This window comes from Brienomyrus brachyistius, chromosome 10 (assembly GCF_023856365.1).
Source record: "Brienomyrus brachyistius isolate T26 chromosome 10, BBRACH_0.4, whole genome shotgun sequence".
Classification (NCBI taxonomy): Eukaryota; Metazoa; Chordata; class Actinopteri; order Osteoglossiformes; family Mormyridae; genus Brienomyrus; species Brienomyrus brachyistius.
In genome coordinates, this window is record NC_064542.1 from 10,463,763 (window position 1) to 10,728,478 (window position 264,716).

At 44.7% G+C, this 264,716-nt stretch overlaps 15 protein-coding genes across 24 annotated transcripts; 10 read left to right on the forward strand and 5 right to left on the reverse strand.

Annotated features, from left to right (window-relative positions):
- The first annotated feature begins 777 nt into the window (after positions 1-777).
- Positions 778-18,714, forward strand: ehd1a (EH-domain containing 1a). Its single transcript, XM_049027980.1, has 6 exons — positions 778-898; positions 2,021-2,438; positions 7,335-7,432; positions 15,453-15,865; positions 16,128-16,292; positions 16,518-18,714. Exons 1-6 carry the CDS (start codon positions 838-840, stop codon positions 17,037-17,039), a joined length of 1,677 nt encoding a protein of 558 aa, XP_048883937.1. The 5' UTR covers positions 778-837; the 3' UTR covers positions 17,040-18,714.
- Positions 18,715-22,784: 4,070 nt separating this feature from the next.
- Positions 22,785-24,441, reverse strand: map1lc3cl (microtubule-associated protein 1 light chain 3 gamma, like). Its single transcript, XM_049029218.1, has 4 exons — positions 24,287-24,441; positions 23,967-24,022; positions 23,647-23,753; positions 22,785-23,250 (listed from the first exon to the last, which is right to left on the reverse strand). The coding sequence occupies exons 1-4, from the start codon at positions 24,342-24,344 to the stop codon at positions 23,064-23,066; spliced, it is 408 nt and encodes a 135-aa protein (XP_048885175.1). The 5' UTR covers positions 24,345-24,441; the 3' UTR covers positions 22,785-23,063.
- Positions 24,442-26,503: 2,062 nt separating this feature from the next.
- On the forward strand, positions 26,504-37,534 carry si:ch211-168f7.5 (uncharacterized). 2 transcript variants are annotated; one of them, XM_049029193.1, is made up of 4 exons: positions 26,504-27,195; positions 33,778-33,940; positions 34,199-34,432; positions 34,622-37,534. In XM_049029193.1, the coding sequence occupies exons 1-4, from the start codon at positions 26,953-26,955 to the stop codon at positions 36,943-36,945; spliced, it is 2,964 nt and encodes a 987-aa protein (XP_048885150.1). In that variant the 5' UTR covers positions 26,504-26,952; the 3' UTR covers positions 36,946-37,534. The 2 variants fall into 2 exon arrangements, with proteins under 2 accessions (XP_048885150.1, XP_048885151.1); XM_049029194.1 differs by lacking the exon at positions 26,504-27,195 and adding an exon at positions 27,210-32,473.
- Positions 37,535-37,642: 108 nt separating this feature from the next.
- On the reverse strand, positions 37,643-41,965 carry ttc9c (tetratricopeptide repeat domain 9C). 2 transcript variants are annotated; one of them, XM_049029216.1, is made up of 5 exons: positions 41,851-41,942; positions 40,285-40,410; positions 38,934-39,294; positions 38,220-38,402; positions 37,643-38,140 (listed from the first exon to the last, which is right to left on the reverse strand). In XM_049029216.1, the coding sequence occupies exons 3-5, from the start codon at positions 39,250-39,252 to the stop codon at positions 37,998-38,000; spliced, it is 645 nt and encodes a 214-aa protein (XP_048885173.1). In that variant the 5' UTR covers positions 39,253-39,294; positions 40,285-40,410; positions 41,851-41,942; the 3' UTR covers positions 37,643-37,997. The 2 variants fall into 2 exon arrangements, with proteins under 2 accessions (XP_048885173.1, XP_048885174.1); XM_049029217.1 differs by lacking the exon at positions 40,285-40,410 and having other exon boundaries at positions 41,851-41,965.
- A 1,752-nt stretch (positions 41,966-43,717) lies between these two features.
- zgc:153018 (Transmembrane protein 179-like) lies at positions 43,718-46,740 on the forward strand. Its single transcript, XM_049029215.1, has 4 exons — positions 43,718-44,467; positions 44,540-44,677; positions 45,046-45,124; positions 45,911-46,740. The coding sequence occupies exons 1-4, from the start codon at positions 44,145-44,147 to the stop codon at positions 46,103-46,105; spliced, it is 735 nt and encodes a 244-aa protein (XP_048885172.1). The 5' UTR covers positions 43,718-44,144; the 3' UTR covers positions 46,106-46,740.
- A 305-nt stretch (positions 46,741-47,045) lies between these two features.
- On the forward strand, positions 47,046-59,023 carry si:ch211-107m4.1 (heterogeneous nuclear ribonucleoprotein U-like protein 2). Its single transcript, XM_049029198.1, has 14 exons — positions 47,046-48,146; positions 51,145-51,259; positions 51,798-51,868; positions 52,049-52,188; positions 52,909-53,008; positions 53,255-53,367; positions 53,448-53,711; positions 53,836-53,958; positions 54,135-54,245; positions 54,348-54,516; positions 54,655-54,867; positions 55,190-55,260; positions 56,070-56,177; positions 56,278-59,023. Exons 1-14 carry the CDS (start codon positions 47,207-47,209, stop codon positions 56,353-56,355), a joined length of 2,616 nt encoding a protein of 871 aa, XP_048885155.1. The 5' UTR covers positions 47,046-47,206; the 3' UTR covers positions 56,356-59,023.
- A 7,476-nt stretch (positions 59,024-66,499) lies between these two features.
- LOC125750879 (calcium/calmodulin-dependent protein kinase type II subunit alpha-like) lies at positions 66,500-119,466 on the reverse strand. Of its 2 annotated transcripts, XM_049029208.1 has the most exons (19): positions 119,283-119,466; positions 114,417-114,511; positions 99,233-99,292; positions 92,041-92,095; positions 87,232-87,297; positions 86,602-86,674; positions 82,882-82,984; positions 79,876-79,959; positions 76,420-76,514; positions 76,214-76,336; positions 75,756-75,839; positions 75,252-75,294; positions 72,927-72,967; positions 71,775-71,807; positions 71,333-71,381; positions 69,442-69,517; positions 68,559-68,653; positions 66,918-67,159; positions 66,500-66,577 (listed from the first exon to the last, which is right to left on the reverse strand). In XM_049029208.1, exons 1-18 carry the CDS (start codon positions 119,342-119,344, stop codon positions 66,927-66,929), a joined length of 1,470 nt encoding a protein of 489 aa, XP_048885165.1. In that variant the 5' UTR covers positions 119,345-119,466; the 3' UTR covers positions 66,500-66,577; positions 66,918-66,926. The 2 variants fall into 2 exon arrangements, with proteins under 2 accessions (XP_048885165.1, XP_048885167.1); XM_049029210.1 differs by lacking the exon at positions 71,775-71,807.
- Positions 119,467-126,812: 7,346 nt separating this feature from the next.
- Positions 126,813-135,372, reverse strand: LOC125750874 (arylsulfatase I-like). Its single transcript, XM_049029200.1, is given in 4 exon segments — positions 126,813-128,182; positions 128,185-129,142; positions 129,144-129,441; positions 134,762-135,372. Coding segments are annotated over 4 exon segments (1,713 nt in total). The 5' UTR covers positions 135,085-135,372; the 3' UTR covers positions 126,813-128,048.
- Positions 135,373-154,634: 19,262 nt separating this feature from the next.
- Positions 154,635-155,781, forward strand: LOC125750882 (nucleolar protein dao-5-like). The gene is made up of 2 exons (XM_049029214.1): positions 154,635-154,767; positions 154,871-155,781. Exons 1-2 carry the CDS (start codon positions 154,687-154,689, stop codon positions 155,573-155,575), a joined length of 786 nt encoding a protein of 261 aa, XP_048885171.1. The 5' UTR covers positions 154,635-154,686; the 3' UTR covers positions 155,576-155,781.
- Positions 155,782-156,285: 504 nt separating this feature from the next.
- On the forward strand, positions 156,286-162,207 carry LOC125750873 (nucleolar protein dao-5-like). Its single transcript, XM_049029199.1, has 10 exons — positions 156,286-157,086; positions 157,558-157,702; positions 158,574-158,653; positions 158,980-159,217; positions 159,354-159,418; positions 159,536-159,800; positions 160,291-160,767; positions 160,858-160,979; positions 161,169-161,201; positions 161,648-162,207. Exons 1-9 carry the CDS (start codon positions 156,550-156,552, stop codon positions 161,184-161,186), a joined length of 1,947 nt encoding a protein of 648 aa, XP_048885156.1. The 5' UTR covers positions 156,286-156,549; the 3' UTR covers positions 161,187-161,201; positions 161,648-162,207.
- Positions 162,208-162,328: 121 nt separating this feature from the next.
- tmco6 (transmembrane and coiled-coil domains 6) lies at positions 162,329-168,972 on the forward strand. Of its 3 annotated transcripts, none has more exons than XR_007400448.1 (14): positions 162,329-162,705; positions 162,974-163,089; positions 163,308-163,420; positions 163,783-163,966; positions 164,191-164,295; positions 164,511-164,596; positions 165,023-165,139; positions 165,218-165,332; positions 165,490-165,670; positions 166,517-166,611; positions 167,071-167,238; positions 167,523-167,648; positions 167,807-167,907; positions 168,022-168,972. XR_007400448.1 is itself a non-coding variant. In XM_049029206.1 (14 exons), the coding sequence occupies exons 2-14, from the start codon at positions 162,615-162,617 to the stop codon at positions 167,810-167,812; spliced, it is 1,503 nt and encodes a 500-aa protein (XP_048885163.1). In that variant the 5' UTR covers positions 162,329-162,388; positions 162,577-162,614; the 3' UTR covers positions 167,813-167,981. The 3 variants fall into 3 exon arrangements, 2 of the variants coding, with proteins under 2 accessions (XP_048885163.1, XP_048885164.1); XM_049029206.1 differs by lacking the exon at positions 168,022-168,972 and having other exon boundaries at positions 162,329-162,388; positions 162,577-162,705; positions 167,807-167,981; XM_049029207.1 differs by lacking the exons at positions 164,191-164,295; positions 168,022-168,972 and having other exon boundaries at positions 167,807-167,981.
- Positions 168,973-176,035: 7,063 nt separating this feature from the next.
- Positions 176,036-188,162, forward strand: LOC125750875 (UDP-glucose 6-dehydrogenase-like). 3 transcript variants are annotated; one of them, XM_049029201.1, is made up of 12 exons: positions 176,036-176,747; positions 180,248-180,425; positions 181,231-181,332; positions 182,331-182,531; positions 182,688-182,885; positions 182,976-183,123; positions 183,819-183,913; positions 186,310-186,440; positions 186,686-186,828; positions 186,982-187,073; positions 187,182-187,292; positions 187,394-188,162. In XM_049029201.1, exons 1-12 carry the CDS (start codon positions 176,650-176,652, stop codon positions 187,496-187,498), a joined length of 1,602 nt encoding a protein of 533 aa, XP_048885158.1. In that variant the 5' UTR covers positions 176,036-176,649; the 3' UTR covers positions 187,499-188,162. The 3 variants fall into 3 exon arrangements, with proteins under 3 accessions (XP_048885158.1, XP_048885159.1, XP_048885160.1); XM_049029202.1 differs by having other exon boundaries at positions 176,602-176,885; XM_049029203.1 differs by lacking the exon at positions 176,036-176,747 and adding an exon at positions 176,896-177,372.
- A 3,328-nt stretch (positions 188,163-191,490) lies between these two features.
- hars (histidyl-tRNA synthetase) lies at positions 191,491-205,155 on the forward strand. Of its 2 annotated transcripts, XM_049029204.1 has the most exons (14): positions 191,514-191,650; positions 192,612-192,948; positions 193,786-193,875; positions 194,006-194,125; positions 194,201-194,296; positions 194,537-194,662; positions 198,638-198,745; positions 198,896-198,994; positions 199,203-199,296; positions 200,551-200,675; positions 202,428-202,688; positions 204,192-204,302; positions 204,380-204,526; positions 204,699-205,155. In XM_049029204.1, the coding sequence occupies exons 2-14, from the start codon at positions 192,811-192,813 to the stop codon at positions 204,753-204,755; spliced, it is 1,572 nt and encodes a 523-aa protein (XP_048885161.1). In that variant the 5' UTR covers positions 191,514-191,650; positions 192,612-192,810; the 3' UTR covers positions 204,756-205,155. The 2 variants fall into 2 exon arrangements, with proteins under 2 accessions (XP_048885162.1, XP_048885161.1); XM_049029205.1 differs by lacking the exon at positions 192,612-192,948 and having other exon boundaries at positions 191,491-191,650.
- A 316-nt stretch (positions 205,156-205,471) lies between these two features.
- On the reverse strand, positions 205,472-209,569 carry dnd1 (DND microRNA-mediated repression inhibitor 1). Of its 2 annotated transcripts, none has more exons than XM_049029213.1 (4): positions 209,364-209,569; positions 207,794-207,899; positions 206,510-206,867; positions 205,472-206,376 (listed from the first exon to the last, which is right to left on the reverse strand). In XM_049029213.1, the coding sequence occupies exons 2-4, from the start codon at positions 207,824-207,826 to the stop codon at positions 205,886-205,888; spliced, it is 882 nt and encodes a 293-aa protein (XP_048885170.1). In that variant the 5' UTR covers positions 207,827-207,899; positions 209,364-209,569; the 3' UTR covers positions 205,472-205,885. The 2 variants fall into 2 exon arrangements, with proteins under 2 accessions (XP_048885170.1, XP_048885169.1); XM_049029212.1 differs by having other exon boundaries at positions 206,510-206,965.
- A 12,440-nt stretch (positions 209,570-222,009) lies between these two features.
- gfra3 (GDNF family receptor alpha 3) lies at positions 222,010-237,415 on the forward strand. Its single transcript, XM_049029211.1, is given in 10 exon segments — positions 222,010-222,239; positions 222,745-222,802; positions 230,627-230,837; positions 230,839-230,912; positions 231,630-231,722; positions 232,161-232,509; positions 233,679-233,788; positions 233,892-234,026; positions 234,523-234,653; positions 235,424-237,415. Coding segments are annotated over 9 exon segments (1,344 nt in total). The 5' UTR covers positions 222,010-222,239; positions 222,745-222,762; the 3' UTR covers positions 235,625-237,415.
- Positions 237,416-264,716: the final 27,301 nt, after the last annotated feature.

Below are 264,716 nucleotides of genomic sequence, written 5' to 3' on the forward strand. Positions count from 1 at the left end.
TAAAGAGTTGAATCTTGAACCTACATATCTTGAAAATAAAAATATAAAGACAAAATTCATGATTAACAGGTATCATTTTGAGAAGAAAGGTGTTGACAAGTAAGACCTACATCTAATCATTTAAATGTTGACACTGTTAGGGTCCAGATTTTCATTAATTGTACAACATGGCCCATAACAGTTCACCATCAGGACTAATATGTCCCATTGTTGTGGAATCGATATACATATATGGATGTGTGTGTGTGTGTGGTCCAGGTATACATTACATTGTAGGGACCAAATGTCCCCAGAATGTGATAAAAACCTATTATCTTCATTCACACTGTGGGGACCATTTTTTCAGTCCCCACAAAGGGAAATTCAATTTTATAAAAATCTGTGACTGCAATCAAAAAACTATACAAGTCTTTTGGCATTTTTTTTGTTTGGTTACTTATGCTTAAAGTTGGGACTGGGCAGGAGTTAAGGACATGTTGGGATTAGAGTTTTCCCCATAGAAGTGAATGGAGAGTCCCCACAAAGATATAATCACAAACCTCTGTGTGTGTGAGTGTGTGCGTGTGTGTTTGTTTGACATGGTAGCCTGTATTGGGTAAGATGATGGAGGATGGATGGATATAATTATATACATTTCAGATTTGTAGAGGATCTCATTTTTAAAAGTACATACTTTGCATACTACAATTGCACCCTCCACTGACAATTTGATGTAGCAGGCCTGGACCTTTCCCCCTCCCACTCTGGGTGTATGTAGTCTGCCCTTTAGGAGTTGTGAGTCAGGCTATCATACGGGACTACAGCAAGGTACACTGAGGCAGACAGAAGCCATCAACAATGTCTACAGCTCGTGATGAGCAGGAACCCCCGCCACCTCCGCGCTTTTATAAAGACTCCGGTAAGCATTCCCTCTTTAGAGGAAACTTTGTTTTCTCCAGGATGCGTCATAATCAATTAAACTTTATGAGCAGAATTTGCAGATTCTTCTGCAGGAACGCTCTATTTTTCGTGATTTTAATGTCTTTTGCCAAGGTTCCAAGTGATTCTAGAGAAATTCCAGGGAATGTACAAATTGGGAGTGATATGTAAGAGCTTTTCTTGTCTGATAAACTCCGCACCAACATTTTCGAGTAAACCCTTAATGTATACAATAACTGTTATCCAATTAAGTATAATCATATCTAAATCAGTTCAGAGAATGAACACTTTTAAATTTCGAAAAAGATCATCTTTAAATGCCGAGGAGGTATGATTATGAAATTTTCAAAAGAGTATCAAAAGAACCAAAAATGTGATAACTTTCCGGAAAAAATGGGATGTGTGGTAACACTAATCATGTCCGCATACAATTAAACGCACATAACTGCATTGTACCCCATGCTGCCCGGGAGGGGTTCCAGGCCCCCTGTACTGGATATAGCGGTAAGTTTCAGTTATACATAATTCGCATTAAGGATTCGGGTTCCGATTGAACATTTAACTATATAAAAATAAAAAGGAAATAGTATCAGTATAAAACACAAGAGACCATTTCCTGTAATCTATGAAGGATGGACAACTGGTTGGACAAATATTTTCTAACAAACTTACTGCTTGTTTTCGACTACTCTTTCAGAAGAAAACCGAATTCAGTTTTAATTAAGTCAATTCTAAACGCGGACATTTGGGAGGGGCTTTTATTTTGAAGCAGCGCGGGGTTTCCCGGATTGCGTGGCGCAACGGGCAGGGTACGCGCAGGCGGTTTAACAGGAGGTGGACGGACCCTGTGGGCGTATGTCAAACTTAGAGCTGCGAAGACGTGCCGGACACCAGCAGCGTAACTGACGTTAAACCCGGAGATACGTTAGGACGGAACCCTTCGGTCTCGTAGGAAGCAGCAACGGACGAGCGGGGTCTGACAGGACCGAAGCCGGTTAGCCGCTAGCTGGCGGAGGGACGCGCTCGCTACTTCGAAAACTTCATCCATTCTCTTTCTGCTTGTTTGAGCCGTTTACTTTTTTTTAATATATATAATTTCCAGATTCAAGTTCGGACACCATGTTCAGCTGGTCCAAAAATGAGGGAAAAAAGAAAGATCCTGAGCTTTTCCAGACTGTTTCGGACGGGCTTAAGCGGCTTTATCGGACCAAATTGTACCCGTTAGAAGACACGTACCGCTTCCATGATTTCCACTCGCCGGCGCTGGAAGACGCTGACTTCGACAACAAGCCCATGGTACTCTTGGTCGGCCAGTACTCCACCGGGAAGACCACGTTCATCCGCCACCTCATGGAGCAGGACTTCCCTGGCATGCGGATAGGCCCGGAGCCCACCACCGACTCCTTCATAGCCGTCATGCACGGAGAGCAGGAGGGGGTGATACCCGGCAATGCGCTGGTGGTGGACCCTAAGAAGCCCTTCCGCAAACTCAACGCTTTTGGCAACGCCTTCCTTAACAGGTGACATATTCTGCTTTGAATTTGTGTTGTGTTGAGTGTGTTGACTTTTAAAAGAATCTATTTCTCAAGGCTGCCAAGAACCCCCCGCCCCCAAATACGTATCCCTAATTATAAAATGAGATGCTCTCAAAAAGAAACTGGGATCGGTTTCTTAACCCGCAAGGAGCAGATCATCTATCCCATAATAGTCTTTGTGTCTAGTGTTCTGCTCCGTAATAATGCAGACATGTATCTCTGTTCTTGATTACGTGTTACTTTAAGCCAACACCCTTAATTTGCTTATGTCTGGAGACGTATAGGTCTTCGCCGTTTATTGATCCAAATTCAGCTTTTAACGTACTGTGGGGCACTGAATGACTCTGCGTCCCCATTTACTTACTTAATAGTTACCATTTAAATCCCTGAGGTCAATTTGCTGTGGGTAATATTCTTGGAAGTGTGTGTTTGGGGGTCAAGCGTGTGTCTGAAAGAATGGTGCAGTGTTTAAGGCTCTTGATCCTGAATTTCAATGTAAATACTGGCCAGAAAGGAATTCATATTATTCAGAGAATTTCACATTAAACCAACGAAATGGCATTGATTTCTCAGGGATTACCTCTCACATAATGAGATCTGCCTTGTCCATGCCATTCTTTTAGATGAGGCTAATCGTTTCTGAAAGCTTATTTGGGATTTGAAACTGAAAGTCATGTTTGGTAGTTGTTGTTTGCTTCTGCACTATGTTCTGTGTGGGACCTGAGGGCCTGTTTGGACCTCACACGCTTTGGGGTCTCAGTTTCTGATGCTGTGAAGGTGATTTTAGGTTTTCTGTACTGAAGGTGTGGCAGCGACTGATGTTTCATGGAGCAGTGGTGTGTGTCCAGCTGATGCTGGTGTCAGCTGTTCTGGCCTGGACTCCCCTCATTGTTACTGAAGCCGCCTTAAAGCAGGATAGCATTCAGTAATTATTTTTAAGTGAAGGTCTGTGTCATTCATATTTATATTCTTGTTTAATTGATGTTTGTCTTAAGCAGCTCAGTTTAAATATATACAGTTAAATGTTGCTTTCTGGTAAATTATCCTAAACTGCTTAAGCACAACAAATTACATGTTGGGTGAAAAAGACAATATGTATTAGCACAAGTGTTGTTTTTCTTTTTTTTTAAAAAAGCAATGGTAACTTTAATAATAACTGATTAGTCTTTTCATAATTGCAAGTCATTACAAGTATGACTGCTGTATGATTTATTTAGTCTGGTATAAACGGAAGATCTGGTTAATTGGCTTAAATTATTGGCAAAATTTATTTGGAAGTGCCGTCTTTTACAAATGGCGCGGGCTGTTTGAAACTGCTTGATTAGGGTATGTTTTTATCTGTAAAACTCTTTGTAAAACTGTAGTTCTTTTTGTCAGAATATCTACAAAAGCTTTTTTATTTGGCATAGAAGGAGCATTGTATTTGAAACTAAGGGAGCCATTGAAAAAACACCGCAGGCAGAGAGCAGTGAAACTGCTTGGATGATGACAGGATGGTCTGTCTTGCCCACCAAGATGTCTTACCTTTCAAAAACGACTGGCAGCCCTGAGCAGAGTGCCACTCCCGCCGTCTTAAGGGGCTTGGTTACCCTAAAAGGAAGAATGTGTGTTTTTTTCTGTTCCTACATCCTGGCTTTGTGGCCTTGAAGTTACATGAATGAAGGTCTTTGGTTGACGCTGCACCCTGCAGAGACTGGGCTGCGGGGAAACCACAGGAGACTGCTTACGAGCTGTTTACAGTAAGCCGAGAGGCCATTTATCTTCAGGGTAGGTCACAAGCAATGTCCTCTCCATTGCAGAACAAAGTCATGAGGAGTATGTTTTAACAAACGCTACCTCTAGCAAAATAGAACAACTAGTGTTGGGTTGTCCATTCATATCCGTTGCTGACTGGTTTCTATTGTGTTTCAGACTTCATTCATCAAATTCATTGTTTGGCTGCGCTGTGACATTCCGTGTCTACTGTTAAATGTCTGCTCCTTACCAGTTACTGTATGGAAATGACTTATGAAGTTAAAGATGGAATGGTGGGATCAAACACAACCTGCATGCCATTTGGCCCTACCCATAGCGCCTTTGTGTGTGAGCACTTAATGTATATGATATTAGTGATGATATCAGACATTATGTGCTTAGAGTCCTGTAATCTGCCTGGTCAGGAGATTCTGGTGGTCAGTCTTTCCATTTTGGTGATATGGAAATATTGCAAAATGGTGAGTGATACCTCTAAGTAAGAATAGGTTGCGGACCTTTACATGTAAACTCACCCTTGCTTCTAAAACACTCAAATTTAATAAGTAATTTTAAACTTAAATGATTTCTGCCTATATAAAGCCTCTGGTGCTACTTGCCGTAAAATCTATTACAATCAATATTCCATTGTAGGCTAGTTATAGCAGTGGATTTTAGAAATCCTGTTCAGTCATTGTTTGATAAATTTACGTAATTACGTAGTTTCTTTGCTGGATATTGAAGTAATGTTTTCATGACTTTCAGTTTCCGCAGGAGGGTTTAGATGTCTTTACACTTTGATATTTCCGGTGGCCCTTTTGATTAAAGGTGTTGCTGTTAGGGGACTCATGTGATGCTGAGAAATCGTGCACAGTTGGTCATCTCTGACCTGCCCTAATGGGACAGGAGATTGGAGACTAGTGCCCAATCTCATCAAGGTGATTTTCACATACCTTGATTAGCTTTGTGGGTAATTGGTACATCTAAACAGACTAGGTTAATTACATATAAAGTGTTTTATTTAACTTTTTTTTATTTTATGAATGGCAACTCGGTATTTCCTAGTCTATTCAAAAAGGCAGTGGGCAGTCTGGGTCAAAAAGTAGTGTGACTGAGTCATGTAACTTTTGACCGAGACTCACCGAATCGAGCTGTAAAGGGCTGAATCGTTAAGTGTGTGAGATTGCACTGTGCTGAGTGTTGTTACTGGGGAAATGAGTCAGCAAGTTAGAAATACCAGTAAAACTCAGGGTGGAAATAAAATGGATATCCTGATGTGCACACACACACACACCGACCGTCTATGTATTTGTATTATTCATTTCTCTGGACATAACTCTAATCTTAACTATGATAAGCCTAAACTTTACCCAGCCCTAAACGCAACCACAAGCAACCAGGCAAAATACAAGACTTTGGCTATTTTCGTTTTTTGATCGTATTTACAGATTTTTATAAAATCAAGGTTTAAGTTACAGGCATTTATAATGTGTCCCCACAAGTTAAAAAGTAACAGCTTTTAATTGAAATACAGACCCACTCTCCCTTGTGAGATGTTTGCTTTTTCTTTCTCCTCACTTAACTTTCTCAAGCTGCTGCAGCCCTGTGAACATCTGAACTTTGTTATCAGGCATCATGCTAGAAAGTGAAATCTGCCGTACACCAGAATTGCTGTTACACAACACCCAAGCTTCCCCCACAAGTTTCAGTTTAGCTGGATCATATTAAGTTGCCTCCCTGGCAGATGAACCCTGCTTTGTGCTGGTCGGCAGTTCTTTCGCTCTTCGCCACTGCACACTTGTGGACTGCGTGGCCTCCCCCAGGAGGAGTCTGCAGACATGATGGTTGCTGCTGTTTGCAGTTCCCCCTGGAGGAAGGAGATGAAAAAATGGCAGGGGCCTAGTGTCCTGTGGAAGGGCGGGGAGATCTAGTAGGAAAGCGGAGCAATGGAATGAATGTGGGGGAGGAGTATGTGGGGATTCTAAAGGGGAGGGGGCAGCCTTTTTCCATTTGATGGTGACACAAACGTATGGCTTTTGTAAAAAAAAAGAGGGGTGAAATTCTAGAGGAGGATTTGGAGGGGCTCATGGTGCACGCGAGTTCCTGTAGATAACTAAGGAGAGAAAAGCAAAAATACCTGCCAGCGGAAGGATTTCGTTTCAGAAGGACAAAACCAATTGAGAAGGATGAGGGCCGTTCATTATGGGTATTCTAAATGCCTTATATGGAAAAATAATCATCTTCATCGCCCAAGGGATTTTTTTTGATGCAACATAAAATTCTGCTGCTGGTTTTACCATGATTACATCTGGTCATGCTGGGCTTGTTTGCTGTATAGACAGCAGAAGTACACTGCAGGAATTAAATGAACTACACGTATGTGTTGCACTGATGGGTAGAGAAATATTGACAGATTGTGATCACACTGTCTTAATTCGTTTCAGAAAGATGCAAAGGATAAAGAAAGTTATTCGCCTTTTCTCATGGTTTCTCAGTAACAAAAATTGTAAATGTAATATATCCCTGTTGGATTAACGGGCTCCAAATGACGTGGTTCTTTTCTTCCTTGTACATTTTCTTTCTTTCTTCCACCTTCTTGTGAAGAAGAGCTTGATTTGTTATGGAAGCTGCCCTAAGGTTCAGGTGTTACTGGACAATTATGTGCATCAGTGTTGTGTGCATCTGGGAACTCCCTCCCCCCAACCCACACACTACATTAATACAAATGTCCATTGTGTGATCATTTGTGCATTTATAGAAGGTTTTTAATTTCTTGCTTCCTTTTACCATGTTGCTGCTGAGGGCAGTCCAGACTTGTTGTGCAAACATTTGCGTGCATTTATGAGTCTCTGGATTTAAGTTCGATGAGGAAGGTTTGGTCGTGCCTTGAGAATATTTGCTAAGAATGGGAGTATTTCTTGGAGAATAGGTTGGAGGGTGTGGATTATATATTTTTTTACATTTAGATGTAAATGCACACCATGCACATCAAGGAATTGCTGCAATAAAATGAGCTGTGTAACTGAGTAAAATAAATAATTCTGCATGGAAGTGTCCACTGAATAGGAAGCTGTTGAGGACAATAAAAAAGAATTGAAGTGCTTTCTGTGATAAAGCTGTAATCCAGGCCTCTCTTCCTTCCTTCTCCAGGTTCATGTGCGCTCAGCTGCCAAACGCTGTGCTGGAGAGCATCAGCATCATCGACACGCCAGGCATCCTGTCTGGAGAAAAGCAGAGGATCAGCCGAGGTCTGCCTCTACAGCTCCCCGCCCCTCCTTCCGTCCTCCCTCCCTTCATTTTTTGTTTCCTGTCTCCTTCCTATATAATTCCCATTTAATTTAAACTAGTACAATAGATAAAGCCAGCATATCATCACACATGAGAGTGGAGCGGGCTCCCTTAAGAGCTTTGCTTTTGTTAAATTGCAGAAATAAAATAAAGTAAGCTTGCAGTTGAACTGGCGCATAAAGGCTGTGTGCTTTTCTGCCTTTGCAGTAAGACGTGTCACTCTGTGTAGCAGGCAGCTCTGTTTTATGTTTTCGGCTTAAAGAGGTGCCGAGTCCCACGTCAGCTCGTCTCAGAAATATCAACAGATCGTCTCTTCATCTGCGGGATGGAGCTGGATCTCCAGCCAGGAAAAGGAACAGACCCAGTTAGAAAGATGGAAAGATGCAATCACTGCAGTTTGTTAGTGTGCTGGAGGGGGTTTTCATACTCCTTATTTTTAAAGGCCCCATCTGTATTTTTGTCTTTGTATAATGGAAGGTTGCGCATGTGGCCTAGGTGGCTGGGGTGAGCGAGGCAGAATCAACCTCTAAAAGTTAGTCTCCCCAATTCCATTGAAGGTGCTTTTGTTAGGAAATTCAGAACAGCCTAAAAGAACAGTCTTGGCTATATGGCTGCTTATAGATATGCCACTGTACTCAGTAGTACAGGATCTGGGATTTAGTTAATTATAATTGATATTATTCAGTCTTTTTTAAATGTTCATTTAATGTACCCATTTCTTTTCTTAATGTGTCAGTAAGCATCCCATGAGTTATGTTGTACAGGAACGTCAGCAGACACATTGCCTTTGCTTTACAGCTGTTCCTAATTATATTTGTGTTTACTTTTGATAATTAATAATTTCAAACTAAATTCACTTTTCCTTCCTGTACCAAAATCCAACCCGAAAGCTGAAGTTTTTAAGTTAGCTTAAAAGCTCACTTTAAGCTTTAAGTTAGCCCACATGCATTCACCCCTCATCAGTCAGTAGCCACATGCCTGAGTCAGCTGTCCAGGGCCAGATTTAAAATGGAAAGCACCTCCCAGACGTCTGACAGCTGGGGAGTAGGAGCTGTGTGTGTGGGATGAGGGTATGCAGGCTGTGGGGGATGCTGTCCCGGTAGCCTTATCTGGGCCTGAATCCGAATCAGAGCAGCGGAATAGTGAGAGCAGGGTGCTTTCAGCTTGGACGCCCTTAGCAGGGCAGTGTTTACATTCTTAAAGAGAGTGTGAAAACGGAGAGCCTCTTCTCCCTGGGCTGTGACTCCTGTTTTAGGGAGAGTCTGTGCTTCAGAGTGGCCTGTGGCGCATGGAAATGGATGAGGGGCACAGGTAGCGTGCAGTCGGGCTTTTGTGATCAGAGTGACGTAAGCAAGACAGGGTGTCTGAGTGACAGATAAGCAGACTGGCACAGGAAGCGCAGAGCGGGCTGTTTTTCTCAGACTCTCATGGGGAATTCCAGGGAAACCTGATCCAAGTTAGCAAGCATATCCCATGTTAAGCCCGTATGAAATGCGCTGGATGGGACTGTGCCTAACCTGTAAATAATACGGTTTGCTTTTTTTTTTTTTTTTTGAGCCTTAAGGTGAAACTTCTTGTGTTCCGTTTCTGTTTTGTGGCTCTTTCGTGAAGCGTTCCTTTACACTGCTGTTTTCAATCACGCTGTGCGCTTTAAGCGATGTGAGCTTGAGTTTTTTCCTTGTTTTACCGATGCTTTTATGCTGTACATCTGCTTCTGTCCTGTGCTCTGAGCTTCTGATATGTTACATCCTATCATTCCTTATTTTACTGCATATTAATATGTTGAAGCTTTCTTCATTTCCACATATTCTTGCTGGCTTCTGCCTTGTCTTTCGTATTCTGTCACTTAAGCCGTCTTTTTAAATCACCCCTCCTCCCCCCAAGTCCTCTTGTCACTCCATAAGAAGTAAATTTATGCAGACATGTTCTCATGTAAAAGGTCTTAATGGAGTCAACAAAGATTCACAGGCTTGTTTTTCTGTGGCCAACCATGTGCTCAAACACACATTTACAGTAAACAGACGTTCTCTGCGGCTTTGGTAGAAACCACAGTTTTTCCGTTTTTACTTGTCAGTTCTGTGGTGTATGTGTGTCTGTCTTTTTGTGTGTACCGGAGCGCGCTCTCCCCAGACTGCACTTTTTAAAGTGCGTAACTGTCTCCCGATTGTGCGGGTCCTTCTCTGAATCCTGACTTACAGTAGCGTGTCATTGTGCTGTACCTGCGAAATCTGGTAGTACTGGGTGACATGAATCAAAAACAATATTATGGGTTTTTTAAGGCAGGCTAACCATCCATGATATATATAACAGTATTTTCTGTGAAGTCTAATTTGCTCAGTTTGTGAGATGTCACAAACACTTTTATTAGAAGTATAGTCAGAATGAAATGCAAATTCAGGGTTTTCTTCCCTATTTGTACAATTACTACAATTATTCAGTGTCGACATTTTCTTTATTACAAACAGGAGGCTCAGAATAAACACAGAATATTAATGCCTATATCTGTGTTGCATAAAACTATGCTATAGACTCCATTGTCTAACAATTGACTGTTTTTTCTTTCTATGTTTTTCACACTGTTCTCAAAACAGGTGAATGTTTATGAACAAAATAACTAAAACCTATTTGCAAATGGCTCTGAAAACAGAAGCCCAGCAACCTGTGACACTGCACTTAATTGGAAAGATCCTCATTTTAAGGTATTAGACTTCAATAACATAAAACAAATATTTCAAATTATATTTTTAACCTGGGAGCCTTTTGCAAGTGCTTTAAAAGGAAATACACCAAGTACCAGTCATTCCTCACCTTTGCCCTCCGTCAGCTTCCCGGTGAGACACTGCTACCTAAACGATTTGATTCTTAGCTGTGAATTTTGGGACTTCCTTGCAATGTCATGACCGAAGCTCTCGTGCTGTTTTCAATTACAAAGGAATACTACTGGTCCCTATTAAAAATCTTTAATTCAATCTACCACTCAGCCCTAGCCAGCAGCCTAATGCAGCAAGCCAGGGATCAGTCAGTAATTCCAGTGCAGTTCTTTCAGGCACTGTCTGCATTCACTCTGGAGAACACCAGAGTTGGGACTGAGAGGCTTGAAGGCTGAATTCTACTTCCATGTAGAATCTACTCTATAGGTTGCCTCGTACCTTTTCGCCATAGCCTGATGCACACCTTCCCAGAAATATCTACAGCATAGACTATGGCGTAGGGTCTGCAACTATGCAGCTATCTAGACATAGATTCTACATAGAAATGTGAATCAGCCTTAACAGTCACTTAGTCACTTGCTGACTGTCTCTTAAATGGCAGACTCTTGTCAGACTAGATTTTTCTCACATGGTGGCCAGGTGCCCCATTGCATGCTGGGTAGCTGACCTGCCCATTGCTCTGTTGCATGTGGTGCCGGTTGAGAGTGAATGGGTGTAATTCTCCAGTCTGTAATCAGTACAGGCACAACTGTAATGGAGTATCAGCACTGCTGCCGTTAAGTTGTCAGCATGTGTGTAGTTGAATGTACTTTGATTACTTTGTAATCATTGCATTATTACAATATGCTTTTAAAAACTTTCTTCTCCAAGATAGTTTGCAGTTGCTTAAGTACATACTGGTTTTATCGAAGGGACTTGAATTTGATACTAGTGCCCTGTGTGATATTTTTCCCTCTGTCTCTGTCATCGATGTCTACATTGCAGCATGTGGTAATGTATGTATAATATATATAATGTAGGCTATGCAAACCCCTTTCAGTTTGAAAAAAGCAACCCTTATTGCTGAATCACGACCTTGCCGTTATTCAGATGGGGCATGGCATACGATAGCCTGTCAGCAGTTTTGATTTTACACTAAATGTTTAATGTTTACCAGCTGCCTTGTATACTCTGAGACCAAAGCTTTCACCAGAAACCAGTCCATATGCACAGATTTACACCCCCCCCCCCCCCCCATCCCAAAACAAATTGAACCATGCCATGCGTTAGAGTATAATCATCTTGTTTATATTTTGGAAATTATTAAAACGTTCATTTGTACCTTTTTAATAACAGCATGATGGTGTAAAAGAACGAATGTAATTTTGGAGGAAGGCGACAGCCGGTCTAAAGAAGGACGAGTGTTTCCCACCTGTGGTGACTTCCGAGATTTACGGTGCGACAGGCAGGCAGCTGGAATGAGCCGTTAGTATGTCCTGATTGTCTGCCAAGTGATGAAAGCCATTGCACTGCCATGCAGGCTCTGATTCTGCTCAGCACAAGTGCTTGTGCAAGATCTTGATGAGGCACATTTTTATTAAGTTTTTTTTTCGCTGTGGAATTATGCTGATTGGAAGGGTCTGAATTGTAGGGTAATAGTGACGTTTTATGGTGGGATGCATCCATCTATCTGTCTTTCAGATGCTTATCCTGGTCAATTTCTTGGTGGTTATCACGACCGCTTTGAGGTCCGATCATGAGTATTTTTAGCCTGGCCCTGAGTATGTTACCCACAATGCTAGTCTTCCTTCCAAAAAAAATAAATAATCCAACCCTGGCTAACCTTGATTTAGTCCTTGTTTTTATTTTCAATAGCTAGAAATGCCCCTGGGATTTTTAAAGATGTATTTCTTTGAATTTTTATCTAGCTGTGAGCACTGGGGGGAAAAGAAAACTAAGCAGCGTGGACAACCGAGGCATAGAAAGTGCAGAGGCAGACCTGGGCTGTAAGGTGCTCTCTGCTTAAGATCAGATCAATTGTTAAACTTCATTCTTATTTATCTGCTGCTTTCACAGTATGTGTCTGAGACGCAGCCCCCACCTATCAAAGCTATCAGCTGCTTGGCTGATTAGATCTTCACACTTTCTGGTATTTCCAGCCCCATCTGTTGGGACACTAATACTTCTGTGGAAACAGGACACAAACTAAAGTCCCCACCCCTGAACAGCAGCTTTCTTGTGCGACAGGCCCCTATCATAACGGGGTCATGATATGACTAACATCTTTTGTGTCAGGTGTTGGTTTCAGTTCTTTATTCATGATGGAGTCCTCCAGTATTGAAGGACACCCTTAGTGATTAGAAATATTTCTGCTTAAACGTCCCCTGCAGCAGTCAGGCCCCTGCAGTAAGAGTGGCTGTTGAATAGTGGTTTAGTGGTAGGAATGTGAGAATTGGGGCTTATGGTCCTTGGACAAACTTCACTGAAAACTTAATGCAGATGGAGATTTGGCCTTGGTGGGGTGATGTGCCGAGCTGACTTAATGCAGATGGAGATTCGCCCCGCTGGGGTGATGTGCCGAGCTGACTTAATGCAGATGGAGATTCGCCCCGCTGGGGTGATGTGCCGAACAGACTGAATGTAGATGGAGATTCGGCCCCGCTGGGGTGATGTGCCGAGCAGACTTGATGGAGATTCGGCCCCGCTGGGGTGATGTGCTGCGGTCGCGCGGTTCCACGTCCTGTGTGCTGCACTAGAGAGCTAGGCTTGTTCGTTAGCTGTTGCCAGATTTATGTCTTTGGCAGCTTATTGTTGTTCTTGGCACTTAGGCCTGTCAGCTATGCAGGGTTATCAAGAGGCTGCACAGAGCAGAGGAAGCTGACTTATGCTTCCTGTTATTTTTATTAACTGTTTATTTCCTTCTCATAGTACCTTATTGTCGCATCATTCATACCTCCGTCACTCGTTGCAAAATTTCATGGTCTGTTCCTTTACATCATTAAATGTTTGAATGTTTAAGCTGATTTTCTGTAAAGGAGAAAATATCTTCCTAACTCATATCAATCTGCAATTCTAGCATTATTTGTTAACCTGAATGACGAAAGTCCAGTATTGTTCAGGTAAACTAACTGGCCTGACTGGTTAACAGTTGGTCAGTGCCTTTGTGGGCTTTTTTGTGTGTTCAGTGACCCATTCTTAAAGTTTACTTTTCTCTGTAATTTACGATACATTTGCAGAACCTTAATTTTTGTTACATTTTTTTCCTGATACCTATGGGTCAACTGCAGCTTTTTCCCATTTTGTTGGTTCCATTAAGTACCTTAAGCATTTTTTATGTCGTATGTGGAGATGCACCGATTCTATCGGTATCTGCCAATACATCTGCCATCAGCCGATGGTTAACAATAAGCTGATATTTATCGCCGATAATTCCCTTTAAAATAGTGACCCATATTGCTTTGCACATCTTCGTACTAAACAAAAAATGTCTGCTCTGTGAAATTGACATTAGAAATGCATTTTGCAAACATCGTTCTGCTAAAATTTCACAACGAGGATCTTCTATCATTATAACGTTTTAACACAACAAATTTGTTCACTTTAAGGCGAGACAGTGAAGAGTGTTTCTGAGAAAACAAATCCATTCCGATAACGAAGGCTGTAGCACTGCTGAATAACGCCGGTCCATAGCGTTAAAGAAGGCTGTGATACTGCCGAATACCGTTAGTCCATAAGTAATGCAAGGATCAGCCCTTCTCTGTTATAAATGTTAGAAATGTACAAGATTTATACAGTTATAAAATATAGTGCTCTGAGACTGTTGTATGCCAGAGTTGGAATTAATACATTCCAAAAATATAAAAAGGTAATTGTAAAGTGGAGGTGGAGTGTCCCTTTAAACTTATTTAAGCAGAACCTTCCAATCAGTCAGTATCGGTGTTAGTTTTTTGTAATAATCGGCTTTCGTTATCTGCCAGAAATTTCCTTATCGGTGCATCACTAGTTGTGTGTCCTTGTGACTGCTAACGCGAGGGCTGTCCTTCCTCCTGTCACGTTATGAATCAGGCGGCATGATGAGGCCCTTGGCATCAGGAAAGCAGTTAAGTCACTGAGTGCTTTGCCGCTCCCCACATTACCTCATTTATTTATTTTTTTTCCCTCTGTGCAACTGTCATGACTTTCATGTGTTCTTATGTAGCAAGGCACCTGTTCTCTCATGTTACTTCTGAGCAAACCAGTTTGCTGAGCTTCCTGCATGATTTTAGGAACACTGCTGGCACCAGTTCTGCAGAATTACATAAAACGTAGTGGATGTGTGACTTTTCGTAGAAGTGTTGGGTACTGAAACATTCTGCTATATTGGAAATTTGCTACAAGAAATGTAACAGTCATTTTCCATTGTGAGTCTTATTGGAGGGACTTTATTATAATAATCTGTATCTTTTACATTAATGGCAATAAAAAGAAATAATGAAAATGTTGGAGCTGAAATTTCTGTGTGAAATATGGTGTGGTGTTTTGACATCTGGTTCAGATGACCTTCATTCTCTAAACATCAGTTTGAGCTTTGTGTGGATGCTCTAGTTTTAATATTCACATAATTCTCATTTCACTAAACGCTAACAAGCATGTCATTTCAAGCATTGGTTTCCTTTAGCAGGAAAAACCAGTTTTTCCCTTTCTTTCCATAAAGGGCGGCAGTTTCTCTAGGATGACGTAGCCATTGAGAAATTGATTGCATGTTAAGACAACTTTGCTCAAACATTTGAAAACCTTTTGGATCTATTCTGCTTCTCTTTGTAACTGTTCCCACTAGTGTGAGGAATTAACATGAGGGCACATGGTTTTAATTAGTCTGTGTCAAACTTGCAAGTGTTTCTAGCGTGACCTGAACAGCAGAGACGTGCAGTGTTATGGACCATTTCTGCAGTGATGACCTCTCGTTTCTTTATATACTTCATGGTTCTATTATTATGCTTAGGTAACTGCTGAATTTCATAAAGTATGTGGGGGAAAGGGGAGGTACAATTTTCAGCTGACGTTTTAAAAGAGGACCTCATGGAAGACATCTACCCATGTGTGCCTAATTCTTAATCCCAAACATACTGTGATTGCATCATTTTTCCCACTTTCCTGGATCTGTCTGAACACGTGCACCCACAAGTATTTGCAACCAGTCCTTGATACAACCTTGGTACTGTCCTCTGTCTAGATAAAACTGTTTCCAGTAACACCTCTCTGGAATTCTTACTTAAACTCATTGCACTGTTTTCCCTCCTCTTTCCTGCAGGCTATGACTTCGCTGCGGTGCTGGAGTGGTTTGCTGAGCGCGTGGACCGCATTATATTGCTCTTCGATGCACACAAGCTGGACATCTCAGATGAGTTCTCTGAGGTGATCCGGGCCCTGAAGAACCACGAGGACAAGATGCGCGTGGTGCTCAACAAAGCGGACCAGATCGGGACCCAGCAACTGATGAGGGTCTACGGCGCCCTCATGTGGTCTCTGGGGAAGATTATCAACACTCCGGAGGTAGTGCGTGTGTACATTGGCTCTTTCTGGGCCCAGCCTCTGCTGGTTCCAGACAATCGTAAGCTCTTTGAGGCAGAGGAGCAAGACCTCTTCCGTGACATCCAGAGCCTTCCACGGAACGCTGCTCTGCGCAAGCTTAATGACCTCATCAAACGCGCACGTCTTGCCAAGGTAGGACTCCAGTCACCATTTTGAATATTCATCCCAATGGAAGACCCAAACATAACACTCATTACTAATAATGTACTCGTATGTGACTTGTCCTTTCCTGTCTGAGCATAGTTCTACCAGCCATTAGTCAGTAAGGAGGTTATTATCTATCAAACCATTTTAAATATTTAAATGTATGCCAGTTTTGTCTGAGTGTGTGTTTAAACACATTGGAGGAACGGGCCATAACAGACACATTTCAATTATTATTATTTTTTTTCAGGTTCACGCTTATATCATCTGCTCATTGAAGAAGGAGATGCCCAGTATGTTTGGAAAGGAGAACAAAAAGAAGGAGCTGATCGCTAATCTGGGAGAGATCTATGTAAAGATTGAGAAAGAGCATCAAATCTCTCCTGGAGACTTCCCAAAACTGAGCAAGATGCAGGTGAGTGCAGAACCTGTACCCAGAGCCTGTTAAACTTGAATCTGAACCGAAAACATTTGTGATAATCTTTAAATAGTGGCACGGTGTTTAGTTGAAGTGAGTACTGGTTCACATCTTATGGACACTTACCTAACTTACTTAATATTGTTTCCTTAAATTCAGTTAGGAAATATTTTTGTCTGCATACTAAAGATTTTCCTTGTCCTGCCTTGCCTCCCTTCACAGGAGTTGCTGGCAGGCCAAGACTTCACTAAGTTCCAGTCCCTGAAGCCCAAACTTCTGGAGGCTGTGGAGGGCATGTTGGCCAATGACATCGCCAGGCTCATGACCATGGTGCGCCAGGAGGAGGCCGCCATGCCTCCCCAGATTGTGAAGGGCGGAGCCTTCGAAGGCACCAATGGGCCCTTCGGCCACGGCTACGGAGAGGGCGCCGGTGAGGGCATCGACGAGCTGGAGTGGGTGGTGGCACGCGACAAGCCCAACTACGACGAGATCTTCTACACCCTCTCACCCGTCGACGGCAAGGTATCGGGAGCCATGGCCAAGAAGGAGATGGTGAAGTCCAAGCTGCCCAACACAGTGCTGGGAAAGATCTGGAAGCTGGCTGACGTTGACAAGGACGGCTTCCTTGACGACGAGGAATTCGCCCTGGCCAATCACCTGATCAAGGTGAAGCTGGAGGGTCACGAGCTGCCGGCGGATCTGCCCGCTCACCTGGTACCACCCAGCAAGCGAGGCCAGATGTGAAGGACTGAGGAGGCTTTTACCGTGGGTGTAGGTCACGACTGGACACTTAGCTGCTCTCTTCTCTCGCTATACAATGGTTATGGAAAACGTAAATAAAAGCCGAATTTTGGTAAAACATGAAATGATTCTAACTTATTCTTCCCTAGAACTATTTACGTAATTTGATCATTTGCTTACAATTTTGTTACTATAAGATATCTCTTTAAGGCGGATATTTTCCTCTAAGCTCGAACCTAAATCGTGAGAGATGCCACCTGAATATTATTCATTTAATCAACTTTGCTTCTGAACAAAACACCAAATAATGGGCTGAATGTGACAAGTGTTGGAACACTGTGCTGTGCAACCTTATTGCAGTACGACTGTCTTTTTGGTGAAATCGTTGTCCGTAAGATACAGAGGAGTCATAGTGCATAGTGGCATCCAGTCCTAATGACAAACTTCTTTCCAGAATTACAGTTCCAAAGGTGTCACTGAAGCGACGTTTGCAATGTGGAAATACATGATCACTGTGATTAAAACTCAGCAGGGTGGCTGAAGAGTAGCTGTCAAATGGGAACAGGTTTATTATTCATGGGGTGGGGTTGGTTATACCCAGAGAGATTTTCCTATAAAACTTATAAACTATAATTTTAAGGTAAGGTGACAATTTCCAGACCAGTACTAATGTGATTCGAATATGAATATGTGTGGGAAGATCTGATTTTGTTTTGTTTTTGTAACTTCTTGCACAAGTTTGCCTGTGCTTTGCTGCGTCTGTGACATAAGCTTGCCAGCGTTCGTAGCTGTTATTATTTTTTACTTCCTTACTGAATGTACGACAAGTATTTTCTACACCACCTGAGGGGAGAATTTAAACTTTGGGACAAATGTTGCCTTTTGTTGGGTTTTATTCCCACACATAACCCTCTGAAATCGCTGTGCAACTTTCATGTCAAAGTAACAAAAGTTCATTTGAAGGTTTTTGGTGAATATGTTCATTTTCCATTGTGTTTTCGATGCGGTGGGGAAAAACAGGAAATGTTTGCGCAGCAGTTTAAGAGTGTGAGAGTGGTGTTTTTTATTTTTAAGGATTCCCAATGTTTTCAGAACATCTTTCTGCTTTATACACGTAGGAAAGCATCAAACTTTCCTTGCACTTGTAGGCAAGTGAAATTTAGCAACTGTGGAGTCAGCTGTAGTTTAACTGACGCAGTCTCTACCTTCATCACGCGAGATCCTTCACGTGCAGTGTGGGAGTCTGCTAATAGACACTAGACACTTTTATTGATTGCGTGCTAAGGGTGTACTGTTTGCTCTACACCTTGCTGTTCCCGCAGCAATCTGATAAAAGCCTAGTTTCTTTTGCTCTTGGTTAATGTCAACAGCTCATGCCTGTTCTCCATCAGATGGTATTGTACACCAGCCCAGCGGATCATCTGGCAGTCATGGTGTGAAACCTATAAGCGGCATGAATCTGTGGGGTCCAGCCCCTCATAGACTCGGGTAGTGAGGATTCCGCCATGTGATCCTGCAAATTTCGCTCCCCAATTCTGATGCTGGATGCTCCATGTCGTATTAATAAAAAAAGTGCCTCAATGCCAATTGCATCACGCTTCTCTTCTAAATGATGTGCAGATGTATAATGTATATTGTTTTTGGTCATTATTTTTGAATAAAATTCACTTATCCATTACTCAGTTTTCAAGCATTTTGTGTGGGTTGTTTTTTTTTCTTGAGGATGTTTGGAAACTTTACCTCAGAAGGGTAATACGAATAGCGTAGGGACTGTAATACGAATAGTTTGTCTGACTTCTGTCGCTACAGACCTTTATCTTTTTCTTACTTTGCAGAAACATTGTAAGGGTGAAGGTTGAGACCTGATCAAATGTTGTGAGAAATCGCACCAAAATGGAGCTGTTCAAGCTGTCTTGGAGCCATAAAACGCCCAGAACAATTCCTGCCTTACCACTGTTTACGTAATCACCATAGTAACGTAATACTAGAACTAACGTCATGCGAGAACTAATGAATCTCACCTTTTCAAAGCTGAACTTTCTATGCACTTTTTCACCATTTCATTGACAGTGACTCTGCTCTTGTAGTTGGCTGTCTAGGAGATTCTATCTCCGTGTTGATTCCTTTTATTTTGAGGAACGTGTTGTGGCCTGCAGACCCAGTTAGAGTGCCAGGCTCCCGTCCTAATCGCATATCAACATCCATTGTCTGTGTGCTGTCTGGATTTCCCCAGAATTTTGTGGGGAAAATGCCCAGGCCCCTGCAACTTGGTTTTGTTTTCGTTTCGTGAACGTCTTGTCTGACCAGAACGCACCACCTGATCATTTTTAAGCAAATTGCCCCTGCATACAAAACCACACTCAAAGCAAATGTGACAATAACTTATTGTCTTCTCTTTCTGTAGGCCTCCAACTGCCTGTATTTGCTCTGACACACCCTGGTATGCTGACAGTAGCAGTCACTGCTCTTCATACTATTAGCGTTTTACTTCGTAGAATGTTTGGGCCGCCCCCTCTTGTCTGAAGATGGATCTGCAGGCTTTTTTTGTGCTTTGTGTCAGGACAGGAGTGTCTTGTCTTATGATGTAATTAAGATCAGAGCCTTTATTGAGTCCCCAAATGAAACTGCTTAAACTAATGTTTTGCCCTCTAGTCTTAAATAGCTCATTGTTGGCACTCAGGTAGTTTAAAATAAAACCACTGTCTGTATCGAGACATTTAATACTGAAGTAAATGTCATATTTGTTTAGTCTTTTCTTGATGGATCATTTGAGTAGAACTGTGCAGTATGAAATGAAATCACATCATAGTTAAAGCCAGTTAAAATGGGCCGAATATCGAAAATTTTACTGACAATCAGTAGAAGTAATAATTATTCACTTCAGAAAGTAACAAACATCGTGTACTTATTTCTGATGTTGTTATCCAAATTGACTTACAAAAGAGGAAAGGGTTATGATTTATATGTCCCTCCCAGGCTTTGTACCCATGACCTTTGTGTTATAAACACAATGTGCTACTTATTGAACTACAATATATGTCTTAAGATACCTAGTAATGATTGTCAGACTCTAAACACAATCATATTAACAGCTAAGTATATGAGTTGGTACATAAAGTAGTTAACGGAATATACAATGAATCACTACTGAGATCCATTAATTAGCAGGAAGCCGCCTGTTCAGACCATTGAAGTTCTGTTTTCGTCTAATCCTTCTGTGTATCACAGTTTGTTCTTTTAAAATATGCTTATGCTGAATTATAAGCAGTGAGCTGGACGGTCGGCATATGACTGAGCGTGTTCTCCACTGCAGAGGTGGGTGTCTGCTTGGGGTGGGCAGGCACACCTCTGTTTAAATAGGTGCTCTGTCACCTCACAAGTCACATACAGCAAAGTTTCTTCTCACTTTTATGTTAATTTAAATGGCTTTGATTGGCAGCTGCGCTGTGGCCAAACGCATCCCCAGATATTAATAACTGTGTTTTTTTAGGTGCCGCCATACACACCTGACGACAGCTCATCACTGCAGGCGACTGTGATGCTTATTCCATACCCAGTGCTCACTTTAGCCCTTAGCTCAGTAAAAGTCCTCTCTCTTTGCCGTGTTCTTGCACAGTCGTAAAGCCGGACTCATCCAGTCTTCGCTCACCCCCATCAAACGCTGCAGTCAAGCTAAAGAATACAGAGTCTTGGTGCTGGAATCAGCGGATGAGTGTGAAGTGAGAGGGAGCCCGTGTCCTGTGCTATCTATAACCCCTCCCCCCCCCACCCCATGAGCTATACTCAGGCCACACAGCCAGAAACAGCCCTGCCCACCTGCCTGACACACTAACCTGGTGTGCCGTGGAGTAGGGGTGTCATGTGACACAGCAAGGCAGACGGGCATGCCGTATGTGACAGGGTGGTGTTAGACCCAGTGTGCACGAAAGGACAGGGGCTCTCAGTGTGTGTGTATGTATGTGTGGTCCAGGTATACCTTACCTTGTGGGGACCAAATGTCCCCATAACATGATGAATACCCATTTTTTTACCTTATGGGAACCAGTTTCCTGGTCCTGGTCCCCATAAAGGAAAACTCTATTTTATAAAAATCCGTGACCGCAATGAAAAAACTAAAAATGCAAAAACTCTTGTATTTTGGTTGATTACTTATGGTTATCGTTTGGGCTTGGTAGGGGTTAAGGTTGTCATCGTTAGCATTAGCATTTTTCCTATAGAAATGAATGAGCGGTCCCCAAAAAGATATGATTACACTACTGTGTGTGTGTAAGGAGCTGGCTGATTTGCATGTCTTCTTGCAGCTGCCATTTCATTGGCTTTCCAGAATGTCTTCGATCATGTGATTTGTAGACTTTTAACCATGGTCCAGTGACAGCCAGGTCCGAGGGAACCTCAATATTTCCAGGTGATAAAGTGTAAAGAAAAGGCCCTGCATGTGCGATAAATGATCCAGTCAATGACCATATAAATGTAGGCTGCTGCACATATACATATAACTGAAAATTTACGTATCCCATAGTACATTTACTCCTCATATATCCATAACCATAGCTGTACTGACTATAAAATGTAGCAAATCTTTACTGTTTTTCTGTGAATAGGATATGAAGTCAGTTTATAGATCATTGATGCTTTGGCCTGTTTTGCCGAGAGTAGTCCAGGGGCACCTATGTTACAATATGTTACAAATGTTACAATAAATTCCATTAAGTAACAGGAAATTTTATCCTAAAGCAGGTTGGTTGGAGTGGTGCCCCCAGAGGTCAAAAGTGGACCATAGATGGACTTTTCAAGAAGACGACCCTAAATGTATATCAAAATCAAATACTATGGGCAATTTAGAGGGGCCAAATCGCCAAACTGTAAGGATGTTTCACAATATGCATACCTGACCGCACTTCTGCTCTCATGGACCCGTTTTACATCATCCACCATTGTTGGAGACCAGTTCCAACACTAAGAGGAGAAGTACAGAGGATGGTAAAAATCCCTGGATGCTGTTAATGCACAGCATCAGTTGCATCCTCTACGAGAACAATCCTATGAATCATTGCTTCCCAAGTTCCTTCTTAAGAGGCAAGTCATCAAGACCGCTCTTGCCAAGACCTTTGTGCTCTTACTATTGAGAAATGCTCTAAGTCTTTGGACTGCAGAACATGGCACTTGGGGAAACCCATACAATGAGGAGAGAGCATGTAAAGTCCATATAGAGGGCAAAGCTGGGATTTAAACCCACAGCCCTGGAGGTATGAGTCAAATAAGGCTTATATAGGGTGCATGTATACAGAATACCGGCCATACACCTACTCATATACTACGGTCGATTTACATGCACCAATTAGCCTAGCTACATGTCTTTAGACTAAAACCCAGAGTACTTGCAGGGAACCTGCATGACATGGGGGGAAAGAGGCAACTCCACCCCCAAAAAGTGGAGGTAGGGCCTGCAGATCTGACCAATACCCTTTCAGGCACCGTGTACAGAGTACCTGGATTATATATTCTGATTTCCATCAGTAGGGTGCCATACTACGATGACTCTGCTGATTTAATAACGAGCAGTTTAATGGCTACTCCTGTCGTTTCACTTTTCTTATTTTTCTGTGTGATGATGCGTGGAATTCTATAGTTACACTCTCTTGAAAACGGCCCTTGAAAGATATTAAGGACAACAAAAACAGGTTCTTAAAAGGTCAAAATATTTATTTGCATTTTTAAATACCTATAAATATGACATCTGGCTGGACAGCAATACGATGAGTGCCCAAAACTTTATAATGTACAGAAAAAACCTTTATAATTACTGAGGAATGGCTGACTGAACCAGAGCCAGAGTGAAGTTGGATTTCTGCATGCAGTTTAACAGGATTCAGGCACAGTGTCCTGCAGACCACGTGAGCCGTCCACACATCGTCCTCGTCTGCGTAGCATTTAGGAACACAGCCCTGTTGGCGACTCAGAGCGGCGGGACAGATCCACATCACATGTTTACTCCCTGTGCTTGAGGCTGGATCATTTCATAAAGTGTCAGCAGGGAGGCGCCGATGCTGCCCCTCCTCCGAACATGTCCTGGGACGCGTAGGTTAAGTAGAGGAAGCCGTCGGGGTCCCTGTACTGGGTGTAGATCTCCCCCATGCTGGCAGACATGCAGGACATGCTGTGGTCTGACACCATCAGGTACAGAGTCTGTGTGGGCCCTAGGTCTACTTTACTCCTGTAGGAAAAGGAGATTAGATTAGGTCGAGTACCTGAGAAGCCTGCTAAGGACTACTGATCTACAGTCACCACCCAGCACCTATAAAATAAAACAAAACATTATTTATTTTTAAAAGATGTTCATAACTCTGCAACTCGTTTGCAATAAAATGCATAAAATAAATATCTGAATTCTGAGGCACCATTTTTATAACTCTAAACGAGAGGAACATGAGCACGGAATTGTTAATCAAAAGAGGGAACAAACAGATGTTATTAGCCAACCAAGTGATGAGGATGAAAATGCTTAAATAGATGAAGTGAAAGATGAGGCAACAGAGATGTGTAACTCACATTAAGGGAAATCGCTGGCACGTGCATTGACATGCATGTTACAGGAGCGCAGTTGCCGTACCTGAGCAAACTGAGGAACTGACCCATGGTGAGTTCAAATGGAACAAGAAATTTGGTTTTATCCAGCAGTGGAAGGTGCTTCTCACGAACATACCGCTCCACAATAACCTGAATGGAGAACACGAAAGTGCACAATTACATACCGCAAAATAAATACGCATAAAAATAAATTACAACTCCGTTTACTTGTTGCATGCGTATTTTTTTATGTTGCGCATTTTAAGATTATACCCAATGTATAGTAAATAAGCAAGATGAATCAATAAGCTGTAGATTGGCAATAAATGACAGAAAGAAGGAAAATGAATTAAGTAAACGTACGGGTAATTTGTTTGGGAATTTGGAGCGAATACTGCACACCTCATCCTTTCTTGTAGCTAAAAGAAACACCAAAATCTTAATTAAAGGAAATGTTAATTAAATTCAGTTAAATTAATATAATGCCCATTAAGTTATCCTCATAAAGGCAGTTATTTGTGCCTGTCACCACATCAACGCCGCTGATGAGCTCTACATCAAGCGCATTATTACAGAGTCAGCTGCAGGTCACGTAAGCATCGTACAACGCAGACCGTGGTCGGGGACGCGAGCAGTGTCCGCATTCGGCAAACAGACATCGCTGGTTTGAAGTGGACACTTACCGAGGCATTTCCTCTGTTTGAAGGGTTTCACTTCTTGTGACTTCTCGAAGGGAGCCATGTTTACTTGCGGTAAAGTGTCAGAATCAATGAAGTGATACAGTATGACTAGCCTTTGGAAGGGGGGCGAAACAGTGTTTCCCCGTTGGTGACTTGGCGCTCCTTCGGGTGGAAGTCTGAAGTTGTACGGCTCCCATTTATAGGGCAGCCTTTTTGGGGAGGTGGGGGTGTGAAAATAAGGAGGCCCGAGTCAGCGTGCCTGTAAAATCAAGACCGTCGTTAGGTGAAAAATAAGTATACATAAATTCCTAATTAATCACATTATATCATTTTCAGAAATACGAGTTATTAATGGACATCACACTTAAGATAGAATGATCGCAGGTCAGAATATTGAGACTTTAAAACATATAACATCAACCATGTTATTGAACATCACCTCTTTAATGATCATTATGATTTTTTGAGGATTGTGCCAAAGTAAAATCATTAAATCATTATAAAAGTCTAATGAAACATGATGCCGGATGAAAGTGAATATTTCAGGATCAATTTTTTAAAATTCAGTCTCTCACGTGGTTTGGGGTAGCTTTGCGGTAGGCCTGCGTTGTCGTAGTGTTGTTCATTAGGAAACACTACCGCGGAAATAAAAAAAAAATTAACCAAATGACCTCTGGTTAATGACTGTTAGTGTGTATTTCTGAAAAGTGTAATTAGTTCCTCTTCTAATTTAATTGTTCTTCATTTTACTTTCAGAAGAGAGCATCACTTAAGACTCGATATACTTTACACCAGGGGTGCTGGACAGGCATGGATACCCTGTTAGATTCGGGGGCCCAACATTTTACAGAGGGCCCCAAATTCCTCTCTGAAGTGGGGAAGGAGGTGACATTTTGTCAGGGGGGCCAGAAGCTAACCCCCTGCTTTACACATTACTAATACTTAATACGTGTCAAGATAACAATCCTCTCTTTACATTGTATGCTTGAGTTTGTGAAGCGGATGAGAAAAAAATGAATGGAGGGTTTTCAATTATAGGCTACTTCTTTAATAACAGCAGGAAATACATTCACTTCTTCATAACATCGCAGAGTTATAACGGCCGACCTAGGAGTTTTCTCCTGGAGCGCCCCCTGGTGGGTCACAACGGTTCATGCGACATTAAAAATACTGCATCATTTTAGCAGTCTCGTGCCTTAAATTGCATGTTGCCCGTCCTGTACCTGCTGTGATAAACACCGGCTCCCCGTGACCCCGACAAGGATATGCGGGGTGAGACTGGGGAGGGGGGGGTGTATCACTTATGTAAGTAGCTCTGGCTAAGGTTGTCTGCCAAATTCCGTAAATGTATCAGAAAGGACCTTCCAGTGATTTTGGTTCTCATAGTAACGTGACAGTTTCATCACAATCATATAAAATCATGTAACTGAATAACTTACAGGAACCCCATTTTTATCGAGAAATTTAAACATTTAACTTTACTTATTTACATTCTAATAAATTAATAGCTTGCTGTTGCTCACGTTTAGATTCTGATTTAACCTGCTAGTCTTTTAAAGTTTGGTATAAGATATGAATTTTCATTTATCTGTATCAGAAAATTGGCATGAGTCTTTTAACCAACCACAAGCTACAAAGTAAAATAATAAAATACCTTTTCACAAATAACTCCAGGTACTAATTCAGATCAGTAGGATTAATCGCTTTACGTTGACGGCATTACGCAATATTTTCAGAGATACTGAAAAGCTATTTATGTAGTTTCGTGTGTCCCTCCGCTGTCCATTTCTTGTAATAAAGCTTCTTTGTGTCCTGGGAGTGTGCTCTCAGATAATGAGTGTGTAATGCTGATAGGCACTGGCTATCGTCACTGCTCCTTGGTGATCAAAGCCAGGTTTTATTGGGTTTAGGGGGAGGGGGGTCGGTGTAAAATGGCACGAGGTGGACAGGTGTCCTGCGTGATGAGGGAATAGCCGACGGTCTCAAAAGTCATCAGTCAACTGCAGCACTAACACTGTTCCCCACATATTTAAATTCTATAATGGTAATTCATGCTCTTATGAGTTGCAAGCAAACTTTATATTTCTTTGCACGTTTATTATGGGTTTAAGTCTAAAATTGTCCTATGTCAAATAAACCTTTCACAGCCAATCACAGCGGCCAGCAGCGCTGCTGCCCCTCCCCTAATACACTCCTTTCCCCCGAAATGTGTAACGTCGCGACTCGCTTTGTTATCTGGATCCTGGCAGTGGAAGCGCAGAACTGCAGGAAGCAGAGGCTAACCATGCTGTTTCGGTGGGGGGGAATACAAGAAATCTGGCTATATATCAATGGCAGTGCTGACCGATACTGAAGAGAGAAGATCGGCAGAATAAAGATCGTGCTAATAACTCTTTATTGTTTCAGAAAAAAACAAGTGGTGGTTTGCTTCGGAGCTCCAGTGTGCAGAAAGTTAGCCGGCAGGCTATTCCGATGGAGTGTTAATACAGGGATAGCTTGCGCGTCCAGCTACCACCAGGCAATTTGGGTTAAACGTACGGACCGCAGCCGCCGTGGCTGAGGTGTAATATGCTTCATGGGGTGATGTTTTACTGGAGCCAATCCATCGCACTTGCGTTCCCGTAAACCGGGCTTTAGTGGTGCACCTTCAACCCGGACATTGGTTCGTAATGGCCGGTCGCCGTGGCTGCGTGACCTCGCTGTGGTCCGGCAGCGAACGGGTCCGGATCGGAGAGCGACTGAAGGCGAGCTTGGCCGGCATCGTGGAGCTGGACCTCCTCCGGTGCCGGCACTGGGAGATGGTGGAGGCAGTGCTCGGTCGGAGAGCGGCTGCCGGCACGTCCGGCTCCGGGCGGCGAGGACCAGGCGAGGCTGTGGCCGCCGATGGCGTGTCAAGTTCCCGCAGGCAACAGGTCAGTGAGAGGATGCATCGGAATAATGATGGCGTGCGGTGTCCGCTAATGGAACATGTGGACGTGCTCAGTGAGATCCGTAAACGGTGACTGGGTATACAGATTAATGACTGAAGGCTGCCAACTGTACGCATTTTATATGAATTAGATAGACGCAGAGCCGTGCAGCAGTGCAATGGCAACGTGAATACCAAATAGATTTCAACCCGATGGGCATAAACCCAATGTAATACGACTGACGTGATACCTGCTACTAGTAAGCGACAGTCCGCTTGGTGATTAGTTCAGATCCATTAAGTATTTTCCAATGCATGAAGCAGAACAGATCGCTCGTCGTATCTCAACACCCGTTTTCTGTATTATTCCAGCGCTTGATTCAATCAAACAAGTGAAAAGGGAGCCAGAAAAAAGCCGATTCACAGCAATTCATACCCAGTGGGGGTACCCAGGGTAGCATACGATGCGGCACATCATCTTTTACAGGGATGCGCGCATCCACAAGCGGAATAATGCTGTTTTTCATTTGATTTTATTGCACACCGCGAGATTTCAAAATGTATTTCATTATATGGCACACGAAACATATTGTTGGGTAATGGAATTTCGGAAAAAATAAAGGAGTCTGGTGTTCCTTGATGATGGATATATAGTGTATTGTGTAAAATGTATCAGTTGCATTCCTTCCTATAATTTATATGGCTTTTGAAGAATCGGGGTGTTTGTTCAGGCTTCCAGCAGACGTGCTGCAGTGTTTTTACACGTGTGACTCCAGCTGACACTTCTTCAACTGTTTTGATGACAGTGAAGTTACGGGACACCTTGGTTTATAGTGATTTATTACCGATGCAGGCCTTTTGTGTTTTGGATGATTTTGAATCCTGTTCATTCAAGCAGACGTAATTTCATAATCCCGAAGATCTCTAAACTAGTTCTATTTTATACCAGGTTATATAACACACATTTTGTGAAATACGGCTTATTGGTCCCATGTTGAGCCTATAGGCCTGTGCAGTGGAATGTGACCGTTCATCGATCTTGTAACACTTTTAATGGGGATAGTCTATAAGACTATAAGAAGTACCATGACATAGCCTTACAGAAATCCGATATTTGAACCGCGTTACGTGGCCGACACCCTGGGTAAACACGCTGTTCATGTTAAAATTGTACATCGGTAAGATTTTTCAAAGCAGTTGCGGAATGTCAAAACTTTGCATTCAAAGGCAGATTCCGAAATCCCATGGCGCATAGCGCAGGTACCTATGTCATGGGATATTTTCAGTGGGGGTGGTATGTGTAGTGCTATCGTAAATCAGTCAGTGTTGTAACGACACACGTCCCCATTAGTAAAATCACTAAAGTACCCTTTGTTGTCCCTTTGGTATCAGCGCTGTTGATAGCTGTTCGCAGCTGGAGGAGCTGAGGTCCACGTGGCGCTGCAAACTCCCATCGTCTGGTGCTGCATTGCCATAAAACTAAAAAAAAAAGCCAAATGTTGGTCCTAGAGTAAATTCCATGCACTTAATCCCTAGACCTCCAACGCAGCTTTCTTAATTTTGGTTCCTTTGTGCAATACGCATGTGCTCTGAATTGCTTCAGAAATAGCCTACCGCCAAACGGACTGTCCTTGAAAAGCTGTAAGAAGTGTGGCTATTGATTCTCTCTTTTAAAGGTGGAGGCCAGGTGGAATATGTGTATGTGTCATAAGATGGCAGTATAAAAAGCAGGAGCTAAAAAAGTCTCTGTATGTTTATGGATTTTTTTAACGCCTTTATCAGGGTACCTCTAGTCTCAGCACTTCGCCGCAGTTATATAACGAAACCAGGCAACTTTACGCCGACGCCGTGCGGATTTGCCTGAGATCCAGTTACACAACAAGCGGAGGAAACGGGGAAGGACGTCACTTAGCGAGTGGAGAGTCCCCAGGGTAACCGGCCGCCTCGGGGCTCCACCCCTGCCTACATGAATGAAGCTGCCATGCTCATGAGTTACAGCCGCACATTACCACCCCTGTCGATATTGAATTATATCTCTGAGATTTTGTATTTCTACCTTTCTTGTGCCTGATATGCAGGTGTAAATGACGAGTATCAGCGGTAAGGTGATGTACAGCAGCCGTTTCGCCACAAATCACTGAGTTGGGAGGTTAGACGGGTAATAACTCATCATATAAAAATAATGGGGCAAGACCAACCAACAGCGGATTATCTACCTGAAGAACTGAATTGATGTAACTGCATATAAATTATGATTTCTAATGCGAGCCACAACCTTATAAATGTTGGCAATGGCAGTTTGTAAAATGAGATTCATAAAGGGTACGAATGTAGGCCTATAATGAAATACATAAATCCATGCATTACCAGATTTTTATGAAGTCGATTATAATTTAAATAAACTATTCATTGTTAAAAGGGGATAGCGAACCTGTCCGTACATGGACAAACGTGCCTGGCTAAATGTTTTCATCGAGAAAAATAAAAAAACTAAGCTACGTTTTTAAATACCATGTCTAATAAAAAGGCTATTAATGTTCGTCAGAATTCAGAATGATTTAACTGGCCTTGGTGCTACATGTAAGTCCAGAACATTAGTCTTATTCACAAACAAAACAAGCTGCAAGTTAAATTAACCAAAATAACTCAACCACTGACAGTTATCCATTTTTAAAAACTATTAACCTAATGGCACATTTTAGAAATCACTACATCTCACTCTCTCATACACACTCATTCTCTTGCTCTCTCACTCACTCATACACACACTCATTCTCTCTCTCATTAATACACACACTCATTCTCTCTCACTCATACACACACACACACTCATTCTCACACTTACTTTCTCTCTCACACACACATATACACATTCACTCACACACACACTCACTCAGTCACTCTTCTTTCTCGTACATCTCCATGTGCTCACGTTTCACACTCCCTGTCCCTAAACACTGTGTATGATTAAACTGCTTTACCAAAACAGTGTTTTTCTCTGCTGAAATGCAGCCCAGGTTAAGACATGTTTTGCCCACTGGTGCTTTGAACTGCGTTTTAAAACTTGCCTACAAAGCAGCTTTAGATCGTGAACCATCCGTATTCATGCAGTGACACTATTTGCAATATTTTTTGCCGGAGATAACAGGTACATCCCTGTTCACATACCTTCTCCAGTGTACGGATGGCAGTAGCTGCTTAATTCTGGAGCACTTGCTGACAATATGCCCGTGAGGTGATAAATAATCCGGGCAGCACCACATACCACGTGTTCCCTGTTTTGCACGGTACTGAGCAGATTGATTAATGCTATTGTGCAATACTGCAAGGCACGCATTTAGCATTTGCGTTGTATATTAGTAGTTTTAAGTATATTATAATCGGGGTGGCGGAGTCGTTAGCGCTGTTACGTCACACCAGGGTTTGATTCTCCACAACGGGTCCATGTGTGTGGAGTTTGTATATTGTTATTGCAGGAAAATGGACAGATGGAAGTGCATTATAATTAGTGGCTGATTCCGGTTTACACTGCATCCACATTTAGACCCCTGTGGCACGTTAATACCACATGTATGTATTTAGGCTTATGCCTGCTGCATATGATTATTCACAAACAAAGGCATTAGCTACATACTTAACTGTTCTCTCAAAAGGGCTATATGAGGATGGTCATAGAACCAAATAGAACATTAAGCTGGGAGGCTAGTGTTTATATTCTGTGTAAATGCCACGATAATCACGCAGATAGTGCCGTGTTATACATTTCAAACACATCTACCACACAACACGGGACTGGACCATGTGATTGGGAGAAAATGTTTTGCCCATTGGCATCAGTTTCTGTCGTCGCCTGTTTTGGACAATCTTTCATTGCCAAATGGCACTGAGTTCCCAGAGAGATGTCATTGCATTATTTAGAGCCTGGTGGCTCCCTGACTGTAAGTGTGATGTATTTCTAATTGGGGTGTAACTGCTCTGGGAAGCTGCTAAATAAGCATCTGTCGGCAGTTTTTGTCGATTTGTCCGGTTTTGTGTGGGACCTGCCTGTTTGAGTTTGGTGCCTTTGTTTAACGTTCTTTCCCGAGTTATTCCTCACAGCTATTTACTACATCGGAACTGCAGAGGCTAGTGAACCCTGGGCTGTTCTTTTTACACTCTTTGTTGTTGTTATTTTAAACAGAATCGAAGCATATCTGAAACGGAAAACAAGCTGAGAAATGCAAGAGGCTGTGAATATCGGCACTGTCATAAAAAAGGGTACAGGCCTGGTACAGATGTGTGCCCCAATGGTAGAATCAATGTTTGTACCATTGGGATACATTAATAATGTTAATGTACCCCTAGCATGTGTGAGTGAATGGTGTGTGAGTGAATGGTGTGTGAGTGTGCCCTGCGATGGGCTGGACCCCCATCCTGGGTTGTTCTCTGCCTCATGCCCATTGCTTCCGGGATGGGCTCCGGTATAGGCGACCCAGTAGGATAAGCGGTTTGGAAAATGGATGGATAGATGTACCCCTAATGGGCAAAAATGTTGCAGAGTCCATTTGTGTACCTTAAAAGGTACATTTACCTAAAGCTGGGTGCAACTGGGAGACCCTTGGGGGGGGTGTGTCAAGCAATGTGACAAGCAATAGTCTCAAAGGTACAAATTAGTACTTTTTTCTGACAAGCTGTATCATAACATTCTAGCTTAAAGAAGTTTGGATGGAGATCTAAGCTCCTTAATACTCCTACTATAATTTGCATCTTTGCATAGACACCTGGAGTAATGCATGAAGTTTCTCCTTAGTTTTGATGACATCCTCAAGTCCTGAAAGCTTTTTGTTGAGTTGTATAACCTAGTTCTGATTATAAATGAGTATATTTAAAATAAAGATTCAGTGATGTTTTAAAAGAGGTGCAGGTTTTTCGATGACTTACAGCTTGTTTATTTGAACAGTGTGACACCTGCAATTTAAAAACGTGACCAATCAGGTTTCCCTTGTCATATGAGCATTTGAAATGGATGCAAACATAATATGTGGAGCTGCAATGTAGTGAGTCAAACGGAGCTGACTGTGAAGTGTAAAGCTCACGGAAACAGTCAGCCGAAGTACATTTGGTGTTTACTGGCTGCTCCAAATGAGTAATCCTGCCTTTGCCTGCAAGCAGGAAGTCACGAAGCAGCTCCTGACAGTTGGTGAATTCAGTTTGTTCTCTTGTCTAAAACTTTACTTATTTAGCTCAGATCGATTGGCTCTCAATTGCACATTTCATGAACTGTTCATCGTTGTGGTTTTTAGGTTGGTATCCGTGACTTCGTACCAATGGGTTTATTTATGACGAAAATAGAGTACGTGGGGTGGGAGAAGGATTGAACAGCTGCAGCCGTTTTAGGGGAAAGCGGCACAATAATCGTTCATTACGGTTTCGGAGTTTTGGGCGTAGTGTTGCAGTCACCCATTCGGAGACCGGTCCCAGCTTGAAAGAGGTACTTAAAACATCTTGCTGCTTGTTCGTGTTGGAGCTAACAGCACATCCATCAACATGTCTGTTCCAAAAGCTTCTTCTCTAATACTTACTAAATCTATTTTTTGAGATATGAATTACTGTGTTTGTCTGAGGAATGCCTGCAAGGTACTTTTAGTCATATTCGTTTTCAGCACGTAAACAAATTCAGATCAACACAAGACACTCAAACCTCGGCAGTAACACACAGGTACGCAACTGGAACACATTACATATAATGAAATGAAGCATAATGAATGTTTTATCGCAGGAATGCGGCCCGCGTTACGTAACTGGGTGGAGTGGCTGCGGTGACGGATGTGTGTGTGCGTGCGCACTGCTCAGCGCGTTTGTGTGTCCGCGCCTGGGAGCGCGCGCTCTGTGGAGTGTACTTTTGGTACATCTCTCCGTGCAGAATTTGGCGTGTGGGCGACAAGTGAAAGAGAGTGACTGCTGATCAGTGGGGGAGGAAGACGGTGGAGTCAGGGGTCTTTGACTTGCTTTTCTTCCTGCTGTTTCTCCGGCCAGAACCTCCCCTCCCCCAGCAGCACTCTCTCCTACCCCCATCCTCCAGTGTCTGCATCTTCCATCTGGTATGAAAGGGGGAGGAGGGGGATAAAGCTCTAACAGGTGGAGCGGAGATAGTTAAACCCCCCCCCCCATCTCCTCTGGTCCCCTCCTGCCCTTCTTTCCCTTTAATTGTGCCACTTATTTTTTTTCTCCCTTCAGTCCTGTCTGCTTAAACCCCCCCCTCCTTTGAATGGCATGAGTCACCTGTGTTGTCCCTCATTACTGTGGACGGATGCAGGCTGCACAGAATGAGGCTGGATTTCTGCTGATTGAAGCTTTCGAGGACACCTTGGGTGACGATGCGGACGGACGTCGGAGCACACAGCTAAATCGGCTCCCGAGGAACTTCGTTACTCATACACTCATGATATGTTTTGCATATGTATCTGTATATCGATGAGTCACCTGCCCGTTTTGGAGACTGTTACATCATGGATACCAAGGCAACTAAGAACTGCAGAAATCGGTGCTATGACGACTCTGGACTGCAACAGCTGAAGCGTTTTTTTTCCCGTTTGTCATTCTCCAGGGCACTTCTCCCTTGAAGCCAGTACTCCCCTACCTCGATGGGATGGGGGCCAGTGCGGACTGGTCAGCTTTGTCCTGGGATTTGCCATCTGAGCCACTCTCCACCCCAACCCCCGACTCCTCATGTGCTAACCCGCTGGAATGTGACTCCAGGCCCAGTTCAGGTAGCAGGCAGTCCGTTGGGGCTGGGTTCTGTGCCCGGTTTGGCCTGAGAGCCCGTAGCATGCTGTCAGATGCAGGGACACTAAGTCGCAGTAAAGCATGCCTTTAGACACCCTCTCCAGTTGATGAGTGACTCACTGTGCAACAAAAGTTCTAACTCTTCTTTCTCTCTCTCCTCCCTTTGCGTTCTTAACCTTTTGTCTGCCCCTCTCCCTGCCCCCGATGCTACTCTGCCATTCCCTCCCTCCCTCTCTCTGTAGGTTTCTACTCGGTCAGCGGGAGCTCCCTGTCCGACTCCTGCTGCTCCGTGTGCAGTGACGGTGCCCAGGGGGCAGTAGGCACATGTGTGGGCAGTAGGGGGGGCTGCTGCCCCTGGGACTGTCGACCTCATTCTGCAGACCACAGTGCCTCCCAGTGGCAGGATGCTAAAAAGCCCCCCAGTCAGAGCACACAGGCAGTGTTGGAAAAGGGAGAAAGGAGGCCATTCTCTACAGGCAAGAGCATTGATATTTTTCCAGTTCAGATAATTAGCCGACAATTTTCTCTATGAATATTTTAATGGAGTGATTGAGGCAATTGACACAAAACTGTAGACTAAAGAAGTCTAACTCATACTGACCTATGGTGGACAGCGAAATAATACCACAGCTGAGCTCTTTTCTCTTCTCCCCTCCCTGACACAGGTGATTTGGAAATCAGCGGCCTCCTGTTCCTCTCTGATTTCTGTTCAGCTCTGGGAGAGGACCCATCCCAGTCCATCCCCGGTGCTTCTTTACTCTCCCGACTCCAGTTGGACCCGAAATTCTGCTCCGACTTGGTTTCCAGGAAAACCAAAGAGGTATACCCCTACCCTAGTCCCCTACATGCTGTGGCCCTCCAGAGTCCCCTCTTCACCTCCTGCCAGGACCCCCCAGCGCCTGCACCAACCCCGGACCCCTGCCCTGATTTGACCTCCGACGACCAATCCCGACCGGAAGCTCCTGTCCAACTGCGAAACCCAGCGCCTCCCAACATGGCCCGACTCGACCAGTACATATCCAAGCTGGTTCTCCGGTACCACTCCAAGTCCGTGGTAGAGCCCGTCTCCAGGCTGGGCTCTCGGAAGTGGCACACGGGGCCCAGCCGCGGCTCCAGCCAATCGCTGGCCTCCTTTGACAGCCACAGCGCCGCCGGTGTCACGCAGCGGCGATCCCTGTTCGGTAACTCCGGTGGAAGCAGCTGCCGGAACTCCATCAATCTGGGCAACCTGCCGTCGTTGAACGGGGACGGAGTGAACCTGAACCTCCACCTCAACCTCAACCTGAACCTCAATCCTAATTTGAACGTAAACACCACCCTCGACATAGATTCCAACGACAGGAAGGGATCGACCAGCTCTTGTGACCATCTGGGCAACGACACCCCTACCCCAACGCCCTCGCCATCTTCCTCGTTCTCCGCATCCGCCTGGAGGGGCAGGAAGAGGATCTCGACATGTCCCCAGACGGTGAACCATCGAGGCTCGCTGGAGATTGCGGGGCGCGGCTTCGGCACGCAGGGCTTTTCGCGTTCACTGGACTGGAGCGGCATCACTCAGGAGGAGGCGGCAGCGAGTCAAGCCCGCATCTGTGAGAGCTCGCCCAAGATCTGCGCAGACTCCGAGCGGGTCTGTGAGATCGCCCGTGTGTCGGGCCTTCCCCGTTCCGTGGTGGCTGGGCTCCTGGAGGAGGGGGTGGAGCTGGACGCTGACTGCTTCAGGAGCGACGAGCAGGAGGAGGCCTGCCCGGCACCCGCCGCTACCTCCCGGTCCCCCATCTCGATCCCGGCGCCCTTTTTGCACCCTGCTCTGCCGCAGGATGTGCCAAAGTCCCAGCCTGAGCAGCCCAGCACTTGGTGGGGCCCCCAGCTTCAGTATCACTCTGCCTCTGTACCCGAGATGCAGCCAGCTGCCCAGGCAGCCCCACCGTGCCTCCCAGAAAGCCGTCCCCCCCAGGAAGTCAGAGCCCTTGGCCTGGTCCCCGCAACCCACTCCCCGTCTCACTTTGATTGCCACCCATCAGCCCTCGCTCCCCAGAGATCTCCCTCCCCTCGCAGTTCCCCCTGTGAGGCCCCGCCCCCTGAGCGGCGGGCCCCGCCGCAGCCACGTGCCCTCTTCGTCCCGCCCCCTCTCTCTGTGTTCCAGCGCAGCTCCCCGACGCAGTCGTCGCTGCCCCGCCTGCGTGCCGCTGGCCCCCCGCCTGAGGGAGACCTGCGTCCTCGGGGCGGCTCCCTGAGGCAGGAGGCTGGCTGGTGCTCAGGAGGTGGGGCTTGGAGGGGGGGCGACGGCGAGCGGCTTTACCGGGGTAAGCATGCTTCTCGAGAGCTGGTGAGGGCGTCGACGGTCACCGGCTTTGTGCGCAGGGAGGGCTTCGGCCGGTGGGACGAGGCGGGGGAGGATGCGGCCGCCAAAAGGGGCGCCAGCTTCCGGAAGAGACTGGAAGGACTGTTCGGGGGAAGGGAGAAGGAGAGGTGGAGGGGCAGCGAGATGGATCGTGGGAGGCGGAAGGCGCAGATTGAGGAGCCCCCCAGCGCTAAGAAGGCGGGGGAGACCCTGGGGCAGGCGAACTCCGGCCTCCCGCTGGCCGGGTCCCTCTTCCGCTGCGGCTCCCAGGGCTTCCTGGAAGCGCGGCCTCAGCGGCGTGATGCCCGGGAGCGCCGGCAGCAATGGGTGTCGTCCCTGGAGATTGCCCGCGCCGGGCTGGGTCACAGCGCTGTGGGCCTGAGCCTGGAGCAGAGCAGGCCGCTGGCTGTGGCCGGCGGAGGCGAAGACGAGCGGCTCTCCTCCACGGCCAGCCTCTTCCACCTGTCCCGTTCCCAGAGTCCCGAGGGCAGCTGCCCGTCGCTGTCACCCCTCTCCTCCCCGTCGCTGTCGCCCCCGCCCCCACCCCCCCCGCGGCTCACACGTTCCCGCTCCTTCCGGGACCTCGGCCGCAAGGTGTTTGGCTCGGTGAAGCCGTTCACTTTTAAGACTCAGAGTTTGAGGAAGTGAGGCAGACTCTGATCACAGCACAATGACGTGCGGGGCAGTGCATTCCTGCACCACTGGTCGGATCATTCCGGTGTATCAGACTCCGGTTGCAGCCTTGTGATGATATGGAAACCGCGGCCAGCTCAGCATCCACACCGTGCCGCCTTCCATTGTCTCTCGGCTGGACTATTGCATGGAGATGGGTGTGTGTGCGCGCGCGTGTGTGTGTGTATGCGTGCTCTCTGCAGTGGGGTGTGTCTCTTTGCCTTTCTATAGCCATGTACTTTGCCCTTTACATACAATACCTGTATTCAGTGACAAATCTATTGTGGGGTGAAGTAAACAAAAGCTATTGCCACTAAAGAAAGTTAGATGTACTGCCTGTTCAGAATTATTTTAAAACAACAGCCTGGAAATACTTTTCATCTGTGATTCTGAACCTTACAGCATATTTACGATTTCGGTAAATGTTTCAATTGCCAAATGTGTTACGGATCATTGTATTAATGTATCTGTAAACATTTAGTCCACTTATGATGTAGCTTAGTTATGGCTTTTTTTCTGTTAAGTGTAATATGAAAAATATGATTAAAATGACATTTTTGCCTCAGTCACAGATCTTGCTGTTCTTCAACCTGGCACTGATACAGTAGCTGGAAAAGGATTCAGTTAGAAGGCATCTCTGAGTGAGTGTGTCAGGAACCAACCATTTGCTGCATTCTTTATCTCCAAAATATTTATTCAGGCAAAAGAAACAAATTGAAAGACATTCTGCTTGTCCTGGAAACACACCGCTTAGGTGCAAAAGCAGACAGTGGTTATGGGGCATCTTCCACAGACCACGTTGAACAAAATAAGACACTTAGGATTTGCTTTACCACATTTCAGTCCATCATGACAGTTCTTTTGCGTGCATCCTAAATGTACCATCCACTTCCTGGATACATATCTGGAGAATCTAACACCTCACATCCTGTTCCTGTTTTGGGCAGCATTTCAGCTCCACCTGCCAGTGACTTTCAGTGCATTTGCTCTGGGACAGGCCCCGCCCCCCTCGGGTCATGACATCATACTTACTTCAGTGTGACACCACTCCCTCCCTCCCCAGTGTCCTCCTTCTGCTTGCCAAACATGCCCTTGTACAGAGCTTTCTCCCGCTGGTACTCGGTACTCAGCTTCTCTTCGGCTCGCTGCAGGTGCCGCTTCACATTTGCATCTGGAAGCGGGAGAGAGAATGGTGGCATGACGCCATCACTGCAGAGGCGTGGTAGCACGCTTGTGGGGCTCTGACTCACCACTAGGCTGCCCTCTGCTGGCCTCTGTGAGGTACTGCCGGGCAGTGTGTGCATCACCCAGCTCCAGAGTGGCTACCCCCGCTCGGTACAATGCTTTGACGTTGCCCGGGCACCACTGCAGCACCCGCAGACTGTACTCTTGCACTCGAGCATAATCAACGCACTCCCTCTGAAGCAGGCAGGCTGAGTAATCAGACGAGATGAGTTATGACATTTAATGCCCTTAACTTTGCAGATCCGATAGATACAAGTTCTTTATGTATTTTAACTCCTACTAGGTCCTGTCTTGATTACCTTTTATTTTATAATCAGCAATCTATGTAGATATCCAAAACATTTTGGAAAATATAGCTTTTATATCAATGAAATTCAGCAAGGGGCTCAGGCCTCCGTGTCTGTGATCAGAAGGTTGTTGGTTTGAATCCCATCCTCGGCAGAATAGCCACATCTCCACTGGGCCCCCAAATAAGGCTCCTAACCCCCAAAATTGGCTGACGCTGTGCTCGGACCCCAAGCTTCACTCTAAACTGTATGCGTCTGTGTGTCACAAAGGAGACCATGTTGGGGTATGTGAAAAGAGGCATTCCAGTGTCTCGTACTCAAAATGATACATCGAACTTAATTTTACATTAGTATAGGAATGAGCTGTGTATAATGAAAAGAGCGTTTCAGTGTGGAAGGCTGCCTGTGACCCCCTGACCTCCTGCGAGCTACCTGCTAGATTGTTGTAACAATCCACCTGTGTGCTTCTCAGCAGCGCCTCCTGCTGGGGGGTGAGGGCTGGCACCTGCGGGCTGAAGCCCTTCAGCGTGGCCGTCACAGCAGAGTCCAGGCTTCGCAGCACCAGCAGGGCGCGGTGGTAGCGGCCAATGGCGGCGCGGATGCGTTTCTCCCGGTAACACGTGTTCCCCTCAGACTTCAGCCTCACGGCCTCCTCCAGCTGCTGGTCTGCCTTCGTCACCGTGCCGCCCTCGGCCCCAGCAGCTCCAAGCTCCTCTGAGTCCTCGGGGGGGCAGCTCGCTGTGGCCTCCATCGCTTACACAGATCAGATGGCTCCGCCGTCTTTTCCCCCCGGCTGCCATATTGGACATATTGCAGTGAATCCCATTACTCATGTACAAAACTGGAAAAATAATCACTGTCATAGAAACAACTCAGGTAGCTAAGTGTGATATTGCACGTAAAGGAAGGGTATCTAAAAAAAAAAAAAAAAGTTCTCACTGAAAGTTACACTGCATTAATAACAACAATAATACATTGGCTTCCAGTGACGTACCCTGGCCTTGTGCCCAGTGCTGCCTGAGACTCTCAGACCCCCATGGTCCTGACTAGGGGGCTAGAAGATGGATGCATGGAAAATAAACCAAGTACAATCTTTCTGTATATAACAGGTCCAAAAACTGTTTACTGTTTCTGTGGGATATGAATGAGATCAACAACTGTCAACTGGTGAATCTACCACTGCAACCACTGCAAAGGTTGGGGCTCAGCCAGAACCCACCAGTCCCCACTCCGAAACATATTATGGGCCAGTCCCCAGCGTGCCTGGGGAAGTGCGTGAGAACACTTGTCAGGAACACACATGTCAGGAAAATCAAAAATCAGCCACACATCAAAACAGGACTTCCAGGCTCACTACCCATGGCGGGGGGAGGAAGGACCTCCAGACAGATGGTGCTTCCTTTGAAGTGCGAGGAGTCGGCGGAGGTGGGACGGCCACCTGGGGGGCTCCTAAGGAAGCTGCTCTGGGCACGTGGACTGGCCGGAAACGCTCAGACAGACACGCTGGTATAATTATAATCCCCAGCTGGTGTTGGAATGTATGGGGATCCATCAGAACAAGCTGGAGACTGTCGTCTTCAAATGAGAGCTCTGGTCTGACTGGTTCTGCATGCTGCCAAGCTCATCAGGAGAAGTGTTGTCAAGATAAGAGGCAATAATCTCCACGTGAGCCCAGCAATGCCCTGATGGCACACCATAACTGCCCTGAAATGGATTAGCACTTCAGGCAGACAGACAATAGGTCACAATATGCGTACTTGACCATACTTGTGTTCTCACGTACCGATTTTAAGTTATCATCCATTGCCGAAGACCAGTTCCAATGTCAAGAACAGAAGCAGAGGAGAGTTAAAATCCCTGGATGTCGTTCTTGCCCTGCGCCAAATACCAAGGATGCGTCGACTGCATCCTGGCCAAAGGAGAACAATCCAAAATGTCGTTGCATCTCAAGTTCGTTCTTGGGAGGCAAGTTAGCAAGACCGCTCTTGCCGAGACCACGAATATGATCTTTGTGTTCTTGCTATTGAGATACACCCAATGTTGCAATCAGGACTCCATCTTACTGTTCAGTGATAAAATAGAGTTTAATAAACATGCTTCGTGCAGAAACACTGAGGTATTTAATGAGATATATCTATCCCATGTGAAGCAACAATGCTAACCGCTGCGCCACCATGCCGCCCGCCTACAGTAATATATAAAAAGTGGTTCCCTTTGAGTTTTGGAAATTTTCACTGTAATTGAGCGAATAATAACACCCCACAAAGGCAAAAGTCCGTAAGTGCGTATTTTATCGAAATTGAGTTATAAGTGAAATCGGGTCTCAAAAGGCTGTTTTATCTCATGAGAAAATATCTTCTTAATTATGTTAGTTTCTGAAGAACACAAAATTTGAAAATTACAATAACAAAATCCTCACAAAAATCAAAGCAAAACACAGTTTTTTTTTCAGTTTCCGCATCAGTGTAGTTACTAGATGTTTTGCCTTTGTTGAGCAGAATGCAAGCTATAACACAAAAGGTACCTGACCTTGACTAAAATACATCTCTTCTATTCAGGTTTGAATAACTTTGAATTCGGATAAGCTGTTACTTTGTATATTACAAAAACGTCTCTTGTTCTCCACTTTTGATAGCCACTGTGACTACACAGCGTTAATCGTGTCATTAACATAAATCTGTATGAAATTACAAAATTAGAAGAATCCCCAGTTATTGTCGTCTCCTGTAACGCATAGTAATTGTGATTTAACTAAGGAATCACCAAGAAACATATTTTACAAACAAAACTTTGCTTAGTCTTAATTAACTTGTCAGATTTTCGATTGCTATCAATAAAGAATCCCCTTCGCGTTTTAAATACAGGGGGGTAATACGAAAATTTATTTCCATACCTAACCCTAAGGTTACCAGCTGGATGTCTGGAGCGTCACACCCTGCTGCAAGTGCAACCCATTAAATAATCGCGCACAGCAGATAGAAAGCTCATTTAACACATTCTCGTTCAGCATTTAAGTCACTTTTCGGTTAATGAACCAGCTAGCTAAGAACGCGGAGGGCCGTTTTTTTGTGAAGCCCCGTTTGCAGTAAAGCCCGCCGGCTCCCCCGCCCCGGGATGCGGATTTGCGCCTGTTTGCCGCCCCATAGCCGCCTCGCGTGTTAAACGTCGCTGATCCACAATCAACTTTCGCTTCAGAGGCAATAAGCAAGCCCGAGTTAATATTAACCCTATAGCGCATCATAGTGTGCAAAGTTTCTGCACTTGCTAACTGCCCGCGAGAAACGTGAATATTTTGTTAAGAGAAACGCATGGCGGGCGCGTGATAAGCTTGCCACGTGCGTATACTTACATTAGGACTGTATTGTGCTTATTCACTTGGGGAGATGCGTCCGCTTTCACCATGGAAAAGAATAAAAATGTCTTCTCTGTGCTTCCAGAGAGATTGGTTTCAGTGTGGTTGTAACTACAAAGAGAGAATTTGCTGCCACCTACTGTACTGGAGCATACAATAAAATGTATAATTCTAAGTGAGGGAATCTTGTCTTTTTTGCGTCATGTACCCCTTTGGCAGTAAGATGAAGCCTGTGGATCCCGTCCAGAAAGGTTTTTGATGCATAAAATGAAAACTATACAATTTACAAAGGGGCCCAATTATACTGAAATACTGAAGAACAAAGTTGTGTTATAGTTATAGTTAACATACGTGCAACTTTACCAACACATTAAAGCAATGTATTTACGATATATTCAAAAATACTTATAGTAATTTTGCTGTACATTTTTACTATAAAATGTATAGCATCAAATGAGACAAAAAAATGGAAAAAATGATGTACTGAGGGCACTGAATTTTCCCCTGTCCCTTTTAATGAATGCAAAAGTAGTATCTCTGGATTGATAAAAGTTTGGAGTGAGAATTAATATATCTGTTAGGCGTCCAGCGTGTGTCTCACGGTCAATGCTTGAGACTGCAGATCTCTGTCGACATTCATCGGATCTTGCTCAGCCACTTAATTCCACCTTGTTTGCACCCCAACTGTGTGCGCATCCATGTAATAATGTGCTTGCAGTCTAACTTGATCGGGACAGCTATGAACTCGGCGGAGAACTCCACTCCGTGTGCCTGCGCATCGTCCATTAATTTTATATAACAGGAGACCTTGGTGTGCGTTATTCCTTACGTTTTATCGTGAGAAACACAAGGTGTGGTTTGTGAACTGGCGGAAATGCATGTGTCTCAAGGTTACTGCGTGAGACTAAGGAACCACGATAGTGTTTAGAAATAACGATATACAATATATAAATAATTTCTTCATGAAAGCCAACAACTGGGGGTGAGTGATCGGGATGCATGCAGTGTTCTAGTTGAGGTCTGATGGGTGCTACGTACGTCAGCACACTTGATAATGCCCAACACACGAATCCATTCTCTAGTCTAGCAGACTGGCGGTCTGGGCATAGTCGATGGGAGTTCACAAAGGTACGAATAACCACGTACAATATGGAAATAGCCAGGAAGTAACCTATGGCAGCCTAATAGAATGATATGAGGTATCCTTATCATAATGGAGATCTGAGGGAGGTAAAGAGAAAACAATGCATGAGATATATCGGAGTACTCTGGGAGACCACGTCGATTGCTTGACTAATAATGGAATAATATATTAGCAAACAGCTGTATTATTACAGCAAGTTTTTCAAGTTTGGCACAAGCAAATGAAATTGATCAGAGAACCGATGGGGCAAATAAGGGCAGAATCTCAGACAATGTCAAACTCCTGCAAAGAGCGTATATTTCGCGGTGGTTTATTTGAGCACGTAAACTTTGTTTTACTGTATGGCCAGGCAAAATCTTTTATTTGATTTCAATGAAATTACACGACATTATGACAATGAGTTGCCAAATAATCTTTTTCGTCTATTAGAATGCGATTGGTACCATAGCGAGTTAAATTACTTTCTGTTTTGGTCTCAATATGAGCATCAAGATAAAGTATTTGATTTGATATAGTTCTAAAAGTCTATTTGAACATATTTTGCAATTAATGTGTTGAATATGATATTTTGTCGATATTATTTCCATTATATTTTACAGACGCATCTGTTAGTTTTGGTTTGACGTGGTTTTACCTCGGAACTAAAAATGGGTACTGCTCTGTATTTGATGGGGGAAAAAATTCACGGGGGAGACATTCACTGGGGGGGCGGTCCGGGCGGCTCCATCGGCTATTGTGCAGCATCTGCCTCCCGCTGGAGGGCCACACCCTGTCTGTAGAACCGCTTCCATATTCGCTCCGGGTTTTTTTTTTTAAATATAAGCAGAAGATTTAAAATGATGTATTTTGTATTTCAGTAAGCGTTTTGCTGGAAGTGCATTACAGTAATAGGGGGAATAAGATCTTACTGATTATAGTAAAGGGCTGGTCTGCGTGCTGCGTGTCTTCGTGCGTCACTGCAAAATCTGTGTCAGTCATTATGCAGTTAGAGCATAGCGGGATATTATAGCCCAACCCATTTAGAATAACGACTGTACATAAAGATTTTTATTCGCTCGGTTCTGTTAACATACTAAACCAAGCAAGCTCGATTCTGGATATTTTCTCGATTTTGTTTTTGTTTTTCCTTTCCGAAGGACCAGCTACCATGGAGCTCGATCGGCGACTTCTGCTCGCTCACTCCGCCGCCTACACCCTCTCCGTGCTGGCCGGCTTGATGGTGGTCATCCCTCTGGCACTTAACGGATCTGATTTTAAAGGACGCTGTGTTCTATTCAGTCAGGGGTTCTGGAGGACGGAGAATGTAACTGGGAGCGCAGAAAAGTCCGAGTGGGTCTCTCGGTTGATAGTGCAGGAGTGGGGTCCGTCCGCCGCATGCCAGTTCCCCACGTTTGTCGGGGTGTTTACGGTGCTGTACGGCGCGGCGCAGGGCTGGCGCAGCATATTTTACCTCCATCGCCGGCACGACGAGTGAGTATAAATATTGCATTTGACCGACAAGACAAAAATAGTGATGTTAATGCTGTTTTCTTTTCCCTCTAGCACCCTGTTCTCGGCTTTCCTCACAGTATTGCTGAGCCTGTGCGTACTGTTCCTGTCCGGAGGAGCCAGCGTCACCTTCACCCTGGGGCTGATTTCTTGGTGTAACACCGTGACCGACCGAGGCTCCCACCCCTACAGGTAGCGCAACCCCAATGCTGATTTACACTGATCTATGCAAAGCGCCGGATAAAATAAAATTATTTATCCCACTGTTGCCATCTGGTGTGACACTCGCTTTAGGACTCTCACGTAAGATATCTTACCTCTGCAAACAATACAGACTATTTACATGGCAATAAAACTGTCACATACATGTAAATGCCTGTGTATGTGTGTCCAGATTAGCCTCTAATGGAAAATCTCAGTCCAGCCAGCTGACCAAATTTGGCAACCCTCAAAAATTGTTACTGTTAATTTTTGCACAAAACAACCTACAGGTTCATTGCTATAATACCGTATATACAAAGATTATCCGTCCAACTTAGTGTTTTCCTGCTGCTTCCCAGCTGTGCAGAAGCGCAGTCCGTTCCCATGTACCTGGATGTCGACACGTCCTCCTTCTACACCGAGCTCACCGCTGCACAGGTACGTCCATCGTTAAAACCAGGCAGCCATTTTTTATCTCTGCTCTCTGATGCTGTATCGTTTTAACACACATTTGCACATATAAACGCTGTCACCAGCGGCTGCACTTCTAGGCCTAAATTGCTATAAGAACATAAGAAATTCACTAACGATCGGAGGCCATTCGGCCCATCAAGCTCAGGGATTGGAACTGCTTTTTTTTTTTTTTTTACTAATCAGCCAGCTAGAGTTTTTTTTTTTGTATTTGCCCTTTGTCTAAATTACTCGCTTCGGGCAAGTAGAGGAACTTAATTTCCAGCCCTGCCACAGCTGAAAGGGCTGCCACCCTATTCTGGGTTAGAGGTTATGAAAGATGGATGGGTTTATTCTAGGAGATTATAAGAAATAATGCAAAACATATTTAAACTTTAATTAGAAAACTTGAAATCGCATTGTACTGAAATAGGTTCTTTATACAGGAATATAAGGGCAAAAATCTTTTCTCGGTCAGAACTGTCATGTTTATTCCACAGTTACTTTACAACACATCAAGCACAATATATTAAACAAATATGTTGTTAAATTAAAATACTTTCCCTCCAAGAACTTTATTTTATAAATAAACCCCAGCTCAAGGCCAATCTTGTAGAGTGCCTAATGTCCGCGACATTTTATAAATAAAGTTAACAAAAACAGGCCCATAGTGCATTACAAAGACAGAGTGCAGAGTGGTCTGCGGTGTTTGGGTAGGTGGTCTGCATGCATTTAACTTGTCCCATGTCTCTCCTGGCCTTCTTTTTGTCTCAGGCTTCTCTGTGGTGTGTCACGGCCCTGTGGCTGAGCCATGCTGTGCTGTCCTTCCTGCGCCTCTATCACTCCCACAGCCAGAAGATCAGGGGGCCTTGCCTGTCCAGAGAAAAGGAGTTGCTCCTAGGGGGTGCGACTGTGGAGAACAGTGTCCCACACCCAGACCCACAGGGGACACCTGGAGTTTTTATCTAGGGGGCAGTTTGCAAAAGCATAGGAGCTCTTCCGTGGGTCTTGTATGTGTGTTTAGTTGACATTTGTGTGTTGTTCTGCATTGAAATGACAAAGAGCTGAGCTGATATATGTCTTGTTTGTTACTGTTTATTATAAATAATATTTCTTATTCATTTGCAAAATATCACACACCTATAGCCTGAATTGTTGACACTTTTCCAGTCACAGGAAAAAAACAGGTGTAATATTATAAATGTTGTTTTCTTAAGCTTTAACACCTTTCTAGGACGTGCTCCAAAGGTAACCATACACTCTCTCACCTGTGAAGGTTTTATGATGCTATCTGTGTTGATGCAACTGAAGAAGTTACTAAGCAGCTTTCTTGAAGCGGTGCTTTAAATACTGGTGAAAAAAATTATGTAATAGAAAATGGAAAGACACATACAGGGATATTCTGTGTTGTTTACTCAGAATACATTCATTTTCTTTCAATTATGAACCAATGACGAGGCTCTGCAGAATTGTATCCTAGTTGCAGTGATGCACAGATATCTGAACTGCAAGCTGGAGGTAAAGAGAGTATAACATCAATATTGTTAGATTTGATTAACATCTGATCTATTTTTCTGTAATAAACTTGACCCACAAGGCACAAACTTGTTATTTATCTGTGAATTATTTGGTTATGCTGTAGGGAGATGGTATCACTTGTGTGCATGTTCTACTTTTAATGCATGCAAGCTATTTTTTAGCTGGTGTTTAATTTATGCAGAAGTCTTATAGACGTGCGTTAAAGAAAACATAGTTTGGAGCCAAGTTTGTTATATTGGCAGTCCTCAGTTCAAATTACAGCATTCCGCCCAACCAAAGGAAGTGGTTGTAGGCGGGACCTTTCTTTAAAGGCCAATAGTATTTAGTTATTTGAATAATTGGGAGGAGTTAAAAAAAGCGGCACCAATCGTACAGCAGAAAAGAAACACCTGCGTAAACTCAAAACTACTGTACAGTGTCGTGTGACGCTGTGTTATTTACGGACTATAATCGATTTCTTAGCCGTAGCTAACAGTTGAATTGCTTGGGAAACTGGAAATATAGGAATAGGGCATACGAGTGCTACCGAAAATGAATTTAGCAGAAATAAAAAAGTTGAAAGTGGCCGATTTACGGGCCAAACTCCAGGAACGAGGCCTGGATTCGAAAGGGCTCAAGGCCGACCTTGTAGAGCGCCTAATGTCCGCGATTGAAGCCGAGTCGCAGGGTAGCGCGACAGGCGAGACCGAGGATGAGAAGAGGCCTGTCGGAGAAGACGAAGGGATGGAAACGCAGGGAGATTCTGTAATGGATCTGCCCGCGTTGGCGGTCGAAACTGCAGCAGAAACGACTCAGCAACTGCCGACTGGAGTAGCGGAAGTTAGTCCGACAGTGAAAGCAAATGAGGGATTCACTGAAGTAGGCGGACTGGCCATGCCCGGATCCGGGATTTCCGAGGAGTTGACCTCTACCGGAGCTCCCGGAGCTGCAATTTTAAAAGCCGACTTTCCCGCAAGCTCTGTGCTGGGGCAGGAGAAGGTTTCACAGCAGATATCAGTCGAAAGCAGCCATACTAAGCCGGCTCACACTGGGGTAGCATCGGAGTCGCCGCTCAAAGCATCACCAGAGCAGGGCTTGTTCCCGGTCCCAGCCAAAGATCATGAGAAGAAGCCCGAGCAGGAGTCGGAGTCTGATGGCGCTTTGGTGGAAAGTTCCCCTCCGGAGCATATTCGGCGGGAACAGCAGCGAAGTAGTGATCAGCCTGAGCTCCAACCGACGGCTTTCAACCAGGCCGCCGGACCGCGGACCGGAGTGACCGCTTCTCCCGGTAGTGAACCTCCGTGCCCCGAAGTCGAAGACGGCGATGAACCTGCGGGCGTCGAATGCGCCGAATCCTGCAGTGGCGTGGAGGAGGAAGAGGGTCTAAACGGCGGCGCTGGACGGAGGGGCGAAGACGCGGAGGCCGAAAAGGGCAGCGAGGAAGAGACCGGCTCGGAGCCCGAGAAAGGCGAGCAGCAGAGCCGCAGCGCAGGTCAGCACGCTTCGATGTTCGGTTTCCCGGGCAAGAATGTGCGCATCTACACCTAACTGCATCATCATAATAATAATAATTATTATTATTTTATTTTTTTTAAGTTGTTCTTCCGCAAAATCTCCATAATCTGTGTGGGCCAACAGGTGTACGCGCTACAGATTAAAACCGTTTTTTTTTAAATTAAATTTTACAAATATCTTTTTGATACATAATTATGTTCACTTCATCCCTCAAACACAGAATTGTGAGTAAATATGTACTTTTTGAGGAGGTCTGTAGATATTTGAGATGTTAGTCTTTACTGAACTTTTTAATATTGGAGCTCTATAAAAAGATCGATGGTTTTAATGAAGGACGGTGAAGCAAATGTCACTGTGCGAGTCGCGTCCTCCTTTGAGCGCCCGATAAACTGATTTTGCGCGAACGTTTGTTGAGCTGTGGTCTTGCGAGCAGCTCATTCGCACTTTTATTGCCGTGATTGTGTGTCACGCTGGTTTATGTCTCCCCCCAGTTTGATCCTATAGATTAAAGCAAACTGTCCCAAAGCGTCGGCACGGCGGCGCCCCCTGGTCCGACCGTGTCCCCCCAACCCCGGAGGCCCTTTAGCATCAGGTCGAAAGGATAATTTTTCCAATTAACCATATACATAATCATTATATATCATTCTGAGTCAGTAAAATAACATTTCGTTTATCTGCATCCTTTTGGTAAAAGGAACTTTTCACGTGTGTGTTTATCGTAGAGAGCATTTGAAAGGAATGAACAGGAAACGGGCGAATTTTAGTGTGAGGCAACGTGTCAAAATTTTAACGTTCTTTACATGGTAAAGAAATGCACAGTAAGACACTAAAGCAGGAGTTCTCATAGTGTTGAATTCCGCCATTTGGTTGTTGATGTTTTGGTGTGTCATTCAAGTGTGTTTAATCTGTTATAATCTAGGAGGTGTATTTATTACCCTGGCGGTACTTTGCCATCCCTAATCATGAATGAGATTTTGTGAAGCAGTTATGTTCAGCTCTTCACCTTCATGAATTCCTGTCATCCATCATCTGTCAGGTGGATGGCACCATACCTGCTCGCATTGGCTGGTGTGACCCCATTTTCAGTGGAGTAACATAGTCATCGTCCCATCTGTACCTGAGATCTGTTTGTGCTTGTGAAATCATTTTCTCTGCCAGTAGCTGTTTGAAATCCAGGAATTGAAGGTTGTGCATCACAGGTCTTCCGAATAGCTGGCTGTCTTCCTTGTACTGAATCCATGAATCGGTTGTGGCGAGATCAAAAAATGCACGCTTGTATGCCCTGTCCCCTTTCTTGTGCTGTTTTATCTATTAGTCCCGTAATAGATTATCATTCTGCACTCTTTGATTTTCTGTAGCCACTGCTAGCCTGGAATCCTGGATGTGTTCCCTCTTTCTGGGACCGCCCCTTACACACATATTGTGGTCCATTCCCTTGGCTGCGGAGGCAATGGAGCATTGGCATATTCCACGTTTTTGAATCTCCCTGTATCCTAATTTAATGTCTTTTTATTATAAGTGCAAGAGGGATCACGGAAGTCAGGTGTCCTCATCAGAGGATGTATACAAAAATGTCTCACGTTTATGTAAAGTACGTTGTTCTTGAGGTGGTCCCTCAGAAATTAATACTGTACCTTCAGACACACTCCTGTATTCGTAAGTTGGTAACTTTTTGTGTTTGTAACACATGCTGGAGAGAAATAGCACATTTTGGATAAACAGGAAGAGGAAATTGTCCAGGTTCCACACTCAGACCTTTGCTGTCACTTAATTTAAGGTTTGTCCTATACAATAAATGCTTGAATTCAACAATATCCTTTGTGTAGTGGGAGATTCAGCTAAAATGTTCCTTGGAAGGGATGAAACTGAATTGGCATTAAAGATACAATCAGATAACTGTTGCTTGATAACTGTATTTTGTAGAGGATTCAATGTAGTTTGTAGAAAGAAAACACTGGGCAAAGAGAATTTCTGTAGGCAGAGAGAGAAATATATTCCATTGCAGGAACGTTGCATTTACAATGCACTTTGGCATGTGTGTGCATTTGTGTACAATATTTATTATTCATTTTGTCACAGTAGTTTAGCAACTAGTCTTGGGCGGCATCTAGGTTTTTTTTTTGTACCATCCAGAAATTATACAACCCTATACGGAAATTTGACTGCATTTTCCGAAGCAATGCTATTCTGACATTATGAAATCTTGGCAGTAAAATTTGCTGAGCCGAGGGATGCTGGCTGAAATACTGCAGTATGCTGTATTACCGCACCCAAGCCTAGTGATAACTTTTAATTGGTTTGTAAAAGCTTACCCATTTCACTTCACTGCTCATATTTTGTTTTCCTTGCAGTCGATCTGCCCTCTGCTGGTCTGGTGGAATCATTGCTGTACACAGTATGTGCCTTGACTCCCAGACAAATGTAGTGTCGTGATTAATCCCTTTGCATCCCTTTGAGGAGCCAGAAGCTGCTTGTGTAGAATTTCTAAGTTTTTCGTTCTATCCACGTAATTACATCCCGTACTGGGCATTCTGCAGATTTTTTATATACTTTTCATATTTCTTTTATCAAAATATTCGTCATGGGGTGTCCCAAGCACCATCTTCTCTGTGCCTCCCCCTCTAGAGCTCAGAGTCCTTGCCCCTAGGTGTCTTTACTATTATTTGTATGTTTTGTGGTCCAACTACTTCCTCTCTGTATGAAAAGGCTACCGGTCATTTTTGTGACTCTTTGAAAAAGATAACTGAGGCAATATTGTTTCTTTGTATAATTATGGCCAGAAGCCCATGACACTACGATCAGAAAGCAAACTTCCCAAGTTTTATTGATTAGAAAGTAACAATTCATGGCAATTTCAGCTGGTCCTGTGATGCTTAACCACTGAACTGACTATTGTGGGTCTCTAAAATATCGATAAGCTGCAAACTAATGAAAGTGAGCATAACTGTGAACTAAGTTAAACTCTCTCCTTACAGACTCCCAAGGGGCAGAGACGGCGGGGAGTCACACGGAGTCTCGGGGGCAGAAACGGCCCCATGGCGAGAGAGGGAGGGGCTACTATGAATTCAAGGAAGAGATCAACTACAACAGGTACCTGTGAGCTCACCTGGATACTAGCTCTTGTACGTTGGTAGTTAGCTGTGTTTAGAAAAAGATGCCATGCTGAAATGCATAAAAATTTCCATTCCATATTTCTATGAGGAGCAATATCGCAATTTAGTGAAGACGATACAGCACAGCAAAGGAGTATAAATGTATGAGCAGATTGCGTTGCCGAGTTTGACATCTGTCTGGAACTGGCTTTCTCTCCAAACCCTCCCTTATCCATAAATTGCACATCTTTTCCTTCATGGTCACTGCCCTCTGTTTTCTTTCTCACGAGCATCTTTGACCCTTCATTCAGTTGCCTGCTGTTTGTCTCTCTTAATCTGTCACATCACTTTAATTGTGTGAGTACTCAGTAACCAGCAGTGAGATGCTTTGCTCTTTTGCGAGAACCTCCCCACAGGTGTCCAGTGGGTGGCGCTGTGGCCGGACTTGCGATGGCCCTGATGATGGTGCGGTGTGCTGTAGTAGTAGGCTGGAGGAGGGGTCTGGTTTTTCTTTCTCATGCCTTTTCCCTCCACAGGGCCAAATCCCCAGAGCCCGAGCCTGAGCTGGAGGAGGAGGTGGATGAAGGAGTAGTGCGACTGGACACCTGTAAGCCTTTCTGCGTGCTGCCATCTTGTGGCTGCGCCCTAACACACACATGACCTGTGCAGATAATTTGCTCCTAACTCCTTGGGTATCTGCAATTCAAGCCTGCCTCCAGTAGAATCCCCCACACCCACATCTACTTAATTGACTTGCTTCACCAACTCCTATCCTTGTTTTGATCAGACAACTGCGACCTGCATTTTGAAGTGAGCCCGGACGGCAGCACTGGGCAACCCCTGCTTTCTGAGAAGTTCCCTCTGCTGTGGTCGGGCTGTCGCCTGACCCACGGCGTTGACCAGGGGAAAGTGGGCTTTGAGGCCAAGGTGGGAAGCCTTCCCTGCTGTACCCCATCGCTGCTCTTATTTTGCCAGTCAGCTAGATTAAGATCAGACTTTCTCTTACCTTCAGTTGTTTTACAAACATTATAGTGCAAGCAACTTAAGTCTCTCTAAAACATTTTTACTCTCATAGGAAAAAAAATGATCAAGCTTTGCTATTTTAATTTCTTTTCCAGATTGTATAGTATGAGTTTAAAAACCAGTTTAAGGTTTGCCTCCGCTCCTTTTGCATCAGCGCTGCATGCGTTCTCTGACACAATCAAAATCATTTTCTTTCTTGCTGTTTAAATCACTCCTAGTTGAGTTTTTGAGAAGTGTTGAACTCTGTTTTTTTTTTAATTACCCCTAATGTTATTACAACAATATAATATTTAAATAGTTAGAATTTTTCCAATACCATGCTGGCCTAGTATATTATACAAAATATTTCTTTTTATGCTGCCCTGATCTCTGGTTCTTCTGACCAGATTGCAGTTAAAGCTTGGGTCACTTCATTTGTCCAGACATTGGCTATTTTTATTTTTATTATTATTGTTTATTTCCATTACCGTCCGACAAAGAAAGCATTTCAGGTCCCGTCCCAAAGTACCAAAAAAGTATTATCCTGCTATTATTCTGTCTATTATCCTGCTTACGGAATGCACCTTTGTTTGTCTGCTGTTGTTCACTATTGTTTGATCAGCCATGGTTTTTGCTTTTTTAAAGTATGTGAAGAAGCTTCCCGTGACGGGCCTTAATCTGGAGGAGTCGGACACCCATGTCCTGAGAGTCGGCTGGTCTGTAGACAACTCCAGCTTTCAGCTGGGTGAGCAGCTCTGCATTATGGCAGAGCATTCGGGGAGGTGATGCTGTCTGGGCTGGAATAAGTACAGGCATTTTTTGGGTCATTGTGTTTATTTTATAAAGAATACACTGCTACACTACTGAAAGCAGAGGGAAACTATACTGTATACCACAAGAAGATGCAGAGACAAAACTGGTGAATGATGGAAAGGGGTCTCTGATCCAGTTTGCTCTTTTATGACCCTGTGTGTAATGTTCATTTTCACAGGTCAGGTGGAGTTTTCCTACTGTTACGATGGGCGGGGTAGGAAGGTGACGGAGGGTAAAGAGGAGGAGTTTGGCGAACCCTTGTCAGAAAACGATGTCATTGGCTGCTACGCTGTGAGTTAGCAGTTGCTGGTCAATACGGCTCCTCCTCCTCTGTTCTCCTCTCATCCCTCCTTCTCATCCCCCCCTCCCAGGCATTTTTGGACAGCGACGTAGAACTCTCCTTCCACAAGAACGGAGACCCCCTGGGCGTGGCTTTCCGCCTGTGCCGTACCACCCTGGATGGCCGAGCCCTCTTCCCACATGTTCTCTGCCGGAATTGCTCCGTCTCGCTTGAAATAAACTCGAGTGGATCACCATGGTACCCCAGCCCCGCAGGCTTCACCCCTATCTCATCCCTGCCTCCCGAGCTCAGGGTCCGGGCCCCGCTGCCCCCAGTCTCAAAGCGTGATTGTGAGGTAAGGTCTCCTTTAGAGGCTGCTGGTTACAAGTTACTCAAAATTCACCTGTTGTCTCAAAGTGGATTGTGTGAGCCTGTGATGCTGGTCTTGCCTTCCTTTAAGGCTTTGGTTTCTATGGCAGGTTTTGATGATGGTCGGCATGCCTGGTGCTGGAAAGACCCACTGGGCCCAAACACACATAGCCCAGCACCCAGAGAAGCGCTACAACCTGCTGGGCACGCGCACTGTCCTCGGAAACATGCGGGTAAGCCCCGCCTCCCCTGCCCGCAGGCCCCGCCTCCCCTGCCCGCAGGCCCCGCCTCCCCTGCCCGCAGGCCCCGCCTCCCCTGCCCGCAGGCCCCGCCTCCCCTGCCCGCAGGCCCCGCCTCCCGCCTGATGGATGTATCGGGCTCAGTGTTGTGCATCTCTTCTGTTGCTCAGAGTGTCCCGAATCCTGCACAGAAGGACCAGATTCTGCAGCAGGCCACACAGTGTCTGAGCGAGCTCATAAGGATAGCAGCCCGGCGCCGCCGGAACTACATCCTGGACCAGGTGAGATGGCACGGCAAGTGCGGGTGCAGGGACGGCCCAAGTATGGCTGCGTTTCTGCTCATTCAGCCCCCAATGTTCTGCCTATTCATGTCCCTCCCCCAGGCCAACGTCTATTCCTCGGCCCAGCGGCGCAAGATGCAGCGTTTCAGTGGCTTCCAGCGGAGGGCGGTGGTGGTTTGTCCGAAGGATGAGGAGTGGAGGAGACGCCTGGAGCTGCACCAGCAGCAAGAGGGAGAGGAGGTGCCGGAAATGTCCCTGCTGAAAGTGAAGGGTGAGGCTGGGTTGAGTGGGGCTTTGATGGAGGGGTGGGGTCATGGTTTAAGGGGCGGAGCCAGACTTTGCAAGATACGGAGGTGTATCTGTCTAGGTGTCTCCTCACTCTCACTGCTGTCCCTCTCTCATTACCCAGTGAGCTTCTCACTGCCAGAGCAGGGCGACTACCTGGAGGAGGTGCTGTTCCCTGAGCTGACCCGCAGTGAGGCCGAGAAGCTGCTGGCCGGATATAAAGAGGAGGCGCGGCGCCTGCTCCCCACCCCACCCAAGCGCAAGAAGCCCCGCACCTGGCGAAACAAGCCCCTCCCCTCTGGACCCCCAGGCCGTAACCATAGAGACTGGGGCCATGGTGAGTGAAGGGGGGTTGCCATGCAAGTGGGACACGGTAACAAGTGGAAGCAAGGGAACTGTTACCATAGTGATTCCCAAAATAGCTGCTCCTTTTAATCTGTGGATTAAGCAGCTTTTCCGTTTCCTCACAAAACATTGGTTTGAACCAGAACTTAAGGCGAAGTTTTGAATGAAACAGCCATGCTGCTGTGGAATAAAGAAGTAAATCCATTTCTAAAATGCGTCCCCTATAGCTGTAGGCCAAGTACTGATATTAAATGGACAGCAGTCATTGTAGATGTGATGCATTTCGTGACGTGTCTGTGTGCCGTCCTGCACAGGCTGGAACAGAGGCAGCTATAATCCTCGCCCCTATGGACAACAGCCCTTCTGGGGCCCTCAGCGCAGAGAGGTGAGTTTGTGGCCCCACCGGCCAGTGGGTGACTGTTAAACACTGGGGGAGTGGAATTTAATTTTGTTAGATCATTTACCTTTAAATCGCTGACCTTGCGTTTATCAGTCATTGTGGAATGTATGACTAGTCAAGAGAAGCAATTAGTCTAAGATGCCCTTTAGTTGTACCAGAGTACAATTAATTTTTCTACATATGTCAGAAAATGGTATGTTGTAAAATCGCATTTGGCTGGTTCAGCACCAGTTCAGGGTTTGATAGTGTGTTGTCAGAATCTCCAGTTAAGCTCCACCAGGGTGTGGTCTGAGAGCTCTACATCTCAGGAAACTGAGTCTGAACCTTAAAACTAATGCAGAAGCTTTTAGATTGTTAGCATGGTTGGTATCGGTCATTACTGCATCAGAATAAGGATCTCCTGTATTTAAGGTTTCTTCAGAGGTAGAAGGTTCAGAAAGTACAAATCCAGACCAAAATTTTGTTTCAACCGACCAGTTGAGTATGAAGAGTCACAGTCACAGAGTATTCAACTGGTTGGTTACAACAAAATCTTGGTCTGGATTTGGACTTTCTAGACCTGAACTTACGACCTCTGGATTTCTTTTACAGTATCCATTTAATTCAGAAGAAACGTGGGTGTTTGAATCTTGCCTGTGATTTGACACTCTGACTGGCCTAAATTCTTTGAATTTTGTGAGTTTCCATAGTTGGCATCAATGCCCGATGTACGGGCTTCCTACAGACATTCCAGTATACACTGCCTGGCTGTGAGTTCGGGACATGAGTGGATGCTAATGGTTGCTCTTTGTCAGGACTTCCGGCCCTTCTATGGTCAGCAACGTACGGATGTAGACCGCTTCTACGGCCGTGAGTACAACCCCCAGAGGTACAGGGACTATTACCGGCAGTATTCTGGGGAGGTGAGTGGCCACGCAAATGGGAATGACCCATGTGTATAATCGTCTGGACGCCCTTTGAAAGACAGTGGCGTTTAATGTAAAATGTTCTTTCTCTTTTCAGTGGAATTCATATTACCAAGACCAGGGTTACTATGGCAACAGAAACTATGGCTACGGTGGCCGTCGAGGTCATTGGTAAACGTATCTTGGGGGCAGCTAAAACAACTTCTGTCCTTTTTTTGTTTTTTTTTTTGTTTTTTTTAAATAACCAGTTTGAAAATGTATGTAAATCTGTTTTAACATTAAGGGAACGTAGTTGATTTTAGTGAACAATTTCTCTTCTGCTTTTATTCCAAAGATTTTTTTTCTTTTTTTAAATTTTTTTTCACTATAGATTTCAGACTGGTTTAAATGGTGTAACTTGTGAAGAGAATGTGGCCCTACCATGCTAACGTTTTAAAATGAGGAATGACATGTTTTTGAGCTTGAGTGGGAATTAAAATAGTTTCTTTTTTTCCTCTTTCTGACAAACCAGCAACAATTGGTCATTTTTGTTTCCTCCTTCATTTTGAAATGTCAGTTTATACTTTTGTTTTTTATTTTTAATTTTAAGCCTGAGCTGTCTTAATTTGTAAATCTAAAACCTTCCCCAGGATCCCCTGGACTTTTTATATAGGGTAAAATGTACATATTATGCGCACCCCTCTCTCGCTTGTACAGCGCTTCGGGGGGGTTAGGTTCTGTGTTGTTCTGTAGGGTCACTCCCCGACCCTGTATATTGGCAACGTCATTGTCACAAAGGAGAACTCCCACCACGTGGAGGAGGACAGGGTGGCTGGTGGAGCGTGACACTCAGCGACTGGAGAGGTACGCATCACTGTAACCATGGAAACCCGTCGGCACTCAGGGTATGATTGATGCTGGGGAATGCAGGCACCTGTGCGGTGATGCGGGTCCTGATGGGCTCGTAGTTGGCAGCCCTGTGGCGCCAGGCTGTACATATATGCCACCCCCCCCCCCCCCCCCCCACAATCACCGTAGCGTCCTGCTTTCACTTTTTGGGGAAATCTGAAGGCCTGCAGATGGCCGTGGGACACGTATCGCTCCCCCCCCCCCAGCGTGAGGTGGCTCTTTGTCTGTCTGCCAGCAGATGGCTCCTCACCTACAGACCTTTTCAGTTGACACTTTCAGCTCAACAGTCAGCTGAACTTTTTTTTTCTCTCTCTCTCTCTCTTCACTGTCTGCACTGTCATTTCTTCTTCACTGTAGGAGAGTGGAGAGGTGCCACTGAATGGGTTTTTCTAAAGGAGGGTTGAGGGAGTAGTTGGTATAAGTCTGCTGTGTGATGAAGACCATTTTGTGATGGTTTGTTCATCTGTATCCAAGACTCTACAGTATCCTGTTCGTTAATCCAGTGAGTTAATCCCTCGTAAATATGCAGTTTATAACCAGTTTCCCCTCCTTCTACGTGCTCTGCTTGACTGTTAGGATTGTGTGGCTTTTGTCTAGAAATACATCATTATCTTACTACTGATTATCAGAAGCAATATGTAAGCTACTCTATTTCATATATCCGGTCTGGCTGGTATTTCTTCCTCTTGCTTATTTAGTTTTTAAATTGTATTTTTTTTAATTGATTTGAATTGACTGGGTATTTTTTTTTCCCACCTCTGGAAAAGTTATGTAAATCCAGTATTATGGGCATGGTCTGCACATTGGGTTATAATGTAATTTGCAAATTCAGAAGTAGTGTTGCCTCAAACCAACCTATGCAGTTAATGCTGTTGAGTTAGTAAGCCCCGGATGATTGGCTGCAAATGTAAAATCTTTATATGCCATGAAGGATATTAAGTGGAGAGCTGCGGGCACAGAATTGTGGGTAATCAGTATTGCAGGCGGCGTCCAATGTAAATTTATTATCTCTGATGTTCGGGCAGCAGTTTCATTTGCACTCGTGTGTGTTCATGTACTGTGAGCTTTTTTTTTGCCAGTGGGGTGTGCACAAAGTAAATGGTTTATCTCCGAGCCCTGCAGCTCTCCTTCTGCCCCCCCAGTCAGATCATTGGTGACTCAAGGCTTTTCTTCCAGGGTGTCCAAGGTGAGCGAGCCCAACCATTCATTAATGCTGATAGATAAACTTGTTAAAAAAAAAGTCTACTAGTTAAAGAGTAAATGCATATACATCGATATGACTAGCACAAACCATGTTTTCAATATAATTTTGGAGTTAAAATTAAACTTAATATGTTCATGTTCAAATAGCATTTTCATCTTATTGTACCCGCCTACCCCGGTAAAATCGCCTGTGAGTTGCTTGCTTCTCCTGAGGGTTGGTCCACCTTGACAAACGTGTCCCACTGTTGGCAGTCCAGTCCCATACCTAACATTAGATGTTGTACGTATCCGGGAGGGAGGGGGGATTCACTTTTAAAATAAATGACTTGCATACTACTGAACAACCCAGCACACCAACCGCATGCTGGATTTTTGGGTTCACATTTGCAGCTGTGTAGACATGCGAAAATGCTATTTGTCTTATTCAAAAATGACTATTTAAATTTTGATTGTAATCTTTTCGAATGAATTGTATTCTATATTGATATTGCTGTAAATTACAAATGTTCATTCAACCTTTTTAAAGAAGGGTTTTTTTTATATATGTGAGTTTGAAAAAGTGATTGAGCTTATAACTGCCCTTTGCACAGCCTCCTATAATATTCAGTCCTAAATTAGTTTTTTTTCTTATTTTGATGAGAAACATGAACATAATTGTTAATTGGAAACAATGCTGTTGACTGATTTTTTTCTAAAGCATGAAGGCTGTTTTAAAAAGCCAATAAAACAATACTATTTACTGATTTTTAAAATTGTCCGTGCTTTTGCTCCCTCGACATTTTTATGTTCCTTTTCTCATCTTCCTCCTCTCTTTGCCTCCCAGATCTCATGTTATTCTGTACCCTGATGTTGCTGTGATGCTCCGGGCCAGGGGTCTCCAACTCCGGTCCTGGAGAGCTACCGTCCAGTAGGTTTTCTATCCTACCCGACTTCTGATGAGCCACACCTGCTCTCAGGTAAATACCAGGAACAGGTGTAGCTCATCAGAAGCCAAGTGGGACAGAAAACCTACTGGACGGTAGCTCTCCAGGACCGGAGTTGGAGACCCCTGGTCTGGGTTGTCTAACCAGGGATACAATACTGCACTCTGTCACCACGTCTTTCCATTTGTTTGTTGAAACAAAACCTTGGTCTGGATTTTTAGTCTCTGGACCTAAACCACCCACCTCCAGTTTGTTGTGGAGACAACTTCTAAGAAAGCAGGAACCTAATAAGATTATTCAATAGCCAGAAGTGCAGCACAGGAGCTTTCAGGGAATGTAAAGAGGCTTTGTACATTTCAGCCAGAGATTTGGTTCTAATATAAAGAGTGTTTTATTTTCTATTTGGGCTGAGAAAGTACTGTAATTCAGCACCACATGCAGTCTTTCCTTTTACTTGCAGGTCACACACGCAAATCAACAAATGTTGAGGCAGTGAGCATCGATGTGCTGAGAAATTGCTCAATCAGGAGGAGTCGGATTACTGCATAATTTAGAGACGCGATTGTGTAAAACTTTGAAGAACATTCTGTCTTGTTATACCTGGGCCCAGCTTTGAAACTAATTGATACTCCCTATCTTACTATGTCAAGGTTGGGAAGGGTTGGGGGAACATGGTTTTCCCTGCAGTTTTATGTCTCAGCTGTGTACCTTTATCACCCCCTAGTGTGTATGCAAGGAAAGACGATGAATGTTAATATTTTATGGCTCAGGCACCCCTTACCTTACCATACTGGACTTGTATAAAACAATCGTTGCATTTAGCTCTGTTAACAAACAACATTCCTCAGTTCCTGTTTTCCCACAGATGCATCAAGCTAGTAGAGGAACTTGTATAGCAGATGTGTTTCTTTGAAGGTGGTGATGGAACATGACCCATCCCAGATCTCATGTTATTCTGTACCCTGATGTTGCTGTGATGCTCTGGGTCAGGGGTCTCCAACTACTAGCAGGTGTCAGCGATCCCGACCTTTCATCGCTGAAGCTGTGGAGACTGTGGTAGGTTGCCGTTTATGCATGGATCTCGATTTCCATTCGAGAAAAGGAGGGGAAAAAATAACTTGGATGTGTTAGAGTGAAAGTTACATAATGTAAGAATGTGTGAAATGATAGTCCTGTCCATTACTGTTGCCGCAGGTGTCAGTACATTATTCACAACCAAAATGACACGCATGGGGTTCCATTATCCCAGATATGCCTTGAGAAACATTGAAGATCTGATAGTTTCACTCAATCCCTGCCCTTGAAAACTGTCGCCCTCCTGATTTACCGTGCTACCCTTCAACTGGTGCTTTACTTACCTCTGGGAAACCAAGGTGAAATGACTGGGATGTTTCAGCACTCAGATTGAACTGGCACACTAAGGGCTGAGAGGATCGGTGTCAGACATGCGAAAGGGCCATGCTGCTGCTGCTGCTGCTTTCTTTTTCATGACAGAGAGCCGTGAGACGTAGGACTAAAGGCCGAGATCAGAGTCTCAGGTGTTTCGAAAAGAGACCATTCAGCTGGATCTCCTCAGCAAATCGTGTGAGAGTGGTGATTGTTCTGCCTCTATCGTAACGGTTCCGCAGAAATGTTTCGTAAATTGACCGAATGCCGATATCGCCAAAAAATATGATACAAGTAAATACAAGGGCACTGATTCTCGAGGAAAAAGGGCAACTGGTGTTTTTTTTTTTTTTTTTTTTTTTTTTTTTTTTTAAACGGTGGACTTGCCACTGTGATCATGCATGAGTGACAGGGTGGGTCTCTGGTTTGAAAAAGTTGAGAGAACAAGGAAGAAGCCCAGCTGTGGTTATTCAGTGTTTTATTAGCTAAAACAGATGCAAATGGATTATCATGCTGCATTTTCTGACAGAACTGTGTGTCTTTGTTGTAACGGGTGTCCATGCTGATGTGTAGACATGTAGCAACCACATTGCATCTCTCAATTTAAATCAAGTTTAAAATATCCGGAGAGAAATTATACAGAGCATGCTAATGCATGCAAAAGTCTGCTTAAATTAATTAAATTATGCGTGTAGTGAGAGATGAAAAAATCGACTGTTTTTCCAAGTATCAACACCAGATGGCGGTCTGTAATTCCTGTAGGATACGATATCAGGCCGTCTGTGTCTGAAAGATATGCATCTTGTATGATGAAAATAGATCAACTACCTGTTATTACAGCCCAGAGAGAAAGGGGAGAAAACCTTTTCAGCTTCACCTCAGTGCTACCCCTTAATTTTAGTTACATTGATTTGCGTCTTAGATGCAGATTCTGAGTGTGGTACGTTTACATATGGTGAAATTAAGACAACCATAATTCCTTATCAAAATTAGACATATGGCTTCATTTGTTTATGTATGACACTAGTTAGAAGCAAAAACCACATGTAACGATGGTACGCATTCAGTGTGCAGATTTACCTATTATCAATATCAGCACCACAGATGAATCTCCCCCAATTTCCTTGATTCATTTGGGCAGATTTGTGCTTCCCATGTTTTCTTTTATGTCTGACCTTTGTTATGAGGTGAATGGTACTTGGGGTGTTAATGCTGCTATTCGAGCTGCATGAATCATCATCTTTCAAGTGCTTTTCAGAAATCCATGCGAGAGCAGCACAGTGTATCCGAAACAAAAAGCCACAAGAGCTTTGCTCATTTTAGTTTTAAAAGGTCTGCTTCTGTTTGTTCTTGCTGGGGAGGGGGGGGATCTGTAGTCCTGTGCAAGAAAAGTAACAGAATGTAGTGTTTACAGTTCACCAGGCAAACCAGGTGATAGTCTTTTACAACTCTGCCGCAGTCCCTGTCTGTCTCCATAACAACACATGCGTAGTTGTGCTGATATGTAAATGCGTGCACTGGCAAAATCCATCCTAAAAACCCACCCACGCCATCTGCAGAACCTCTTTTAAGTACCTATTAAATGTGATGGCTTTGCTCTCTGACACGTGTGTCTGTCTCCAGAGAGAGAGAGAGACGCCATAGAACATAAAACACAATGCATGTCTACATCCAATAGGTTCTTAATGCAATGCACATTTAGGCCATTTGTCTCCCATCCATCCTTCCATTAATTTTCTGAAACTGCTTGTCTATTCAGGGTTCTGGGGGGTGGTCCGGAGCCTCTCATCTCTATTCAATTGCTTGGTTTTAAAATTCAGTCTGAATGCTGGTCCCAAAAACACAGATTAGCCCTCGTTCTACTGTTATAAAAATTCTGTTCTAAACAACAAAGGTGAGTCTCTCTCTCTTCCCCCCCCATCCCAGATCCCACACTGCCCTCCCTGCCCGCTGGCACATCTCTCACTCGTGGTTGGGCACATCTGAAATTAAGAATGGACTCATGCATACAGGAAGCACGAGTCTTTTAAGAAGGTCTCCCCAGACTCTGACTGACCAGTAGCCAGTCTTTCCATCAATAAAACAGCAACATGTAATGGAAATGTTTCCATTCTGCAAATGAGCCCAAACCATCATTTGTTGACATTAATTACCACATCACCATTTCTAAGGTGCCAATAATACAATATATTTAATGATTAACACATTTGAATATGTAATTTTTATTTTTACATTATGCTGAAGAATGTGGTTTGGGACGGAGTCTTGGATATGCAGGTAGGTCAAATCGATATGTTTGGTAATTTGCCTTGAAAATGTCACCTTTCCGCTTCACACCAGTGACACTTCGTATGCTGTTCAGTGTAACTGTGTAATGAATGTTTTTTAAAAAAAGACTCAAAATCTCTTGTTCTAACAGACCGTGAATGCCGTTAGGCAGCATGTGAGTCAGGGTGCAACTTTAACTTGATTTCTTCAACTATAAGTCATAACTTGCATCAATCGAATGAAAACAAGAAAGCAAGTAGTTGGCAAATACTCTTTTATTTGCAAACACCATTAAATATTTCTCCATGGCAGTGATATATTTAGATGAATATAATCAAAATCAAAGCAACAAGAAACAGATTAAATTTAGAATTACTACCCTACTGCAGTGATGCAATAAATTACAATACTATTGTACCTTCAAAAATGCATAAGGCAGCCATTGTATTCACACAGAAATACCGATATATTTGATGCAAAACAACATCCCTTTCATATAAATACATTTCATAAATATCTGATATACAGCGTTATACACAACTTCTGAGAGACTTTGACACAAGCTGCAGTGACTGAATAGGAAAACGTGAGAAAAAGTTCTGTTCTGAAGAGCATATCAGATACTGGAGGGAAGACGATGCTTAAGTACAACAAAACGATAAAGAGCAGGCCTAACTCATATTCTGCTTCAGCACTTTCTTTTGTATTATATCAGAACAACAACAATAATTTTAAAAGTAACAGGGTGTGATGGGGGGAAAACATGCAAATTGTCTGCAGGTCTGCTTGGGTGGGGCCTATTTACAGGAATAGGGCATTTACAGCTTGTAATAGGTTTTGAGGTTATAATATCTTTTTGTCAGCAGCACGTTGGCCACTGTCTACAGAGCTCTGCTTCTTCACAGAGCTGAACCGAGAAAGTGGAACTATTTATAGAAAATAAAATAAAATTTTATTTTTATAATTTTTTATTTAAAAGTTGCCCAATCATTTTTTTTTTGTACAAACAAAAGGCAGGTGATCCCAATTCCTAGAAAAATTATAATCCATCCGTTTTCCAAACCGCTTATCCTACTGGGTCGCGGGGGGTCCGGAGCCTATCCCGGAATTAATCAAACTCAGCTTGCAGAATTTGAGAGGCACAGCCATACCGAATACCATTTGCATGTTTTAGAATTTTATGAATGTGCTTCTAAATCCACAGTTAACAGGTGTCTAAATCGTTTTTGAGTTGAGTGAGAGACACATTTGAGGCTAATAGGAGGGAATAGCATACAGATAGACCACTAGGGGGCGTTCAGCACCCTCCTCCTGAACACCTGGGTGCTCCATGGCAGACAGATATGAAGCAATTACATAACTCCATAAGCAACAAAATTATAAGCATTTCACCAAATATGAGGTACTGGAGAATACATATTAAAGGCAGCATTGTGTATGGAGCTGCATGTGACCAGGTTTCCTCCCACAATTCAAGGACTCGCACTTCAAATGATTTGATGAAAGTAAAATGACCATATGGTGTGAGGACGAATGTCGTGACGGACCATCCTCCTCAAATCAAAACGCTCACTTTCATGATTATATCGATGTAATAGTTCATGAATGATCACAATACTCAATTCTTTGATTTGGGGTAAAATTTGTATTTACCTATCAAGATTGGATTAGTGGTTTAAACAAGTAGAAATGCATTGACAGGAAATAAAATAAGGAAACCAAAATATTATGTTTTAGCAATTATATTGTACTAGTAAATGACACATAGAAGGAGCAAAACATGTAAAATGTGTATATATATATGTATATAAATGTATATATAATTCACTCTATGTAATATGTGTTTATTGAGCTGAACAGCATGTATGTGGAGTTTTAGTCTGATGTTCCATACTATAATGATTGGGCAGTGTTCAGTGAATCTCAGGCTATAATCAGTAGTTACTCAATTTTTAAATAATTTATCCATTAAAAACAATCCCAACTCAAGGCTAAAAAGGAGATATCAATACGGTTATTGCACCCTCAGTTCTCAAAACTGCAGCTTGTTTCATTTCTTTCTCTCCGCATACTGTATTTTTAACATTGTGTACAATTGAAAATAGGAGCACAGTGTCCCCTCCCCCACCATCACACACACACAGGCACACACACGTACAGGCACACACACACAGACACACACACACACAGGCACACATGCACAGGCACACACACACACAGACACACACGCACAGGCACACACGCACAGGCACACACACAGAGACGCACAGGCACACACGCACAGACACACAGGCACACACACAGAGACACACACGCACAGGCACACACACAGAGACACACACGCACAGGCACACACACACAGACACACACACGCACAGGCACACACGCACAGACACACACGCACAGGCACACACACACGCACACACACGCACACAGGTTTGTAATTATATCTTTGTGGGGGCTCTTCATTCACTTATATGGGGAAAACACTAATCCCAACATGACGACCTTAACCCAAACCCAGCCCTAACCTTAACCATAAGTAACCAAACAAAATTAGTCTTATTTTTTGATTGCATACACAGATCTTTGCGGGGAACTGAAAAATTGACCCCACAACATCAAAATAACAGGTTTTTATCATATTGAGGGGGGCATTTGGTTCCTGCAATGTAATGTAAACATAATCCACACACACACACTCACACAATGCCTTGCCATTTGGTTGATCATCCGGCAGTAGCAGAATCATAATAGCGTCAATGGAATGGATATTACTTGGTATATTACATACAGTACTTCACTGGAAGAACGGAAAACAAAGTGCTCTGTGACTCCCACACGAGAACGACAACATCGGCGATCTTTCCTCACCCAGAGGTAAAACCTCTAACGATAATTAATTTGCGGCTGTGAAAATCCACGGACTGAATTACAAAATCTCCTCACACCATAAAGAGGTACACAGGCAGTGGGAATGGATTATGCTAGATCCAGACCCAAAGTGTGTTCCTACAATTTCTTTCTTATGGAAGTTAGGTCAACGAAATATATAATCCCCATACTTATAAACCAGAGCAGCTGTAGTTAAATGTGATGTATCAACACAGATAGAACAATTCTCATTCCAGGAAAAGTAGTACAAAACCATCAAAATTTAGATTGTATCAAAGAGACTGGTTATATTTTGTTTTTAAACATACACTGAGTGACAAAATTTTGTGCTTTACAAAGAGCAATAAAGAAAATTAGTCTTCTGAAATGCTCAAAAATGTGGATTAATAAATACACACCTGACCTCCAGATGTGCCGCAGGGACCAGGGACTTTGATGACATGCGCTGATTACAGCAGTTCATAATCAAAGTTAATTTGTGATGTCTTGACTTCTTAATATTATCTTGAGCAAAAACAAAGCGATAAAAAGAATATATATCAAAAGTAGTAGAAGTCGGTTTGCCCTTCTGAAGAAATGGACGGCATGAAGAACTCGGGAGCGTGACGATGGGAGCGTGTCCATGGGTGAATGCGGAGTCAGCAACGGCCATGCTGACTTGGTGGCATTGTAAACAGCCCTCACGGAAACAATGAGATGAAGATGATGCCCATTCATGGCAATGGGATACCCCTGCCCCCCCCACCCCCCACCCCACCCCCCTTATCCCAGTATCGACCCAGTCAGCTGATCGCTGCCTTCAAGCAATCTCCTGCTCGTGCACTGAAGTTCACCCTGCGATGCAAGAACAGAGCATATAATCACACAAACAGACATGGAGAAAAGATGGTGGCAAACACAGAGGCACGTAATTCTTTATTAATGCTTATGCTGACCATTATAATGCATTATGAAGGTATCTATTCATGAATGTAAGTGAATGTGTATCTTTCCCCTCAGTTTCACTGTCTTACAAACAGTTTGACAGACAGCTGATACATCGCAGAATAACAGTCAGAATGAAGGCAGTCCCTAGAGAAGCCAGCATGTCACTATCATGGGGGCGATGATGTGTAGTTAGGACACTAGACGGCCCTTCAAAGCTGACCGAACAGCTGCCCGACAGGGAACTGACCTCGCTTTCTCATTTGGCGATAGCGGAGGGCGACCCCGAGCGGTGGAAGTGGACGATCTGCCACTTGCCGTCACGCCGGTGCCAGATGCGAGACTCCTCGGACTGGGCCGTGCGAGGCATCCCGTTGGTGTCGATGTACTGGGTGATGCGGACGTAGGCGATGCAGGCGGCTTCATCGCCGACCAGGTGGATGTGCGGGTTCAGGATGGTGGTGTGAACCGGCTTGCTGTTCTTTGACCACACTGGCCAAAGCAAAAGCGCACAGGATATACAAGTAATGTTACATGTACATATAACATCAAATTAATGCACAACTATATTAACTGCGGTGTCTGGTGTAGCATCCATTAAAGTCCTGTTCTGTCCCTGCTACACAGGGTACACGGACACCTGGTTATTCAGAAGAAAGATGATCTTCACTTGAACACTGCAAGTTTGTTGCCACAGAGTGACCCCCTAATCCATGTCAGGGGGGGGCACAATGAGGGGGGACTATGAGCTACAACAGGGTCTGTAAACCACCATTTCAATTAAAAGGACCTGGATTTCACTTTAGCACTGAGTTCTTGCTGTGCGCTGATTGGTCAGTCTCTGAGTTATTACTGTGTGCTGATTGGTCAGTCACCTATAATCATGCATGTGTCACTAATGTTAATGTGAAACAGCTGGATGAATCTTTCAACCCAGGAAACAAACCAGTAAAAGCACAAGATGAACTGAAGTATTTAACGAAGCAGGGGAGCCTTTCAGTTTTAAAGCAGTTTGTAAAACCTGAAGTACCTCATTGTGTCCCCCCTGACATGGATTAGGGGGTCCCCCTAGTTGTCACATCAGGCATGGTTTTCGTTAGACTATTTCTTTTTTTTAAATTAATTTTTATTTTCTAACATGGACCAGTATTAGCTACAACATCAGTTTTTGCACTGGTTTTTGTCTTAGTGAGATCGCTATCATTTCTGGCCGTCTTTCCCATACTTTCTGCTGTCCAAAATCTGGTTTGTGTTAACATGTTTTTTTTCCCCTTAATTCATTCAGTTCTATTTTCACAAGGCATTTGTCTCTGAAAAGATTCGGCACGATGATCAGACCCAGCAGTGCAGTAATGTACAGAGCTCTGCACTGAACCTTAAAGATTGTGGTCAATTATCTACTCTGATCTGCTTTGGGATGAGGCCCCTTTGGGAATGAAAGGATGAGTGTATATCCAATTTTATATCCTCTTTGAAACCACTGTGTAAACTACTGTGTAAAATTACTCTGTCTACACAACAGAATCTATAGCCAGGACTATTCATTTTATAGGCTGTGTTGGGAGAGACTATAACTGGAAATCCTTAGTATCAGTGTAAAAGGTTTGCATTAACATTGCTTCTGTCAATTCCATTTAAACCTCACATTTGAACAAAGCAAAGCTCAAATCCACAGCCAGAGGTGGAAAGTTCAGGTCCACAAAATATAAATGCTGATAAAGGTTTTGTTTCAGTCAACAAGTTGAGAATAAATGGTCACAGTCACGGAGGACTAAGCCAGTTGGTTGAAATAAAACTTTGGTCTGGATTTGTACTTTCTGGACGTGAACTTTCCACCCCTGTGTACGTCTCCATTGATTCAGACACAGCCAATGCTGTCACCCTGGCTTACGATTCTCAAAGTAGAAGCGGTGAAAATCCAGGCCCTCCACCAGGTTTCCCAGGGCCTCAGGTTCGAAAGCCGTAACACTCGGGTCACACATCTTCCTGCGGGGAGCCAGGGATAAAAATGATTCAGGAACCCTAAGTGTCTGATTCAGGATCCCTAAGTGTCTGACTCAGGATCCCTAAGTGTCTGATTCAGGATCCCTAAGTGTCTGATTCAGGATCCCTAAGTGTCTGATTAAGGATCCCTAAGTGTCTGATTCAGGAACCCTAAGTGTCTGATTCAGGATCCTTAAGTGTCTGATTCAGGATCCCTAAGTGTCTGATTCAGGATCCCTAAGTGTCTGATTCAGCATTTGTAATGACCCCCCCCCCTCCCCCAACACATGGAGCCATTTTCTCAAATATTTAAAGGCACGCAGAAGATCCTCCTATGGACTATTTGTCTTTAGCATTTGATAAGCCCTTAAAATGCTTCCCATCTTGTCTCCATATTGTTGCAGAATTTAACATCTGGGTAAAAAAAAAAAATCTAAGCGTAATATTTCTCATTAAGCAGACAGAAGAATGTTAAAGGAATGTTAAGGAGCTAATTGTGTCACAACCAGAGGGTGCAGATGGGCAATGAAACCTTACACTTAAATTCCATTCGAATAACTTCTTTGTGACTCTTAAGTGCTGATTTATTAATGTACTCAAGGTTTTCAAGTCAATAACAATAAAAAAAAACAACATTCTAAGATTTGGCGGACGTTTTAATATCAAGGTGGTGGCATATAGAGCTACAGAAAGGTGGAGCTACAGAAAGGTGGAGCTACAGAAAGTGACCTTTTCTCTTCTATGCAAGCAAACGGCAGCGCGACAGAAGCGACGTGTAGGTTCTGACTTACGTGTAACTCTCGAAGTCTCCATTGCTTATGGCTTCAATGAGCTGTTCTGTCACCTTAATGATCTCCTGTTTCCTCACTGCGCAAGACAGACAACATAAACACGCACCCCAGAAGAATTCTCAGACCTTGTTCAGTGACTTTCCGGAAAAACTACAAAGAATTTAATGACAGTCAGCGAATTGTTTGTTTGTGTCAAAAGCACAACAATAGCAGTGACAGTTTTTCGTAAAAAGCGCTGCAGGAATCGCATAAAAACTTCACGATAGTCTGTGGCATCACTGTCTATATACCTGAGCTGATACATGTGTAAGCATGTGTGTATTTATACAATACATAAAATATACATGCCACACGTAGATGCTATGGGGTGACATGGAAATGCTTGTGGAGGCGTTTCTGTCTATGATTTCAGAAGCATAGGTATATAAATTAATGCCATATTTCATTTTTTGGCAGAAACTGGCTGAAATAATTTATCCGAGTTTGAGTGAGTCTAGGAAATCGAGGGTTTTTATTTTTTGAGCTTTGCTGTTTGAAAATTGAGACTTAAATAAATCCCACAGCTTAGCTAGCCAGAGGATTGCTTGTAACGTAACGTCAGCCTTGATCTTCACACATATTGTCTATGATTAGCCTGCTGTTAATTACTTTTTATATGAGGTTCACCAAAAACAGACAGGAATTGGTCAGAAAGGCCCTTTATCAGACGAATTCTTACGCTGACAGGTTAGTGATTGATTCGGTGTAGCTGTGTCTGCCTCCTATGTTTAGCTGTAGGTGTTTTTTTGGATTGTTTTGACAAATAAATGTTTTTGGAATGTGATGTATAATCATGAAATGATGACAGCAGTCGCACATAAAGGACTTTATGTCACCTCTCACTGTGCTGAGGAGAGAGTCTGTATACACTTAGTCATGTACCTTTGTGTGTATATGTGTGTCCGTCTGAAAAATGCCTCTGTTAGCTTCAGCCCGGCAGTACGCTGTGTATAGGTGGTGTGTATGCTCTGTATTTCATGATTCAATGGTAATATTGAGTTCTGCGACCACGAGCTGCTCTCCAGTCCTCCGGAGGTCTTCTTCATACAGCAGGCCCTGCCTGTAATGTGAATCTCAGCAGGAGTGGGTGTCATCGACTGGGGAACGCAAGGGGCCAGGAAACTCAGGCCCTCGCTGGTGCACAGTGTGTGTTTGTGTGCGCTTCTGCGCGTGTGACTGAATGTATGTAGGTGTAACATATCCCTGGTGGCGGGAGGGGGGCAGCCTCAAACAGTATGCCCCCTATACTAACCCAGGGGGAGGGGGTCCTGACACGCCTACCGCCTTGTGAATTACAGTCTGTTTGGACTTCCTGCTCCTTTAATACATCCCCCATATGAACCTCAAATGTGCACGTAAAGGTAGCCAAACCCCAAACAACATTCTCTGAATTTCATACTTGGAGGTGCTGCCGTTAGGGTTATCTTATCATATATTATATAAAACCCTCATTATCCTTCTTTTATAATAATAATAACACTTTATTGATCCCTGTCAGGAAATTCGCTTTTTGCCGACCCCATCTTGCTCTCCATGACACACATGTAAGTGAGAGCGAGCTTGGCAGCGAAAGGCAGCCACCTACAGTGGCACCCATGGAGCTGGGGGTTAAGCACTTACAGGCACAGCTATTCTGTTAAAGCTGGACTCAAACCAGCAACCTTCTGATCACAAGCACTGAGGTGTATCCCACCGGGCCACACACTGCCCCTAAATGGTGCTTTCTGCACAGTGTGGTATATCTGTCCCTGAATCTGACACGTGCACAAAGCAGAGATTTACACGAATTCTGCCGTTTCTTAATCAGCATCCTTCCCAATCACAATAGCAGACGTTTGAGCGTCATCCTGACCTCTGGTGTCTTCATCCTCGATGGTCGTGTTGCTGCTTTCCGAAGACTCCTGCAGAGGAAGACACACAGGAAGTGAGAGCCCGCTCGGAGTATATATACACGCAGAGACGATAAAACCTGGTCGACGTTTTGTCCTCCATGGTGGCACCTTGGGGGGAAAAAACAGCCTCGGTGGGAATAAGGGATTGGATGTGGGAAATGAGAATGGCCATTTCTGGAGTGAGCGCCAGGCCGGCCAATGGCGTTCGAGTTTATCGGAACTTGACAACATCAAGAATGAAATACAGCCACAGTGATGGCAGAGGACAGCAGAAAGAAAGTCCAGCTCCGCTCTGAAGCTCAGGCTTGTTTCCCTGTGTCAGCAGTCATTCTCCCACTTGTCTAGCCTCCCACGGCCTGGCCGACACTGGGAGACCCAGAGGGGGAGCTATAGCACACTCACCATCAGCTGCACATTGGGACTGGACTTCCTGTTCTGGAAGAGAAATGAGAAGAAACACACAGGATGAGATGGAGACCTGAACACGACACAGTGTGGGGGGGGGGGTGGGGGGGGTGGGTTGCCAGTGAGCTCGGTCACTTTGAGTTTGCGTGTATCTCTGCGTGTCTGTGAAATCACACCCGCGACATCCCGTCATCGCTGCCTCATGGGGTCATCCAAGATCCCTACAGAAAGGAATGAATTTCATAAGACTGGTGTTGATGTCTCTCTCGGGCCCACATGTAGCCCCCCCCCAGGTGTCTTCTCGCCCCCAGCCACTCATACGTTGGGTGTGTAATAGTCATAAGCAGGCCGCTGACACAGACAGGAATATACCGGCATACCTGAGCGTCAGCACTTATGCCGTCTCTCTGCATCATACCTCCGATGCAGGAAGGTGGTGTCTGGTGGTGAATTTTACACTGATGAACAAGTCAGCACACATCACTCTGGCTAGACAGATACAGCCAGTCTCGGGAGGCCGCACCCTCCCATCCAGGGGGATTGGCAGTCTTTTGTTTCATTTTGAATTAAGTGCCAATGAATTAAGCGGTGCATCGAAATTTACGGAGAACTAAGAACATAGAGGTTTCTTCTCAAAGGTAATGGAGACATGGCTTTTCTGAGGTTCTCCAAGGTTCACCTCAACATTCAGTGGGGCAGAATGGGAGAACTTGCCATGTTCTGCTTTGGGTCTGTGTGAAATCAACACCCTGGATGCTGTTCCTCTGACATACCTAGAACCTTTCAGAACCACAGGAAGTGCTCATACAATACAAACTCACCATAAACAAAGACTGTGAAACTCACTGTGAACCGAGACCACAGGACAACCACTTAAGAGAGAGACAGACCATGCTTCTGAAAAATCAGACCATTTTGAGGTGTAAAGCTTTAAAAATCAGAACAGTAAAAATAAACACTTTGCAGTATTGTGTTCTACTATTTACTAAGTGCAAATTCTTTTAGTGCTAAAAAAGTTCACTCTAGATAAGTTTTATCAGCAAGCAAGGGCAGCGTCTACGTCTTTGCTCTCTCTGAAACGCCGCTGTTCCGAGCTGTTTCACAGTAAGTGACTCACAGTCACAAACACAAGCTTCTCCTCTCCCCTACCTTTACACCATCGGTCTTCTTATTGGCGACGGTCTTAGCTCCTGAGCAGAAAATAAAGAACAACAGAAAGGCGGCAATCAGAAAAGGAACGAAAGCCCAAAACAAAAGTGCCAAAGGCATTTCAGAGTGGCAGTCCAAACCCGCGGGGCGTCCAAAAACCGGTCGACTGAAAGAGATTCCGCCCAGCGCAGTGGCCCCGTGAACACGCCACAACCGGATCGACGTTGTCCTGTAACCATAAAATCGGCACACAGGCAGTCTTCTTCCATCAGATAACGCAACTGGTTGCAAGACAAAATGAACGTCTATTGGAAATTCAGAAACGTTGGAAACCTGATGCAGCCTTGAGGGTCGTTCCTGAGGAGTTCAACCAGAACTCCGCAGAATCCAGGCCTGAGCAGGTTCTACTGCACGGGGAATTATTCTGCAGCTTCTGATAGTAGCTGCGTTTTAACTATTGTAGTTAAGTGTCAGTGTTTCTTTCTCTCACGTTTCTCTCTTTATTTAAAATCCCCCTCAAAGAGACCAGCCTGGCTGTTTTCTCTGTTATTTCAATTGGCACTTGTCTAATTATAGCCCCCCCACCTTGGGTGGGTCATGTGGATATTCCATCATATAGCAGCTGGGGGGGGCGTTGTCCAATGCCCAATCCCCCAAGCTGGCTTTGCAGGCCCTTCCTGTCCCTGTGTGAAGTGCCACGTCAGGGGACAGAAGCAAATGGGGCATCCCACTTTGTCCCTGCCCCGGGGTCAGTCTGAGGGGCAAACAAAGCAAGTGACCCCAACCAATCAGCAGTCAGTTTCCTGTCCAGGAACAGAAAGAGCAGGCTTTATGTTTTGCTAGCAACGTTGCAACAATGGATTGTTTGGCGTGAAAATGAAATGGCTGTTAGCGCTCGCATGCATCGAAAGCTTCCACGATCCACAAAGTCTCTGAGGTAGCGACTGGCAGACTGTGCTGACATTCCCTGGCACATTGACGGAAGTCTATTCCTGGTCGTCGGGAATTCCTGCCCGGCTCTGTCATGCCATAGTTCATGTTAACATCTGACATGTCTAATCCAGCATTAGAACTTCAGGGTAGTTAGGTATCCCCATTTCATCTGGGTGCGGCCACAATGCTTTCCGCTAACGAATTATGAGTCATTTCACACCCTAGTTTTCAGGCTGAGGGCAATTTATAATGTAAAAAGCAGCCATGGGCTGCAAATTTGTACAGAAAATCTAAAGCATTATCCAGCAAAACTGGACACAAGGTTACAGGTTATGCTACATCCTTGAGTGACATAACAGTTCCTGTAAATATTCTACTGAACAGATGAATAAAAGGCAAATTATATGTAAGTTGTGGTCTGCAAGTGACTGTGGGTGACTGTCATGTACTAAGAAATTTGCTTGTTTTACTTACACAAAAATGTTCTGAGGGCAGAACATGATTGGTTGGTCCAGCCTCCTGTAGTTTCTTGGTCCCACCTCCTCTACAATCTGATTGGATATCTCGCTGGACCGATCTTTTTTCCTTCTGCCCTCAGAACATTTTTATATTAAAACTCCCATGAGCAAGAAATTTGATAACAACAAATCAAATGCACAGAATAGAAACAAGAGGAATGCAATGTATAAAAATGCACAAAAGCACTCCTGTAGGAATCAGCATTTTTAACAGGTATCCGTCCTAGTATTCGAACCCTGAAGCTGGTTTGTTCATATCGAAGAATTCCGATTCCGCTGTGCAATGTAGCTGTATCCATCAAATGTAATCTGCAGGCCCTCTGAATGGGAGGGTGGCTAATCTATGCAAGCTTACTCGGTGTCCTGTACGAGTTTAAAGTGCAATCCCTCAGCTTCTGCTGTCCTTTATTTCTGTGTTTAAAGACCCTTCTTGCGTGAGAGCGGGACCGCAATGATGAGGCGGCCCATATACATAACAGAAGCACCACTGGCCTTGAGAAATATGACAAAAAAAGGAAGCGCGACATCACCCTTATGTTCCACAAACCCGCATTCCGGTTAGGATACAGTTCACTTACCCCATTACGTGAAAAAACTTACCATTCATCTTCCCCATCCTATTTCTAAATCGACTTCTGTGTCGGTTGCCTCAGAAGTGGTAGGCTAAGAGATTTCGTTATAAGTGGCTCACAGCAAGTTAAGGTGCCACATAGTTAAGCCAGGCTGGAGGTCACATTGACCTGTTTCAGAGCCTCAGAGCACATAGTAGATGATTGTGCAGGTCAGCCACGCGTGAGACATTCAGCTCTACATTCACAGCTGGGCTGAAGTTCAAACGGTGCGGCCCTGGAGGAGGTATCCCCTCAATAATCACCTGTAAAGTTTCGTGTTGCCAACATAGTGGTGAGAATAGCACCCTGGAAGACAAGATAAAATGGGTCAATCATATTGTGAAGAGTCTGCTGTCATCACTAACGAATATCACAAACTGCCACAGCAAGGACATAGCTGATGGCATTTTCTGTGACGGTGACAACTGTGGACCTCTATACTTCTGTTCTGAAACATTTTTTAAAATTATCCTCCAAAGTAACAAGTGCCATGAAGACTGAAGATGGAGAATCGTATGAACAAAATGGTTTCTGGTATCTAATATTCATTTAGATTAAAAATGTTATGGGTTATGTCTTTGTATGTGTGTTTTTATACTTGGTGATGGATTTATAGGTAAACTCATACAAACTTCCTCAATCGTCCTTTCTGGACACAGGTCCATACACGCAAATAAAATCCCTGACCCTTAGTGGTTAAATGGAATGGATGTATCATGTGTCTTTGTGAAATATCCTTAAGGCGTAAAATATATGCTTCTCTGTACCTTCAGCTTCCTGCGTGCATTGAACTTCTTCAAGCACTCCACCGTCTCCTGTCTGTGCATGCAGGAGGCCACCGTGGAGCGGTGCTGGTGGGGAAGAAGAGACAGGAGGTGGGGTCAGAGACACGGAGGGCGTGGTCAGAGATGCGGAGGGCGTGGTCAGAGACAGGGGGCGGGGTCAGATACAAGGGGGCGTGGTCAGAGGCGCGGAGGGCGTGATCAGAGACACGGAGGGCGTGGTCAGAGACAAGGGGGCGGGGTCAGAGACAAGGGGGCGTGGTCAGAGACAAGGAGGGTGTGGTCAGAGACAGGGAGGGCGTGGTCAGAGACAAGGGGGCGTGGTCAGACACACGGAGGGCGTGGTCAGAGACGATGGGGCAGGGTCAGGGCCTGGTAGGTTGCTGGGAGGGAGATCTTTACGTTGGGAGGTGTGGGGGGGGACATTGGAGGGGGATTCTTACTGAGATCCATGGATGCTTGAGGGCCTCAGAAGCAGTGATTCGCTTTGTCGGATTGATGGTCAGCATCTTGTTGATGAGATCCTTGGCTTCGGGGGTGACGGTGTCCCATTCAGGAGAGGGGAACTGAGACAGGAGGAGAAGGAGTGAGTGGCGGGGGAGCGAAACACTTCATACACCTCGAGAAAAAGTGAAGCACATCTGCTCACATCATAAGCTCCGGCCTTGATCTGCTGATAGAGTCTGTGCTGATCCTCGTCCCAGAAGGGGGGGTAGCCCACCAGCAGGATGTATAATATCACACCTGGTGGGGGAGATGGGGGTAGTTTGTCATTTTAACACATATGCTTTATTGATGTGAGGATGCTATATGGATCCTCAAATAATGTAATGCATCTAGCTTATTAAAGAATTAGACCACTCATACTGTACTAAATCTGAGAAGAAATGAGAACATCTTCAAAATCCCTTAGTAATAGTATCGGGGATATAGCTATAACTCCTGGCCCTTGCCAAAATATCACCTTGGCCCTCCTGCAACTTTCAGTTTGAAGAAATCTTCCATGTGAGAATTTACAGAGTGGGGGTATAATGTTTCCCGAGCGTAAATTATTATTTTGTGTTGAGGATCCCCTATAAAATGCTTCCCCCCCCGACTCTGCCAGTGTACCTATGCCCCTCAGATCCCCCTGAATAGTTTATATAACAGGTAATTTAATCCAATATGAAGGCTGTTCCACATTTTTTGGAGGAATCCAACACACCAAGCTGGTAAGGAACATGGACAGGAAGCTTTTATAGTCTTTGACTGTGAGGATACAGGAAGTCCATGTTCATTTGTAGTCTTTGACGGTGCAGATACAGGAAGTCCATGTTACTTTGTAGTCTTTGATGGTGAGGAAACAGGAAATCCATGTTCATTTGTAATCTTTGACCGTGAGGATACCGGAAGTCCATGTTCATTTGTAGTCTTTGATGGTGAGGATACAGGAAGTCCATGATCATTTGTAGTCTTTGACCGTGAGGATACAGGAAGTCCATGTTCATTTGTAGTCTTAAGTGATTGGCAGCTCTCAAGCTGTCCACCAGTGCTGGCCAGGGGTGAATTGACATTAGGTCCTTGCTTATTGTTTTCCAAAGGACTTTGTTTTGCATTTTTAGGGCCCATATATATAGCTTTGCACCTTCTGTCACTGGAATTTGGGGGAAGCTAAAAATACTTCTTTGGTTAGCAGAGAGGCATGTGAAATGCTGTCCTCATACAGTGAACATACACACATACACACACATCCCAAAGGAGAAAGGAGCCCAGCACTATCTCTAAGAAAATGCCAGCACTTTAGAACACAGAGGCAACACAAACTGTCCTGCCAGCTTTTAAAATCCTCAAGCACTGGATTATTCCACAGCAAATTCACTGTTAAAATCTTACGTGATTCAGCGCTAAACTATGAAAAATTTCCCGTCGGTTTTATGAACAACATCAAGTGTGAATTTATGTTAAGCTGCAAGAGACCCGACTTTGTTCTCGCTCACCAAGCGTGGCTGACGAGCTGCTATGAGGCGAACGTGGCTGTGGCCTGGCCCTGAGCTTCATTACCTCTCCTGGCAGGAAACTGTTTCTGAGCTTAACTGCCATCATGGTGCCTTCTAAGTTTTATAAGCGTCAATCAAAAATATGTTACACTTTTAAAGTACATACATTAATAAATGTTCTAGGTTATTGAAGAATATGGATATTTTTGTGTAAATCTATATACATTATATATATATAATATACACACACACACATACATATTTATGCATATATACACAAGTATATAAAACATGCAAGAAGAGTGAAAGTGTTGCTTATAACAGTTTTTTGCACTGAGCCTCTTAAATACAATTTCAAAGTGTGGATTTTGATGCCTGCAGCGTTAATTCGTCTGTAGAGTTTAGACTTTCACTAGCTACTGCTACAAATGGGGTGTTTCGGTATATTGGCTATGAATGATTTATGATCTAATGCAATCGAGTGCGCCATAAGAATGGTTATAATAGTGTTACTGATCCCCTTTGTGTGTACTCGTTTTGTTTTAATAACTCTGAAGGCCTCTTCAAACTGCACAGAAGACCGAGGTTTAATGATGCATCCTTGTTGAAGTAGCTTCTGTTGAGCATCGTTCTAGCAAAAACATTAATACTGCAGAGGAGTAAATAAATTCAGTTGCAGTTAGTGGATCACATGCATTTGTGTTTGAGCATCACTGATCTAGTTTATTTTAGTCGCATACTGTTCAGTGTCACGTTAGGAGCAATTACAGGCTGAAATGTGGTTGTAGAGAGAGTGAGAAATTACTCTCCAGATATGCGGCTATTTGAATGGGCTTGGTCATACGTCTCAAGTTAGCATGAGTTCGGGTGAGGGACATAAATTGTGACTGGAGTCATGTAGCTTCAAGCCTTAACACGATGTGTTCTGGCTTCCACACTTAGGGTTATATCTCTGATCTCAGAAGCTCCCGAGGCACCTGTCCCGCCAGGTGAAACTGGGCAGAGCGCGGAAAGGGCGGTCAACATGCAGTGGAAGGGTCGCCGAGGTGTTTGCAGTGGGCGAATGGACGGCACTAGCTGGTGTAAAGAGCAGCCTGTCAGCTCGGTAATAATATAATTTAATAAGGCTGGTAGTAGGGACATGCATTCCCTGGCAGATTCAGGGGGCCCGACCCTTTACAGGAGCCCTTGAATATGTAAAACTATAAAATTATACAACGTATGGAGAGCCCAAGGTGACATTTTATCAGGGGGCCAAGAATATCTAGCTACGCTTAGCTATACATAAGACAAATAACATGTATCAAAAAATGTAAACACACATATATTTAATAACCAAATGAGCAATTAAAGACATATCAGTAATTCACTTCTCACTAATCATTCTTAGTCCCATCTGTGTATAATCTGACCTTTTCATTTACGCACAGGGGCCAAATGGAATGAAGAAAAAACCTTCGGTCTGTCATCCAGCATTAAGGAAAATTACAGTGAAGGTGTTCTGCATGGAGGGTTTCATTCCATTGATAGGATGGAAAAGGTGTCAGTGAAGCAGGGCTCCAACCAGACTGTCTGTGCCCCCCTGCATTCACATAGCCAACCATAGACCATGGACTCAGGGGCCAAACTTAGAAGTTCCAAACTAACAACTGACAACAATAGACTGCATTGCAGTTATTATTTTAACAAAACCCAAAAGCTTGTTATTATAAATACCATTCAAAGGTTTAGCCTACAGCAAAATAGAACAATAGAGCCATTTCCTAAACATTCATTTTTAAGGATTATGTTGAATGGGACAGATAGATTGCAGAAACACTGGAATGGACACTGTCAAGGGCACCAGCTGGATGATCCCCACAATAATTCCATGTTTCCCAGGAGCAAAAGAGCAATGGAAGGACGGATACATTCTACACACAGTAAGTCCAGTTGGGTAGACAATCTGGGCTGCAACGGAAGTCAAAATGGAGGAAGACTATGGACATTGTTGTGGGTATGATTATTGCAGGTTGTGTAGGGGGCTTTAGGACCTGAGGCTCATTAGCCTGGTGCTAAGAGACAGAAGAACAGCAGGTGCCCCACACCGTGCCCCACACCGTGCCCCACACCGTGCCCCCATGTCTCACCACATGCCCACAGGTCCACCGCTTTCCCATATGGATCCTTCCGCAGGACTTCGGGTGACAGGTATCCAGGTGTACCGGCAAAGCCTAGGGGAGCATGGAGACAGGGAGACAAGCGGGACGTCAAGAGGACGATGTGGGAACATCTGCATCCCCACTGAAGCAATCAGAGTGGACATGATTAACAGGTTTCTCACATTGTGCGGAAATTTGGTCCCCACAATGTAATATATACATAACCCACACACACAAATAACACATTGTACCCATATATACAATAGAAATGTGACTGCTGTATGACTTTTTTTGCTTCATTTAGAGGACGACATATTAAAAGATGGATGATCTCATTCTGTCTTTTATAACATTAAGCAACCAATGAAACCGCATGCAAAAGGCAGTGGCATGCCTGAAAGGCGAAATGCCCCTTTAAGATTGCTTCATTATCTTTGTTCGGTTTCCAAGGAAGCATTATTACCTCTAAAATCCCCTTTAAAATCTCCATAACTATTTCACACAGAAATATGCATCTCCCTCTACAATTGTTATTATCTTATTTCTGAAGGAGTACTTTCTTTGGTCACAGTCAGAATCAACAGGACTCTGACATTTAGAATGAATTAAATTGATTTCAGATTATCTTCTGATGACAATGGAATCTATAAATCATCAACCTTTGTCATCTTGCTGTCGTATTCTCTCAACTCCTTTTATCTTCCACGGGTGAATAGTGTAGGCTACATTTTGGCTTAGTAGAAAGTGATTTAGATCAAATTTTACCCTCAGTTTTTTTTGTGCACTGCAGAGCAGATTGTTAATGGTGTTCTACGCTTTGTGGTTTTTGGAATAAGGTGACTTTGACCGAATACCGAAAACAAATTTATAGGTAAGGGATTTTTACTGACAGCATCACACCCCTTCAGTGACTGCAAGATTAACTCCGGAATTAATTATTACATACTTAATCGCATCGGAAATCTAAAATATATGCATGCATTATGTTCAAGGTCTACCAGCAATATCACAGGCATTTGGTTCTCTTCAAAATTCAATGAACCAAATACAAGAATACAATATTATAAAATCAGTCAACAGCATAATCTCTAGAGTGCTGTCTTGGTCTACAGCATGTCTTGCAGATCATTGTTAATATCACCTATAATCTCAGGAGAGGCAGATGTAATTAATGTGGTTACAATGGTATCTCCATCCACCTTGCCTTTTAATGCCATTTAATTTTAGGTGTGACTACAAAATGGGATTCCCCACATGCAGATGCTCTCCTTTGAGAGCTGGCAGTTTTTAAATAATTAGCATAGCAATTATATCTTTAGCGGAGCTGTTGGAATGCTACTTTAGGACACTTAATGTGTCACTTTATCTTTTTGCGTTTCCCGATGGGCATCTGAGGACTTATTGAATTCTAACCATACATACAGCCCCTCCCTGGGTTACGATGGGGTTACGTTCTGATAAACCTATTGTAAGGTGAAAACATCATAAAGCGAAAATGCATTTTAATACAGTACACCTAACCTAACAAACATCATAACCTAGCCTACCCTAAACATTCTTAGAATGTTTACATTAAAAACATAAGAACATAAGAAATTTACAAACGAGAGGAGGCCATTCGGCCCATCAAGCTTGTTTGGGAAGAACTCAACTAATAGCTCAGAGTTGTTAAAATCTTATCTAGCTCTGACTTAAAGGAAGCATACAGGTCTGCAAAATTATGAACACTTGGCTTATTTGATAATAAAATGTTGAATATCTCATGTAATTTATTGAATAATGTACTGAAAGTGAAAAACATTTACCCACTGTAAAGTCGAGATATCGTAACACGGACCATCGTAATCCAGGGAGTGTCTGTATTTTGCAAGAACAGAACTAAACAAGATGCAGGAACCATTTATAGGAACCTTTTGCATAACACTCTGAACGAAGAGGCTAATGGTCCATGATGGTTATGCAAGATCGTGTGAAAATGCATGTTATGTGTTTCCTGTTCACCCTTTCAGACTCATGTCACTCTAACTTTGCTTCAGTCTACTGCAAAACGTCCTGTGGGAACACCAAGTTAGATGAGGTGATGAGTTTTTTGACTAAGTAGGAGATAATGGAGATGACAACAATTCCCTGTTCAGGAATCACTCACATCCTGTGTAAGAATAACTGAAGGAGAGTTATGCTTTACTGGCCACAGTACCCCTTACAGCACATCTGTGTCTCTGATCAGCAGTAGCTGAGGTGCAACATGCTGCCACACTAAAGAGCCTGAATGGAGCTGGGACCACACACTCATGTGTAGGCATGAGTGATCCATGGATCAAACATACAGGTACCATCAACCATCTCCCTTCCAGCTATACTTCAGTGGCTCCGTTTCGTCTGTGTTCTTCTATCCATATGTTCCGGAGATGCCTCCTAACCTCCAGGCATTCCCGCTCCCTTCTCAAAGCCCTGTGTTCAGTCTTGTTTTGGTTTATTAGATGTTTCCCTCCTGGTTTGCATGGTGTGCTTTGAGTTTGGACTGCATGCTAGGGATGCTTTTAACAACCCCCCCACGCCAACTGCTATCCCATGGACCCACAGCAGGCTTATTGGAGCACAGAGCACTGTATATGTTTGTTTGATACAGGACTACAGTCTTTGTTAGGTATATGTTTGTTTGATACAGGACTACAGTGTTTGTTAGATGTATGTTTGTCTGATACAGGACTACAGTCTTCATTAAGTTTATGTTTGTTTGATACAGGACTACAGTCTTGGCCTCAGTAACATGTGCATTCATAATAAAAGATGAAGAATGCAATCTTATTTTTTGGGGTTGTGGTGATATTAGGGGGACATGTCCCCCTGTACTCCTTGTCCCCTCTATTTCCGACCACCTGCCTCCTTATGCTTTTGAGCTTCAGCATTTTGTCGGCATCTATCCGATATGCATTCCTAGATCCTGGGTTCGGACTGTGGCATGTTGATGGGTGCAGTCGGCTGCCCTCTTACCGAACCATGCCTGTTGGTCCCCTTCAACCTCGATGGCCAAGCCGAAGTCGGCCAGCTTCACAGCTGCTCCCTTGGACTTGGACGCCAGCAGAAGATTCTCAGGCTGCACACAACAACAGAAAGGCTGTCAGACAACACAGGAGGGGCATCCCAGAATTCCCTTCTGAACGCCGATTAAAACAATTCTGAGCCATGCCAAAGCAATATGTTGATGCTCTAAACTGTACTCCTGTGGCCACTGAAAACTTGATCCTTAACTGTCATAATTTATCATCCATGTTTTGGTATAAAATACCGGCAAGTAATGGGCTATGAGAAATGGCAAAATCCATAGCAGGATTGCAGTGCGAGCGACAGCTGTGATCAGCGACCCTCATCCAGCTGTCCAGGGTGTTCTGTGTGGGCCTCAGAGAACTCAGCTGTCGTTGGAATAAAACGAGCCTGACATAATGGATATAGCTGGGACTGCGGCCATTTTGGAGCACACTGGGTGGCGTCTCAACACAAAATGAAGTGTCGCTAATTTCAAACATCTTGTTAGCATAGTGGAATAATGCTGTCATCGTGTCCTCAATCAAGCGACCTAACCTTAGCATCTGCTAATCCCCTAAGAATGTGAAATGACAAAAAACATTAGAAAAGACAAAGTGCTGTTTCTGTCCACCTAAAAAAATGTATAAAAGAATGTATACACTTGATATCTGGGGAGTAAATTACTCAGCCTGCTTCTGTCTTGTAAAGTATTTTTCACAGATTTTCAGTTACTTGGCTGACCTGCCTCCAGGGACAAATTTCCTGCTGTGGAAACTCACTTTCAACGGTTTAGTTTCCCCAAAAATCAAGCTGTTTTTTTCCCCCCATAAATCATGACGTACCAATTTCCTATAAACTGCCTTGCTAATCAATTTCACAATTACCGAGCACCCTGACCACATAATTCAATTGTGACCTTCATGGTTCTCTTGACACCAAGTGATAGAAAAACAATAACTGTTTCAATTCTCACTAATTCCCTTCCTCCTCTGTTCCAGCTAGTTCACCAACTTTGTACTTGTACCTCTGAGTGGAGGTGATAATTCAGTTCAATTCAGTTCAATTTATTTTTATATAGCACCTTTCACAATAGTCACCCCAAGTCTCATTACAAGGAAGTGCTGTGATATACTACAACATCATTATGACGGAATAATACAAAAACAGGGGAAATGAAAGATGGGGAAGCCAAAGGTGTTTGGTGCAGTGCTGGCAAAAGGAAGAAGAAGATGAACACGACTGTTCATGTGAAGAGTTATGAAGCGTTCAGCGGAGGTTAAGGTTCAATTTCATGTCATGTTGCGTTACAAGCCGGCCCACACACATCAAGTAGAACATTTACGTACGCAATATACATCTTTAAAGCAAAAAAAAAAAAGCAAAAAGGAAGTATGATGTCATGATTTCAATTACGGTCCTCATAATTAGCCCAGTGAGCAGTGCAATTAGTCAAGGCAGTGAACACTGGAGCAAGTTTTCAAAGCATCGTTGGGATTAGCGTTAGCATAAATTTTAGTCTGGAGTCACAGAAACATCAGTCTTTGAATATCGTTGGGAGCCGAATCTGCTGAAAGCATGAAAGAACGAGAAGTGCCTCATCCGGAAAATAACCAGGACAGGCAGCCTTTTTGGGTGACGCGGAGAAGCCTGCAAACGAGGAAGCTGCCGAGGAAACAGGGTAACGGAATGAAAGCGACAGGGCGGTGTAATATTTGTCAGTTAATAATACTTTTCATAAAATGGCCCTGTACATTAAGCCATAAAAATAACTAATGTCAAAGCTTTAATAGGATTTGGAAGAAATAATTGGGAAGGTCCTCTAAGAAAGGAATTAAGGGCAGTGAAAGTGAAAAGAGATGCTGATGAAAAACCTGCATCCATGTGCTGGAGTGAAACGCAGGAAAGTGACCCGCGGCATGAGGCCACAGACTTAAGGCAGCGACTGAAGAGGAACCGAAAACAGAAATGAAGGTAAGCAGATGGGAAACACAGGAAACTGATGACTTCTTGTGAAATGAAACAGGAACCCAGTGAGATTCTGTGAAATGAAACGTAGGAAGCTGATGGCGTTCGGAAAAATCAAACACAGGAAATTTATCACTTTCTATCAGATGAAACAAAGGAAACCAATGATTTTATCTGAAATTAACTGTACATAACCCATGGCTCCCTGGGGAAATCAGTGATTTTTTTTTGTGAAATGAAAAACAGCAAAGGAATTCCTTTTGGTGAAATGAAACACAGCAAACCAATGGCAATTTACCAAGATGAATACAGAAAATCAATGACATTCTGTCAAATGAAACACAGGAAACTCATGACATTCTGTCAAATGAAACACAGGAAACTCATGACATTCTGTCAAATGAAACACAGGAAACTCATGAAATTCTGTCAAATGAAACACAGGAAACCAATGACATCCTGTCAAATGAAACACAGGAAACCAATGACATCCTGTCAAATGAAACACAGGAAACCAATGACATCCTGTCAAATGAAACACAGGTAACCAATGATATTCTGTGAAATGAAACACAGGTAACCAATGATATTCTGTGAAATTAAACACAGGTAACCAATGATATTCTGTGAAATGAAATGGAAAAACGGCTATACAATTGCGTGAAATGAAAGTGATGACTTTCTGTCAAATGAAACTTATGAAACTGATGGCCACCCGATGAAATGAAATGCAAGGTGAGGACTTCTTTTGTAATGACACAGGAAAGCAATTATTTTTTTGTTAAATGAAATACAAGGAATTTACTTCCTCTTAAACGATACAACTGCTTTCTGCGAAACTCCCTTTAAGAGTAAGGAAACATCCTGACATAAATCCTACTAAGAGTCTTTTGAAAGACCATAGCAATTCACACATTTAAGAGAGCATGAGTGGACAAAAAATGTTCCAACCAGTTTTTAAAGTTGTCAGAGACTTTCCCCAAAACTGCTGAATGTGCCTCCACCCAACACAACACTTATATAATTGACACAGTCTAATTTATTCTGCGTCATTTTTGCTGACTTTCACTGTAACTTATCTTTCTCATACAAGTCTTCTCATACATTGTGGATCTGAATTTAAAAAGTGTACAACATTTCATAATATGACACAAGTAAATGCTATATACAGAGTAAAGAGATACTACATAACAGTATAAATGAAATAAATTCACACAATAGTGACACTGAAGGATATCATATTTTAAGAGAAGCAGACTTCGAGGAGACATCTCATGAAAACACCTGTTTAGAACTTCAGGAAGTGAGATTCAATGACAAATGTTAACTTCTGTTTTACATTTATGTCTGTCACATTTATGTATGCAGAGAACTTTTGAGGAGGTTGACAATGTGTAGATAATTTTTTAAAATTAATTTAATTGATGCTTTATTGATCCCCTGTAGGGAAATTATCTTTACGCCTCCCTCAACTTGCTCTTTGTGGAGTAAGTTGACTGCGAAGGGCTGCCACCCATAGCGGCGCCCAGGGAGCTGGGGGTTAAGGGTCTTGCTCAACCACTGAGCCACACGCTGCCCCCAAGATAGCTTTTCCCTATCAAATTCCCCTGACTGCATTAACCTATATAGGACTAGGATTATCTTATTGCAATTGCCTTTAGGAAAGGCTAATGAGGAAAACATAGGTGGTAGACTTTACAGGCCAAACAGAACAAGTCTTACCTTGAGATCTCTATGAACAACCCCCATCTGATGACAGTGCAGCACCGCTTCCAGGATCTGCTGAATACAATGGCTAATATAAAAGGAAAGATGTTTATACATTAAAATTGTTGTATACAGCTAATGCTAATTGATCAGTGGAAGACAGACATGCTAGTAAGAGATTTGTATTCCTCAAAGATTGCAAGTAACTTGAAACATCCATCTTATTACAAGCCTGAAGGTCATTCTGTCAGCTGCGGGGATGTTTGTTCCCCTTCAGCTACTTTTATTATTGGTTTTCACACTGTTCTGCACATGCTACATATTGATAGTAACTAATCAATAACCAGATAATCGTTACTAGTTTCTGATGTAATGTATATACCTCACAGAGAGGCTGAGTGCGCTTGTCTTTAAGTGTCTCACATACGTCGTGAATGACGCTGTTGACCGAAAAAACGTACATGTACTGAATTCTTGGTCTGATTGAAATACCTAGTGGTGTAATATCATGGCTAACAAGGTTAATGTTCCCTCAAATTCTTAGCTGAGATGCGGGCTTTTGTTTGAAATGCACTGAGAAGACTCATCGAAAAGGTCAAGAAGGAATCAGAAAGAAAAGGAGCCAACACAGAATAAATCCATCACCTGGCATCCGCCTCGCTGTAATACTCCCTGGCTACGATGTCTTCAAAGAGTTCCCCTCCGGTCACCCTGGGTTAACAGAACAAACACATGGGGTTATGAGTTTGTAATGGCAGCGAAAAGACAAAAGGGAGCCAATATGTAAATAATGTTCTCTTCAAAATAAGTTTACTTTCAAGTGCTAATTATCTTGTGGGACTCCAGAGAAGTACTCAAAGAACTGAACAAACACTTGTCAGTAATGTTTCATGACCTCTGGCTGCGAAAGTGCCTATGTGTCCCTTTATTGTCCTGTTTGCTAGTGTACTGTGTCTGGGTTTGCTCTGTCAAACATGCCTGGCACTATCCAACAGTTGTCTCATGGACAAATGGGGGAGGACAGGTTAACTTTTTAACCCCCCGCCTCCCCATACACCACCCCCACACACAGCATGATATTAGGAGAAGTGGCATTTCCAGCAGCCTTGGTCAGTTTGCAAGGTTACATGGGTTTGAAATGGCAGATGGACGCGCATTTCCTGTCCACTCGTCCGTTACACCCACATACACATGCGTGTGCACATTTTAATTATTTGTCCATGGCGCATGACACATGTGGACAGTCTCCTTGGGAGTGTTATCATCTGTCATGGCAATTCCTCACTGTCCCTGTCTGACACCTGAACAGTTCATGTGTGGATCACATGGAACCGAGGATTCGAGAGCCCAGGCCAAGTCACCCCCTCAAAAAATCCTTCTTTACTCACAATTTACTTGTTGTTGTTTTCCAAAATATGTGTGGATTTTATTGTACAAAGTCATATATTTCTTAGGTTTTAATTATTTTAGGTTCTGCCTAAGGAAAAAGTGGATATTTATTTTTTTATGGCCTGTTTATGGTTAGGAATGAATTTCGTTCTTCATTCAACACGCAGAAAAGCTAACAGGCCGCCTTTTCAGGCTGTTTCACAATGCAAGTCTTCCTGGCACCGTAACCTTATATTTTCTAAGCGCCAGTTTTCAGATTATCCTCTCAGGATTGCGTCCAATAGCAAAAGTTAAGGTTTGTCTCAGTGTTATTTCAAAGGCAGAGAATATTGAGAGTGTCAGGTAACTTTGATTCCCAATGCATTCAAAGAACAATATTTTTTGTTCATTGTAAAATGTTACGTAGCCCTGGTGTACACCAGCCTTGTCTCCCCGTGATCCTAGCCAGAATAAGTGGTTCGTCTATCGAGGATTCAGCACAGTACACCCAGAATGTTCTTTTTCACATCGCATTGTTATGTTTTCGGGTGTCACATGGTTTCACCCATAAATGACCACAGGAAATCCCCAGGTTCTATCACGAACATGTGCTTGTGTTTTTCTAGGAGCTGCTCTTGTCAGCTACCCGGTCGAGGGAAAGTCCTAAGATGACAGCCAGTGCTCACACACAGAAACAGCTCTCCTACTCCTGGTGCAAAGCCTAAACAGCAGACAAGCAGAGCGTAATTCTTCTAACCATGTATCCAAGTCAGGGTCACGGGGAACCTGTGGCCTGGTCTAGTTAACACATGTACACCTTGGACTGGATGCCAGTCCATCAAAGGACACACACACAACCCAACAGGTGACACAAGAGGCCACCTAGGACGCCACCTTCTAAGGGGGTGTCCACTTAGCCAACCAATTTGGGTGTAGCCTCCATCTGAGCCGTAACCAGCAATGCACACAGAAATGCATTATGGGAAGTTTAGAGACATCAATTAGCATTAGAGCGTTCTGTGTATCCTGCCTATGTTTGACCAGAGTGCATATATTTTGATGTCAGAAATATTTGGTCATTTCTATCATACTGTCGCTTATATACTTTAGAGCAGGGATAGGCAAAAAGGGCTGTTGGGTATGCGGGTTTTCGCTCCAACTCCCTAATTAGATTACTAATTAGAGGGCCGATTGGCTGAAGAGTCCTCACACCTGGGTTTGAACAGCTGACCAAAAGGTTATCCCAAACACCTGCATACACACCGGCCCTTTGCAGGTAAGATTGCCCACCCCTGCTTTAGAGAAATGTTAGACACATGGACATTATTCATTATGAAGTTGTCTACATCAATCAAATGTCATGTTTATCAGATCAGAGGTCGTTAGCACAAATGCGAACGTTCTCCCCTCTTGTGCATTCGTAATCGTGCACGGCTGATGTGTACTATACACTGCAGCAAGGTGATTTTGCACAACATGTATGCAGCTCGCAAATATGCACTCGTTGCTGTACAAGAACCAAAAGTGAGTTATTTTTGTTGCAAATGAAAACAGTAATGGCTGATCGCTGACGTGAAAACCGATCGCTGACGTGAAGCGCACTGTTAAGGGAGCTGTAGTCTCTGAATAGAGGCCTTTTCTGTCTAACAGGACCATACAGAGCAGGTTTTCTTAATTATGGTCCTATCCCTGCAGTGTGTATATTGGTTGTGTTCCAGTTGAGCTCTTAATGAATCAGCCTTTGTTAGGACATTTGAATAAACAGTGGAATTCAAATCATGTTAACCTGAAAAGGTGTTTGAATACTTGATTTTTCAGTCCTCAAAGCAATCAGGTAAGGGCTTAATTAATTTAACCTACATTCATTGCTAATTTAGAATTTATTTGTTTTTCGGCTAGAATATCATTTAAAGTACAAACAGACCTGTAATGTTTTCCAAGATAAATCTGAATAATGAAGTCTGCAGGCACATTTTAAAATATTTTAAGTTTTTGTTGCTTTCTTGATATCATTCATAATTATTGCTATTACCTGACTAACGTGACTTTAGATTCAATTATTATGTAAATTCGAAATTATAATAACTGTAAGCGTCATTTATTTATTCAACAGGACAATCAAGGTTAATTAGTCAAGAACAAAAGATGACTGGCATTGGCCAACAGGTCACCAGGACCAGGATTAAGGGATCCTGATGTAGAGGGGATTCATCACAACATACCTATCGCAAAATCATTCGATTGCTTTTATCCAGCAGGACCTCCAAGTGAAAGCCTTGGGTATGTGGAACCCATCCATTTTCTGAAACTGCTGAATCCCAACTGGGGTTACAGGGGGGACCAGAGTCTATCCCGGGAACAATGGGCACAGGCAGGAACCAACCCTGGGCAGGAACCAACCCTGGGCAGTCGCCAACACACTGCTGGGCGCATACACACTCACAGGGCCAATCTAGACTCACCAATAAACCTATCCTGCATGCTTTTGTACCGCAGGAGGAAACTGGAGCCCCCAGCAAAAACCCACGCAAACCCAGGGAGAGTGTGTGAACTCCACACAGAAAGGACGCGGGACCGAACGCAGGCCTTTTTCGCTGTGAGGCAGCAGTTCTACCCACTGCACCACTACGCCATCCCTGGTATGTAGAATGTCTCAGCAAATCACATGGCCATTTCCACCCTTAGGCGCAACATAATATTCAGAATACATGGTAATCAAAAACACAATGCAGGCTAGTTTTTATAGGCTCCATATAGTGATGTTGGGCTAAACCGTAATCCTGAATGTCTCCGGCTTGTTGCATAATCACTCTCAAGTTTCCTGCACCAAAGCATTCAGAGCTGTCTTCTCAGCGCATCTGAAGCCAGCGTGGATGTGTTAAGTGCCATTAGCCCCAGCTTTGCATTTCATGTCGATGATTGCTAAGTTTAGTTGCCGTCTTTCTGCAACGTGCCCTATAATCTCCCCAGTGGGTTTAAAAAAAAAAACACAATGCATTATTAAGCCATATATCATAATGCCTGCATAATAGCTGAAATGAGGGCTAAGCTAATTCTATAAACCAGAGAGCAGAACAGCATTGATGTGAAAACTAAGCCAACTACTGGTTGCCAAAGATGATCTTTTGCATTTTTGTTTTGAGTAACCTACGTCCAAAGGGGGGTCGAATGGCAGCGTCCTCTCCGTCCGGGAAGCTGCTAGACGGCAGTGACACAGATGCTTTAATGCGGCACCCAATCGGCGGCCAGTTGCCTCTATTTTCCTCGTTCACTTTCCGCATTTTCTGTATTTAATTGCGTTACCAAAAAGTCGTAACATCCCGCATTGATACCGCGTTGCGTCAGCTCTGCTGAAGGGATCAGCGTTTGCCTGTGATGGACTTTCAAACCCTTTCAAAGTGACAGATGAAAGACGCGGGGAAATCCGCATTACGCCCCAGAGCGGTTCACTGCAGGTGCTAATGAACGCTCTGTTTTGGGGATGCCACCTTGATATCGGACAACCTGCAAATAAATCAGCGTAAATGACTGAAAAATAGCCCATATTTCCCCCCATGAATGGGACATGATCCTGTTAGACCTGGCATATTTAAAAGGTTAACATATTCATAGCTGCCTAGTTAACATACCACTTCCTCACTGAAATAACACAAATCCCATAGAAAAGGCTGTCAGTGTAACCTTGCTCAAACTTTGTATTGTTAAAATAAGTGACATTATTTACTTACTGTTTTATTCTTCAAAAATGTCAACCGTCACGCTAACTTACATTTGCTGTTGCCATCACGTCAAACACCAATGTCATTATTATACTCTCATAATCATCAGTCATTGCCGTCTAAATATTTACAGCAATCCCTGGTTTATATTAACTAATTGAAAGTGTATATTTGTGTGAGAGAAACACAGGGGCTCCCACTCAGCACAACAAAGAGCCTAAAGACTGAAGTGACAGTAGGTGACGGTGCCGTGCGTTTCCTCTCAGAGACGAAGGTGCATTTGCAGCGCTGTGGTATGTACTGTGAAGGAATCTGTAAGTGATATCCAGGTCAAGGCAACCCGGCAGGCAGAAGAGGAGATACTCACAGATCAAAGATGAGGTAATGATGTCCCTCCTCCGAGATGCTGTCATGAAGACGGACTGCAAATGGAAGAGAGGCGAATTGTGAAAAGCAGGGGCAGGGGGAAGACGACGAATTTACAAATATCGTGGCACTCTGGCAGTCATTCTTCTATGAGAGTCTTTTCGTGATAAACTGCTCTCCTCTCACCCTTGAAGAATAAACGTCAAACTGAAGGATGTCGAGCGTTCTTATGTTATGGTGTGTTTTTTTGATTGATTTTACTTCTGTTTTAGAAAAAAAGACCCAAGAATGAATACGTAATAGAATCTTTATCCACCACCTTTTGCACACACACACGTCAGCAGTCACACAAGCGGGAAATATTAGACTCAAGGAGTGCGTGGGAGAGGGGAGGCATGGGTGCGTTTGTGTGGGTGATCAGCGAGGAGAGACGTCCTCCTTCGCTCCATCACCAGTATCTGCTCAGAATGATTGCAGTCGCATCGCATCCACATTATGTGTCGCCCATTACCTGCACTGAGCAGACGGCCGCATCAGAATGTTCATCCCTTGCCCTCCATGTGGATCCTACACATTTTTTTACTGTGCCGTACACTACATCTCAGAGCCTGCATCGTGTACGCCTGGAGCTTTCTCACTGGAAACCACAGCCAGAGATTAAATCGCCGTTTTGCTGCTGCTTGTGCTGACTCTCCAGTCAGCTTGCACTCCACCTTGCGGAAAAAGCCTTCAGCTTTGTGTTTTGTTAGCTTTTTGCTGGATTCCAAATGATCCAAGTCAATTAAATTTAATGCACATATAATCATTGTTGTAGAGGTGGTTGGAAGAGAGAACTGAAACTGGAACCTGGATTGACAGGTGGCGTTAGTTCTAGAACCAGAATAAACAATGATTTGGTGTTTGACAGAAGAATAAATGCTCAATTCACAGATTTAGTGACAAGAAGTTTTCTTGGTGTTTGTAACAATCTATAGGATTGGGGTTAGACCTGTCCTCTCAGCGCGGGCAGCGACAGGGGTCGGCTTACAGGGTTTAAGCCCCAAATATTTCTAGTAATGCCCAGGTTGGTTTTTACAGTCACTTTAACAACCACTGTGACAGTGTTATACTGCATGACAATTTCTGTTCTCAGCCCCAGACATGACCTGTGCCCGGCCCGCTCCCCCTGCACCCGGCCCACTACCCCTCAGCCCAAAGTGCTCCCCCTCAGCCTGGCCCACTCCCCCTGAGCCCGGCCCACTCCCCCTCAGCCTGGCCCACTCCCCCTGAGCCCGGCCCACTCCCCCTGAGCTCGGCCCACTCCCCCACAGCCCAGCCCGTTCCCCCTGACCCCGGCCCATTCCCCCTCAGCCTGGCCCGCTCCCCCTCAGCCTGGCACGCACCCTGCCCCTCACCCTTGGGGGGTTGAGTATGTCGCCAGCCCAGCATTTATACAACAATCCAAAGTCACGTAGCTCCGTTGACTTGGTGACTCTAAATTGCCTTTCATTTGTGAACTTCCTGATTTGTATCCAGTGTCTCCTATTACAGCTCGAGTTGCTTGTGACCTCAAAACAAAGGTCACATGTGGGTGCCAATTTCACCCCCATCCTATTAACTTCTCTCTATTACTTTTTACTGTCACTCAAAAGTTTGTGTGCTTTGTGTTGCCTGTCAGATCCAGACAGCTGTAGCTCCCCAGTCAGGGTAGTGAGGGTAGTGAGACACCACAGACCTTCCTGTTAGTGATGCCCACTTTTTAAGCCTCTTTATTTTAATTAAACATGCCACAGTCACCTGTAAGCCAATTAGAGTGATTTCACATCATGGGTTCCCCCGTGGAGCATGCCGCATGGGTTCCCCCGTGGAGCATGCCGCATGGGTTCCCCCGTGGAGCATGCCGCATGTAGTGTTGTACATTAAGGTGTGCGAGCTTCTTTGTATAGTAATTCTTCAGGCCAGTGCTGGTTCCCAACGCTCCCTTAAGTCCTCTAGTGAAAAAAACAACCACACAAATGGGAAGTTCCCTGAGGCCAGTCAGGGTCACATCAGAGTGACACCCAGTGATGTCCGACTCTCCCTTCTGGCACATATGTCTAAGATTTCGTGGATTTTCAGGGGATTTTTTTTTTGTTTATTCATGTAACATACCAGACACTGTTCTCCGCTGTAAACAACACCAATATAACAAAAAACTCAACAACAGGGTGCATCTAACATCAGTGAAACCGTCTTAGAAACACAAGTACTATTTTAACATACCGTACTCCTAGTCACCAGTATAGTATTATACTAACATATAGGTTATTACAATTGCTACTCCTTTAACTCAACCTGGATGAAATGCATAGTCAGGGCAATTAGACGAGCTTCTGCAATACATTTTGTTGTGAATGGATCTGCTTCCTATGAATAATGATGATTTGATGTCATTCGACATGGACACTGTGTCATACTGACAGGCTTACTATGAAACACCTCCTGTTACGCCTCGCTGTCACTCATGCATCTCTTGAAATCTCAACCAAAGTGTGTTTGGACAACTATCGTAGAAATGCAGAGTGTTTTATCTATAATAAGGTACCCCAGCAGCATAAGCCATGCGAAAAGAGGCAGATGAAGAGGAGAGCGCAATATTTAAAATGCAAGCAAATTTTTTTTTATGAAGCTCAGCAATATATATATATAAAAAATAGAGGCACTCGTTTTAAGAGCAAAGATTATTCATATAATTATTTTAATGAATCACGGCTGCAATTAGGACGGCAGGATGGCTCAGTGGGCGGCGCATTCGCCTTCCAGATCAGAGCTGAGGCTTTTGCACATTTTGCCTGCTGCACAGGTTGCTTCCTGCTGCCTAATGACATGCAGGTGAATTTGGTAACACTTTGTATAAATCTCCTGTCTGTAAGAATCTATGGACACATTCATAACACATTGTACATTACAAACATGGCTATAAAAATTGATTTAAAAAAGCATCTCATTATAGCCATGTTTATAATGCATTATGAATGCTTTATGAAGCTCTCATCTATAATGCAATATAGATACCTTCATAATGCAGTACAAAGCATCCTTAATTCTTATACTGACCACTATAATACATTATGAAAGTATCTATAATGCATTATAAATGACAGCTTCATTGGCACTTATGAAGTATTATAATCAACACTACAATGCCTTATGACTGTCAATAGGCAATGTTTTAATGCTTTATTAATTATTATACTTACCATTAAAATGCATTATAGATGGTAGCCTCAAGTACAGTGTTACTGTGAATTTTTATCTCTATATGGTTTGTGTGGCATAGGACAGACTAGCATCTATCCCAGGATGCACCCCTGCCTTGCGCCCGCTGCTGACTAGGATAGGCTCTAAGACTCACCTTCCCCTTCACACTGTACTGGATAAGAAGATAGATCACATTTCATACTCATTTCCATCCATCTTCTAACCACTAATTCAGTATCGTTTTGCAGATTGCCTGGAAGCTATTCCAGCTCGCACAGCAGGGGAATTCCCTGTAGGGGAATGCCCCATCGCCAGAGGCCACATGTAACTAATAGCTTAATTGATTAATTGTCCCAAAGCATTAAATGCTAACAATCTGCCGGCAAATATATGTGTCTCTAAATGGCTCAACTAAATCACACCAGGTAAGTGATATAAAATTTTCAGGCTCGCAGGTAAAATATGTGGCGTGAGGATAGCCACCTTCCTTCCCAGTGCCTCCACGAACGGTGCAGTGCCAGGCACCATAACGAAATTTAATATCTCTTCCATTTAGGCTCATTATCACAGCGCCCTTGGTTTTCACAAAGCCACACTGATCTGATGACTTTCTCAGACTGTTCCATTCAGTCCACTTCCCTGAGGCTACTGGGCAGACAATTAAGCTGAGGAAAATAATTCCATAAGAAAAAAAACAAGATTTTGTTTGCATTTTAAAATAGGCGTGCGTGAGGTCAACATCGCATTATGATATTAACTCCTGAAGAGCGGGAATATGGATTTATACCGGACTCCAGTAGTCTTTGATTTCCTGTGATATCGTCGTACTTAGAAGTTATAGGCCCCCCAACAAAATGCTACTTCTGACATCCAAGCCTGTAATCTCTACAAAATAAAAACAAAGTTGTGTATTGCTGTCGGAAGCACTTTACTTGATGGGACACTGATAATGTAGTACTACTGTAGGTTCTTACTTATGTATTAATTAACCACAAATTAAGTATTGGTTACATACTGGTCTGATCAATGAGTCGTGATGCATCTTTTCTCTCAAATAGTTCCTGTATTTGGTACTGTATCTGTTAAGTTTGTAACCCTTTGTGAAGTACTGAAGTACCAAGCAATGTGTAACATAAGTGAAATACTGATCTCAAGTTTGTTCATCATGGTCAAGCTTTACTTGAGGGGACATGAATAATGTAGCAGTACACACTTACTTAATGCATTAATTAACCAGTATTTAAGTGTTTGTTACGTACTGATCTCATGCTTGTTCATCATTCATCAATCATGAGAGTACATAACAAACACCTACTTACTGCTTAAATAATGCATTAAGTAAGCGAGTGCTGCTACATTATTCATGTCCCCTCAAGTAAACTGTTAGTGTTCATCATTAATGAATTGTCATCCATTTTATATCTCAAGTCCCTACTATATTTGTACATGATTTGTTCATGATTTGTAATTCAGAAGACTGAGTTACTACTAAGTACCCTATCAAGTAAAGTGTTACCTTACTGGTGCTTTAAATAATGTTCACTATTGATTTGGCTGTTTATCCTGGGTACATGAAGCACAGAAGGGAGGTACAAAGGCATGTTGTCTGGTTAAAGTTGTAAGTGCTTGCGCAATATTGGGTCCTGTTTTCAATCGCGGCAGTGGGTCAGTCTTCGGCTGCTAATCGCTGTCATACCTCACAGCCCATATTAAAATGAAAAGTTAAGACCATGGAACACTAAAGCACAGCATGGTGCTTTCACTATGCAGTGTCTCAGCTGGATCCAATAAGCAGAATGCTTCTCAGATCCAGCAGAGTAAATCTTCTGGGAATGTTCGGATACGGATTCATTCTCCATAAACAGCTGCGGGAATGGGGGGGTGGGGGTGACCATTTTACAACGCAGAGACCACAATTATTAGCATTAATTCATTATAGCGAATCCCAGTTCCCCTCGCCTTTCACATATTGTTGTGTTTCGCCTGGTTTGCCAAACACCGGAGTAGCGCGCTACATGCGCACTCAGTTTAGCTTCTCTGATCTTCCCCATTTTTATGTCTGTTTATTCAGGGCTTTTGTTGCCCTGTTCCCTTCCTACTCCGGCTTCATGCAAAGGCCTCCGTCTTTCCCACAGAGGCACTGTGTAATTATATAAAAGAAATTAAGGATGAATGTCCCCAGTGAAGAGACTGCCTGTTATGCTGTTATTATCTTCATATTCGTTATGTCAAATGTTAATGTGAAGCCATAGCTGGCTCCCAGCGACCCGCCGTGCCGCCGATGTCCTCAGTTGCACCTACGCTGCCGGTTCCGCCCCACTCTTGCTCTTTTAGTGTGTCCCTATGCCGTCTGCCTGTTGCAGCTCCAGCGCAGCGTGCATCTCGGCTGGCTACTGCTGTTGATGGCATTTCTTACTGTTGTAGTGTTTGTATATATGTGTGTGTGTGTGTGTGTGCGTGCGCGTCGATTGTGTTTATATTACATTTTGGGGACCAAATGTCCCCGTATTTCAGGTCCCCACAAAGATCCATGAATGCAATCAAAAAAGTTTTGATTCAAGAAATCAAGAAATTGCCAAAAGTCTCGTATTTTGTTTGGTTACTCATGGTTAAGGTTAGGGCTGGGTAGAGGTTACAACGTCGTCATGTTGGGATTAGAGTTTTCCCCATAGAAATGAATGGAGAGTCCCCACAAAGATATAATTACAAACCTGTGTGTGTGTGGTGTGTCTGTGTTTGTGTGTGTCTACTGTAAACCTGCATGCACAGGTTGGTGTGTCATCACAGGGGAAGGGAGATGGGGGCCTTTCATTAAGCCACGTTTATGAGATGGAACGTCACGAAACAGGATGTCCAGTGAGACAACTTGCAATGCTTCCACAGATAATCATAAACCACTCATACCAGACTTCGAGTGTAAGACACGCATAACAATGTCTATAGGAGCTGATGTTTAAAAAGCTGAGATTAGTCAGATACTTTAAAAACCTAGATGTGTCATAATCGGTATAATGTCACATCAGAAGTGCCTCCACTGATGTTCCGAGTGTACAGCTTCAAAAATGTATACAGAATAATCTTTGAAGTTTGAATATTTTTACACCTCACCGCCCACTATAAAATGGTGTGGGGGCACATCATTACTGGAACAGCATCCTTCAATGATTGTAGTGTCAAAGCACTAAAAAAGGTTTCATAATATCCACTATTTAGATTTGTTAGAACAGCTTAAAGTGACATTCTACAGAAATTCCACAGCTTCCATAGTGTGAGAACAATAAAAACTCTAGAATATCACTTCAGACTGACATTCCTGCATGATGCTCTTCATTGTTTCCAACATCCTTTGACTAATTCATCCACAGGAAATAGTCTACAGGAACAGACAAGCAGAGACTACAGGCCGCTAACAGAGATCCTTTTTCAGCTGACGAAGGGGAGCATAAAGCTGTAACAGACCCCCCCCTCCCCCCAGTGACAGTACTGACGGAGCGCTCCGCTCGCTATCAGCTGCCGACGCCTACGCCGAAACTCCACCCATGAGGGAAGACACCTCGGCTCGTCTTTCTCACTCGGCGATGCCGCCGTCGCCCACTAGGGAATCTCCTCCTCAATGCGACATGAAAACAGGCCGTGGATGAATAAGACAGTGTACCCTGCATGCGGTGAGTAGCTTGAATGATTTACCACAGAAAATCCCATGAAACGCCCTTTAACAGCCTCTTAATCAAAAAGCCACATGCTCCATCCCCATCCGGGCCCTGTAGCTCCACCTAACAGGGACTGTTTTCAAACAAGGCAGGAAGGACGGGGGACTGAAAAGTGAAAGCCAGCTGAACTTAATGTGGTCCACATGATACAAATATGCATGTTTGGTACAGTATTCATCATTTCTTTGTTCACCCTCCAGATGAAATAGTGCTATTCTGACAGTGTAAATGCATGTCAGTTTGTGATGGTTGCCGGTGACTCACCAATATTGTGGTGTTTTAGCAATCTGCAGATCCGAGCTTCTCTCTCCAATTTCTGGTGATCTGAAGAAAAGAAAAAGGGAATCGGTGCGTGACCTTTGGGATGCAAGAGGAAACGATTCTGACGCATCTCATCTCGGGGCTCAAACTAATTAAAAGTTAACCAAGCGTTGTGTTCAAAGCCCAGTCAGGAAACTCCCGTGCTGAGATACTGTGGGTTTTTTTTAAACATTTTAATGAGGGCCTGCTCTCTACCTGATTATGGAGACAGCGGACAGTCAGCCTGAGTGAGACTACAGTGATACCGAGGCCCAGAAAACCGTGTTCTCTCAGAGTGAAAGAACAGCTCCACTCATCCCATGTCTTTCTGCCTCCCGCTTTAGGAAAAATGTTTAAAAAAAATGTAAGTTATTTCCCCTTCATTGGTCAATATTAGCGGGCAGCTCACATAGTGGAAATGCTGATTGGTATTTTATGGCAGTGTTTCTCAACCTGCTTCTGGAGAACCTACAGATGTTTTTGCTTCCTCCACTTTTTTGCTCCCTCCACGTTTTTGCTCCCTCCATGTTTTTGCTCCCTCCATGTTTTTGCTCCCTCCTAGCTTACTGCCAGATACTCCACATCGTGGATTGTCTGTGGGTCCACAAGGCCCGGACTGGGAAACATTGGTATATAGCTTTTCTGCGATGGTGCTCTATGTTGAGACATATGATTGTTTTAATTGTCCGTTAAAAGAAAAATGAGGAAAGTGTCATGAAGCTCCAAAGCTGCTGTGTCACCGTTTTCATATTGCTAACTGTTTCACTTTCTCAGCCATGTTCTTCTCTTCACGGCCTTCAGCCTATTTCCAAACATCTGAGGCAGGCAGAGTTAAGAAAGCACAGACGTGACAATAAGGTTCTGATGGTATTTGAATGTGCTGCAGTTTATCTTCGTTTCTTTTATCGATTGTGGCCTGTTGATGGGATCATAGCTGAGGGAATTACTTTTCATTCCATGAGGCATTGAATAGCATTTTGATTGACTGGAAATGCTGCAGCTGAATGTTTGCCATTTCCAACAACGTTTAAAAATCAGGGAACGTAGTTCACAACATTGTAATACAACTTACAACACAAGGTATTCCCCATTCTGTAGTTCTGGCGTTGTCTGTCTGATAGTGTTTCTGATGAATACCTCTAAGTAGCTACATACGGTACTGCACTGTACCTCGATCCAACAAAACGCTAAAGCCACGCAATGTTTTCATGAGCGTCATAAAGTAGTGAGTGCGTTCGTTGTTACAAACCATTGTATTTAACCTGAATTTTTAATAGGAAAAATGGCAGTCCATTTGTATGAGTATGAGTTGTTTGTCGGACATTCTTCACCCGGGGAGTGCCTGTACTGGACGTTCAGAGTCGTAATCACAAATGCGCACACTGACTCTGCTTCTACCTCATATCACCGATGCTGTGTCACCAGTTTTAAATGAAACGTCAAACTCCTGGCAGGTTATCAGAATCCAAATCAAACTGCACGTTACACCCAACCCGTGGAAACCTAATGATAAACTATTTCAGTGGCATTAAGGAGAAATGAGTGAAACTGAATGCTAGTAGCAGCTTGGGGGAACAGTAAAGCAGCAGGATGGGGGGGGGGGGGGGGGGCAAATGATGGCGGAAGTGATACTGTAATAATAAGGTGACTTATGGGCCCAGCCTGGGAGGGTCACAGCTCTGTAGGTATTGCCTTCATTCGGGAGCGTGCAGCAAAGTGAAAGTGATAGCGAGCCCGGGCTAACGGTACGATAGAGGCTAGCGCAGCCAAACATCTGGCAGAATTCTGCGCGGTTATCATGATTCAGTCAAAATATGACCGTCTCTGGAAGCGACATCATTGTTGCTCTTGTTTCCCCCCTCGTCGCGCCTACATCCATCACTCTTCCACCACTTCCCAACCAGCTCTGGGCGGCTGGCCGGGTCCAGGCTGCTTCACTACGGTTTCCATGTGGAGGCAGATTAACTCCGTCATGCAGGTTGCCAAGACAGGCAGGTGCCTAGGGGACTAACAGGGAGTGAGCGGGCACATGTAAGCCTTCGTAACGTGGGAGCGCAGCGTTGTGATTGGCAGTCAGCAATGACGTTCTCGTAAATTTAGGAGTCTAATATTTAGCCTGGAAACAGCAAGTGCGGACATGAGGTGTATCATTTCATATGCATACAATGTATATTACATATATTTAACAAGCTTTTCTCTGACTCTGACTGCTGCATTGTTAGTGTGACACAATACTGTAAGCAAAGCTGTGTGTTGGACTGGCGTTGCTAGGCAACCCGGTGGAATGTACCAGCAATATATCGGAATTATGAGGCACATTTAAAAAGAAATAACCAAGAAGAGGAACGTCAGGTGGAACCTGGAATGCTGAAGGAGCATCAGTATATAGTTTTCAGGGACAAACAGGAGCCGGCGAAGGGAATAACACCTGGGGGGGGGGGGGGGGGGGGGTCTGGAAATTCTCTGTCGCTCTTTCTCTTTCACAAGCAGTGCTGTCATAATGCAGCATTTATGAGTAACTGAGTGAGGCAGTAAGTGGGAGACTGGGTGGGTGTTTCTCAGTTTGGGCAAAGTGCAGGTTTTTGTTATGTTAGAGACCGAGGCACAAATTGGTAGCATTGGAGACTTACAGGGTGGATGTTTGTAGGCTCACATCCCTGTCAAATTAAAATGGGTCCTGTAAGGATTTTTGCCCATACAGCTCCATCACACATGCATTCTTATCATAAAATGTACCTATCGAAGGGTGTTCCCATGGTAACATTTGCGGCCCACAATCCCACTGGCAGATACCGTCATGTGCCAAAAGCCCAGTGCAGCCCTGGTCCCTATTATTAATGCACTTTTGTACATTTCTGCTACTTCACAAATCCCTGACCTTTGAACCGAGCAAGCTGTCATGTGACCTTCAACAGGATGTTCCGTTTCAGTGATCCAGTTTGGAATTTTGTTTGTGTTCGATATGGTCAAAAATTCTGTCCCTGAAAGAAACCAAATGCTTCCACGGAGCAGTAACTGGGGGAGGGGGGTTATGTTTGATGCTTCACTTTTATGCTTCACATTCCACATGCCAGCTGCCATTCGTTTTTTTTTATTTTTACATCTGATTATTAACGTTATTACAAGGACAATGCGTCTCATTTAACACGTTCATTTTGTTTCGCAAGAAAAATGGTCCCACTTATTCCTTACACTCCGCGAAGTCCATACAGGCATTTCACACTCCGTTCTCCTTCAGCGAGGCAGTAGGGAGAGTGAGGCTGGCTGTATGAGCTCTGACACTCATCAGAAGTGAAGGGATGGATTCTCATGGAGTTTTTTTCCGCCAAGCGAGTCTCTCAGGATTGCAGCCTCTGATATAAAAGGTCCTGCAGATCCGTAGCAGAAGCACTGGAGATCGGTGCTTCCAGTGCATTGGCTATGAATGGCTGAAACACTCTAGAACTTTCAGTAGATGGCGCAGTGGTTAGAATATCAAACATTTTGAGTTTGAGAAAAGGCGTTACCTGAATTCATGATGTAATTCTGGCCCCCCATCCTGGGTTGTTCCCTGCCTCGTGCCCATTGCTTCTGGGATAGGCTCCGGACCCCCCGCGACCCAGTAGGATAAGTGGTTTGGAAAATGGATGGATGGATGGATGGATTACTGGTGTATTTATACTACAGAAAAATTCCCCCCTAAGAATAAAAACCAGCCAGTACTTTCCCTAGTTGCAATATGCATACCATGTTGTTTTGGTATCGCCCTTAAAAGTCATGGGAATCAGCCCCCCCCCCCCCGAATGGTGTGTGAATGGGACCTGTGCTGGGCTGGTGCCCTGTCCTGGGTCTCTCCCTGTCTTGCGCCTATAGCTTCCAGAAGAGGCCACAGAGCTCTTTGACCCTAAATAGGACAAGCGGGTCTAGAAAATGGATGGATGGAATATCGAGCATTTCTCCCTGTACAGGCCATTGCATTTTTCCTCTCATTAGAGCTGCGTCTTTATAATAAGAAAAGGAAATATGAAGCAATTCCGAGTGCCTAAAATGTAAAAAAAAAAAAAATGTGACAAAGAACAGAGGAGGAATGACAGTTGGCTGTTCTGTTGTTATTTTTACTACTATATTTCTGTTTAAAATGCGATGCTGGATCGTCTTGCTCTGAAAAGCTACCTAAACACAGCAACGTCTCCGCGTTACATTTGCCTTCTGAAGTGACAGGCGACTCGGCACTCTTGGATTCCGACGTGTTCATTTCAGCCTACATTTTGACACGCATCACTGTTAGATAATTATGCTAATAAGAAGCCATAGATTCCGCTAATTAACATATTCATCTAAAACAACATCGAGGTATAAAATAATGGCCGGTGATAGTTGCTGGGCCTTGTACTTCGCGGTAGCATCTGAACATACACACTTTTCTTGGTAAAAGCAGCAGGAAACAAGTTTTTTTTTCCCCATAAAATCCCTCTTTCACCTTCTGTCCATGATCTTAATTGGCTAGATGTACAAAACCAGTGGAGGTCTTGTACTCATCACTAGGTGGCTGCATCATGACTTGCAGCACAGCAGGTGAACTATGCACGGGGGTAGACTGTGATTTCCTCCCCTAGTCATCAAAGCTGTTATTTATCCTGAGAGATCTCTATTTGCGTGCCTATTAAATCCCACAGGCTCCCCAATCATATTCACACACAAACACAAACAAACATATTCATTTCCTACCAAAAGGCTACAGCAGGTGATGTTCTCCACCTGTATTGGAAATCCTTGGTTACATTCTTTCCTCCATCAGACTCTCAGACTCAATGATATGATTTTGTTTCTTATACAAAGGTTTCGTTGAATTTTACCCAAGTATATATTTGACGCTTAAGACTTCATCTGATACGTCTTCCATCGTTATCTCCCATCCTTTCGGACACTGGCGTACAAAGATATGTCCCTTGAACACCGCAGTCATGGAAAAAATATGTATCAGTCTGCCTGGATTGGGAATTATGTAATATCAGAACACTTTACATCCTATTTTTACTTCATGATATACTGTATAAACCATTGCACACCTGTTCTGACTCACTGTTATGCTAAATGTAATCTGTGTGCTCATCTCCTTACTCAGATATACTCTTCAGAAAATCCAAAAAAGTCAAAAGTCCCCAAAGACTCTCAGGGAATAGACTGTCGGTTATGAGTTACGACTCCCTGTTCCCAGAGAGTGGTGTAGTCAAACCCACCTTGAGAAAACTAACTCCATAACAGTGCATTGTCGGTTGGTCTACGTAAGATGAAGTTGGATGCCGAAGTCAGATAGCTTACTATTTCAGGCCAACACCGGCGGAAAAACACGAAGATGGTCTGAATCAAAGGATTGTTGAAGCCTTCCCCATTTTTTAAACAACAGATCTAACACTCAACTACCTTGTGGTTACCGGTTTAGCAACAGACAAACAAGTGAGTAAAAAAAGGTACTTCTGACCTGCTTCTAAAGCTCACTGGCTTTATGAGAATCTCTGCAGCTAAACAAATCCTGTCAATGTCGGCTTTAAATGGAAGCACAGTGAAAGGTTCAAGCTGTCTCCAACCCAGCTGCACCGCAGGCCGGTCCATAGCCTGAGGGGACAGCCAAGGATTCCTATACTGTTCATTTCAAGTTTTTCCACAGTTAAATCTGACAAGGCAAAAGAATCTTGTGGGAGAGCAGACGGTTATACAATCGATGCTGAGGTACAGACGCGAAAGTCGTCAGGCGGTTGCACGTGACGTGCTTCGCAGTGGGCACACGTTCAGGGTGAGCCGCACTAGTTTGGCTCGTGGGGGAAAATGGTGCCTGTCAATGTCTCCTTTTCGTATGTCGTACTCTAAACCGGAACTCAATTAACAAAAAAATAAGCGGTGTATTCAATAAGTAGTTATTAAGCAGAAAATGCACACAAGAAACATTAGCCATGAAGGAGCTCTCACATGCTGAAGGAGCACAGATTAGTATTTTGACAGAATAGGTCTCCCACCAAAAGGCTGGATTAAAAGTATTTAGTGTCACTGCGCAGTAGCACCTAAGGCTGTATTCACACTTAGCCCAGTTGCCTTGTTTCGTGTCCGAGCATGATTGCTCCTCCTCCCCACTCCCCCGCAGGTCTGTGCTCACGTTGTGCTTCACTTTCCAGACCCAAGCACTGCTTCATCATCACCATAATGGCCACCAGACATTTTGTGTCAAAGAAGTTGTTTTCGGCTTGATGACACACGGCCCTTTTATGGATTTATTTAGTCTGCAAAGTAGCAGTTTTCATTTAATGATGCTGTATGTGCTTTAAGTCCCATATTTTAACAGAAATCTCAGAGTTTTTGTGTTTTACATCCAGTTGTTCCTGAATACTCTCATCGGTACCAGCCAACACTGCACCTCTGCTGTAGATCAAAGTGATCCATTTGCCGCCTTGTTTGTTAAGTGTTTGTCGGTACCTGATCTCTATGGCTGGCCTGATCCATTCTCTACAGGCCTGCATAGTGTATGCATGTGCAGTCAGATCATTGATGTCATGCCTGAATTCTGTGCTCAGGCACGGTTAGCGATCACATCAGATCACAGCAGGCCCTGGCACGGGGTGGAGCGATCATACTGGTCACACAAACTGGACATTGGGGGTCAAATGTGCGTGGATATGGTACAGATCACCTAGTGTGAGTGCATCCAAAACTATTCACTGTTCAACCTCATCAACAGTAGCCCTTCATTCAAGTTTGCTTCACTTCCGTTGTCTGTAGGTCAATAATAAAACATATTGTATGCCCTTGGCAATGCGTTTCCAAAGCTTCCTTCGTGAGGTATTGAATGATTGATGTGGCAATTGTTGTTTTCAGTTATTTTGTCCTTGGATCCAGATACTTATCTCATAACTGAACTGCAACTCAGTTGGAGACTGCTGTCAGACTGCTGCAGGTGAATCCAAATGCGGCAGCACATCTGGTATTCAGGCAGCCTAACTGTTCGCACGTTATACTCCTCCAGCACTCTCTTCATTGGCACCCTCTAGATCAGGGTTTCTCAACCCAGTCCTTGGGGACCACCAGACCGTCCATGTTTTTGCTCTCTCCCAATTCCCTGGCAATTGTGGACCGTCTGCTGGGTCCCGAGGACTGGGTTGAGAAACCCTGATCTAGATGTTTGCATCAAGTTCAAATGCTTATTGCTGCCTTTCGTAGCTGTTAATGGAAGGACATCCATTTCCATCAAGATGCTCCCCAGGACCGGATAACTGATACATCCTTTATTTGCCATTTGCACAAGTACATTGGAATGCTTCTCGTTGCCAACCCCATTTTGCTCTCCATAGCTTGGGAGTCACAACGCAGGGTCAGCTAACATGCAGCCCCCCCAGTGCTGGGAGTTAAGGGCCTTGCTCAGGGGCCCACAGACATGTGACTGTCCTGCCAAGGCCAGAGCACAAACCAGTGATCTTTTGATCATGGGCACAGAGACTTAACCTGCTGAGCCACTCAGCACCCGACTGCTCAGCCTGTCCTTTTCAAGTAAGCAAACCTACGCCTCCCAGTGATCCCTCCATCACTCTAGATGTTTCTCACATCTGGTTCCTCTAGAGTGGAATGAGCTGCCAGATTCCTTCTCAACTTTCACGAAGCATCTCAAGACCCATGTGTTTTGGACAAAGTATCTGCTAAACAAATAAATGTGGTTTCCTATATATTTTTTCTTCTAATAAAAGTGCTCCTATCATTAGTCACTAGTCTTACTAGTTTTATATAAGGAGCTTTATTAGAAAATATTATTTATTTATCATTGGCCTGATTAATGGTGCAGAAGTTATGCATATCAACCTTTGATGTGGAAAGTAGTATTAAAAATGCTGGATGTTCTCCTGGGTTGATTTTTAATATGTCTCAGGTAAATTATGTCAGATGATACATTAAACAAAAGCTGCTTCTTCTCTTCCTAAATTTGTGTTCAAAACACTATACAGTAAGTACCACATATACCTACAGATATTAGATGGTTTTAATGGGAATTTTGTACTGATTCACTTGCCATTCATAATTAATCTTAAAACCTGAATTACTAAAATTGGGACCATTTTACAATAAGGGTACCCTTATGACAGGTTCATAAATGGCTTATAATCAGGTTATTAATGAGGTTGTAACACTACTGAAATCATTAATAGCCAATTATAAAAAGTGAGCCTTATTGTAAAGTGGTACTCTGAAATTAAATATAGATACAGCTTCACACCAAGGTGTTGAAGCATTTTTGGTAGTTGTTTTTATTATAATCATTGACATTATAATTTTTATGCATGGAAGCAACACTAGTAAATAGTGATCTCTCAAAAACACAGTTGATAAGTTACTAATTTGACACATCCGGTACGTAATATCGATTTTGCACTGGGGCTCTTTCTACCAAGTGTAACTATGCAGTAATTATACACCACTGTCAGAGTGGTGATACAATATTAATCTCCGGTTTTTAATATTTACTTCAGTCTTACTGTCTGCATTTTGTCAATTATCCTCAAAATTTCCTGTAAGGTCAGCACAGCTGAGGATGCATGGGCCAGTCAATCGGCAGATTGGTTAATGGTTCTAATCTCTTCATCCACATCCTGTTTCCAGAGTAAATGCTTCAGGGGCAATGTGAGTGTCACGCCTGCTGAAATGAGACCCATTTGCTTTGCCATCACTCACTTATTGTTTTCCACACTCCTCTAAATGTTCTTTTCTTCGTTTATTCCCGTTTACGCCAAATTCCGGGTTCCCTGAATTCCCTGAAATTTCTTTCAAAAGAAGTAAATGGACAATTAAGCGTATCTTTATACTCATTTATATTATGATGTTTTACGTGTATTTTTCCACACGGTGGAAATTCATTTATAGGTCGTATAAAACACTGCACTTTACACCTCGGGCTGTATTATGGAAGACAGTCTGCCCAAGCAGAAATAAAAAAAAAAATAGGCTTCATTGTAAAAAGGCAGATATAACTGAACAACCAGTGCCAAAATGAGGCATCTTCCCGATGCACCTCTTCATGAGTAAAGAAATGATAGAATGACCACTTCCTCCATCCCGTTAATAATGAAAGCGCATGCTGGCTTTTAGGATCACAGCGGCACCTCCGGCTCCCCAGAGGAAAGCATTAACAAAGCCCACGCTGTCATTTCAGCCTCCCTCTCCCAGACTGACGGCTTTTTGGCCAGATGCGCCCACACATGCTCTGTGAACGGCGTGGATATAAAATCTCTGGTGCCTTGTCGGTGACCTCGCCAGCTCTGCAGCCTCAGCCCTTTGATCCATCTCGCCGTTCAGGGGTGGAGGTGCTGTGCTCTGCGAGGTAAAGTGTATCAACCCCCCCCTCCCCAGATCATTATCTCTGTAACTCTGTGCCTGTGTACCCTGACTTGCTAGAGTTTTGTTTAGGTGGATATTCAGCAAAAATAACAATAATGGCAACAGTAAATGGGTGCAATGAACTGTAGAGCTACGTCTGGTCATCAGACTCCCTCTCCACCTTCAAGGAACACCTCAAGACTCATCTGTCCCATAAATCCCTCTACTAGCCTGATGCCTCTTTATGTTTCCCAAACATTCTTATGCTGAACGTCTGCTCCATGAATAGTCTTATTAGGTTCTTACTGTGTTAATAGTTATTGTGTAGCTGTTGTGTAGTTTTTGTGTAGCTCCCGCTCCAGCACTGCTTGCACTTTTACCCGGACATTCACTGGAAACTCAGCCTAGCTGCACTTAAGCTTAGTCGACTCTTTGACAACATAAATGTTCGCAATGTGCTATTTGCTTTGCTTGTACATTACTTTGCACAAAAGCATCTGCTAAGAATTTCTTTTCTGTGGTTAATGGCTCGGTTAGTAAGGAGCCGATATATATTCTCAAGATTGCATTTACTGGAACAGCGATTTACGAAACAGCGATGAGCAAAATGGCTTCTTCAGATGCTTGTCAGAAGTCCAGTTTCCTGACTCCTGCACCCACACCAGAGCATTTAAAGCTTGTTTTTTCCTTCAATCTGAAATTTTACTCTGGATTTCAGCTCACTATCCCTGATACCTTCCCGCCTCTCTGTCTGTATATACACCCCCCCCCCCCCCCCACACACACACACACACACGACACACACGGTCCAATACTTCCTTCATTTGATCCTCACACTGACACCGATGTCTCCAAGGTCTGGCACAGCAAAGCTTCCTCTCCCTTGGATTCTCTCCCCTCTCATCATCTTGAACCTCTTCTACATTCACCCCTCTGTTTATTTACATCACCGACACACTGCTCCAGACTGGTAATTTCCCACTACATTTACGCAATCCTAAGTAAATCTATTTGCTGCAGTTCAGCATCCCGTTCTGCCTGACCTTGCCCCCCAGAAGACACCACAGTCTAGGCTCAGATTTCCAAGTGCTTCGCCGAAACTGCAGCTTGGATGATGGATCACCACCTCCAACCGGCTCTTTCAAGGACGAAGCTTCTTGTCTTGTTTCTGCCAAAGCTACCGTTCCACACAGCATCACTATCCTGCTTGGATGACCAATATTGCCTCCGTCGAGGTTTCCTGGGAATCTAGGGAGAGAGATACATCAGCAGCTACCCTTTGCTGACCACACCTCAGCTATCGCCCGGTCTTGTAGATTTATTTTGTATAGCATCAGGGAGATGAGACCTTTCGTTATCAGAATTAGCAGCCTCATTCCTTATCTAGGCATTTGTCATTTAATGACTAAATTAATGTCACTCTGTAATGACAGAACTGCCAGAATGGGTTGTGAAGCCGCTGCAGATGATTCAAGATACAGCAGCACATCTGGTATTCGATTCACCGAAATGTCGCACCTCTTCTTGTCTCCCATCTCTGGCTTCCTTTAAGTACTCGCACAAAGTTAATGTCTTTGGTGCTAACTTTCAGTGCTTTCGATGGAATAGCACCTAATTATATGAGGACCTACATTCCATCTCAGCTTCTGTGGTCACCTGCTGGCTTCTCCACCACATGCTTTCATGCGTGGCTCCTCGATGGTGGAATTTAGCTCCTACAAGAGTCTCTTGGTCATATTTATTCAAATCGATTTTCAGATGGTCTGATGTAATGATGTTCTTGTATGGCTCTTGTCCCTATATCGTCTAGCACTTGTTACTAGTCACACATAGGAAGCTCAGCTTAGCACTTGTACCTTAGCTGGCTCCTTGGCAGCTTGTGATATATTATCTGCCCCACTTATATATCACTTTGGACAAAAGTGTCTGTTAAATAAATAAATGTAAATAAATGTAAATGTGGTACTGCAAAAAAGGAGGGTCGGATCCTCCCACGTATTCTGAGACAGGGTTCAATCGACGGGTCACTCGACTGAGCAGAACCTTGGCAAATTCGTCGCTGCTGGCCACTGGCCACTTTAAAGCTATTTATCTGGACAGTAAGTGTATATATGCTCAGAAAAAAACACAATTATTGAATAAATTAGAAAATAGTACAAATTGTAATACAATAAAACAGTAACAAGGGTCTTCAAAAGTTCTCCAAAACTTTTGTGCGCCTAGAACACAATTTTTGTTCCCAAACCTCTCCTTTGGGGCACCCTAGCCATTCTCTGTAATTGTTTAATTATACCGCCAGCTCACTTATTTAACTTAATCAGCTAATTACCTTCATGAGATATTTATTAACCAAACAATGTACCCAAATACATGGGTACATTGGTTAGTAACTACAAATACCAGGTGACTTGTTTTGAAATTGATAAGCTGACCCACTCTAAGAATCAGTACTGTACAATATTAACATTTCAAACATCTAATTCATTCAACCACTTCTAAATGGATTGGTGGGGCCTGGAGTTTATCTCAGGCAGTGCAGGACACATGGGGGGGGGGTTATATCCTCAATAGCATGTAGTCCATTGCTAACATTTGTTGTCATTAATTTATCTCCAGCCACAAAATAAGCACCGCTTATTCATCAGCATAGTAGTTAATTAGATCACGTCTCTTTCAAAACACTTGTGCTGCTAATGGGCCTCTGTGATATGATCTCTTGGGCGGGTGGAAAATACAGGTAGGTTGTAGATGACTAGATGGACGTCACATGACGCCTGTGTGAAACAATAAATGTAATGACAGGATGCGCAGAGGGTTCAAAACTTCAAAGTTCAGCAGCAACAGATATAAGTCCCATTACCGACTCATCGTTAGCAAACAGGCAAAGGGTCAGATAACCAAGTAGGGGCAAACAGAGCCAAACCAAGATCCAAATCCATAGCCCAAACACAGCCAGTAGTGAATAGAGGGAGTACGGGGTAAACGACCAACTCCAAATCACTAGACGAAGAGCAAGAAAATCAAGAAAGCAAGTAGAAGTTACACACAGAAAGCAGACCCCGAAGCAAGCACTCAGTGCAGCAGGACACTATAATTCACAAGGAGTTCATTGAAGGTGCCTGCAGTGCTTGTCAGTTAACCAGGCTGATGAGCTTTAGGTATCCAGGGGTGGCAGAGCGAGAATCGCCTGGGTGTGGCCGCATGGGTGAAACAGATTTATGCGACTCATCGGACGTCTTACGTCTAATTCACGCCATCGGTGTTTATCATCTAGATGATTTATAAAAAGAAACACAAGGAAATTTTACCTTCTAAAATAAAGCACTACAGATGTGCTTTGATTCCGTAAGATGGAGGATGCCAGCTGTCCCGCGGTCTCGCACCGTGCCCCGCTCACAATCGCAGCACCATGCTAGACTTCCCATCAGATGCTTGTTGCTTGTTTGTGGGTTGCCCCTGGGGTATCTAACTCCTAATTAGACTTGACATTTCTCCGTCAAAGGCTATTCTTTTATCTCAATCAGTTCCACTAACATCAACCAAATTTTTTTTATTTTTTTTTGAATGGTCACAATTCATCTCCAGCCACTGGGCCAAAGTTGGCCAGCCTCCGTTTGGGCTTTTCGCTGAAAAATGTAACAGCAGTTGCGTATTATATAATGCCATTTTTTCATTCTCTTTCCTGTCCCTGTGCTTGCATTTCTGAATCATCCGTGCCTCCTGGTCTCCCTCAGTCCCCCCCCCCCATGCTGCAGTACATAATATACCACAAAAGCGACACCAGGCCGTCATTAACCCTCTGCTCCATAGCCCCCATCATACCTCCCCAGTGTCCATCCTACAGTAATCTGAAGGCTGCGTAAGCCAGACATTCATTATCCCCTCAGGATTGAGCTTTTTTTTTTGTCCTTCCCTTGTGAGACTGCATGCCCCCCTGCACAAGGGGTCCCCCCATCACTCAAGATAAGGGTTGTTATCTCCAGCGTGAGTCACCGTCTTTCACAGCTCGCGGAGCACAGCGAAGTGCCGGAACGAAATGTGTTCAAGGAAAATCAAAAAAAAAAATAAAATAATGAAACCAGAGATTAAAACAATACCGGGAAAGAAGAGAAAAGACGATGAAAAATTTCATATAGTATAAAAGTTGTTTTTTGTTTTCTTACATTTACTTGTAAGTGGTAACTTTCGGTGTGCAAAGTCTATTCTTGATGTCTCTGTGCAGCACTGTTGAAAATAAATGAAACAGTCTGACTTTTCCCCAAATAAATCAATACCATTTGAGAAACATGCTTCTATATAAAAACACACACACACAATCACACAAACTTTGTGCCTAGCAACCAAACGCAAGAACTGTATGCTGCTGATAACACTGAAGTCCTTTGTGGTGGCAGGATCCCCCCCCCTCCCCCAATGGATATTACTGCATATCAGCTAAAACACCTTAATTCTATTAATGTTTCTTAATTCTGTAAAAAGTTTTGTCTTCTTTTATTCCTTTAACACAAACGTCGCTTCTTCAAAATGCTTCCTGGAGAAAGTCAGAAAGTGCGTCCAAGCACGAGAAGCACTCAGCGGAGCGGAGAAGCGGTGGAACAACGGGCTGTGTAGAGTGGATGTGTGTGTGAGATGCAAAAGTATCTAAGGCGATCAGCCGCGTCTTTTAAATATTCAGAAGAGCCGTTAGCCCCCGGAAGCTGTATTTACACTTTTAACCAGTTTGATTACGCTCGTTTTGTTAGTGCGTCCAGTGTCAGAGCTTCATAATTTTGTAAAGCCAAATGACCTTGAGATGCTGTTGATCTTGCATATTCGCTTTTGACTTCAGGGCTGTTTACAAACAAAAATCGTCAGGAATTCGGCTGAAGCTTCAGGCGCGGTCGTAATGTTCCTGTCTCGCCTGCATGCCTTGATGTCAGTACAGTGCAGGCTAAGACAAAGAATGAATGGAAAACAGAGAGGTTACAAATACCAAAGAGCCAAGGACCATGCAAGGAAAGCTTGGGCTTTAACAGTGCTGTTCACCAACTTTACCAGCAGAGAACATGCCCAGCATCCTCAGTCTGAGGACCACTATCTCCTAAATGACCTCATAGCAAGTCACTTCTCTGCTGCCTGTTGTGGCTGGGGGTCTGACGGCATGCGCCTCGCAAAGAGGGCCAATAGCTCGCATTACACATATCGAAATCCAAGTCTGGAGACAAAGGGGAAACATCTTCATGACATGCCAGAGCGATTGCTCTGCAGATGAGATCTTTCCGTTGCAAGCCAGACCCGCGACTGTTGCTTAAATGAGATTCACGTGGACGCCCCGTAATTATCTGCACGGATGAGTCCTTTGCCATCCTGCTCCGCTGCCCCACGGAGAGTCCCTCAGGCGGCACAGGCAGCAGAAACAGACCCTCCATCTGCTCTTGATGATAGACCTCTGAGAAACCTTTCCTGCTCATCGCAATCAGAGAGCAAACAAGACTCTGAGGGAGGGTGCAGTATGCAAACACTTCTGTGGACACAAAGACGGGGGCTTTTGTAATTAGCCGTGCAATTTACAAAATGGCCAATTGCAGGGCGGTGAAGGCGAGACAATTATTTTCTTGTTTTCTAACGTCCCATTTGTCTATTTCAGGTTATTATGAAAGATGCACATTTATAAAATCCAGTTGTTATTATAATGAGTGAGGACTCAACAGGCACTTTGGATTTTAATTTGCAGCCCGCTTCCCAAATCGAAGTCACAGCAAAATGATGATGGACAATCAGGAACACAGAGCATCTGTGTTGCACCAGGCAGGATTATACACTGAGAAGATGTATTTACCCCTGGTGGAGAGCTTTTTGGTGTTGATGATCTTGGCCGCATACTCCTGCCCTGACAGCACTTTCACACACCTTCGCACGACTGAGAAGGCTCCCCTGTGAAGATAAAACAAAGGAACATGTTGCACATTGGGAATGTGAACCTGTCAGTAAAAGGAAAAGAGAGGAAGGCGAGCTATGGAAAGCATGGTCTCCATACCACGACTTCGGGTAACTTCTAATGAGCCTCTGTTAATATCATGGCTTTTCTTTCAGTTTTGACCATAATTTCACCATACCTGAGAGTTAGTAGTATTTCAAGAATGAGACAGGTGACCATTTGATTTCAATAGAAGAAGCAGGGGAGGTTCTCCAAGATTCTGCAGGGACTTCATTTTGGGATCCAGTAGACCCTTCTGTGAGATTTTCAACCGTCATTTTTTTCTGAGGCTCTTGCTTTGATCTTGAATCATAGTTTTAGAAAACAGATCTCACTACAATTAGCTCTTTCCTTTTGGACAGCAACGTTTCTGCTGACATGAGGAATCTGAACATGGGGCAAAGTTATGCCTGAGGAAAGCCTGACAAGACACAGGACGCATCTGTTAAAGGTTGCATGAGAGATAATTGTTAAGGAAAATGCAGGTTAAGGACTCTGGAATGATACTTTTATACGCTTTGACAAAGTATGTGACACTGGATGCTTTGATGTAAAAGTGTTCCTGGGTGAGATGCATACAATTTATATGCATTACATATAAAGAGATCATAGAGAATTAACATGCAGGCTACCAGCTCTCATGAGATGGAGTAGTGGCTCTGAGGATAGGGTTCTGTGCCAGTAACTGGAAGGGTGCTGGTTCAAATCCCATGCATGCCCTGAGTGAGTCTATTCTGTTTGGCACTTGAACAAGGTCCTTATCCTGCAATCGCTTGGTTCTGGGTATGATGTTAATAAGGAGGTCCTCCAGCTCCCAGGGAGTAACTTGGGGGTTGGTGGCAGGATTGGCACTCCAGCCCCCAGAAAAAACCTCACACTGGTCCATTTAGACTAGTGTGGTGCTGAGGTATCACCTGCTGCACGCAGGTTCTCACCCCTTAGGTGGTTTGTCATGTGCTGTTTGTAGCAACTCACTGTAATCAGTGCATGATCCTTACCTCTGCCAATTCTTATAAAGGAAATGAGAATCTTGCCTTTGATGAAAGAATCTTCTTCTATCTTTTGTACGTATCTTGGATCTTGCTGACATTGGTAGGTGTTTAATATCAGAACTGTAGATCCTGAGTGTAAAATTATTGGCACACTCTTTGAAATAATCCATTCCTTTGTTTTTATGTCTGTATTTTTGAACCGTAGCCTCGAGGTTTCTGGATACATCGAAGTTTTTGATAGTGGTTTCATCTCAGATAGACAAGCCCTCGCCTATACATACATTGATTTATGTTCCACTGTATGTTGAAGGTGCATGAACATGCATCCACAGGGCTGACTGGAAGGCTGATTTGGCATCAGAGGTGAGCTGAGAGGAAGCCAGACTTAAGATCACGTAAGGCGATAAGAAAAAGACTTTGCTTACTTTCTCTGTCGGACGCATGGTATTCCCAGAATCATTAGCGCAGCTTTGCTTTAAGTAAGAGGAAAACAGCTGCCAAATGAAACTAATTTACATATTTAATAGCAGTCTGTTACCTGGAGTTCACTTTCAGTGGAGCATCTACAAAATGTCGGGATAAAGGTCTGATAACATAGATAATTCACTGCCCTCGTTCCTGCGCTCTCACCGACTGGCATGCTCAGGCAGTGTGCCGAAAGTATTTCATTTGCTAGGGGCACGCTTGGAGGGGCTGCTGACGGGGTACAGTACCTCTGGCAGCTCTCCAGCAGGCCCTGGTACCTACCTGGCAGGGCTGTGAGCATCATACTCCCCGGCTTTGCCTCCCTACTTGCTAATGAGAACGAAATCGGCTGACCATATGTTTCCACTGGGGACCTGGGGTGACTTGATCTGATACGGTCTTGATGTGAATGGACAGCACTAGCTTAATATTCCCCTAAGCAAATCCCCCCCACCCCCCCCAGCCTCAGGCGATGCAGAGGGTGTAGTGACGTTAAACGGAGTACAGCCCACACCGCTATCCCACTCCTCAGTGGCTTCATAAAAAACAAGGCTTATATATTTTCTTATTTTTTTTTAACCATGCGAGCTAACCTTCTGAGCTTTAAAGCCCTTTAGAGTCTCTCAGCACACCGGAGAGTATGGTAAACCTGTATGGTGGAGGTTATATCTCCCAGCTTATCTCTCTTGGTCTGTCTCGCAATGATTCAGCTTCCTAATTGGCCTGTTTTTGTGAATTTTCCTGAGTCTGCGGTAACAAAAGCATATCATGGCTTTAGAAAATTAAATAAGCTCACTGGACAATGTGAAAATAACCTTGCTGGTTAATTAAAGAAAACACAGTTCAAAGAAACACAACTGGTTTTAACCGCTAGGGCATCTACTTGGTAAACCTTTCTCCTGGAAAGATGTTTGACTGATGTAAGGAATATTGTAGGCAGTTAAATTACAGACTGTAATGAATCTTCAAATGGACAAGAGATTTTATGGATAATGCTGCCTTGTCACTCAACACAGACAAGAACCAACAGAATGACATTAACCAATGGAATGATGGATAGGAATGGATTGAACGATGGACAGGAACCAATAGAATTATGGGCAGGAACTTTTAAAATGATGGACAAGTACCAATAAAATCATGGACAAGAACAAATGGAAAGACAGACAAGAACCAATGGAATGACAGACAAGAACCAATAGAATGATAGGCAAGAACCAATGGAATGACTGAACCAGTGGAATGATGGATAGGACCTGATAGAATCATGGACAAGAACCAATGGAATTATGAACAGGAACCAACAGAATGTTGGACAAGAACCAATAGAATGAGAAGGGAAAAGTGCCAAGCAGAGAAGACAAGGATCTGGCCTACAGGCCACAGGATGTCTTTCTTAGCAATCAGTTTCATTGCCATAATTCCTTTCAGTAATAAAGACGTCACATTGCTCAAATAATACATGTCACACTACACTGTGAAAAACCAGATAACAAGAGAAAAAGTGCCCATTTGCTCCTGCTCACAGAAACTATGGATGCTGAAGCAGAACAGAAGGAGCGAATGCAGCTGCATCGACTGCTTCTATGAGATCGACATGTGACAGCTTGGAGGACGTTTGGTTATAAAATATTTCAGTTTAAGTGTATTGGATTGCCACCCCCAAATCAAATTACATAAGCATTTTTCCGTGCCTGGCGTGGGCCACAGGGGAGGGAGTGGGTGTAGCATGGAGGAGATGGAGCCAGCCGGGGCCTGACGCTGCTTAAGTCCCCCCCTTGCTCTGCTCTATTCCAGCGGGGGGGGGGGGGGGGGCAAACAGACTGGAATTAGATGGAATTATTGCCTAATACTCACATATTACAGGGCTGAAGCCTGTGTGCCGTGCCAGAGAGAAGCACTTACATTTACTCACACACACACACACACACACTCACACACACACACACACACTGGTTTGTAATTATATCTTTGTGGGGACTCTCCATTCATTTCTATGGGCAAAACCCTAATCCAAAATATGAAAACCTTAACCCCCACCCAGCCATAACCTTAACCATAAGTAACTAAACTAAATATGAGACTTTTGGCATTTTTAGTTTTTCAGTTGCAGTCACAGATTTTTATAAAGCCGAGTTTTCCCTGGTGGAGACTGAAAAAATGGTCCCCACAACGTCAAAATAACAGGTTTTTATCATTTGGTCCCCACAATGTAATACATACATAACACACACACATAAAACACAACCTATTAATAAATCCTATATTATTTTATTAACAACATCTCAAGAAACTATATATTCTGTGTAGACACACACTCAGCCTCGTTTACATACACATCCACTCAACACAATCTGCAGAACATACAAATTGGTCACACACACACACACACACACACACACACACACACACACACACACACACACATACACACAGACATACACTACTTGACCAAATTGGAGAATACATGTATACTGTATGCCCACAAACACGCCTCCTCTCAGAATCACCAGAACAAACACACTTTGGGGTCAGTTACACACACATAGACACACCACACTTAATCACATCCAAAATCCTTTACTCTTACTCTGTAGTTTCAATTTGTGTGAAAGGGCATGGAATTTGCCCAGATTGTATTAGGAATTGCAACAATCCATACAATAACCAATAAAGTCTCTCTGTTCTTACAGACGTGGCCGTTAGCATTCCGTGGCAATCATTGGCAGCTGTGAGGATTCCTTTGCACGTTATGACTGCAAAGTTAACAACTGTTTTATTTACATAAACCATAACTTAATTAATTGATGCACATCCTGTGCATTTCAAACATTCCCATCTTGTCTCCCTTACAAATATAAGAATGTGTCTCACGATTAAGTTTATTTTGCCGGTCTTTTCTGGCAGTTTTCAGTCAGCAGTCTCTGCTCTCATTCTGTCTTTGCCCTCAGTTTGCAATCATCTCTGTCACAAACTCCTGTTATGAAAACTCCTGTCCTTGTTATCCTTGTTATGAAAGCAGCATTACAGGTTTACCCATGAAACATAGAATCTTCAATTCCAGAAAGAATCTTGCTAACTTCACCCTCACATACCCTGCCTCCTTCTCCTGCTTCACTTAGACAAGGCTTGTCAGTCAGCCTCTGACAACAAGGAGATAATCTCCACCAATTCACTATGGCATCCAGGTTGGAAATGACTCTCCTGTCACCATCTCACTTCTGCTTCAAATTCAATGACAAAACGATACAAGTGCATGAAGGAGACTTACTTGCCCAGTTCTTCAAACATCTGGTATTCATCGGTAAAGCGAGTACAGGTAATGGTGGTCATGATGGGGGTTGGTGAAGAGGCTTTGCAGGTCTTTGCTTTTGCTCTCGATCTGCTTTCCCAGAGATGGAGATAGGTCTGAGCAGATAGAACACTCTGAGCAGAGCTTCTAAATCACTTTTCCGATCTCCTGAGCGAAAATAGAGGTGGGGGGGATGCTGGGTGATTGACAAGTCTGCTCGGTGTTGGGCCCGCCCCTCTGCCTGTATCTCTTCCAATCCCGGCTGCCTTTCTCCAGAATACACAGCCCGTTGTCATGGAAACTGCATCCCCAGTCACACACTTGTTCCACACAGTACGCCGCGCTGGCTCATATTCCCATCCGTAAGTGAACATAGAAGCATACACACACACACGCAAAGTCACACACAGCCGATCTGAAGTAATCATTATTTCTTTGATTTGTTCTTTTTGCTGCCTTACGCACAAGCCCACATTTAACTTTTCATTGAAGGTACCTTGGTGTAATTACACACTAAATATCCATCCATCCTTCTTTCCACTGCTTATCTAATACAGGGTCACAAGGGTGGCCTGGAGCTTATCCCAGGCAGCATATGGCACAAGGCAGGGGCGCACATGCCGTCCATTAGAGGGAACACACACTTACACACTCTGGGCAGTTTAAACACATGACATGAGGAGAACATTCAGTCTCTACACCAAGGTTCCCTAATTCCGGTCCTGGAGGGTCAGTCCGCAATACAATTTGCAGATTTCCCTGCTCAGACATGCCTGCTAAACTTGGCAATCAAATGGTGAACTGAATAAGGTGTGTCTGAGCAGGGAAATCGGCAAACTGTGGAGCAGACTCGCCCTCCAGGACCGGAATTGGGGAACCCAGCTCTATACCGTAGAGTATCTACGGTATCTACTCTCTGCATCTAATCTTGGTTTCTGTCTAACATTTCAATGAAATCTATGCTGGGATGACCCAGCCGTTAGGGGACTTGTGATCAGGCAGAAGCTTCTGATTTCTAACCGACTGAAAGAGAGTCCAGCTTGACCAAAGAAGCTGATTAAGCAGTGACTGCCTGATTTTCGTCGGCCTTATCCTCTCGCGGGCGCCATGCTTGTACTAATCGTTCACAGTAAGCTGATCTGACTCAGGGAAGCAGAACATAAGCCTGCGCTCTCGTCAGACCTGGGAAAAGTCAACCAGACAAATGATGGCTGACGAGTCTCAGAGCCGCAGGAAATAGCATGCACTGGCCAAGTCTGGAATCTTGTTAAGACTTCATAAGGCTCCCGCCCCCCCCCCCCCCCCCCATTCAGACCCCCGGAGCACATTGCTGTGCTTCTCTCCCCTCGGCATCTTTGGAAAGCTAACCATCCGCAGACCCTTTCATAGGTCTGATTTCCAGCACTTGTTTGTTCGCCTGGTATATTTGCAGGACAGAGAGATTTCATCGTTGCTCCAAGTATGATAATCTAATCATGTGTTACAAAGACACATTTTCTTCCCTTTGGCCACAGCTGTTTTGAGAGCTCAAATAACAGTTGGATAAATTCCACTGACAGTGCTGGAAACCACAGACCCCATCTTCCTGCCCTCCTACATCCAACGCTTTCCGTCACCTGGGATCAGAGGTGGGTAGTTCAGGTTCAGAGAGTAAAGGTCCAGACCAGGATTTTGTTTCAACCAATCGGTTGAGTATTCTGTGACTCTTTATACTCAACTGATTCGTTGAAACAGAATCTTGGTCTGGACTTTTACTCTCTGGAGCTGAATTTCCTGCTTCAATCTGGGACTCATACCACCTGTCCATGCCATTCAGGTAGCTGTGATTCATTCTTGTATGCTGATGTCAGCGAGAGCAGGTCCAACAACCTACAAGGAAAGGTTCCAAACAGTTCAGCTGAACTGGCATGTCGGCTCCATGAAACATGAGGAAAATGATTTAAACCTTAAAAGAGTGTCAGTGGTCCCAGGGTTATACAGACCTACCAGCATACATTCATTTTCCTGCCCTACGTTCCACCTCTTTTATATTCTCTTCTACATACCAGCGTACCACGGTGAGCTGACACTCTTTAAGAATTCAGCATGTCCTCCAGCTAAATGTTCTTGGGGCGAATCAAACTATGTGGTAGAATGGCACACATAGCCATGCTTGCAACCCCAAGACTAAAGGACTTCCACGTGGGGGGAAATGACAGCTCCGAGGCAGAGTAAGCATTTCTCCAGGAAATATAAAATGATGGATGTACATATTGCATTTTTTTTTTACTTGAGGAGACAAAACTGGAAGCTCATCACTGCTGCCCGGTGTCAGGCATTGGAATTGCAGCTCAGGAACAACTCATTGTCGTAACAACGTTCTTCAAAAGCTGACAAAGTCATCGGAATAATTGTAAATAAATTGTAGGACAGCTGTGTTTTCATGCTTTTGGGTATGTAGGAGGGTCTCAGTTTCCCATGTGTTCATTTTATTTTATTTTTGTATGATTTAATTTTATATATATATATATATTAGAGTTCTGAGATGGGCTAGCCCCCCATCCTGGGTTGTTCCGTGCCTCGTGTCCATTGATTCCGGGATAGGCTCCGGACCGCTCGCGACCCACTAGGATAAGCGGTTTGGAAAATGGATGGATGGATGGATATATTACAGTTCTGAGATGGGCTGGCCCCCCATCCTGGGTTGTTCCCTGCCTCGTGCCCATTGATTCCGGGATAGGCTCCGGACCCCCCGCGACCCACTAGGATAAGCGGTTTGGAAAATGGATGGATGGATGGATATATTACAGTTTGTAGACTCACACACAGTGCACAGAGCATATTGGTGAGAGTTTGTATTTTGTGTGTGCAGCATTGTACACTGGCTGACTTACACACATGCCAATTTCTGCTTCAAGTGAAAGGATTTATTCATGAACATTCAGGCTGCTCGGCTGTACAGTCATATGTGCAAAACTAAGGTGCTTTTGCTAAATGCCCAAAGGTTCCCATCAAAGGGGTCTCAGCCTCCGTGGGACCCTTTTGGCGGAAAGGGCAAGTCTGCAAAAACACTACGCTGCTCCCTATATAGATAAAGACTTCGCAATGTGCAGGAAGACAGACCATCAAGCAAAGGCTTTAAGAACCGCTACAAACTGCTCGGAGGAGAAGAGGGAGAAGAAGGGAGAGCTGTGGATTAGACCTGGGCCCAGAGAGATGGTGAACTGGGAGATAAACTCATTCTGAATTTCAATGTGTTAATCAAACGCTCTCTCTCTCTCTCTCTCTCTCTCTCTCTCTCCCCATGTGTATGATATTATATACATATGCTTCTGTAAAGACAAAGAATAAGGACAATGAGACATTAAGCATTTGAAAACTGAAATATCAGTTTCAGTATAGGATACCAAAAGATTCTACTGAGCTCCATGCAAATCATTGTTTACCCTCTTTTGCCACCCCATTGAATAGTCACACACAAAAAACCTAGTTTGGTTTATTTCTCATAATGCATCTTCCCTCTCCCATTCCTGAGCTCAAATAGGGAACTGGAACTGCAGTGTCAACAGTGATTAGAGATTCCAGAAGGCTGGTCGTTCCTGAGAACAAATGCAGCGCTCGCGCACCACACACACACACACACACACACACACACACACACACACACACACACACACACACACAGGGTGCTCCCCCTGCCAATGTTTACAGAAGAGAGATGTGGCCAGCAATCATGTGCTCCATGTCATCAGCACTGAGCTGTAAACCAGGAGAGCGATAAGACACTTACCAGGAACCCCACTGGCCGAATGCATCAATACCCATGGCTCGTTTTTAGAAGAAAACAAATAGCAAGCAAATATAACCTTCTGTTCATGAACACCTACATTTAAGCCTCATTCCTGAGACTGCTGCAGAGATGGGCATTTGCTTGTCCCCAACAGAAGAAGAGGGGGGAGACATGGCGGACTTGCTGGTGCCCGGAGACTGCGATCCAAACTCAAAGCAACATGAAAAACAAGATGGCAGGATGCAAATCTAGAAAGAACATTAACTATGGCCACCATGTCAGTGCCTTTATTGGACATTAAGATAGCATAGTGACAGTCAGTGGCGAGACCGACTCTACTTGGATCTTTCCTGGGACACTCAGATCTAAACATCGCTTCCGTTTCAGGTTCTTATCTTTAAGGAATCAGGACACTGCCACTTCTTGGCCAGTACCCACGTAACGCCCACTGTTACAATCACACAATCGGCGGGGAGCATGAGCTGCCAGTTGGAGGGAAAAAAAGTCAACAAAGAGCATGTGTGCTTTGGTCAAGTTTGCCATAATAAACGGTCTGTCAGCTGGCTGGCGGGGGATCCGGATTATTGGACCCTATGTGGTCTTTGCTGCAAAATTATGTTCTTTCAGATCTACTTTTTCCTCAGTGGGCTCTTATAAATCGCCCCAGTTCTGTTGCTTACATAACCAATAATTCCATGTAAGGCAATCAGGCGAGAGACCTGAGAGGGGGGTCTGAATCGAATTAGCCGTGTTTCGCTTAAGCCGGAAAGAGATGTACTTTGCAACAAACACATTCTGCATTCTGGCCCAAATGCTGCAGGGAACATATTTCTGACCAAATCACAGTAAACACAAGTTCTTGTTTTGAGCTCCATTGTCTGAGAGCCATTGTGTGGCCAGCAGGAGAGCTTGTGGTCCATCCATTATTTAAGGGCAGAAGGGAAGGCAGACGGAACACAGGTTTACCAGATACTTTACTGCAGGAGAAGGATCCGTCTGTTAATACTTACAAAACACAATCGTTTAGGATGTTCTCCAAAACACAAAATGCTGTGACTCTGATCAATACTCTCCAGCTGCATTTTCGGTCCGCCAAGTCGTCACTGAAATCATACTGTAAGTAGAATTTGAGCTCAAATTCAACCAAACGTAAATCAGTAAAGAAAACAAATGTTTTTTTTAATATAGCTAAGTAAGCAGTGACTGTCTACTACCTAAACACTGTACTATGTAGTTAACTCGGTGTGTACAACCGAACACCATCCTCTTCCCGTTTTCACATAAAACATCCACGTTATAATGCTTTAGGTTAAAGTAACATTTTTACAAATCAAAAAATCGTTTATTGATCCACACTGATGAAACATACATCTGCACTGGATTAAGGAAAAGTGTGGGAGAACCTCCATTTTTCCAACTCGTAAAGAAATTTTAAAAAATGAAGAACATAAAACGAGGGACAGGCCTGTTTCTTATGGTCCCCCAGAGGAACCTCCCGGTACTGCGGGGTGACCATTTGATTGCCTGACAACCAATGAATGAGGGAGCAGCGCAGCAAGGAAATTTATGGCTTTTTCCTCTTGTAAGCAAACAGGACGTTCAAAATACAATACAGCAAACATTTGTTTATCTGAAATACATAAAAACAAATGGAAATTTACTGAGGCCAAGAGGAATAAATGCCTAATGATGATCAAATCCGAAACGCTGAAAATCATAGTGAACAGAGCAGAGAACGAATTCGCCTTCGATATGGGTCACGCGATACAGCAACTGTAGTGTTTCCCAACGTGTCATCTGTTTCCTTTCACTTTTGGCACAGTTCATGCAGGGGAATGGGGTTACCTTTAAGATATCAGGAATGTTCCTCCGTTGTTCTTACAGTGTTGGATGCAGCATACCTTCTTAGAGAGAAAATGTAAATTTGCTTGGAAGGAGCAGCGAGCGTGATTCCGTGTCCTAATTCACTTTGCTGCGATTGTATTTAAGGTTTCTTGCTTTCTTCCAGCTTTTGTTTTTTCACCCGTCTCTCTGCACATTTCTGCCCCTGTGCCAGCCGCGCTGCCAGTTTTTCACCCCTGTTAGTTTCTCTTGGCCGAAACATACTGTGTCGTCAGGGTTTGGATGGTGGTATTGGCACAATTTCCTCACCTCTCCACGAGCCTGGCCGGCTTCCCATATCTCTACTAGCCAATCAAAGTTTTCTCCAACCGTTCATCGCAGCCCGTCTGACGGAGGGTAAGCTGAAGTCCATATTTCATAAAATCATGACTGTTTGCAATTTACGTCTTAATTGTTATTCTGACCTCCCAGAGACGTCATGGAATAAACGTGCTTCAGCTGGCAAGTGTCAACCTGATTTTATTTACGAGGTGGTTTCCCTAAATGATACTTTCTCTAATTACATAAAGATCACTTTCAAATTGAATGTTTTAATTAGTAAAAGGTCGGTAAATATTATTTTTTTCACAAGTGTACTGTGAGACTTTTGTATTCTATTCCAAAGAATAATCTGCTACTAAGCATATTCTAAGCATGCGATGATTCCATCAGACAAGTCAGTGTTAGATGAGATAAATGTGTTTGTATCACTCACAGATCATTTGTGGTCACAAAAACAATCATATTGTCTGCAAGGGTTGCAAGGTTATCGTGAGACACCTGGTACATGGAAGTATATCACTGTGACCTCTCTGGTATGATAAGAAATGTCATCAAAGGAGTTTTCTAGAGAAATGCAAAGCTGATGTTCTTTGGAAGTTTCTTTATGGCATAAATTCTTTCATTATCATTATCATCCAGGCCTCTCATCCAAAGTGCTCCCTGCCTTGCACCCTGGTTCTGGGCAAGTCATTAGAGGAAGGATGGATGTATGGATGGATGGATGGATGGATGGAGCAAAGATGTTCTGTGCTTTGCCTCCGAGTTTCAATGCATGGATTGCAATTAACACCGAACTTGCAGCCAGCACTATACTATAGTCTATAAAGAACATCCTACTACATTCCCAGACGTTCAGGAAGCCTATCCAGATGCCCTCAAAGAGGTGCTCATGCTTTCATGCAGTTTCTCATGTGCTTTTCAGAGGCTTGACTTGACAGTCTTTAGCACTGAGGATCCAGGCAGGAGTCGGGAGAGATTCCCTTGCCGGAGCCCGTGACTCGATCCCAGGATAAGGGAAGTGTTAGGAAAATCACACTGCCAGGTTTCCAGTGGCAGTGCAGGCCACCTAACAGAAGCCAGCTGCAGTGTCGGTGTCTACACAGCAATGTGCCAGCCTCTGGTGCCACCTCACAGTGATCTCTGTGGGGATTCACAGCAAACTGCCTCCTTCAGCACTGTTTGGTTAATATGTCCAGCACCGGGTCACCGGTCCTGCATAGGATGACAGATTTTTTTTTTCGATGATGGAAAGCAGGTGCTTTTACAGGAGCTGCTCCCCCCCCCCCCCCACCCTACTTATGGTTCTGTAATAAGTTTTCCTTTCCATTCGTTGTCATATATATATATATCTCATCATTCCTTTTGATATAAAAAAAATTCGGGTATGTTCCCGATCTGCCGAAATTATTAACGTAGCTCATTTCAATATGCCGCCCCGAGGTGTTTCTCTTTCAGGGCTTGATGAAATTCAGCAAACGAACGACGTTTCTTCGGGAAGAAGTGAAGGGAACAAACCACCGCTGAGAAATACCCTTTGCGACTGAGACCATTTGCATGGGAAATGACGACTCGGGGAGCACCGGCCAACAAAGGTTTACTTAGAGATTCACAAAATGTAAATCATCGCATTTTCGTATTAGGAGATAAAACCGCAAGAATTTCTGATGGAGTACTTGAGTAAAAATTAACAGCTTTGAACACATTTGTCTCTAATATGAAAAGTAGCTGCAGGCGGATGAGATGAGCTTAGTGTGCCTCTCTAGTAGATTTCATAACCTGCAGTGATGCAGTGAGCTAAAGAGCCAGTGATGAACTCCCACATAACTGGGGTTTTCATGCAGAGTGGACTGGACTGGATAAGGTTCTCGCATTCAGGTCACTATTCTGAAATCCATTGTACACAAAACCAGTGACTGAACAGTTCTGGTAATAAAAATCAGTGGGGGGGGGGGGGCTTTAGCTAGTGGAAAATCATTGGTTTGCGTTGATCTTGTCTGTGCTTGTCGACTTCCTGACTTTGCTGTTTTAGTGTAAGTGGGATTTATATAGGATATATGGAAAAAAATATGAGAAATAACCATGTTCAAGTGCATGCTGCATTTAAAAGATGTATAATAGCATGATTTATTAGTCCCAGCGCATGGTGATAATTTTAAGACCAGACACAATGAGGCATTCAACCAAGTTGTGCAACTGGCCGTATAAAATATTTAATGATGGATATTGTGCTATTTTGTTGCATTTTGGGACGGCTGCATTTCCTGCAGATTTGCTTTGTGAGATTGCTTCCATCTGGATGTTTCGTGAAAACGGATAAATTATGTTACGCTAACATTTAAGTCCATCCGCAGCAGTAGTGGAATCCTTAATAGATTAGCCCCCAACAAACTGTTGACTGTGATGCTGAGAGACTCACAAAGGAACCAACGTGAACTACTATGTTAAAACTCAGACACCAAGTTCTGCTGTTTGAACCTCACCTAGACTGACAGATTTTATTTGGTTGAGTTTTTGCACCCCTTAAATCTACTTACTTTGTACTTAAATATATGCCATTCCCTATGTTTTCCAGAATCTAATAAATCAAAATGACACTTTAAAAATGAGCAAACAAACAGAGAAAACAGGACAATCAATCACTTCAGTGTAAACACTAGTATAAATAAGACTATTACAAAGTCCTACACAACAAAAAGCCGGCTCAGAACATGCCAATTGTCAGGATCAGTCTTTGGACAAACTTGGTTTAAAGCAGCCAAGACATGGTACTAAAACACACTCAATGGGAGAGAATCTTGTTAAAAAATGTCCATCTAATCTAATCTGTTGGATATGATCCTGGTGTTTAGTTTCTTGAAAAATGACCGTAGCTTGCAAATTTTACACTTCTTGGCTTTCATCCTCTTGCGATAGATCTCATCCCAGCTATCCTCTTCCTCGTCGCCCGCCAAGGCACCCACGCCCCTCCGTGGAGCTCGGGGTTGGCCCTAGGGTCCTCTGCCGGATAGCGTACAGGGATGGCGGTGCGGTTGTAGTAAGCCAGGCGAGCCAGCAGCTGCTTGACCACATCAGGCCGCTGATTCGAGAGGTCGTAGCGTTCGTAAGGGTCTCCGGTGATGTTGAAGAGCCACACTGACTTCTGGATGTCTGTGTGGCGCTCCAGGTTCCACCAGCTGCCCGGGAAGGTGGCTAGCATCTGTGGGGGGATCCAGTCGCCATAGCCAGGGTCTCCGGTCAGCAGCTTCCAATCCCCGACACGGATGGAGGCCTGCACAGCCGTGTTCCAGATGCGGTGTCCTTCCTGCCAAGAGCCATGCTTGGCATGATTGTAGAGGGGATCGATGTTATGCAGAATCTCAAGACGAGGAGATTGCTTCCCCTCGCTGATCGCCGGCCATACATTGTAGCCATCGAGTCTCTTGCTCGTCGAGATGTTGCCTCCTGCCAGAGCCACTAACGTGGGATACCAGTCGGTGATGTGCACCAAGGCCTTGCTCACGCGACGCCGTCGGCGCAGCAACGGACTGTGGACGAACCCCAGCCCTCGAATGCCACCCTCCCAGTAGGTGCCCTTGCGGCCACGCAGCGGCCAATTACTCCCTCCGAAGAATGGCTGTCCACCATTGTCGGTGGAGAAGATGAGGACGCTGTTCTGGTAGTAGCCGTACTTGCGGAGGGCATAGGTCACATTTCGCACAGCCTCATCTACTACAGATACCATGGCTGCATATTTCCTGCGGGCTACATTACTCATTCCCCGATACTGGTAGATGTAGTCCTTGGGGGACTGCAGGGGTGTGTGCACAGCCTGAAAGGACAGGAAGATGAAGATGGGCTGCTGGGGGTCATGGCTGGCCAGGATCTTGCGCACCCTCTGAGTGTAGAGGTGGGTGGAGTACTTACCCCCCCTGGCCCCAGGCTACGGTCTCCCCCTCATGCAAATCAAAGCCGCACATGCCAGGTCCATCGCAGGACTCGTACGTGTAGTAATCCACGCTGCCCGTCAGCGAGCCAAAGTAGGTGTGGAAACCTCGGCGTGTTGGCAGGCACTCTTTCTTGTAGAAGCCCAGGTGCCACTTGCCCACCATGTGAGTGGCATACCCTGCCTCCTGCAGCTTCTGGGGCAGAGTCACATGGTCCAGCGGCAAGCAGTTGGGCTGGCGAGGGCGGATGATGGAGTGCTGCAAGCCGGTGTGGATCTGGTACCTAGGCCAAATATCACGCTCATTAGTACGAAAGTCCATTCGTCCATGAAATGAATTTCACACAATCAGCACAGAAATACAGTGCCAGTCAAAAGTTTGGACACACCTACCCATACAGAGGGTTATTGTTTACATTTTTAAATAATTGTAGAGACATCCTGGGATGTTCCTCCAGCTGTCCCACATCATTGGCCGATTTTCTTCCACTCTAGTCAAACTCCTCCCGACTATATCTAGTGGGGTTTAGGTCAGGAGGCCAGGTCACGTGATGCGACACTATCACCCTGCTTTGTATGTGGCTTGGCGTATCCAAACTTTTCACTGAACCTTGCATTGCGGGGTATTTGCATGATATTAACTACAGTAATCGATAAAGGCCATTTACACAAAAAATAAATGCTTTGAAAAATGTCCCTACATATATCCAGGCCAACCCAGTCCTTTTTTAAATCCAGAAACATACACTCCCTATCAAGATTGCTTAAAGGATTTTCACAGCCCTTTAGTTGCCAGAGTAACAGAGATGAACCTCATATTTCCAGTGGTGCAAAACCAACTTCCCTTGAATGAGTTTATACTAAGACTGCTAACGATTGCACATTCACATGCTTCAGCAGCCCTTTGCCCAGAACAGTCCGCAGCTGGTTTCTCTTCAGCTGTGACTCTCACAGCTCAATGTTTTGTTTGACAAGACGCACATCTCAAATCCACAGCCAAACCTGCAAACCAGAGCTAAACCAAAAGTCCCTGAACACCCTCAGCTACCAACAGATGCTAAGTCACGCTTATTTAAATCAGGACATGCTATGCCATCACGCAAATTAACCGAATATACACTTTTCGCAACCAAAGGCAAATAACTAAATACACATTAACGACATTCAAGGTAAGGTTATCACTATATATTATCCCAAACTTCTTCCCAGCCTAAAAATGCACATTTCTCTCTCTCAACGTGACAGTATTTACTTCATTCACTGTCAGAAACAGCTGGCACCAAAATTAATTTGTACAGAACAGCTTTGTCTCTGCGCACTCAGCCTGTTTTAAAACGTTCCTCTTCAGTGACTCACTCCTGGCTCTCTATTTCATTTTCAGCTGGATGGTTTCGTCTGGAGCCTGCAAACAGACGAATGTGAGGCGCAAACCGGGTCCCCACAGTCCTCCGCCATACTGAAATTCCCCCCCCCCCCCCCCCCCCACACACACACACACACACACAGCCTTACAGTTAATAATAATGTCAGACACGAGGTATGATGTCAAAAGTTATCCCCCAAGACCTTCCCCAGCTATAGGTACTGCTGATTAAAGTCCCATAAAGGCATTTTTCACTGGAAAGACACAGGCTGTCCTTGACACTGCGGTGAACTTGATGTTCTGGGTAGTCAACAAATCCATGGGACGCAGAAACTGGAGAATGGAAAGAGACATTTGATCATCACCCTTAGGATACAAGGAACATTAAACGAAACATACAATCTCTCTCGTAAACTCACAAAGAACTCAGATAGACAATTACCAGCTAATTACAGGTGACAGGAGGGGGCACATCCCTATAATCTCACCCCACCCCCAAGGAAACCCACACCTGCTCTGTATCTCACAAACAGCCTCTTTCTCAAACGCACAAATTTAGCCAAACACACCCAAATGCTACTCTAGGTGCTAACAGCGCTGCAATACACCTGTGTACAAACCCTGAGCATCCCACATAGCACAGAGCACACACCTGTGTACAAACCCTGAGCATCCCACATAGCACAGAGCACACACCTGTGTACAAACCCTGAGCATCCCACATAGCACAGAGCACACACCTGTGTACAAACCCTGAGCATCCCACATAGCACAGAGCACACACCTGTGTACAAACCCTGAGCATCCCACATAGCACAGAGCACACACCTGTGTACAAACCCTGAGCATCCCACATAGCACAGAGCACACACCTGTGTACAAACCCTGAGCATCCCACATAGCACAGAGCACACACCTGGCAGCAGCAAACTCCAGTGTACCAGGGTTCAAATTCTGTACCATGTAATATATCCATTTCACATTCTGAGGGGAAAAAAATCTTGCTCTGCTCAAAAGAAGGGTATTGTGTCCAATAAGTGCATCTTATTTTACTTGACTTACAGTACGGGGGGGGCTTCACATTTATGGAAAGTTGTATAAATGTGTGCTCTATGCCTGCCAGTGAAAGTTAGGTTACTTACTGGCATATTACACAAAAAGACACTTTTGAAAGTTTTTTGGCTTTCAAAAGTCTCCTTTCTGACCTACCTCAGCTAGATATTCGGCACTCAGGGAAACGAGGGAGGAATCACAGTGTGACAGTGACAGGGAGCACGGCTTATACGGCACACTGCTTCCAATATGCTGCATTACTGGGCTTAATTTGGAAACATGGCGGAACATGTGCCGTCTGCATTTTCTCCCTGTGTTGACCTGCAGTTCAAAGGCAATTTCAGGTGATTCAATGGCATCCCATTCAAGGTTAGGTTTAAGGTTTCATTTGTTGTCATCATCAACTGTGTACAAGTACAAACAGTGTTCCTCTGTGATAGCAGTTCACTTATAACAGTTAACAATACACAATAACTATACCACACAATAACAATACCTATCTAAAGTACAGACAGCGGGCATTAGACATGAGACACAAGACAATAGCAATAACGATTCCCGATGCAGTTACTATGCCCACATGATGTAATAAATCCTGATATTCATTAAACCATTTAAAATAGTAAATAAACTACTCAAGTAACCCCAAAACTAAGAAACAACGCTAACTTATTAATTGTAAACAAGTTTTCATTCCACTGTCAAGCATTCAGCCACAAATTTACTGTTATAAGATTTTCCATGACAAGTGTCTTTTACTCTATGGAAGTTACAGCACCAACAGGAAATGATCTTCAGTCAGTCACTCAGAGGATTCCGTCGCTTCGTTATACATTCCTCCATCATGTCATCCGTCTCCTAAACACTTATTCAATAAAGGGTTATGTGAGGCACACCCCAGGCAGTGGGCGCGAGGCAGGAGAACATCCTGAGTGGGATCCCAGTTCATCGCAGGGCACGCAATCGCACACGCAGTGGGCAATTTACAGAATCCAGTCGATCTTACTGTGAGATGAGACATGGACATGGGGGAGAACATGTAAACTCCACACGCACACACAACAGGGATATAGGGTGGCAGTGTGACTCACCGCGCCATCCCATAATACCAGCTGTGGCTCTTAGTCTCCGAAGAGGCTACACCATGATACTTAGGGTTGTCATCCTGAATGGCCTTTTACAGTAATGTGGTGACATCACGCTCCACTGACTGCGAGGAACAGCTACTGACAAAACTGCCCAGGGACGTCTGCCAAGCAGCTGAGGAGACCTACAGCGTTCAGGCCAGCGGCTTTCAGTCAACCCAGCGAACACATGCCATTTGAACACTTCCAAATTTGAAAACAAGACCTTTCAATGCAACACTTCTTGTTACCAGGTGATATTGAATTTGGCTGAATTCCAAGACAAAGTTTTATTCTACAACAGCAAGATTAGCTCTTGTAATTGCTTGGTTATACAGTACTGTGCTTTCAAAAGAAAATGAATGTTTCGATTTCAAAATGTTCCTCTACTCAAAAATATGACTGCACTCATATTTGAAAACAATTTAATTTTTTTTTTTAATGAGCTGGTGAAATCATACCGCAAGCTGCTATTCCGATAACCATGAAGCACAGTATCAGTACCCCCAGAGTTAGAAATATTGCGAGTGAACCACGTATTAATAATTTTTTCAAAATAAATATAGTTAATGGTTAAAGTGTAAACAAGCTCTCTCTCCACAACTGAAGAGTGACTCTTCATTCGGCAGAGCGTAGCAGCCTCTTCCCCGTTTTGTCAAATTTAGCACTCGAGATTTATTTGGAAAGGGCACCTAAACCGTGTGAGAAACTAACATTTAAGTTGTTAGATTAACTTATAGTTTACTTGTCCTCTTCAAAGAAGTTATGAGTTCATTAATGACATTGCAAAAACTGTTTATCCAAAGATATTTATCCACGAACCCAGTGCCTTGATATAATATTAAAGTCATCAAAATTAATCCAAAAGTGTTAATTTTCTGTATTATTGCCACAACGGTTGTGATGGCCATGTTTTTTTTAAACATATGAAACCCAGTTTTTTTAGGGTTGATTCACTTGTCCTGTCTCTCTATTCGTAGTTACTGAATTCCGATAAATTTAAGAAGTCATGACACTTGCCACAAATCTTGAACTGCTTGACCTAACGGCTCATAAGTTAACTTGAAAGGCTTTACATCAACAGTATGAAAGATACTTTAAGAAGACTTTAAGGTAAAGTGGTTTGTTGAGCTGAAGATATTTGCACAGGTCAACAATATTACACGAGTGACGATGACATGTAGCGTGTTGCCAGAGAAACTACAAACTTTCAATGTTCGTTGGATACCATAGTGGATTAATGTATAGCGATAAATATGTCCTGACGTTAAAGTACAAACCCATTACTTCGTGGGGGACACACTTACAACATCTTTATTTGATTTCACACACAACTTAAATTCAGCACACTGCATGAATAAACACGGTGGCGGTTTTGTTTCCGTTTGCCCAGAAATTCTAACTCAAAGCAAAAGCCAGGCTGGAAATTTGGACTAATCCCTGGGTATAATAAAATATATATATATTGAAAATTATCTGTTACAAACAGTCTTACATGACAGATGCCTGAGCTCCTGGATGGATGGATGGATGGATGGATGTACGGATTTCTCATTTAAACGTCAAAATTTCAACATTCCGAAAAAGCCTATCTAAAATAAGATTAATTATCTCAGGCACCTTTGTATTACTACCAAATGCAGTCAGTGTGTAACCTTCGAGAAATTGTAGAGGGAAATGAATTATATAAATAAATAAATAAATAAATAAATAAATATTTTTAGATAAATTAAAAAGAAAATAGGTTCAAACACCTGCACTATGTCTTAACAGAATACATCTTTGTTTTCACTTGCGCAAGGCAAAACTTATGCATATTATTTGAATATTTATTGGGATGCATTAGTTTTGCTTTATTAAATTCCTCCGGGAAGATTATTTTACTGTGTTAAAGTTTACTTCATGCATAAACGTTGGTTACAAAAATACTTATTATAGTAAAGATAATGCATGTTTACCATTTTCTATTAGGAAAACGATTACTAATGCGTTCATCTTAATTAGACAGATTTCACAGATGCCACTTCGGGGGACCTGGTGTGAGCTTAGACGGAATCAGACTACCTTCCCGTGATCAGCTGACTGCGGGACGGCGTGCATATCGGCTGGATGTAGTAATTCTCCAGCTTCACTCCTTCCGCTGCCAGCTTATCCAGGGTCGGCGTCCGAATGTCGGAGTCGTGGTAGCCAATATCGTGGAATCCCTGGTCGTCCGTGAGTATGAAGATTATGTGGGGCGGCTGTCTGGATTTCAACGTAGAGCCCTTGTGAGTGAAATCCGAAATAGGCTCATTCTCCACCTGATTGGGCTTCATCCAGTCCCAGGAGAAGTAGCCAAAACTTAGTAAACTGACTAATGAAAACCCAGTGAGAGCATAAACTGCCATGGGTTTGGTTTCAGTTCAAATATGATGTATCTAAATATGAACTATGGAAAACAGAATGTTGCAACTCTGCAATACAGGTCCCTTTCTCAATCAATTACTGGGCGAGAATACACATCGCCTTTTCTCTATTCTTTTATTTAACAAACGAGAAACCCGTTGCTGTCTGCGAGTTTCGTCTTTAATCAAAATCATTCCTAAGAGTGACAAAGTATAAGAGTATGCTGACAAAGAATAACGGCGCTTATATGGATCTGTTGGAAAACGCGTGTCTCATTAGATATCCAACACAGCTTCCCTCCTGTTTGAAGATCCCCTTCAAACTTTTCTCCCCCTTTCCCCACCCATTGGCTGTCTTAGTTCCGCCCACTGGAGTACGGGTCCGCCAATAGAAATACAGCGTTATGGGTAGCCCAGCCCCCGCCCCGTCATGATGTGATAGCCGCGCACCTCTTTTACGCTGGATAAAAGCGGCGTGACTTCAGAGTCTCGCCCAGCCGCAGCAGCTGTGACACATGCGAGTCGTTGCACAACGCGATCTCTATCCACCCGCGGCCGAGTGTTGCGTGATGTCCCTGGCGTTTGGTTTCGCTTATCTTCATCCCTCGCCTTTGAAGTATACACAAACGGAATGTGCCGCAAAACATTCTTGAATGGCAGTATTAAATAGTTGATAAAAAAGATCTTGCAGATATTAGGAAAACCTTAATGCGCAGCAGTCATTTCCTGTTTAATAACACTCGCACATTTTGTATTGTTTATTTAATATTCAGAGTTATAACTGTGTATTCTTTCGTGGCTGAATGTAAATATTTTGTCTTAATAGGTCTACATAATTATTGATTGATTTTTTTTGATAGATTATACTTTTGTGTTATACATCCAAAATTATTAATGTGTATGTGTGTATGTGTGTATACTGATGGTCACGTATAATTTAAACGATAGATGGGGACAATGCATTTTGCAAGGCAAAATATTTTTTGTCATAAATTTAGCAGTATAAGATAAAAAAATAGTAACCGCAAAGTGAATCAAGCAAACAACTTCGGATAGTTTTGGATGTTTATGCAACAAAAATAGAAAATGATGATTTAATATAGTTCGCAGTTGTGTTTGTGACACTTGGGGGTTGCGGTAGGCTCGGAGCATGCGAATCCGGGACATCAGCTGGAGAGCGACTTGACAACCAGACAACCGTGTTTTCCAAAAAACTTCGCTCATTACTAATATTAGGTTTAACTATTTGAGTTTGATATTTGTCTTTCTCACTTCCAAAGATTTTTCGCGCTAAAAAGATCTAAACTTACAATTTTTGTACTCGAATCCAGGTGATGGTTTATATTGAAAAACCTGAACAAAAGGTGTTCTGTGCCTCCCGTGTTTCCGTGTCTCCTGCTGCTGTTGATGAGACCAGAACTACACTATAAACGCAAAGAAACCATGTAGTCTCTATTAGTCATTACTAGCTGCATGTTTACTGACTTTACCTTCAAATCCTTCAGAAGTAGCGAATGGCACCACTATCCGGGAACATGAAACAGCTTCCTGTGTTTTCTTATGTATTGCTATAAAAAACGCGATGGGCTTATACTTGTGACTGTACAAGAAAGTATTCCGATATATATGTGGCCTATTAAGAAAGTGCTCACAGATCGACAAAGACTCGGGAATATAAAGAGGAGAGAGTCACCTGATGATATTAGCAGAACTGCCCACTTCTTCTCTTTTCTGTCATCAGTATCAGGAAAAAAAATCCCCAGTTTAAGCAAATGCTTGGGACTGGCCAAATCCTGGCTGTGGAGCAGATTGCAGATCTATTATTTTGTATGTGTGAAAAACATACTGTGTTTACATTTTTAAGTTTGATGTTAACAGCTGGAAGTGGAGCTTAATGGGGTAATGGGGTGAGATGTTGAGAAGGCTGTACGTTCTGTCTGTCTGTGGTGGATGGCAGATCCTACCATCCACCACAGCTCACGGCAGCTTGCTTCAGTTCAGCGCTGGTCCTTTCTCTGAGGTGAACTTCCCAACTGCAGCCTTACACACCGAACATGGACCTGGAACAAAACAATCTCCTCCTTTCCAAAAACTCTAAGGTTTCCTTCAAAGGTGTGTGTGTGTTTTTTTTTCTTACTATCAATACACATTGGCCACTTTTGATATTTTGGCCATCTATTTTGACAGGATCATGTAATGATTTTCTCTGTGGGGAGGGGGCCGTGCGTGCAGGCCGCCCCCAGTCTCATTGGTATAAGGCAGGGCTATGCAGCTGACTATTCTCAAGTTCCGAGCACTACCGATTTTCCCGGCTTCCTTCACCAGTGAGCCAGGTGTGAAGCCTCTAGCCAATCAGAATCTGTTATTATTAAACTAGCTACCTGGGAGAACTGAAAACACGGCACGGCCTGGATTTGGAATCGAGGTGCAGAGTTGAATAGCCCTGGTATGAGGCTTTAATACGATTCCTGCTGCCTGTTTTATTCAGTCAGCTTGTTACAGGTTATTCTCCTAATGCCACTGGTCTACAGATTTGCTGATCATTGACAGTGATGTTTGTTACCATCTACGTGCTGCTCGTCGAGTTAGTGTCCGTTCAACTAAAAGCACATCAGCCTAAATGAGACTGGCGCAATTACTGTTGATAATCTGAATCTATCAATAAAAAAATCAATCAATAAAATCAACTAAAAAAACAATAAAATCAGTAAAAGTCCCCCCCCCCAGCTGGACCCCTCCCGTAACATGTGGATGATGTTATGTAGACCAGAATATCACAAGGCTTATAAACAGACACAAACTCTGGTCTCTAAAATATAACAGTCTCTTCCTCAGGAAATCTGTTTCAGGAATAAGCTTTTGGTTTTGAAGAATGTTTTCCTGTTTCTTTTTATGTGTTTTACCTTCGCCTGCTATTTTATGCTCCCGCTATGCGTTGCTGGAATGACGCCCATTTGAATGTGAATGGGGCAGGGAGTTCATCGCACTGCTGCTGCTCGCAGGACATGAAAAGATCCAAAACCCACTTTATCCTCCACCACTGGGCCCCAAAGGTGTGGCTTATTGAGGTTACAAAAAGCTCACATTGAACACATGTTCACGGTAAGGCTTAATTTTCTCTTTTTAGGGGAAATGAGCTAATTTTGTCCAAACTGCTTCGAGCTGATAGTTGCACTCAGGTGTGTGTTTCTACACTGTTTTCTGAGAAGGCAGCTGTGCCCACCCCTGTCGGAATGCTGTGTCTTTGCCGCCCTATCTTTGCTGATCTTTCTGTTTTTTTTATTATCTGTTTCCTGATTCAACCCTTTTACGCAAGTCCAAAATATGCACAGACTGCAAGGCATCTCTGGTAGGCCTCCCACCGGCCACAAACGGGCCTCTGTTCAGGGAGGAGAGCGCGAGCGAAAAGAGCAGTTAGCTCATTTGAAAAAAATAAAATGCCAAGCAGTCCGGGGGGGTTGCATGTGTGGCCGAGACAGGAGAAACAGCCGTGAAAATTAAGTATTTAGTAACATGTCACTTTCGAAGCATCGTGCATAAACATATAGCTGGTTTGAATCAAAACAGCCCCACAGAAGACATTTTGACTAAACATTCTCGTGAGTCATAATTAGTTCTAGAAATTATTCAGTTGGTGCCAGAATTGGTTTTGTTCTTCCCCTCACACTTGGTACCAGATTTGAGTATTTCTCTCCCTTCCTGGGAAAGTGAAGAAGACAAAAGGTAATAATTAAATGAAAACTTGAGTTGTGTGCTGCGTCCATGGCAGATGTTGTGCTTGGCTGCAGGATGGTGGGGGTTTTATTTCTGTGGGACGGGAACAGTGCTGCCTTTCTCATCAGCGCTAGTAGGGAGCTCGGTGCCCCCGGCGAAGTCCCACTCCAGCCCGGTATCCGCCGTGCCGCTCTCTCCCCTCCTCCCTTGCCACCGCTCCCTGGCTGTCTGTCACCCCGGCCCTCTGAACTCCTTCACATCTTGCTGATGTTGAATAAGGTCTGATGCCTCCCTGTGGGCTCATCCTACATGAAAGGCTGAGCAGCCGGGAGCAGCTAGTGCTCATGCTATAGATGGATGCCAGCCTCAGTCATCCGTGTTTATTACTGGGGAAACGCATGAACTCATAAAGACATGAAGACAAAGACAGGAAGGCAGTGCTGCTCTAAGCCCGTATGGGGCCTTTGGGGGGCTTTACTGCCCTGCCCCCCCCCCCCCCACCACTGCAGGCAAACTTCAGGGCCTGATATCACTTTGGACAGAGGGACAGAAGCGCTATATTAATTCTTTGTGGCTTAGTGAATGCACATGTATGAACTGAATGATCTGTCTATGTGTAGTTGTGTAAGACTAAATGTAATTTATTTGTATATATAGTGTGTGAGGGGCGGCATGGTGGTGCAGTGGTTAGCATTGTTGCCTAACACCTCTGGGACCTGGGTTCGAGTCTCCGCCTGGGTCACATGTGTGTGGAGTTTGCAGGTTCTCCCCATGTCGTCGTGGGGTTTCCTCTGGGTACTCCGGTTTCCCCCCACAGTCCAAAAACATGCTGAGGCTAGTTGGACTTGCTAAATTGCCTGTAGGTGTGCATGTGTGAGTGAATGGTGTGTGAGTGTGCCCTGCGATGGGCTGGCCCCACATCCTGGGTTGTTCCCTGCCTCATGCCCATTGCTTCTGGGATAGGCTCCGGACCCCCCGCGACCCAGTAGGATAAGCGGTTTGGAAAATGGATGGATGGATATAGTGTGTGTGGTCATGTATATATTACATTGTGGGGACCGAATTGTTTGATGGACACAATTTGTCCCCACAATGTTATAACCTGTTGTTTTGTCCATGTGGGGACATTTTTTGGTTTTTAAAAATCTGTGAATGCAGTCAAAAAAACTAAAAATGTGAAAAGTCTTGTATTGGGTGGCAGCGTGTGGCGCAGCGGGCTAATCCTGTGTGCCTGTAATCAGAAGGTTGCCGGTTCAAACCCAGCCTTAGCACGTTTGTGGGTTCTTGATGAAGGCCCTTAACCCCCAGCTCTCTGGGTGCCGCTGCAGGCGGTTGCCCTTCACAGATAGCTTACTCTACAAAGAGCAGGTTGAGGGAGGCGTGAAGACAGTTTCCATACGGGGATCACTTAAGTATCAGTTATTGTTATGTTTGGTTACTGTTATTATTATAGATGCCTCACCAATTATACGGTTATTGTTATAGTTAGGGCTCGGTAGGGTTAAGGTTGTCGTAATTTGGCGTAGGTTTATACCCATAGAAATGAATGGAGAGTCCCCATAACAATATAGATACCTTGTGTGTGTGAGAAACTTTAGTGTTGACACACCACAGTGCACAACAAACAACAAAATGCCTCCTCTGCATTTAACCCATATGTGACAATGTGAAATAGCAGTTGGCAGCTAATTCAGCGCCCGGGGAGCAGTGCTTGGGGGCGCAGTGCTTGGGGGCGCAGTGCTTGGGGGTGGTACCTTGCTCAGGGTACCTCAGTGATTCGAATCTGCAGTCTTTCTATTACAAGGGCGCTTCCCTAACCATTAAGCCACCACTGGCTTTGGTGAAGTTAGAATACTCTAGTCAGATACCAAATGGGACAGAATGTTGTTAGTTAAGATTGAAGAGTATTTGACACATGAAAAGTGATACAAATCCATAGAATATGAAGGTGGTACAAAACACCTATGAAGATACTCATCACAATTAGTACCGCTGGGTCAGTAATGAGGAAGTGGAAACATTAGATGTTCGGTTTTTGAACAAGTAGACTTGAACCAAGGAGAGGGAAACAGTCACTTTATTACAGTGTTACAGAGTTCGTTGTCTGAGTGCAGTACACCAATCAGTGTTATTAGCTAATTTATCGTTAGTCATTTGGGTTTAGAATAAGTCTTGCCTGTATGGTAGTGTGGAAAGAAATAAATCTATCCATCCAGCTGTCCTTCCATCAACCCATCCATCATCTGTCACTTACCCAGGGTTGAGTCGAGGCAGCAATTGTAATTAGGGATTCCCAGACCTCCCTCTCCCCAGCCACCTTCTCCAGCTCCTCCAGGGGATACCACGGTGTTCTCAGACCAGCCAAGAGATATAATCTCTTCAGCATGTCCTGGGTCTGCCCTGGGACTTCCTCCCAGTTGGACATGCCTGAAACACCTCCCCAGGGAGCCATTTAGAAGGCATCCTAGATAGATGCCTGATACACCTCAACTGGCTCCTTTCGATGCGGAGGAGCAGCAGCTCTACTTTGAGTCCCTCCTGAATGTCTGATCTCCTCACCCTGTCTCTAAGGCTGAGCCCAGACACCCTGCGGAGGAAACTATGCAAAGCTTGTGACTATAGATGAGGGTAGGAGCGTAAATCAACTGATAAATCAAAAGCTCTGCCTTCTGGCTCAGCTCGATCTTTATCATGACAGATTTGTACAGTGCCTGCATTACTGCCTCCGCTGCACCAATCTGCCTGTCGATCTCGCATTCTCTTCTTCCCTCACTCATAAACTATACCCCAAGATCAACTCATTCCCCACCAGGAGAGGGCAATCCACCCTTTTCTGGCCGAGAACCATGGCCTCAGGCTTGGAGGTACTGACCCTCATCCCAGCCGTCTCACACTCAGCTGCAAACCGCCCCAGAGCATGCTGGAGGTCACAGCCCGACGACACCAATAGGACAACATCATCGGCTAAAAACAAAGACGCAATCCTGAGGTCATAGAACCGGACCCCTTCCATTCCTTAGCTAGGCCTAAAAATTCTGTCCGTAAATGTTACAAACAGAATCTGTGACAAAGGATCCTGGTGGAGTCCAACTCCCACAGGGAATGAGTCTGACCTCATACCTGATATTCCTGAAGCACCCACCACATTCTTCTGAGGGTGAAGAGCTGGTCCAGCATTCCATGACTAGGATATAATCCGCGTTATTCATCCTGCATCCGAGGTTCTATCAGGGAGGCTGAAGAGTGTAACCCCGCTATAGTTGGAAGCCATCCTCTGGTCTGCCGATCCAAAGGCATTGTCCCCGGCTTCCACGCAATGCTGAAAAGGCGTGTCAACCACGACAGGCCAACAGCATCAAGGAATTCTAAGAACTCAGTGCGAAACTCATCTATGTCTTACCACTGAAGAGTTTTTTTTGGCTACTTCAATGACCTTGGCCCAAGAGATGGGTGAATCTTCCTTTCAGTCTTCCAGCTATACTTCCTCCATGGAAGGCGTATCAGAGGGATTCAGAAGGTGCTCAGAATACTTCTTCAACCACCTGACTTTATCCCCATTTAAGGTCATCAGTTCTCTACCCCTGCTGTAATTAGCATGGGTAAAGCCTTACTTCCCCCTCTTGAGTTTGCCTGACGGTTTTCCAGAATCTTTTCAGGGCCGACTGAAAGACCTTCTCCACGGCCTCACCAAACTCCTCCCCCGCCCAAGTGTTTGCTTCAGTAACTGCCAAAGCTGCATTCCGCCTGGCCTGCTGGTAAGAAAGAAACGATTTCTAAAAAGAAAAAGAATCTCACAGCATGTCTGGAGTTTGCCTGATGCTGTGAGTGTGTCTGGTGAGCTGTGGCAGGAGCTCTTGTGTTCAGATAAGAGACCAAAGCTTCGGAAGAAAGGCCGTCTGCAGGTGGCTGCATCGCGCCTCGGGGTGCATCTTGTAAGAGTGGATGGGGGAAGAATAAGGCAATGTGCATGAGAGTATCGCCAGCGAGCTTGTTTGCCTCATCTTAATGACTGAAACATGGAGGGAAACTCACCGTTCAGTAAGGCGCTGCTCTCACCCAGAGCCAAAGTAACATAGTCCAGTCTGAGTCCCAGCCTCGATCACACTGAGCATTATTGGTGCCATTTTACAAATGACTCACAAGCGCCATTAGGTCGAATGAACTGTAGTCTATCTGCCAGTAGGAAGATAGCAGCAGGTGATGCCGGTGCATGGCGTACCCCCCCCAAAAGACACAAGGGGGCGCTCTTAAAGGTCAATGTGCCAGGGCCGAATGCGGCTTCTATCAATATGTTCCTGTTTTTGATTTTGATTTGTCTGTTTTTTTGATTTTGCCTGCTTACAAGCAGCAATCGGATCTTTGAGAACATTCAAAAAGAAACAAAGATCGCAAATGTTTCAATAATTTTTTTAAAAAAAGCTTCTTTAAAAGGTCCCTGCGTCCATTGGAAAGGCTGAGCGCGGTTATTGCCAGCAGCTGGTAACTCTGACAGAGCAGAAATGAAGGCGACGTTTATAAACCCCCCCTCCTCCCCTCCCCCCCCCCAAAGGAAGTTCAGTGCTCCCTCTAGACCTTTCTGCCAGTTACATGTCAATGTTCTCTGCTGCCATTATTAAGGAGCCTCATTTGTGGCCAAAGTCTTGAACACGGTGCCTGTGAGCTGTTTACGGTGCCCTGGTGCCCAGCTCAGGCGAATGCCAGGCCATTAACCCTTAATGTGGTCAGTCTGAGTGTCCGATGTGCCACGGTGTTTGTTTGGTGCATTTTGTCAGACACGGCGACTTGGGGGGAAGAATAATGCAAGAAGCATTCTCTGCAACCTGGAGCTCCCCCTTCAGGTGAGGCAGATTCTGTTCTGCAAAATTAGTTTTACACCAAAAGAAAGATTGAAAGGTCAAATAAAATCCGGGGTGAGAGGTTGTGATTGGCCTGCTGTGGAAAGGTGTTTATTTGCAGAGAATGTTGAGAAACAAAAGAGCATCAGTCGTGTTGAAGAAAGGCAACGAGGGAAGTCGGTCTGGATAACTTGGGAGAGAGTGAAAGATGTTATGCGGCCGAGAGCCAAAGCTGTAAAGCCAGTTATTTGTTGCTGCATTTGGACTGGGATCTTTGTGAAGGGAAAAAGGAAATGGGGAAATAATTAGGAGCTTAATATAAAGTGAATGGATGTTAATCAGCTTGGTGGGAGCTGATGTGAGGCCTTCGAGAGGCTGGGTTTGGGCGGCTCGCTGTGTGCTGCTTTCCTGTCTCACACACTAAGCCATTAATCACAGGAGGGAGTGTTTTGTTGAATTCCTGTGTGTGTGTGTGTGTGTGTGTGTGTGTGTGTGTGTGTGCGTGTGTGCGTGTATGTGTGCGTGCATGTGTGTGTGTGTGCGTGCGTGTGTGCATGTATGTGTGTGTGCGTGCATGTATGTGTGTGTGTGTGCGTGCATGTATGTGTGTGTGTGTGTGTGTGTGTGTGTATGCGTGCATTATGTGTGTGTGTGTGTGTGTGTGTATGCGCCTCAAGCAACAGCATAGGAGAGAGTCTGATTTTGGTTGGGCCAAAACTTAATAATTTTTATTTATTGGTGGATGAATGACGTAAAATTAAACACTGTGAAGTACATCCCTGCCCCTCCTCTGCCGCAGTTTTTATGCACTTGCCCTCAAGGTTCCAATCACATGCTATCAAATACACAAGTGTGTTTTTTATATAATTCAATCTTTTATTGATCAATCAATAAAAATCAAGGCACTTCCATCTTAAGACACTCAATATAAGAATGTAACAATAGAAACAATACAGTATCAAAGTATATAGGCGTACTTGGTAAACACAGGAGTCCCTGCAGATAAAACCATCCAACTGGACAGTAAGACAAGTAAAAGAGACCAACACTTCTCACACTCCCCTCTTAGCCTGGTCACCTATTGCAGAAAACCAATTGCAGAAGCCTTTGTCTTCCAATGTCTCCCACCCTTCCTGGCCAACATTTTTTCATAGGATCCGCTTCTGTCATTAACATTTTCCATCCATTCAATCGGCAATGGCACCTCTAACCATTTACCTTTGGCTCGTAATACTTCACCCCAGAATGGATAGACCTTTGGCCATTACCGCCTAAGAAGTAAAAAGGTGCTCACCACATTCTAGCACAACAAAAAGATATGTTATAGCGTAGAGGAATCATTTGCTCTAATGTTTAGTAAAGGTTTGCAAACTGTGGGATGCTTATTGTAAAATAATAACCCATAAACATTGATACGCCCTCTGGTGTATATAGTGGGACTTGAAAGCTGCTTTTTCCGTTGGCTTGAGAGGCAGCAGCCTCTTACATGAACCGATTCGTCGCTCCGTTCTTCCGTGCCGCCTTTGTTTCAGCTTTCGCCGCTGCCGCGGCGCCTAGAGCTGAGCGGCCGCCGTGCACCGTTCTGCAGCTCCGGTGTCAGCTCCACCAGCGAGCCCGTCTTCTGCGAGGTCTCAGGCGAACCGGAACTCGGAACCGTTCACGGGCGAGAGGCTGCTGTGCCCCCCCCCCCCTTCTTCCCACACGCACACAGACACACAGCGCTCGCCCACGCAGACACTCGCATCTCTCTCCGTGAGACGTGTCTGAGCGCATGGCTGCTACCTGCTGCTCCGCGTTTCACACCACACATGTGTCTTAAGGAGGGTAGGGCTTATGCTGACGCCTGCGGCGGCCATTAATGTCAGTTTCCTGCACATGTTTACACAGGACACTGTTGACTATTAAGCCAAGTACCTTGTTTCCGGCATGAAAATTTGTACTCAACCCAAATAACATTATGATGATTGTACTTCTGAAGGCAGAAGAGGTTTAAAAGCTCTTTCTTCTCCCCCTCAATGTGCTTGCGCCCCTCTGCTATTCTCCTTTAACATGATAGCTGTGCTTTGCTTCATTTGTGCGGCTTCTTCCTGGATTTGTGTTTGTAAGTGAGCTGTTACTTTGCTTTGTTGTTATATTCCACTCTCACCATGTTTTATTCCGTAAGACTCTGGCTCCTCCGTGTGACCCCCGTGTTTCCCGTCTCATTTTGACATCTGATGACTGTTCTATGTCTTAGACCAGTGTTTCCCCCCCGGGGTCCTCGGGGACCCCTAGCTTTCCCACCTCTGTGCTCCCTCCCAGCTCCCTGCCAGACAGTCGACATTTTACGGGGGGGGGTCCCCAAGGACTAGATTGGAAAACACTGTTTTAGAAGATGTTACCGTGTTCTTTTCATTGTACAAGTTGTGGATAATCAGATCTGTTTAAGCATTTCCCCATTTTGGTATAAAGCCTCTTTGCAGATAATTTGCTAGTCCTCCCGTTTGCTGTAAAAAAAAAGTCAGTGAGGTGTACCTCACGGGCGAGCTGGGTGGAATCGGACTCGATTAGACTGAGTGTGAGGGCTGTCGCTGGTTTTGGAATGAACCCTGTTTTTCTTCCTTGTTTTCGCCGGCGTGAATGGAGCTCTTTGACAGGCCTGCTCCTGCTGACCCCTAGTCGTCCAATGCCCTCTTTGCAGCTTGCCCAAGGGAGCGGCTCCTCGCCTCACACTGGCTTCCAGGCAGCATACCGCTGGCTGGCACGCGTGCAGCCCCACGCTTCTCAGCACTGCGCCATCGCCCACCCTGTGACCGCATCCCTGCCTCCGAGGCTCCAGTCCAAACACACCTGCTCCCATCAAAACCCTCCACTTTCCTGTTCTTGAAAAAAAAAAAATCACTAAACGCGACTCCAGCAATTTTTCAGACGGCAGGGTTGTAGGTGCGCAGTAGCATGTCTTTTCTGGGTGCTACATCTCCTGTACAGTTCGCTGCTGTGTGCATTTACTGTACAGCTGTTTTCAGCAAGCAGCACAAGCGAATGATAAAAGCTGGAATGAGTGAGCAGAATTATGGGAGAAATCAGGTTCTGTGAAAGGCAGGGGAGTCTAGCAAGGATATTCCAGTTCTACCCACCTAACAACCATTAACATGCAGCACTGTGACTCTGAAGTGAAACCTGGATGATTCCGCTTAAGAGAATTTGAACTGAAATATGCTGCTGTCTACAGAATATGTGAAGGTAAATGACATGCTCATATGAGCCTGAACGAATGTCCTGATGCCTTGTTCAACTGCAGACATCATTATGATGTCATTATGATGTCATTATTACATCATAATGTTTCTAACCACAATAATTTGCTCACACTGTAAGATATTCGCCTATGCATTGTGTTATTGTGCAATGGGGAAGATACCCAAGCCAGAGAATTCTAATTAAAATGATTTTATAATAACTTTTGATCACATTTAAGCATGTTGACTTAAATCTGGGAGTGAAATAAGGCAACATTACATAAAAGAAAATTGGTATTGGGGGAGTTTTTTTATGGTCTGATCATTTTTGCTTGTATGATGGTGCATAAAATTTGGATTTTTATTGTACAATTTGGCATACGAGTTCAAGTGCAGATACTATTATAGATAGTATTATTAGCATTGTGCTGATGAGTCTAATTTATAAAGCTGATACAGTGTTAAATCCAGTGAACAAATTCCTTTGCATGTCAGGGAACTCAGGGAACTCAGTTCTGCTTTCTGTCATTCAAGCTATACTCCAGTTTCCTGAGCCGGGAATTAATTGCTGGCAGCTCCACAATGCGATTTAACCCTGACGCCAGCACACATCATAAATGGAACTTGTTAGCCATATTGAATGGAGAAGGTTAAGGTTGGTGCTATATTTGGATTTAGAATAAGCCCCAGCAGTAGCAAAAGTCATACGGTATCTGTGGCAAATCGGCCTCATTGCGAGTTGGAGGCTCTAATGAGCTGTTGGTTCTTGTTTCCCACCTCATTAGTCCTGAGGGCAGGCGAGGGGGTATGGGCTCGGGCCCTTGGCAGGATGTGCTTATGGCCGCTGCCTCAGTGTAGCCCATGTGTTTTATGTATGTTAAGCCATTCAGCTCGTCAAATGTGATACCAGAAATGCTGGTTGTGTATATGCTGAATGCAGCATGTCACGCCCCTCAGACACATGCCCTGATGGTACTTTCCGGTGGTCTTATGGGAGCTATTGCAAGTGCAGAGCAGCAGAAAGTCGCATCTAGTTATTGCATGCTGTGCGATGGCGCAGGAGAAGCTGTACTGACCAGACAGTAGCTCGTCTCTCAGTGGTGTCTTGTCGCCTCATACACCCTCCACAGTGCCCAAGTCTCCTCCTCCAACACTTATCCTGTTCGAGGGTTGTGGGGGGGTCCGGAGCCTATCCCAGAGGCTGTGGGCACAGGGCGGGGCACAACCCAGGATGGGGCGGCAACCAATCGCAGGGCACGTTCGCACAACATTCACTCACACAGGCATACCTACGGGGAATTTGGTAACACCAATTAACCTCAGCATGCTTTTGGACTGGGGGCAGGGTGAGGCGACAGTACTAATCACTGAGTCACCACGCCACTCCATGAGCTTCCATTTACTTTCCATTAATCTTTATTTAGCACCTTGTTTAGCACTTTGTTTTTGTCCAAAACGACATACAAGTGAAGCAAATAGCACAATACAAACATACAGCTGTCAAGGACTTGACTGGGCGTGAGTGCAGCTAGGCTGAGCTTCCAGCCAATGTCCAGTTACAAGTGTAAGCTGTACTGGAGCAAGAGCTACACATATTTTTCCAAACAGAGCAAGTACTTGATAAGATTACTATTCAATGAGCAAAAAAAATGCAGTGTTAGCACATTCAGGAGCATCAGGTATCTCACACTTCTCCTTGCATGTGTGTTACTATCATCGGGGCGTAATTGGTGTTTTTTTTCTTTGTGTAATTTTGGTTTGCGCACCAAAAGTACTGGCCACCTTGACTACTTGTACACACGAAGTATAAACAATTGCTTCCCTTTTATTTAAAGAATATCTTTCATCCATGTTTCTATTTTCTTTCTATCTCTTTGTGTACAGTGCTAATAATTAAAATCCACTATTCAAACACAGGTCCATTTAAATGTAGCTCAGGACAAAAACACATTTAAATTCAATGATGGCACCGGTAACTGCATAACAGATTCCAGATGTTAATATATCCATTGAACATGGGCCATTCACAAGTTCCATCACCGAAAAGTGTTTTCGGCCTTGGGCCACATGCAGCCCGTTCTCCACATAACACTTCAAACCATCGTAAATTTCATTAATATGTTTTGTGCTGGATTGATTTACATAAAATTGCTTTAGGTTCAATGCATGTCATAATGTTGTTTTGGTAAATGGGGTTTACTATTTAATAAATGGATGAATTCATATATATACTTTGGTTTGGGTTTGGTAATTCTCAGTTAATATGTAATGAAAGAAAATACTTTTCACTGTAAAAGGATTACCTGTGTTTTGAATCGTTTCTTATTTCAACTTGGGTGAGTTTGACTTTTATGCAATACGGTGAGTCCAAAAAGGTACCGTATACTTTTGAGAATAGTGGCTGACAAATATTTCAGTTCCATTCCACAGACATATTAAAATTGACTGGTGTGGACACAAGCGATATATGGACCCCATTTCACCAGAGGAAACCTGCAAATCTGTGTGCGCAGACAGTTCAAATATTAGTCATTTGAAATGCCATGAGCTTTTTTTGTGCAGATGTCACAGCTGGCATGGATTTATTGCAAATTCTCACAGACAATGACCTTTTAACCCTTTCCAGATTCCAGCATATATGTTGCGGATTCAGAACAAGTAGATATGTTTTGGTAAACAAACTGTTATGATGATGGCTGTGAAAAAGTAAGCATTAACACACGATAAAATTATAACTAGGATGTCACATTTCTTTTAGATTTATACATATCTGTAGTGTTGTTTGAGAGGATTATGCCTGACGTAAAACATTGATGAAATACATTGCAAAAAATATATACTGTCGTTGCTTGGAATGCCTCAATCGCGCCACCTTGCGTGAGAAAACCGCAACTCATACAAAAGCAGACCAGCGGTTCACAATTGCATACTATCTTTGAAACAAAAGCTGGTTTTGTATTCATTACATTCAAAATGCAAAAAAAAAAATTAATAAATAAAATGAAATGATAAAAAGAAAATTGTCTCCATTTTGCTATTTAGATATCAAAGTCCATGCCAAACATTCTGCCAAAATTAAAATGGAACAGCATTTGCATTTTAATTTTCCACTTATATATGAGTCAGATGTGAAAAATTAAAAAGTGAAACGAAATAACCTTTTTGCCTTGCAATTTGACTTTTCATTTCCTACTTTGCATTTTAATTTTCAAGTTCACAACACGTGAATATATGTATGGAGCTATATGTCACTGTTGGGCTCAGTGCGTTTGCTGAATCCATTGTCATTCCGTGGTCATTGCATAAATATGTGTGCTACGGCTTAAAAACTCTATTCATATTTTATTTCATATTTTCAGAATGTACAGTATGTGCCGTTGCGAACAAATAAGACGCTGTGAATAAGAAGCTAAATGAATCGGATGCTGCAAATAAGTAGCTAACTTAAGCCATGTGTGACTTTATCATTAGTTCGGGTGACACGGGTGACCATACACAAGAAACATAACGACAAGGGAATCCGTAAACGCACTGAAAGCGCAGCAGTGACTGTCCCGCTCCAATTAACATATATTTGCATGTTGTGAACTTGAAAATGAAAAAGCAAAGTAGGAAATGAAAAGTCAAAATGGAAAATGAAAAGACAAAAGCCTTTTTACATTTTATTTCTTAATATTTCATTTGAATTTGCACTTTGGCGTGATTTTTGTGCATTGACTTGAAACTAAATGGAAAAGTGGAGACTATTATCATTTTATCCATCCGTCCATTTTCCAAACTGCTTATCTTACTGGGTCGCGGGGGGTCCGGAGTCAATGGGCACGAGGCAGGGAACAACCCAGGCAGCCTCACAGACCATTCACTCTCACATGCATTCCTATGGGCAATTTAGCAAGTCCAATTAGCCTCAGCATGTTTTTGGACTGTGTGGGGGGAAACCGGAGTACCAGGAGGAAACCCCATGACGACATGGGGAGAACATGCAAACTCCACACACATGTAACCAAGGCGGAAACTCGAACTCGGGTCCCAGCGGTGTGAGGCAACAGTGCTAACCACTGCACCACCATGCCGTATCATTTTACCATTTTCATTTTATTTTTTGCAGAAAATGCCTCCCATAGTAACGTATTACTTTTTTAATTAACGTGTGATATACGTGCTATACCGGTTTTGCCCTCAACCAATAGGTGGCACGTAAATAATTTTATCGTGTTTACAGAACTCGGAACACTCGCAATTTTAGCTTGGGGTTCTTAAATTATTTATTTAGGAGTCGGACGGCTTCAGGGAAGAAGCTGTGCAGGAGGCGACTGTCTCGGGAGGTGATGGACCGATAACGTCTCCCTGATGGCACTTTGATGAACAGATGGTCGCTTTGGTGTGTGGAGTCTGCTGCAGTCCTCACTGCTCTCTGTTTTGCTCTGGAAGTGAACGGTCCTTTTATGGGTGGAAGCCGGCAGCCAATGGGCTTCCCAGCTGAGTGGATGACCCGCTGCAGCCTGGACTTGGAGAGGCTGGTAATGGCAGGAAACCAGACGGCAATGGAGTTTGTCACAGCACTCTCTATAATGGCTGAATATAAGTTCACCATGATGCGTTGTGACATGTTGAGTTTCCTGAGCTGGTGCAGGAAGAACAGTCTGTGCTGAACTTGTTTTGTGATGGATATCATACGCTTGTTCCACTTAAGTGTGCTGGAGATGGTGGTTCCTAGAATTTGAAATGACTCAACCACACACATGAGCTGACCCTTAATCTCCGAGGGTGAGTGTGTGGGGCTGACGCCTCCACAGTCTTGGCAGTGTTGAGCTCCAGCTTGTTGTGAGCACACCAAGCCACAAGACAGTGGACTTGTTCATGATAGCTGGTCAAAATGTTGTTGGCGATGAGGCTCACTACAGGTGTGTCATCCATGAATTTCCGGATTTTGGTGAAGCTGTCCTTGGACGTGCAGTCATTTGTGTATAGTGAAAATGGGAGGGGTGCCTGTGCTGATGGACATTGGATCAAACAGGTGGGGGCCCAGGCTCCCATACTGCTTCCTATTTGTTGTCAGGAAGTTGGTAATCCACTGACAGAGGCTGGAGGGTACAGTAAGCTGGGTTAGTTTATTGTGGAGCAGCTCCGGCACAATGGTATTGAAGGCCGAGTTGAAATCCACAAACAGAATCCTGGCGTAACGTCCAGGGGAGTCGAGATGATGAAGGATATGATGGAGGCATAAGCTGCATCCTCCAATGATCGATTGCTCCTGTAGGCAAATCGTAGAGGATCAAAGAGCTAATAGGTCTTCACAGTGCCTTAAGGTGGCAGGTGACTCACCATCAAGGTCTGTTGCTTTTCTGGATTTCTGTTTTGTGAAGAGTTTGTGAACATCTTCCTATTTCTGAGAAGGAGACCGAAAGATGGACACTGAGAGAGATCAGATTTGACGTATCTGGTTTTATTCTCAACTGGAGAAAATCAAAAATCAGAGAGCCGGGTCGATAGGGATTCCCCAAGGAGGTGAGCCCTAACGGACAGAATACCAAGGGGGGCATGGTTGGGATGACAATGAGGTTACTCCATGGCGATTCATGACAGCTTCACAGTGAATGTAGGGTGAAGGGTCGGTGGAGGGGAGGCTGGTGGAGGTGTGAAGTGACTGGTTGCAGGGGATATGGTGACAATGGGACCATCCTCAGAAGTGGATGGGGGGCTGGGAGGAACAAAATGGGAGCTGAGTGGCAGACTCAGGAGAGGAGAGAATGGGCAGATGTTGATTGTCTAAGCTGATTGGCCAGGCTGTGGGAGGGAGAGGCTCAGCAGCTCTTCTCTTTGATGTTTGTTAGTCTTTGCAGGGAACTCCAGATGGCTGTTGTTGATGGAGAAGTCTTTCTCCGGCCATTCCTTGTAGGTGGCTTTCACAGCTTACATTTTCAATGATTTTTTTAATGTTACACACACACACATATGGCTAGATACTGAGAATAAAGTTATATTGATATTATGTGGCATGAGACGGAAGAACACACGTTGAAATGCGAACTAAGCCGATAGAGCACACGCACACTATAGAGGCGCCTATTAAATTTAGCAGAACTACCTATCCCATGATGCAAAGCGGACCAGATACGGAAAAATGTAATAGTTCAGAGGTCGGCACTGCATGGATGTTTGGGAGCAGTGATGAGAGTAACGTGTTTTTAACGTTTTTAAAGATCGACTTTTATTATAGGAAAGATGACTTCAACCGGTGGTAATTCCACAAAACGCGATTTATTGTTTTTGATTTATCAGCATTTGATGGCTAATGGCCATCCGAAAGCTGCAGACGTGCTGAGAAGACATGTTGCACAGGTAGCCGCTTACTGTACCTAAAGCGTAGCAGTTGTAGTTTGTTTGCATTATAAATGTTCAGATTTGTGCCGTTGTGATTTTGAGTCGCACAATGCGAGTGTTCGTTTTGTCAATAAATGGCTGTCAGAAAGTATATTTACCTAGTCTATCAAAAACAGTTTATGTACAGTAATTTATAATGGCATGCCTGTTACATTAAAATATTATTTATATGGTTGTAGATTTAGTGTAACCACCTGAACGGAAAGTGTTTAGTAAATTTCATTGCGCAGTGGTTCATGCAGTATTGATATTTGATGTACAGAAGGAATCGACAGCAGCAGGAACGTCGCTTGATGAGATCTACAGGAGATGGCTTAAGTGCGTATATGCAAAGGGAGCGTTTGTCGGCGCCCATCTGATCTTTATAATCGTTATACAGAATAGTGTGTTGTATGAATGACGCTATTCACATAGAAAAATATATCGCTCATCAGAGACGCAAAGGAAACTAGTGCGAGTCCTGTGAAGAAGCCTGGCCAGTCGGAAAGCTCGGGGGAAGATGACAAGACGCCTCCTCCCTCAGGTACCTTGGCTTAGAGAGTAATTCAGCTGTATTTTTTCTCAGTTCTTTTCATTTTATTTTCCTCTCAATACTGAACTCCTCTGGATGTTTCACCAGCTTCCCAGGCTTCCTTGAATCTCAGCACTGTGAATTCCAGAAACCAGTCTGTCTTGAAGTCCCCCCGTGGCAAAGAAACCAGGAGCTTCAGACACAGAAAGCACAGATGACTCTGACGTCATAGAAAGCACTCCTCAGCCCCCGGTCAGTATCATAAATTGCATCTTACTCTGAGCATGGGTAAGATCCATGTTGGCCTTTCAAGCTTGGGATGTGTTTGTCCAGTGAAGTCACATATACCCTCACTGTAGAGTAAAGTGCCATGTATATGTCTATGAGCCAGCATTTGTTCAGATTACCCATCTTATGTATTGTGTTATCGGTTATTTTCGTAGCTGTGCACAAGTTGCAGAATAAGGACTCATATCAACTTGTCATTTTGTTCTGATGCAAAGTGCATCAGATAGATATATGTTTTGTATGCATTGTGTACTATGTGTGTACGCAAAATTTTGTAATTTCAGCTATGTAAAAATCCATGAATTAGTCAGTATCAACTGTTCATATTGTTAGCATTGAAATGATGACATGCTAAAGATGGTTAACTCTGACTTTTCCTCTCTACTTCCAAACGCAAGTGAAACAGCCTCCTGATTAAGTAAACAAATACACTTGTTCTGTACGATGTGTGCAGTTCTGTACCATCCACTTAAAAAAAAATCAGGTTTTCAAGTTCTCGTTTATAGTGCTGTTTACAGTGTTTGCTGTAAAAGTACACTGGGGGGGGGGGGGGGAGACAGATGTTAACTGAAGTGCTGTTATATTTCACTGTTCACAGAATATTTTGTCAACACCTAAAGTCAACTCTGTGTCAGCTGCTGGCAAAGCAAGTAAGATGGTTCGTTCAGGACAACCAAAAAAGAAAACGGCCCCTAATGGTGACTCGGACAGTGAATGTGACATCCAGCCTTCGCAGGTGGGAGTGTAATAATATTCTTATTTAATCTACAAACATGAGCTGATGTATTGTGTTCCTGGTGATCGTGGCATCCTATTCAGTGTTCGTCACTCCCCGATAGGTACCCTTCTTTACACCAACACGTACCGCCAGAAAGAATCCTGTAGCTACTGACAAAGACGCTGTCAGTACAGATTCCTCAGATAGTGAGGAAGCGGGTTTGTCAAAGCAAGTCCAAGCCAAGCGGTCACCAGGAAAGAGCATCTTAGTCAAAGGAACCACCATTAAACCTAATCAAGCTCTGCACAGCAAGACCGCAGACACTAATCAGGTCACCGCTCCAGAGAAAACAGGCTCTAGCACTGACAGCGAAGGCACCAGTGACTCGGACAGCAGCACAGAAGCTCCAGCAAAGGGGATCCCAGTAAAGACTCGTCTGTCTGTGTCTGCAAAGACCACGCCTGCACCTAAGACCCCTGCTACAGGAAAGAAGGCCAAGAGCTCAGACACCGAGAGCTCCGATGATTCCGACAGTGAGGAGGAAGCGGTGGCAAAGACTGTGTTATCAAAGGCAGCCCCCATCAACCCCGCCAAGTCAAGCCTGATGACCCCTACCAAAGCCACACCTACACTGAAAACCCCTGCTGTAGGGAAGAAAGATGTTATGTCAGACAGTGGAAGCTCCGAGGACTCAGACAGTGAAGAAGAGGCTCCAGTGAAGGCTGTTTTGGCAAAGGGAACTCCATCTAAACTAAACTTCGCCAAACCTAGCCAGGGTACCCCAACTAAGGCTGCAACTGCTACAAAAGTCCTTATCTGCTACTAAGAAAGATGATAGCTCAGACAGCGGAAGCTCCGAGGACTCAGACAGTGAAGAAGAGGCTCCAGTGAAGGCTGTTTTTGGCAAAGGGTGTTCCATCTAAACCAAGCCAGACCAAACTTAACACAACCGCTACACTGAAGGCTGCATCTACAGGAAAGAAAGCAGAGAGCTCAGACAGCGGAAGCTCTGATGATTCTGATAGTGAAGAAGAGGCTCCAGTGAAGACTACGTTGGCCAAGGGAACTCCTTCTAAACCAAACATTGCCAGACCTAGCCAGGGTACCCCGACTAAGGCTGCAACTACTACCAAATCCTCCTCTGCTAAAAAGAAAGATGTTAGCTCAGACAGTGGAAGCTCAGAGGACTCAGATAGTGAAGAAGAGGCTCCAGTGAAGACTGCTTTGGCAAAGGGAACTCCATCTAAACCGAACATTGCCAAACTTAGCCTGGGTACCCCCGAGTAAGGCTGCAATTACTACGAAGTCCTCATCTGCTACAAAGAAAGATATACACTCCGATAGTAAAGAACAGCCTCCAGTGAAGACTGCTTTGGCAAAGGGGTGTTCCATCTAAACAAATCCAACCCAAACCTAACACAACCACCACACCGACGGCTGCATCTACAGGAAAGAAAGCAGAGAGCTCAGACAGCGGAAGCTCAGAGGACTCGGATAGTGAAGAAGAGGCTCCAGTGAAGACTACGTTGGCAAAGGGAACTCCTTCTAAACCAAACATTGCCAGACCTAGCCAGGGTACCCCGACTAAGGCTGCAACTACTACCAAATCCTCCTCTGCTAAAAAGAAAGATGTTAGCTCAGACAGTGGAAGCTCAGAGGACTCGGATAGTGAAGAAGAGGCTCCAGTGAAGACTACGTTGGCCAAGGGAACTCCATCTAAATCAAACATTGCCAGACCTAGCCAGGGTACCCCGAGTAAGGCTGCAACTACTACCAAATCCTCCTCTGCTAAAAAGAAAGATGTTAGCTCAGGACAGTGGAAGCTCAGAGGACTCGGATAGTGAAGAAGAGGCTCCAGTGAAGACTGCTTTGGCAAAGGGAACTCCATCTAAACCAAGCCAGACCAAACTGATTAATACAACTGCTACACCTAAGGTTGCATCCACAGGGAAGAAAGCAGAGAGCTCAGACACTGAGAGCTCCGATGACTCAGACAGTGACGAGGAGGCTCCTGATAGCACTGTCTTAGCTAAAGGACCCCCAACCAAGCCCAGCCAGCCTCCACCCAGCAAACAAGGGAAGGGGAACCTCGGAAACCTGACTAAGCCTTTCCAGGCTGCCCCCACTCCAGCTAAGCCTGCTGCAGCTAAGAAGGCAGCGTCTTCAGAGAGCGCGAGCAATACGATCCTTCCAAAAGGAGTTCCAAACAAGACGAACCAGCTTACACCCAACCGGAGCACAGCAGCACTCAAGGTACCTGCTGTAGCAGTGACGCAAGACAGCTCTTCTAGCGAGAGCTCTGATGAAACAGACAGTGAAAAGGAGACTCCAACTAAGGTGTGTCCCCCATCTCTCATTTGTTTTATTTTGTTGTGATAATTCAAATTTTTTCCCAGACAGTGAATTTAATTGAGTAGATTAAGCTATATGTAAAAGGCAGGCATGGTCTCCGCAGTGAAAGCAAGGCGTGTAACACCTCTCTCGCAGTGCCAGGAGAGGGCAGTCGCCACACAAATTCCTTGGACAGTGAGGGCAAAGCAGTAACAGCACTTAGTCCATTTGCGTAGTTAATCATATAAATGGTATTTATAGTTTGAATCACATTCCCATTCTCTATTCAGTGCTGCATTATGATTTACCTTCTCTCCCCTCTCTCTCTCTCTCTCTCTCTCTCTCTCTCTCTCTCTCTCTCTCTCTCTCTCTCTCTCTCTCTCTCTCTCTCTCTCTCTCTCTCTCTCTCTCTCTCTCTCTCTCTCTCTCTCTCTCTCTCTCTCTCTCTCTCTCTCTAAATTTGATGCTGTCTAACAGAAAGTTGTGACCGCTCAGCCAAAGGCGCTACAGGTCAAAGCAAAGGCTGCAGCCAAGATGGCGGAGCCCGCAAAGAGGCAAAGCATGAGCAACGGCTGTACACCAGGGCAGGAAGCTGCTTCCGCTTATAAAGTGTCAGCTGCAGGTATGATCTGCCCGTCTGGCTGCCCATTTCACATACCCCTGCTAGCTTGTGTTCAGCATTTCCGGTCTTTCCAGTACACTGGCTTCTTGTCTGACTTCATGGACCTTTGCCACAAATCACCTCATCATATCCTCCATTACTGGCACTGAAAGCTACATCCAGTCCCCATTTCCAAGCTCCTACTCTTCCAGAAACAGTTATCATCAGGTCGGCTCAGGACGATCTCACTGGGCTTAGGTATTGCCATTACTGAACAATAAAATCTATAAGGAAATATTAAAAAGACTTAACATCAGCACTTCTTGAATCTGGCTTTAAGTCTGAGAGCAATTAAGGACTAAACATGAAGAAAATGTTTTTAGCTTTTTCGCAGCCTAGCAGTTATAGCATTGAGCGTGACGGTTTTGACCCAGATCACGTAAACCGACTAGCAGTATAATACTGGGACTAGAAACCAGCCTATCAGTTTATCAGCTACTCTTTACAGTGTGCTGATGAAGTTGCCCAGATTGACGACAACCCAACAACCAAAGGCACTCAGTTCAGATGCTTAGACGTTTTTGCTGCCGTCAAACCTGTGTTGAATGGGCATGTAAGGAGAATATGGCAAAGTGAAGGGCTTGGTCGCATTAATAACAAACTGTATGAAATTACCACTGTTGCAAACGGCGCAGCAGTCAGTTTTAGAAACCGGTGGGACCGTGTCATTTATACGGGAGGTGGTATTGGGCATACCGGGCCGATCCACATTTTTTTGCTTCCAGATGAATTTTTTTGCTTCCAGGTGAAGATCCACCTGTATGTCCTGCATGTGAGGCTCCTTTGGCTTCCTGTGTCGCCGAAAGCTGAATGCACTGTTTTCCTGTTACAGTGGAGCACGTGGGTGCAGACGCCGCACGGGGCGAGAGCTCAGAGGACAGCAGCTCCAGCGAGGAGGAAGAAGCGTCCCAGGTGAGTTGCCCAGGCAAGGACTCGCAACCCGCATGTTCACACCATGTGGGGAAAGTTGTCTTGCTTGGGGTGATTGTATTCTACTTTGGAAAAAGAAGAGGACACAGGGCCAGGATGCAGAGAGGCAACAAAGCCATGCAAATGTGCACGTGGGAAGCATTCAGACTGTCGAAGGCAAATGTCAGCATGAAAGAAAGTGACATTTCAGGCATTTTTAGGTCCCTAAAAAGAGGTCAAGTTCAGGAAAAGAGGACATATGATGAGCCCAGTCCTGCAGGCCACGTAGGAGCAGATTATTGTGGGTTTTTCACACTCCTGCTCTCCAGTCTCTTCTAGCTCCTAAACCTCCCCCTAAAAAGTCCTCTACTGCGAGTAAGAAGACTCCAGCAGAAAAAGGGAAGAGGGAAAAGGTCTCCGTTCCATCTGCGAGCAAGACCCCCACAAACGTGACCCCTGCCTCCCCATGGACAGTTACAAAAATGACCCCCGTCGTTCCTCCCACTAACGAATTGGACTCTGATGTCACAGACATTGAGGGTGACCCCAGAGCGTCGGCATCCAAAGGTAGCGTTCTTCGCCACAGCAGAAAACTAAATGAACACTAGACACTTATCACGGGTCTTAGGTTAGCTGCTTTGCTGTACTGTCATGGGTCTTCAGGATCTACATAATTTCCAGTGCTTCATATCTCCATCTTTAGTTGTTGCTGCTACATCCAAAGGAAAGAAGGGAGTTAAGAGTGGTGATCTGGCTGCAGACGCACGGGTAGGAAAGCCGTGTCTGTTTGCCGACTTCCAGAAATGTATAAATCGATGATGATGACGTGAGTGTGAATGAGTTACTTTAAACTTTTTGTCGTTTTAATTGCCTGTTGACTTGCAGCTGGCTAAAGCATCTTCCAATAAGAAAACACCCCCTACCACTGGTTCCAGCAGTGAAGCTGCAACGCCACTGACGAAGCCGAAGAGGGGCAAAGACAAAGGCGAGCATGATACTCCCAAACCCAAGAAGAAGAAAATAGGTTCTCCAGAGCTCAGCAAAGCCGTGGTGCCTCCTCCCATCCGAGCAGCAGGGGGCGATTCCGAGTCCGATTCGGACAGCAGTCTCGATGTAGAGAAGTGGAAAAGGCTGGCACTGCATCTGACAGGTACAGTTAGGCTTCCAAACATTGACCTGTTATTTCTTTGTCTGTGAGCCCTTAGCTCAGGGGTGTCAAACTCCAGTCCTGGGGGGCCGGAGCCCTGCACATTTTTGTGTTTCCCCTCATTACACACCTGATTCAACTCCTTGTACCTTCTTGTGCTAATTGTCACACAGCTCTTGACCTGAATCATTTGTGGTGGAACAGAAGAAAAATTAAGCTACACTGGGCTCTGGCCCCCAAGGACTGGAGTTTGGCTCCCCTGCCTTAGCTGGTCTCTTGTGCATCTTGAATACTCTTAGCTTTGCTCGTGTCTGTGGTTGAATCACTGTCTTATTACGTTTTGCTATGTTGGTAATGTGTAGCTTTTGCTCCTGTGCTAAATTGCACTAACTGCACTTGTACCTAAGTTGGACATATACAACTGCTAAATAAATCAATGTAAATGTAAACATAGAAGGACTTTAATGCAGCGCTATCATAACCGCATTGGCAGAGTCTGACATTGCAAAGATGGATGCCATCGCTTCGGTGGACCTCGGCTCTCCCGCCATCTCCGTCCTGGGGAAAACCACGAAGGTAGAGTCTAAGGCGAAGGAAAAGGACGGAAAGGCCAAAGCTGGCGGTAAGCAGAGCCATGGCACAGCCAGTGGGGCTAAGAAAGTGGCCCCTCCCACGTCAGCCCAGTTGGCGCCATCCGTCATGGACGACCAATCGGCAAAGGCGAAGGCCAAGCCTACAAAGAGGTCACTCATTACCGCCACTAGTGCTCAGTACGGCCACAAGACGCCCGAGAAGAAGCAGAAGTTAGACGACACAAAACAGACGACCTCAGAAGAGAAAAGAAAAGATGTAAAGGAGAAGAAAAATAAGCAGCAAAAGGAGGTGGATAAAAGGAAAGAGGGAACAGCAGATGTGAATCTTCCACCAGCTGCGGCGAAACTCAGTCTGCTTCCGGAAGAAAAGGCTGCAAGTAGGCTTTCCAGTTTTGGTGGAACTGCCTGTACCACACTGTTCAGATGAAGTGTTTTACAACATTTATTATGATTGTTTTTTTCCACAGAAAAAAATAAATTAAAAGTTGGAAAGCAGAAAAATCTCACCAGTACACCTTCGAAAACTCTCCAGAATGATTCTCGGGACGCGGTGATTCAATCACCGCTTTCAGACTCCGGCCAGAAAAAGGTACCATCAGACATGCTGTTATTGATTCCGAATTACAGAGGCTCCTGCAGTGCTGCACATTATAACCTGTCACTGCGTCATGTAGCTGTTTCCTTTCATTACCTGTCAGTGTTGACTGGGTCACAAAACATGTCACCAGTCATAAAGAAATGTAATCTTTTTTCTCCTTTTTCATTTTTCTTCTTTCAGAAAAAGAAGAATAAGTAACTCGGGGCCGTTTCGGTGAGTGAAATTGTCCACCCATCATTTATTTTGAATAACTGCTTGTGTGGTGAGTCTCAGAATTACTCTGGCGTGAGGATATGGCTGTGCTCACACTCAGTCACACGATCACAAGTGACGTGCAGTTTATAGTCACTAATTCAGCTCTGGCACGTGCCGTTGTGATGTAGTGCGTGTAACTCAGGCTGGCACACGGAGACTTTGCAAACGCTTTATACGAATCAGCAGGAACACACAAACTTGAAGGTGTGTGCATGTGTGAGCCAATAAAGATCCATTCAGAGCAGTCATATCATTCAAATGAAGCTGTGGCAGATTTCTATGTAGCGATTAGTGCCATATCAGCTAGATAAGAGCTGTCCAGGACAGACACTCAACCCTGCATGCTGGAGTTGGCCTGATGATGATGATGATGATTATGACCTTGATCTCTCTTTTTTTCCGAGGTGGTTCTTCTCATCACAAAGATACACAGTTGGCAGCATATATAGAAGATGGCCTCATTCACACGGCCACAGTTTTTTTAAACTGCTATTTTATATATATATATACTTTGTACGTCTTGCAGATTCTGTCTGTTGGCTTTTAATTATAATTAATGTGGATACTTAGGCATAAACCCGTCTTCTGTTCCATGTGTCTGTACTTCTTGTCCTGGGAACGGGGAGGTAGAACTTGAAATGACCTCTGAGTGTGTCCGTTGAAACGGTACATTTCATTCTGAATTACTGCAGTGTTCATTTTTTCCATTTCCTCATGTACCTGACTGCATATCTTTGTTGAAGCAAGAGTTTCTCTGCATCATATATGATAAGTGTTAAAAGACCAGTGAGGTTAAATGGATCGTATTAATAAATAACTTGGAGATAAATGCTTCAGAATTTTTCAGGTTTCAGGCTCACAAACTGATTTTAACATATTTAGAATATACTTACATAGGTTTATGATTCCTGTTCTCTTCTTGTCTGGAATATCGATTTTAATAAATATTTTTTCACATTTATAACTGGCTTCTGTTCAATGTTAGCGATTTCCTTTAGTTCATACTGTGTGATACTGACATGATGCAGTGGTGACGTTGGTGCTTGGGGACGCTATTGGTGCTAGGGGACGAAGTTGTACATTTGTTCGCATACGTCATCGCGCTGCGACACCGAATTGATGCCGTAATACGGCGCTGAATCTGTGTACGAATGACCAGTAAATTTATAAGTAGTGTCAGTGTGTTTGTGATAGACTTTTTTTTCTTTGGTATCTGATAAGTGTTTACAACAAAAGAATAAAGCTAACTGAAAATGAATTATCGCTAGTAATATTAATCTTTCCGTCTTGTTTTACCTTACTGAATACGTATTATAAATTATTTAAATAACAGTGAGCAGGATGGCATCCTGATCGATTACGAGTAGCAGCATGTGGAGGCTGAACGCAGTCCGCCACAAGGCGCGTGATCGGAACACCGCCGGGGAAGAGTTCAGGTTAAAGAGGCGAGAGCAAGAAAGAGGTGAATATCGAGTTATTATAGCACTAGATTCTCCGGCAGTAGTTGTCCGTTTTTTTTCTCCAGTTTTCCCTGTTAGTCATCTGACTTCCCCTGAAATTTATAATATAAATACAATTTTAACTAAGTCAATGTGATTTCATATTATTCAAACATTTATAATGAAAAGACACCAAAAGTGGTTATGGAAGATGGGTTTAATGAAACGGGCGGCTGTTTTCCGGCTTTATTGCTATCCATCAGTCTGTCGTGCTGCTTCCTCTGCCTTCAGAGTTCAGGCAGGCACGGAAGGACCAGCAGTTAGTGAGTAAAAGACTTATTGAAGAAGATGAGGAGGAAGATGAAGGATCCATGGATACAGCAGACAGTAAGCTGTGGAACGACCAGGTACAGTTACCTCGATAAGACACGTGATTATTCTACGTTCAGTACAATGTTAGTTTCCATGGATTTTATATCAAGAAATAAATATCAATGCTTGGCATAAGTTTTATATCAAAGTTGGCAGTTATGGAGAGGATATGTGGTCCGATGGGCTGCTTAAACTGCATCATGAGTGATGATTATCTCCAGGGATTTGTGATCTGCTGTAATTCCTCTGCTAGGAATTGGTGGAATTATTCCAAGGAGTCCAGCATGGTGGAGAAAAACGGACCAGTAACCTGCGAACGCTGAGGAAAGCCTTGCGAAGCCCTGAGGCTCAGCTCGTCGTCATCGGGTATAGCGAAGTGCGGCACCCCCCAATAACCCATATGAAGGAGTCACCCCCAGCTGAATCACATAGCCAAGCCTTTCTGGTCTAATTTTATACTTAAAACTTTTTTGCCTGTGGCAAACTGGTTAGAATGGCTGCTGCATAAAAATGACTTCGATTGAACTGTATTGATCTTAAAACTAAATGATAGAAGTTATAAAAGCCGGACATGCCTGCATGTGGAGTCAGGGATTTTGTTTTATTAGGTTTTGTAACAATAACGTTGTAATCCCATTCTGTGCTGGATGACAGCAGGGGGTAACAATTCAATATTTCAAGTAAAAAGACAGTAAAGTAGGCAGTAAAGCCTAGCGCCTGTATTTCAGGCTGGAGAACAGCATGCAGGTTTTGGTGGGGCTCCTCAGTGGCTCCAGTGCGCAGTGCCAACTAGAGGCCACTCACTGCGTGCACCAGCTGTCCAGCTCGACCTGTGCCCGTGTGGGGGCTGCCTGCCTGCCTGCCACGCCCTACCTGATCACCTACCTGTCGGGACAGAATGCCAAGTTCACGGTGAGCGCTTTGAGTCCTTCCTACTAAAGGTCCCACCATCTCTGTAAATGTGTTGGTTTTGGCTCCGCCTCCTTAACCATTAAAGCATACACGGTCCTGTTCTGATTGGTTGTGCTGCTGGTTGGCCGTTTCGTCAGCATACCTACTGTGTCTCTGTCTCTGATGGGCTGTCGTCGATCACTTCTATCCCCTTGGCTAATTGCTGTGGCATGTGCTTCGTATAGGAGCTGTGCTTGTATACCTTGGGTAACCTGTGTGCGGGAAACATGGCAGTGAGGGACAAAGTTCTGGCTCAGGGGATTATCCCGGCACTAGCCGTCTGTATCCAGGTGAGTTCACTTGCATTCCAGCCCTTTTGTCTGGCCGTCTCCTTTTCCTGGGGCTGGCGCTATGTTTGCAGGTCAAGTTTGTCTGGCTTTCACAGGTCTGCATTCATAGTCTTCTGTGTGCTCATATTGCGGACTGCGTAGACCTCTCTCTCTCTCTCTCTCTCTCTCTCTATTTTTCTCTCTTTCTCACTTTATCTCCAAATCTTGGCACGCAGCGACCGAACCTAGCGGTTGTGGAAGCTGTGGGATTCGTTGTAGCTCAGCTGCTCCAGGCTAAAGATGCTTCAGAGAAGATCATTCCGTGAGTCTGGATGTCTGCTTTAAGTATCTTTGACTTAACAACCCTTGAGCTGGCATTTATGGTGTATTCACCTGTTTTTTTTTTTTTTTATCATTTTGCTCCATGTGGTGTTGGACAGAATGACGCTTCATGAACCATTTGCTATTTTTTTTTACCCCACTAGATGGTGCTCTTAGTTTGCTTTGGGGCATGCTTTGTGCCCTTTTTGAACAGAGAGCACCACCTAGTGGGGTCAAAAATATATCAAATGTTTAGTAAAGTGTCATTTTGTCCATCACTAGGTCCATGTCATAAATTTCTCTTCAAGGAGTTGTTAGAGTAAATATTTAACATTTTTATAAACATGATCATCAGGATGTCGTCTGTGGTCTGAGTTCTAGTTCTGGAGGATCAGTGTGGATTTATGATTGTGGCTTTGCTCCACAGACTGGTCATGAGCTCTGGGCTGACTCTTCACCTCCTGGCCGCCTTGCAGCCTCATCCCGAGTACGGAATGGGAGCGGCCATTGAATGTGCCTGGTGTCTGCATTACCTGGCTTGCTGGTCAGTGTGTCTCTTGAGTCACCAGGTTAATCAGAAGAGGCCAGTTCACATTCTATACTACTGCTCTCTCACACACAGCGACAAGGGCTTTGAAGCGCTTATAAGCCAAGGAGCTGTATCGCAGTGCAGTTCCCTGCTGATAACACTAGGTGGTGCTGTGGCCACAGGTAACACCGAGGAAGGCATAGAGCTGGTAAGAGCCCTGTGAACATTAAATACATCACATCAGTTTCAAAACCATTTCCTAAAAAAACTACCAATAAAATCTGTATAGATGAACTGCTGCAGTAAAAGATAAAGTAAGGAATAAATGCATTCTTGTATAAAGGTACCGCCCTGCCCCCCCACAGCTAATCTGGCCATTGCTGCGCTGTGTTGGCAACCTGCTGGCAGGCGGCGCGCTTGAATGCTGCGGCTCGCAGCTGACGGACAGCCGACTGCTGGCTGCTCTCTGCATACTGGCACAGGCCTTTCTGCAGCCGCACCCTGGCCTGGCTAGAGAGAGTCTCTGGGCCCTGAACAACTTAACAGGTAGAGAACAAAGGGCAGTTCATACTTCGTTCTCCCAAGTGCGCTTTGAGGCTGTGGACGGTGTGTGCATGCAACAGCGATATTCCTCCAGACCAGCAGAGGGCAGATGTGTTTCAACAAGCACAAATAGAAGTAGTGTAGTAAAACGGATACATTTTCAACAGTTTTAAAGTCATTAGTCTAGGCTTGGTACCTCGGTATACCGAATTCCTTATGACAAAGTATTTTTAATATATATACAGCCGATTTTATCTCTAGTATTTCAAGGTTCCAGAATAGTGCTGCTTTTTAGTATACTGTATACCACGGTATAAAGTCTGGACTGTATGAAAATTTAGATGTCCAGCTACCTCTGTCCATACAGCTACTACAACAACAACTTCCACTACTCTTTCGTCGGTGACCACTGATCTCTGAGAATCCATGCTGCCACCTACTGGAAATGCCTAATCAATTATGTTGTACATGCATCGTACAATTTCCAGATGGACATAAAAATCTGGGCTATTTGCGCACCGTCGGCAGCCAACCCCTGATGGCGAAATTTCCGTCATGCCTCCTCGTCCGCAACCGAAAGCGCATTCAGAGTAGTGAAGCATGAATCGGCCTTAAGATGGTCAGTGAGATTTGATTGCTGGGACCAAGATAAATTAAAACTCTTTGTGTCCATCAAGCACATTCTTTAAGTGTAAAATATTCCAGTAATAAAACTACAAAACAACGTGTATTTCAATGATTTTTATGGCATTGTAGTAGTTTTCCAGCAGGGGTTAAGCAGTGTAATTAGCCTGACTGATTTTGATTTCATTCCCTTTGCATCCTGGATGAATCCTGTCCTCTCTTCAGCGGATTCCAGTGTTTTCAGCTCTGCTGTACTCTACCTGTCTTTGGTCCCAAGTCTGATCCAGCTCCTGCCGTTTTCCAAGGGGATCAATACCATGGTTAGCAACCTCTGAGGAAATGAGCGAATTGTTTTTCTAGATTTTTTTTTTAAATGAAGTAATTTCATCCTAAATTACTTGCAGTTCTGGCCATTTCAACTTTGCTAGCGCATGTTGGCTTAAGGGAACAGCATTCGATGTGTCCTGAATCTTGAACCATGTCAATGATATATTCCTAACCTTTAGGCTATCGGCTTTTTTTTTTGGTATATTGTGTGTTCGAGATTTCAGATCTAGAAAGTACAAATCCAGGCCAAGATTTTGTTTCAACCAAACAGTTGACTACTCTGTGACTGTGACTCAACTGGTTGGTTGAAAGAAAATCTTGGTCTGGATTTGTACTTTCTGGACCTGAAATCTCCACCTCTGCTGTTTTGTGAGACTAGTTCTTATATTTATTACACGGAACCCCTGTGTTGACATTTCTGGTTACACCTAGCAAATGTCACCTGTGTATAGGTGCTGCAGGTCCTGGCTAATGTTGCCTATCAGGGGACAGAGTACTGCGTCCAGCTTATCCACAGTGGGCTGCTGCCTGCTTTGTGTTCCACTCTCAAGATGGCCGACCCAGCTGTGGTGACGCTTAGTCTGGAAGTGCTCTGCCTGCTGCTGGCCAGCAGCTCTCAGGTACAGTCTTGTAATCTCCCAGCTGTCTTGCAGTTAAAGCTAGACAGTAACAATAAAAGGTTTACCCCTGCTGTAGTGACAGCCAAATGAAGCTTCATCAACCATTTGCTGTATTTTATGGCATCAGTAGATGGTGCTCTCTATGAAAAAGGCTCCATGTCCCAATGCAAACCAGAGCGCCATCTAGTGGGGTCAAAAAATACAACAAATGGTTCATGGAGCATCATTTTGCCCATGAATAATCGTCGCACTATGTCAGGCTTCTATTGGATTTTCTTCTGCAGGCTGCAGTCAAGTTTGTGGAGCTGGGAGGCTCTGTGGCCCTGGAAGCCATGCGATATAATAGCCAAGACGAGCTGCGCCTCCGAGCTTCTTACCTTCTGGAGCATCACCTACCTGCTTCTAGCCAGGTGAGAAGCATCTGCCTGTACTTTGGGGAATCGGCACAAAGCATGCTGTTGTGTCCACTCAGATTTCAAAACATTATTTTGTGTACTTACTGCATACCATGCTAAAGTGTACTTGCTACGATCAACAGTTAAACACGCTGTTTTCTTTCTCCTTTCAGTCATAGAGGTAAAAACCCCAACATTGTGACAGTTCAGCATCGGTGTCATGGGAGGATGAAGGGTGACCATCATGTTGCCGGATGTGTGATTTTCAGAAAAGGTTTAAATACTGGTTTTGATAGATTGCTTCTGTATTTTACAGTGTGACTAAATAAAATATATATGCATTTCTAATACATGCGTGTTTTATTCAGTCGGTCCTCTGTATCCCTAGGTTCCACATCCACGGATTTAACAGCTGACGATCAAAAAAAAAATCCATTCCAAAAAGTAAAACTTGAATTTGTCACGTGCTGAGCACTACGCTGAATCCATGTGAATCTACCAAACAGCAGTCGTCATTATAATCACTATACAAGGGTCATCAAGAGAGGAGAGTATTAACATGCTGTGTGTCTGTGTGCGAGAGAGAGAATTGATATTTTGTATATGTGCTGTGAAGTTTGCACCTGTGCTGAACATTATTCCCTAAACAATACAGTATAAGGACTATTTATGTAACATCTATATTGTACTGTACCTACCTCGAGCCCTCCTGTCTATGACATTTAGGAAGTTTATTGCAGGAAGAGGTCTCCTGTTAATCTTAACCGGAGCCAATAAGAAGAATATGGATTAGTACACAAAGTTAATTACTCCGGAAACTGATCACATTGCACATGGGCTCAATCTAGGCTTACCGGCTAGATCCCATATGCTGTCTTGTGGCTTTTTCATAAGAAACCAGTTGAATTTATTGTGCTTCAATATTTATAATTATATATATAGATATATACACAGGGGCGGCATGGTGGTGCAGTGGTTAGCACTGTTGCCTCACACCTCTGGGACCCGGGTTCGAGTCTCCACCTGGGTCACATGTGTGCGGAGTTTGCATGTTCTCCCCATGTCGTCGTGGGGTTTCCTCCGGGTACTCCGGTTTCCCCCCACAGTCCAAAAACATGCTGAGGCTAATTGGAGTCGCTAAATTGCCCATAGGTGTGCATGTGTGAGTGAATGGTGTGTGAGTGTGCCCTGCGATGGGCTGGCCCCCCATCCTGGGTTGTTCCCTGCCTCGTGCCCATTGCTTCCGGGATAGGCTCCGGACCCCCCGCGACCCAATAGGATAAGCGGTTTGGAAAATGGATGGATGGATGGATGGATATATACACACACACACTACTGTAATTCTAATTTTGCTAGGCAGCCAGCTGCCTTGACACACCCCCGCGACGGTTTGGAAAATGGATGGATGTGTGTGTGTGTATATATATATATATATATATATATATATATATATATATATATATATATATATATATATATATATATATATATATATATAGTTTAAGCTTACGCACGAAACACAAAAGGTTGTTGTGAAAACAACTGTATTTTATATTCTAGAAACCCAACTTTTAATGTTTTAGGAAGAGCACAAAATACAGACTTAAATTATTTGTTTATATATGTCCTAAATTACCTACTCCCGGGGATTTTGAGTTGTCCTCCACCATTTTAATCTGTCATAATAATTTAGGCACTTTAGCTATAAGGCTGAGAACATTTGCTTTTAAAATATTTTTCCCCATCATTTCTTCGATCATATCTAGTGCTGCTAATTTTATAAATAAGCCTAAATTTGATTTTGTAAATATTTCTTGCATTTCAAGTGAGTTTTTTTTTTTGCATTGCCATAACATTGTTTTGCATTTTACATAACGGCAATGGAAAAACACGATGTATCATTCACTCTTTTCACGTGTACGTCCTACGTAACGAGATAGCAGCCCTCAGCTATGAGTCGAGGTAATTTCTAGTAGCCACAACCAATCACATTTCCTCCTTCCACCCCTGGTCCAAGTCAGATCAGTTTGCAGTATATCGACGTAAACTGTTCAACATTTAAAGGTATACAAACAGTACGCGTTGTCGTGCACTTTTTAAAATACTGGTGATTTGTGCTCACGTAATGCATCTTTATATACAGAAGCCTATAATAACATTCTAAATATTTGTCGGTATTTAATTTTAATTTTCTCTCTTAATTAGTTTACAGGAAAAATACGTTCTCATTCTTCGACTAAGCAATAGCCTACTTTTCTTTTACTTATTTAATTTTTAAACATCCATTTTTAATTTGTGCTTTAAATTGTGATTTTATGTGTTACGTATGTATGTTCTTAAAAATAAACTTGCCTAATAGATAGTTACTTTATTTTTTATGCGCGTCTTCCTCACATTTAATAATGACAGAACAAAGGTAACCTTGGCTTTCTGGTACACGGCAGCCTTCTTGGTAATATTATGTTATATATAAATGTTTATTTCATGTCTACTATCTCATTTGACTTATTTTACCCAAAGCTATAAACATATAACATGGGAAACTTTATTAATATTTTAATATTTTTATTAATATTTTTACTGCCAGTCATACTACACTTTAAATGCAAAAATAATCGGAGTAAACAGTATTATAATATTCCAGAGAATCGCTGTATTTAAATTTCATTTAAAACAGAGATCAGGTGTTAAAATGATTTATACATTACGTTATAAAAAAGGTAAATTAATCTATATAAACAAAGTTTCAGGTTGAGTTGAAATGTCCCAGATGGGGCTTGAACTCACAACCCCTCGGATCCATGATTTCTGTGTCAGAAACAGGTCAGGTGTCATTTTTATAATGTTCCACAAAAAATGAAGTTCTATCACATTTAATGCACAGCTGAACCAACAACGTCACTTTTCTATCCTCCACCTCTTTATTGTTTTCTCCTTCTTTCTGCCCCCCCCACCAAAAAAGGAATTTTCGAACCTGATTGGCTGGAATGGGAAATTTTGGACAAAGTTGAAGCTCAGTGGTTATAATGTTGTCAGAGACATGGAGAGGCATCTGGCTGCAGGGGGGGCCTGAGAGCGCTTCTTCTCTGCCAGCACCCAGACCACTCTAAAGCCCCAAAACGAGTTTCCGTAAGACTTAAGGCAGAAAGACAGAATGCCATAAGGGTCAAAACGTATTGCTGTTTTTGCACTAACAAGCTGAAAATTGACATGTTGAAGCAAACATTTTGTTCGGGTTAAGACGTACAAAATGTACACGTTAACAGGTCAATTTTGAGCTTGATAGTGCGAAAAAGCTAACATATTTTACCCTCTTTGATACTGGATGTCCAGTTTTTCTGTACAAAAGAGACTGCGACCCCGTGCAACACTTATTTACTAGTCAGTTTAGACTTATTTGTAGTCCATTAGTTTAGAAAAGTGTGGTCATATCAACTGCAGATGAACAAGACTGTTTAATATGAGATCTTTTTTTGTTACCTACAACTACTCACGCACATACTTTAAGGCAAAGACATGTTGTCTGTAGTTAGGAGAGCTGTACACATGTACATTACAATGTAATTATTAATTTATAAGACATTAGGCCAGACCTCACACACGTTTAAAGAATGACTGGCACAGTAGCGAAACGTAAACAACGGATCCTGTCACAACGTCGTTACATTTTCGGAATAAAGTATTGGGGCCTGAGAGTGGATCACGCGCTTTCAGGCCCCTCCTGCAGTCAGGTGCTCCTGGAGAGATGGGAATTCTCAGCACCGATTGGCAGGTGAAAGATGGGCAATTTTGGACAACAGCTGAGCTCATTGGCTGTGAATGCCGGAAAGCGTAGGAGGTAGTTGGCTAAAGATGCACAGAGGATCGATCACAGTTTTGATCACGGTAGATAATTTTTTTTTAATCTAGACTTTTCTATACTGTTATTTCATCTTTCTGTTATTGCTTAAAATACAGTTTTTTTAATTCAGTCTGTCTATCTGCCTGTCTAGTAATTACATTTGTAAAAAAAAAAAAATCATAAAATACAAAAGGAAATGTCTTTAATGTTGAAATTTAGCAAGGATAACGGTCATTACATGTCTACTTAAAACATGATTTAAACATGTGTAAAGCCCACCCGGTTTGGAGATGCTTTCAACGGTTTGAATGACCGGTGCTTTTCCTAAATTTGCTCGCAATGAAAAAGTACCAGAAAATGCTAACAACCATTTTGATGATAGATGACAAAAACGGTAAATAGTGAAGATGGTCTTTGGTCTGTTATATATATATTTTTTTACCATATAATCAACAGCAATAAGTAATCTTCAGTCCTACGATATAATGTATATTTACGGTAGCTGCTCAATTCTTCTACTCTGTAATCAAGAGTAACAGTAAGCACTTTGTCTCACTATATAATCAATATTAACAGCAGGTCCTTTATCCTGCTGCCATGTAATTAATACTAACAGTAGCTACTCAGTCCATCAACCCTGTAATCAAGTCATATTATCCCCCAATTCGTTCTACTATCCCATCAGCTGTAAACGCAGTTAACCCTTGTTTCTGAAGCTTTTTGTGCTTCTATATCAAGTTTTTCCCTGTACATTTATTTCAACAGCTGACAACTGGTATGCTACTGTTCTAAACGTGTTAAAAATGGAGTAAGGTTTTAAATATTCTGGGTTTTCTGCACTCGTGTACGCTTGGCCCTTCAGATGTGAGGAGTTACTCTGGTTTTTTTTTAGAATCAGTTAGAGTAGTTTTTTCCTAAAAACCTGAAGCATGTAGGCACAGCTGTTTGTCAGTCCCACCTGGTTGAGCTGAAAGCTTGCTCAGACACCAGACAGAGCAGAACACATTCAGACCCAGAGGACACAGTCAGTCTGTCTCTGTCCGAGCACAGGTGAGCGTAATGACGGGGGGGGGGGGGGGGGGGGGGGATCCTGACAGCCTCACTTCTGATGGCCAAACACAGGCCCTTTTCAGAACCTGGCAGTGTTGGACTGAACAACCTTTTTTGTCTTTATGTATGTTATATGAAGCAATACTACAGTTCAAAAAGTTGTCTCTTTGAATACTATTGAAACAAAATAGAATATATTGTTTCTGGGCTTTACTTTGGCATGTGTTCTTTCATTTTCCCCTTTCTGCATTGACATTCAGCAATGCATGCTTCTTGAAGCTGAAAGCTTGTGCCTCAGTCCCTAGAACATCACTTTGAGTAAGACGCATGCTGGTCCATAGACGGAGCAGACCAGCAGCCTGGTCCCACCTTCATTATTCCCCAGAGGTGCTAATATTCCTGGGAACCGAGCAACACTCGGGCTCTGGATCTTTGAGCGAATTTAAATTAAGTATGAAAATTCATCTTTTCGTCTTTTGTTCTTTTTTTCTGCTTTTGATATGTCTTGTTCGTATTCCTATTTGTCTTCAATTTCTTTGATTTTGTGCACAACCTCTGTCTTTATAAATGTGTTCTGTAAATAAAGTTAGATTTGATTTGAAGCCTGGACGATGCATTAAAAGCTGTTCCATAATCTGCTTTCTTTGAAAGCAGAGCCGACACCCAGGTTTACAATATGTCTTGCAGACTCTTACAGTTAGATTTATTTTCCAGTAGTATAACTATGTATTCATGGTCAGGGGAGCCTAGTTAGGTTCTTTATTTAAGTTTTACCTGACTCTGCACTTGTTGCTTAGTCTTTCTGTGGTCAGCCAAGGTTCCAGAGTGGCAGGATAATAAATAACTACTGGTGTTCAAATGGTTTTTGCATTTTGTTTCTTGGGGGCAGTTTTTCTTTGTGGAACTCGGGAGGAATCCATTTAATGGATGGCTGGCTTTTACCTCTGAATTCTTAAAAAAGTGGGTACTGTTCTGTAACTGAGAATGAGTACTATCCTGTAACTGAGAGTGGAGTACTGTTCTGTAACTGAGAGTGGGTACTATCCTGTAAACCTGTAACTGAGAGTGGGGTTCTGTTCTGTAATTGACAGTGGGTACTATCCTGTAACTGAGAGTGGGTACTATCCTGTAACTGAGAGTGGAGTACTGTTCTGTAACTGAGAGTGGATACTATCCTGTAACCCTGTAACTGAGAGTGGGGTTCTGTTCTGTAATTGACAGTGGGTACTATCCTGTAACTGAGAGTGGAGTACTGTTCTGTAACTGAGAGTGGATACTATCCTGTAACTGAGAGTGGGGTTCTGTTCTGTAATGGACAGTGGGTACTATCTTATAACTGAGAATGGCTACTATCCTGTAACCCTGTGACTGAGAGTGGGGTTCTGTTCTGTAATTGACAGTGAGTACTATCCTGTAACTGAGAATGGGTACTATCCTGTAACCCTGTAACTGAGAGTGGGGTTCTGTTCTGTAATTGACAGTGAGTACTATCCTGTGACTGAGAGTGGGGTTCTGTTCTGTAACTGACTTTGGGTACTATCCTGTAACTGAGAATGGGTACTATTCCAAAACTACACTGGGAGTTTCCAGGAAGCATTGTGCAATACAGCACACATCCATGTACACTGACTGGATATATGAACTTATGCAATTACAATACATTCATTTTTGATCAGAGAAACTGAGCACAGCCACACAGAAAATAGGCACCCCAGCATGGGTGCAAGGGTACAGGGAAATATGGGCGGCTATTCATTGTTATGGTAGCACTTTACTTGTAGGGGAAGTAGTGTAATATTATGCTATTACTTATGTATTGATTAACCAGAAACTAAGTTTTAGTTATAGACTGATCTCGTGTTTGTCCATGGTTAATAAGTTATCACATCTTTTAAATCAAGTAATTACTATATTTGTTAATATATCTGTTAATCTTGTATATCTTAGTGAACTACTGAAGTGGCTACTGAAGGAATTTCTAAGAAACTACTGAGGGAACGAGTAAATAAAATAACTGAAGTACTGATGTTGTTCATTGTTAATAAATCATGATGCATCTTTTACGTTAAGTAGCATCTATACTTGTTCATGATTTGTGCTGTAGTAGTAACTGAGTTACTACTATTTGTGCCCCTTAGGTAAAGCATTACCATTGTTACTGAAGTAGTCTTACTATCAGTTTGTATTTTTATGAAGGTCATGAGTTGACACTTTACACTTTTCAGTGGACATAGAAGCAGATTAGTTTTTATTGGCAAAAAAATTGTCCGCCTAAAATAATATCGCACGTGGAGTCCACATAACTCACTCTTTAGAACCTTTACTAACGCAGTGTTGCTTGGCTACCATGGCAACCAGACAAAATTAAGGGTAGGGCCTAGCAAGAGGGGCAGCAGCACTGAAAGGCTGAAATGACGGACCTGGGCGGTGCTTGAATTCCACAAGCACTCTGTCACCTTTGAGCAATAATAACTGGAAATGTATGACTTCTAAAACGTACCTTTGAAGCGGAGGATTAACATTTTCCCCACAAGAAAAGACATTCTGTGAAGTAATGCATGGTTTATCTTGGCCAACACGTTCTTTACAAAGGCAGCAAATCAGAGCTACGAAATCCTTCAGCTGACACCAGCAGGGGCGTATGTGACGTAAACCTTCCTCCTCTTCTGTTTCTAATCAACTGGGCTGTGTCAACCCTGTTCTTTTACAGAACCCCCACATTGGGACAATTCATGCGTAAATCGGTCTCAGATGGTTTTGGCATTGGTACACTCACTCTATCCACTATTCAGTATAATGAGTAATAGCTTTTTCAATTTCTAATTGGATTTCTTGTACTTGTTTCACACAGGAGGTGACAGAATGTGGATAACTTTGCAAAATCTCAGCATATATATCAGAGTATATGTGTTATCGTGTAAATTTATGGTAAAAGAAAAGGATGGACAGTCTAAACTCACATCAGCAGATTAAGTATAAAAATGATTAAACTTTTAGTACACACATTAGAAAGTGAATTATTGTGAATTGTATGAATGACTTAAATTGCTGAAACACATTACCCAAGGTTATAGTTTTTAACGTTTGACTTGATTTTAATGGTAAAGGTATTGGGGGGGATTTAAACATGAAATGTGACAAATGAGGAGTTCACATTTAACAGATGCTTTTATCTAAAGTAACATACAGGCAGGGACAGCCAGACCTCAGCGCAATGGGGGTTGGAGATCTTGCTCAGGACTCCAACCTGGAAATTATTTTGCTGCCCACAGGATTTTAACCACGAACCATTTGATCACAGCGATCTAAGTCGCTCCTAAAACGTTCATACGTGGCTGCGAGCAGGGGTCAAACCTGCACAGGGAAACCCCCATTAGATTTCAAGTCCAATGAGTTGACCACTCAGCATTTCAGCCACACTTGTAGCAGTAGCTCACTGGTTAAGGTTTCAGATGTGAGTAGAGCACAAAGGAAAATTCAGTTTCAATTAAACTATTCTGTATAGCCCATTTTCCAGAACATCGTCTATATTGTCGCAAAGTGCTTGACATTATCCCTACCCAAAGCCCCCAGTGAGCAAGGCAGCAATGACAGTGGAAAGAAAAAAACTCTAGAAGGAAGAAACCATCAGAGAACCAGATTCAAAGGGGGAGCCCATCCTCCTTAAGCCAGAAAAGGTCATCAAATTAAGAAAGCCCTGAAATCCTGAAAACATTCTATATATTAACTGTAACCATGTATTATGTGCACACACATGAAGACAAGAAAGACTGGATGAATGTTGTACTTCAGGTAGAATATCATCATCATCTGCAACAGACAGAAGGGGGACAGAACAGTGGCAGCAGAAATTATAGGTCCAACGTCAGTGTTTCACACCGTTTTAGAAGATGTTCAAGATGTTTAGTGAACTTCAGTGGAATTTTGTCTGAGGAACTTAGGTAAAAGAAAATGGTTGTCGACGGCTGAAGTTTTTTCATAACAAAAACAGAAGAATTATAAAGGATTACAGCTAATTTGATCTGACTAAACTACGTTTGATCATCATAAATTTCTTCTGTGATGAGGCTTCACAGTTAGACTCCAGGACGCTGCTGGTGAGGAAATGATGTCAAAGAACGTGCGATGCCCCCCTGCTGGTGCGAGTCAAGAAAAAAGTCCGAGCTGCCGAGAGCTGCTCCACATCCCGGGAAACGCCGTCCGTCCCTACAGCGGCGTCTTAGGTACATTGCGCGTTATTCAGATTACACCTTTAAAAGGTTGTAGCTGCGTAATTTCATTGCTTCGATCGCGTTAATTAAACCCGACTTTGAGTTTAGAAGAATCTCAGATTTTTCAGCCTCCAGCAGACTCAGTCATTGGTAAGCCGCCGGGGATTTGCTGTATTCTCTTCGCCAAAGTTAACTGCGGCATGTCGACTTCTACTCTGCCTAAGGTTGTCTGCTTCTGTGCCTCTGGAGCACTTTCTCCCATTTTCGCTAAATACTAAGGAATCCAGCAACTTTTCCGTCTTGCCGGACGCTTTAACTCGCCGCTAAACGCCGCACTATGCTGGTTTGTTTTGTGATCATTTCACTAGCCGGTTTAGTTGATCGGCACGGTGCGGGGCACCCGTGTAACGACACCGCTTGGCCGGTTACCTCCGAGACACTATAACCGGATCAGCCCGGTCAGCGATGAGGTCTGAGAGTCACCGAGCCGCTAAGCGGCTTAGCTGTTTGACGTTAATTAACGAGCCAGTCTCGGCTCGCGCCGTTAAGTGATTGGCTGTCAGGTTCGCTCGCGGCGATCAGTTATTTTAACGGGAAAAGTCACTGCAGCCGGATAATCGGGTTTGCTGGTTAACTGGTAAATAATCTTTCCTCCGACTATATTGTAGGTCGTACCCGAATAGCTAGTTTGACACGTGTTTATTTCTCATAACTCTAATTGAATATTGAACCTTATTCATTGCTTATCAGCAGGCAGGCAAACTCCATTAGTTGCGTTACCTTCGGCCTCGCGTGTCACGTACTTTTTCTGGCATAAAATGGGAAACTTTAGCATTCGACTTAAAATGTATCCGAGGTGGATTATTGGTGGAGTACGTGTAATGAAAAACATCACAGATGTGAACTTAAAGTTGTGTTAAAAGAAATTGTATTTAATACAACATGGAAGGAATTATACTACAACCGGAGTTAATTTAAATTACTAATGATTACCTCGGGCTCTTACTGCAAACGAGTCCAGACCTGACCGTTGTCAAATATCTTTAGAAATCAGATGTTCCTAGAGGGAAAAAACTGGATGATATGCATAAATATATTGGTAGTCCTGTAACGTTTGGTGCAATTGTTCACACGTGGCTTTTATATTAATATAAATTAATTGTTTGTTAAATCTGGCATCCTAAAATGGTCAGTTTCCTATCAGCTAGTCTGTATTAAAATGTTTGATATGCCATTTTTTGTTACTGGGTCACATAAAACAGCTGAGTTCATCGCTTTACGAGAACACGACGGTCTTGAGGAACTTGCCATATTCCCCTGGAGACTAAAAGTATGGGACTGCCGGACTGAAAAGTTTCAGGATTAGTTTTCATATTAATGTGAGAGGTCAGAATAATGAGTCGCTTGTACGTGCAGGATGGATGTGGAGAGAAAGCGGGGCAGCAGAGCCGTGAAGGGAACGACTGTGTTGGGGGGTGGGGTGGGGTAAGGGGGGGTGAGCAAAAGGGGAGGTGCACACACAGATGCCTGTGTACTCCTGAGAGCCTGCGTGGCATGAGAGGGGGGTGGTGATCAGGATGGGGGAGGGGTGAGAGGGGATGGGGGTGTGTCATCGGGGTGAAAAACCACAAGATTCTTTTATTTAAAGTTTTTCTTCCATTTATCATCTTTAGCTTGTACCCATTATAGTTTTGTGGTAAAGCAATGCAGAATGTACTGAGTGCAGGATTAGTGTGGAACTATGAGGTGGGGAATGATTGAAGTAGTGTTAGTTTTCCTCCATGGAGGATGTAAAATAACTGATTGCTCAATAGCAGGGTGATGTGAGAGAGGAGAAGAGTGAACATTTCCTATCTTCATTGAGGAGGTGTGATGTCAGAAAGACCCAGGACAGAAGTTTGGTTACCCTTTATTTTAAGGGAGGGGGAATGATGTCAGAAAGACCCAGCATAGAAGTGTAGTCACTCTTAACTCTGAATCACTTTTACCACATGTGTTTATTTCCTGTCAGTGATGTCACACAGTGAGAGAGAGGGAGTGGATCTCATACATCTGTTTCCTAGAAATGTTGCACATGTCTTTCTGTGTATGTTGCGCATGGATCAGTAGGGAGTCATTCGGGAATTTGGATTTATGGCTCAACTTCAGCAGCAGGAAAGGATTATGAATGAGGGAGTCCTGGCTCCCTCCTGTTTTATTTTAAATTGCCCTCTTTATTTCTGCTCCACTTACTTTTTTGCTAATTAATGATAGGTTACTGAGGCAGGTGACTATTATGAACAAAGTTCATAACAGAACTGACAAAACACATTTGAAAAATATAGTGGGGTTTATAATGATCAGGAAGAACAGCTTGGCAGACAGATTGTGTTAGGAATATTCCACTTAAAACTCTTTAGCACTTCTGTGGGATCTGCAGCTTGGGGCACCTGTAATTGCTGAATGGTAGTTCTCATGACTGAAATGATCAAGTACTAGCTTTATTTAAGTAGACTAACTTCAGTTAGAGCATGCTGGTTGTAGATATCAGTGATATCTGAGTCAATATCAAAGATCGGAATCGGGGGCAATCCAAGCATTTTTTAATTGATCACTATCGGCTACCACAGCCTGATCCAAAACCCTATGTATTTAGTTTCTTGTATCCACTTAATTTATGCCAGTTGCACAGACTGTAAGGTTCTGTGACACGCTGCAGTAAGCTTGAGGCTCGTGGCTTTAAACTACAAGCTATCAAGATGTCGGCCACGTGATAAGTGTTTAATTTGGTAATTCAAAGTAGCCCAAGAGCTGCCTGCCATGTTTGCAATGTCATCCCTTAGAAAGGAGGTAGCAACAGGACATCATTTAATACAAGAAACTTAATTGGGCATGAGCAGAAACACCACAAGGAGGAATACTGCAATATCCTGAGGTTCACTGAAGATAAAACACTGCACTGACGCCTATGGTTTGTGTATGGATATTTAAATTGTTATTAAAATATCAGATCGGTACTCAGAGTTGGCAGATATAAATATTGAATGGGTCGGATCGGGGGACCAAAAAAGTGGATTGGGCCATCCCTATTAGATTTTCGTGAACAAAATAGTAAAGACTGTTTCACATTCTTTTTATATTCCTGTATGTGTTTTTTCAACATAAAAATTACAACAGGCAATGACATCAGAAACATGCATCCTTGGGGCAAACATCTCTGTGGTTTAAAAGCTGTCATTTACTATATTGTCATACCAGCTTGAAGCATCAGTTCGTGTGAATTCCTGCCAGTATAATTATTTTATAGAAGTAATTAACCGGTTGGCTGAAAATCCCCACACAACCTCTGCAGTCAAGGACCAATTCTGTGCAGCCTTGCATTAGTAGAATTCTGGAACAAGTCAGTTATCCTGTCTGGCTTTTAGTTTAGTGACTGATCCATGTAGTTTTTCTCTTTCTCAGGTCTCTTAAATATCATCTTTTAATCCTTACATCTCTGTGATGACCTGCCCACTGTATCTCTTTTGTCAAAGACATCTTTCAGGGAGGATGGTGCAGGTGAAGAGGATATGCTGCATAGGGGCCGGGTATGTGGGGGGGCCCACCTGCAGTGTGATCGCCCAGATGTGCCCAGGACTGATGGTCACGGTGGTGGATGTGAACGAGGACCGCATACGAGCCTGGAACTCTGACAGCCTGCCTATCTTTGAGGTCAGCTTTCGGGGAATTCCTGAGTTCTTGGGTTGGAGTTGGGTTTGTCACTTAATCTCTTTCACTGTTATTCAGTAACCCCTTCACATTTGAGAACTTGACATTTATGGTTTCAGTTATTTGCCAGTTATTCGTTCAGTTAAATCGGAATATGTTTGGAGCTTGCTGAAATATACCAGAAACTCGCAGATGGTGCATTAGCCCAAAACAATACTGAAAATGATTCGGATCACATAAAATCATATATAAATAGTAGTAATACATAATATTTGTTAGTGTAGGTACTTACCATACGCTTGTCTTTAATGTTAAGTCTCGACTTGGGTGCGCCACGCGTCTTGTCCTGAGAACCAGCCTCACATGTCACATGTTAACTCTAATTGTGACTGTGGAATCATGCCATTCCTCCCAGTAACTTTTACATTTTTCAGTGCCGTTTACTTTGCATTTTTAATTATAGAAACAAAACGTACTGTTCCCAGTGCATACTGCTCTTGATAGGAAATGACAGAATAATTTGACATGCAAAGTGTTCAGTACAGTACTGTTTATTTAGAAATTGCTAATAAATAGGCTTTTATATTATCATTCAGGCTAGCAGACTGTTACGTGTTGAAGTTAGGGGTGCCCAAATATTAATTGCAATTTGTCACATTCATGGGGATCTTCTGTAATTTCAAAATCGAAGGCTTTTCATTATACTGGGGAAATTACCACCTTGTTCACTGGTTTCTAACACTGCACTACTTTAGGGTTAATTATTAGGTCCTTCATATTCTTCCTCCTCCTTGCCCCCCATCTCCAGCCTGGCCTTCAAGAAGTAGTTGAGTCCTGTCGGGGAGTCAACCTCTTCTTCTCCACAGATATCGACAGTGCGATCCAGGATGCAGACCTCGTCTTTATCTCGGTAAACCCATTGCTGCAATTTTCCGTAAATGTGTGCCACTGCTTTCTGTGTTCGTCTCCATTTTGTGCCACTACAGGCCACTTTCCAGCATAGTATCTCGTATCTTGTAACACTTTACTTGAGAGGCACAAATAATGTAGTCATACTCTTACTTAATGTATTAATTAACCAGAAACTAAATGTTATTTACATACTGATCTCATGTTCATCCATCATTATTTCTTCATGATTTGTAACAGTCAGTCGATGTTTTGGAGCTGATTTATTTTGATTTCTGGACTTGGAAACCTTCCGGTATGTTGCGATTTAGCTTTTTGTGTTGTCTATCAGTGTTGGGCAGTAGAGTGTTACTCAGTAATGCATTATTGAAATATTGTTATTTTCCTCATTAATGAGTAGTGTAAGGGATTCCAGTTTCCAAAACAGTAATTATATTACAGTTCTTAATCAAAGCAATGCCACGTCACTGTGTTGCTGGAATGCGACTTCCTCATTCTTATGATGATGTGTACATTTAGTGCACTTGTGGGGTGGATTTTTAGTTTAGGTGGTTTGGTGCTCATCCCTAAAAGGAACTGACTGTCTGATAAGAGGTCTGTGAAGCTTCTGCTAATGAGATACAATCATTGTTTCACTTCTGAAGCTTGCTTAGTATGTCTGGGCAAAGATAAAACAAGAAGCTGGACACAATATCAACCTATACATGGTGTCATACATTGTTTTAGATGTATTGTAAAACTGTTAAGAATAATCCTTTGCTGGATATGCAAAAAAAAAATTCAGTTGTACGAGGAGCTGGCTAAACAAGTCATGTTTTTTGCAGGCACAGGGGTAAAGAAAGTACATATAACAAGTAACCTAACTAATTTCTTTTGATAATAAGTGAAGTAATACTACAAAATCTTGAGTAATTTGGGATAACAATGTTGACTGCCAGGTGAAGACCCCAGCAAGCCTGCCCGTATGTGGAGTTTTAGCTTTTTTATGTTATCTACTAGGTGAACACCCCAACAAAGACTTTTGGGATTGGTAAGGGGAGGGCTGCAGACTTAAAGTACATTGAGGCATGTGCACGGCGCATCGCCGACGTCTCCACCGGCTGTAAGATCGTGGTGGAGAAGAGCACGGTCCCTGTCAGGGCGGCAGAGAGCATCCGGCGAATCTTCAACGCCAACACAAAGAGCACGCTCAGTTTCCAGGTGAATCCTAGTGCCCGTCGTTAATGTGTTGTGGTTCTTTCTTAGCCTACCTGTCATATACAATCGGTCCTGCAGTTAGGTTTTTTACAGTTAATTATGTACTGTTTAGCTATGTCTGTTCACTCATTTCCCTTTTCTATCGGGACTTTTGTCCAGGTTCTGTCTAACCCAGAGTTCTTGGCAGAGGGGACAGCCATCTCAGACCTGAAGAACCCAGACAGGGTTCTCATTGGGGGGGACGAGAGCCCAGAGGGTCAGTGTGCGATCGAAGCTTTACGAGACATTTATGAACACTGGGTGCCCAAGGACAAGATAATCACCACCAACACGTGGTCATCTGAACTCTCCAAGCTTGTAAGCCTTCTCCTCCCCTTTCAGCGGGCTAATCCTTCATGTAGCCTGGGGTATCTTCACCCTCTGCTCCCTCCCTGGTCTTCCCTGTAGGCAGCCAATGCCTTCCTGGCCCAGCGCATCAGTAGCATAAATTCCATCAGCGCCCTGTGTGAAGTGACTGGCGCTGATGTGGAGGAGGTGGCTCACGCCATTGGCACAGACCAGAGGATTGGGAGCCGCTTCCTTAAAGCCAGTGTGGGTGAGTGGGGTGGGCTGACGAAAAGAATATTTGATGGTGGGGGGAGGGGGAAGAAATCTGTAGCATAATGGTTAAACAACTTATGATCCAAAGCTTGAGTTTAAGCCTAAATGTTTCAGCTCACCATGTAAATATCTGTGTCTAAAACTAGCCGGAATTCTTTTAATGCTGCCCCTGCAGTAATTAGTAAGGTCCTGCGTATTATAAATCAGGGGTGTCAGACTCCAGCCCCGGAGGGCCGGAGCCCAGCACATTTTTGGGTTTCCCCTCATTTAACACACCGGATTCAGCTCCTTGCACCTACTTGTGCTAATTAGCACACAGCTCTTGAGCTGAATCATTTGTGGTGGAACAGAGAAAGACCCAAGCTGTACAGGGCTCTGGCCCCCCAGGAATTAAGTTTGACACCCCGGTTATAATACCATGCCTGTACATTATGCTGATTTAAATGTAATTAACTACTTTTACTAGCCAAACAACCAAATCCTGTTAATTATTATTGTTGAATATTTTTGGTACTCCTTTCTGACAACATTTATCTAGTACAGGGTTGATATCTGTACTTTTAAAAACCCCCCATTGTATGTTTGAATACCTTTGAAATTTGAAACACAGTTCTTGCTGGCTTTCTATGCCACCAGATCCATTAATGCTTGCTTCTGCCTTTCTAACCCTCCACATGTCTGAAACTACAGGGTTTGGTGGGAGCTGTTTCCAGAAGGACGTACTGAACCTTGTCTACCTCTGTGAGGCCCTGAACCTGCCTGAGGTTGCGAGATACTGGCAACAGGTATGACAAAAAAGCCAGTGGTCCATGACTTTTACAGCTGTGAGGATAAAATTCTCTGAATAGATTGGTATTTTTCCATGCATCGCCCTTAAACTGATCTGATTATTGCTAAGTCATAATAACAAATTCAGGCAATATGTTGGCTAGTTTTTAGGGGGTATCTCGGGCCATTCTTCTATACATAACTTGACTCGCTTTATGTATATTTTGGGATGTGTTCTGTAAATGGTCTCCTTCACACCACAGCAGTGGGACTAAGACAGGAGGAGACTGGCCATTGGGAAGGTTAGGGACCCCTCCCCCTGATCGGCGGCCCTTGTACTGTGTATTGGATCATTGTCATGCTGCATGGCTAAACATGACTTTTAGACAGAGATGGGCATTTCAGGTCCCGAAAGGAGACCCTAGCATTCTGTTTTTTCTGATAGAAATTGGAATTCAATGGTCACTCAAGTCATTTTAATTGTTGTTATTTTTGGAATGTGGTTTGGCTGTTTCCACCAAGCATAATATTGTGTAAATATAGAAATTTCAACGTTTTTCTCATATGTGCACAGAAGATTGTTCAGGTTGTGCTGTGGAACATCCAGGTGGTTTCTGGCAAACTTCAGACTGGCAGCAGTGTTTTTGGAGAGCAGTAATTTCCTCTTTGGTATCTTCTCATGAACACCACTCTTATGCCGCAACACAGAATGCATGAACAAAGAAGATATCAAGCGCATGAGGTGCCTGCAGATTCTTACTCTCTAGGGTTTGTTGTCTTTCGTTTGAGGATTTTATGACATGCTCTTATGCGGATTTTTGTGGGACACCCACTCCAAGCAGAGTAGCAGCGTTGCTGAATTTCTGTCTTACTAGGCTGGAGGTCCAAGTCTTTTGTAGCCCTTTCCAGTCTTATGAGCTTCAGCTATTTTCTTCCGAGCTTCTTTACTTTGATGGGGCCGTATTTCACCATGACCGAGAATTTGTATTATGCTATTTTTTTAAGATTCTGCTGGTTTCGCAGTACACTTCAGTATTTTTATTTTTTATTTTTGTCTTACCACAGCTGGCAGTTTTTACATCAGTAAAATGCATTTACGGATATCTTTTAAAAAGCGTGTTTTTATTAATAATAAAGAATTATGGACATTTAGCGAAATAGTATAACTGGCATGTTTTACTGATTATAACTGTATACTTGGATCGATAAGATGTGTTTTATTATATTAACGATGTACAATTATCTAGATACTGACATGTTTTATTGATCATTATCATATGCGTAACCAGCATGATTTTTATGATTATTACTGTGATAAATTGATAATATTAGGAAGATTCGGTCTATCCCTACATTTTTTAGTCTGGTTCAATAGAGGCTCTGGGCCTTGATTATGACTTTCGATGTTTTTTTGTAGACTAATACACAAACACTTTTATCATCAGAAATTTCTTTTAATCATGATGTGCCATTAAAATATACATGCTGACAACTCGACTTTGAAGTTAAGGGTGGCTTAATGAGACTTGCACCGAGCAGGGCTTGCCAGAATCAGGCCTGGTAGTTTGCCCGTCTATTCAAGTAAACTGTAACTGTTTATTTTGGTGGACTTAATTAAGGGGAAATGACTTGCAAATTGCAAGTTTGATGAGCTTGCTCCCCGGTCCAATGAAAGAATCACAAAAGTTGACAATTTCCTCTCAGATTATCACTCTATACAATACTACAGCCAGCCAGCAGAAATGGGGGGGGGGGGGGGGGCGGGGGGGTTATCACATTATTTGCTTGTTTGTTCATACATACATTGCCATTCAGTTCATATGACATTTTTTAAAAGCTCACGGTGACATCATTGTAATGATTTGAGCTAGTGACCTTCATCTTACACTCTGAGATCAAGCTTGGGGGTCACGGCGCAGGGTCAGCCAGCATGCAGCCCCCCTGAAGCTGGGGATTAAGGGCCTTGCCTGAGGGTCCATTGACACATGACTAGTTGGTTGAGGTCGGGTCTCAAACCAGAGACCTATGGATCCCAGCAACAGAGAAATAGCCTGCTGAACCACACGCCCCCTCCCCAGTACATGTCCTGGTGATGGTCTGTGCAGTCTGTACAGTGCTTTGTGATCCTGAGCAGTCACCATACCATGATGTAATGCCTCCAGGAAGGATGGTTTCCATTTTGCATCTGTAATTGGAGAGGGATGCTGAGAACATGTGATCCTCCTGTACATGTCTGAACAATTAAAGATGTCGGTGTGTGTCGTGACTATGTAAAGTTGTCTTTAAATATGATTCTCAGGATCTACCTTTTGATTCCCGAAATCATACTGTTGCTTATTCATCCGGCGTTTATGTTCATGTATGAGTGACTTAAGCTGTGTTATTCATGTCTTTGGTTTGTTGTCTGGTCCAGGTGATTGAAATCAATGACTACCAACGGCAGCGTTTCTCCTCACGAATCATTGGATGCCTCTTCAACACAGTGACAGACAAGAAGATAGCACTGTTGGGCTTCGCCTTCAAGAAGAACACAGGTGATACCAGGTGAGACTCTCCTCACTTTACCGTGTTGTGGTTTTCCAGCACCAAGCACCATCCCAGATTCTTGCATGACATTTAGTACCAGCACTGTGTATCAAACTGGGTCATCGCTAACCCAAAAATGTGTTTTCATCTAAGGTTTTCCTTGTGTGGTACTGAGGTATGTTCAACAAAGCACTCATGTAGGGCGTTAGTTGCTGCTGCACTTCCTGATTACCCTGCCTTCCACCACCCATCCTATCTTGCAGGGAGTCTTCCAGCATCTATATCAGTAGGTATCTGATGGATGAGGGTGCTCGGCTCCACATCTATGACCCCAAAGTGAAGAAGGGGCAGATCATCCAAGACCTGTCTCAGCCAACCCTGTCCCATGGAGATGACACCCAGAGAGGTGAGCTGAGTTCTAAGTTATTCTGGATGTTTAGAATTGCTCACTGGGCATATCAATGTTCATCTTTCGGCTTCTTTGAGAAGAACAGGATATTTCTTCCCTTCATCTTGGTTGATCGGTTATATCCTGTCTACTGTCTTGATCTTTTCACAGTGTCTCAGCTTGTCACCATTGCCACTGACCCGTACTCTGCCTGTGAGAATGCTCATGCAATTGTCATTTGCACAGAGTGGGACATGTTCAAGGTATGTGTCCTGGGATGCATGGCCAAGTATTTCTGGAACACTGATTGTTACTGGCTTCAGTGTTGCCACTATAAGCCTAAGACATGTGGAAATATTTGCGTGTTACAGGAGCTGGACTATGAACGAATCTACAAAGCAATGTTAAAACCCGCATTCATCTTTGACGGTAGAAGAATCCTTGACAGTCTGCACGACCAGCTTCAGCATATAGGCTTCCAGGTGCTGTATGGTCTTTAGTGTGACTTTAGTTTTCTCAGTAGCTGCTGGCACAGTGCCGTTAGCTGTCTGCATGTCAAAATGATCAATATTTTCCCTCACAGGTGGAGACAATCGGCAAGCGAGTGAGCCAGAGAATTCCCTTCACTGGCAGTAACGAAATTTCAAAACCCGAGCAGCTGCTACCTTCTAAGAAGCTCAAACAATAATTTTTTTTTATGGCTCACTGGATTCAGAGGGTGATGACTTCCATTTCAAGAAATATGGTTAATTTCTGCTCAGTTTTACATCACAAAAGACTCGGTTGAATGAATGTCTCCAGAATGTTTTTATCTTTCCATGTATTTACTTTCGACAAGTGAAGACTTCAAAACGTTTTGAAAACGTTTCAAAAAGTTTTAAAGCAGGTTGTTTTATATGCTGTATTTCAGCTGTGTGGGCTGTCAGTTTTAAAAATATTTCTGAATACTGAAATACATTTCATCAGAATACATCTTATCAGAACTTCTGCAAATGCTGTCATTGCAGTGAAATTTTTATTTTTTTAAGAATTTTAAAATTCTCATTGCTCAGCTGAGAGTCTAGATTGTTTCTGCTTCACTGTGAAAGTTCCATGAGACAACTTCAGTATTATTACAGCTGCTTATCATTTACAGTGACATTACAGCATTAGGATGGATGTCCGTTTGGCCAATTTATATTATAAAGGGAGGAAGATGATTAAATTGCCTTGATAACCCCACAATATGTACATTAACTTGCCTGGCTCTAGCTCTGAATACAGTATCAGTATTGTGTTTTGATCTTCTTTGGACTGTTAGAACTTCAAGAGCAAGCAGACAAGACAATAAAATTCTCCTTTACAAAAAGTGATACTGCAAACAGTGCATTGTTTGTACATTGAAATAAAAAGCACAAAATCTTGTGCTTGTTCATACAATAACATCTTGAGCATGCTGGGTAATCGAACATCACAGACATCCAATCACAAATTGTTAGTGAGGTGTGGAGGGTGGGTGTGTAATGATCCGTCCCTGCCTGGCTGGCAGGTGTCCTTGGTCACCCCTTTCCTAGTGTTTGTGTCCTTCGTGATTATGAACCTCCTCCATGTTTTGTTGTTCCCAGGCTTAGTGATTGGTTGAATGATTATATTCTGCACCTGTCCGTTGTTGAAGCCCTTGTTAAGTAAATTTAAATGCCTAACCTTACCCTGTTCCCCAATCTCTCATGTGTTTGTAGGTGTGGTTGCCTTGTGTTTGCTGCTGTTCTGCTATCATTGTTCCAGTGTTGCTCCTTGCTTTAGTTTTTGTCCCCTTGTGGTTACTTTTGTTTCTTGGTTTTTTTTTAGTAAAAATATGTCCCTTGTTTGTTGGAGCTGCAATGTGTCTTCCTTCACCATGCCCATCTGTGAAAGGATGAGGTACTGCTTGGGGTCAGGCCAACATAAGGATGTCAGACCTTACCCGGTTCACCTTGGACAAGAGCACACAGTGCTTCAGGCGTTGAACCAGAGAGACAGATGGAACTTAGATGCTCCATAAACAAACATGGTCATGCAGATGGGACCCAACATTTCTCCTTAGTCCAAACTAAATCTTTCTGCAGAGAGCAAAAATAATTGAGTGGTTTGTACAATAAAGGTTATTGAGGATATTAGTTTGTTTGACCGTGGTTACAACACTGTGAAGCCTAACCTGGAGAGACTGAGCATGATTCTTGTTTATTGTGACAATCTTGGAGCTAACTTTTGTAAGGATCTTGGAATACTCCTCTAACATTTCATGGTTCTTGGAAGTCTTAGAATTGTAAGAGTGAACTGCCCCATCAAAGTTATCCATAGGGTACAATTCTGCAATAGGCAGCTATTGAAAACTGATTTTGGTGGTAGTTTGTCATTGTCTTGTTCCATGGTCTCACTACAGCCAAGTCTCAACCGCATGACAGAAGCAACCAGATTTTGGACTACAATGTCCTGCTGCTTACCAGAATTCATTATGCCATAGATCTTAATAAATGTTGCTGGATCACTTGCAACAAAACAGCCCAAAAATCATTAACAGCATCAACGATCAATCACGATATTTTACTGTAGATATTGGCAGCCTTCCTTATATGCAGCTTTTTCTTGTTGCTGGTGTACATGGCCTCATTTTTTGTTCTCATCTGACCACAAAACATGGTTCCAATTATAGTTCCAATAATATTTGGCAAAGTTCATCTGCTGCAATATGTGATTTGTGGCCAGTGAAGATCTTCAATGACATTATTGAAATGGAGGTACCTCGTAGCATGTAACACTTGATTTTGAAATTTGATAAGCTGATAAAGTTCAAGATTTCAACATCAATCTGTCTTCTTTTTAGTTTTTTAAGTGTTCGTTGGTTTTGCCGATGTTGATGGATGACAAAAGGATTTTACAAACTCATGATTATATCCTAGGGACACAGGTACTGGTGAAAGGTAACAACAGTTTCTGGAGACAGAGCAACTGAAAATAACATAACTTCAGAAGACGTCACTTTACTTGTATTCCTTTGGGGTAACAGTAATTTTTAGCCTATGTTTTGCAGAAAAACAATGCACTATTCAATAAAATGTTTCTATTTTATTTTATGTATGGTATGGCATACTTTATTGTTCCCCCGGGCGAATTACATTTCTGTGGAATGCCTTGATACAAACAGCAGGTTTGACGACAAAACAAGTCAGACAATAAAACATATTTATAATGAATAAATAAATAGCAAAACAATGCAATATACATGGCTGTGCAGAATTTACAGCAATAAATAGGATTAAAATTATTCAAATGACAAAACAAATTCCCAGTTGGATGACTAGGAAGCGGTTAGGACAATGGTTCTGCGGGTGGCAGGACTGCCTCTCACCTCCAGGTTTTGGGGATTGGATCCTGCTGTGTGACTCTATTTGGAGCTGGTAGGACGTAGCCTCAGAAATGCTACTCAGTGGACTTCATGTGGAGATGCTACCACTGCTTGCTTGTCTAGGGACAGGCTTGTCACAGATTCAGCCTCTTTAATTCAAATGACAAGCTTCCTCAGACTTGAACCCTCAGGTGAAACACTGGCTAACAGCCTAATGCAGTCATTAATCCTGTTGTGTGGTGGCTGGGGGTAGGGCCATACCAAGACCAGTCATGCAGCCATGTAGTAAAGTTATGGGTTTGAGTTCCCCTACCAAAATGTTCATCCCCCTTGTCAAAGAAGCCCATAACGGAGGAATCCTCATAAAACATCTGCAGTTTACAGGGCTCAGAGTTATATTTAAAACTGAAGCTGCAGACTATTTTTGCATGTGGGCAAGTACAATTTAATCCATACCTATAATGTAATCTTGATCTATTGTGATCTTTGGGACTTCCCCCCTGTGCTCAACCCATCCATTTCCTGTTCCCACTTGTCACATGTAGAGTTGTGGGGGTCCAGAGCCTATCCCACAATCTACAGGCCAAGGCAGGGAGCAATCCAGGATGGGCCACCAACACCCATGGACAATCTGGCAACTCCAATTCACCTTAGTATGGTTTTAGACTGTGGGGGAGGGGGCACTGGAGGGGGCACTGGAATACCCAGAGACATGACAACAAGGGGAGAACGTGCAAATTACTCACACATGGAGCGATGGTGGAGACTCAACCTCCAATCCTAGAGGCAGGGGAGTTTCTAGCTATTGATAAGAGCTGAGGCTACGTCAGGTTTACATGGGGCTTGATTTTTTTTATTTATTTTTATTTTTTGAAGGGAGGTTGGCATCGGAGCTAAAATACTCCTAACAACGCCCATGCCCAGAGGTGTGAGGCAACAGTGCTAACCACTCTACCATCACCTATATAGTTTTAATGTTTATCATAATTTGAATAATTATGTGTCCTTTTTATATTATACATTTCTTTCCACTGATTTTGATGACGTGTGCTAGTAGTTCTGGAGTTTGCTGTGTCTGAGTATTGAGATTCTATGCTTGGTTAAAATCATGTACCTAATTTAAGGTGTTTATGTTAAGCACCAGCATCCCCCAATATATCCCAATTCACCCAGTGTTCTGGATAAACCGATATTTGATATTTAACTCCTTTACAAAGTCTGCGGACAGCCGATACGCCTCAGAGCAGCACGTGGTACGCGCCAGCGCCTCGGCCCCGCCCTCATTGGGAGGAGTCAGGGAGACGTTAGGCGTGAGACGTCAGCGGTGCGCGCGGCACGTAGCACGGGGGATTCCGCGCTGATACCGGCGCAGTTCGGGGGAGCATCATGGCGGATAAGGCACAGCTGCTCGAAGCTATCAAAACACAAGGAGAGCTGGTCAGGAAGCTCAAGACTGAAAAGGCGGCCAAAGAACAGGTCAGTCTGCGGCAGCGCCGACCTCCGATATGAACGTCGTCAAGCAGAAATCCAGGGTTAGATAATTAGGGCCCGTGCGGCTCATTAGCATGTAGGAACAGTGAATGAGGCCCTAGTCAGTGATCGTCACATAGCTGAATGCATGTCATGGGCTGATAACATCCTTAATATACAACTGTAATTAAACAAATTAACAGCCAGCTATAAGCATACCTTAATCTAATGTATCTGCTTATTTAGATAACGGTCATTTATTTAGATACGTCTTTGTGGTCGAAAGCCTGTGTCTGTAGCCGTAGCGTTAGGTGTCTAACCTGTCATTGTCATATAGTTAGTTGTGCTGCGAATGTTTTATGAGCAGTTTGTAGTTAAATACATTAAAATGACGGAATTTACACTTAGCGAAATGTGATGCCAATCGTCATGAGGGGTTATGCGCTTGTGCGCCTGTCATTATCTGACGCAATATTCCTGTAATGCAGACGTTTCCGGAATGTCCACTGCACAAAATAACATAAACCTGACCATACGTTATTGTGTTTTGAGTACGAGTGTCTATATATTAACATTTACAGTTCTTATTTTGATAACATCGGCAAATTTAAAGGTCTAATTTCAGGGTTTGTTTTAACATTGCCCTATTATGCAGTTTAACCATTGGGTTTACTATTTGTATTTTCTTTGGAAACACTCAAAGTCCTGCTTGTATCTAAGCATTGTGCACGTTGTGTAGTGAACTGGCTTAATATGCTCACCTCGAATGCTTTTTGTGATGTTTTTATGGGTTTTGCTGAAAGTAAGGGAGCTGGTGTTATTGATCGATCTTGATCAGGCAGCCTAGGTTCTGATGAGCTGTTAGTTCCGTGTTCGGCTTTTTCCCTAAATAAGATTTGATTGCTCGCCCTCGTTGTCTTGCCCCCCTGTGGTGTGGTGATGCCTCACATACACCCTCTACTGCTAGGGTTGCTGATCACTTTTCTCCTGTTCTTCCTGCTTGGTGTATCTTCATCATCGGGGGATTCATCCATCATTGCTGTCTTCCCTTCACCGCTGCTGTACCACGGATGGCCTTTTACTTTGGATTATTTTATGCCCTATAATTGATATATGGGGTGTTGAACGTTTGTACCACCCTAACTTTGTGCATGTGAACATTTTTGATGGTTGTATTTTTCTCCGTTGGGAATATGAATAAATTGGGAATGTTTCCTATGCGTCTGATCACTGGACTTATTGCACATGGACGCGGACGGTGTTCATGGCCGCTCCGGAACCTCTCTGGGGTGACTGTCTCACAGGTACGTGCTGGTGTTTGTGTAGGGGGTGTGGTCTGTTTTTGAGTCAGAGTGAAAGTGGTTTTGTTGTCATTGTTGACACGCCACAGCACACATTGCACAACAAGAAAATGCGTCAGCTGCATTTAACTCATACGTGACAGTGTGACATAGCAGGGGGCAGCTAATTCAGCACACGGGGAGCAGTGCTTGGGGGGGTATGTTTAAAGGAAGCTTTTGAAATACGAATCTGTTTGCCAGTGTGAAAAGAAGGGGTGTATTTACACATACTTGCCCACACTACAGATAACTGAGACATCAATGAACCTAACTGCATGTCTTTGGGCTGAGCCACCATACTTACCATACCGATTTTTAAATCATGCTTTGCAATTCTTTCATAGAAATTGTTTGTCAAATGTGTTGAAAAGTTCTATAAAACTGCTGGTGGTGTTCATCACTTTCAGGATCACCCAGCAGTTTTTGCCACCACTCAAACCACGCATTTGCATGGGCCCCCTGGGATTTGGGGGCCCCCTGCTGGCCATAGTTAGTCACCACACTAAATATATCTCATCTCATATATCAGTATCTCAGTATCTCATATCTCCGTTGTCTTCCATATCTCCTGAACCCCCCCCCCCCCCCCCCCCCCCGTAACACTGTCCTGGAAGATGGACGGACTTGCTTGTACTTGTTATGAACATTTTGCCTTGCCGCTGTTACTCTGATATGAAAATCCCCTGAACGTAAACATTGCTATAATGCCGTCAGAGCCTGTTCTGTATCCCTGGATGTGAGATGCACCAGCCCATGCCTGCTCGCCAAAAGTCATCTCTGTGCCTCCTGTGTGCCCCACAGATCGATGAGGAAGTTGCCAAGCTCCTGGAGCTCAAGGCCCAGTTGGGCGGAGATGACTGCAAACATACCTTTGTGCTCAAGACGGCTAAGGTGAGTTTAGCTGGAGCAACGATGGGAGTGTTTCCCAGAGAATGCTGTGAGATAGCGTCCCATTATAAATCAGTGTGGAGTTTGAGGTGAATATGTTGAGAGATTGACCTCTCTTCTGTTGTGCTGATAGGGCACCAGGGACTACAATCCCAGGCAGATGGCCATTCGGGAAAAGGTCTTCAACATCATCATTAACTGCTTCAAACGCCATGGAGCTGAAACTATCGACACACCTGTCTTTGAGCTGAAGGTACGTTCTGGAAGAGCGGATTGCAGATCACCGGATTCACTGGAGCATATTGACTTGGTAGATGTTTTGTTGTAGGAAACATTGACGGGGAAGTATGGTGAAGACTCCAAGCTCATCTATGACCTGAAGGACCAGGGTGGAGAGCTGCTGTCTCTGCGCTATGATCTCACTGTATCCTTTGGACCCCTGTCCCCTCAGTACCAGAAGTAGATGTTCTGAAGTATGGACTGAGTCTCAGGTTGAGGTGTGATCCCTATTGTTGACTAACCTGCCTTTGATCGGTTAGTTGCATTGCTTGAGTGTTGGGAACTAATTTAAGGACTGTAACATGCAGGGTTACAGATTGATGGTTAGAGACTACTGGGAGCCAAATATGCACTGGCCTTTTCTCCTTAATGAGATGTTATCCAGGTGCCCTTTGCACGCTACCTTGCCATGAACAAGATCACCAACATCAAGAGGTACCACATTGCCAAAGTGTACCGGCGAGACAACCCAGCCATGACACGAGGGCGCTACAGGGAGTTCTATCAATGCGTAGGTAGAACTGCCGCCATTCTGTCACGTTTTAGCCATCGGTTCTCCACCTGCGTCTGCTGAAATGGAGTGGAAGTGGAAGTGGAGTGGAAATGTGAGGCATCACCTAAGGTGTCGCCTAATCTCATTTTCAGCTAGAAACCTTTCTCATTGTGGTAGCTCTCATTGGGATTCTTCTCATCTGCTTCTCAGCCTACCTTAAAAGCACGTTTGCGTGTTACGTAGAGGCTGACTTATCCCTCCGCATGGAAGCGGCCTACACCATTGTGAGCATTTACACTTCTGCGCTGGTGTGTTTGAGTCGCATTATACCCCTAAACAATTACACAACAATTACACCCCTAAAGCAGAGTTTTGGGTGTAGCGTTTATTGTCTTCCCATCCTTCGATATATTCATTTATTGAATTGCGCAACTGAAACGGGGTGGGTGGGTGGGGGGGGGGGAACATTTAACAGTTTCCATTTATCAAGTCCTGGTTATTTCTGTGCTGCTCCAAACATCCCGGAGACACATTTAGGGAAATTAGCCTCTACAGACACTGTTTATGCATTTTCCCTTCTAAAGTTAGTCTGTATTACTTTTTACTTTCTTTTAGTCTTGTACAAATTATTGTATCAAACTAAATTGAGGTAAGTGAAACTGGCACTGCCATCCGGAGTGTTTTGTAGACCTGTAGCTAAGATGTCTAGGGTGGGGTATTTAATGCTAGATATGAATAGCACTTCAGTTTCAGTCAGCGATATAAGTACACCTGGGACGTATGCTTTCTTCACTCCCGTAAAAGAATGAATGCTACCAAGCGGAACACAAACGGTTCTTCTGGTCTGCATCGCAGTGACGTGTAGTTGCTCTTCTGGGGAGGTGCAGTCAGGCCGCAGCGTAGGGTTCACGGTTACACCTAGCTTAGGGCATCGAATTAACTCAGAATAAGTCGACCTTAACTCGACACACCTGATACAGATAATCTGCTGTTTAATATAGCTGGCACTAATGCGGAGATGCTGCTGAAGGGCCTGATTGTCCGTTATCGGGTGTGTTAAATTAGCGATGCACCTAAGCTTTGCAGGGTGGCACATCGCAGGGAGCAGGACCTGGCAGACATTAGGTGGATTGTTAGATGCCCCTTGTGCGACTTTGTTCCTCTTTTGGTGAGAATGAAATCCGTGTTGTGCCTTATCCGTTTATGATTGATATCGATGATGATTAGTCGTCGACTGATGGGTTTTCCAAGGGCCACTGCCGCTGTGGCAATCTAGAGCAGCGTTTCTCAAACCAGCCCTCCAGGAGCCCCAGGCAGTTCATGGTTTTGCTTTTGTTTTGCAAAAATGTGGACTGACTGGTAGGGAGCTGGGAGGGAGCGAAAACACGGGGTCCCTGAGGACCGGATTGAGAAACATTGATTTAGAGCAGGGCTTGGTAGTCTTACCCAGGAAGGGCTGTTGTGTGGGCAGATTTTTTTGCAACTCCCTAATTAGATTACTGATAAGTGGACTGATTGGTTGAAGAGTTTCCACACCTGGTTTTGAACAGCTGACCTACAGGTTACCCCAAAAATCTGCATGCACACCGGCCCACACAGTGTGGGTAATGGTCTATATTGGATTGCAATGAAATATGCTCATTTTTCAACTTTTCAGCTTTATGTTAACAAAATATTGACGCATAATCATTTCATAATCCAATCCGACACACCTAAAAAAAAAAAGTCCAGCAGTCTCCTTTACTCATGTAGGCTTTATAGTCTTTCCATAAAAATAAGCATTTTAAAAAATTTTCTCTGGACATTATGGTACTGATTTATTGGGATTTAACAGTAAGGTCTTTCGATTTTAGCCAATGTGGCGGACAGTTGGGAATTCTGCATTTTTCTTCCGGACGATGTTTAACAGCATTTAAATGAAATGCCTCATTGAATCTTAAAAGCACTGATGTGTAAGATTGTGATAAGTGAAGCTAAACTGGAAATTTGAATACATTAAGGAGAGACACCCCCATTTATCTCCCCCGTTTCAGTTCATGAAGTTATTAGTCCTAGATCTAATAGCAACTCCATGTTCCAGTTTAATGGGAGGTTTTGTGTAGTGGCTGTGAATACAAAAATCTGATGAGCTCATTTGACAAGCTAGGTGGTAGAGTGGATGCTGGCACAGAGGAAGCCGAAATGAAGACTGTCAGCAGTCGTAGATAAGATCACTGAGCCCAGCCAGTTCTAATTTACCGGCATCTTTAATGTCACACATATATTGGAATGCCCTTTGAATATAATGTGACACTTCAATTCAGTTGTAATTGTATAGTGCATTTTCACAGCCTTACATTATCTCAAAGCACTTTACATTATTCCTACCCAAAGCCCCCAGTGAGCAAGCCAGAGTGTTGAGGAGAATCTCCTTAGAAGGAACGCAGAGGCTTAAAGGTGCTATTGTTACTCAACTGCTGTTCTGCGCGAACGCTACAGGTGCTTTTTTATTTTGAATAAAATGATCAACTTCTCAAAATTGTAATTATCAAAACTGTATACATACAGATTCCAACTATGGTATAGATCAAGGAGGCTAACGCTGATATTATAGCCTGCATTTGTGAATTGTGTACCTGAATACGATGGACAGTGATGTAAACGCTTTGATATTTCATTATACACACAAAGTGTAGCCTAAATTAAACTGCTCATGGACATTAAAAAATAAATCTAGGTTTCCTGCCACTCAGGCCGATGCCTGGTTGGCAGCAAGTCTGTCTCCAGCTCTTAACCAATGGTCTCTTGATACAGGTGGATCACTAACATTGCGGGAATCATCGCTATATTTTAAGACCAGTCCACATGAACAGTGCTTTTATCAGTAACCTCTGTGTCTTTATTGCCTATCATATTTCTATATACAGTCGAACCTCGTTACTACGTACCCTGGATACGTTTTCACCTTTTCAATGTATAGGTTTCTAATTCCCGTTTTTAGAATATGTATTATTCCAATAGCAGCCATTGTTTACAGCGTACACCCTTACAACGTAAACTTCGATACAACATCCAAATTTCTAGAGAAAATACAAAAACTAACCGTCGTTACAACGTACAGCGCTCTCCCCGCCCACCACAACTTGTGTCGCTACATCTTCCTGTATCTACCTGATCTTCGCCCGACAATGCACATTTGTCTATTGCGTTGTAACTTCCCGCGTTAAATGAGTTGCCTTGACCGATCATTATTGGACTGAGTAGTAATGGCTTGTTAAGTGTTATGTGCGTATTCTTTGTTTATTAAACCTTGTGAAATACTGGTCATGCCGGTAATTGTGAATTCAGAATAATAATGGAAGTAAAGGATTTTATGATTTAATATCATAATATCATTATTATTTTCAGGCCAAATGCCAATTTGGATGCGAATGTTTATTTTAAAAATCCATTTTGACCAGCCGTTATGTGTTTTCGTTGCCGTTTTATTGCCGGCCGGCACCAAGTAATCGTGAGTAATTTAAGGAAAATTTCAAGGATCCAAATGAGCTTTGTCGAATTATTTAACAAGTAATAATGTGTTCGTTTGTTTTGTAGTCAATTTAAGGGTCTGTTCTATTAAAGTTTTATCATTTACATGGATATTTCGTGAGTTCTTTCATCCATCTTGCACTAAGTGGTTACAACGTTCTATGCTTATAACGTACATGTTTTTGATATCCCGTCTTGTACGTAGTACCGAGGTTCGACTGTATCAGCCAGCTGATTTACTAGTCCCTGCCATGTGTCTGGGGGTCCCCGAGCACTGGGTTGAGAAGTACTGTATTAGTCGATCACTGGTAATTATTTTTCTTTAGCAGGCATTATCAGCAGCAAGTTATACACTTCACCACCTGGCTTGGTTCAGGATTCCAGCAGTCCATGCTCCCCATGATACTATCTGCAGATTGTTTTATCCTTTAGGCGGCGTAACATCTGACCTTCTGCTGAGGACTTGTTTTCATTGGCTCCTAGGATTTTGACATCGCAGGGCAATACGATGCCATGATTCCTGACGCCGAGTGTTTGAAGATCGTCTATGAGATCCTGAGTGACCTGCAGCTGGGAGATTTCTGCATTAAGGTTAGACCATAAAATGGATCTGTTCCACGTTTATCTCTTAGAAGCGTGGTCATCTTTCCAACCGCTGTTCCTCGATGGACGGGGGCTTGGGAGCTGGGCTTGAATGTGTGGGAGCTGGTACTTGATGTAACATCTAGCATTCTTTTGCAGGTCAATGACAGGCGTATTCTTGACGGGATGTTTGCGGTCTGTGGCGTACCAGACGAGAAATTCCGCACCATCTGCTCAACAGTGGATAAACTGGACAAGGTGAACTCAGCATGCACATGTCTGAATAGAGGGTGCTTAGCAGGTTGGATCTGGCTTTACTGTGTTTCCCATCATACTGGTTTGTCAGGTGTGCTTTGCCTTTTTGATTGTGGATCTTTGGAAGTCTACCTGTTTCTTTCTGGGTAAGATGGGAAGCATGTAGACCAAGCTGCCTTATCTTAGGTTGCATCCTGGTTCTTTCCATTAGATGCCTTGGGAGGACGTCAAGAACGAGATGGTGAATGAGAAAGGTTTGGCTCCAGAGGTAGCAGACCAAATTGGGGAGTATGTCAGTAAGCGAGGTGAGTCTTACTTGAACCAAGGCTGTTTTTTTTTTAAGTCACCTCTCTGTTTGGTAATAAACTGAATGGGCTTGTTAGATCAGAAGGTTAGAATCTTGCTTTTCCTTGGATGCTTAATGTATGAATGAGGCTAGCATGATACAGTGTAATTCCTGCAACTTGTAAGTGGTATCATGGAAGTAGACGTCATTTGAGATGTCATGAAAAGATTAGTTATAACAGACCAGAATTGCGTAGTTCAGGGCCAGAAATTAAAAATCCAGACCAAGATTTAGTTTCAACCACCCAGCTGAGGACTCTGTGACTGAGGTTTTTATATGCAACTGTTTGGTTGAAACAAAACCTTGGTCTGGAATTTTACACTCTGCACCTGAACTATCCACCGTTGTAAGAGACCTACTCAGCACTGTGCCTTTTGACTATGGCTCTCTTATATTTTAACACTGTTACAATGGTGCTATACAGGGTTTAATGTGGGTTTAAAGTAGGTAGGATGTATTGAGTATGACCGTCATGCTACCAGCATATCTGCTCTCAGTATACAGGCAGTTCCTTGGTTAAGAACCTCCAAACAGCCAATTCATACTTACGAATGGACTGCCATAAAGCCTATTGCATTAAAAATTCTGGTTAAATATAATGGTTCGTAATAACGAACGTACACACTATTCTGTGATACTCATGAAAACATTGTGCGGCTTCATTGGTTCGCTGTCTCAAGGCACAGCTACAGTACTGTTACTTTTATTATTGCTGTATAATAATAATCAGGGAACCACATAACCGATACTCAAGTACGCACTCGCTGTATAAAGTGACGTGCGACAATTTCTCGTTGTAGTAGCACAACTGCATGTTTTATGTGCATTTCCGCAGTTCTGACAAAAAAAATTTTCATTGTGCACTTTGTCCTTTATGCTGCAAAAGTAGAACAAATTAGCCACATAAAGGTTAAAATGCACAGTAATTTCTTGTCATAGTGCGAATGCAAATAAATACTCATTTGTGCTGCTACGACAAGAAATTGCCACACATCGTGGTTTACACCTACGTGCGTAACAGTTACGTGCTTCCCTGATAATAATGGTTGATTAATGATAACAATACAATGCATAATAATAATTTATTATTCTGCCTACAAATTCAACTTAGACTGACTTAGGGATCGGATCTGGCTTGTAACCCATGGACTGCCTGTAACTGGGTCTCTACACATTTTCAGGCAGCCAATGTTCCACTCTCTCTCTCTTTCAGGTAGAATGGAGCTGGTGGAAGAGCTGTTACAGGACCCTAAGATGTCCCAGAGCAAGCAAGCCTGTGCTGGCCTGGCAGACATGAAGCAGCTGTTTTGCTACCTGGAGCTCTTCAAGGTGACAAAGGTAGGTCATGTGACATGGCGGGAGTCCAGAATGGAGGCGGTGACGCCCGGGGTGCGGGCATGTCTCGGGCAGAGCGAGGCTTTCACCAAGTGTCAGGCGGCAGAGAAATGTGCCTTTTGTCTGGCTTCTGAAATCCAGCACCGGGGGAATTGGCACAATGAGCACATGCCTTTCAGAAATGGTCCATTCGGGGTTACAGAACGCATCAGGTATGTGTTACCTTATATGAACGAGACAAGCGAAGTGAAATCGCCTGAATAAATGGCTGCATGACGCTTTAGAACACACCTGAGCTTTGAAAGGCTCTTTATTGTCATAGTTTCGGGCCAGTTTGACGTGCACATCTTATACTAAAGGACTTCAGTTATATGAAGTTTGATTCCCACATAATTAGGTAGGTGCGAGTTTAATGTGATGGAACAGTTAGTGCCACTTACCTTGGGTTCCAAATGCGTTTGGTTTCAGTGTATTTGCTTTTTCCCTGTCTCTCGTTATTCTGTTTCTTCATGTTTACATTTCCTGTAACCTGTGAACTGCTGCTCCATACAGCGATGTAAAGCATCCCAGTAAGGTGCTGTAGACCTGCAGATCTTTCACACTAAAGGCTGGTTCATACATCTCCACACCAAGCACACTATCCACTCTGCGTATGCGTACATGGAAACGTTCAACTTCTGATCAAGCCACGTTCTTTGCACATGTGTACATTGTGTTGTCTTTATAGTTTTACCAGTAATATAAATTATTCTGATATTCCCTGCACATGTACCACAGCAGTGATGTTTATGTCCATAATTACCTTGTGAATAGTCTTTAGGTTTTGCAAAGTACCCCAATGCCCGTCAAAAGCATCCATGTTGGTATTTAAAGTGGACGCTAGCAAATTGGTGATGTTCAGAGCTGTGCGGACACAAATTTAGAGTGCAGCAGGTGTTGTCTGTGGAGTCGCACAGTGACATAAAATGCGTCATAAACATTCAAACGGACACGTCTGCTAGTACGAGTGCCGAGAAGAGTGAACCAGCCTTAATAACATCCCATAGACTGCAGACTCAAACGTGTGTGACTCTGTAGACCCTGCTGACCTTGATAGATAAATGGTTCTTTGTCACAGGTCGTAAATCTGACCAGGGGCCCCTTAATGGCAGTGTGGTAATTACCAGGTTGCAAACGCAGTGAGAATGACTGCACTTGGCTCCAAGCCATCTGACGCAAGCACAGGCAGGCCCAGCGGACTGATTACAAGCCTGACATGACCCTCTTGTCATGAGTTTCTGTGCAGTCTTGATGTTTACTTGATGTTTATAATCCTCCTTGCTGTGATTTATATTAGGTGACTTGCCATCGTTTGTTACGGTTTGGTAGATTCTCTTGCGCATAATTGCTATGAGGAAGTTCAGCGGCTGGCGAGTAAGCAGGTGGGGGACATGGGGACGACTAGTGAAGATTGACTGAGGAATGATGACTGTGCAGGGCGGTGTGTGTGGCTGTAATCAGAAGGTTGCCGGTTCAAATCCCAGGGTCGCTGTTGGGAACCTGAGCCGAGGCCCTTAAACCTCAATTGCTCCAGAGACTGTCTGACCATGCTTTTAGTTGTATTGCACTTTGGATAAAAGCACCTGCTAAGTAGAGAAGTTAGAATTGCAACAAACTGAAACAACAACTTTGCAGGGAAGTATAGTCAGTGTAAAGACTGCTTACGTACTTAAATTTTTTAAAAGCTGTCCTCTATCCTCTTCATGGTGTTCCTAGGTGCTGTTTGATCTCAGCCTGGCCCGCGGTCTTGACTACTACACGGGTGTGATCTACGAGGCTACACTGGCTTCGACCGTCCCAGCACAGCAACAGAACGACAGCGCCGGTGAAGAGGGCGTCAGCGTGGGCAGCGTGGCCGGGGGCGGACGCTACGACGGCCTGGTGGGCATGTTCGATCCCAAAGGCCGCAAGGTGCCATGTGTCGGCGTCAGCATCGGGATCGAGCGCATCTTCTCCATCATGGAGCAGAAGGCAGAGGTAGGACTTTCCCTCTTATGAAGAGGGACGTGTGCTCCTGTAGCTCAAGAAGTAAAGCACTGTGTTAAGAATGCCAAGGTTGTGGGTTCAAATCCCAGGGATTACGCATACATTAGAAAATGTCAGATAAATGAGTAAAAATGAAATAGTGAGCTGCTATGGGTTTGTTTTCAAACACCTGCATTTCTGAGTGGAGAATAGGTTATTAGGTTAATAGGAAATAGGTAATTTCTGGTTTGAAATGAAGTGGTGTTTCAGTAGCGGATTACAGTGATACACCTACAGCAAGTTAGGAATGTCCAGTATGTCAACTTAACTTAATCTTGCAGTACTTGGGGAATTCAATGAGATTCTTTTTGACAGTTGTGGGAGGGTGCATGGGTTGCTGGCGAGGTGGGGAGACCACAGTGCAATGCAGGACATGATGGTGCAATATAGGAAGAAAAAAATGTAATATTAATAGAGTGTGAGGAATGGATAGCTAGGGGTGTAACAGTACAAAAGATAAGTCACGGTTCGGTACGTTTTCGGTACAGCAGCGGTAAAAGAAACTAAATAGCTTTTCTTTATTGAACAGTGGTTTATTGAACAAAGTATGACTGTCTTTCTTTAAAAGTCTCTTAATACAACTGCAACCTGCTAATGCAAAACTAAAATTCACTTAAAATGAAATCAAAATATTCTCAAGGAAATAAAATATCCATTAAGGTGCACATTTAGAAAATTAACTGTACCCGATCTGTACTGTATTCACATTAGCAGCTTTCAGCTTCGTATTGCAACTGTGCAACACAAATATTGTCTCAAAAAAATACAAAACATAAAATTAATATCTATTACGGTGCAGTATTTAAATACCTGTGCTGTACTTGTATTCACATTAAAAGGTACACATACATGCATAGCAGCACGGCTTCATCTGCCCCTTTCCGAATGTCGTTCGGGAGAAACGCACAAACACACAAAGGTTCTGCATTTGCGGCTTTCGTTTGGAACATATCTACCGAACCAAAAGATGCTTCCGAAGATTTTCGGTATGAATACATGTACCGTCTCCTACAGCTAGCTATGTGGGATGTGCAAATTGACAATATTTGTTTTCTCGATTCTATATGTGTACTTTGCAGCACACTTGTTTTGTACACTGTGTGTACTGTCTTTGCACTTTGTATGTTTTGCACTGTATGTATTTTTGTTTGCACCCTATGTACTTGCTGCTGTGGGCACAAGAATTTCCCCCTGGGATCAAAAACATTCATCTAATCTAATACAGCATTATTGAAAAGGTGGAACATTAACTGTGTAGTTCAGTGGTTATGGGACAGACGGGTACAGCTTGTTTCATGACCTGAGTCGGGAGGTGTGGATGGAGATGCAGATTCCCGGGGAGCGTCATGACACTTTAGAAATTTGGTTCATCTCTGGAGAAACATGTGTTGTCCGGCGTTCAGAATGGGGAGCACAGAACTGAGGGGTGGTCTCTCTCTCTCGCTCTCCTCCCAGGCTGAGAAGGTACGGACCACGGAGACGCAAGTGCTGGTCGCGTCGGCACAGAAGAACCTGCTGGAGGAGCGGCTGAAGCTCACAGCAGAGCTCTGGGAAGCCGGGGTGAAGGTAGCGCACCGCGCGGCGTGATGGCGTCCTCCGCGGTTCGCCGGCCAACGGCTCAGCATCCCGTGTCCATGTCGTAGGCAGAAGTGATGTACAAGAGGAATCCCAAGCTGCTGAACCAGCTGCAGTACTGTGAGGAGACGGGCATCCCCCTAGTGGCCATCATCGGCGAGCAGGAGCTGAAGGGCGGGGTGGTTAAGCTGCGGACGGTGACCAGCCGTGAAGAGGTACCCCGCTGCCCGGGCCCGTTACCGTACTCTGGGCCCTCTGTTTAAGTAACGTATGAAGATGCTAACGTTGTACTGATACCCAACAGTAAAAACTACTGAAGCAACGAGGACAAAGTAATGTTCTCGTTTACGATCACAGCCTAATACTGACATCACCTCTCATTTCTAGGTGGACGTGTCACGGGCAGAGCTGGTGGGGGAAATAAAGAAACGATCTAATTCATAGATTCCCTGGGACCTGAAGTGATGCGCAGTCTTTCCACCCGATATCCCAGTAACAGAGCTGACAGCTAACGGCTAGGCTGCCCTTCCTGTTAAAGTCTGTGTACCTTAAAGGAACCAAAACCAGATGTTCCATTCCAGCTGAAGTAATGTCACAGCTCACCTCACATCCTTACTTGTTTACTTAAAATCAGTCCTATAAATAAAATGGTGTCCTATTTAAAATCTCTTTCCGTCCGTTTTCTGTGACCTGACCAATGCAGAACTGTCTTCAGAATGAGTGGTGAGTAAAATGGGAACTTCATGGTGAAACATTATAGGAATTGCATCCATGCAGATTCAACACTTTGAAATGTTTTCTCTCAACTGGAAAAAGGAATTAAAAATAAACATTCTATAATCCAGCCTGTTGTGCAAAGTCATTTACAGTGTAATCTAATTTACAGCCCTGGTCATAACTATAAACTCTCAATTTTTATGGTTTAATTTTCCACTAAACCATTCTCTAGGGTTGGGTGGTTTCTTTTTTAAAGCACTAAAATGTGTGTGGTTCATGGTTTTGAACCCTGGTTCCGGCAGATATCCTGTTTCACTTCAGCACTCCACTGAGCCAGTTACCGGTGATTGATTTGACGAGACAGGCTGGGGGGCAGTTTAGATATTACTGGGAAACCTGCACTCTGTGCTCCCCGACTTACCGTCCACACGCACAACCAGACATATCTTATTTTTCATTTTAATACAAGAACGAGTCAAACACAAAAGCCAGCCATCAATTAGTGCACATCAGAACATTCTGCAAAAGTGAATGTGAAGTCAACCAAAAGAAATTAAGTGCAAAACCACAAGTGAAATAAAATCATTCACACACAAAGAAGGCAGTGATAAGCATGCAGCTGAAAAGAGAAGCAGACGAGATCCCCCAAAATTAAACACATGACCCTAGTAATCAAAGAGAGATCACACCCACATTTTTCATATATACGGTTCTCAGTACATTTTCTCAAAAGTAAAAACTATTAATTATTTTTTTCCACAATTCAAAAGACGCAAAGATTTCTGCTAAATAAAACATATAAAAAAAATTAAAACAAGAAAACACCAACCTTCAGGTTGTGTAATAAAAGGGGGATCTCAAGCCTGGTAGAGAGACCTCAGGACATGCTCGGCCGCTGCCTGCTGCACTTCCTGCCTCTGGGCGCCCCCGCTGGAGCTTGGCAGCACGCGGGTCGTGCCTGTGTATGGCAGCGGCACGCCTGGGATCAGCACCCTGAAGGCGAAGCAGAGGAGGCCCTCCGGGCTGGAGCAGAGGTACTGCGTGCTGTAGAACGGGGGCCCCAAATCCAGCATGTCACACACCTTCCTCAGCAAGGCCACGGCGTCCCCGAACAGGAGTGCCTCTCTGCCCGGGCGGGCTGGCCGGGGCAGGGAGGGGTACTGTCCGAGGGCCGAGCGATGGCCACCATCCAGAAGGGAGGGGGGAAGGAGGGAAGACCTGAGGGTCGCCTGGGGAAAGCCTGGTGGGGGAGAGGCTGAGAGCTTCGCCTGATTCACGTCCTGCCTGGACTTCCCAGAAAAGGTCTGCCACTTCACCGTGATGATGATATCAAACCTCTTCTTGAACGCTGACATAAAATAAATGAAAAGTGACAATCAAAGAACATTTTGGATTAAGGGCTTTGCTGAATGACCTCTGAGCTACACGCCCCCCCCCATTTCCGCTTTGGGGCCTCAGTACTACATCCTGCACTCTCCTACCTTCACACAGCACTTTCTTTGCCATGGATGCAGTGTAGTGCGAGGTGTACTGCACCACAGCAGTGACACCGCCGCCCTTCCCGGGCCGGAGGGTCAGGCTCTCCACGCCGTCGGCGATGCCACGCAGCGCCTGCAGCAGCTGCTCACGCTGCACACCGGCTGGCATCTCGCCCAGGCTCAGCTGCCTCTTCTCCGTGCTGTGCCGCACGACCAGGCATGCGCCCTCCTGCAGCTCGTGCCGGTGGAGGGTGCGAACGGCAACGCCGGCATGCAGCGGGTTGCCATATTTGGCGTAAGCAAAACCACGGTTCTGCCCGCTGAAGTTCATCATGAGCCGGAACTCGTAGAGCGGCGCCACCTGCTGGAAGAGCGGGATCAGCCGGTCCTCGTAGATGTCCCGCGGGATCTGGCTGATGAACACCTCACATCCAGGCCCTGGCGCCGGTCCAGTCCAGTCTGCCCAGTCGGTGATGTCATCATTACATCCAAACAGCATTCACACATTCACAATTATTTAAAATCATAACTCTTTATATTACTATCCATAATGTGTACAGCAGTACCTCATCATACGTCGAATCTGACATTCCCTCAATATTTTGTTAAAAATACAGTATGTGGAAAAAATACAAATCATCTTAAGTCGGTTTACGCAACCTTATGTCGGTCAGGCGACATTAAAATATGTAAAAATAATATATCGTAATGTATAAACTCAAACAGAAGCTTATAAATGAAAGAATGCTGGGTGCCACTTTACAATAAGGCTACCCATATAAAGCGTTTATGAATGGTTTATAATCTGGTTATTAATTAGGTTGTAACGCTATTATTATTAATAGACAATTTTAAACAAGTTATAACAGTTTTCTTTTTATTAATGAGTTACTACCATTTACAACTGGCAAAAGGGAGCCTTATTGTAAAGTGGTACCAAATATTGTCCTATATACCTGGTGTTTGGTACTGATTTTTAGGGGGGGTTCGTATTAAGTACTTTTTTGACTTAAGTCGTGCCGTTTGGAACCCATTACTGACGTAGGGCGAAGCATTACTGCATATTCATTTCCTGAACCATGGTATTCTAACACACTACGACTTTTTTTTACTCTAAATTCAGGCAGCCCAGCTTAGTGACATCACACTAAGGAGAAACTGCGCAACTAAAAATGTCAGCTCAATTACGTGATATCATTATGAGCGAAATAATTCAAGGCCCGCTATCCATTCGCGCCGCTGAAACACTTCAGAAAAGATTTATAGAAGTCCGAGCCTGGCACTCACTGGGCGGCGGCCCCCCGTACTTTCGCTGCCCATTTATCTGGACCAGCTTTACCGCCGTCTTCTGGACCCAGGACTCTAATGAAGAAATACTCGCTGGGTTCAACACCTTCAGAGACACAAAAAACAGCATATATCTGCATCACTGTTGGGAACGTCTTGAAAATAATGAGCATTTTTATAATGCCATTTGGGTAAAAATGAGTATACGTAACACATACTGCAAGTTAACAATATGAATTTGCACCATAGAAATGGTAATTAAAAGAGGAAAAGGTTACTTTGGAAATGTGGTATGCGCTGGTTCCGTCTTTCTTACTAACCCGCAAACGCGTGGGTTTTTAAATTATAATCGTGCCTGTAGCGCACCAGCAGTGGTACGAAGATATTTTTAATATCTCAACTTAGATTATGATGTTCTGAACTTTTGCAGCCAAATATAACATTTGCAACAAACCCTCCCCATCAATAAGACTAGAATTTACTATCTACATAACTTATGTTCATTATTTTCTTAATGTTGCCATATTCATTTATTGACCTGTCCACGGGCGTCAATTACAGGGGGCTGTAACCCCCCAAATAACCACCCAAAGTTACGCCCTCGGACTGTCAAAGAGATGTAGGCATATAGCACCAATTACTCCGTCTTAGAACTAATAAGTCGCGACCTCCTCCAGTTTTAGGCAGTTTCTACCGCGCTTTATTTCATAAAATATTTACATTCTACTGCGGCTGCATCTATCTAAGTTACGGAGAATAAACGTATGAAAAACAGGCGCGTTTCAGTTCGTGTCCGCAGCGGGTTTGGGGGGCGAGGGGGCTGCTTCCTGTAGTTGGAATAAAAAAGATTTTTTTTATCAATAACTCCTACTGCCCTTCTCAAAGGTGAACGAAACTTGGAATCAGGAACTGTTTGCTGTAAACTATGTAGTTCAGAGTATATGAACTACACGGGGGTTATATACAAGTTTACATTATTTAGTTTTGTGTGCGTGTGTGTGTGTGAGATAGAGAGAGAAAAACTCGTACTGCCTACAATTGAAAAATCTGAGAATTCGGATGGACGAACGCTGAAGCTCTACGCGTCTGGGAAATTCAAAGGAAAACAGTCCCAACTGCAAGGGGAAAAACCACAAAGTCTGAAGCAAAAACATACGGAGTCGGCAGGAATATTAGTGCTGCAAAATCAAAGATTTTTAAAAAAAAGACAGATATTTAGACTAAATATAATTATACTAGCCTACTGAAGGCCTAAAACCGTATCAAATATAACTTAAGCTATGAAAATGAGTATAAAAGCTATACTCATTGCTATATACAAGTGCAAAATACAAGGCCCACATACGCAATCTAATTTCGCGTGTGCGCAATTAACGCACCTAATGTTATTTTACACAAACCAGACATTTAACTGCACGCTACAATGCGTGGATCGGTTACATTTCCATAAATAAAACGCTTTATCTACATTTTTGAAGCGTATGGAAAAGCACAGAAGGTGAATAATCGCTCGGGGGGGCATCTGCTTCTGACGGGGCAGGTCCATTTGAAAGCAGAGCGCTTCACGCACCTGTGTCCGCCCGTCCTCCATCATGCCTGGGGAGTTATAATCGCTTCAACAACTCTTCCCCAAATGACGTTAGTGCAATAGTCAGAAAAGCTAAACTTTTGCTCTAGACCAGCTTTTATTGATTATTTGCATCTGTCCAATGAACGATATGGAGGGCAAGGGCTATAAGCGTCAATCCCCACCCTAAAAGTCATGCCTCCCCCCACCCTCTCTTGATTTAGGGATGTGAGGCGAAGCGGCATGTCTCTTATACGGTGATTCAAAATGCAGCCTTTTTATTTTAGACCGGATGGCAAATGGGCTTCTACGGTCCGGTTAATACTCTTCGCGTCAACAATTAGATTATCATTAACCGCTGGAGCTAATCAAAGGAGCTGTTGTTTATCATGAAATAAAATGAAACGCAGCGGCTGTTTGGCTTTCGCTCTCTTTTTCTATTATGCGCTTCATTTCATGGGTTTCTGAATTTTGCCCGCATCGTAATAATGCAGTAAATGCAGACATAAAACACATATATTCACGACCATATATGTGGACAATGTGAAGAATTTCATAAGAAGAGCTATATGCTTGGCTTGCGAAAATATTAGGGCCGCATCTGTGACGTCTTGTTCGGCCGGATTGCTCAGGCTCGAGAATCGCTTATGCAACCTTTTTAATTGTAGCGTATCCTCGGTAAGTCGGTAAGTAAACGGCTTTGTGCTTTTAAGTTTTTTTTCCTGCGCATCTCAGCTGTTGCTTTCTGTAGCGTTTGCACAGCCGTCGGACCAGCAGTGGCATCCCACCCCCGATTTTCACCCTCGCCAGCCGCTCGGTCTGGAGGGTCGGTCCCATCTAAGCATTTCCTTGATAAGACTTGAAAAATTCATTTCGCGGAAACCGCAAACCAAAGCAGAAAGCAAAAACTACACTGGGGTGCCTTAAAAATCAGAAAGTGGGACATTCGAGGATTGACTTGACAGAGACACGTACCAAAGCACTTGGCTGTAATTGCTTTCAGTACTATACCGAGTACAAGCAACCTGTGTACTTTATACCGTCAATATAAGTAATATATAGTAATATATATCTATTTTCCATATGCCTCTATCCAATGCAGGGAGCATGGAGCTTATGGCACTAAACAGTGGTCTACAGCACCAGTATACTTAACGTTGTTTATTTCATTAAAATCTCTTGCACCTTGTTGTTCTTTCTAAGAACAAAAATCTATGCTCTCTCTCTCTCTTGCACTATTGAGTGGGTCTGCAATAAGCCTGATTAAAAGAGATCTTCATCAGATAGGCATTACAATCAGAATGATCTTGTATGGGGAGGGGGTTATTGTTTGTTATTGTTTGTTCAGTGCTGTGTTCAAACAACACGCAGTGTGTACACAGTGCCTACAGTGAGGGCAAGAAGGAGGCAGTGAACACAAAGAAAGACAAAACAGGGATGGGATTGGACTGGTAGGTAGCATGGTCAGAGTGGAGGTAGTATATGTGTATAATGCAGCTCAGAATGTTTTATCAGTATTTGTATGTCAGAGACTGATAGTGGTGATGATGCAGTGGAAGGTTCAGTAACTACGAGGCTGTGTCAGGTGTCAGGATGTAAGGCGGCATCTGAGATTCTCCAAGGGGGTGCTTCCCCCCCCCACGCAGGCTTCACCACCAACTTCCCCAGATTTCAGTTTAATGTACGATATATAAAAGAACAGAAACAGAAATATGAGACACAAGAAAATAACAAGATGTACTCTTGAATCTATGAGAAAACAGTGGGTTCGTTTCAGTGTCTTAATCCGTTTGGAGCCCTTCAAAAGCGTGAGGTGTTCTTCTACGATCAAGTGTTTTTCCAAAAGACTATTTTTCCAGAAGACGATCATGCTTGGGTATGGCACTGAGCAACTGGGCCAAGTGTCATGGTGCCTGTTGTCACATGAAAAACAGTCAATCAGGCCATGTCAGAGGTCACAGTGGTGGAGAACAGCAAGCACAAGTAAGGGAGAGTACAAAACTAAACAAGTCAACAACTATCCTTTATTGGTACAGGTACATTGCCATGCTTCTCTTCACTAACCCCATCCTGCTCTCCACAGCTTGGGGGTCACAGTGCAGGGTCAGCTAACATGCAGCTGCCCTAGAGCTGGGGATTAAGGGCCTTGCTCAGGGGCCCACATCCATGTGATTGTTCCGCCAGGTCTCAAACCTGTGACTTTCTGACCACAGGCACAGAGGCGTAGCCCAATGAGCCATACATGGCAAGTGAGGGAGGGTCCACCCTGTTGCCTGTGATGCCTCCACTACGTGTGGCGTCTTTCCGGCCTGCCCTCCCATGTCCCTGTGGCGTCTTTCCGGCCTGCCCTCCCTTCCGGCCTGCCCTCCCATGTCCCTGTGGCGTCTTTCCGGCCTGCCCTCCCTTCCGGCCTGCCCTCATCTTGTTCATTTGACTTCTTCTGCCGGCCCCTGGAGGATGGGCTCCCCCTTTGAGTCTGGTTCCTCCCAAGTTTTCTTCCTTCTAGGGAATTTTTCTTTGCCACTGTTACCCCTGGCTTACTCACTGGGGGCTTTCGGCAGGGATAACGTGAAGTGCTTTGAGACAATGTAATGTTGTGGAAATATGCTATACAAATAAAATGGAACTAAACTGAATATAGCGAATGAGGTAGAGTATGGTAAGTGAGGGAAGAGTGTGGCAAGATGTAAAAGTAGTATGACAACATATTAGTAATAATATATGATTTGAAGTACGTGATTTCCCACATGTCAGACAATGGAGGGGGGGGGGGGGGTGTGTGTGTGTCACGTGAGCCTCAACCAGCCCTGAGCGAGATTCTCTGAGGAACAGAGTGTTCATCTGCTTCCCAGAGACTGCTAGCATTTGCCAGAAGTGAGTTTCAGAAGTGATTAGTTTATGGGGCGGTTGGCTGTTGGTGGTTTTCGCTGCCCATCTCCTCATCCTACAATTGGGCAGATGTTCGCTGGAGGGTAGTTTGCTGCCAATAACCTTCTCAGCACAGCGGATGGTGCCGCAGTGGGTCCATGCATAGCTAAGCCAGATTGCCATGGGGGGATATGAAGATCATTTCTAAACATGATCTATGTAAAATTTCTTCATGTTGGTCAAATTAAACCCAACCATAATGAGAATACACAGTCTACTGGCTGTATGCTTTTTCAAATGGCTATGAATGGTAGAGTGTATTTCTGTAATAATTCCAAACCTGAAATGGGTTTAGTGATATAGAGTAACTGCCAACTGCAATTCTAAATTACTTATCATGGTTTGGAAATAACTGAGTTAATTACAAACCAATAAACAATTGGAATTGTTCGGTAAAAATACTTTTGCATACCTTTCAAAGGGGAACTACTTGTAAATAGAGGGGAAGAGGTGTCTAATTTTTGGTCTAATTTTAGTGGCTTTGCATAAGGTGTAGTTGCTGTGCTACCCACCAGATGGCGATGTAGACTTTTATTCCATTCATCTATCCGTTTTGTATAGTCATTTACGCAGCAGAGGGTCATAAGGATAGAGTGTCCTAAGAAATATACATATGCACACAATAGATTTCACACGACTCCACAAAATACACATATAACCTTGGAATGTATTTAGAATGTGCTCTGGTAACAGACCAGTCACTTTACCGTTATTAAGTGTTATAAATATAAATAGGTGAGCAATACATATAGGCATATATATGCATACTTTGTCCAAAGTGACATACAAGTGAAGATCAGTGTCAGCCAGCATCCATCAAACAATAGGGGTTCAGAACCTTGAGCCAGGATTAGCTTGCTCTGCCGGTTGTGGGATTTGAACCTATGACCTTCAGGATATGGGCAAAGATCCCTAATTTCTAAGCTGCACAGCGCACCTATTATATCCTTTCTCGGCAGTTATTTTAACTAGTTTGTCCTTAGATTGTTTTCCAATATTGTATTAGCTTGTTAACTGCCCTTCATACATACAGAAAATGTTACGTCAAATTAGCATGTGTTATTGTACTCCGAAGTACTGGTCAATCAATGGTGTACACAAAGTGTTACAGATGATGTCGGAGCTGGCCTGTCGGGCTGATCGCAGTCTCAGTACAGCAAGAAAATGTTAAGGGCTCTAGCCAGAAATACACAGTCAGACCAACAACAGAAGCGAGATTATGAAATGGGGATTAAAGGTCACCTCGACCTGTGGGAAGCGATTTCATTTTTAATGACAAAGTTCATAGCGTGAGCTAAATTATTGCCTTATATGAAGGAGCCATAATTAGGCTGCTGTTGAATTATTTTGTATTTGCACTCGTTTTACACTACTTATTTATTTGTACTTTGCATCTACCTGTGACCAATAAAGTTTGTCTTATCTTGCCTTTTTAAGTGTGAACGTCGTGTGTCTTTTTTTTTAACGTGACAACAATGTATAGAAGCTATTGTAATCTCACCTTGTTTGCTCTCTGTCCTGTGTTTAAAGGAATGAAAAGCAGACATTGCACATGGCTTGTCCCAGCGTTTGTGCGATCCGTTGAATCTAAACATCCATTACTGTGTATCAGGGGCTGACGAACCTGAAAATTTCACGGTGCCTCAGATCGCGTCGGATTTGTTCCTGTGGCACCGACGTGCATCTCATGCATACAAATATAAAAGAATCACGTATCAGAAAATGTTAATGTTGCTGTCGGAGCTGCTTGTCTGGTCTTTGCCCCTTGGGGTTTTTTTTTTGCTGCTGATATGGAACTAACAGTGTATCTGTGTGTGTGTGTTGGGGGGGGTATACTAAGGATTTCTTTGTTTATTCTGTTTAATGTTAAGTTTATTTAGGGGGATCTCACATGTTTTTCCCTCAAATGCTTGATTCAAGGTTGACTGCTCGCATATAAAGCAGTACGAAAGAACCAGAACACCTTTTAATGGGATATTCAGAATCTGGTGATGCACAAAAAATAAGGAATGAAGAGGACTAAGTGACAGGTACTAGGAGACCTGTGTTGTCACTGGTATGGCTGAGGCAGGGAATCATGGGAAGAGATGGCTTTGTGGGAAGCGCTTAGCTGGTAATTGACTAACTGGCTATCTCTCAAAACAAACAGAACGAAAAGTGTAAACAAACAGAGAACTGAGTGGGATTTTGACGCAATGAGATCTGTCAGATCAGGTCTCTATGGCAACAGCTGATACTCTCAAACATATGCAAACATGCAGACACATGGAAATAGCACTCATTCACTCACCCACTCGCTCACTCACTCACTCACTCAGACACTCGCTCACCCAGTCCCTCACTTGCTCACCCAGTTCCTCACTCGCTCACCCAGTCCCTCACTCACTCACTCAGTCTCTCACTCACTCACTCACTCAGTCACTCACTCACTCAATCATTCACTCACTCAGTCACACATTTACATGTATTCACACCACATAAAAAGTAAATCCAGTTCTGGTAGCAGAACAGATCGGGATCAGGATTTTCACGGGGTGGGGGTGCGGCGATGGTACAGGTTGTCAATTCGGGGGGGGGATTGCATTGGGTACATAGAAATTCCGGAACCACATCCCTTGGAGAGACAGGGCTTCTTTTAGCACGTACATCTTTAATAAAAAATAAAATTACAATAAAAGACTCGGTGGGTGGCATTCAGGAAGGGCATAATGGCTCATTTGGGGGAGGGGGGGGAAGATATGCCCCCCCATGACACTGACCCTGACTAAATCATTTAAATACCAGTCAAATGTTAAAACTCACTCTGTATACAGGCCCGGTTAGGCAGTCATGGGCCATGGATTAGAAATAAAATCATTAAAACAGTGACCATTAAAAAAATGGATGCACACACCACCATGTAATTACTCAGCGAGTACGGCACCGTCTCTCATTCATCTGTGACGCTTCTTGATCAAGTTGTGACTTACCACCTAAAGTGCAGCAGTGAAAATCAGGCAGCTTTTAAAATAAATTGGTCATAAAGTAAATGAAAGAAAGCAGAGATCAGGAGACCGGCTTAAACAAGACTCAAGACTCGCAAGTTCTTTATTGTCAACACATCAGTGAAGAAGTACACAGTGCATTGAAATACCTTTTCCCCTGGACTCCCTATGGTGTAGCACATAAATATAAATAATGACATATTTAAATAAACCTATGAACAATCCACTCGAATAAGGGGACTGTACCATCCAGATACTGCAAAGTTCTACATCAGGCAGGGCGATGAGCCGGATTCAGTGAGGATGTCAGAGGAAGGGCAGCAGTAGCACAGAGCAACACACACTGGATTCACTAAAATGTGTAAAAAAATACCTGCCTTGCTTTCTGTTATATTTGGAATACTTTTTCTGAAGCTGGTTATTTCCATTTCGTGCTCCCTGGTTAGAGAGGTTAAAAATCCACTGTACATGTGAAAAACAGTGAAAACTCGCCTCAATCCAGTGCATGATCTTAGCAGAGACCCATTAGTAGAGGCTGGCAAATGTGCAGGTATAAATTTTCATACTACTAATATATCTCCCCGTAGTTTTTGTTCCTGACATTTAGTACGTTTGAAATTAGATGCCTCCAGAAAGTTGCCAGTTGATGCACTGGGTGCTTCTGGTCCATTGTTAGTTGGGGCTGTGGAGATACGTCACTGTCGCATTGAATGATGGGATAGCACTTAGTGGATAAGATGCAGTAGCTTGTAACAGGGGGGGCTAGGTTGCAGCTGGGTTGTGTGCCCCCCAGCGGTGCTACACTGTCTGTCGGGCATGTAACATGGCCGCCCTTAGAGGCACACTCTGCCTTGTGTTTTCCTGTGATGTGATTGGATATGTCAATGTGGGGTGAGTGGCGACTGGGGGTGGGAGGGGGCAGTTTACTTCCTGCGTGTCCAAGTTCTGTATTTGCCCTGGTCATTCTGTCAGCGCTGCAGGTGTGCAAAGTGCGCGCAGCTGCATCCACTCAAAACTAACAACATGCACCCGCCCCCCCCCCCCCCCCCCACTCCCAGTCCCGCCCGAGCAAGTGACACAGCAGTGAGAGAGAAGGCAGGCCTGGTGTCACAGCATGGGGATGAGCAGGTGAAGACAGACACCTACCAGAAGTTCTACCAGGGACAACAATGCAAAGAGCCCCAAGCAAATCTTTATGTTATTCCTACCTTTAAAACTGAAAATTAATTAGAAGAAACATAGCGAGAGAGAGAGAGAGAGAGAGAGAGAGATAGGAATTCATAAAACGGCCAGTTGGGGTTAAAGTGAACTGGAGAGACAGGAATAGTTTTTATGTACCAGAAGTTGGACTGCTGTGTGTTATGCATAAAGGACAGATGTTTAGTGAGTTAATATTTTTTTATTGTTATTACTTGAGGGTAAAAAATCCCCTAGACAGCAATGAGTCCCAAACTTGTTGAAGAGCTTTTCTTTGGACTGCAGGGCCAGAGGCACCTTCCTGCCGCGTCATAATTACTATGGTAAGGATGGCGAGGTACGACGGCCCTTGAGCGAGGAACTCAGAAATCTGCGATAGAAACATAAAGTGCGGGAAAACTCTGAGGAAGCAAGAACATTAACAACCCCCCTGATTCTCTCTAATGTGGGTTTAGATGGGTAATAACAAAGCGGATCGTTTTCTCTCTTTTTATGCAATGTTGTCAATGTGCAGGTGCTTACTGCCCCATTGGGGGAAACTGGCAGGAGAGAGAGTGGAAGGGTCGGGGGGGGGGGGGGTAACCTTAATAAACAGTCACGGTTGAAGTTGATTATTAGATGTGTTAGACCCCTGCCGAATTTTAGCGCCATGCGTTTGTTGTGTCATTAGGATTCCAGGTAATACAAAACAATCCGACCGTGCTTTTATTGACTTCACATTAATTAAACAGACCAACTGTAGCAAAACGCATCACTGCGAATGTTTTTGAAGAGAATCTAGGCGTACTTACAACATGACTCACAAAGTGAGACATTTTCGGTGATGAAACCCCACATTAGCAGGCCGGTGGGGGGGGGGGGAAATTTGGAACAGCCTTGAGGAGCAGCTGTGTGGAATATACCCACGCCTCGTTCCGCATTCCCGCTGAGGAACCCTGTGCCCCCGTGCACTGCCTGCCGCTTCTCTGCACTGGAAGCAGTTGGCAGCTCATTTCTTCCTGCGCCAGGCTTGGGTGAGCGAGGCTTTTTGTTCACTGGGGCTGTAATTATTGTAATGTCTGTCTGAACACCAGGTCATGCTTCAGTGCCGCTGAAAGAGGCCAGAGAACTGCCAGCCCAGTGCCGAATCAAACGCCAGCACACTAATTTGTGTATTAAACAAATCTATTGTTGTAATTTAGTGAGTATAAGGAGCGTCGATGTTCCTCTCTGGTCTTCACTTACTTTTATTGTGCTTTTGTATGAGGGCAGAGATGCAGCATGACGTCTTACAGTCGAGGTTCCCAACCCCGGCCTGGAACACTGGGGTGGAGTCGTCACCTGTCCCGTGGTCTATATCAACGGAATTGGCCCATATTGATAAATAAAATGTCATATCCAGAGCTGATCCAAAAACATTGCAATCAACTGCAATAAACATTGCAAACCCCCCCCCCCAATCAACTGACAGACTGTATCGCCGGGGACCCCCTCTGCCCATTTTACCACTCTGCGAAGTTTGTGTAAAACGAAAACTATGGTCATCAAACAATTGGGAAGCCCGACTGCAGAGGGACACACCTCCTATACCCCTGTCTCCCGGCGGCCACAAACGCGATGTTGAAATGTAAAAATGAAACCTCTGCAGGCCGCACCAGAGGGCCCAGCACAGATGTGTGCCGGCACCCCCCCCCCAGCCCCGCAGAGGTACACGCGCCTTGCTCCGTTGCCCTCCAGTGGAATGGCAAGTTCCCATCTGTTCACTGTCATTTCATATACCTTCCTCCGGCAAACTTAGAAGGAGTTAGGGAAGTCGGAACCTTGCGTTTGCATTCAGCGTGTTCATCGGTACCTCTTTAACCACGCCGTGGTGTAGTATCAACACAAGTAGTGAAATCAAGCTGCAGTTTTTAAGATGTCATGCATCTATTATTAAATCATTTTCTAATCATGACATAACATTAATTACTAAACCCAAAAAACACTACTAATAGACAGACTGAAATATTTTATTGCAAATACATGCAACTATAGCAGCAACTAATTATGAGTATGACAGTCAAAGCAATAAACTGATATTCATTATTATACTTTTCTGATCTTCCTGTGTACAGATGTTGAATACGCTTTGATACAACTACGACTGGCAGCTATACCACAGCAAATGACCCCGTGCTGTAGTTACCGCGAGCCTTTTGCATGCCGTGCAGCAGCGGAAACGTGTGCGCGTGTTTTCCTGGAAAGAGGTCCCTCCTCGCAGGACCTTCAGGTTATGAACACTGGCAATCAAAGAACAGGCAGACCTAATTCAGGCAGGTGATAAAATGTGTCGTTGACTCTTTGTGCCGGTGTCATTACTGTGGCTAATTCGTACGCCTGTGTTTATTGGAGCGTGGTGGTAAATATTAGCTCTGGAGTCTCCTGCGCCGAGAGATTGTGTTTGCTCAGCCACCGGCCAAACGCTCTCCTCTTTGTTTGCCTGCCAGTGGCGGTGAAGCACCTTGCATGTGTTGCAGCCATGACCTGGCAAAAGAAAACGAAAAGGGTGGTCCAGATCGGGCCGTGCTGCCGATGTTTCTGGCTGAGCAGCGCAGTGCGTATGAGTGTGGAAAGAGTCTGTATGTCTGCTGTGTGTGGAGGCTCATCACAGACAGACATATCTATGCAGACTCATCTACCTCCAGGTTAGGGACCTTCTTGTCCAGAGGTTCAGAGGAAGCAGAAATACCATTCAGGACCTGCTTTCTCTGAATGCCCAGCCTCTCTGCCTTAAACCCTCAAAACTTTAGATTTGACCTTATTCAGACTTTTGTGAATCTGCACGCACTCCATTGTGGCAAAAATGTCAATAGAAGCGATATATAAGGACTGTAATATAGGGATTATACATTTTTTTTCTGTTTGAATAATTGTTATTGTGATTTGCATGTAAATCTCGGCTTGTGAACTAAGCCTGAAGCATATTCCGAGATAGCGAGAGGCTCTTGTTTGCGTGTGTGCCCGCTGTGTGCTTGACAATTAAGCCCTTTGTTTTAGCCCGCCGGAGCACATGGCACTGACTCGTGCGGATATGCCATCGCACCAGTCTTTGTGCGAGCTTTCTGTTTCCGTGGTGAATTCAACCACTCTCTCATGCACGCATATGTGTGTGTGTGAGAGAGAAAGAGATGTGCTGATGTTGTGCTGGGCACTTTTCCCCTAATATTCCTGCTTGAGAGCAAACGTATTCCTGTGACATATGGTTATACAGCCTTGAGATCTGGCCTTGAGGTCTTAGTCCTCTGCCAGACTTTTTCCATTCAATTAATTTATTATTTACAATTATTTTATTAATTAACTGGCTTAACAGTTTGCAGCGTCTGATTAATTTGGTCTAAATTCCATGGATTACTGCTGCCCAATGCAGGGGTCTCATCAACACTGATAAGAGTCTCATATTCCGATAAGAGAGGACAAGTAATCACACGCATCTCTCCTGTTAGCAACAAAATCAGCGACCTAACAGGGAGAGATGTGTTTGTATGTGCTTCTCCACACATGTGTGCGCGAGTGCTTTTAGCCAGGCTGTGTGAATTGTGCTAATTGCGTTTTAGCGTTCTATGGACTGCAGTGCTACTTCTCTGATTTACTAGACTCTCTCATTTGGGTGATGCCAGTCTTTCAAGTGAAACTTACAAGCAGGCCAGAAACTAAGACGGAGAAAGGAGGAGTGCTTGCCTGTCATTGTCAGGAAGCTGCAGCCATTCTTCCTCCTCCAAATAAATCAATCTCTCTCTCTCTCTCTCTCTTTTGGTGCCCAAAACAATAATGATAATAATACTGGGTGAAGTAAACAGGCCTTTTGAGGAGAGGTGCCTTTGCAGAGCAACACAGCCGGTCACTGTGCACATTAAACCTTTGGGGATATTATGCACAGCAGGTTCGTTGGGGTAGGAGGGAGAGGTGGACATTTGTGACTTTATAGCGTCACATGGCGTGAGAGATCTGTTTGTTTGGGGGGTGAAATGTGGCCCCGAACCATGCAGAGAACTCAGCAGTTAAAGTCATTAGTTGAGTGCAGCTGAAATTAAGTGTGTTGTAAAAGTGTGAGTGTGGAGGGGGGTGGTGGGGGGGAAGTCACCAAAAGTCAGTCACCTGTCCAAGCAGACTGTGACCTTGTCTTCATTTTCCAGGAAGTCTTCCTTCACCGAGATTCCCAGGACAATGCTTGGCAAAGGAGAAATGTATAACCAAAAGAGAGATGATTTACGCATGAAGACGGGCACATGGGAGGTGGGCAGAGGAGATGGGGAACGGTTTGAACGGGGCTGATTATCACATGACTGATCCTGACCCAGATCTCAAAAACAGTCAACAGGTTAGACATAAACTGTGAAATGACTTTCAGTGTCACTTCACTGATTGGCCTCGACGACAATGACGATGGAGTAGCAGCATTAAATGTAGGTTCTTGGTGATGTACAGGTTCAATAAGGTTAGTTTAGGGTCTATGACCTTATGAACATGCCATCATTGCTGTAGAGAAGCTGTAATACATCAGTGGAGCAGATTTGAACCAACACCCCACTCACCAACCCATTACCCAGATGAAATTTTGATCCATGTTTAACTCTTTTAAATGCCTCTGTGAAATGATTGGCTTGTAGTTTAAATAACAGGTCATTCTTTTCCAATAATAGTGCATCATCGATTTTAATTACAGTATACTATGCTATAAGATGCATCTGCAATGTACAGCAAAATGCTTAGTGTGCTCTTAAGTATGGTCTTTACTCTTGATCACGAGATTGCCAGTCAAGCATTTCAGCAGTTTTTCATAAGGTGTCCCTGTGTCCAGCAGTAATTAAAAAAAATTGCACAGCTGCATTAACGATCATACAATTGTATCATATTATGAGGTATTCAGCAAAAACAATTTGCTGGCTGATCTTTGTAAACACGTCAGAATTGATATTTGAAAAGCACTGTTAAACAACCGAGAATGCTTTATCCACAAAATTTAGTGCTTACATTTGCCCATTCTTACCTTCCTAGTTTGTATCCATTATGTATCATTATTTCACCAAATTTGAACTGATTAAACATTCATGACGCCTTGGTGGCAGACTGAAAAGCATAACAATAGTTCGTCCACTTTGTTTCCATTTGCATTTTTGCGTTTGACGTACACACCAGGAATGTGTTCAGTTTGAGGTTCTTTATTTATCCGATTTTGCGGAATATAGGATTTTGGCCACATGGTGCTGAACTTAGCACTGATGCCATCTAGACTGTACGCAGAGACATTTCATAGGCCAGCCGGTCATTGCTAAAACATTAGGTGGAAATCACATAAAGGACGAATATTGCTGTCGCGCATATATAGGCCTATTGAACTACCGCAAAGCATCCACGAGCAGGCATAAACAGAACCTTTAATGTGCTTTATATACCTGGATAAGCTGTGTATTTCCAACAGACAATCCCTCATTTAAGGGTGGGCTTAGGTTCGAGTCCCACATGCAATCATAATTTCCGTTCAAGTTTCCCATAATTAGCCAAGTCACCGTTGACGGATTGCAGACAGACCCCGCTGCGATAAAATATTTCCACCCCCTCACCTTAAATCTCCGGCCGCCGGCGCTGCCGTCCGCTTGTTCTGCGTGACGCCGCGAGCCAATCGGCGCGCTCCGCTCACCGCGTGAAATGCGCCGCGCGCTCCGAACGCAGCCAGTCTGTCACCGACGAGCGCGCAGTGACGCCCGGGCCGCCCGCTCTCACTTTCGGGAGGGAGCGCCTGCAATGACCCGCGGTGCGAAGAGCCGAGCCGTGGAAGATAGCCGTGATTCTCGCTGAGCGGCCAGAAATAGGGATGGCTTTGCGCTATCGCGCCACCCCAAAGCTGTGAATTAAAAGTTGGGAAGAATAAGCTTCATTTTAAGGCTGCCTGACTGCATACAACGGGAAATAAATGTTTACAATGTGAAATGCATAATCTTCGGATGCTTCGGGATTTCTGATATTTTTCACTGCCTGATTCTCAAATGTATGTTGACGTCTGCCAACCTGAACGACGCGGAGCGCGTTAAAACTTTGCGCGGTTGTTTGTTTTTTTGTGCATCTTCATTTTGGGGACTCAATCTTAAATTGTCACCTACTTGCAAGTATCCAACCTCTTCCTCGTGGCTCCCAGATCGAGCTCGGTGGTGGCTGGATATTTGTAGCTGGAAGCAGCCCTGTCAACGAGAGCCAGCGGGGTAAAGCGCTTAGTCGAAGTTGCGAACTCCGCTAACGCAGAGTATATGGCTTTATTTCAGTCCTCTGTGGCAGACAACATGATTTTCCTCGGGGTGCTGCTGAACGTCTTCATTCGTGGTAAGCTCCAGCCGAAAATGCTTCCATTGTTTTTGGATCTCTGCTTATTTATTTGCCTTTCCTTCCTCACCTTTTTCGTGGATTTATGCATTATTATTTCGGGGACCCTTTATTGTTGTTGCATTTTGAAATATCATTGTACTGCCTTCTTGGGTGTGCACATTGCATTTAAATGTTAGAGGTTTTTAATACAAGCATCATGCTCAGTCCTACAACTGTACGTTTCCCGTACAGTATTGAAAATGCTTGGAATTGCTAATGTGGAGAGTGATACGTTTAACTACATTTTTAAAAAGTGACATTTCCACGTGTCCACGAACCGTGATAGGATAAAGAGAAGAGCTTGCGAAATTAATAGTAATAATATGCGCTTAAATGTTATACATTATTACATGTTCATTGATATCTAGCGTAAAAATCCGAAGCTCTTTTAGAATCATATTTGGTAAATCTTCAAATTCATTGACATTTTCATTGAATGGAAAAGTTCTTCCTTACAATTATGTCCGCCTTGTATGCTTTTTATTGCGCTAAGTGTGGACTTCATTTATTACCCTTATATACAACTTTTGGCATTAGCTTTTTGCCAAACCAGAATTGCATCTAATAAAATAATAGATATTAAGTGAAATACTGCTTAAGCTGTATCTTACCGAGCCCAAATGAACGTCTTTTAAGGAAATTAGTCTTTGTCTAACACGGTGAAACCTTGATTCCACAAATGAGGAGTGGACTTTGCTAAACAGTAAATAGACTTTGTTGCGCGTTACCTGAAAATGTTTTTAAACGAAGTAACACAAAGAGGAAAAAACATATTTTTTTACGATACAATGCAATTAAGGTCCATAGTGCCGTCATCTGCCTTGTCAAGACTTTTGTCTGTAAACGAAGCTCCTTAGTCAACCTCACTCGAGACGGGGGTGATATTATATTGCTATAGATATACTTATGACTCCAGCGATCCACGATGACATCATTTCTCAAGGTCCCCGACATATACCACAATCTCCATATTTTTGTGCAATTATTCGCAGAGCGGATTTCAGAATAATGTTTTCAAAAATACTCGCATATATAGACGCGCTCGTAGCCATATGGTCACGTTCTACATCTGCCATGCTGTGTTTTGGTATATTCAAACTTGGCCATATCTTTCTTGGCTCAGCATGTGATCCAGTCCGCCGTCTGCATGCTTCCCAATGTGCCCCGCAAACACATCGTGGGTAATGGAGCGGGAAAATTCTATGTGGGATATTTTCTCATCTTTATAGCTACTGGAGAGGTGATCGCGTTCGCAGTAATTATTTTAATTTCTTTTTTTGATTACATTCCAAGTGCGATGGTGAAATTGCAACAGAGGTGTTACCCTGCAATCAACATACTAACTATAAAACACAACGAAACCCAGTCGGGTCGGTTCAGCGTCGTGATTGCGGGAGGGGTGGAGGGGTTTCTTATCGTCGACGGCAAGACAATAGAAACGGTGATTTTCTGCGTTTTGCGAGATGAAGCCTACAGGGTTCCTTAATTATTTTGCTCCCCTTTCTCCTTACATCACTAGGAGCCATCCTTCGGATACTCGCTGAGTGCCCCACCTCTTCCCACCCTCTTAGTTAACGGAGCCTGCCTAACACGGTGTAATGCCAATCCTTCCTGACAGGTGATATTTATTAGCTGTGGTAATGATTGCAGATCTGGTGCGTTTGCGTGTGTAAAGCTGTCCCGCGGGTCCTGTCGCGTATGAAGGAAAATACTAGTACGTCTACCTAGATAACCTCCTTCTCCGAGATATGAAAGATCTTCTAGAAAAGCAAAGTAAAGTCACACAATACTTTTTTAAATTACACGTTAAGAGCTGTAGGCGTCTGTTTTCTCTTTAAAAAGACTCACGCAGATAGTTATAAGACCAGCTAATTTTATTATGTTGAATAGAAAAAGGCAAATTGCTTGCTTTAAATAGACGGATGATAATGATTTGTTCATTATTTCGTATGCTTGTGTCCACATCAACTTGTTTTTAATTACTGATAAAACCGCACCAATTTGTATTTCCCTTAACTATATAAATGTGTAGCTGAGCACTTTCATTAGGAAATATTCACGTTTATTACCATATTGCCGTTTTTATTTTGCATTTCCGTCCAAAATACAATTCACTCTGCACTGTTAATTGATATCTACATGTCACACTAGTTGAAGTGGCTTTGGACTGGCAATAATAAGCCAGTTGCAGAGTGTGTTTCCTACTGTACACCTCTAGGGGGAGTAGTAACACATGGTATTTGTGTCAAACCTCGATCCGGCGCCGGGCCCTCGTTTGCGGGCCACATGTCTGCCGCCTAATCGAGGTTCACGTTAAAGCACCCAGTCCCTCTGAGGGCCCCGGTGCTGGTGCGCAGTCAGGTAATCCGGGCGGCATGGCGAAGCGTGGTACCAGCTGTGCGGCGGATCTTGCGGACTAATCTGCTAATATTCAGCGGCACAGATTTACTCGCAACCCGAGGTGTCTCCTATGTTTACGACTTGCCGCTAAAGAAACGGCAGTATTTTAGAACTGGAATCGAATTTTTCTCAAGTAATAACGATTAAATGATAATCTGCATTTTGTTTTTGCACTAGAAACTTGTTTTAAAACTAGATCTTGGGAAAAATATAATCTTCTAAAAATTTCATAAAATTGTAAAAGCACTGAATAATGAATCTAATGTAATCTAATGTTGGATGAGCTCAACTGGGATGAGTGACAAAGTAAGGACATGAGATCATGCCAATGTGCTACAACAACAAATCAGAAATGAAATTGATTTTTTTTTTACCTAAACGGTGTAAGGAAAGGGTGAGTAAGGAAGTTTGTTATAATCAAATGAAAGTGTGTGTGTGTGTGTGTGTGTGTGTGTAATCATGCCCATGTGTTTTCTTGATAAGCATGTTTGGAGCACACACAGCAGCAGATGGCACCAAGCTTAGGCTGCTGCAACTAGGAGAGTTTCCCAGCAATGGAGTGTGTGTGTGTGTGTGTGTGTGTGTGTGTGTGTGTGTGTGTGTGTGAGAGAGAGAGAGAGAGAGAGAGAGAGAGAAGGTAAAGTTCTAAGTGTCAACTAAATTTTAGTATTCATGTGTGCAAAAAATCAAGAATGGTGTGCCCTTCCGGAGTGTCACTCTGGCCGTCTGCCTGTCACTCCACTCTGTGAGGTGCTTTTCACTACCCCTCACCACTGTGATTTCATCTTCTGCGGCGACGGCTCCTCGTGATGATGGCTCCTCCATGACGTGCGCTGTCCCGCCCACGTGGGGGTGCGCCCCGCTCGCCTGTGCGCAGATGCCGCTCAGCCTGGGCCCCGTAAACGCGAACCCCCCGAATCTCACTCTCCGCCCGTTTCTGCAGTGACCCACTTTTCTAATGACATTATGTGACCTAAGCAGATGTAGTTCCTGTGGCCGCTTGCGTTTCACGCCGCCAGCTCTCTTCTCTCCCTCGCAGAAATCCCCGATATGCTCCGCACCCTCCCTGCCCTCGACGCTGCGCTGTTTTTCCCGCTATTCCAATGGCACTGCTCCCTCTGTCTGTCCTGGTCCCTGCACGCCTTCCAGCCAGCCACACACGAGACTAATGGCTCCGTTTGGATACGGAGGCTGGCTTCTCGGCCTGGAAAATGAGCTCCTGATTCTGATAGCGACCCGGGTGCTGCTGGGCGGCAGCCCATCTCTTACTCTTAGCTGGCCTCTCTTTGTAACTCTATCCGTGATCGACCTTGTACCACCCAAGCTTTGAAGACCTTCTCGCCCCCTGTCCCGACTCGTCTGTCGACAGCTCCCTGGCCGAAAAGCCTGACCCGGCTTTGAGAAGGGAGAACTCCCCCCCCCCCCCCCCCCCCGCCCGATGCCATAAAAAAGGTTATATACACTGGCTATTGGATACACAGGACAGGGATGAACAGTAGCTATCATCCAGGGACGACAGTATCTGCGTGAGCAATTTGCCTGAGACAGGCCTGGTTTTCATTGCTGTGTTTGCTCTGGCGACTCCCCTTTAATATCCACCGTCTCTGGCCTGAGTCCGGCAGGCCTGCGCAGGCAGGCCGTCCAAGCTGCCTTAACTCAGCAGCCAAGGCGCGTATCCACAGACCGCGGGATAAACGACATGGGTGCGATTCCGGCAGCCCTGCGCAGGCAGGCCGTCCGAGCTGCCTTAACTCAGCAGCCAAGGCGCGCATCCACAGACCGCGGGGATAAACGGCATGGGTGCGATTCCGGCAGCTCTGCGCAGGCAGGCCGTCCGAACTGCCTTAACTCAGCAGCCAAGGCGCGTATCCACAGACCGCGGGGATAAACGGCACGCCATGGGGGTTTGGAGTAATTGCCGGTGCTGTATGAGGCCCCCCGGTGGCCAGCTGTGGCGCACGCCGTCGCATGCCGAAGCCAGAGCCTGTGTGCCAGTGTTTGAGGGGCCAATCGCACAGCATGACCCAGAACTGAGAGCTTTAGAACCTGCAGCTGGACCTCCAAGCCCCACCCCTACCCACATTGGGGGGGGGGGACGACAGTCACTCATTTGCATATCCTGTTTGTCCATTCTGTTCCCCTCCTTCTCCACATGCTTGGCAAACATTTTTAACTGTTTTCAGTGTCAACATGCAGTAATGAATATTTTTATGATGGAAATCTGTTGTTTTTCTTGCTGTGATGCTTGACCATCAAATACGAAACAACACAATACAAAGTACAAACATATAAAATCAATGAAAATGGAAAAATCAGACAGATGGCTATGCAATTATGGTCTTATATTTTAAACCTAAAATAAGTAAATAATTCCTTTTGAATTGAGTTGGATGTTTGATGTTATTTGACAGGCATTGGGCAGTTTTGGATGTTCTGACATTTGTCTACTATATTTGTTGTCGTGTAGTTAAATTTCCCCCCCACCTGACGCCATCTTGCACCCTAACAGCCAGTGGGATGACCTCCTTACCGTCTCATCCAAGCTTCCGAGCACCATTCTGCAGGCTTTTGTTTCGCCCCTGCGATTAGACACTTTAAATCCCTTTATTTAAAATTTAGCCTTGCGTAAGCAATGGAAAGCGTTTTCCCCAGGAGGGAGGAGAGGCAGTGCCCCGGCTGCAGGTTCATGCCCTGGGGGGGGGGGGGGGGGGCGTGTGCAGTTTGCTGTTTGCTGACCCCGATTACCTTGGCAAACATATGTCTGGAGTGAGAAAAGGAGCATGAAGCAAGAGCCAAGCAGATCAGTGGGGTGAGGCATGTGGCACCATCCACCTGGGAGGTTACACATTAAAGAGAGCAACATGTGCTGTATCATTGTTACTGTCAGATCTGCAGCCATGCGGATACGCGTTATACCGCGTTATACCATGTTATACCGCGTTATACCGTGTTACACCATGTTATACTACGTTATACCGCGTTATACCATGTTATACCGCGTTATACCGTGTTACACCATGTTATACTACGTTATACCGCGTTATACCGTGTTACACCATGTTATACTACGTTATACCGCGTTATACCGTGTTATACCGCGTTATACCGCGTTATACCGTGTTATACCGCGTTATATTATGATATACCGTGTTATACCGTGTTACACCATGTTATACTACGTTATACCGCGTTATACCGTGTTATACCGCGTTATACTATGATATACCGTGTTATACCGCGTTATACCATGTTATACCGCGTTATACCGTGTTACACTGTGTTACACCGTGTTATACTACATTATACCGCGTTATACCGTGTTATACCGCGTTATACCATGATATACCGTGTTATACCGTGTTACACTGTGTTACACCGTGTTATACTACATTCCCTGGAGGGAGGAGAGTCGGTGCCCTGGCTGCAGGTTCAAGCCTTGGGGAGGGCCTGTGTTCTTTGCAAACATATGCCTGGAGTGAGAAAAAGAGCATGGTGATATATTGTGTTATACCACGTTATACCGCTGTAAAAGTCATGCCAGCAGTGCGCCCCCTCCCTTCCCATTCAGTGTTGCCCCCCTGAGTTTCAACACCCCCCCCACCGTCCCAGTGTCGACCCCCCTCATGTGAACCCCCCCCCCCTTTGCGGCTGAATTATACACGCAGGCCCCGGTGCGCTGAAGCTGTGCTCTCGTGCTAATCGTAGCTTGCGGCTGCAGAAGTCCAATCACTCACGGTCTTTCTGCGCAGTTCATGTCCCACTGCTTTTCCAGCCTCCTGCACTTATAAGATATTCGCCGTGACTCTGCAGTCCAGTAAATGGCTTCATTAAGATGTATGTGTGAGTTTAAACCACCCCCCCCCCCCCAAGTGGCTCTCCTCCCCCACCTCTTTCCTTAGCCTCCTCCGTGGTGTGCTCCTCCCGGTTTGTCTGCCAGGGGGCGGCAGGCTCGTACGCGTGTGTCCCTTCATGCTCGTACGCATCTGCCGGATGTGTGGATGAGCGGGGGCCACACGCACGGCCCCCCATGGGGAGCCTTTGATTATGCACGCTGGGCCTCTGTGGGGCTTCAGCCACGCTGTGTGTTTAGAGTCAGCGTGGGTTTAATTGTGGAGCGGCCCCCCTCCCGCGGTGGCGGTTTACTGGCCGTCATCCACGGCGGGCGTCTCCCCCGAAGCGTGGATTTCCCGTCGGATCACGTTGAGCGCCCGTCGTCGTCGGAGATAGCGTCAATCCGCACGTAAACGCCAGGCCTTCCCGATGATTACCTGCCTCGGAATAGTTTCAGACGCTTTAGTACTGTTTTCCCCAGTCAGGAATTTGGGTCACATTTTGGGTGCACTCACTAGGTTATCTGTACCCTGCCCGAGCACCTTAGACCTCCAACATCCAGTTCGTTTTACCAGTATGATCGCTCCACACCGAGGTGGGACTGTTCAGTTGGACTCGGGCATGGGACGCATCTGGTGACGATCGCTAACCGTGCCGGAGCACAGAATTCAGGCATGACATCAATGATGCGACTGGCCGTTTAACAAAGCATTCCTACAAATGGATCACTTTAGTCTTCAGCAGAGGTGCAGTGTTTGCTGGAACTGACGAGAGAATCCAGGAACAACTGTATGTAACACACAAAAACGCTGAGATATTTGGTAAAATAAGGAATCTTTTTAAATGTTGCGTTGCATACTGGGTAAATTTAAAAGAGAGCACAGTTCAAAACGACTTCAAATAATCCGCAAAATAAGGACATTAATCAATATCGCTTGTCTTCCTGTTTTCTTCAACGCAAAAAGTTGCACGGTGATGACAAAAGTGTGCTCGGACATGGAACATTAAGTGCACGCCAATGGGGAGGGGGGACAATTTTGCTCAGGTACGGTACGAGGCAATTGGGCCAAGTGTGAGTACAGCCCTTACTCACCGGGCCTGTTCTGCTTCCTCAGCAATCAGGATCTCAGTTCACCTCATTGGCTAGGAAAACCCACATGTCCTGGGACTTTATTTTGTCAGTATCGTTGCAGTCATTCAAAGGCAACACAGAACATAAAGAAAGTATATAAAAAATAGTACAATGGATTTGAAAGGAAAGCAAGAGTGCAAATGAGTACAGGTTAGTCAGTATATCTCCTTGTTTCTCCCTGTACTGGCCTGTGCTCCTCTTCCTCCTCAATGTCTCCTGGTTAATTCATGTGCAGACCTCTCCTCCTCCACTCCATCTCCTTGTTTCTCCCTGTACTGGTCTCTCCTGCTCCTCCTCCACTCCATGTCCTTGTTTCTCCCTGTCCTGGCCTGTCCTCCTCCTCCACTCTCTGTCCTTGTTTCTCTCTGTACCGGCCTGTCCTCCTCCTCCACCACGTCTCCTTGTTTATCTTTGTACAGGCAGTGCCCAGGCCTCCGCCCCTCTCTCAATGGCCTCAGTGGGCTGCCTGGAGGCGCAGGCCCGATGTGCTGCCGATACGTCCTGTAAGGCTGCTTACCAGATCCTGACCCACTGTGCTTCCTCGGAGGTGGGCTCGTCCCTGACTGCAGAGGTGCCCCGCGAGTGCCTGGCGGCACAGGGCACCCTGTCCCAGCACAGCTTGCTACTGTCCCTGCAAGTGCCGACGGGGCTCCCGCAGCGAGGAGCTCTGCCTCATGGTGTACTGGACGGTGCGCTTTTCGCAGGGTGAGTGTCCGTGTCCCAGTCGCAGCACACACACCCCAGCCCGCCTCCTGTGTGGGAATTACGGCAGCTCGCCCCAGGGAATCGCCATTTAATGTGCCACGAGGGTTCAAATTGGGCTTGTTTTTCACTCCCTGCCACCCCCCCCACCCCCCCCCAGATGTCAGCCTGTTACTAAAATAATTCGCTTGTGTGGATAATGGGGACGGCGCTGGTGACCATCGTCGCCGCGTCAGACAGAGAAATGAATAAAAACCAGTTGCAGTGTTTCTTCTTTAGGTTTGCTCCTCCCTCTCCTGTAAGGCGATACAGATTCTGAGGTGTCAAAAAAGTGGATTAAATCCACTTTAATGCAGTACACCTAACCTAAGAAACATTATAGCCTGGCCTGGCCTACCTCTAACATGCTTAGAACACCTACATTAGCCTACGGTTGGGCAAAATCATTAACACAAAGCCTATTTAATAATAAATCATAATAAATAAATACATGAATATCTCATGCGTTTTTATTGAATAATGTACTGAAAGTGAAAAGCAGAATGGATATGGAATACGCATCGTAAAGCCGAACATAGACCTTCGTACAGCTGTTCAGTTTTGCACCATTTTGCACTTTGGGATTAGATCCCAGGCTTGCTGCGTATTTGTACTCGCTTAGTGATTAAGCTGAATCCGATCTAATCTAAGTGCGTCTGCTCCCGTCCTCGCCGGATCCAGGCTTTGAGGAGTACGACTCCTCCCCGTATGAGGACTTGGAGATGGAGCTGGTGAGGAGCATCGAGATGTCCCGCATGTCCTCCATCGTGGCAGGTAACTGGAGACGGCCCCAGGACACGTCCGGCCATAGTGATGCACGGTAATGCGCTGCTGCGAGACAGCGCCACTGGTCCGGGGGGGGGGGGGGGGGGCACTGAGCACCAGCCGAATGGCAAGGGGATCGTCCCGTGGGCCAGACGGCGCTGCGCTCCGGCTTAGAGGCGGGCTTTGCTTGCCGCACGGTGATAATCAGCGATATTCAGTGATTCATTTCCAGATGCCTTTAGGAGAACATCTGACCATGTTCTGCAAGGGGCTCAGGGGAAGCAAAAATTGTAAAGATCTTTGGGGAAAACGTCAAAATGTTAGCAATGGCTGCTAAATTAAAAATGTTTCATGTCTCGACTTCTCTCTCTTCCCGCTGATGTCCTGATCTGTTTCCTCCTTTTCTCCCTCCCTTCTTTCCTCCTTGTCAAAATGTCCCCCCACCAGCCTCGTCTCTGCCCCCAAATGGGCAGAACCAGTGCCTAAAGGCGGCGCAGGACTGCGGCCTGTACGAGAAGTGCGGCTCTCTGCGCTCCGAGTACGTGCTCGCCTGCACCAAGCGCGTGCCCAGCTCCGAGCGCTGCAACCGGCAGAAGTGCCACCGGGCGCTGCGCCGCTTCCTGGAGCGCGTGCCCGAGCAGTACAGCTTCGGCGTGCTCTTCTGCCCCTGCACCGACACGCTGTGCGGCGAGCGCCGTCGCAAAACCATCGTGCCGTCCTGCTCCTTCGAGGACCGTGACGGAAAACCCAACTGCCTGAGCCTGCAGGCACACTGCATCAGGGATGAGCTGTGCAGGTCAGTTCTGGAACGCCGCACTAGGGGGCGCTCTGGCCGAGAACCTGCCCTGCATTCATTTCACGGTTCAATGTTACGGTGCTTTATGCAGCGATTTATTCATATTTACGCATTAAGCCAGGCTAAGGACAGTAGCCTTTGTTTTGTAATTATTGTGTTTAGATTTTTCATCTCATGTTGTCATTTTCATGGTGAAAACTAACAAGGCTTAGCGGTATTTTTAGTAGTCATTTTCAGTGATTATTTTTCATCATGCTTCATCAATTACTCCTAAAAACAAATGCGTTTCACGCAGTAGGAAAAAGAATCCAAATCTTCGGTCGTTTCCATTTATTGATACGGTTTTAATGCCGCGATTTGGCCAATCAGCAGCTGAGTAAGCCTAATTAATGCGGAGCTGAACCGGACTGGAAAGCTGTGTATAGCGGTCAGCGGGGGCTGGGGGTGATGCGAGGTGATGTTTAGTCGGGGGCTCAGATTGTCTAGCTATGTCTCTGAATCCAGCCCTCATGCTTATTCACTTTGGATCTATGAATAGGGGACGTGCACATCCATAGACTCACAGGCTCCTGCGAATCACCACAAGGGCGGTGCTAGCACTGAGATCCACGCTAGCTCACCCTTTTCCTGCCTGACCCCTCTCCACACGCGTCTGTCACTCCCAGCGCTCCCATTGGCTGGTCTCAGTCCAATCACGGCTCTGAATCTCGGCTTATCGTCGTTTGCTCTTCTGCCACTCTGTCTGTAGTGTCAGCAGTTAGGGGCTGAGCCCCACTGCGTTTCCTCATCTCACCTGCGGCTCGGCCACCTCTGAACTTCCCCCACGCTCTGCTGTCGTCACTCTCTTCTTAGCCCATTTGGAACCTTAAATTGGTTCTGCTCATGAGTCTTTCTAATTGGCCATATGATATCCCCCATAATAGCCCATGTCATTTTCCATGAGCAATTATTGTCACGTGACCTGATTTTGACTGACGTCCCGGCGCATTAAGAGCAGCTCCATCTTCCCGTTTATTATCCCCTGCTCACCGCCCCCCTCCCCCCCCCCCCACGGTCATTTTTCACGCTGGCCATTTTTTTTTTGCCAAACGGCAGCGGTGATGGTGTGGCGTAGATGTACTGTAGAGGGCGACGGCGTGCGGCTGACTCTCTGCCTGTCTGTGTGTCAGATCGCGACTGGCTGATTTCCAGCATAACTGCCAGGTGTCCCCCTACTCGCCTCCCGACTGCCTGCGGGAGAGCAGCGCCATGTGTCTGAAGGCCTACGCGGGGCTCATAGGTGAGCAGCAGCTGCGGGAAAAGCCAAGAGGGAGGGGCCGGGGGGGGTGCATGGCATTTGTTATCCAGCTGTGTTTATGGCCACCATTCACCCCCACCCCCAGGTACCATCATGACCCCCAACTATGTGAGCAACAGCAGCATGGAGGTGTCGCAGTGGTGCAGCTGCGAGGGCAGCGGGAACCAGTGGCAGGACTGCCTGCGCATCCTGCACATGTTCAGTGACAACGGCTGCCTGCGTGAGTGTCAGTGCAGGCAGGCAGACAGGCAGGGGCCAGGAGGACGGGGCGCACAGAGGGGGTACTCGTACACACACACACATGCATAGGGGCCATGAGGACGGGGCGCACAGAGGGGGTACTCGTACACACACACATGCATAGGGGCCATGAGGATGGGGCGCACTGAGGGGGTACATACACACACACACACACACACACACACGCATAGGGGTCATGAGGATGGGGTGCACTGAGGGGGTACATACACACACACACACATACACACATAGCGGCCATGAGGATGGGGCGCACTGAAGGGGTACATACACACACACACATACACACATAGCGGCCATGAGGATGGGGCGCACTGAGGGGGTACATACACACACACACATACACACATAGCGGCCATGAGGATGGGGCGCACTGAGGGGGTACATACACACACACACACACAACCCAAAGCTGTGTTCTGATGGCTATCTGACGCGGCTCATGCTGTACCTTGCAGGCAATGCCATCAGTGCCCTTGGAAGCTGGCCCTCCCGGTCGGTGGAGACCACGCCTTTGCCCCGCCCACGCCCGTCGCCACGTATCCAGCACGATGAGATAAATGGAAACGTCCTCCCCGAGCTCAATGTGGTGAGTGGCTCCCTCTAGGGCCAGGCTCCGCCCACAGAGCCCAGCCACGCCCAGCTCAGATCTGAACTTGGGCTCCTTCAGGTTCCCAGCAGCCCAGAGATAAGCAGTCAGGTGGCCCATGGGGTGTGAGCATACGCACGGGCCCTGCCAGGACCTGGGTGCCCCCCCAGCCCTGACCCCTAACCCTCACCAGTTAGGTATATGTATGGATAATTTGCTTGAGATAATTTCCCTACCTCCCTGCACTTTAACTACGGGATTGGGCGTCTCGCTGCTGCCCTCCTCTCTCTGTGGCCCCTTTTCTCTACCTCCTTGCCCCCCCTCATCCAGTGCTCACTCTCTGTGAGAGGATTAACTAAAGGTGTTTGCGTGAGGCAGCGCATCAGTCAGCTTGTATTAATATTCATTTATTCATGCCCATCTGTCTCTCTCTTTCTCTCTCTCTCTCTCTCTCTCTCTCTCTCCATCTCCCTCTCCCTCTATCTTAATCCCTCTGACTCTTTCCTCCTTCCTGGTTTTCTCTTCCATTCATTCCCTCTGTTTTGCTCTCCTCCCTCCCTCCCTCCATCCCTCACTCATTCATTCGCATTTCTCCACCCACTTAATCATCTTTCCATTCACTCTCCCCGCTTCTCACCTTGCCCTCTCTGGTGCCCGTCCCGCCCCATCACGTTCAACCCCCCCCCCCAACCCCCACTCCCCGGTTTCCATCCATCCATCCATCCATCCATCCATCCATACTACTCTGTGCATGTATGTCCCTCTGTCAGGTGGAAAAGAGTGAGGAGGAAGAGGAGGAGGTGGTGCAGGAGTCCCACGAGGAAGTAGAAGGGGAGTTCAACGTGATCCAGCTGTATTCGGAAAAAGGCACAGAGTCGAACATGCACTCCGGGGCTTGGGGGTGGGCTGCTTCCCCCAGCCCGTCCCTGCTGCTGTCCCTGCTGCTGCTGCTGACTGACACACTGAGCTAAGGGGGGGAGGGGCAGCACATGGAGGACCCCCGAAGCTCCGCCTCCACCCAACCCCTCCCCCATATTGATGCTCAGAGAGGGAGAGCGAATGAGGCAGCAGGCAGGATGGAGGAAGAGGAGCGGAGATGGACGGACTGAGGAATGGCCTCACTTTGTGTGTCGTATTGCTCTCTCTCTCTCTTGCGTGTAATCGTCTCATTCCCCGCTTTTCTCCCCACTGTTGGCGCCGGCGATCGGGGCGACTGCGCCCTCCCCAAACAGACCGATCAGCGCGCCTGCCTCTCCGCCTCCTCCATCCGGCATCCGGCTCCCAGACACTCATCAGCGTTTGCCGTGCAGTGCGAGCGGGCGACTGCACCCCCCACACGCCATCTTGTGATTCTATGTGTAAAAGTGCCGGGGCTGAATGGCAGCCCTGTGGAAAAGCAGCACCCCCCTTTTCTCTCGTCTCCTGTCCGTTTTGCTGGTACACCCCCCCGCCCTTCCTGTCCTTGCCCTCTACAGGAGCGTCTGCCCTTTCACGTGGGGGGCGATGCCATGGGGTTTACAGCTGATGTACACGGCACAGAGGCATTTTTTGGGGACGGGACAAGGAGAGGAGTGAGAGGGAAAGGTGGGCAAGCTGAGCACTGCGCCTCCTTCTCTGCCTCCCTCTGCCCGCGTCTCCCTCTCCCCCACGTTAGCATGCACCTCCGACCCCCGGTGATCAAACATCGGCTGGCTAAGCCCTCCTTCATCGCTTTATCTGCTGCTGTTTAATTTCGCCGCCGCATGGGTCTGAGAGTTTAACCACAGGCGTCGATACGTAGCAGGAAAAAAACCTAATAACAGCAAAACGGAAAAACAATATGAGTAATAAAGCAAAAATCGAATAACCGCACCGCGCGTCTCGGGTCTGCACATGTGGGGAAATAGAGACCTATTTGTTTCCGTCTGCAGCCTTTTTTTTTAGGGCATTGTTTTAGTTTTGGGGAGACAATACATTACGGTGGGGGCCATTTATCTTCTGCGGCATTGTGGGAGAGATTGTGGGAGAGGAAGAAGGGGCAGGCGTGCGAATGCGTGCGGAGGAGAGCGAGGAAGAAGACAGCAGCAGTGCGAGGCCCTGGAGCACAAACAGAGCGTGCACCATTCCCTACTCCTCCCTGCTGATCGATCGCTCACTGACACTGTGTTCTCTTCTATTGTGTTTTCTTAGGAACTTGCAAAATTAACTTCCATCTGCAGGGGATGGGGGGGGGGGGGGGCAGTTGGGCTGGGGCTGATTTAGAGGCAGCATTAGTGGTAGTCACACCTCTGTCACCCTGCCCGCCATCTTTAATCTCTCTTTCTGTCTGCCGGGGTGAAAAGCTTTAGTTGTCGTGGCAACCCTCCCTTGTATCCCTCCACCTTCCTGGGGCTCAGAGTGTTTACCGGAGGCCCCCCTCGTACCTTAAACGAACGCCGCCTTTGATATGATACATGAAAGAGGAGAGCACTCGCTGGAGGAAGGCACCACCGTGCCAGGGAAAGTGCAGAGATGGGACTGAGAGGAACAGGCAGTGGGTTAACTGGGAAGGAGGATCGATCGTGCTGTCGGGTCTGCTGAACCTCGTTTATGACGACCGCTGTAATTTTTAATTGTTATTGCGGTCATTTGTCGTCTGGTGACATCTGTATGTGCCAGGAGCTTGACAGTGACAGTCAGTGGTGAAGGAGGGACCTTGATGGCATTGATTTATATTAGAATATTTTAGAAATCATTATTAGTGAGCTAAGAAGTCATGCGTTAAATAAACATGCACTGCGAGGTCGGGGGGGGGGGGGGGGGGTTTGAGTATAAATCTTTTTTTTTTTATTGCAGCTATTGTGCTAAAGCTGTATAATTTGCTCCAACCCGACTTCCCGATGCAATTTCCATCGTAAAAAATTCTGGTGCTGCCTTAAGTTCTCTGCTCCAAGACCCTTTACTGCGGCAGCACAGTGGTCTGTTTCAACAGCGTCTTACTGATGACTGGAGAGGGGGAGATGGAATCAGAGAGAGAGAGAGAGAGAGAGAGAGGAGGAGGGAAAAAGGGAGAGAAAGTGACCAAAAGGCTCTGGGTAGCATTAGTGCTATAGTCAGACATCTCAGATTTATTTCCATGCCTTGAGCTGAGAGCCAGGTCTCGCTTCCATTGTGTTACCTAGTGCTTTAATGTGCGTTGCTGGATGTCCATGCATCAACATCAGCGAGCTTCAGAATAAACTTCAAAAACACACTCGCATCGTTACTTTGCCTGCTGTTTCTCTCCCTTCAGTGCTCCCGTGAAGGGAGAGCCGAAATAAACAGTGTAAATTCTGTGACATTTAAAAGCTATTTTTTCTATATGGTATGTACACGTGGATGTACAGGTGTGTGACCTGCGTTCCTTTTTATTAACTGCCGTTGCCGTGGACGTGGTCGGGCTCCTCCTGCTTCCCCTCCCCACCCTGTTTCTTCGATTCGGGCAGAAAGGTGCCGCGCCCCCTTCTGTGGAAATGAAGCTACTGTCCACAACATAACGGCTGTTTCATCTGTGCTGTTTATGGTGAAAGTTAAATGCCTGTGGTTTCTATGTTGAACCCCACATCAGAATCACTGGCCATATTAGTCATACTGACGAAATTTTCCAGATTTCAAAACCAATAATGTTTAGGTGTATTTAGGTTTGATGTGTGTTAAAAGAGGATAGAGACACAACTGGAATTAAGGAATCATACGAGCGTTAAAGCTCGTAATGAATCTAAGACAGTAACAGAATAAAATGCTAATAACTAAATGCTAATCAATTTAGAAATTAGCTAACATGATATCGAAGGCAGCAGCGACAGAGGGGGAATGGTTGGTTCAGTAGTTCTCCTTGGTGACAAATCCACAGAACCCATTTGTTGAGAGCGAACAGAACCCTGAGCTTCTCTACGTTGTGCCCTTTGGCACAGTTAGTGTCAGAAAAGGCTGACCGGTCCCCTTGTCTGTATCCGTAACATTCAGGTTTTGTTCTGTGCTGTTTTCTATCAGGTGTGGACAAAAAAAGAAAAAAGAAACTTGCAACACTGTGCAAAAACGAGTCAATAAAAAGACCAACCTCACGTTTTTTCTACCTGTGCTGCTTGACTGGTCTGTGTGCGCGTCCCCTCCCAATGGGCCCGAGTGATGCTCAGCTGAGGGTGAGCCGCGCCGGTGATGGCTCTCACCAAGCGATGGGAGTGATCCTCAGCTGAGGGTGAGCCGCGCCGGTGATGGCTCTCACCAAGCGATGGGAGTGATCCTCAGCTGAGGGTGAGCCGCGCCGGTGATGGCTCTCACCAAGCGATGGGAGTGATCCTCAGCTGAGGGTGAGCCGCGCCGGTGATGGCTCTCACCAAGCGATGGGAGTGATCCTCAGCTGAGGGTGAGCCGCTCTCACCAAGCGATGGGAGTGATCCTCAGCTGAGGGTGAGCCGCTCTCACCAAGCGATGGGAGTGATCCTCAGCTGAGGGTGAGCCGCTCTCACCAAGCGATGGGAGTGATCCTCAGCTGAGGGTGAGCCGCGCCGGTGATGGCTCTCACCAAGCGATGGGAGTGATGCTCAGCTGAGGGTGAGCCGCTCTCACCAAGCGATGGGAGTGATGCTCAGCTGAGGGTAAGCCGCGCCGGTGATGGCTCTCACCAAGCGATGGGAGTGATCCTCAGCTGAGGGTGAGCCGCTCTCACCAAGCGATGGGAGTGATCCTCAGCTGAGGGTGAGCCGCTCCGGTGATGGCTCTCACCAAGCGATGGGAGTGATACTCAGCTGAGGGTGAGCCGCTCCGGTGATGGCTCTCACCAAGCGATGGGAGTGATCTCAGCTGAGGGTGAGCCGCGCCGGTGATGGCTCTCACCAAGCGATGGGACTTCTTCCGTAATAATGTCATTTTCTGTGTCACGCAACTCAGCACCCTTTTGTAACACCGATACCATGGTCAGACCTGGAAGGGAATCTTGCTGGACTCATAGCCCCCTGTGACCTTCTACTAAATAAGTGGATGGATGGATGGATGGATGGATGGATGGATGGATGGATGAAAGTTCCCACGGCAATAACTTCAGTAGCCACTGCTGAGAAAAGGTTAATTTATTATTATGGTATCTAATTGCAGGTCTGATTTGATACTCAAATACAAATTACTGTATGTCTTTAGAAATGAATGACATTCAGAGACGCCTGCCCCATATCTCACTCCTGATTACACCTGCCCATCTGCTCCTTTGTCATGTTCTGTTTCACACCCTGAACATCTTTTTAAACATCCACAGCCTGTGTCTGCTGCCAAGCAGTAATTACTCGAAGCCGCTCAGCAGATGTTGGACCTCCAACCACTACATTCATAAAACATTCAATTATCCAACACTAATGCTCATTTTCATAATGATTTTCCACTTTTGGAAATATTTGGTTTCAGCACACAAATACCTTTAATAAGGAGTGAATTACATCATGGCCTCAATTACACAATAAATGGTTCACCCGGGACTCCAATTCAAATGGTCACTGATTTGGCCCTAACCATGAATTAAATTTAAGGATTATATTTTAAGACGTAGGATTGAATTCCCCCTAATCGTTTTTTTTTAATAGGGTTTCATGTGTCTGATATGAGATGAAAACACTCATGGTTTTTCCACAAGAACAGTGACGATGCTGAATATTTGGTAGCAGGACATTTCACATTCAGAAGTAGGAAATATATTGACTCAGTGTTTCTTTGGAGAGCCCCCTCTCCAGATCAAAGAAATGCAGATACCCCTCCCTCTGTACTAGATGGATGGATGGATGGATGGATGGATGGATGGATGGATGGATGGATGGATGGATGGATGGATGGATGGATGGATGGATGGGAAATCCTAATAAAATGTACACATTTACATTCTGTTTTATCAACCTAGCTTAGCTGTAAAATGCCTGAGAGGTTATGCATTTATTGCACACAAGCTGATTATAAAAGTTTCAGCCATTAAGCTGAACATATTGCTAAGTAAACCTTAAAATGTTCAATATGGGAAATTACTGTTTCATTAATAAATTGGTCAAATAAGTTAATTAAGGTCTGAGTATTTGTGCTGAGGATAAATTACTAAACAATCTATTGTAACGGACATTTCAGAGTTGGCCTTAACATTTTAGCATTCCTGCATGTTTATTGCAATGGACATTTAATAAAAGACTAAAATCTACAAATATTTTAAATGAAACCATAAAACTTTCAAGAGAGTGAAAAATCTGCATTCAGTTTGTATTTTTGTGTAGATCATCATCCAAGGTATTTATGCGCCTTTGTAATTTGTATCGATCTTAATCATATTAATGACAATAATCATATTAATTAATAGATTATTAATAATTAAAGAGAGAAAAATTGTGTTTACCAAAACCAGATTGCTAAAGCTAAGAATTTGTCATGGTGGGGAGGGGGCTTAAAATCTCGATCTGTCATGCTCATCTGAAAACATGCATTCGAGTTCAGTTTTAATATCATTAATTTGGAAATGACAGCGTAAATGAATTGCGAGGTCTCTGTAACATATTAAAACCCAGTTAAAATGCACACACACACACACACACACGTTTGTAATTATATCTTTGTGGGGACTCTCCATTTATTTTTATGGGGAATCACAACATTTACGACCTTAACCCCTACCCAGACCTAACCTTAACTATAAGTAACCAAATAAAATACAAGTCTTTGGCATTTTGAATTTTTTAATCGCTTTCACAGAACATCAGAATAACAGGTTACTACACTGGTCCCCACAATGTAATATAAACATAATCGACACACACACACACACACACACACACACACACAAACACAAACAAACAGTGACATAAATGATTTAGCACCTTCCAAAGATCCGAAATAAAACAAGCAATTCTCCAGTTTTATAAAGACGTACAGAAGTCCTAAAGTCTTAGCGATGTCTAACCGGAGTATCGGACTGTGACCACATCAGAAGGGCGTCGCGAAGCTCTCAGCCGCCTGGACTTACTGTACTGAGGGCTGGGATGACAACACTCGCAGGCTGGAGACGACAAAAGGGTAACATGCGGGGAACAGAGCCTCCTGCGGCTAATATAGCACAAAACGACAGGGGCAGCTAATGTTCCACCTCCACGCATAACAGCCGAGAAGCTAAATGGAAAGAAACCGACTGCTTGTTAATAGCAGTTACAAAAAACAAGCCTTTGCCCGCTTCTGGTAATGGTGACCACATCGCTCCATTCATTCGTGTCAATACTTAGCAATGCCGCGCTTAATTAATCATTACGTGTGATTCAATTACCGCGTCTGCAGTAATGTCTGGTGCAACACAATTTTTCTTCTAGATGAATAAATGTGCAAAATAGAAAATGTTAATTAAACTGAGTACCCAAAACATTTTCTCTGCAAGGGGGAAATGGGTGTAAACCTTTGATACTTTTTCAACTCTAAATACCACTGGGATGTTTCTGCATACGCGTGTCTGCTTATCAATACCGCATCTGTACATAATGCTGGATTAAAAAAAAGGCAGGGACTGGGGCCTGTAGACCAGGCGGCGTAGGGTAGCGACAGGGACTGGGGCCTGTAGACCAGGCGGCGTAGGGTAGCGACAGGGGCTGGGGCCTGTAGACCAGGAGGTGTAGGCTAGCGACAAGGACTGGGGCCTGTAGACCAGGCGGCGTAGGGTAGCGACAGGGGCTGGGGCCTGTAGACCAGGAGGCGTAGGGTAGCGACAGGGACTGGGGCCTGTAGACCAGGCGGCGTAGGGTAGCGACAGGGGCTGGGGCCTGTAGACCAGGAGGCGTAGGCTAGCGACAGGGGCTGGGGCCTGTAGACCAGGAGGCGTAGGTTAGAGACAGGGGCTGGGGCCTGTAGACCAGGAGGCGTAAGGTATCGACAGGGACTGGGGCCTGTAGACCAGGAGGCGTAGGTTAGAGACAGGGGCTGGGGCCTGTAGACCAGGAGGCGTAAGGTATCGACAGAGACTGGGGCCTGTAGACCAGGAGGCGTAGGGTAGTGACTGGGGCTGGGGCCTGTAGACCAGGCGGCGTAGGGTAGAGACAGGGGCTGGGGCCTGTAGACCAGGAGGCGTAGGGTAGCAACAGGGACTGGGGCCTGTAGACCAGGCGGTGTAGGGTAGCGACAGGGACTGGGGCCTGTAGACCAGGCGGCATAGGGTAGAGACAGGGGCTGGGGTCTGTAGACCAGGAGGCGTAGGGTAGCAACAGGGACTGGGGCCTGTAGACCAGGCGGCGTAGGGTAGCGACAGGGACTGGGGCCTGTAGACCAGGCGGCATAGGGTAGAGACAGGGGCTGGGGCCTGTAGACCAGGAGGCGTAGGGTAGCAACAGGGACTGGGGCCTGTAGACCAGGCGGCGTAGGGTAGCAACAGGGGCTGGGGCCTGTAGACCAGGAGGTGTAGGCTAGCGACAGGGGCTGGGGTCTGTAGACCAGGAGGGGTAGGTTAGCGGCAGGGGCTGGGGCCTGTAGACCAGGCGGCGTAGGGTAGCGACAGGGGCTGGGCCTGTAGACCAGGCGGCGTAGGCTAGCGACAGGGGCTGGGGCCTGTAGACCAGGAGGGGTAGGTTAGCGGCAGGGGCTGGGGCCTGTAGACCAGGAGGCGTAGGGTAGTGACTGGGGCTGGGGCCTGTAGACCAGGCGGCGTAGGGTAGAGACAGGGGCTGGGGTCTGTAGACCAGGAGGCGTAGGGTAGCGACAGAGACTGAGGCCTGTAGACCAGGCGGCGTAGGGTAGCGACAGGGACTGGGGCCTGTAGACCAGGCGGCATAGGGTAGCGACAGGGGCTGGGGCCTGTAGACCAGGAGGCGTAGGGTAGCAACAGGGACTGGGGCCTGTAGACCAGGCGGCGTAGGGTAGCGACAAGGACTGGGGCCTGTAGACCAGGCGGCGTAGGCTAGCGACAGGGGCTGGGGCCTGTAGACCAGGAGGGGTAGGTTAGCGGCAGGGGCTGGGGCCTGTAGACCAGGCGGCGTAGGGTAGCGACAGGGGCTGGGGCCTGTAGACCAGGAGGGGTAGGTTAGCGGCAGGGGCTGGGGCCTGTAGACCAGGAGGCATAGGTCCAGGCCACACAGACACACAGTAGGTAATTCAGAGAGTCACATTCTTTGATTTGAGGTAGGAAACTGGAATCAATGGCAGAAACCCATGCAGGATGAGGAGAGCATACAAGCAGCACAAACATAGCGTGGGGGGCAGGATACAAACCCCCAACTGAGGAGATTTGAGACCATTCCCTCATCAGTCTAAGGTTTATTAGAAATACTCGTTTGTTTGTTCGTTTACTCTAGAAGAGTACATCTCAAAATCACAGGACAGTGCAGTTTGACTAGTTTCAGTAAAGCTTTAAAAACACGACAAATTTAACTCAGCATCACTCTCATCTGGATCGGCTACAGGTGCAGCACAGGAAATGCCATTATTCACAGTCTAATAGTTATTAGAAAATGCACATGACATATGTTTTTCCAATTATCAGTTTTTTATGTGTGCATTTAACAATTTCAACAACTGTCATGTATCAGGTTTGCAGTCCAGATTACTGACTGGCCAGGACAAAGCAGGAGCCTAAGGAGGGGCGGTCCGGAGGTGGCCGGCTGTGCGCGCACCTTCGGCAGGAGAAAGCGGGCAGGTGCTTGTCAGTATGCTGAGCATGCAGCAGCTCTGCGTCTGCGCCGCCTCTGCGGGACCCGCCTCACCTGCCCTACTCCATGGAAGTGCTTCATAAGTACTTATCATGGTAATTCACCAGACGGAAGCCTCTACACCTGGGACGCCCCCCCTGTATAAAAGCTGATTCACCCATTGTCTGCCTGCTGGAGTTATTATCCCAACGCGCTGAGCAGAAAGATGGAGCTTTCTCCACCTACCCCCTTTCCCCCCCCCCCCGCCCCCCCATGGGAATCCATCTTCTCCTCTTGACTGTTTAAAAGGATGACGGGGTGCAGTGCAGCCCGAAAAACGACTTAAAGCTTTTAATCTGTTAATGGAAGTGGGTGACGGTAATTTAGCCACTGCTTTGTCTCTGTTCGGGATGCATTCGTATAATTATGATCGCGAACGAGAACAATAATGCAGAATAAATAATGTGCATGCATGTGTATGGCATGGATGCCCAATTGAATTTACAGCAAAAGCCCAAAATATGTATTGGTGTAAAACGGTGAACTACACTTACCATATAGGAACATATTCCTATGTATCATGTAGCCTCATGTGTTTAATATATATATATATATTCTTTCCTGGCGGCATGGTGGTGCAGTGGTTAGCACTGTTGCCTCACACCTCTGGGACCCGGGTTCGAGTCTCTGCCTGGGTCACATGTGTGTGGAGTTTGCATGTTCTCCCCATGTCGTCGTGGGGTTTCCTCCGGGTACTCCGGTTTCCCCCCACAGTCCAAAAACATGATGAGGCTAATTGAACTTGCTAAATTGCCCGTAGGTGTCAATGGTGTGTGAGTGTGCCCTGCGATGGGCTGGCCCCCCATCCTGGGTTGTTCCCAGCCTCGTGCCCATTGCTTCCGGGATAGGCTCCGGACCCCCCGCGACCCAGTTGGATAAGCGGTTTGGAAAATGGATGGATGGATGGATATTCTTTCCTGGGATAGGCTCCGGTCCCCCCCCGCAACCCCAGTTGGAATTATGCGGTTTCAGTAAATGGATGGATGGATGGATGGATATATATATATATATGTGTGTGTGTGTGTGTGTGTGTGTGTGTGTGTGTATATGGTATGCGGTACCATGGTATGGTATGCGGTACCATGGTCTTCCAGTGTTGCGTGGGCGTCCTCTCGGTACTCCGGTTTCCTACTGTATTCACGCTAATTAGTGTTGCTAATTGGCTCTAGCATATGTGTGTGCATATGTGTCCTATGATGAGCTAGCATCGTATCCAGGGTGTACGCCAGCCCTGTGCCGCCTGGAACTGGCTCTAGCCGCCCCAGCATCCTGACCAGGATAAAAGGTTGGCAGAAAGATGGATGAATCGGATCAAACAATTCTGTCATTCAATGTTTCTGGTACAATATTGTGAGAAATAATGACACTCATGTCACTTTGAGGACTGTTTAGTTACATCCTGATAATGCACTCTGGCATTTGGTGACAATATAGCATGGAGTAAACTGCATCCGTTAATTCGGGACAGCGGTAGGTTTGCCCGAGGATGGGTGTTTTACTGAAATGTCGCGGATTCCCCTGTCTCCCGCTTGCCATTTATACTATGACCTCTCCCCAAGTCTAAGTGGGATAGCGGATGACATCAATCGGCAACTGAATTTCGGCTCCAGAAAATCGGGGCTCCCGTTGCTATAGGCAAAGGATCGCTTTCCGGTATTAACCCTAACTGTCATTTGTGAAACTCGTCCTGTTCAAGGCTGTTTTTAAAACCATAAAAGAAAAATTGATCTCACCGCAGTCTGTGCCGGAAACAGGATTCGAATGGCACTAATGCATTTCCAGTCGTTATTCCTTTATGTTTTCAAAGGGTTTCTGTCACCGCCGATCTGATAGATGTTATGTAAACTATAAATGCCGCTTTATAAATAAAACGAGTACATTTTCATGCTTTCAGGGACCATTTTAAACCAGGCGCAGACAAAGCAATTTAAACATTTGAACATCTAAGTCTCCAAAGTTAAATAATTACTGTAGATGATGAAAAGAAAAGATTGCAAATAACTAAGCTACTCTCGTTTTCGTTACTAGTTTCGTTCCCATTGAAAATTATCTCGTGTTTGCAAATGAAATATTGTTAAAAACTTGCTTGACCCCATGTATTTGGGAATTATTTTTTTTGAAAATCACTTTAAGTTTGACAAATGCAGTGTCAGGTAAATGGAAAAAAAATATTAGCCTACCTGTCATGTTCCCACATTTGAAAACTGGCAAATTATTTGAAAATATATGAAATATTAAATTAGAATGTCTTGGAGAGCTCAGATTTTAAGTTAGGCCTACTGTGTCATATTACCTTGCTGGGGTCCAAGTGGCATTTAAACTTTAACACAATTTATTTTAGACCTTAATAAAGGGCATTGACCGCTTCCATGAAGCAATTCATGATTTATAAGTCACTAAGAGTAAGTATATATGCAGTGAGAATCGACCTTTAGACTTTAATTCGTCGTCATTTCATCGGTTAAAGATGGCAAGTATTGTGCATGATATAACTGCATGGTTTTACAGCTACGTTTACAAGCTCATTTTATATTATGCAGAGCCTTACGCTCTTATTCTATAGAATAGGGTCTGGTAGAGCTTGATTGTGGATCGCATGACACTGTTTTATATGCGCGTGGCTTCGTTAGACCATCAGTCTGACTTGTGAACATGTCATGTGTGTAGTAATTTGTAAGATAAAAAGTATTGGGACACCAGGCCATCACACCTACAGGAAAGTTCATGACATCCCATTCTAAATCCATAGGCATCAATATGGAGTTGGTCCCTCCTTTGCAGCTATAACAGCTGCCACTCATCTGGGAAGGCTTTCCACAAGATTTTGGAGTGTCCATAGGAATTTCTGCCCATTCATCCAGAAGAGCATCTTGGACATGAAGGCCTGGCTCACAACCTGCATTCCAGCTCAGCCCAAAGGTGTCTGATGGGGTTGAGGTCAGGGCTCTGTGCGGCCAGTCAAGTTCTTCCACACCAAACTCACCCAACCATGTCTTTATGGTCCTTGCTTCGTGCACTGGGGCACAGTCATACTGGAACAGAAAAGGGACCTTCCCATCCCCTGAGGAATAGCCCCATATCATTATCCCTCCTCCACCAAACTTTACATTTGGCACAATGCAGTCATGCAGGTAATGTTCTCCTGGCACCTGCCAAACTCAGACTCCATCAGACTGGCAGACAGAGAAGTGTGAGTCGTCACTCCAGAGAACACGATTCCACTGCTCCAGAATCCAATGGCAGCGTGCTTTACACCACTCCATCCGACGCTTGACATTGCGCTTGGTGATGTGAGGCTTGCATGCAGCTGCTCGGCCATGAAGCTCCTGCTGCACAGTTTTAGTGTTGGGGTTAATGCCAGAGAAGTTTGGAATTCTGCAGTTATTGAGTCAACAGATCATTGGTGACTTTTATGCACCATGCGCCTTGGCACTCCGCTCTGTTACATTACATGATCTGCTACTGCGTGGCTGAGTTTCTGTTGTTCCTAAATGCTTCCACTTTGCAATAACAGCACTTGCAGTTGTCTGGAATATCTAGCAGGGAAGACATTTCACAAGCTGACTTACTGCAAAGGTGGCATCCTATGGCAGCACCACACATAAATCCACTGAGCTCCTCAGAATGACCTGTTTCTTTCACAAATGTTAGTTAACCTGACTGCATGGCCAGGTGCCTGATTTTATACAGCTGTGGCAATGAGTCTGAATGAAACACCTGAATTCAGGTGTATAAGGTGTGTCCCAATACTTCTGTCCATACAGTGTATAAGGGTAGAGCTCTTTCTACTGAATCTATTCACGTCGTTTTTAATTTTTCACAATTAAACCTAGTTTTAAAAGTCACAGTCACAGTCAAGTTCTCTCTTGAAATTGCTCAGTTACTGTCTTTAGCTACTATCCATACTCACCTTGCAAATGTTATTTAAAATTAGGTCTTGTGCTTCAGATTTTAAGCTCCCTAAAAATATACACCATGAATCAAATTTTAGATTTGAATGAAAATAAATTTGTGAATTTTATTTGACAGTAAAACAGGTTGTAGTTTATTTATATATACACTTAGGGCACTCAACACTCAACACAAAACCTGCTTATTATATACGAGGCTTATTATAATGTAGAAATATAATGCTTAATATAAAACATAAATACAGCAAAAGTAAAATAATTTCTTTACCTAAGTTAAAAGTGAGCAGTCCAACACCGTCCATACATCACCTATGAGCAGTGCATGCTAGCAGTGAGCCTGGAGCCCTAACCCAGGAAGTGGCGGGCATGAGGCAGGAACACGAGGCAGTGGGCACGAGGCAGCAGGCATGGGGCAGGAGCACGAGGCAGCAGGCATGAGGCAGGAGCACGAGGCAGGGGCAGGAGTCAGCGGACATGAGGCAGGAACACGTGGCAGTGGGCACAAGGCAGCAGGCATGAGGCAGGAACACGAGGCAGTCGGCACGAGGCAGCAGGCATGAGGCAGGAGCACGAGGAAGTGGGCATGAGACAGCAGGCATGAGGCAGGAGCACAAGGAAGTGGGCATGAGGCAGGAGCACGAGGCAGTGGGCATGAAGCAGCAGGCATGAGGCAGGAACACGAGGCAGTGGGCACGAGGCAGCAGGCATGAGGCAGGAGCACGAGGCAGTGGGCATGAGGCAGCAGGCATGAGGCAGGAACATGAGGCAGTAGGCATGAGGAAAGGGCATGAGGCAGCGGGCACGAGGCGGCGGCATGAGACAGAGGCACCCAGATCTGTGTGCCAGTCCTTTGCTAGGCCCACGCTCAGACGAATAGGACTCAAACCTCCAGCCCTGCTGGTGTGACACCACCATACTGTCACTGTCAATCATTAGATGTAGATAAACTGCCAAGATAAGTGGCTAAGATCAGCCATGTGGCATATATGTGTATCTGTGTGTGTTTGAGCATCTATAGCTCATATTCATTAGCATCAGGCATCACACTTTTGCAGGTGAACCTTTGGAAATGAGAACCACAGTTATTTTATCTCACAGCTGGACTTACTGCAGACATAACGTTCTCTTTCCCTGTGTATAAAGTTTAAACTAATGTAAAAAAAAATTTTTTTTATGGAAAATATAATTCAGTGACAGATGAAGACCACAAATAGATTAAATAAACAGGCAATAATAATAAATGAATGAATGAATGTATGATTGAATGAATGCATGAATGATAGATAGATAGATAGATAGATAGATAGATAGATAGATAGATAGATAGATTGGTAAAGATAGGTAAAGGAATAAATGAATGAATGAATGAATGAATGAATGAATTGGGAAGCAGCAGGCAGCTTAACTTCTGAGCGAGCAGATCGAGCCCTGAGGCTGCGGGAGCAGATCCAGAGAGATACTCACCCCTCCCAGCACTGTCTGCACCGCCAGCTTGATCTGTGAGGAGAATGGAGAGACCAGGCAGGGGATGCTGGGGTTTGGGGGGAGGGGCACGCACTAGCATCACGCTCACAGAGGTGCGCATGTGGATGGGAGCACCCCCATGGGCACACACCGCACCCAGTTCATACCTCTACTGACCTAAATGCCTATCTGTGTGTATCTGCGAGTGAGACACACACCGCAGGCAAGGTGCATTTTGGGACAAAGTCAAGGACAAGCGCCGCCGCGAGCAGCCTGCATGGTCCAGCCGTAGTGCTTCGCCGTGCAGTTCTGTGAACTTCTGAGCCATTTCCCAAACTTTTTCAGGGTGCTTTTTTTTAAAATGTCATATATTAACGTCATGTCCTGGGACTGCTGAGATTATGGTTCCCCGGGCCTGACTCAGGAACCCTGACCCTTGGCAAACTCCAGACGCGGCTCTTCGCATTCAGCCATATGTATCGCTTCCCCCCCCCACCCCTGAAAAAATAAACACATTTAAAAATGCCTATAAACGATTGCACTGAGGTTGTGAAATTCGAGATTAGGGGATGACCCTTTCGGTTCCGTCTTGGTCAGAACTCCTCGGTGGGGCAGGGATGCGTTTATCTCACAGAGTCCAGCGCATAGAGCTGCTCCAGGATTAGCGGAGAGGAGCCTTGTTATCGAGGCTGTTCATTTACATGTGGCAGCCTGCGTATTCATTACCCTTTACCGAGCCGGTGTGTATGGCACTCTCCATCATGCGACCGTTTTTGATTTTCGGTATCTGTGGTTTTTTGTGCACGAGCACTATAGTGGCGACTGTGTTATTTTATCGTCATTCATAAATTCAGTGCATTAGCCTGCATGTTGCTGTCAGCGGTGTGTATACTGCAGCCCGGACAGGCCTGCATTACCTTCCCTCCCCTTCAGCCTGTCTGCGTGGAATTCTCCAGAAGGCGTTGGCCCTAGTGCTCCGAGACCACGCGTCCAGCTTGTTCCTGTCTCGTGTCTGCCGTCCCCCGGCCAGGTGCCGTACGTTCACCCGTCTGTCTGCCCCCCCCCTCCCTGTCGCGCAGGTGCGCCCCCACCCTCATGACGGCCGCGTGGCCTCGCTGTCCTCGTCCAATCATGTGCTGTCAGCCGCTGCCGCAGTGTGAAGCAGCCCTTCCTTACGGCTAGTTTGCTGCCTAATGGTATCCTCCCAGTCACTCCCCAGCTTTCCCCCCCCCACCCGGCCCCCTCCATGTGCTGGGGCAGTAACAGGTGCATTAGTATGAAGCGCCGCTGCCGCAAGAATAGCGCAACCCGCCTAGAGTCACCCCCAGCTTTATTAACAGAAGCCACGTTTGACATGGTTATTTATGGAGTTGTGTCTTTCACAGAGATACTCTTGTATTTAATACACCTGCTGTCTGCGTCTCTCTGTGTTTTTGCCCCCCTCTCTCTCTCTCTCTCTCTCAGCTATTTTCAGCATATACCTTCTCACTTTCCAATGCTCTTTTCTTCTCTTCTCCTTTTCTTCTGAAACGGCACGGTAGCTTTTCCACCCTTTTCACCTCTGAGCCGTGCATGGCAGCCATCTTGCTCCCCATTCCAAGTCCAAGGTGTGTCAGTAGCATGACTAACAGTCACTGAAATTGTTCTTCCCTGTGTCAGCACCCCCTCCCCCCCCCTTATTCTTCCTTTACCTTCTTTTATTATTATTTCTTTCCCTCCCTCTCTCTGCTTCTGTGTTTCTGCCCCTGGTCTCGACATCCTGCTCACCGCACCTTTCTCAATCACCACGTTATTGATCGGCGTCGGGGTGGGGGCCGTGGTAGCCTAGCTCCTGCTTATGCATCTCCTCAAAATTAATGCCCCCCACCGCCAGCTTTTATCATGACCCCCCCACTCCACCTCCACAGTAAGGACTATTATGCACCTTCAGATTTGTCCCGGCGCTAACACTCTGCTTGATGGAGACATGCATACTCTGCTCTTCCTTCTCTCTCACCCCCTCTGTTCTTTCTCCCCCCCACCTGCCCCCCCCCCCCCCCCCGCACCCCCGAGCCCGTCTCTTCCTCTGTCCTTCTCCATTCTCTTGCTTTAATCTAAATTAGTGACCATCTGTGTGGCCCTCTAATACCCAGGGGCTACACTTTACCTCCTCTGCCACCACCCCCACCCCCCCAAACACACACACACGGACTCCCTCCGGTAAGGGGAGTGTGTCCCCTTTCATATCTTTATCTTTCGTTCCTCAGCATTGTGTCTGGCGTTACAGTTTGAGGGAATCCGTATTACAGAGCAATCTGTTCACCCCCCCCCCCCCCCCACCGCCTGGTCTCATTCAGTTCACATCAAATGCACTTTATTGGGGCAATGAAAGCTTCTGCCAAAGTGTCCTTAATGCATTAAGTCGCGTTACTTTAAAATAACCGTAGCTGTAGTTATCCATCTGCTGGTAACGGCTGAAGCCGTCTCCCAGCCGCCCCGCAGCTGTAATCTCCGGATGGCAGGGACTCTAGGGGGGCTTTGCAGGAGAGCCGACTTCCAGCTCGCCGTTTAGCGATACACCTTCCGTTTAGAAACTCCTGTCCTTGCAGATAGACGGGCCGAGAGGGATGGTCGATACACAGACAGCTGACATGCTGTACATTGACCGCCTGCGCTTTAATCCATGTAAATAATTCATTTAAAAATCCCTCTTGATCTCCCCATGCTGCCATTATTCTTTTTTTTTTATTGCTGCCTTATTTCTCCAAAATCCCCGCTCCTCTCGGCGCGTGGCCCAAGCCCTGCTCTCTTCCCGCGATCACCTACCCGGCACACAAGGCCCGGCAGATGGGCACCCCGGGGCAAGTTAGACCCCATTGTGTCACTGAATCTCTGTCCATGGGCACATTAATTGCAGCCGGATACTAACCCCCCTTTTGTTTGTTTAGAGTTTTTTAAAGGAGCAGCACCAAAAAAGGACACAAACGAGGCCTAGAAAAAGTTTATTCACTTCTATTCCACTTCATTTACTTCTATGCTCCAGCATCCAGACGCCTGGACCCACCCGTCATTGACCCCACACTGAATTCTGCCCCATGTTCTCATGCTCAGGGTCTCGCCTCCTCCTCCCTACGCTGTTCCCCTCCTGCCCCACCTCCTTCTGGATGATGGATGACTGGCTGTCCGTGGAGAAGAGCCGGCTGTCACTCAGGGAGGGGTTGACGCAGCCAAATTGATGGCGACGTGCCTCGGCTGCGTGTTCCTGGTCTCTCACGCCCCCATGTCGACGCCCCGCGCCGAAGCCCAGGCCCGTGATGATAAAACAAGTCAGCGCGTCCCACCTCCCCCCTCGCCTGGCACCACGGAGTAGCCCGATACCCTAAATCACCAAGAGTGGGCATTCGTTAGCGCCCTTCGTTGTTGTAGTTGAATAATTAGTCCTTAATGAGCTGATTAGCGAGGTACGTTCTGGGCGCGCCAGGCTGAGTCACGTGCTTAGAGCGCCCCCTTCCTGAGCGATGCTGACATATGCTGGCGGGCCGTTCGATCTCCAGGCGAGCGCGGCACAGCGCTGAATCACTCTATAAATCCATGCGCGCCTGTGCGTGTAAATTCCTCTTACAGAGCAGAGACAAAGGGCCCCCATAAATTTTCCCAAGGCTGTTTTGCTCAGAGGCTTTCAGTTGGGTGCTGAGCGGAAGAGGGAAGCGGCCTCGTTTATTTCAGGCGACGGCCACGTGGCTCTCGCTGTTTCTGCACCCAGTGACATTTTCGCTCTGTAGTTTACTTAAATCACACATGTGAAACATTCCCTTTGTCACCTGCTGCCTTCTGGACGGGGTCACTGTCACTTTAAGAGCTCTCTGTCACCGACCTGTGTTACCGTCCGTATTTCTGTCGGTGCTTTAAGGGAAAGACTGAGTTTTTATACCCCCTACTCAGCTGGATGTTTTAAAGTACTGGGACTTAAACCAACAGCCTTTAGGATGCGTCTATGTGCTTGACGGGGGGGTCATCAGTGGCACTGCTTTGCAGAGGGAGGGGGGGGGGGGTCTCCCAGGCTTTCTAATTGCAGAAAGCAGGGACTCTGTGCTTCACTACTCATGGATGATTTCCCACTAATGGATGATTTCACCTGGTGTTTGTAGGCTGTGGTCTTTGACAGCAGCAGACTTAGATGTCAGGGATTAGAGAGTGACCCAAGCGGATGAGCAGATGGACCACAGAAAGGGAATCAGGAGAGGATGGAGCCATGGGCTCTGGAGAACTAAATCCACCTCTTTTCTGTGGGGAGCCCTTTAACTCTACCCCTCTCTCTATCGGAATAATCTCTCTATTCACTCTCACACAGCACATGCTCTTACACTCACAGACTCAGGCACGTCTTCTTCTTATTCTTGGTGTTTTATAATGTTTCAGTTTAATGTTACTGTGCATGCTAAATGAATAATGGAATAATGTTAATTATCGCATAGTGTAGTACAGGAACGTCAGAAGCATTTTGAATGTGGGGGGGACACACTGGCATAAAACTAATATTTTATGTTAAATGTGGGGGGGTTCAAACGATTAATTATAAAATATGAGGGGGGACACGTACTTCTCAGATTTAATGGCAGCAACGCCCATGGTGTAGTATAGTATAGTATAGTTTAGTATAGTGTAGTATAGTATAGTGTACTATAGTATAGTATAGATGATCCTCACTTTCAGATGGCTTGACTTATCGCATATCGATTTTATAATGGTGTGATAGCGATGTACGTTCTGTAGTGAGCTTTGAATTTTGATCATACGATACTTTCTGCTGATGCCATGGAATGAATAGTAGTGTTTTTTTTTACTGAATTTAATGAAAATAAACTCAATTTGTTTACTTTTCAATTACTGTATTTATTTCGTTACAGTTGTTATTTATTCACATTTTATCATTTAATGTTGATATTTGTCGATTTTTTCCACTTTCCAAGGTTATCCCATCGTAAGTTGAGGAGCATCTGTGTAATATAGCATAGGACAGTGTAGTGTACTGTAGAGTGGAGTAGTATAGTATGGCATAGCATGGCATGGCATGGCATGGTATGGTACGGTATGGAATGGTATGGTATTGTATGGTATGGTATTGTGTGGTATGGAATGGTATGGTATTGTATGATACGGCATGGTACGGCATGGTATGGTATGGTATTGTATGGTATGGTATGGTATGGTATGGTATGGTATGGTATGGCATGATATGGTATGGTATGGTATGGTATTGTATGGTACAGCACGGCATGGTATGGTACGGCATGGTATGGTACGGCATGGTATGGTATGGTATGGCTCGGCACAGCATGGTACGGTACAGTATGGTACGGCATGGTATGGTATGGTATGGCTCGGCACAGCATGGTACGGTACGGTATGGTACGGCATGGTATGGTATGGTATGGTACGGCATGGTATGGTATGGTATGGCTCGGCACAGCATGGTATGGTACAGTATGGTACGGCATGGTATGGTACGGCATGGTATGGTATGGTATGGCTCGGCACAGCATGGTATGGTACAGTATGGTACGGCATGGTATGGTACGGCATGGTATGGTATGGTATGGTACAGCATGGTATGGTACGGCATGGTATGGTATGGTATGGCTCGGCACAGCATGGTATGGTACAGCATGGTATGGTACGGCATGGTATGGTACGGCATGGTACGGCATGGTATGGTACGGCATGGTATGGTATGGTATGGCTCGGCACAGCATGGTATGGTACGGTATGGTATGGTACAGTATGGTACGGCATGGTACGGCATGGTATGGTACAGTATGGTACGGCATGCTATGGCATGGTATTGTAGCCTATAATATAGAATCAGTGGCAAATGTAAGAAGCACATAGAGGGTTTTGAATGATCCACAGAGCTGACTTTTGTTCCTGTCCTGATTGCTGAAGTCACAATGCAAAGTCAGGGCACAAGCTAAGCCATTCCCCCTCCCCCAGTCCGAAACACAAGGCTCCATGCTGCGGAATAGAAGCAGAGAGATTTGGCGGGGGGGGTTCATATTTTGTGGAGGGAGCGTGGCATTATGGAGATCGCACCCCCCATGGCCTTGACAGCTCTGTGAAGTGAAAGCCCAAGCAGGTGAAGCCGCCCAGCACAATGCACATCCTGCGGAAATTCCCCCATCGATCCTCGTATTTATTTTACGGCAAACGTGCTGTAATGAAGTTAGAGGCCTTTATAAATAATAATAATAATAAAGGTCGTGAGATTGCCTTTCAATGGAAATCTCATTTTTCCTTTTGTTGGCAGCACGCGGTATCGATTCCTTGGCTTATTATAATTCTTACTTCATTTCAGAAATCTCCCTCTTTTTCTCTCCCTCCCCCCTCGGATGCAGACCCTTCACGTCCAGATTCCTGTCTCTGTAGTCTTCTGCAGACGCTTCACCCCTGCAGCTCTATTAATATATAAGCGCACACATGCTGAGTTCACGCTACCTGCTGTAATTACTGAGCCTCTAATGGTTTTCTGAGGCCCGGAAGCCAACAGCGTTGTAATGAAGGTGGAACGCTTGTGTGTGTGTGTGTGTGTGTGTGTGTGTGTGTGTGTGTGCGGAAGGAGGTGCACTCACCTCGTACTGGCAGTTTTTTCTTGTGCATTTCCCACCCATGCTCCTAGGGAGCGCTGTGATCCACGTGACTGCTCCCTGGGATATTTTGCACAGTGGCCAGGTTAAAACGAGGCAGCGGGAGTCCCCAGTGATGACGTCATGGCCTGAGCTTAAGAGATTGGGTCACTGACAGGGGCCCACGAACTGACACACGTACATGTACATCGACAGCCCACTGATCATCACGTACGAGTCTATGTGCGCTTTCCGCTGTTGTTTGTGTGCTTAAACATGTTCTGTTTCTCATGCGGGAATGGGATGATACTATTTGCTAAAACTATAAATGTACTGGACGTGCGTCTGTTTGCACATGCAGGCATGTTTGTTTATTCGTAACCGCGGTGTTCACTGCTGTCGCTGGTGGGAGGAACCAGAATAAAGTAACTCCATCTTAGCTCCTCCCTCACTCAAGTGGTGGTTGGCCGGTACACACACACACACACACACACACACACTCACACACACGGATCTTAGCGTACATTTGAACCCCACAAATGCACGCCCTCACGCAGAGATCTGCTTTGATTATATCGCCCCCACAAACCACTGAGGCTTGTTCTTTTTTTTTCTCCTCCTTTCAAATTAAATTTTCCCTGAAGACAATGAAATAAACATTAAACGCTAACACTCAGAAACTGCTCTGTTTCTCATGACATTTCATCTCCCTGTTGAATAAAAGGAATGGAGGAAATTGAAAGAAAGCGAATGGAGATGTCTGTGTTTCATAACGCATAGGGGAGCGCGAGGGGGGGGGGGGGGGGAGAGGGTTATACATTCTGAAAGCTATCAGAGAAACGCTGACTAATGGTGCATGTTAAGGATCAGGACACAGCGATGCACAAACTATTGTTTTACTGAGATTTTAATGGCTAGACAGCGAAGATTCCCCGTCTGAATCCGGCTGTAGATTAGAGCAATACCAACGGTAAACATCGACCCGAAGCGTTTTAATCCACCACGCCGGCTGAAGCGTGTTTGCGCGGCTCTTTCGGAGCCTGATGAAAGGCCTGCCTGTTTGTCTGTGATTCGTTCGTGGGGATTACAGATGCCACACACTCTTTGAGCACGACGGTTACTTCTCCCCTAACAGACCTGCAAACTTCGGAGGGGTGTTGCCGTGGAAATGTTAATTTTGGATGACACACACACACACATTTGCATTCACATCTTTGTGGGGACAGTCCATTCATTTCTATGAATACTTTAATCCCTACCCAGCCCTAACCTTAATCATACGTAACCAAACAAAATACAAGATTTTGACATTTTTAGTTTTTTCATTGCAGTCACAGATTTTTTACAATTGGTCCCCACAATGTAATATATACCTGACGACACACACACATACACACAGAGGCACAATGCTTGAAGCTCTAAGGTTTCACCCCTACCGGGGTTTTCGGGGAGGCCTGGAGAGCCCTCCCGCACCGCATGCAGCAGCACGTATCGATTACGCCAGGGGCCGCGTAGTTGCTGGGATGCTACAAAGAGGTGACAATGACTTCATCTGCCGGAGAGGAACACCCAGCGTCATTAGCATTGTCATTACCACGAGGAGAACATTAACACGGGAGACTAATAGTGATGGATCTCCTCTAACGACTCGCCCCTGGTCCGTGACACAGACCACCCCCAGCCCCCCACAAGAAATCTTGAATTAGCCTGTCGGCTCTTGTACAGATTAATATCAATTATCAGTTACTTAACAGGCACTTTTATACAAAAATAAACCCAAAAATACACTGCAATGATACCCTTTAAGCCAGTGTTTCCCAGTCCAGTCCTCAGGGAGCCACAGGCAGTCCACGTTTTCGCTTCCTATCGGGAGCTGAGTGGGAGCGAAAACGTGGACTGACTGTGGGTCCCTGAGGACTGGACTGGGAAACACTGCTTTAAGCCTTTAACCGCACTGTTTTTGCTGAGGTAATTGAAGTTAAAAGCTTTCCTGAACCATATACCAACAGTCCCCCTCCGGGGACTACACCTGTAACCTGAGCACATCTGCGGTAACTGAACCGCTATTGGCTACACCGGCAGTCACATGACCTTCCTGTTGACAGTGAAGTAAATATGTACAGGGGGGAGCTCTGCCTCTCTGGCTCGTCCCTGCACTGTTCCATGAGGTGGGGGGGCGGAGTCTTTGGGGTTAAACAGTCACCCCCTCCTGAGCCTGAGCTGACCTCCGCTGGGGTCAAGCCAAGCCCCCCCCCCCCTCCCCAGCTCTTTGGTGCTAATGGACCTCTCTTTTGGGTGTCAGTTCCTCCCCCCCCCGTACTCCTCCTCTCACTGACCCCCCCCCCAATTCTCCCTCTCTCAGCAAGTACCACCTTCAATCACACCACAAAAAGCCCCTCAGATCCCAGCGTATCAACCCTCCTATCTCACACCAAGCAACACTAACCCAGCCCCCCCTACCCTGTAGGCCATATGTCTGCATATTGTATCTCTGTAAGTAACAATATTTGTGGTGCCCATAATCAGATTGGCCAGGGCACCGCAGTGAAATATGGTAAGTGGGCTTATTTCATTAGGCTGAGCGTGGATTGATACAGCTCATCGCGAGGCACAGGGGGGTGAGCGTGGCTTGCTCATCCCCTGCATTAATCCTAAGTAACAATCCTGCTAAGAGCCCCCACCCTGTTTTTTTGATGTGGCCCCCATGAGGACGAGCGGACCGCAGGTTGGAGCACTTCGCGGGAGCTCCAGGCTCGATCTCGGCACGATCTGCCGCACGTCAGCGCTGCTTCTCTCTGGGGATGAGATGACAAACATCCCCATCAGCGAGGGGGCCTGGGTGAAAGAGATGGGGAGGGAAACGGGGGCTGGGGGGCAATATGGAGGATCATACTGCTGCCATAGCTGATTCTGCCCTCCTGTGGTACTGGGGGGTGACCCAGGGTAATACTTCTTTGACAGATATCTTTGCCACCACGTTTTATTGTTAGCATTGTCGTCTAGTTAGCATTACGGGAGCGTACTCACTGATGCATTCTGGGATTGGACTCTCTCGCATTAGCAGGTGCAGCTGCCATTTGCGTCCTGCCGATGCGAGCTTGCTGCGTGACGCGAAGAGACAGAGGAGTCAGCGAACCAGGAAGAGCGAGACAGGATGCCTGGCGAACTGGAGGAAGCAGATCGGGTGGACCGATGCTTCAATGCGGCCCAGAGTGACGCTGGAGAAACATGGTCTGGTTTGTTTTTTATGTCTAGACAAAGCAGGGGCCTTCCTGTCTGCCACAGGTGTACACAGTGACAAATTGCTGCATTCTGCTTCATAAAAGGAAAACCGTGTTTATTCTTGCGCTTGTGAGGTTGGATTTCCATAAAGCAGGGAGCATGGCTAAGTATCTAAGCATATATCCAGAAGTACTCACACGACGTACCCTGTACGGGTGGGCGGACAGGTGGCTGATTTCACTCGCCACTCTCATTCAGGAAAAGTGTATAAAGCAAACTGTTGTGTCTGTCTGTCAAGCCGTCCGTAATTTTCCCTGATTCACTCCTGACCTTCGTTAAGTACCTTCAGATGACTGGGGCAAGAAGGCACAGTCTATAAATAAACGGAGTGGGACAAATATAAATAAAAAACTGGGGCGTGGGAGAGTGAGAGAAAGTGGGGTGGGTGAGGGGGGACAGGTAGAGAGTGCACAGAGCGGCTATTCGGTCAGTTAGGAGTCACATGAACTTTGCTTCGCTTTAAGGGCTGCTTGAGGGATTTTAACATCCGTTCATGTCCACTGAAAGCCTGCACTTCTCAAAATGGGAATGGATTAATTTACATGTTTATATATTTAGCAAATGCTTTTATCCAAAGCCATCTCGTGGTTTCTTTTCTTTTTTGAGAAAGCAGCATCAGACAATCCTAGGGGCAACTGTAGGTCAAGGTCCTCGCTCGCGGGCCCGGTGGTGACATCACTCTGCCACCCCTGGGATTTGAACCAACAACCTGCCATTCACAAGCACAACATGCTTCACATATAATGACACAGGATTCTCCAACACAGAAAAGCTCCTTCCACTGTCCCCTTCCTCTCCTCTCTATCTCTCTCCCCTTCCTCTCCTCTATACCTCACTCCCCTTCCACTCTCCCCCTCCTCTCCTCTCTATCACTCTCCCCTTCCTCTCCTCTATACCTCACTCCCCTTCCACTCTCCCCTTCCTCTCCTCTATACCCCACTCCCCTTCCACTCTCCCCTTGCGTTCTCCCCTTCCTCTCTCCAGTTCCTTCATCCCCTGTGATAAATACCCCAGGCCCACTGTTTCTCTCTTTGGCATTCCTGCCGAGCCGCCGATGAGGCTCTTCTTTATTCATCGTCATGCTCCGTTGTTGTTTTATGATGATGTGGCCGCTGACAGCGAGATGGAGTGAGGGAGACGGGGCAGCGGCACAGAACGCCTCTCCCAGCTCTGATAGGCGGTGTCATGTTTTTAATAGCTAGTCTTCCTCTTCCTGCCACTCATTAAAATTCCCCTGCTGCCCGGATCCTCAGTGGATGAGCACTCGCGTGCGTTTGCGTGTGCATCTATTTGTGAGTTTGATGGTGTGACATATTTTCATTTAGCTTTGGATGTGTGTCAGTCATTTCCAGAAGCAGACATGCACCTTCGTGCTTGGTGTGTGTGTGTGTGTGTGTGTGTGTGTGTGTGACTGCATACACACACCAGGTGAGAGCGGAAAGAGTCAGAGGAAGAGACCGGAGACCCACAGTAGAGTTACAACGCTACCTCTCTGCTGTTTGTGGAATGAAACTGACAACAAATCAAGGTCTACAATTAAAAAATGATGGAGGGAGAGGAGCAGAGGAGGAAGACTCAGCAGGGTGGGGGGGGGGTGGGGGAGGCAGTGTAAAGATTAAGTAGGGTATTAATTCGGGTCCATAATCTCCCTGCCTCCGTAATTGAGGTCACACTCCAGGAGGGAAGGCTGTTTGGGGGTTATTTGTCTGATTCGCTTTGCTCTGGAAGCGGGAAGCAGATGAATGTGGCACTGAGTGAGATGTAATCCGGAGGCCTGGAGTGCGAACACAGCCCAGCGGAGGTGCTGCGCTGGCGCCAAGGCAACAAAGGCCAGGCGTGACCCATGCCAGATAATTATGGCTCGTTTCTCATTCGGATGGAGCGGGACCCACTCCGGCACACCGTGCGGCCGACCCCCGGGAGAGGCAGCGTATCAAGGCCGTGTGTGAGCAGTCTGCCCACCACCCCGCATCAAGGTCCCGGCGCTGATGTCGGGGCTTCCTTACGGCGGCTCCGTCCCTGATCAATATTTTAATAACCTGAAAGGATGAAGGCCTCATCATAATCAATAAAGCGGCATGTGGCGGGAGCAGAGGGACGGGGAGAAATCATTCCTCCTGACAGCTGGGCTGAGCGGCCCTGACACCTCGTTCATTACGCTAACGAATGCCCCTTCAGTGAGCCGGCCACACACGGAGACCGGGGGATGGGTGGAGAGGTCTTACAGGGGAACAGGCACTACATACTCAGGTTCACAGATGCCAGAGAGAGACATTCAGGCTAAGAGATGCCAAGGAGAGACATCACACACACGCTCAGACTCACAGATACCAAGGGGAGACACCACACACACTCAGGCTCACGGATGCCAAGGAGAGACACCACACACACTCAGGCTCACAGATACCAAGGGGAGACACCACACACACTCAGGCTCACAGATACCAAGGAGAGACACCACACACACTCAGGCTCACAGATACCAAGGAGAGACACCACACACACTCAGGCTCACGGATGCCAAGGAGAGACACCACACACACATTCCAGCTCATAGACACCAGGGAGAGACATCACACACACACTCAGACTCACAGATACCAAGGGGAGACACCACACACACACTCAGGCTCACAGATGCCTGGGAGAGACATCCAGGCTCATAGACACCAGAAAGAGATACCACACACATACTCAGACTCACAGATGCCAGGGAGAGACACTACATGCACACACAAACAGATACACACACACACACACACACACACACATACCATGGAAGGGAAGGTCCCTCTCTCACATGTACTGTGGCCGTCTGGCAGTCATGTCACAGTCGGTCACAAATCCTGTCACACACAGCTTCACACATGAAAGGGGACAGACATTAAAACACACCTCACTTTAACGGACTGTAAAGGTGCTGTCGCACAGACATGGCTGTAAGTGCTTCAGCTGCTGGTTAGTGCAGGAGCCACCCTGAACTCATGAGTCCGTTCTGCCCTCATAGGGACGGCTTTGTGCGCCTGTGCGTCTGGTCATCCGCTCACCCCTCCGCCAGTCTCTCACTCTCATTCCAGCCGTTCATCTTAAACAGGATGCTGTGTGGCAGCCACTCATGCTGACTGCTCTTCATTCTACCTAAATAGACACACACAGACATACACAGCATTTATGCATGGCTGATTCATTGTGCTTCAAGGCACATATCATAAATGGAGCTGGTTTGATTCCCAGCAAAATGGATGCACCGAATGTTTACTTAGAACAGTGACGGAAACTGACATTATAAAGCAGAATGAAGTACATTTTCCAGCCAAGAGTTTTACTTCTGTTCAAGGCTGAAAACTTTTTATCCCCCCACAGATGATGCGAGTTAAATATAGAAATACAAGTGCTATTTTCCTGTGCACAAAATGTCCTATTTTTCTTGACAGCATCACAATGACTCTGGCAATCTACGGTTCGGGTCGCGGGGTAATTAACCAATCATTACCGGAACGTCCGGGATCAACCAGAGGTTCAGAGGAGCCATTGAAATGCAGATGCATGCAAGTAGACCTCGGGAAGAGCATGGACAGCGGGGTTCCCGCCTCACCGAATGCTAGATTGGCACAGGGGTGGGGGAAGGGTGTTCGGATAAGCCACGAAATTCAGCAGCTATGCAGCTGCATCTGATCTGGGAAGTTTGCCTCAGGTGACTTTCCACTAAGACAAGGCTTACTTAGTGAAAGCCATCAAATAATGCTACCACTGATAATAAAATGGATAAATATTCCCACAGCGGGCGCAGTGCCTCTTTGGCTACAGCCTCACACAGCCCCCATGCCTGCGGGTTTAAATCCCACCCCAAACTATATGGTCCGTGCTGTGGGCTAGCAGTCAACCATGGCTTCCCTCTGCTGTGCTCCCCGGGACTTTCTCCAAACTCGCTGCAGCCCTATACAGAGGTTGGTGCGTAGGTTAGTATGCTGCACCTGTGATCAGAAGGTCATTGGTTCAAATCCTTGGAGTAGCAGGATGACATCATTGTTAGCCCCTTAACCCCCAATTGCTCCAGGGACAGTCTGACCCCACCTTCACAAAAAGTGTATGTTGCTTGGGATAAAAGCATTTGATAAATAAATGTAAATACTCGATAATTGGTTAAGGACTCTATGGAGGCAATGTTCTGGCGTTTTTTATTAAAATGCGAGTAGAAATCGCATGCAGATAGAGCCAGAAGGACTGAATCAAAGGTAAAAATTCGTAGCTTTACCAGAACCTGGCGAGGTGCTGCACCGTTCAGCTCACCCACCTTTTAATTCACGTTTGCAGACTCCATAAATCAGTTCCACAGAGATAATCTGAGTCTGATTTCCAGAAGTGTTACTTTCCTTATATCTGCTGACAGAATCTGCTGGGTCGCTGTAAAAACACTGGGTCATGAGGAATGAGACCTCAGAATAGGTCCATAAACTGTTTTTATTCGGCAGAAAATTATGCTCACTGTGAAGCACTGGAGAGACAGGAGGCTTCGAGCGAGGATCGGCCCTTGCTGGGGTGTGGCGATCCACGCCGAACTGTCCCAGACATTTGGACCGGTCCAGTAGCTCGGGTCTTCCTACAGTGTTCCGGTGAGTTCTTGAGTACCTCCGACAGTCCAGTGGGTGCTGTACGACTCAGAGGAGCTCGAAAAGGGCCAGTGTCCACCTCATAAAACAGAAGCACACTTCATTACTCTTAGTTGTTTAGCTGACACTTTTATTCAAAGCAACTTAAGGACTTTATTGCCGAGTTCGTTTTTTTTTTTTTTTTTTTTTTATTGCAGCCGGTCCAGTTAAGCACTGATCCCCAGGGAACCGGAGCCAGGCTTTCTGAAACCGAACCTGGCGGTCGGCAGTTAATATCATCAGTGCTGTTAATTAACTTCCGTTTGTTTCGGTTGTGCGCGAGAGAGATATATCAACAGAAAAATCAACTCACGGCCCCAATTTCGCAAAAATTTCTCGTTCGGTTTTGCTGTCTGACGCAATGCTGAGTCGTCACTGCGACAGGGCTGAGTCGCGTATGTCTGCTGGCACGTGTGTCAGTATGTGTGATCACCGGCAGCGTGACGCGGATGCGAGTTAATCAGGGGGAGAGGCAGCT

Coding starts and splice junctions, on each gene's coding strand:
- map1lc3cl (XM_049029218.1), bottom strand. CDS start 24,344: ATGGCTCCCTTCGAGAAGTCACAAGAAGTGAAACCCTTCAAACAGAGG. Junction 24,023..24,286: donor CAAACAGAGGAAATGCCTCG/GTAAGTGTCCAC, acceptor TGTTTCTTTTAG/CTACAAGAAAGGATGAGGTG. Junction 23,251..23,646: donor CAGTTCCTCAGTTTGCTCAG/GTACGGCAACTG, acceptor CTTTTCCTACAG/GAGTAAAGTAGACCTAGGGC.
- LOC125750882 (XM_049029214.1), top strand. CDS start 154,687: ATGGTTCGTTCAGGACAACCAAAAAAGAAAACGGCCCCTAATGGTGAC. Junction 154,768..154,870: donor GTGACATCCAGCCTTCGCAG/GTGGGAGTGTAA, acceptor ACTCCCCGATAG/GTACCCTTCTTTACACCAAC.
- LOC125750879 (XM_049029208.1), bottom strand. CDS start 119,344: ATGACCACCATTACCTGTACTCGCTTTACCGATGAATACCAGATGTTT. Junction 75,295..75,755: donor ATGCACGCAGGAAGCTGAAG/GTACAGAGAAGC, acceptor CTTGTCTTCCAG/GGTGCTATTCTCACCACTAT. Junction 67,160..68,558: donor CCGCTTCTACTTTGAGAATC/GTAAGCCAGGGT, acceptor TGCTTTGGCCAG/TGTGGTCAAAGAACAGCAAG.
- si:ch211-168f7.5 (XM_049029193.1), top strand. CDS start 26,953: ATGGCCGGTCGCCGTGGCTGCGTGACCTCGCTGTGGTCCGGCAGCGAA. Junction 33,941..34,198: donor TGACTCCAGGCCCAGTTCAG/GTAGCAGGCAGT, acceptor CTCTCTCTGTAG/GTTTCTACTCGGTCAGCGGG. Junction 34,433..34,621: donor AAGGAGGCCATTCTCTACAG/GCAAGAGCATTG, acceptor TCCCTGACACAG/GTGATTTGGAAATCAGCGGC.
- LOC125750875 (XM_049029201.1), top strand. CDS start 176,650: ATGCCCCCCTGCTGGTGCGAGTCAAGAAAAAAGTCCGAGCTGCCGAGA. Junction 182,886..182,975: donor CATCTGAACTCTCCAAGCTT/GTAAGCCTTCTC, acceptor TCTTCCCTGTAG/GCAGCCAATGCCTTCCTGGC. Junction 187,074..187,181: donor CAGAGTGGGACATGTTCAAG/GTATGTGTCCTG, acceptor TGCGTGTTACAG/GAGCTGGACTATGAACGAAT.
- hars (XM_049029204.1), top strand. CDS start 192,811: ATGGTTGTATTTTTCTCCGTTGGGAATATGAATAAATTGGGAATGTTT. Junction 194,126..194,200: donor CACCTGTCTTTGAGCTGAAG/GTACGTTCTGGA, acceptor GTTTTGTTGTAG/GAAACATTGACGGGGAAGTA. Junction 198,995..199,202: donor CAGTGGATAAACTGGACAAG/GTGAACTCAGCA, acceptor TCTTTCCATTAG/ATGCCTTGGGAGGACGTCAA.
- tmco6 (XM_049029206.1), top strand. CDS start 162,615: ATGTGGAGGCTGAACGCAGTCCGCCACAAGGCGCGTGATCGGAACACC. Junction 164,597..165,022: donor GCTTCAGAGAAGATCATTCC/GTGAGTCTGGAT, acceptor TTTGCTCCACAG/ACTGGTCATGAGCTCTGGGC. Junction 165,333..165,489: donor CCGAGGAAGGCATAGAGCTG/GTAAGAGCCCTG, acceptor GCCCCCCCACAG/CTAATCTGGCCATTGCTGCG.
- ehd1a (XM_049027980.1), top strand. CDS start 838: ATGTCTACAGCTCGTGATGAGCAGGAACCCCCGCCACCTCCGCGCTTT. Junction 899..2,020: donor GCGCTTTTATAAAGACTCCG/GTAAGCATTCCC, acceptor TATAATTTCCAG/ATTCAAGTTCGGACACCATG. Junction 15,866..16,127: donor AACGCGCACGTCTTGCCAAG/GTAGGACTCCAG, acceptor ATTTTTTTTCAG/GTTCACGCTTATATCATCTG.
- dnd1 (XM_049029212.1), bottom strand. CDS start 209,387: ATGATGGAGGACGGGCGGACACAG. Junction 206,966..207,793: donor GTACGGGGGGCCGCCGCCCA/GTGAGTGCCAGG, acceptor CCGACTGGGCAG/ACTGGACTGGACCGGCGCCA. Junction 206,377..206,509: donor AAAGAAAGTGCTGTGTGAAG/GTAGGAGAGTGC, acceptor ATTTTATGTCAG/CGTTCAAGAAGAGGTTTGAT.
- zgc:153018 (XM_049029215.1), top strand. CDS start 44,145: ATGGAGCTCGATCGGCGACTTCTGCTCGCTCACTCCGCCGCCTACACC. Junction 44,678..45,045: donor CGAGGCTCCCACCCCTACAG/GTAGCGCAACCC, acceptor GCTGCTTCCCAG/CTGTGCAGAAGCGCAGTCCG. Junction 45,125..45,910: donor CCGAGCTCACCGCTGCACAG/GTACGTCCATCG, acceptor TTTTTGTCTCAG/GCTTCTCTGTGGTGTGTCAC.
- ttc9c (XM_049029217.1), bottom strand. CDS start 39,252: ATGGAGGCCACAGCGAGCTGCCCCCCCGAGGACTCAGAGGAGCTTGGA. Junction 38,403..38,933: donor TTGTTACAACAATCTAGCAG/GTAGCTCGCAGG, acceptor CTGATTACTCAG/CCTGCCTGCTTCAGAGGGAG. Junction 38,141..38,219: donor CAGCAGAGGGCAGCCTAGTG/GTGAGTCAGAGC, acceptor TCCCGCTTCCAG/ATGCAAATGTGAAGCGGCAC.
- LOC125750873 (XM_049029199.1), top strand. CDS start 156,550: ATGTTAGCTCAGGACAGTGGAAGCTCAGAGGACTCGGATAGTGAAGAA. Junction 158,654..158,979: donor AGGAGGAAGAAGCGTCCCAG/GTGAGTTGCCCA, acceptor CCTGCTCTCCAG/TCTCTTCTAGCTCCTAAACC. Junction 159,801..160,290: donor GCTGGCACTGCATCTGACAG/GTACAGTTAGGC, acceptor CCGCATTGGCAG/AGTCTGACATTGCAAAGATG.
- si:ch211-107m4.1 (XM_049029198.1), top strand. CDS start 47,207: ATGAATTTAGCAGAAATAAAAAAGTTGAAAGTGGCCGATTTACGGGCC. Junction 52,189..52,908: donor AAGTGGGCTTTGAGGCCAAG/GTGGGAAGCCTT, acceptor GCTTTTTTAAAG/TATGTGAAGAAGCTTCCCGT. Junction 54,517..54,654: donor GTCCCTGCTGAAAGTGAAGG/GTGAGGCTGGGT, acceptor CTCATTACCCAG/TGAGCTTCTCACTGCCAGAG.